Raw genomic sequence first — 288,358 nt, forward strand, 5'->3', positions numbered from 1 at the left:
ATGGCGCTCCCAAATTTGTGGGAGTAATTGAGTTGACGTTTGTACCTAGAACTGTGCCTAACACAGAAAAAGTTCTCAGATGTATTTTTTACACCTAGACGTCTCTCTCCCTATTCAGGACTGGCGGTTATTGTTGTGGGGAAAGGAATTTTCTTCTTATTTAGCTCGGTTTAGATCAGGTGCTGCGTTTCTCCACAAACCCTGGGTGTAGGCATGTGTACTGGCCGAGGTCCCTCCACAGCCATGGGGTGCGGGGCTTTCTGGCTGCGGTGGGTCCTCTCCAGGCTGTATCAGGCCTCTGCACACTCTGAGTTGGTAAACAGCACAAGCCTGGCTTTTAAGTGGCAAAGAATAACTAGCCAACTGCAGGGCTGGCTGCCTCTCACATGCCGGGCCAGCCGCTCTGTTCACAGGAAAACCTGTAGTTGTCTGCAGACAGACAAGCTTTGGGATTTGGATCTTTTTCCTTTCCTAGTGTAGTGCAGATGTTAGAATTGCCTTTTTAGTTGGTTGTCCCCATTTAATTGGTGTCCTTTTGCCAGGGTCCCGAAGAAAAGCAGAGAACTATAGCCATCTGGCAAGGGAAACCAAAGAGAAATCAGACTTTGTCCCTCTCCACCCTCCACACACACGCCCGCACGCGCACACACACACACACACCATGATGATACAAATACCTTATTTGAGACGCTCAGTTATTCTCTCTCAGGGGCTGGAAGCAGCCACAAGGGGTGAAGGAGGGAGCTGGAGGAACGTATCTTTTAAGGAAGAAGACAGATTCTGTTCTGTCAGGTTCCTCCGAGTGTGTGTAAGAGCAAGTCAGAGGAGAGAGAGAGAGAGGAAAAGGCAGAGGGAGAGAGGGGGAGAGGGGATCTGTTGCAGGCAGAGGAAGGCGTGACCTGAATGGAGAATGCCAGCCAATTCCAGAGACACACAGGGACCTCAGAACAAAGATAAGGCATCGCTGACACCACACCGGGGACGAGCTCGCAGACAAGTCAGGCCGGGGGGACCAGGCAGCCAGGAGCACCCAAGACAGGAAAATGAGGTGAGTGCCAGGGCAGAGTGGGCACGGGGGTCCCTTCAGGGACCAGGTGTCAAGTTGCCCTGGAGGGTCTGACCTTGTCTACAGGCAGACTCACCTGCGAGTCCTGTGGGTGGTGCAAGGGCTTCTCATCAATCCGGGGCTCTGAGAAGGGAGACTCGGGCTGGGGCCTTCCCTGGGACTCCGGAGACATGCAACTTGAAACGGGAGGCTGTGTGTAAATACCACCAGACGCCGCCGGAGCTCAGATTTCTCTCTCTGGCAGCACAGGGTGCTGCCTGCTGGCCAATGTGACTTTCCTCCTGTTGCCCACACGGCTGAGTTTTTGTTCTCCTGTGCAAAAAGCATTGGTTTAGCTCTTCCAACACTTTCTGAGTTAGATATGTGTTTGTGTGTTTATTTGTTCTGACCGGAAGAAACCAGCTTCCCACAGCTCAGCTCTGTGGTTTCTTAAACCTTCTGAAGTTTGCTATTTAAAAGCTCAATTTAGAAAACTAAAAACCTGTCCCCATTTTATAATCCCCTACAAATATCTACATTCCTCACTGAAATCAGAGGCTGCTGGTGGCATGAATCAGGCTATGAATTGCACCAAGTGGCTCTTAAAGGGGTATTACAAATTGGAGAAAAAAATCTTTGGAGTTCTCAACCTAGGACCTTAAATTCTAATTGTTTCCAAGCTCTTCAGCATTTTGTATTCCTCAGCCTATACTTAGAATTACTTGATCCTTGTTACCAGACATTCCTTATAAGTTTTCCTCTACAAGTCTCAAAATCCAACCACCGTAATTATTTTGGCTACTTAAAAGTGCTAATGATATTAAAAATACAAAAAACAAAAACACTCTGCAGATATGTTAAGTCCCTTAACACCTCTTTTCCCATTTATTTTCTTCTCAGTTGGAAAAGGGTTTCTATTTGTTTCTCTTCTGCAAAGTCACTTTGCAACTTTTCTGGGTCTGGGGGCAATGAGGGGCTTCAGCCTGTGATAACTCTGAACTCAGATTACCTGTGGTTCAATGAGATAATCGGGTCTTTAAAGTTAATCCAATCATTCTGTTCTTTTTAAATCCACTGTAATTTTAAACCTGCCATCTAACTCCATTTTCCTTTCTCCTAAAAGAGATGAGATTTATGCCCATCTACATTAAATGACAAATTTGATTAATCCGTCCACCATTCGAATCCCACCCTGACACCCAGTGCCCCAGCCATACCATACTACAGGGCTAGTGATCACTTCTGTGTCCTTGTGTTTGCTCATCCTTTAACCCAGAATAGCTCTCCCTCTTACTTCCACCTAGAGGACCCGATTGTTCAAGCCAGCTCAGACATCTTCTAAGCATCTTCTTTGTGCTGTCTCTGTGTTTGGGAGCTACACCTCTTCTTATCTTTGTAATATCTCCTTGTTAAAATGTCCACCTCCTCTTCCAGGACTGGATGTTCCTTAAGGAACAGGACCTATGTCTTGTTCATCTTTGTATGCCCAGCACCTAACATAATGTCTGTTTTCCTGTTAGGTATTCAATAAACATTGGCTGAATTGAATTCAGTTGTTCAATAGCAAAACTTCTACTGGAAAAGTGCTCCACTAGAAGCCTCTAAAAAGTCTTGCCTCACATGGACACAGGACTTCAGATTTGGAGTTTTTTGTTGTTATTGTTTTTTGTTAATGGAGGTACTGGGGATTGAACCCAGGACTCCATGCATGCTATGCACGAGTTTCATCTGGGCTTGAAATTTCGAATGAGGTAAGTATTTATGGAGAAATGAGAATCAAAGAGTTAAACAAATTGCCCAGAGCCACACCAATGATCTCGAAAAAGCCCAGACCCATACTTAGATCTTTGGGCTCCAAGTTCAGGGTTTTTTCTACTGTTTTCTGCCAGACCCTCAACCAAGGATGTTATTCTACACCAGTGGCTCTCGATCCTAGCTACACATTAGAACCACCTATGGTGCTTTAAAAAATTACAATGACCAGGCCTCACTCCAAACCAATTAAACTAAAATCTGTTTGGGAGGAGCTTTGGTATTAGTTTGGGGGTTTTTTGTTTGTTTTTTTGTTTTTAATTTCCACATAAAGCCATGGGTTTTTGAATTATTTTTCACAAGATTAATTGCTTTGGCCAGATGCCTGGGCATGATATGGGCATGGACCCAGCTTCCTCTGTGAGCTTTTGTTATTCCCTTCTTCTGCTGAAGCTAATTCACCATATGGCACTGGACATGACACATCACCTCTTGGGGTATCCTTTTCGTCATCTGTCCAATAAGGATGTTGTCAAAGGGATCTGTACAGTCCTTTTCAACTCTTCTACCCCTTAACAGCCTTGACGTAGTGTAGGTTGAAGTGAGGAGTGAGTGGAAAGAAATAGAAATTGTGAAAAGTGAAATAGAAATTGCTGCTCATTCCACAACCGTTGATATAGGCCAGCATTTTTATGCATTCCTAAGATTCTGCTCCTACAGTAGAATGCATGAAATCCTAGCTTTATAGGTTACTTCTGACATTTCAAGCAAATGTAACTTAACTTTCTGATTAGTTGGAGAATAGATAGCAGGTGTCAGAATTTGTACAGCCGGTGCCTGGTGGATAAGAAGCCAAAAACATTCAAAAAGTGTGATGGGAAATGAAAGCCGCCACTTACATCCTTTGATTTGCAGCCCCGAAAGCAAGCAAGCAAACATATGCTCAGGCTTATTATGTGAAAGGAGAGATTCATTTCATATGTTCGAAACTGTTTTGAGATGCAAACAAAATAGAACAGAAAGCTTCACAGGCCTTCCTCCCACGCTGACCAGTTGCCTACTACACATGGTCCTAGGCCTCAGAGGATAGACGGGGCCATCAGCTGGGGCCAGCACCTGATGGAACCAGCATGAGGAAGCTCAGCATCTCCTCCATGTGGTCTGGAAAAAGCAGACATGGAGAAAGCTGACCTTACATAAGCTGGGTGTCGCTATTGCAGGGAAGTCCTGTTAGGGAGCCAAAGCTCATTCCTAACCCCTGCTTTTCGGGAAGTAGCCGGATGGAGTAATCAGAACTAATGTTTGTGCCTAGAGCTGGACAGTTAACAAAGTACTTACTTTCCAATCCTCCTTTACTCTGATGGCAGCCCTGGGGGTGTCATTATTATCACCAGTTAGTGGATGAAGAAACTGAGACAGAGACCTCACATGACTTCCCAAATGGGTTGGATAAATAAAGTCAAAGCTTGGACTTGAATCCAGCTCTTCCAACCTAAGATCAGTGCTCTCCCCTCCTGAAGCGAAACTGAACCAGAATCCCCAGATATACCCTTGGTATATCTCCTCACTTGAAAATGGGGCTGCCCTGGGTCCCACAAGGCAAAATTTCTAGACCCAGCTTTCCTACTAGTTCATGGGAGAGCTTGGACCTATGCCTTCCCTTCTCTCTGCCTTGGAGGCCCTCCCTCCACAGATTGGTTTAAAAAAATATTGACCCTGGCAATTGGATTAAAACATTTTGTTTCCTTAGTTGCATCTCACAAGTTGCTATTGTAGGGACCTTGGAAATTTTTTAAATAACTTTTTTTTTATTGAAAAAATAGCACGAAGTCCTTCTAGACACATTTAAACAATTTATATACACAAAAATAAAGTTAAAAACCCTCATATTACCATGTCAGAGATAAACACTGTTAATACCCCACTGATATCCTTCGAGGCCTTTTGCACTTATGTCTTTAACTGTTATGAAAATATTATATGACAGCCAGGTAATTTATCTATGTAATTATCTCATTGTGTTTACACACTCAAAAAATCACCTGTGTGCATATATACATATACATTGCATCTGTTTACTGGGAGGGGTGGAGCAGGTTGGGGAGAAAAAACTTCCTGATTGGCCAAACTATAACTATTAATCTGAAGATGCTAGTATAATTTCCCAGAGGTTACTTTTTAGGCTGTATAAGAGTCTGGCCCCACTTCCGTGGTTTGTTCATTTATTCATCATCTATTATATACTCTCTGTGTAGGCTCTATATTAGGTCTTCTACATACATCATCTCTAATGTTCATGAGAGGCCTGTAAATTAAAGATTATTATCTTCATTTTACATACAAGGAAATGGGAGCTCAGAGACTAATTAATAAGATTTCACAGCCAGTAAGTAGAAGAATTGGGATTTGAACCCAAATACATCTAACTTCAGGGGCTGTGCCTAGAGCAATGCAGTGTGATACGTGCTCTGACTGGAAGCATGCACGGGGGCTGGGATCTGGAGGAGTGAAGGATACCCCAGATATCCTGGAAATCTTTGAGCTGGATGGTGGAGGATAATTAAGACAACCAGGTGAGGAACGAGCAGGGCATGTGTAATGGGACCAAGGCCTGGACAGGCATGACGTTCTCCCAGAATGATATGCCAGAGTGTGGCTGCATGGAGATGAAGCTGGATGGGCAGGTCCTCACTAGATCAAAAAGAGCTCCTCAGCCTTCCCTGCAGCAGATGCTTTACCCTGCACGTGCGGTGGAGTGGTGTGGGCACATCTGTGTTTTAGAAAATCAACCTTGGCAGAAGATGGCTGAATGGTATGGGGCCAGGGAGATCAATCAGGATGCAATAGCAATAGTTCAGATAAGAAAATTTAAATGAATGGACTGGAGAGGAGCAGTGGATTTCCAAAACATAAGAAGCAGAACAAATAGGATTTAGGGAAGAAGCTGATGAGCCAAGTTTGGGACATTTGAGTTCAAAGTCCTTGGGTCTTGCTGTGGGAGCAATCTATTTGATGCCTGGTATGGTGTATATTGATCATTAGGGTTTTGACAAGCCTTGGACATTCTGCCTCATTATTGCATCAGCCACTTTGGGTGTGTTCTGTAAGTTTTATTGAATTTTCCTTGCCCCTTATGCAACTCTCAACAGCCCATTATCTCTGATTCCTACAGCTGGAAATAAACTATAGGGTTTTGATCCTTTTATAAGATCACCTATCTTTTTTACCAAGAGAAAAAACAAAAAACTTGTTTTGCTCATTCCTTCTTAATTCAAAAGTTTACATATCTGGATTGTTTTTGTTAATCCATACTACAGATGGGTGATGGGTACTACAGATCCCATCACCAAGTGTAAGTCTCATCTCTACAGTATCGTGTTACTATGGCTTACTTTTTAGAAAACTGAATCAAGAGTTTATGATTCTTAAATGAAGCTGAGATGAAGAAATGATACCAACTTTCACCTAATTATGAAATTTACATTTTTCAACAGGAAAGTGATATGCATTAGAGTCCCAAGTATGGTATTTTCTCGGAAAGTTTAATACTATTATGAAATCTTTAAAAGAGCACAACTGGAAGAAACTTCAGAAATTGAGTTAGCACACACTGTCAGTCAGATATAAAATATTTCCATCATCATAGAAAGTTTTGTTGGACAATGCTGATTTAGATGCTGTCACATAAGACAAGGTTTAAAGAACTGAGATGAAAAGTTTTAAGCAGGGAAACACAATAGGTCATTTCAAAAATTTAAATAATCTATTTTAGGAGGTGAGGAATAGACTATGATATTTCAAAAAACAAAACCAGAATATAGCTACCATTTGAGTGCCTGATGTTCAGTGCTATGTTAGGTCAACTTACATATATTATGTTATATAATACCAATCTTGAGTGTGGTTACTGATGAGGAAACTGAGGGCCAGAGAGATTAGTTAACTTTTAGGATTATACAGCTAAGAATAAAAGGCTCAGGTCTACATGATTCCAAAGAACTATACCGTACTAGATGTAAGCTTCAAAGACAGAATTTACTTCAGTCTTATAAATATAAATAAGGTAACTTTTTTTTTAATTCACTTGTTGATGGACATAGGTATTGTTTACTGTTTTGTTTTTTCATTACAGATAAAACATAAATATTCATGAACATGTATTTTTCCAGATTTACTGAGGCAAAATTGACAAAATTTGTAATATATTTCAAGTATACAACATGATAACACAATATATACATACATTATGAAGGAATTTCCATAATTAAATTAATTGATATATCCATCAACTCGGTTACTTTTTTTTTTACTTTTTTCCCCTTTTCCAGTTTTATTATGTAGCATTATTATAGTTCAACTGCACATACACATGATATTGCATGTAAATACATATACACAGTATACTGCACATTTTTTTAGTTTTCATGTATGTACTAATTATTGTTTCTAAGAACAGATTAGATCTTTAGCTTTTTAAACTTACATAGTTATCAAAGGAATAAAGCCAACTACAAAATAAGAATCAACAGAATGCGGTAATCCAATCATAAAGGACAGTCAAATGTGCTTACACATATTTAAGAAACCAAAATAATAATTAGTTCATTTGTGTCATTATTATTATTATTATTATTTAGATTCTTTATATAAATGATGTCATATGGCGTTTTTCTTTCTCTTTCTGGTTCACTTCACTTAGAATGACAATCTTCAGGGCCATCCATATTGCTGCAATTGGCATTATTTTATTCTTTTTTATGGCTGAATAGTGTTTCATTGTATATATGTACCACATCTTCTTTATCCAGTCATCTGTTGATGGACATTAGTGTTGTTTCTATGTCTTGGCTATCATAAACAGTGCTGCTATGAATATCAGGGTGCATGTGTCTTTTTGAATTTTATTTATCTCTGGATATATGGCCAGGAGTGGGATTGCTGGATCATGTGGTAAGCCTATGTTCAGTTTTTTAAGGAACCTCTATGCTGTCCTCCATAGTAGCTGCACCAATCTACACTTCCACCAACAGTGTAGGAGGGTTCCCTTTTTTCCACACCCTCTTCAGCAGTTATCACTTGTAGACTTTTCAATGATGGCCATTCTGGCTGGTGTGAAGCGATACCTCATTGTAGTTTTGATCTGCGTTTCTCTGACAATTAGCGATGCTGAGCATTTTTCATGTGCCTATTGGTCATTTGTATGTCTTCATTGGAGAATTGCTTGTTTAGGTCTTCTGCCCATTTTTTGGATTGGGTTGCTTGTTTCTTTGATATTAAGGTGTATGAGTTGTTTGTTTATTTTGAAAATTAGTCTCTTGTCAGTCATATTTTGCAAATATTTTCTCCCAGCCTGTAGATTGTCTTTTTGTTTTGTTGATGGTATCCTTAGCTGTGCAATAAATAAGGTAACTTTTGAAGTAGTTAACTATATCATTAGAACAGCTCAAGCTGAACCTGAATAATCATCTATCAAGAATACTGGAATTGATCCCTCTGTGAGGAATGTTTTAAAATTGTTCTAAGACTCTGTGAATGGATAATAACTATGGAAACAATGAATTGAGAAAGTGAAATATAAAAAAAAGAAAGAAAGAAATTGAGTTAGCACCTTCCTGTATTATAGCCTGGGTAAGCAAGGCCCAGCGCAAGGGAAGTCCCTGCAGCAGGTCAGTGGCACAGATATGCTGGGAACTTGGTCTCTCAGCTGTTGATTTAGTTAAATGGCAAAGACCTGTGTCCATGAATGTGCGTTAATCTATGTATGTTTTTCAGGTGGCTCCTTCTCTGTCATGCTCTGTGCTTCTCCTTGTTGAAGGCTTCGGCCCACATCGTGGAGCTTAACAATATGTTTGGCCAGATCCAGTCGCCTGGCTATCCAGACTCCTATCCAAGTGATTCGGAGGTGACTTGGAATATCACTGTCCCAGAGGGATTTCGGATCAAGCTTTACTTCATGCACTTCAACTTGGAATCCTCCTACCTATGTGAATATGACTATGTGAAGGTGAGACCCCTGGTAGTCCCTAACTGGGCCAGGTTCTCTGCTAGAGAATCTGCTGAGAGTTAGAGGAGCCTGGATGAATTAGATGCTGTTTTAACTTCCCAGGCTGGCAGTCTAGTGAGGGAGACATACAGTGTTACAACATGAGGAATGGAGGTTGGGGGTGGTATGCTAGGTGCAGGCTGAGTAGCTAGACCTAGAAAGTACCTTGAGGAAAACTGAGGCTGACAAAGTGTGACTCAGCCAGACACAACCTTCCCTTTTCCTTTCTGTTCTCGAAGTCTTTAATGTTTCCACTAACCACTGCTCCAATGTCATCTTTAATTCAACAGGCAGAAAAGGGCAGAGACCCCAGAATAAGCATTAATCAGAGTAAGCTATAATTATATCCAAAGCTGAAGCATTAGAAATCATTGCCCAGTTCTCTAGGTAATGATCAAGTGTCTGGAAAATACGGGGTATGCAGTAGGGGACAGTAGGAGGTGAAGTTGGAAGGTTGGATTGGGGTGAGATTCTGAAGGGTCTTGAAGATGCTAGAGTTTGGATTTTATCAGCAAAGGGTATGGGCAAGGGTGGGGGTCACTATCAGAGGTGGATGTGAAAAACAAATGAAAAAGGATCAAGAAATGATTACAACATCAAAACAACATGTTCTGGAATTTAGGGAGAACCCACAAACAATGCCATGGATGGGAAGCTATTCTCCTTTAAAAGTGGGGCTAGAAAACTTGGAGTCCTTCTGAGAGATCAAGTTTATTAAGGTTGTATCTGGTTCAAAAAGATGTGGAGACCTGAGAACCTACTCTCCAAATCCTCTCTGGCTTCCTGGAAGAGGCTTTCATCAAATCACTTTAGAGTAGATTTTCTGTATTTTTGGTATTAATATAGTCTCGTGTTTTTAAAGCCAGTAATTCAACAAGAGTTAATGTTATATTAACCAGAATGTTTGATTAACAACAATGTAGTGTGTTTGCAAGGTGCTTTTACACACGTAAGTTCATTCAATCTTTGAAACAATCCTATAAGGCAGGTATTACTATCCAATTTATAGGCAAAGAAACAAATCCAAGAAGGTGAAGCAGTGCACCCAAGATTGTACAGCTAGTAAATGATGGATTAAGACTCCAAACCCATGTCTTGTGACTTTCAAACCTGTGCTTTTCTGGCTCTACCAAGCTGTTCAAAACTATTCCACCAGCCCCAGAATACTGCAGGGGCTTACAAGACCACTGCAGGATGGAGGACGGGGAGAGGCCAAATGAGTGGAAATGTGAACCCCTACCCTGATTAAACTCATTTTAAATGTTGAGTGTTACTGATTATAGATGTTGAGTATGCATCAAGTATCCCATTTACAGCAGTTTGGGACCTAAAAACTTTCTAAAATTGGTGCTCCATGGCAGTTTCTCAGTTTCAGCACTATTAACATTTTGAGTCAGATAATTCTTTGCTGAAGAAAGCTGTTTTGAGAATTAGAGGATTTTTAGCAGTGTTCTGGTTTCTACTCACTAGATCCCAATGGCACCTCCCCTCCAGTTGTGACAACCAAAAATGTCTCCAGCAGTTACCAATATCCCTGAAAGGTGCAAAAATCTCCCCATTTGAGAACAATTGCTCTATGGAATGCTACCCTTCTTTGAATGTCCTGTGCTAGGAACTGTGAGAACTTAAGGACACTAAAGATCTAGTCCCTTAAAAAGAGAGATGAGCCTAGAAAAATAGCCATTGCACAAGGTGGAAAAGAGTAATGACAATAAAAGACTTGACAGATAAAGAATGAGAAGAGGTAGAGTTGGTAACTCTAAGAAATGATGAGGGTTGGTCATCTAGACTGATGTATAGTTTCTGTAAATTCATTAAAAATGGAGCCAACATCTCAGAGTCGCAAGGATCAAGCAGGGAGTGTTCACTGGGACCCCAAGTGTTCATCACCTTAAATGGAGATATTTTTCAAACAGGTGAGTTATGTCTTCCAAACCCCAGGAGAAGATACATTCTGGGGAGGGGGCATTAGATTAGCAGAATCCCCCAGCCCATTCCCCTAGCTAATGCTGGCCATAAAAACATGATATTCTCAAATATTTGGGTTGGAAAGTGAACTTAGTAGAAGGAAAATGACCAAACATTGGCTTAATACAGCAGTAAGTTCCATAGATTTAAACAAGACTAGATGAACTTCCTAATTGCTTTTTTCTCTACTTTTAAACATGTCAACCATCTAGAAATTTTGTCAGTGGAAACACTTTCCTTTATTGGTAGCTGAGACCTCAAGACCACAAAAATTACAATTAATTTTCTTTAGCTGTGACAATGACTTATTTTCTTTTTAATTTTTTTTAATTGAAGTATAATTGATTTACAATGTTGTGTTAGTTTTTGGTGTACAGCATAGTGATTCGGTTACACATACACATGTATTCTTATTCATATTCTTTTTCATTATATGTTGTTACAAGATATTGAATGTAGTTCCCTGTGCTATACAGTAGGACCTTGTTGTTTATCTATTTTGTATATAGTAGTTAGTATCTGCTAGTCCCAAACTCCTAATTTATCCCTCTCACCCCTTTCCCCTTTGGTAACCATAAGTTTGTTTTCTGTCTGTGAGTCTCTTTCTGTCTTGTAAACAAGTTCCTTCATGTCATTTTTTTAGATTCCACATAGAAATAATATCATATTATGTTTGTCTTTCTCTGTCTGACTTATTTCACTTAGTTTAATAATCTCCAGGTCCATCCATGTTTCTGCAAATGGCATTATTTCATTCTTTTTATGGCTGAGTAATATTCCATTATGTATATACACTACATCTTCTTTATCCAGTCATCTGTCGATGGATGTTTAGGTTGCTTCCATGTCTTGGCTATTATGAATAGTGCTACTATGCATATTGGGGTGCATGTATCTTTTCTAATTAGAATTTCTTCTGGATACATGCCCAGGAGTGGGATTGCTGGATCAACAGTGACTTATTTTCATTATCCCCTCCTACCTCCACCTCAAGAATTGATTTCAATTCATATGCAATCATTTCTTGCAAGTTCTCCTCTTTTCAGACAGATGCCAAGTCTGACTTGTTAGGACTCCTTTATCAAGATAATAAACACACAATAGAGGATTTAACTAATTCCTTTGCCCTAAATAAATTGCATCCCCCTGGCAAGGCAAATTAAGGAGTTGACATCAGCTACATTTTGTAGTGAAAAAAATGATACTTTTCAAGGAAAACAATAGAATCTGAAGACGTCTTCTGACCCTCAATTAAGGACACTGCAATACATTTCTACCCAAAGCTTGGCCTTTCTGGCTGGAGGATATTTTGGAAACTGATCGATGGTTTCAATCCAGGGTGGTGAGACACCTTCCTGAAAGCCCAGGGAGATGGAACTAGGCCCTCTGGAAGGGCAGCATGATCTTGGGTTCTTCCCTGGGATTCAGGAAATGCCTGTTCTAGTCCCAGATCTGACACTAACTTTCAAATGATCTGGAGTAGACAGTACAATCTTTGAGCACTCTCTCTGCTCCAAAATTAGACTTGTGACCTCTGGGCATAGTAAAGAAGCAGTCTGCATGAGGCTGAGCTGCCTGCCTGAAGGGACCTCCAGTTCTTGTATCTCTGATTTAAACACATTTTTCAATTCCTTTAGAAGAAAGGATTAACATACTGAGCAGGGAGGGCATGAGATATTTCTTTGCTTGGGCCTGCACGGCCCAATTCCTTCCAGAATGTCATCTCAGCACTGGCACTGGCCTCCCCACAGAGGTTCCAGCAGCCGTGGGTCTGAGCAGTCCATCGCTGGCAGGACACTGCACTCTGTCGGCTGACAACCAGTGCCCCCGTGGAGACAGGCTCTGTGCCTTCCCCATATATGCCAGGCAGAGTTCCCCTACTGGACTCAAGATCTCACAGAATGTCAAGCCGCAGGGGCCCTCAGGAGACCCCCCTAGTCCCATGTTGTTGTTATTGTTTTTCAAATATTTTCTCCCCAGTGAACATTTCCTTCTAACAAATCTTCTACCAGGCTTGATATAGAAAACAGAAGTGGGGCTGAAGGTAGCTCAGAAGCTCACTAGCTCACTCATTCTCCTTGGTTCACCTGAAGATCACACCTTGCAGGAATTATAGCTTGAATATTGCCTAAGTTCCCCAGTTCAGGGACAAGATTAGTGCTCTCACCTGTGAGAAGCCTTCCAGTCAAAACCCACTGACTTTTTCTAATTGCATTCTTCCCCCTAAGCCTCCACTAGTAGAATGAGTGGCTTTCCTGGCTATAAATGAGAAGGTGGCTCTTCCCTTTTTGCCTGAGTAAAGCATGAGCATGCCATGTCATCTTTGGGTAAGTCAGCACCTCTTTCCAAAAGTCTGTTTTTTCATATGTTCCATGAGAGGGTGAGATGAGATGATCCCTGAAGTCCCTTAAATTGCAGAATTTTAATCCTAATTCTCCTTGCCAGAGCTTGCCAGATTACCCCACTAAGCCCTCATTATCCTAGTTAGGGTGATGCCAGGAAATGGTAATAATTTGTTACAATGGTGACTTCTCAAAGTTCCGTGGTCATAAGCACTCCATTAAGAGATGACAGTCTGGTGGGGATGCCTTAGTGACACATCATTTAAAGAAAACTTGTAAATGTATCATGCTAGCACTGTCCTTTTCCAAGGAACTTTAAATATCACTCATTTCCGTTTGATGGGATAATATCCTCTGTTTTAAGGCTTTTTCACTCTTTGACTGAATCCCCCTGGCAGGCCTAGGAGTGGGTTTAAAGGACCCTCCAGCTCACAGGAATCCTTTCCGACCCAGCCCCAGTCCACAGACTGCCCTTCCCATCCTGGCCCATCAGATTGATGATGACAGAACTGCTGACACAGCACATCGGTAGCTTGAAGAAGAGCAGGACCCTAAGGCTGTGGTCCAGATGCTCTCATTTGATGAAAATTCCTCTCCAGCCTGATTTCCCGCAGTCATTGGTCTTCAAGGCACATGCACATCTGCACAACAGCATCTGCTTCCTTGGAATGTGGCTGCAGTGTGTGGATTCCTGCAGCGCACAGATGAGACAAAGGAATCACAGCTGGTTAACACTGTAGGCAAGGGGCAGAGCACAGATGCTGGCCAGGCAGTTGGGAGGCCTGGATTCTTTGTCATTCTCTAAGTAACCCTGGGCGAGTGACTAGTTTTAGAGAGGACTCTGTTTCCTCGTCTCTCAGATATGGAGGGTTGAACATGCTGCTCCCTAAGGCCCACCTAGTGTTGATAGTGTATGCACCTAAGACCTCAGGAATCGTGTTCAACCCCACGATCATCATGACAAGCCCAAGTCACACTGGGACCAGAATTTATATCTCAAAACTTTCAGTCTTTTCTTCTTTTAAAAATGTTATGCGACAGTGGAGTCCCATTTATGGATGCTTAGGTTTTTAAGTGTAATGTAATGTAAGTTAAGTGGAATGTAAGGCAAACACTGCCTATAGGCAAACTTATTCAGTCTCTTAAATATGGCAGAGCACGGTCTTTTAGAATGTCCAGAAGAGACTTTTTTCCCCCAGAAATGCAACAAGTTACAGTCCTTTTGGTTGAGTATCAGATGCAGTGGTCGACTTTTGCTGAGAAAGGAGCCCTGGAGCTATAGTTACTGAAAATTGTACTCAGAAACCAGAACCACCAAGGGAACAGCAGGTTCACATGTCCTATTTTCAAGTTCGCTTCATGGCATCTGTTCATTGGAAAAGGAGATAATAAAAACCTGCGTTTGGTAAACGCAGTAAAACACAGATTTTTATTGTCTCTCCCTTTTTCTCCTTCTCTGATTGAGTGCGTGTAGCTCAACTGGCACCTGTTAAATGCTCATGTGATGCAATGCCACTTTTCTCCCCTTAACCCCATAATCTAAATATATTCAACATTTCTTCCATTCTTTCCACCGTTAACCCCTTGTTCCAATTCTTATTCCTCTCACCTAATTTATTGCAATAGCTTCCTAAATGTCTACCAGCTGTCAGTCTTTCCCCAGCCAGTCCCCCCTCTACATGTACCCGGGGAGATCTTCTTAAACATTGCTTTTATTATGCCACTCTCAAAACCTTTCGATGGTTCCCTGCTGTCTTTGGAATGAAGTCCAAGAATCCTATTGAAAACCCACCATAAGCTGGACACTGCATCAAAGACAGGGCTCATGAAGATGAGTGAGACAGTACCTGCCCTCCAGGAATTTACAGATTTCATCATGTGTTATGAGACAAGTATATAATTAATAAGTTAAAGCTGGGCAAAGCAACATAAGGGTATGTGTGTAAGTTGTGGTGTGGTAATTTCTGGGTGTTGAAGAAAGGCTTTGGAAATAGTTGATATTTGAGATAAATCTCAAAGGGTAAATAGGAATTTAACAGTGCAATTTCCTAAGCTTTCCAATCTCCCTAAACATTGATTTTGTCATTGTTACCAAAAAAAGACGTTCTTTTGGGGGTTTTTTTGTTGGTTTTTTTTTTTTTTTTTACTTTTTTTTTTTTTTTTACCGCAGTGTAGTTGGTTTACAATGTTGCATTAGTTTCAGGTGTACAACAAAGTGATTCAATTTTATATATATTATTTTTCAGATTCTTTTCCATTATAGGTTACTACAAGATACTGAATATAGTTCCCTGTGCTATACAGTAGGTCCTTGTTATTTTTCTGTTGTATATATAGTAGTGTGTATATGTTAATCCCAAACTCCTAATTTATTCCTAAAAAAGATGTTCTTGACGATGTAGTATCTTTCTCATGGGTTATAGAGGGTTTAAATGAAATGACAGTGATGAGTGGAATCAGTACTGCAAAAGGCAATCATGCCTAATGTTTCAGAGATCAGGCTCTAGAGCCAGTGAGACCTGGAGTCAGGTCCTGCTTCCACTTCTTCCAGTAAATAAGGATAGTAATAATGCCTATCTCCTGGGCCTATTGTGAACCCAAGTAGGTAAATGCTTTATTGACAGATGTCTAACACCTGTGGAATTAGCTCAGTGAGTAGTACTATAGTGGCAATGATGGCAAGGGTGTGAGCACTAATGAGCCTGCTGGTGTGATGGATGCTCAGTGAGTGTCAGTCTTCTCATCGGCTCTGACTCTACCACTAACTGGCTGTCTATGACCTTGCTCATGTCACTCAGTTTTTTCAGGCAATTTATGGAAAAAGTACTTTGAAAGGACAATCAAATGCAGGCAGTTGCTTATTTCTCCTGTGTGTTCACCTTGCGGTAACACACGTTTATGGCACTTTCTGATCTATTGCCTCCTGTGATTCTCATGGACTAGGGAGAGCAGGGATTATTACACATAATTTATAGGAAAGGACGATGAGCATCAAGAGCTTGAGCAGATTTGTCCAAGTCTTTATAGCCAAGCCGGGTCTCCATTTCTGGTCTTCCTACTCCCAAGTCATGATCTTGTCTCTCCACTGGGCCCTTCTCAGAGCAGCTTTTATCCTGGTAGGGATTTTGATGTGCTTCCTGGCTATAAGGGAAATTTAGTAAAAGTTCATAAAACTGAAGGAACTTGAGGGTCCTTTTGTAGTCTAGAGAACTTTATTTTATTAAATAAAGAACTTTCTTTTTTATCCTGACTTAGAGAGAAAAAAATATTTTACAAAAATAATAGGAAATGGAGTCTGAGCTCTGAAGGATGGGAAAGTACTCTATTTTTAATCTGTTTGTGGTCCGCAAGTTCTAATGGCGAACTCAAGGTCATTGCACTAGACTGTCAGCCCCATGAGTTCAGGGCCTATGTCTGTGTTTATTTCTGGTAGTGAGCACAGTCCCGGGGATAGATCAGGAAAAAGCATGTATCTCCTGGCGGTGAGCATAAAGGAAAGGCCTCTGGTCTAGAAATTAGCCACTGACTCCTGCTGAGACAATGAGCAAGTCAATTTTCTGCTCTGGGCCTCCATTTCTCCATCTGCCCAACGAGGAAATTGGACTGGCTGGCCTCTCCAAGACCTTCCAGATGCTCCCTTCCCAGGCTTCATTGGGTCAGTCTGCATCCTGCTGTGTAACTGAGAGATAAGTCCCTCCCATGGCCCTGCTCCAAGACTGACTCCTCTGACCCCCGCTCCTAATTTCTGTGCAATGCTCTGTTTTTACTCAGAGCATGCCCTCGACCTTCAGCTGCTGCCACAGCTCTGCTCGTTTTCTGGGAGTAGACAGGAGGGCTTACCCCTGAAGGAAAAGAGAATTGGGTAAATGTTTCTCATGAATTTCAATTGTATTCCCTAGTGGAGTTGTTCCACTCCAGAGACACCAGGTCCCAAAACCAATTCTAGCTGATTCAGAAGAATCAGGAAGTGAAAATGAGCTTCAGAAAAGTGTAACGGAAGCTTATTTTAGGTAGCAAGTGCCAACAGCACAGGCTCTGTAGTGATAGAAAACAGAAGGAAGGTCCCAGCCCTGGGGCAGAGCATGGGGACAGGTGTAACCTGGTGTGCAAATCTGTGTGCTTATGTGTACACAGGTTGCTCTCAGACAAACCTTGGTAAAAAGCAGGGCTTGAGTTTACTTTGGCGTGCTCATAGAAGAAAAAGTAGGGAAGGGGAGATATTTATTTATTCAACAAATATTCATTGAATGCCTATCATTCACTAGAGCTTGGGGTGTGGGGGTAATTAAGACAGAAACCCCTGTCGGCAGGGTATTTACATTACACTGGGGGGAACAGACAATAAACGCTAAATATAATTTACAAGTTAATTATACAGTGGTAGTAAGGTGATTCACAAAGAAATGAAATAGAGCAGGGTAAAGAGGCTCACATGAGTTGGGATGAGAGTTACCACTGCAATATGTTGATCAAGGCGGTCCTTGTGAAAAGGGTGACATTTGAGGCGAAAATTAAAGAAATAGAGGAAGTCAGCCACTCTTCCTGGGAGCAGGAAGAGCCAGTGCGAAGGCCCTAAGGGGGGAAGTTCCTGGTGTGTTTGATGAACAGCAAGGACAGCAGTGTGGCTGGAGCAGGAGGACATGGATGGGAGGTGAAGACAGAGAGGCAGAGCTGGGAGCAGGAAGAGCCAGCCTGCTAGCTAGGGCATCTGGGAAAGGGTCCCTGCTGAATGCTGATAGGCAATGGCAGACTTTACAGGCTGCTTTCACGCCCTGGTGTTATTTGACCTCCTGACTCTTAGAGAATAGAATTAACGTCCACCTAGTACTAGTACTAGTCTGTGAAAATTGAGGCCTGAACATGTGCTTTAAATGATCAGCGAGGGGATCTGGACTGGGGGGTGGGTGGAGGAGGAGGTACTGCAATAGCACACTATTCACCATTCAGATATTCTAGACATTAGTAACCTCAGAACAGAAATCATAGTTAAATGATAGAACAGTTGCACAGTGATGAGTTTTTGTATAATTTATTTCTTTTAATATAATTTAATTGTAAGTTTATGAAACTGAATTTTTCACGATGGCTATGTTTAACCACAGCATCGCAAAAATCTCTTGTAAGCTGATACGAGCCAGTTCCAGGGCACCATTGCCTGGTGAGGCTAAAGTGACACATATGAATGGCAGAGCGGTGACCAGAATCCAAGTCATCTGGTCCCTATTCCAGCTCTGTTGAAAATTTTCCACGGGAAGATTTGAGGATGTACACTGGGGCGAGGCAAGGGGCGGGGCAGGGTCCTGAGCAGTGGCTAACAGGCCAGCTCGCACATTCCTGGAAACTGCCTGGCGACACTGGCTCCTGGCGGGTCTGGGTCCCTTCTCTTCGCTCAGCACTTACTTAATCAGTGCTTTCACCCCAGTCCTGACTGTGACATACTGCTGGCCAGGCTGCCTCTGCGGCAGAGGGATACAACAAGGCTTTGTTTTTGCCTGTCCCCAGGCTAGTTTCCAGTCCTGAACAGTTTGGAATTTAGCCTCCCAGTCCCAGAGGGGATTTGCATGTGAATGGGCCTAGCTCTGAAGTCACAGAACGGGTGAGGTGGGGAGGCCAAGCCATTCCTGGGCAAATGAGAGTGAAGTCCTTCATGGCCCTCCTTCCCAACCGTGATTCCCAGACTCATCCCGCCCACAGCCCCCAGCCCTGCCCCACTGAAATGGTAGGCACTGCCAGTTTCCCACCTGCGGGATGCCTGCCTCCCAAGCTTGGGGCCACCCCTCCCCAGCCAGCTCTTTCTTCTCCCCACACTCTGCTGCCTGGAGACCATGTCCTTTTCTGCCCAGAGCCCTCCTAGCAAATGGGCAATCCCTCCTGGTAACAGTGGGATTCTTGGACTCTAAGGAGCTGCCAGCTGTGTCTCAGGCCTTACTCTGTTCAGGGAGTCTAGCATTTGCATGTACACAATACATACCTTCTTAGGGCCTCACCCAGCTCTATTAGCTCTGATTTTTACTATGATTAACAAACACACTGTATTGGGACTATCAGTATAACTGGGCCCTAATCCTGGCTCTGCCATTATCTGGCCATGTGACTTTCAGCCAGTTACTCCACTTCTCTGAGCCTGTTTCCCCACCTCAGAAAGGAAAGAGATGCTCTTGATAGCCTTTAATGGCCTTTCTATCTCTGAACTCCCATGGTCGGTCCTCTGATTCCAATTACTGAGCCAGGGCTGGAAGTCAGGACATCTGGATTTTGTCTCATCTGCTACTCCTAGGCTATGAAACCTTGGGGTCTCGTGTCACCTCTCTGGTCCTGGAATCACAATGTCTGCCTAAAGTGCATTCAATGCAGGACTGCCGTAAGAAGCAAAGAAAAGAAAGAAGGTGAAAATATCCAGTCAACTGGAAAGTTCCACACAGCGGCAGGAGTTTGGGGGGAAGGACTCTACTATTACTACTGCTAATACAATATTATTATTGTTGTTGTTGTTATTATTATTATTTTATGGCCAAATGACTTGAGCCTGCAGCCCCTCTCAAATGTGGCCAGCTTGAATCTTGACCCCACTAGCTGTGCTATTTTTACTTAAATGGCTTTCAAGAGCTTCCAAAATGCAGTACACACATGCACACACACGCACATCTCTATTTTCCCCTAGTCTCAGGTTCTTGTCTGGCATCTGGTACTTTTAATTTGCTCCTTCTCAAGATCTTTAACTCCAGTTTCGGCAGCTGGATAACGTAGCAAGATTGGCTGTTAACCCCTGGCCCAGTCCCTGTAGGGGACTCACTTGTGCTGAGGGCAACTAGAAGAGCAATGGAGCACTCACTTGTGAGTCAGGAGTCCTGGGCCCAGTGCTGTCACTGAATCACTGGCCTAAATTTGCACATCTAGAGAAATCCTTTAAAACAGAGGAAAGTGTAAGGATTCCTAGATTTACCACTATTCCTTTATGGATGAAAGCTTTTAGAGATCCCTTACTCTAATCCTCTCAAAATTAGGGTAACATCCTTTCGATGTGACCCACCTCCCAGGATTGTTAGGAGGCTTTTAAAGTGCACAGAGCCAAAGGGACCTAAGATGCCACCTGCTAAATGAGCCCGGCTGTGAGGACTCCCTAGGTTTCCTTCCTGCTCCGTCAGCCTAGGACCTCAGGACCTCATAAAAAGGGACGTCTGTGCTGGTGGCTCCAGTGAGATTAGGAATGAAGGTGTGGAAACCTGGAAACAAGAGGGTATCCAGGGATAGTTTCAGTCTCCTATTCTTCTCCAAACATGTGAAATTACCCATGTCCCACTTAGCTAGGAGTCCAGAAAAGTGTCACCTCAGTTGGCTAAATCTCAGTTGTCTAAAATGGTCCTGTTTTTCTTACTAATCTACACAATGCTGACTATATTTCAGGTCCCTTTCTAAATATTTTACATATATTAACTTGTGTCATGTTCACAAAGTCCTATGGTTTTTTTTACACTTTTTTATTGAGTTATAGTCATTTTACAATGTTGTGTGAAATTCCAATGTAGAGCACAATTTTTTAGTTATACATGAACGTATATATATATTCATTGTCACATTTTTTTCTCTGTGAGTTACCATAAGATCTTGTATATATTTCCCTGTGCTATACAGTATAATCTTATTTATCTATTCTACATTTTGAAATCCCAGTCTGTCCCTTCCCACCCCCCACCCCCTTGGCAGCCACAAGTTTATATTCTATGTCTATGAGTCTGTTTCTGTTTTGTATTTATGTTTTGGTTTTTTTAGATTCCACATATAAGTGATCTCATATGGTATTTTTCTTTCTCTTTCTGGCTTGCTTCACTTAGAATGACATTCTCCAGGAACATCCATGGAGATGGCATTATGTTGTCGGTTTTTATGGCTGAATAGTATTCCAATGTATAAATATACCACATCTTCTTTATCCAGTCATCTGTTAATGGACATTTAGGCTGTTTCCATGCTTATGGTTTATAAATACTGTTATTTTCACTGTTTTACAAATGAAAGATCTTTTCTACAGAGTGTACTCATTCCCTAGGGTTGCCATAAAACTTACCATAAATTTGGTTGTTTATTACAGTTCTGGAGGGCAGATGACTGAAATCAAAGTGTTGGCAGGGCCATGTCTCCTCCAAAGGCTGTAGGGAAGAATCCTTACTTGCCTCTTCTAGCTGCCTGGGAGTTGTTGGCAATCCTTGGCACGTCTGGCTGCGGCAACATATCTCCAATCTCTGCCTCTGTCTTCACACTTCCCTCTGTGTGTGTCTCTGTATCCAAGCTTCCCTCTTCTTATAAGAACACCAGTCATTGGGTTAGGGTCTGCCCTAATCCAGCATCTTAACCTAACTGCATGGGCAAAAACCTATTTGGTCCTAGAAGGTCCTGAAGGTCAAGTCAGGTCCAAAAAGTTCAGACTTCAACACATCATTTTGGGGAATACAATTGAGCCTGCAACACAGAGAGTTTAAATAATTTTCCCAACATCTACTAATCAGTGAAAACTCATGTGCAATTTATAGAAACATGAGATCCCACATGATCCAGTCTCAGTAAAGGGTTACATCCAAAACACAGATACATAAACAATTGAAGTCAATTCACAATTTGACTCACTGTCTTGAGAACCGAAAAAAAGGCGGAGATGTTCTTATCACAAACATTCTTTTTTTTTTTTTTTGAAGTATAGTCTAGACATGGAAACAACTTAAATGTCCATCGACAGAAGACTGGGTAAAGAAGTTATGGTATATTTATACAATGGAATACTACTCAGCCATAAAAAAGAATGAAATAATCCCATTTGCAGCAACATGGATAGACATAGAAATCACAAATAGTTCTTAAATGTTCCATCCCTCTCCTACATTTCCCTCTTCCTCTCCCTGCCCACCTCACTCACTCCCTCCTCCCTCTCTTGTTCCTTCCCCCAAAGTCTTCATGAACTTAACACCAAGGATCTCTTCTGTTTCCCCTCATTCATTCACTTACAGCCTATCCACTGGCTCCCTCTTGGACCTGACAACCACAAAAAAACATTCCCTGACATGAGACCCACCCTGCCATGCACTGCCATATGTGAATTTTAGTTGTTCTGAGTTTCTAGCTTTTTCAGAATTTTATTTTTCAATGTATTGTTTGTGTGGAGTTAAAGCAAAGATTTTCATCTCTTTTTGAGCTTTGTTGGGACCCAAAGGCTAGAAAACAATGAGAGAAGGTGAGAGAGTGATGAAGAGTCCTCATACCTGACCATGAGGGAGGGAGGAGACTCAGGTGGTTATGAGAGTTGGAGGTACTAGAAACCCACCCTGAACTTCCAAGCTGGTTCAGTTGTCCTGTATGAGTGCTCTCTTTGTTTGTTGACTGGAACTGATTGATTGTATGCCATTGGGTAGAAGCAAAAGGGAAGGAGCTGTGGACCCAAATTTCTTTTTAAAATACTTTTAAAACATAAAAACAGGAAAAAGAAAAATTAAAATACTTACTGTTCCACTAGCCATTGTTAAGTTTGCTCTACTTCCTTCTACTTTTTATTTTCTATGTATACTTTCAACAGTTATAATTACACTAAATATACAATTTGTTCTGCTTTTTCACTTAATATAACCAACTAAGAACATTTCCAGATCATTGAAAATTCTCCATTAATGAGATTATCAATGGCTGCTTAACTGAAGTAATACTAGTGTAACTGTGTAACTGTCCCCCTAGAATTGTGTATTTACTATTGTTTCCAGTTTTCTGTTATTATATGTAACTGCCATAAATATCATTGTTCATAAAAGATTTTTCCACAATTAGAATGTCTTCCTCTACGTTATATTCCCAGATATGGGACCAAGGAAGAGCTTTCTAAGCCAAGAATAATCCAAAATTGCCTGATCTATCTTAGAAGGTGGTGAGTTTCTCATCTCTGCAACTTATTATAAAAAACTTATTGGAAAAATAAACTTACTTTCATAAAGTTGTGGTAGAAAGATAAGAAGTTACATCAGGTAACTTTCAAGGCCCCAAGAACCTATGAGATGGTAACTCTTAAAATTTCAGTTCACCAATGTCAGTCTCACTCTTTGTCCCAAGTTACTCCTTACTTCCCATGACATATCTAGAGTGCTGTGTAACAAACCACTCCAAAATTTAGTAGCCAAAACAACATCGATTTTATTTGTTCATGATGAACAGGTCAGGAGTTTAGGCTAGGCTTGGCAGGATGGTCCCTTTGCTGGATTTGCTTGAGGTCAATCGTGTGGCTCTAGTCTGTATTAAACAGAGTCTAGTCAGGAAGACAGAGCCTCTGCGAGTATTGTGACATAATGGCTATTTATGGGAAGGGAACTCATGCCATTATAGGAGAAGCTAGGAAAGTAAAGGCCCCAGATTCTCATAGACAGAGAGTTGGAGGACCACAGAAATTTCACTGATCTGTTCTCCTGAAGCTGTGGCATGAGTGGAAATGTTGGCATTGGCAGGAGAATCTGAGAACTCAAGCCCATCGAAGAAGCCAAAGTGGGACAATGAAGGGGGAGCTCAAGGAGAGAAGTCTATGAAAAGCTGTTGGCTCTAAGCAGCTACTGTCTCTATGGGTTCCCCTGCAAGCCTCTGGTGGGCCGGGGCCACTGTAGGTCATCAGAGCCAGTAGCTGGAAGGAAGAGCTGGATGCAGAATGGAGGAGAGTGAAGACAAAGTAGAACCTACTGGCACATCTCCACCTGTTCCTCCCTGTATCTGATCATAAAACAGCCTTCAGAGAGTAAGGACTGTTGCCTTCCAAACTCACACACGTTTCTTTTTTGACCAACTCTAACCTGGAACTATACAGGGAAGGCAATTTGGGGGAATGTAGTTTCCAGCCTAACTAAATGGCCAGCAGGGCAATCCAGACACTCTCTGAATATCTCTAAATTATATCTGAAAAGCTTTTCAAGGTTCCAAAGAAGATGTCAGAGGGGCTCCAGGATGTAGCTTGGGAACATTGACAAGCAAAGCCCTGAGGCATTTGGGCTTATATGATAGCCTTTTCTTGTTTGCCTCATGTCTTAAAGTAGTATGAGCATTACTGGCTAGGGAATCAGAATGCTGCATTGTGGACCTGAAGCCACTACTCACTAGGTAATGACCTTGCTTGATCCGTTTAAATCATCTTGGCTTCTAGTTTTTCATTGAGCAGCTGCCAATGTATTTGTAGGCTCTGTTGAGATGACTTCATGGACATGTGGAGAGCAGCCATAGCTGTCTTCCCACAGAAATTTGGCCAACTTTTCTGCTGCCTAGCCTTAGCTTTGCCTCAGAGCTTTGTGCTGTTTCTACTAAGGCAGAAAATTCATAGGAAACAGGCTCTGGCTTCTCCTCCTCAGAGCTTTCTTCCCTGCCTCTTGTCCCCAACCGAACCCCTTTCCTACATCAGGTGGTCGTGACAGGGGAGGGGCAATTGAGACTCTACATGCCCCAGGACTTCCCAGTTCTCTCTGCCTAGTTGTTCTCTCTACTTCCCGCCAGCCCTCCACCTACTATTTCTACCTGCCTAAATCGTACTCACCTTTCAGTCCTCAGCTCAAAGAACATTCTCTCCTTCCTAAGTATTTTCTGATTCCCCTCAGCTGGATGCAATATTTTCACTTTTTAAATCCCTGGGGCTTCCTAGCTTTCACTGCAGTACCTATACTCTGGCGATTCCCTAACACATGCACATTTGAGTTCTTATCTTACTCTCCTACTAAATTTTAACATTCCCAGAGGCAGGGGATTTGTACATTAAGCACATGCAACATATAAGTAATTTTTGGCATCCTTCTCATTATAATGCAGACAGAATGTGGTATCTAAGTCTTTGTTGAGTTGAGAAAAATATATAAATATTTGTTGAGAACATGCATCCATGTTTTGGTGCACTAAGTCACAGTAGTCTAAAAGGACACGGCTGTCCATAATAAGAAATAGAAAAATGAAGTCTGTGATCCCCAGCCAGATGGTTCTCTATTATTATGAATTTTGTGTTTTCATTTGATAAGGAATTTCCCTTCATCGTGTTAATATGGTGACCTCTAAATGGGACCCTGAAATGGGACAGTCCAAGCAGAAGCCAGGGCTCAGTCCTTGCCTGGACTCAGAAGTCAATGATTTTGTAGAATTTTACAATCGTAGCAGGGGCCGCATTTATTAAGCAGGGCCAGTGACCCCTCTGTTTAGGTTATGGCTGGAGCTGTCACTGAGCTACATCCTCTCTGGGAGACAGTCCATGCACCCAAGATAAAGTTTCAAGAGGCCCTTGAGCCAGGAAAGTTGTTTGGCAAAGCGCCTATGTCTTTGGTCATATGCTCTGTGGATTGGGGGGTTCCTTTCTCCGGGGTCAGGACAGTTCCAAAGCAAAATTGGTATCAGGAAATGCTCCTGGTTATCTCTCTACTCTTGAGCAAGTCACTGCCCCTCTCTGGACCTCAGTTTCCTCTAGAAGGAAGGGGATTGAAATAGTTCTTAAAGGTCCGTCCCTCCCAGCTTGAATATTTGAGAACTCTATTCTGAGCTGCAGGCTGAATTCCCATGGCCCTGAGGCCCTCTCTCCCCTGCTTCTAAAGGTGTATTTGGCTGAGAGTTTTCCACAGGTCGTAGCTGGGGCATGCTTACCCATTCTCTGAAATACCCTGGCTCTGCAGGTGATGATCATTTATCTGCCATTATAAAAAGTCCTTAAACCTGAAAGTTACAAAGAGGGAGGTTGTTTATCACAGCCCTTCATTAGGTCTCTCCCTAATCCAAATTACTTCTGGTTGGTTTCACTGGAAAGTGCCCCTGCTATAGGTACTATGGAACCCAAGAGACCTTGGGGATACCGAATTACAGGAAGGAGGCTGCTGTCTCTGAAAGTGTTAATGCTCAAGGCATGACTCTTCATTAGTAATTGATTCTGTATTACTTGGTTATAGACCACAAACCAGTTCAAGTTCATCAAGTTCTCCAGCAGGAAACAGTCTGAGCATTGAAACTCCTCACCATCCTCTGGTTGGTTTATTTACTATATGAACATGGTGACTTGTTAGAATACTAGGATGTCGGAACTGAGAACATAAAGCTCAGCTGCTTCAGACTCCCGTGGGTAGCTGAGAGCTACCGGAGTCAGCCCTGTAACAGTTCATGGTGGAGTCAGGAATAGGGCTCAGGACCTACTGCCAGGTCCACACACTTCACTCCAAAGCAGAGATTACCAAGAGAGTGCACTCCAGTTCATGCAGTTATTCATGCAAGAAGCCTTCTCCCAGGCCCTAACTCTAAATCTATTCAGTCTTATTTTTATTAAGTTCTAACCATAGCAGCTAAATTGGTTTCTATTTAACAACATATTTCCACTAATAAACTGGTTTAAAAAAAAAAACAGGACATAAAACACTACATAAAGAAGACATAAGAATTGCAAAGGCACTGTAGTCTGGGGACCTTCAGTAAAGGGCAAGCAACATTATGCAACTCAATATCCCCGAGATAGTTGATGTTCATAATAATGTCCCTGGATCACTAAGAAGGGTTAACATGTTTTTACCTAAGAAAGCAGGGATTTGTATAAAGGACTTTAAAAAGCATTACACCCCCCAAAATTTTTTTAAATTATAGTTAGGTAAAACTTCAGCTACGTGGAAAACAGATAGTCCAAATAGCAAACCAGCTGTGATGTTCAAGAAAGTGACATTTCAGCTGTGCAGATAGGTACATTCTGCAGTAGTAAGACTGGTGTGAGTTTGGCTAGTATCTGCAGAGAAGAGGAAAAAACAGCAAAGCCATGATCTCATCTTCTGTTTACACTTCAGTTCCCAAAGTTAGTGATTAATTGTCCTTGTGTTTTGTTGCCAGGGAAAATTGTTTTTCTTTAAAACTCCCACTTATTTTAAATAAATAAATCATTAGTTTCAAAACAGAAGTGTCAAATGTCAAGATACTTCTGACATACTAAGCTAATGAACAAAACGATGAATTTACTAGAAGCTACTCGAGATGAGCAGTCTTTGAGAATGTTCCTTTGATGACTTTGAAAGGCAGCAGAAATCATTTTTGATAAGAGATTTTCCCATGAATCTTAGTTAAAACATCAATCTAGAGGTTGCAAACACAACCTTAAAAGAATAGGGTAAGTATAAATGATAGAGGTAGGCCAAGTGTTGGTTATCAAATAAATATACCAACCAGCTACTACACTGTGCTTCCCAAACCGAACTCACACAAAATCAGCTTTAGGCAACCAGTTTAGAATCTCTCCTTGGGTCTCTGAATTTACCTAGGGCCTCTGGTTCCTCCAAAGTAGGGAATTATTCTTTTTAGTAAATAGACAATTTTTGCATCTGAGTTTTAACACAAATGCAACTATTTCTGGGTGATTCCAGTAGTTTCTGAATTATTAAGAGTACCTATTAAGTAGAGTTCCAATTACATGTTTTCCCTTTACACACAGGATTGAGTCACTTCTTGTTATTATGGCATTCAAGGTCAACCATAATCTAGTTTTAACCTGTCCTTCCAAATATATTTCCTCCTACATCCCCACAGACTGCCTGGCTTTCGTCTCGTTCTTAGAATAGGTCTGGCACTTTCAGCTCTTGATGACCAATATTTATTGGGTAACTACTATGTGCTGGGTCCTGTTCCATTCACTGAAGACATATCTGTAAAGAAAACACAGTCTCACTCTCCTGCAACTTACATTTCAGTGGAGATGTTTCATCTCCTTCTGAGTGCATTCCCAATGCCAACACTTCTCCCACTGTATGATAGCTCTGTCTCTGCCTGTTTTCCTCCATCTGAACTCTGCCTCCTTCTGCACAGCTCAGTGTCTGACTCATCTCCTATCACCCCCATACTATGCTTTGTTCAGTGGAAGGCACACACTGAATGCTCAGTGAATGACTTACATTGTGTATAAAGTTTCTTTCCCTGGCTACCTAAGTTCCTGTTGCATATAGAATCCATCTGTGAGATTGCCTAACTCTGGATTTTAACATTGAGTTGTTTTTAACAAATAGGCCTTTTTGTTGTCAACAGAAATGACAAATGTCAAGCTACTTCTGATGGACCTAAACAAAATGAATGAACTAGTGACTGGATGGCCACATTGACTTAAGCTGTTATGTGTCTTTCCTCAAATCCCAGAATCCCTAAACCCCTTTCTTTCTTTGGGCTTCCCAGGCTTCCTGGTCTACTCGTGGGCAGCCCCTCCCTCTTTCCTCCTGGAGACCAGCAGGGAAGCTAACTTGAGAAGCTGTTCATCTTGTTCCCTTTCTCTTTGACCCCAAAGGTAGAAACTGAAGACCAGGTGCTGGCAACCTTTTGTGGCAGGGAGACCACAGACACGGAACAGACCCCTGGCCAGGAAGTGGTCCTCTCCCCTGGCTCCTTCATGTCCATCACTTTCCGGTCAGATTTCTCCAATGAAGAGCGATTCACAGGCTTTGAGGCCCACTACATGGCTGTGGGTAAGTTGGAGAAATGGGTGGTTCATCCCCAGGTCTCCCTTTCTCTCTCAATATTAAAAGTTCCTTGTGCTGTCTTCTTTACAATGGACACTGGTGTACTCACCACATAGATTCTACCATTAATGTCTTACAGCATTTGCTCTGTCACATATCTATTTATCTGTCTATTTTTTGTCTGTATATCATTTTTTTTGATGCATTTCAAAATAAATTGCAGATATCAGTATAGCACTTCCTAAATACTTTGGCATGCATATTGTTTATTCAAAGGTTCAATATCCACATTTTTTTCTCTTAATGTAAAATTTACATTCAATGAAATGCACAAATCTTAAGCACATTTGTTGAGTTTTTAAAGATTTATATTTGTATGTAACCCAAACCCCTAACAAGATGATGAACTTCACGGTCAACCCAGAAAGTTCCCTCATGCTCCTTCCCAGTCGCACCTGTCCCATCTCCTTTAGAGGCCACATCGTCCTGATTTTTTCCCCACCCACCATAGATTAGTTTTGCCTCTTCTAAAACTTCATGTAAATGATCACACAGAGAATATATTTTGGGAGTGAGGATTCTTTTACTCAGAATGAAGTTTTTGATATATATTCCTATTGTTGCAGTGTATCAGTAATTGCTTCTTTGCTTGCTGGAATAATTTTCTATTGTATAAATATACTGTAGTCTGTTTATCCATTCCCCTATTGACAGACATCTGAGTTCTATCCATGTTTTGGCTCTCAGGGATAAAACTTTTATGAACCTTTTTGTACAAGCCTTTTTGTGAACATATGTTTTCACTTCTGTTGGGTAAATATCTCGGAGCAGAATTGCGGAGTCATTAGGTAGGTATATGTTTAGTTCTCTAAGAAATTGTCAGACTTTTTCCAAAGTATTTGCACCATTTTGTATCCCTCCACCAATACATGAGCATTTTGGTTGCTCTAAATCCTCACCAACATTTGATGTTATCAATTTTAAAAATTTTAACTGTTCTGGAGAGTATATGGTAGTACTTCATTATGGTTGTACTTGACATTTCCCTAGTGCCTAGTGATGTTGAGAATCTTGTCATGTGCTTCTTGGCCATTCCTGTACCTTTTGGAGGAAAAATATATGTTCAAATTTTTAATTGGGTTGAGAACATACATCTTTTTATCTTTATATTTCCAGTGCCTAGGATACGGCTTGACTCATAGTAGAGACTTAGAGAGAGGCAGGATGGAGGAGAGGTTAAGAGCCCAGGTTCTAGAGCCAGCCCATCTGGATTTGAATGCTGACTCCACCATTTACTATCTGTATGACTTGGAGTAAGTTTTTTAACGGCTCTTAGTCTCAGTTTCATCATCTATAGAAAAGGGATCATAACAGCCCTGCTTGCTATAATCACAACTGTTAGAGAACTGTGGCACAACCAGGAATCCAGTTTCCTGGATTTGAACCTGGCTCTCTTTGATCTTGGGTAAGTTTCCTCATTTATATATGGATGTAGTGGCTACTTATGGGCTTTAGGTGAGGCTTCAAGGGGGGAATACAGGTACCCCCCAACACAGTGAGTGCCCCACACTGAGTGCTCTGTAAATGTTGGCTGTTGTCTTCACCGTTACGCATGACTGAGAGGCTCTCCTTGCCCTGCAGATGTGGACGAGTGCACGGAGCGGGAGGACGAGGAGCTGTCCTGTGACCACTACTGCCACAACTACATCGGCGGCTACTACTGCTCCTGTCGCTTCGGCTACATCCTCCACACCGACAACAGGACGTGCCGAGGTGGGGCCCAGAAATGACTCTGTGCATCGCTGTACATGCCCTGTTTTCCAATAAGATTAGGGGAGGCTCAGAGGGAGGACAGATACGCAGTAGAAACAATTAAGTCAAATCAGAGAGCTGTGCCTCAGATACCACATGGGTTAAGATACCAAAATGCCAACCAGCCTGGAAGTGGGGTGCAGGTTCTCAGAAGACCGCATTTGAGAAGCCCTAGCATCTAGGCCATCCTTCTTCCTGGCAGGAATTTCTCCTTCTTAATCCCTGTTTCCTCTCCTACTGTAGGTAATTGGCGTGGCCAAGTGAAGGGAGAACCCAGGTTTCCCAGTCCTCTTTCTCTGAGCCATGAGCCAGGCCTCACCCAGCAGATCCTTTCTCTCTGCATTTCCATGGCCCCTCAAGTTCCTCTGTGATAGAGAGAACATCAGGGCAAGGGGCAGAAGAGGGAGGAGAGAGGCAAAGACAGAGCAAGAAAACGTCCCATTCCTTTCAGCTCCCTTTGCTTTCACCTCTCAATATGTTTCCTCTCTACCGTAGCCTCCGGGCTAGGGCAGGGATGGAGAGATGGCAGGGCTCAGCCACTTTCCAGGGGGACCTCCTGGTTAGCAGAGTAATAGCCACATAAGCCAATGGTCAAATGTAGTAAGTGCTGTAAAAGAAGTGTGGACTCGGCACCGTCAGACCTGAGTCTGCACAGAGAAGTCACAAGCACTTCCAGAGACAGTGCCCTTGACGGAGATGAGAGAACAAAGAAAAGGAGGGCACTCCAGCAGAGAGAAGAGCTTCTGCAAACATTCAGAAGCGTGACAGAATTTGGAACATTTGGGGAACTGCCAGCGGATTAGTATGGCTGCAGGATAAGGATCTGTGTTTTAGAAAGGTCCTTTGGAAGCAGAGTGAGGGATCATTGGAGGAGGGCAAGGCTGGAAACAAGAATTCTCTTCTCCCTCCTTCAAACCTTTTATTTGCTTCTGAATAAAACCCTATAGGACCCATCAGTATAAAGCAGGTGCATACAGGAGTTTTCTTGAAGGGGGTTATATATTCCACAGTTTTCATTCAGTATTGAGTATATACTTTGTGCTGAGTACATAGGGACTAAGAATGAGCAATGTTTCTCCCCTCTAGCCCCAGGAGTCTTTTTAAACATTCTCTTCCTAATTACCTCACCCATGAAATTTCAATACCACAGATATACTGCATATATGTGTGTCTGTCTGTGTATTATGCCTAAAAAGAGTAACAGCTCCCCTTTCCTAAGAACCAGTTTTGGTCCCTCTGGGCATGATTTTCACCCCTCTTCCCCGTGAGAGGGCTTAGGGTAGAAAATGAAACCATGGGGGTTCAAGAGACCACTCTGAACCTTGTTCTGCAGCTCACAGCTATGGGACTTTGGCTTGGTCATGTCCCCTTTTGAGGCCACAGTTTTCTCATTTAAAAGGGGCAGGATAAACAAGAGCTTAGGAAGAGCTGACGTGCCAGATCCAGGATGGGTCAGCCCAAGGATGGTGGTTCAGTGGCAATAAAGGGGGTTTGGTGGGCTAAGCCATGGCCAGGATCCAGGGCACCGGGTTCTTGGTCGCAGCTGGTGGGGAACAGAGCAGAATCCCTGAGCCCAGGGGACTTACAGTCTAGTGGGGGCGGGAGAGTTCACTAACAAATATATTTCATAATGGCAAGTAGTAGTAAGCAGCATGAAGAGAAGGAAAGCAAGGCCAGGGGCCAGAGAGTGAGGGGTTGTGCAAGGGTCCTGTGTTAGAATGAGGGATCAGGGAGCCTTTGAGTAGAGACCTAATTGAGTTCTGGGCTGAGAAAACCAGACATTCCCCCTGACCACTCCATCTCAAAACCTCGCATCTCAGACCCCTCCTGCTCCCAACCAGTAGGAGAATCGGATGGGAAGGCTTATCACACTCACTACCTTTGAGTCTTGACTCTGCAGATTACTGAGTGTGCGACCTCGCGTAAGTCACCTCCCCATCTATAGGATGGGGATAATGATTCCTTCCCCGCTTGCCTCTCAGGACCACTGGGAAAATCGTACCGTAGCAGATAAGAAAGGGGCTGCTGTGGCCACGGGTGTGGTGTGCCACTTTGCTCCGGTGTGTTTCCCACAGTGGAGTGCAGTGACAACCTCTTCACCCAGAGGACCGGCGTGATCACCAGCCCCGACTTCCCTGGCCCTTACCCTAAGAGCTCCGAATGCCTCTACACCATCGAGCTGGAGGAGGGTTTCATGGTCAGCCTGCAGTTTGAGGACATTTTTGACATTGAGGACCATCCTGAGGTGTCCTGCCCCTATGACTACATCAAGGTAAGACCGCAGTGGACATTGATCCTGGGTAGGCTGGAAAATCTTGGCTGAATTGAGAAAATTGATATTCTTGGCCCTCTACCTTCTCCCAGGATAGGGGGCTGAGCAGTTTGCTTCCCAACATGTAATTACTTAAAATAACATATACCAGCTTAATCAGATCCAGTCTAGGGCGATTCCCCAATCCAAAACTAGCCCTGTGCCCACTTGCAAAATCCTTTCTGCCATGAAACATAATATTCTCTGAAGTAACAGCAAGGTGAGGGTCATACATCTTAGAACTCAGCCCATCACCCATCTTATCCCGGGAGCTATGCTGTGAGACTTATCCAAGCACGTAACCTCTCAGGGCTTCACTTTTCCCTCTCACTACATAAGAATGACAAGAAGATGCACCCAGGATTGTAGACATCACCAGATGAGGGTTAAGGAGTGCTAGTCCTCAGAGGCGGAAGGAGAAAGAGTTAAAGACACAGGCAGGACCCCAGCCTGGTAGCTGGGAAATTCAGATCCACTGAGTGCTTCTTCCTGACTCTCCATCCCAAACCCTACTCTCTCCTGGCAACTGCAAAACTTCCAGCAGGTTTTCTGACTTCTACCCTTGCTCCACACAGCCTGGTCTCTCACACAACATCGAGGGTGAATTTTATAAAAGCCAGGATAGATCAAGATTGTGCTTGGAATAAGCATAAACTCCACACAACGTGGCCTTTCCAACCTCAAGCCACAGCACTCCTGCTGCTGCAGCCCCACTGGCTTCCTTCTTGTGCTTGATACTTGCCAGGCTCCTTCTCACCTTTGACCTTGACCTTTAATGTGGTGTTTTCTCTGCCTGGAAAGATTTCTCCCCTCTTCTTCAAATGACAAGCTCCTACTCATCCTATATGTTTCAAATTCAATGTTGCCCCCTCAAAGAGGCCTTCCCTGACTACCTGTTTAAAGTTATTAGCTATTACATTAATGATGAGTTATAAGACTACATAGATTTTACTACATAAATCATAAACATGTAGCATATATTTATACTATGTATGTATGTCATCCTAATTATTTTTATAATGCTTATCACAGCCTATAATTATTTTGTTTATTATTTATAAGTCCCCCCACCCCTGACTAGACTAAGGGTCTTTGAGAACAGAGGCCTTTTCTATCCTGTGCACCTGGACAGGGCTCTGCCCCTTTCCAAGCCGTAATATGTTCATCTCTGATCAGAGGATTATTAATCTGCCTTGTCCAGGACCATTGTAAATTGTAAATGGGAGAGTGGAGATGGAAACCTTTGGTGAGTAGTAATGCCTACTAAAAATGTGAGTGAATACCAGGGGCTCACGTAGAAGCTTCCAGAAAGTCCCGATGCAGTGTAGAGGCAAACCCTGCAACAGCCACTGCCACTCAGATGTGACCCTGCTTTTTTTCTGTTTTTCTTCTCACAGATTAAAACTGGTCCAAAAGTGCTGGGGCCCTTCTGTGGAGAGAAAGCCCCAGAACCCATCAATACCCAGAGCCACAGCGTCCAGATCCTGTTCCGCAGTGACAACTCGGGCGAGAACCGGGGCTGGAGGCTGTCATACAGGGCGACAGGTACTGCGGCCCCTCCCTGCCTGGGTCACACTGGGTCCCCATGCTCGGCTCTCATGGGGAAGTGGCTGGGGGTGAGGGGCTGCAGGCCTGGGGCTCCTCTGGGGATGTGGCAGGATTCCCAACTCTGCCACCAAGTGGTTTGGGACCAAGGCACATTCTCTCTCCCGACTCCATTTCCCATCTGAAAAATGGGGGCAAGGGAAGCAGTGATGGTGGGTTTGGACTAGACATGGTTTTCAAAACTGGCCTAACTTCAGAATCTCATGGGGAGATTAGGAAAAGAAAAAACTGTTTCCTGAACTTTACCCCTTTACACTGTGGTTCATTGGGCCTGGAAAGGAACCTTCCAGCTCCAGCCTTCCCCAAGTCTGGGGCAAGAATTTGGATGTGAGTCTGTAGCTCAAAATGTTTCAGTATGGCCATTTGCCTCCTTGGGCCCCAAGACTGACAAAGCCCACAGGCCTTACTCCCTAATACCTCAAGGCAGCCAGTCCTGGTCTAAACCCTGCTGGAGCCATTTGACACAAGGGGGCCTGCAGTAACTCGAGGAAGAAAGGGGTGGACATTGTGGCAGGACCACAGCTGGGTGTGACTAATCCATCTCATAGACTCCGATGTCCTGGTCTTGCCTGCATTATCATAACATTCAGTGCCTGCTTCTCAGGAGAGGTGTGGAGAGGATATTAACAAAGGAGAGTTTGTCTAGGAAAAATGTCAGGGATGAGTCCTATCCAATTCAGTCTTTTGAAGGGAGGGCTCAGGGGCATATAATCACAGTCTAACACATTGAAGAATGGTCTTGAGAAGAAGGAGTGATCAGGGTCATCCTGAGTGGCATAAAAGAGATAACTATGCTCAATGAGTAAAAATTACAAGGGCATACATTTCAGTTGAACATGAAAATTCTGTTCCTTTAATCAGAGGAGTCTAGTACGAAAGGTCCAGGTGTTGAGCTCCCTGTCACTGTAGGAATGTCAATAGATGTCTGAGCTCTACTACAGAAGATGTGAAGGAAACATCAGACAGGAGTTGTACTCAGTGACATTTAGTATCTTTTCCAACCCTAAGTTTTGATGAAATAATCTGGCTAACCAACTCATTTTATAAATGAGGAAACAGAGGTCCATGCTGGGAAGTGACCTGTTCAAGCTTCCAGAGGAAGCCTTTTCAGGGCCTGGTAGGTCCAGGCCCTCACACCCCAGTTGTGTGGTTTTTTCATGTCCATCAGGCCTTGCATTCTAGAGACTGGCCTCTCTTGACCAGACGTTTCTTTGTTTTCTCACCTACTCCTGTTGTTGCCCCCGACCAGGGAATGAATGCCCCAAGCTGCAGCCTCCTGTCCATGGGAAACTCGAGCCCACGCAAGCCAAGTACTCCTTCAAGGACCAGATGCTCATCAGCTGTGACACAGGCTACAAAGTGCTGAAGGTAAAAGGTCCTGCCGGGGGAGGGGGAACCTCCAGGCCAGAGAATTTCCCCAGAGCCTCCCGGGGCAGATGGGCTTCCACAGTTTGTGATGGTCCCACCACAGGATTTCCTAACTTCCCTGTAAACCTCCCAAATGTGCCAGAAATTCCAGTCTTCTGAAAATTCAGAGCGTGTGTCCCAGACTCTAACTTCTGAAAAGTAGCACAAAAATCAGAATCAGAATCAACAACCTTTACAAAGCTCATCAGGCTTATTGGGGGAACCTGGACAGAAGCAGAGCTTTTAAAAGGTGGCAGATGGGCCTTGCTCACTGTCTGAGACACAGTGGCTCTCCTAGGAATCACCTGATTAACTTAAAAACAAAAGCACCTCCCAGGCCCCACCTGAGATCAATTAAAGCAGAATCTCTGGGGCGGGGCCCAGTGACTTTTCCTGTTAAGTTGCCCAAGTGAGTCGGATGTGAACCAAGCTAGCGGGCCACTGCCCTCAAGGAACGGTCATCCAAGTAGGGCCCCCATCACAGCAGCCCATCACTTATTAGAAATGCAAAGTCTTGGTCCCTAGGCTAGACCCACTGATTCAGAAACTCTGGGGATGAGGCCCGGTGATCTCTGCAAAAAGTCCTCAGGGACTCAGGGATGCTGATGCTTAACTTGGGTTTGAGAGCTGCTGCTCTGAAAAAAGGAGTCGGGGGACAGGATTCTCCTCTTAGACGTTGCCCAAACCCCGTCTTGCACATCGTCCTGACGTCCCTGCAGAGTAGGAATGGAGAATATGAATTCAGCATCTATATTCGCCTTATCCTCAAGCCTTTGGAGGCCTATGGTTGGAAAAGCTCAGTCAAGGACAGCCAGATGTAGAGTCTGAACCGGCGTCCCTGGGAAACAACCACCAACCCCAGCCCTCCTCCCCACTCCTTCTTCGTGTTTCTTCCTAGGATAATGTGGAGATGGACACATTCCAGATCGAGTGTCTGAAGGACGGGACGTGGAGTAACAGGATTCCCACCTGTAAAAGTAAGAAAACACAGTTGGTTGATTACAAGGATAATGAGCTTCCAGTGCCGGGGGGATCGGAGCAGAGACCACATAAGGGGGGAGGAACCTGGTAGTTGCACCCTGAGAAGGATGGGGTGGGAATCCCACAGACACACTGAGGCTGGACGAAAAGCTAGTAATGTTTCTTTGAGCAACAAGATATTGGGATTCCAAAAGAAACTTCTTGCGGGTCCCAGTCTACTTTCTGAATACTAATTTTACCTCTGCCTCCAGACAAGCTGCCAAATTTGCAAAAGGAATGGCTTGTCTCCAGGTTTGAAACTAGCTCTAGCAATTCCTAATTCAGGAAACTATTTTAGCACCAGTGCCCGGAGCTGAGTGACCTTGCCAGTCTTGACGTGGTCGTGAGCCACGTCCACTAAGTCTTCTGTGCAGCTCATGAGTTAGGGCTGTTGGGTCAGCACGGTGGACCCGTGTGAGGTAGGGGGTGCAGCTCTGCACTGGTTCTTGGGACCCAGAGTTCTTGCCTTGTCTCTGCCCCTAACCCACCCAGTGACCATGGACAAGATCTTTCACCTTGGCTGTCATGTAAAGAGTTTGGACTAGCTTTAATATTCTAGAATATATCCCAGTGGTTCTGAAATAATGCAATCCATATAAATCACCTAGTGGACTTTGTAAAAAATACAAATCACCAGCCACCCCACCCCCCACCCCAGTGATTTCAATGCAAGACTTATAGGGACCACAATTTTAGCAAACTGATCTGTGGCAACAGCGATGAGAGGAGGTATGGTGATAGAGAAGAAGAAGAGAGGGAGGGAGGGAGGGAGGGAAGGAGGATTTACTTAAGAATGGAGAGGTGAGAAGTCAAGATTTAGGGTTGGACCCACCCAGCCCCATTTCATGACCTCATATGAACTTTGGAGTGCTGTCCTCTTCCTTTCTCCTAAATGGCTCAGGTCGTGTAGGCAGAAGGATCCACTCCTACTGCCCTGTGGGGACACTGTCAGGGTGGGGCTCCCTTGAGGCAAATCCCAGGCATAATTTTGGAGCAGAAAGTGTTTGTTTCTAATTTCCTTTTTTATGTGATGATGTGGCTGGAGTCAGAGCCCAGTGTGGGAAAGGGTGGGTTGGTGGGTGGCATTTTATGGCTTCAACAAAAAGTTTCAACATTTACTGGATGCCTGTGCAGAGGTCTACAGAGAATCAGATGGAAAAGACAAGGTCCAGACATTGAGGAACTCAAATACCAGCAGACACATCCGCCTCCTCCTCCAACACATAGTGCATGTGCCGTGCTGGGACTGAGTTCTAGGAGAGGCACTCTGCAGGACCCCGCAAGGGAGCGTTCTGAAGAGGAGGCAGAGGATGGGGGCTAGAGAGGGCAGGATGTGCTTTGGAGACAGGATGTTCTGGATTCAGATCCAGACTCTACCAGTTGAGTGTCCTGGAACAATTGACTCAGACTCCTTTGGCCTCAGTTTCCTGCATTCCTGATTGTTCTGAGGACTGAATTAATGTATACATCACATCTGTGGAGCACCAGAAATAAGTAAAAGCCCAATAAAATCTTGTTTCTTTCCTCCACCCAACCCCCTTGTTAGGAAGAGATTTGGTTTCTCTTATTCATGCTTTTGGAAAGTAGGAAACTTTAGTAATAATTTTTCCCCCTAATCAAACACACATACTTTTTATTGGAACAGAAGTGTTGATATAAAGCACGAATGATATTTGATGGTACCATTTTATGTGATGTATGTTAGTATACAAGAGAATGCCTATCATTTTGTACTAAAGAATAGAGGAATTTTTTTCTCCCTAACGTGACCTAGTTCTCCCAGCATAGCCTGGATCAGGACTACGAGAATCCCCACTCAGACACAGCGGGCATCTCTGCTCATTCACTGAGTAGATATTTATTGAGTATATCTATTCCAGGCATGTGTTGGATCCTGGGGGGGATGCAAAGAGGAACAGGCCTGAGAAGTTGAGAGTCCCCAGCGACTGTGGAGGAAGGGGTTAGGAACAGACATGAAGTGTGCGTGTGCAGTGAAGAAACTTGCCCTGGGACAGGAAGTGAGGATTATGGGTTGTGGTCCTGGTCCTGCCTCCACCTTGCTGTGGTGACCCCTGACAAGTCCCACTCCACTCCGATGCCACCTATCACATTAGGTGGACCAGATAAATGCAAAGCTCACTCCAGGGGCAGGATGGTATCTTCCTCGTGAGCCAGGATTTGTGACTGTGCAGATTCTCAGAATGGTACACATTCCACAATCCCAGACTGTCCTTCACACTGGCTGTATCTCAACTGTGCATTCTTAATCAATTCTGGTGGAGTGATTTCTGTTTCCTGCATGAACTGTTTCTGCTTTGCTTGCTAATTTTTCTCTTTCTCTTCTTTTTCTCTCTCCCTTCTTCTGTCTGCTTCCTTTCTCTGTACCTCCTGACCCCTCCCTGATCTTCACCACGGTGGCAGACATGGAAATGGATGTGGAGAGCGACCCTGAGTCAGAGCCAGTGACAGAGTGAATGACAAGACCCCACACAGTGCAGACATCCAGGAACGGACCACTCAGGAGACCCCTGGGTCCCAGAGCTACTCCATCCCTCCCCATCCTGCCAACACTCCATTTCCTATTTCAGTGCGGATTAGAATGGATGCTGAACAAGGCAACACAGGCTCAAGCAGTTGAAACTGCTGCATGTATGAGAGCAATCTTCCTTTGAGGGGTCACCCATCATTCAAACATTATGCTGGAAAGTAATGAAAAAACAATGTGGGATTTTTTTTTTTTAGGACTTCTATGTGGACTTTACTCTTCTCAAAGGGAAAATGGCTTTGGTTCCAGAGGCGCATGATTTAATATAAAATCACATGGTCTTAGGCGGACCAGGTCAAAGTAGGTCCTGGTTTCTAATCCACTTTACACTTTAAGCTTAAATGGACCAGAATGCCTGTGACTTTATGACTTTAGTGTTTGTACCCATTGCTACTTTCTTAAGAACCAAAAGAAGGTGAAACTAACAATAACTCGTGTAGCGTGGATTTTTAGGAAAGCCAGACATAGTCTCATGTTCCTTTTCCACTTATACCTAACACAGGGCTGAAATTCCATCATCAGAAGTTCTTTCCTCTGGGGCTGACAAATTTTGCGTTTCCAAAATTTCCCTGATTAAAGTTTTTCAAAAGATAGGCATCACACCTGAAAGCAGTGGTCCTCGGCTCTGGTGCCATGGGACATCACTGGGTCATAAATACTGGTGAGGAGAGGGCTGTGGAGGTGGGAATCTCTGCTTCAGCCTGAAAAGAATCTGGGTAGACTTAGCAGAGAACCCCTGCATAACATCGTGACTGCTCAGTCTGTTTGGTAATTAAATGGTCTCTTGATGAAGGAAAAATCCTGCCAAGTTGGACAATGAAAGGTCCAGAGACGGCAGGACCATCCTGGGGATGGAGTGCCCTTGAGAGAGGAGATGGGGCAATCACTAAAGATAGCATCAGTTGAGTCAATATTTTTAAGACCACGAATTGTAACAGGTCTTGTTCTCAGTGTGACAGAGGGGATCGTAATTTAAGCAAAAGATTTGATATGAGCCCGAATAATTGCAACACCAGGCAATGTAAGATACATGCATCCAAGAGAGATGAATAAAAGGCCTTGCAAGTAGAAATGAGGAAGCAGCCCTGTCCAATTAGAAGAATGAGAAAAGGCTTTCAAGAAGCAGCAGTGTTTGATCAAGGCCTGGAGGGCGGCCAGAGCATGAACCACAGGGTTTCCCGTGTGCAGAAAGCTGCAGCACAGGGAGAGGTCTGTGATGCTGGCGCACAAGCACCCCAGAGGGAGGGACAAAGATGAGGCTGGGGTCGGGGGCATCCCTGGGACCTGAGGGCCAAGTGAGCCAATTGTGCGTGGTTCCCTAGGCAGCCCAGGACTGTGCCAAAGCATCCTCAGGATGGCAGGTCAAGAAAGATGTGTCTGAAGGAAGATATATGGCAGCAAGTGGTGACAGCAGAGACAGGGTGTGGGTGGCACCTCCCATCCAAGAGAAGAGGAGAAAGAAAGGCCAAGGGAACGGGTAAAGGAAGAGGAGTTTGGTGCAGTGTGGAAGTGGTCAGAGGCACTTTAGAGAAAAGGATGGGGCCCTTTCTCAAGCTGAGAAGATAGACTAGTTGAGGAAGCAGGGTCCGGATCTAGCATCTTGGATTGTGTCAGGCAGAGCTCAAAGGCCTCTTGCAAAGGGAAGTTGTCCCTAGGCCCCGGAGAGACATGGCTCTTTGCCTGCCACTGTAGACTTGGGGAGAAGTTGCCCCTTCCCCACTCACTATACCCAAGCTGGAGTGACACTGTTTCCCATCATCTGTCACCCCTCTGTCTGGTTGTAAGACCAGCTTTATCCACAGGCAAAGTTACTTCTCTAGAGTGATGTGAAAGCAGGCCCTCAGTCCAGACAGTCCCTCTCCAGCAGTGCTGGCCACTCACAGGCTCCCAACAGCCTGACCACCTGGCCATGTCTAAGACTAGCCTGGCTGGAATTCCTCCACCTAGAACTAGGTATTAGGTCCTGAGGATAATTTGGGTAAAACAGACCAAAATGAAGGGAGACAAGAGTAATACAAAGATCTCGGCAGCAATCAATGGTGTTTCCTAAAAAAGGAAGAAAAATTTGCTTTGGGACTCAGCAGGAAAATACATTTAAAATTGTTTATAGCTTTAGATAGTATTATTACCTCTTGTTATTGGAGTGCTGACCCTTCCAGGCTTCCCCCCAGAGTAGAAGAGTGTCTCTACTTTTGGGTAATCAAAGCCAAAAGGAACAATTTGTCCAAGAGGATTGGGGGCCAGGAAACATCACTAACCAGTTCTCTTGGCTTTGGCCTTCCTTGTGGATAGGAGGTGCCTGCACTGATTCCCATCTGTCACCCCTCTCTTCCCCCCTGAAGGGCCTTGGAGTCATCTATAGTTTAAGTTAGGTAACTCTCTATTCAGTCAAAAAGATGAATTTGGAGTCCTAAAATTAGAAATCACAATTTATGAGTAGAATCTCAGGGGTGAGTTGTCTCTTCTGTTTCCCAAGGTGAGCAAGTAAAATTCAGGAGGAGAGAATCTCTGACTTTCGAATGCCATCCTCGGAAATTATCAATACTGACCACTAATGTTCACCCTTACACAGCTAATGTTGATTCTAGGCCATTTTCACTAGAGAACAGATCCTTAAGAATTGTCAGTCTGGTTTACTTACAAGAACACTGAGTTTAAAGTCAGATCTGGTTCTCTGACTGTAACTAACTGGGTGACCTTAGACAGTCAAGTCTCCTCCCTGAGCCCATCTATAAGTAAAGATGATGTTCTAGATTGCCTGACTTCAGGCTCCTTTCCAACTGTGAAGTTCTGTGATTCTTCAGTTCTGGCAGAGGTTTTGATCTAAGATTAGGATTTCCTTAGAAATGAGCACCATCCTCTGATGAAGGCCCCTAAAGAGATACTGACAAACTGGGTCCTCAGCCACTGACCTGACTCCCGGCAGACTGGTGCCGGCAACTCCCCTAAGACCTGGCTGGATAGGAAGGCTCTCTAAGACCACCTCTGAGGAGCAGGCATCTTTGGTCTTGCCCTACAGTCTGCTCCAATGTCCAGCCACCAACAACTGGAGAAAATGAGCAGGTGAAGACTAAAAGTTGGTCCAACCTGCCCCTCCTCCTGCCTTCTGTGCCTGCCGAGAACCAGCAGGGTGGGGCTACATACTTATGCAGGAGCTGGGTTTCTTTTTGTTTGTTTTGGGATTTTTTAATGCCAAGCTCCAGTGTGAGAACAATGACTGCTCTAACTCAGCATGTGGTTGGGGCTGGAAGAACTGAAGATTCTTTGGTTCATGTGAGCCAGAATTTTATCACTACGCCATGGGCTTCATGCTTGGGCAGAAGAGGATAAGAGGATTGCACAATAGAACTGGAAGTCAAGGAAAGGGGCCTGGTGGGGATCTGCTTGAATCTCAGCAGAACTGCCCCTGCCCTGGAATTGACAGCAGGCCAGGTGAGTTGACCACACAGTAGTACCATAATAGATAGGAGAGGCCCCAGATGCAGGGCCACTGTTTGCATGGACTATGACATTGCTCTCTGGAGTTGTGTGCAGTGTACAACCTGCACATCTGTATGGGACAGGCCCACCAGATGGCCCCAAGACGAGGAAAGGGTAATTGAGAGGCCTCACTCTCTTCTCTCTCAGTTGCAGACTGTGGAGCCCCGGCAGAGCTGGAAAATGGGCTGGTCACCTTTTCCACCAGGAACAACCTTACCACATACAAATCTGAGATCAGGTACTCCTGCCAGCAGCCCTACTACAAGATGCTGAACAGTATCACAGGTGAGCCCTCTGTGTTGAACCAGCCCCCTCCCACCTCACACACACTGGATCTCTGGGTTAGTCTGGGGGCGGAAACAGCCAGTTAATTGGCCACAGTTTGAGAGGAATTAGGAAGAGGAATACTTGGAGACATGCCTCCCCATTCCCTGCCTGAGGCCTGTATCCCAAGAGTTAGACTGCATGACACCCCAGTACCCACACAGACACACAGCCTCCAGCAGGGAAGGAACCCTCAAGGCCGATCAATTCTGCCTCCACTGCAGAATAGCGCTAAGAAAATTCTCCTAATTTCTCAAAGCCTCGAAGTCCTCCCTTCTGAAGGGAAATAGTGATGTAGCTCACAGAGCTGCTGTAAGCCTCATGAGATGGAGGACACGAGTGTGGTTTATAAAAGGTTTGTTAAGTGGAGAAACGGAGGCAGAGCAAGTGAACCAAGGGCCGCATGACTCATGATGAGAACTGCCTTCCAGGGGCTGGGCCGTGCCCCAACAGGCAGGAGTCAGATGGCTCAGAGCCTTGGAACCATACTGAAGAGAGTGCTGTTTATTTGTGAGGCGAATGGGGAGATGTTGGTGATTTTGAGCAGAGAAGAGACAAGGTCAGATTTCCATTTTAGAAAGATGCTTCAAGTTGCTGACACGACTGGCTTGGAGTGAACGGCATCAGAAAGGCTCTTTGAAGGACTTGCCATGACCCACAACAGAAGAGTTAAGAACCGAGATCACTCTTCCATGTGCTATAAATTAACTATATTTTCCTTCTTCAATCTTTTCCCACTCTCCCAGGTGTATATACCTGTTCTGCCCAAGGAGTCTGGATGAATGAAGTCCTAGGGAGAAGCCAGCCCACCTGCCTACCAGGTACCTCACCCTCAAGTTCTCTGCCTCAAGGTCTCCTATGCAAGGACCTCAGGCCACAGGTGCTCTGGCTGTTAATGGATGGAGGGATGGGGGCATGATGCTTCAATTGTTCTTTAAGAGAGATTTTCAGATGGTCAAGGGTCAGAAAAGCCCAGCCTCACACCTTCTCAAAACAACCAGCCTCTATATTCAGCCTATTCTATCACACCAGCAGCCTTCCTGCCTCCTCTCTCTGCAGTCGGCTTCCTTCCCACCAGATTTTTCATCCCACACAGCTGGTGTTTGCACCTGCTGTGTGCCAGGAAAAGGGAGAAGTAGGCACACTGTCCTTAAGCACTCACTGTGTTGTAATGGAGATGGACATCAGACAAATACCAAATGGCTATAGAACAGAGCAACAGGTTCTTCCACAGAGCAATGTGTTCAAGCCTTGGTGACTGCTGCCTCCCCGACCTTGCCTACTGACCCCCATCTTAAAATGAGAAAAGAGTTTTGTGGTAATAGGAAGTGTCCCTATGCGTGCAGACTTGGGGGATATTTTATGGACATTTGTGTTAGCATTAAAAGTCTGGATAACTTGCATCACAGTCATACTGTACACACATATTCAAATTGACTTAGAGAAGTTTAGCCCCAAGTGCATACTATAGGGTTAAATAGATACCTAACAATAAATTAAATTTAATATTCACAACACAGAAATTTACACTTAAAAAAGTAAGAATAGCACTGATTGACAGGTACAGTCATTCAAGATGGCACTGAGGAGCAGCACTGATCTGCCATTTGCTTGAACAGCAGGAGCTTTGCAGTATGATTAGGTGTTGGGTGACATTCGTATTTTACTGAATTAGAGTGTTGGGTAAACTGAGATAGTGTATTATTTGAATGCACATTTTAGTACCCTCAATATTCACTCAGTAGGCTTCCAGATGTTAGACATTAAAATGGAAAGGTTAGGGAGCCGTCTACTATTGTCCTTGAGAACTGAAGTAAGTGTTAGCATTTGGGCATCAGTTTTGGCCATCACAGGTACTAGGAGATCCCAGAGAAGGAAGAAGTCACTGCACATGGTTGTCTGGGAGTAGAGAGATGGGGGCTGGTTAGGAAGATTTTGCTTAGGAGGGCTTTATGCCTAAGAAAGAACTAAAAGAACTCATGAGGAGCTGGAGCAGGGAACAGGTCAACCCATCCATGCTCTGCTGATCCCCAGCCTCTCATTTGGGCTTAGCCAGGAGCATACCCTAGGGCCACAGCTGGGGAAGCCTCAGAGAAGATAGGAATGGTGGAACTGAGGCAAACTGGAGATCAAATCCCCATTTTGCTAAAATACTATGTGGACCATAGAAGACAGCACTGCAGGTAGATTCCGTCTTGGGCAGCCATGTTGTGACCTCTGGAAGGGGGTGAGGCACTGAGCTGGGAGTCAGGAGCCTGGGTCCTAGTCCTGGTGTTGTCTTTCCTAATTGTGATCTTTGGTAAGTAAGCTCACCTCTCTGGGGCTAGGGTTTCATACCTCAGAAGTGAGGGAGCAGGACCAGGTGATCCATGACATTCCGGGACTCTTTGGTCATCATCATGTAGATTCATACAAAGCATCTCGTATGCAAGGAGCCGTGAAACTATTTTAACACCTGGTGGTCAGCAGAACATGGTGCATCATTGGACTAGGCCAGAGAATTCTAAATTCCCTCCCCCTAAAACACTGAGATTGAACCCAGAAGCAAGCCAAAATGGAGAAAGCCATTTCATCTAGCATAATAATGTCCACCTTACCAAGGAAACTGTTAAGCGTATATTATTTGCCCCTTATTTTACACATGAGAAAACTAAGGATCAGGGAAGTATAATAATTTGTCCAGAGTTACCTACAGAAAGTTAGAGGTGGAACTGGAAGGTGAACTCAAGGCTTTTGATGTCAACAAAAGCAATGCCGAGCCATTCTTGACTCTGCCATCCTTATGAACCCAGTATTCTAAAATATCACATTTTTGCTTGTAGAGCCCTCCCTCAGTGCCTCCAGTCTTCTAGGGCCCGAATCTGACTTCAGCACAGCTGAAGCTAGTATTTCAGGGAGATTCCTTTGTCCCAGGAAAGACGGGATGGAGAATGGTAGCAGCCAAAAAGAATGGCCCCACTTCAGTGGGCTCTCTCAAAGTCTTGCTGGATCATTCAACTTCTTGAAAAGAGTGTATCAAGAAGAAAAACAGACTTTAGTGGGAAAAAATGAAGCTAGAGTCAGAAGAAATGGGCTCCATTGCTGGCTCTGCCACTAATAATTTTGAGTTTGTCATGTGCCTTCTCTGAACCTCAGTTTCTCCATCTGTAAATCGGCTGTTCTTCAAGTTTCCCCAGCTCTGACATTCTGTGACCTGGGGTACGCTCTGGCATCTTGGTTGGAAAAAGGCATCATTCAGCTCTGGCTTTCTTGTGTCCATGGACTGAGCCACAGGCATACTGCTTACCAGATGACGGCCTTTCATCACTAAATGAGTTTACATGCAGGGCTAGTCACAGACTTGCCTTGAGATGTCTTTGTAGGCTGCTACTTATTATTGGGAGTCTGGCCTTCAACTCTTAAAGGCCAGGCCACAAACTGTTAGCAACAATGAGCTCACATCTGGCCTGGGGTGAACAGCAGGGTGCTTCAGGATCACGAAAGAAGCATTTGGCATCAGGAAGAAGAGGATCTGAAAAGCATTAGGTTGCTAAAAGCCTGACCTCTCAAAGTTGCCAAGAAAACTCAAATGCTCCTTGGCCTTTAAAGGATCTTTGAAAGTATCCAGGGCCAAGGAGTGTAGCCTGGCAATTTGCAACCTAATGCGTGGTTAGGAGGAGGTCCACGCTCACACGAGGCTTACATCCCAGACATAAGCACTCTGCTGGGAGGAATCCATGTGAGCTTGTTCCTAGCAGTAGGGGGGCTGGTACTGAAGACCCTCTGCCCATGGGCCAAAGGCGTTTGGCTGCAGGAGGCTGGTGGTACATGTGCATGCTCGGGGTACAACTTGGTGGAACGAAGTTTGATCAGACCCTTCTTCTTCTCTTGAAGGTACTACTGGGTTCCTGGGTGCAATGATGGGTGGCTCAGAACAGAGCCCATGCATCATTGCTTGTAGATTATGCCACCCCACCTTTCCCTAACATTGGATGCCCAGGGCATCCCTTCACAGTATGAGTTCTTTAGGCTGGAGAAGAAAAGGTTAGTGGGCCCATGACCATGGTCTTCATATGTAATGAGGCACTGTTGGGTACAGGATAAGACGTTGATCTTAGAATCTAGTTAAGTCCCTACTACTCAACTTAACAGTCACGTGACCTTGGGCTAATCATTTAACCTCTGGGAGAGTTTTACTCGCCTGTAAAATGGGGGTAGTCAGGGCAAATGAAATAAAAATCAAAGGAATTTGAAATTTGAAGGATCCTTGGAGATCGTCTTGACCAGCTGTCTCGTTTAGCAAATCAAAAATTGAGATCCAGAAAAGGAAATTTGCTTACCCAGAATCACACAGGACAGAGGAGAGCAGTCAAGTCAAGGCCCCAGGTGTCTTAGGCCGAGTCCAGAGTTTGTTGTAACCTGCTAGACAGTCTTTTCATTTCCTTCCATCTCTCAAAGCTGATAGCCTATGGTTTTCAGAAGTTTTCTAAGTGCCCACAGAGTGGACCACTTCTGGGTTCTGAGATGTCTTTCTAGGGAAGATAGGCAAAGTGACCACTGCTAGATATAGGTCTGGCTAAAGATGGTCCATGCACAAGTGATCTTGGCTGCAATGGTTCAGGATGGTGAAGGCCCACATATAAAATGATCTGGTCCATAGATGTCCTTGGCTACAGATCTACAGATGGGCCAGACTAGAAAGACTTAGGCCAAAGATGACCCCTCAGAGCTTTCCCAGGCTAGCATGGCCCCGTGGTGTAGAGTAGGGTCTGTGGTGGCATAATCTACAGTGGATGGATGTGAATTACTTTCAGTGGCTCTTTTCACCTGGCTGAGCTGACCAGTCTCTGTCTCCTATTCCTGCTCCCTCCTTACAGTGTGTGGTCAGCCCTCCCGCTCCCTGCCAAATCTGGTCAAGCGGATCATCGGAGGTCGGAACGCCGAGCCCGGCCTCTTCCCCTGGCAGGCCCTGATCGTGGTGGAGGACACCTCAAGGGTACCAAACGACAAGTGGTTTGGGAGCGGGGCCCTGCTCTCTGAGTCCTGGATCCTCACAGCAGCCCACGTGCTGCGCTCCCAGCGCAGAGACAACACGGTGACACCAGTCTCCAAGGACCACGTCACTGTCTACCTGGGCCTGCATGACGTGCGGGACAAATCGGGGGCTGTCAACAGCTCAGCTGCCCGAGTGGTGCTCCACCCAGACTTCGACATCCAGAACTACAACCACGACATTGCTCTGGTGCAGCTGCGGGAGCCTGTGCCCCTGGGGCCCCACGTCATGCCCATCTGCCTGCCACGACCCGAGCCCGAAGGCCCGGCGCCCCATGTACTGGGCCTGGTAGCTGGCTGGGGCATCTCCAATCCTAACGTGACGGTGGACGAGATCATCAGCAGCGGCACGCGGACCTTGTCGGACGTGCTACAGTACGTCAAGTTGCCCGTGGTGCCGCACGCCGAGTGCAAGACCAGCTATGAGTCCCGGTCAGGCAACTACAGTGTCACAGAGAACATGTTCTGCGCCGGCTACTACGAGGGCGGCAAGGACACATGTCTGGGGGACAGCGGTGGGGCCTTTGTCATCCTCGACGACTCTAGCAAGCACTGGGTGGCCCAAGGCCTGGTGTCCTGGGGGGGCCCCGAAGAATGTGGCAGCAAGCAGGTGTATGGGGTCTACACTAAGGTCTCCAACTACGTGGACTGGGTGTGGGAGCAGATGGGCACCCCGCAGGGTGTCGGGGAGCTCCAGGTGGAACGGTGAGCTGCCTGACTTCCTCAGGGCCGCCTGTCCTGCCCAACCCAAGCAAGGCTGCACCACACACTCCCGAAAGCACCCTCCTTGTTACTCAGCAGACCAAATGGGACAGAACACACTGCTCCCACCTTCCCAAGGCAGCCCCCAGGACTCCAAGAGGCAGCAGTGTGATACAGGAAAAAGGTTCTACACAGGAGACCTAGGTCCCGGTCCTGGGCGAGTCCCTTCCCCTCTCCCAGCCTCACTCTCCCTGTAGAACAGCGAGGAGCTAGGCTGGGGGCAGTCCCACCACTCCTCTCTAGAGTGCTTACCCCAGGGACCTCGTTCACTCCATTCACTTGTCAGACTCCTTGGCCCCACGGTGGGTGTAACTGAGCTTGGACCTGACTGTTAGAGAATGTCTCCTTGCCTTGAGCTGAAGTCCGAGACCATGTATTTTCCCAGCTCTGGCTTCTGGGCACAGTCTAATCCCTTTTCTGGCAGAGAGCCGCTCAGGTCTGGGGAGACAGGGGTTGCACCCCCAGAAGCCTTGCAGGACTTTCATCCCTGGGGTTCTTCTCCCCACGGCTCCTTGCAGTCCAAGCCTTATCTCTTATATTCCCTGTTAAAGGAATTTCAAAGGACAAGGAGAAAGCTGGGAAGCCCTGTGGTGACTGTAGGGAGAAGAGCAGTGGGAGGCTCCCCCACCCCGTTAAATTCCTGCCGTCAACTCAGAACCACCTTTTGGGCACATACGTCACTCTCAAATACCAGCTGACAAAATGGGGCGTCCACACCTGACACTCCAGACAAGCACAGAGCAACCTTCCAGCCTTGAAATGTAGCATCTGAAAGACCACCTCAGCCCCAGCCCCAGGCATGGAGACTGAACTGGATCACTTGGAGAAAGAGAAGGCCCATGCTGTGCCCCGCCGTGCTTCTGGGCAGGGAAACAGAACAAAGGCGGGCTCCGGATGTAGGAGTGGCCCAATCCCACCGCACTGCCCAGCGTGCCTGAATCTGGGCTTTCCAGAGAGTGCACCCAGGATGGACGTGCAGAGGGATCCACTTCTCTGGTTTCCAGGGGCCAGAGTCAAGGGAAGCCGAGACTTGCCCATGAAAGGCAATGAGAAGACACAGAGAGACAAGAGTCCTGGGTTCTAGCCACAGCTCTTTCCCCAGCTGGCTGTGTAACCTTTGACAAATCAGTTTCCCTCTCTGGGCTTCAGTTTCCCCATCTGTCAAAGGATCCCCTCAGGATCCTTCCAGCTCCAGTGTTCAGCTCTTCCGTTGCCAGCAGCCTCTCCCTGGACCTCAGACAGGGCTAATCGTCCTCCTCCCGGAGCTCTCTCTTCAGGGGACTCTCCATCAGAGAAAGGCAGCCAGAGAAAGCCCTGAGAGGAATTCCAAGAGAACAATTGGGAAGCATCCACTTTTCCAACCGGGTCCTGAAAGCACACTCCTATGTCTATGAACAGTGCATGTAGATGATGCTATATTTTGTATGTTTTATATCACAAGCTTCACTCCTCTGTAAGGTGCCTCTGCACTCCGGTTCTCCTGTCCAGGGGACTAAAGTGGAAATAAACCTTCAGTGGATAACCAACAGCCTGTGTTTTGGTGTCTGGTTATTTTTGATGTTTGTTTGCTTTGACCTTTTGAAGAAAATCTGGACCCTCATTAAGCCCAAATCTCTCCCATTGCAGAAATAGTACAATTTTTGTCACCTGGACATCATCCAAGAAAGGGTGATGAGGAGTGGAGTGGTTATGGGCGTGTGTCCTCTTCGAGGCTGCCCATTCCGTCATGGAAGTGCCAGCCATTTAAGCCCTTGACTCCAGAGAGCTCAAACTAGCATGCAATGCAAGGTCATGGGCATCTAGGTCTCACACAGGCAAAGAGAGCTCAACGTCGTCAGAGTGGAGATGGCAGTATGATGGGACCTTGAGGACAGAGAGGTTCATACAGATGAAGGGGATCTGGGTAGCTCTGCAGAGAGGTTGCAAAGAACGCCCCGGGAGATGGGAGGGGAGGGGCAGAGGGGACAGCGATCAAGCAGGAAAGTGTACCCTGAGTAGAGTGGGAGCAGTGGGGATGAGGGAGAGTGGGCAGTCTTGAAGGTCATCCTCTATTTGTGCTCCTTCCTATAACCAGTAATTCTCTAATTTGGGGCATATCGGAATCACCTGGGGTGTTTAAAAATGCAGATTCCTGGGTCTCACCCATGGGAAATTCTGAATCAGCAGGCCTGAGGGTGGGCAGCTTACTGTGGAAAGTGAAGGGCTTAGAGGGACGGAACTGAGCTAGAGAGAGCGGCCAGGAAATTACTGCAACCATTCTGGACAGAGGTGGTGAAGACCCACCAGACCTAGGACATGACAGTGCAGATGTGGGGGTGGGGAAGTTTGAAAACATGTAAGTGTATTCAGCAGGGTTTGATGTAGTGGCATCGTGTGAAATAGTGCAGACACAGAGGTGTGGGGTGACACAAACTAACGTGTTAGTGACGGCTCCCCATGGGATGTGCTCTTGGTTTGCCTTTGTTTGAGGTTTTTATTGAAATGAAAATGTCATGGTTTTTACACTCTTGAGAACTAAGGAAATCCTGCATTATGCTTTATACTTCATATGTAGCTGGTTTCAAAGATTATCATGTCTTGTGTTCTGTTACATTTCAGATTTTTACTTTCTTCTAGATATTTGGATTTTATGTTGTGACATACTGAGACACTGAGGCGTCATGAGGTTGCATGGAGAGCACATTATGACATGGAGGGGAGCAGACACATTACTTTCTGCTGCTTCTGGTGATTTTTTACCAGTTTAGTGGCTGATTGGATATGGGAGTTGAAGAAAGAGGAGGCAATAAGGATGCGTTCTGTACAGACATTAACAGACATCTGGAATAATGAAGGGAAGAAGGTTGGTGGAGGGTGGAGACCAGGGCTTGGTTTTGCTGTCTTTGAAGAGTTCACGAGTAATCCAGCTGGAGGCGGAAGGAAGGACTGCTTCAGAGGAGAGAACAAGTCAGAAACACTAATCTGAAATTCATCAGGGTCTAAGTGTATGATGGCACAGGAGGAGATGGCATTTTGCAGAAAAGGAAAGGGAGCTGAGGACTGAACAAGGGGAACACCAACATGGAAAGCATGGAGAGAAGAAGAGAAACCCCAAGAAAGAGAGAAAAAAGAGGAATCGGAAACACAGGAAGGGAAGCGCTTCAGAAGCCAAGGAGGGAAAGTGTCAAGAGGGATGAAGTTGTCAGCAGTGCAAATGACCCAAGGTGGTCCAGAGGACACCTCCAGCCTGGACTTCCTTGGGCGCAGGGACTCGGTCTCTACTGTCAACTTTGAGATAAGATCCAAAGAGTAGGCCTGCGTTCATGTTGAAGTCCCTAACCCCCTCTCCCTCTTCCTTCATACTCCTTGTCCTTAATCTTCCTCCTCCTCCAGCTTTTCCTCCTCCTTTACCTCTTCCTACTGCTCCTCCTTTATTTTTCCCACTTCTCTCTCTCTCCCCCTCCCTGTCTCTCTCTCTTCCCCACCATCTGCCCCCCACTCTCCCTCACCCTCCCTTCTTTTCTCTGTTCCTCTCTCTACCCTTCTCCTAGGTTTTATGTCTTTCCTGAGGCAGCACACTGCTCTTACAGCCTCCTTTCTCTATGGCTTATATGCTCAGCTCCCTGGGTTTTGCTTCCTTGAAACCTACAAATCTTTTCTTCTTACCATAGAGCCTGACTCTTCCAATGAAAAGTGTATTTCCAGACTTTGTCTTCTGCTTTGCTCTTTCAAAAGTCAAAGCTGTATCTAGCCTCATCTGAAACAATGGATGCTCCAGCTTTAATAGTGGGTGACCACAAGGCAAGGAGAATTCCTAGAGATGAAGAATGTATGAGATGAGATTTCAGAACTGGTATCTTCCTGTACATGTAAATATAACCATCGAAGTTCCATTTGTGGGCCCAGAGCCATCCTATCTCCATCTGTGATTATGGCTCTATTAAATATTCAAGCGGCCACGTTATTTCCAAGTCTGTGCAGCGCATGGCACTTTCTTCTTTTGAATCCATCTCCAAAGGACAGGGAATAATGTGGGTATTGATTGTCAACTTCTCTTTCCAAAATCTTGACTATGGAAGAGAGGAGAGGGAAAGATTGTGGAGTGAATGAGAAGCAGGGAAAGTGGAGATTTGATTTTAAGGATGAGAAGTCTTGACCATGTTTTGGAGGCATAAACAAAGGAGAGTTGCAATATGGAGGAGAGGGTAAGAATCTCCAAAGCCAGATCCCCATGAATTTGGAAATGAGGAGATCGATAACCCAGAATTAGTTCTGAAGAGAAGAAAGTTCACAGAAGGAGCAAATGGAGAGGAGGATGGGTGGGGGAGTTCCCACCCCATGGGCTCTGAGTATCTGAGGGAATGGGGACAGGATATTAACTTGAGGCAGCTGGCTGAGGGCACTGGAATGATGATGCTGGGAGATGCTGGAGATTCAGTCAAGGTTGCAAACCATTCATCTATGATTTTCCCCAGCCCCATTCAGCAGCCTGGTGATAGCCCCAAAGAAGGCAAATGACTGCCTGGATCCAGGAGCTTGGGGTATGAGTGCTCTGGGAGTCATGTAGCGAGAGTTAGTGGTGCTGGCCAGAGTTGGGAAAGCCCAGAGTAGAAATCAGGAGTCCTAGAGTTAAGAGTGTTGCCACTAACTTATGGAGTAACTTTTGGGAAGTCAGTTCTCTTCTCTAGGCCTCAGCTTCTTTAACTGCTTGATGAGAGAGACAGACTAGATGGTCCCCAAGGGCTGTTTACCTGTAAGGTCCTATGTGTCTGTGTCTACGAATCCAAGCCAGTGGAAGCAGAGTATGGAGCAGTCAGACACTTGTTGTGGGGATCTTCAATCTCCCCCACCCCCAGGTCATGAGGAAGAGCTTCTCCAGGGAGGAAAGATCCCTGTGGATAGAGAATGAAAATTCTTTATTAGTCAGGACTCTTCCATTTATCTGTCAGAAACCCAACATAAACAGCTTAAGGGGAAAAAAAGAGAGAATTACAGATTCACATAGCTGAAAAGTCCATACCAAAAGGCTTCAGGTGTGGTTAGATCAAGGGGCTCAAAAATCAGGATACAGCTCAAAAATCAGGATGCAGTCTATCTCTTGCTTCACTCCTTATCTTCTATTTCCACTTTTTTTTTTTCTGTTAGTAGTATTTTTCTCAGCAAACTTTCCATGAAGTGATCATTGGCAGATCTGGGCATATAGCCAGCAGTTTGACTCCTCCAGAAGAGAAAGACCTTCTAGCAAAATTCCCAAGGCAGACTTTCACTGGCCTGGCAGGGTTACATTCCCATCTCTGTGCAATCACTGTGACCAGAGTAAAAGAGGCTTTCATTAGGTCTGGGTCACATTCCTACCCCTAGAACCAGAGGTAAGATCACTGCAACTCAGGCTATATGGACTAGAAATGGGGGAAGAGCGGACCCCAGAGGAAAATTGGGGTGCTGCTACTAAAAGGGGCAATGGGTGCTGGGAGATCAAAAATGACAGATGTTCCTAACAGAGGGTGATGACCTGGCAGCTCTGGCAAAGGGCAAGATGGAGCCCAGAGTGTGATCTGTCCCTCCCTCCCTTGGCTACAGTATGTGGGATTCCCAAGTTCTCCCGGAATCTGATGGCCAGGATCTTCAGTGGACGCCCAGCCCAGAAGGGCACCAACCCCTGGATTGCTATGCTGTCACACCTGGATGGGCAGCCCTTCTGCGGGGGCGCCCTTGTAGGTAAGGAGAAGGTGGAAGGGGTGGGGGACCCAGGGTTAGAGGGAGAGAGTAGGGTGGAAAGAAAGGGACTCTACCCACTTCCTGGAGACTGACAAGGTTTCTTCACTGAGAATCTTGCACACTAGTAGCAGGGTCCAGAGGTACAATGTGGTAGAAAGAGCCCTTAACTGGAGCCAGGGGATGTGTGTTCTGATCTGGCCGGCTCCTTCTGTCAGCAGCACCTTCTGAGCCCTGGGCAGTCTCTGGCACTGAAAGGGGTTAGGGAATCCGACCCTCAAACATGGATCCCAACACAAGGCACCTACATGTGACTCACAGTCAAGGTGTGCCAGTGCTGTGGGACCAGAAAGAACCAGAAAACCCACCCTCCAAGAGTCGGAGAAGGGAGTTTACAAAGGCCTTGAATGCCATGCTTGGGAATTTAGATTTTATCCTGAACATTGCTGCAGGTTTTATAAGCATCTTCTGGGAAGTTCTCACCTGAGACAGCAGGGATTGAAAAAAGGGTGACTCTGGAAGCCAAGAGTCCTGTGAGGTGTCTATGGCAATAGTAGGGAGGGAAGGCATTAACTTCAGAATAAGGACAGAGGATAAGGGATAGACACGAGGCAGATTGAAAACCACCGGGAAATAGTCTTGTCAGAATTTTGTGATGGACTGAATGTGGTTGGGAGTGGGAATGAAAGCAAGAAAGAAATGGTTTATGGCTTTTCCTGCCACAGTTTGGTCCAGATGATCTAAGGTCCATCCCAGCTCTGACATAATAAAAATTAATAACAATCTCGAGGCTCTCTGACCCCATCACAAGAGGAAGAAGGCAAGGATGGGTCCACCTCTGCCGGGGCAGCTCCAGGGCTGCCAGCCTCGCCTCACCCTGACCCACCGTCCTCCTGGGTGCATTCAGGTCAGGACAGCTCCCCGGCAGGGATCCCTGAGAAGGGGTACCAGGCCTGCTGAGGGCTGCGGTCCAGACATCCCAGGACATGTGAAATGGTAACCCAGCAGAGGGGTTGATCCTTTTATTTCCACAACCACAAAGATGAGCTGTCTCACTCTATGGAACCGCACAGAGAGTGAGGACAAGTTAAAGGGGAGCCTGTGGGGAGCGGGCAGGGGAGAGGACCACAACAAGAAGGGAGGAAGAGGCAGAGACAGGGTCAGAAGGATGAAGATAGAGAGACAGAAAGGACAGAGAGAAAACTAGAGAAGTGAAGAGAGATTAAGGGGAAAATAAAAGGAAACAAATACAAGAGGAAGAGAGGCTGGTAGGTCACAGACACCGGAGAGAGAGAGAGAGAGAAAGAGAGAGAGAGAGAGAATCAGGAAAGGTAAAGAATCAGGGAGGACCCAGAAAAGAATAAAGTGTCAAAAGAAAAGCAGAGAGGCAACGGGGAGGAGCAGACAGGGAGAGTGCAAGAGAGCGAAGACATTTCCAATTTTGTTAGAATGTGAGAAAAGAGATGGAATTAATTAAGAATTAGTTTTCTGAAGACTTTGAGTGTTTAAGTTCAATAAGCTTCAGTGCTTCATTGTATCTCCTACATGTTTATTCCCTGTACGTACGTTTTGAAAGGTGTCTGAAGTCTACTTCTCTACCCTCAGCCAAAGGTTTCACCCCACCTCACCTCCCCACCCCTCAATATAGCTCTCCTCATCTAGAATCTCTCTCCTCCTCCAGTCATTCAGTTTTGTAGATGGAGGGAAGTGGGAAGAGGGCAGAGGAAGCTGGGAAGGAGCTTAGGGACAGACAGTGAAAGTGCCCATTCAGTGCTCACCCTGAAGCCTGGGCAGGGGTTTCCCGGCTCAGGGACTCAGAGTTTGCAGAGCTGGGAAGCAAAGCCAGGTCTTCAGACTCACCATTGCACACCCTAGTTTCATCTCAATGGCCCAGAGCCCTGATCTGAGGTAGGCTTCCTAATCTGGGGATCTCGTCCCACTTTATTCACTTGGAAAATTTGGCCAACAGCCCCTGAGTATGAACAGAGATCAAAATACCACCAGGGAAAGAAGGTGGCGTGTGTGGAGCTCTATCCAGAACCCAGTAACCGGAGTTCACAGCTGCTCCTGAGAGGGCCAAGTGAATCCTGGAACTTGCAACAGAAAGGGACCTCTACCCTGGACTCTGAACCTGCCCCGATACCCCCACCCCAAAGCCCTGGTGCCCTTCTTTCTGCTTTGCTCATCCCAGTATATCTCTGGGCTCAGCTATTTATGGGTTTGTCATCTGCTCCACCATGAAGATGAATTGAGGCCTGACTGTATATTAAGCAAAAGGCAGGAACCTGTCCATCAAGGGAAAGAGATAGCCAGGACACAAGAGATGTGCTAGGGTGACTGAGCATCAGGAGACCCAGGGTCTAGCCCTGGCTCAGCCACCAACCGGCAGGTTGGCCCTAGACATCCCTGCTCTCCTCCAGGCCTCAGAATCCATATCAGTGAAATGAGAGTTTTGGCTCAGAACAGTGGTTCTCAGCCCTGGTGACAGTAGAATCATCTGGGGGAAACTTCTAAAATGTATTTGTACCTGGGCCCCACCCCCATGATTTAGATGATCTGGATTTAGGCTCAGGCACTGTTTTTTGGGTTTGTTTGTTTGTTTTTCATTCCCCAAGTGATTCTAAATGTGTACCCAAAGTTGAGAAGCACCACGCAGAACAGTGCTTTTCAAACTTTAATATGCACAGGAATTACTTGGGGATCCATTAAAATCCTCAGATGTTACTACTGAATGCAGATTCTGATTCAGTAGATCTGAGGTGGGACCTGAGAGTCTGCATTTCTAAAATCTCCCAGGTGAGGCTGACGCTGCTGGCTGAGAGACCACACCTTGAGTAGCAAGGCCTGAGGGGCAACTAGTGAGCACAAGGTTTTCTGTGGATACCCTGGGCCATTTGGAGTTCACCAACCCCATGGGTTTAAGGAGCCCTGAAATCATCATTGAAACACTCAGGCTTGGCCTGGGTTGGAATAGGCAAATGAGATCATAGAATAAACTCTTCAATTCAGATTAGGATCATGAGTTTCTGACCTGGGGCTGTGAAATGCAAGGGAGGCGGTGTCAATGGAGAGAAGTGGTCTGAAGGCCCTCAGCATGAGGCAGTGGAAGGCAGGGCAGGGCCAGGCAGGACGGTGTGTGTGTGCAATTCTGTTCTCAGGCTCCAAGTGGATTGTGACCGCAGCTCACTGCCTTCACCAGCCACTGGATCCAGAAGACCCAATCCTACATGACTCAGCCTTGTTCAGCCCCTCTGCCTTCAAAATCATCATGGGTGAGTGAGGAGCAAGCTGATTCCTGAAGCCACCTGTGGTTTGGGGTATGGGGCATGTCTACTCAGTCATCAGGGATGGTGACTAGTAGGATGAAAAATGAGCCAAGACTGGAGTCCAGGGACCTGAGTCCAAGTCCAAGGCTGCGATTCTCAGGCGGTGGGACCATGAGAAAGGCCTCTTTGAAGTCGAGGCCTCAGCTTTTATAATAGACCCCCATCAAGATAATTTCCAAAGATGCTTCAGACTTCTATGAATCTGTGGTTTCAAGTGAATCATACACAAACAATCCAAGCTTCCCCTCTCCTTTGTAAAATCAGGACCACCAGTGGATTCAGTTCTATTCATCACATACTTAACATCCTGACACTATGCCAGAATCTGAAGATGCAAGTTCCTGCCCACTAGGAGCCTACAGTCTAATAGAGGAATAAAATATGAGCACAGAGACCTCTCATATAAAACAGGAAGCAGTGAGCTATAGGAGAGGAACAGATAAAGTGCCAGGAGTTCACAGAGAAGAGACTTGTGACTGAAGAATCTAACTCAAGGATCTAAGAGGTTTCATGGCAGAATAACACATGACCCAGGCAAGGAAGGGTGACTGTATGGTTTGGACAAGTGGCAGAGGGCATTGAGTGAGTATTATAAGGTAATTGGATCAGATCATGAAGAAAGACAGAGTTCAGAGCCCAGGAGAATATGTGGGGAAGGGCAGGTAAGGTGGGATGACTTGGAAAAAGTAGAGGAAGGGCAGTATAAGGCTAGAAGCATGGGCTGGATGGAACAGGGGCTGGCGGGGAACAAGGCATGACCTTGTCCTCACGGTCCCATTGCTCTCATGCCTCATGTGCCTTCTTCTTGCCCAGGCAAGCACTGGAGGCGCAAATCAGATGAAAATGAACAGAGACTCAGCGTCAAAAACATCTTCCTCCATCCTCTGTATAACTCCGGCACGTTTGAGAATGATGTGGCTCTGGTGGAACTGTCAAAGAGCCCGGTGCTGAATGACTTCGTAATGCCCATCTGTCTTCCCTGGGGGCCACCGCAGGAAGGTACCCCTCCCCACCCATGATCCCCCTTCTGCAGAGCCCCTGGTGTCTCCACTGGACTTCTCCAGCATTGGTCTGGCTCTATTGCCAACTGAGTCAGCTGACAATGTTGGCGTGATTCCTCAGCTCCCTCCCCTAAAACAGCTAAGTCAGAACTGGTTCCAAGGCAGCACAAGTAAACAGGCAGGCTTGTTCAGTACTGTAAGAATTTTGTCAGCCAGGGTCCGGGTGGGAAAACAGAAACAGACTAGTTATTGTAACAGAGAGAATTTGACATAGGGTATTGGAGGACTGAAGAAGTAAAAGAGGAATGCTGAGACAGCAGAGATAGCACCTGCAGGAAGAAACCACCACTCCTGGGGCTGGGGGAACAAAGGGAAGAGGCTGGAGTTACAGAACCTGGGAAGTTTGGACACCACTGTTGGGGTGAGGATCCCCTGCTAGGGTGATGCCAACAGTAACTGTAAGTCTTCCTGGAAGCACCCCCTATTTTCAGGCCTCCTGACAAAGCAGATCTGCCATTTCAGGGTCTCATCCACAGCATCACAAAGCAGAGGATAGAAGGGTAAATTTGGAGCTGAGGGACAACAGCTTAATCCCCAGCACAGGCTCCAGTCCCTGGGCTGCCTTCTCCTAGTTGGGTGACCTGGAGGAAGCTGCTGAACCTCAAGCCCCTTACCGCTACACTGGGGATACCTGGGGGTGGTTGTGATGCTTAAAGGAAATAATACATAAACATACCCAACATAGTGTGAGAGTCCAACCCAGGCCAGCTGGCTTTCATTTTATCCTGTTCTGAATTCCGTGTCACAGCTAACCTCCTTTAGTGCAAAGAAGTTACTTTTTAAAATGGCTGAATGTATTCAGGGGAAGTGAGCCAACACGAAAGGCACAGATATGGCTCTGAATCATCAGATGCCCTGTGCCTACCATGTATCACTCAGTTTACATCAATTAACTTATTTAGTACTTATAAAAGCCTGGTGGGGTGGTACTGTAGTCTCATTTTCCAGATGAGGAAACTGAGGCTCAGCAAGGTGAAATGACTTACCCAAGATACAGCTTATAAGAAGCAGATCCGGGGCTAGACTCCCAGGTTTCCAATTTAAAGCCCAGTGCTGTGTTCAGTATCTGGGCTCTTTTCAAACGAAGAAATAAGTGCTCTATCAGTGCTCAACCATTTCCACAGTCCCTCGAGATCTGCCAACTTTATAGACTTCTAGGCTATTATAGCTGGGAGGGGTTTGGGAGAATACCAAATCCAGCCTCTTCACTTTATGGATGGGGAAACTGAGGTTCAGGAAGGGAGAGGGGGTGAGGGCTAATGGCAGCATATCCTATTGTGGATTAGGCTGGAATTTTTATTTATTCACAATCATTGATTGAGCACCTACTATGTGCCAGCACTGTGCAGGCATGGAGATACAGCCCTGAATAAGATAGGTAGGATTACTGCTCTCGTGGGGCCTAGGTTCCAAGCTAGTTGGGAGTGGGAGAGAACAGACAGTGAGACAAACCAGCTAACATCTCTTAGAAACCAATGCCTAAATCTCTGTGGCAGGTAACCTCCAACCCAGCATTCTTCCTCCCCACCATGCTGCCTTTCTCTGAGGGGGCAAACTCAGCCCTTCCCTCCACAGGCAGAGGATGATGGGGCTGCAAGATGCCACCCTCTGAAGACCCCACAGACAGCCTCTCTGTTCTCACTGTGTCTTCTTTCCTCCAGGGACCATAGTCATCGTCAGTGGCTGGGGGAAGCAGTTCTTGCAGAGTTTCCCGGAGACCCTGATGGAGGTGAAGTTCAATTTATCCCCTTCAGAGGGTGACACCTCTGCCCTGCATTGGACCTTCCCACTCCATAGCACCCCTGAGAAATTTGGAGGCTTGGGCAGAGGGAGGGGATAAGAGAGGTACTAGAGGCCCAGACTCACCTCTAAAGTTAAGTGGGACTTTGAATCCCAACAAGCCTGATCTGTTTGCTCTACATGTCATGGGGCTCTGATCTATAAACATTTTTCAATGTTTCTGTAGCATACTAAAGGCTCAATTCATGGAAATTCTTCCAGAAAATAGCAGGCTTGGACACCCCAAAAGGTGATCCATCTATACATCACAAAGACTGACATAACAGAGTAACCAAGATGGGCCAAAGAAGGGGCTTTGAGAGCTACAGTCCTTGCAGTAATGAAATTGACTCTTGCATTTAGAAGTTTACATTCTCCATGGATGCAGAACCCTTGAATATGAAGGGCCAACTGCATGAGTTACTCCATGTGCTTGTCTACACCTAGTATCGTCAGACCTTTTAATTTTAACCATTCTAGTAGTGTGTAGTAGTATTTCCTTGTAACTTTACTCTGCATTTCCCTAATGACTAATAGCGTTCAACATATTTTCATATGCTTATTGGCCATTTATGTATCTTCTTTAGTGAAGTGACTATTCAAATATTTGGGGGGGGATTTGTCTTCTTACTATTGAGATGTAGGGGTTCTTTATTTTGGATATAAGTCTTTCGTCAGTGTATATATTATGAATACATTTTTCTCAGTGACTGAAAAAAAAAAAAAGAGGAAGTTTACATTCTTGTCATTTCAGAAAAGAACACTGAACTAGGAGTAAGGAGCCATGGCATCAATTCCTGGCTCCTAGTAACCTGCTGGGTGATCTTAAACAAGTCATCTTGCCTCTCTCTACTGCAGTGTAATATCTCAAGCTGCAAAGTCACAGGCAACACTAGATGTCCTCCAAGAGCTGCCTGGCTCGGACATTCCCAGGCTCTATGACTGCCACAGCTAGCTCCTAAATCCTTCAACGTATGTTATTTTAACATACTTTAACATTTTGGATTTGCAACAACTATTTATCCTTTTAATCATTAACTCCCCAGTGTTTATTTGGTGCCTCGCATGTACCAGACATTGTGCTAGTTACTTGGTGTGCTGGGGGGGTAAAAGGACAGATCTGGCCCCTGGCCTCCTTGGGCTTACAGTCAAGTGGGAGAGAGAGAAAGCAGTTATCGATGTGATAGATGGAATGAAGAAGTGCAGGATGCTCCGGACTGTACAGCAGGGACTCTGACCTCACCCTAGGGGTTCAGAAGGGCTTCCCAGAGGAAACGACATTTAAATGATGCGTGAGCGATGGAGAGAGGTTAGTCGGGCCCTCGACAGTTTGCTGAGAATATGTGTTCATGACCTTTCCTTGCCCTGACTTCCTCTCCCCACTTTTCTGAGAAGGCCAAGGCCCCAGAGGGACCTAAATGCCTCTTGTCCCCTCCCAGCCAGGGTCGGCAGGAGTTGGGGTTTTGGGGGATGTAACCATTCAGTTCTTGGTTTGACTGAATGAGATTCATGTTTCCTCTTTTTATTCCAGACATCTACTCCAACTTTTACTCCCAAGCTGAGTCCAGGACAATAATAATGACAATACTTTTTACTTTTGTGTATCAATTTATCATCTCAATTCAAAATAATATTTCCTGAGTACCATCTATATTCCATGCTATGCAAGACATGTAAGATAAGATACTGGGACAGTATATACAGCCAGTGTCTGGAAGCTCCTACTCTAGTGGGGGAGAACGTAAGTGAATGCTTGCTGCAGTGTGCTAGCATGCAGTGCGTGCTGGCCCTACACCACCTACCAGTTATGCAGTGCTTGTCATTTATAGAGCATCTGCTCCTCATCTCCCCTTTGTACAACAGCTCCATGTGATTAGTATGTCAAATGTTCTGACTTCCATTTTTCAGATGAGGAAACAGTCTCAGAGGTCTGGAAAAGCAGTGACTAATTACGTGCCCCAGGTCCCACAACCAGTAATGGGAGGGGTGGGGAAATGAAGATTGCCCAGAGGGTTTGTGTACATTGCCATATTTGAAATAATGCATGTGTTAGGCAAATATTATTATCTCCATCTTACAGATGAGAAAAACTGAGGTCCAGAGAGGGCAAATTACATGCTCAAGGTCACACAGCAAATGCATGACTAAGACTGTACCAGAACATGGATCTGATTCTCCATTCAGTGTTCTTTCACCTGGACTGTAGGGCAGTTTCTGAGACCAGGTCTAAGGTAGACCCAGGCTCATCCAGGAAGGGGGATGGGAAAGAGTCAGCTCTACTGGTGTCAGAACAGCAGGGTTCCTCAGTCAAGAGTGGGGTCCAACAGTGTCCTTATGTTCCAGATCGAAATCCCAATTGTTGACCACCGCACCTGCCAGGAGGCCTATGCCCCACTGAAGAAGAATGTGACCAGAGATATGATCTGTGCAGGGGAGAAGGAAGGTAAGTCAAGAGGCTGGCATACATCAGGGCACTACCAGCCAGGGAGGGGCGCAGAGCCCAGGGATGGAAGGGCTGAAGACCTTGAGGCTGGTAGGCTGAGCAGCTGAGGCATGAGAGGAGCAAGGCAGAGGACGGGGAGGATGTCAGGAGAGGAAGGATTCCACTGGAGAAAATGCATCAGAAAGAAGAGAGCTAAATAAGGAATTTCCGTAATTCCCTTCTCCCAGCCCAACTTTTTCCCTGTGAAATTAGAGAGGCCTGCACCTGCGCTTTCTAAAATGAGGAGGCCTGACCTTCAACAGCTCAGAGCCCAAGTTTGTGTCAAATGGTCTGCTCCGCCCCCTGGTGCCCAATTCTCTGAACTACAAGTCAGTTGTGAGGAGAAAAGCTCCTCTGGATTTGGGGCTAGGGAAGGAGACAATTTAATCTGCATCTCTTCTTCCTCTAGGGGGGATGGACGCCTGTTCGGGTGACTCTGGAGGCCCCATGGTAACCCTGGATATAGAGAGAGGCCAGTGGTACCTGGTGGGCACGGTGTCCTGGGGCGTGGACTGTGGAAAGAAGGACCGCTACGGAGTGTATTCCTACATCTTCCACAACAAGGACTGGATCCAGAGGGTCACCAGGATGAAGAGTTGAATCCAGTCCTTCTTCCCCACCTCACCTGTCCGTGGTCAGTCAGCAACAGAGGATAATTATCTGATGCAAGACCCTCCTCGACCTACACCCACCTCATTCAGCCCATCTATTGCTGGCCACTGAAGGGGGCGTCTCAGCCCCCTTCTCACTCTCTTTAAAGAAGCAGAGTCGCAGAGTGGTCAGAATCCAGGATGTATCACTCACTGGCTTTGCAACACTGGGCAGGTGACTTCACGACAGTCAGTTTCTTCGTCCATATTACGGAAATGGCATACCTTACCTACCTCATGAAAGTTTGATGAGGATCAAATGAATATATACATAGCATTTAGCACAGTGCAGGCGTAAACTAAGTGCTCAATAAACATGACTTTAAAAAAAATTTAAACAAATAAACGTGACTTAGCAGAAGGCCAGCACATCCACCAGGTACATTAATTTCTCTTACAAACTCTGGCTGGGTCTTAGGGCTAATCAGTGTGTACGCTTCTCAACCTTCACCATTTCCTTCAGTCTGCCCCCATATGCTCTATGCTTCTTTGCTACCATGCCTTTTGGCCACCCCAAACCCCCTCCCAATGAAAAGGTAAAAGATACAAGGTTCTTAGTCTATGGAATGTCCTGTAGTGATGCATTTATGACTTTGATCTAGACACCAACTATGAGAGTGTCTGAGAGTAGCAGGGGCAGGGACTGGGGAGACTAGGAATGGTGAATTGGGAAGTCAGACAGCAGATTCTAGAACCAATTCTGGCCCCAGCTCCCTGTGACTCTATGCAAAGCCTTTCCCCTCTTCAAAAAGGACCCTCCCAGCTATGACAATCTAGGAACCAATGAGCCACTTCTCCCTGATGAGATGAGTTAAAGCCAAAATAACCAAAAGGCAAAAATTGCCTTAGGTTCAATAGAGCTTTAATGCAGACCACATACTGCAGCGACTGCAATGCCCACCCCTGCGCACCACACCCTGGTGCTGAAGGACGTGGCCCAGGCAAAGCGCTAGCCAAGGCACCTCTCCTTATTCCTAAGCAGAGCATCTGCTCAAGGCCCCAGCCTCCTTTTCTTCCTGGGAAACTGAGCTGCACAAGGTAGGCCCTGGGAGGCTAGATTCAGACCCCTGTACTCTCTCTCCGCATATCCGCAGCTGACCCTAAGCCACCATTCCCCTGGTACCTCACCCCTGTTCCTCATGCTAAACACCCCAGCCCTTCAGAGTCCCAAGTATTTCCCAAGCAGAATGCCTCTCCCCTCCAAGAGCCACCTCCTCTCTCAGGAAGCTTCCAGGGACCTCATCCCCTCCAGAGTGTTGAGATCTAAGCCCTTCAAGGGATCAGAAGCCCCAAGTCCTTGTCTTCTGTTCTATCAAATGTGCTCTTTATGGGGGATTTCAGTTCTTGACCTGTACTGCAGCTGTTGGACTGATTCAGGGTCTCTTACTGAAAGAAGATACTGAGGAGTGAGGACCTATGGATGCTAAGCCCCAGGCCAAACACTCAGGCACAGCAATTCACAGCCTGCCTTCTGATTCTCTGAGCATGTTATTCTACCTCTCTGTGCCCTGCTGTTTACTCTGTAAAGGGAAGATGGCAATGGCTCTCAACTGCACCAGGCATTTGTCAGGCAAACTGGAGCTCTATTTCAGACACCAAAGAGGAATTGCAATGCAAAGTTTTGGAATTGCCCTAATGCATTCCAAGCACCATGCCTTCCCATTTCACTGCCCCATCTACCAGGCTGTGCTGACTGCTATGGGGACCACCAAGATGATGCACACCTTCCAGGAGCTCCTACAGGAAGAACTGACACACACAGGTGAATACCATGAAAAGAATGAACTCTGTCAAGTGCGATGTGTTGGAGCAGCACAGAGGTAGAAGAAAGGCCATTACAGTATGGAGCCATTGGAGGAGAGGGCACCAGGAGGGTGTCCCAGAGGAGATGGTGTTGGAGCTGAGCCTTGAGGAGGGTGGGAATTTCCACAGGTAAGACAGAGGGAGGCCTTCCAGAGGGAGGCCTTCCAGAAGGAGGCCTTCCAGGACAAGAGTACATGTCCACTCAGGCTTTTACACTAGCTTCTCTCCCAAAAATAACATACCCAGTCGGATTCTGGGATTAGAACCAACATCTAGAAGAACTTTCCTCCTTAAAGTCAGACAACTATGGGACTTGAAGCAACCTCAGAATTTGTGTACAAATACTGACTTCTGGCTGGACCCAGTTTATCCTGTTCATTCCCCCAACTGCAACTTCATCCTTCTTCTGAGGGATATATAGACATGCTGTGGAACTTCACCTCACCCTTCATCTACAAGCATGTTAGATATACTGCCCCTGCACTGCTGCTGAGGTCCAAGAAACCCAAATTTCTTAGAGTCATAGAAGCAGAGGGTTGAAGTTTGTGTTAGGACCATATTGTGACCTTGTTCTTGAACATTTCTAGAGACAAGAAACTCACTACCTCCAAATATAGCCAATTTCAACTTCAAGATGTGCTGTCTTTTGGAAAGATCTCTATGCAACCCAAATCCCTAGAATATATTTAGTTTGTACATCTAAAGCTATGATTCCACACCATGAATGTTGTTACTAGCAATAATGATCATGCCCAATTTCATTAGAAATAGAAGCTATTGTTCTACAACATGTGTAGCTGTAACTACACATTTGTTCCAATAAACATCTGCATTGAGTCAAAGCACCCTGTTTGGCTTGTAGGCTTTTCATGCACTGGTGGTTCTGGTGAGTTGTGTTTTCATTTATCCACATTTCTCTGTATCCAAATAGGATCACTGTACCATGAAGAAAGAAAGAGATTATGATGGGAAGATCAAATGCCCGATACAAAAGCACTTCTTAGGCTTCTCAGGTCAGTTCTGATTAAATACTTTATCCTATTGTTTCAGTAAATTATGAGAATATCCCGGGGTGCCAATCTTTCAATATCCAAATTACTTTTCTTGATCATCACCCATGCTCCAAATGGAAAAAATATTTTTTTGATCGTGTGTTCAATTGTTTGGTTCAGAAAATAGGGCACCATGTCTATGAGTGGCCTGTTCTAAATTGGGGTATATACTTTCCTTCTGCCATGAGTTAATCTTATTCCCTGGTGGCAGGAATTAAAGAATCAGCACCACCAAGAAGTCCTTCAAATAAGGGTAGGCAAGAATCATGGAAGGAAAATATATACCCATCATGCAGCACACAGAATGGCCAATCTGGATCTAGAATGGGTCTTGAAATCAAGAGACTTAGGTTCTAATGCAAGCATAGGTTGACTCTTTTAATTTCTCCATCTATAAACTGGCAGAAAAATCTTTGTCCTATCCCTGTTTGAGGATTGTTGAATCAGGTGAATTAGCATATAAGAAAGAACTTTGGAAACAAAATTAGCACAAATATTAAAAGTTCTATGGGAAATAGTCACTAACATTTTTGAGTATTTACTATGATTGAGACCACACTAAGCACTGACACAATTCTCTAATTTAGTCCTCACAATAACCTGTAACAAAAGTACTATTATTATCCCCATTTTAAAGGTAAGCAAACTGAAATACAATGAGGTTAAAACTGTGGCCCCACCTAGGCACAGCAACAGCCCAGTGGCAATGAGCACATCTACTGTCCAGATTTTGGTTTCTAACGCTTCTCCAATAAAAGAAACAAGGACTTCTTTCAGACGTGGCTGATTCTAGGGTGAGGGCAGGAAATATACAAGCATCTTATACCAGAAATGAAGGAAGTCACACAATGATATGGATATCTCAAAGGGACACAGGAACCAACTGGAGGTGCTCAAATGACGAAAGCTCAAATGGTACAATTTGAGCAGTAAAACAAATAAAATAGTATTGGAGTATAACCCATTGTATAAAATAAATACCCATAAATATGTACTTATATGAATAAATGAATAAATAAATGGGGGGAGAATAGAAAGTAATTTATGTAAATACTTTGCTATAAAGGAGATGGAACATAACTCCCCATCCCTTAAGTGTGGGCTGCATAATAGTGACCTCTTCCCAAAGAGTACAATAAAATGGGGCCAAGGCGGGGGAGGAAGAACCTGACAAAACACTGCCTCAGCCAGGTGATCACAGTTAATATCAACTGTGAAAAGTCACACTGATAGTTTGTGACTTTGATATGCTATGATGAAAATGTCACAGTAACTCTGTGTTCTTCCTCCCCAGATCTCATAATCCCACTCTAATCATGAGGAATATTCTACAAAATACTTAACCAATACTCCTCAGAGCTGTTGAGATCATCAATAACAAGGGAAGTCTGAGAAACTGTCTCAGCTAAGAGGAGCCTGTAACGGGTTGAATTGTATCCCCCAAAAAGATGTGTAGAAACCCTAACCTTCAGGACCTCCAAATGAGACCTTATTTGGAAATAGGGCACTTGCAGATGTAATTAATTAAGACAAGGTTATACTGGAGTAGGGTGGGCCCTTAATCCAATATGACTGGTGTCCTTATAAGATGAGGAGATGAGGAATATTACTCAGCCATAAAAAGGAATGAAATGCCATTTGCAACAACATGGATGGACCTAGAGAATATCATGCTAAGTGAAGTAAGTGAACAGAGAAAGACAGATATATTATATGTTATCACTTATACAAATTATCTAAAAAATAGTGTAAAAGAATCTATATACAAAACAGAAACAGGCCCATAGACATAGAAAACAAACTTATGGTTACCAAAGGGGAGCGGGGAGGACGGATAAATTAGGAGTACAGGAATAACAGACACATATTACTGTACATAAAGTAGATAAGCAACAAGGATTTACTGTATAACACAGGGGACTATATTCAACATCTTGTAATAAACTATAACAGAAAATAATCTGAAAACATATAGACTATATATAACTGAGTCACTTTGCTATACACCTGAAACTAACACAACATTGTAAATCAACTATACTTCACTAAAAAAGAGAGAGAGAAGATGAAACACGGAGACACAAACACATGAGGGGAGAACACCATGTGACAATGGAGGCTGAGCTTGAAATCCCACAGCTGGAGCCAAGGAATGCCAAGGATTTCCAGCAAACTCCCAGAAGTGAGGAAAGGCCAGGAAGGATTCTCTCAGGAAGGTTTCAGAGGGAGCATAGCCCTGCCAACACTTTGATTTCAGACCTCTAGCCTCCAAAAATGTGAGGCAATACATGTCTGTTGTTTTAAGCCACCCAGTTTGAGGTGCTGAGTTATGGCAGTCCTGGGACACAAGTACAGAGCCTAAGGAGACATCCTTATATGACATCCTGGGACAGAAGAAAGACATTAGGTAAAAGCTAAGGAAATCTGAATACAGTATGGACTTTAGTCAAAAATAACATATCAGTATTGGTTTACTAATTGTGACAAAGGTACTGTACTAATGTGAGATGTTAATAACAGGGGAACTGGTGACTGGTATATGGGAACTTTGCTCATCATCCTTACAACTATTCTGCAAATCCAACGCTATTCTAAAATTAAAAGTTTATATTAAAAAAAAATGTGACCTAGAATCTTAGAGCTAGGAAATAGGGGAACTGGGATTTGAAACCAGTTCTGATGGACTCTGGAACCCAAGCTCTTACTCCAGCGCATCTATACCAGTGGTTCTCAAACTAGGCTGGTTTAAAGTTTTTTTTAATACCATAAAGAAATACTGATGCCAGAGTTACACCCTGCAGAGATTCAAATATAATCAGTCTGGAGTAAGGCTGAGCATCTCAGGATTGAGGTGAGGTGGGGGTTAGTCAAAAGTTCTCCAGGTGATTCTAATGTGCACCCAGTTTGACATCCACGTTTCCAGGCTATCCTGCCAGTGTGTGATCCTGTAAGAATGTTGGGAGGCTTTACTTCCCAAGCTTGAGTCTTTTGACTTAGGTCCTGCGTCCGGTGAGAGGCAGAGGAGAGGCAGACGCCCTGCTGCCCCAGCCCTAGTCCAGAACTTTTCTGTGACTCAGCAGCTACACCACCGCCAAGACATTTCAGCATTGGTGTCTTCCTGGAGAGAATGGTGCTCTTTTATTTCGCAGTGGTCAGTGGAAGGGAAAAGCAACGCAGGTACAGGCAACAGCAAATGCGAAAGCAGGGATATGAAAGGGCAGTGAGTGTTTGGGGGAAACTGAGTGACTTGGTGCCCTAGATTGCCAGATAAATTGGGGAAAAAAGAATACCATCAGGAAGTGTTGGCCTGGGATGCTCAGCGTGGTTTTGGGAATGGGGAAACGTTTGAGGGTTTTGGACCAGAGAGAGACATGATCAGCTTTCCCTTTCAAATCAGGCTTTAGTGCAGAGAGTAAACTGAGGAAGAAGAGCCTAAAGATAAGGAGACTAATTTAAGGAGACTCAAACTTCTGTCAACATTTGAGGATGAATTAGTAGACAGTAGAGAGGAAACAGGGCAGGGACCAAAATCCAAAGACAGTAATGGTTTTCAGGTTCCTGGGCCTTTTATGACCTGCTGGCATCAGTGCTGTCTCCAGAAAGGAAGCCATGGCATTTTCTGAACTTGAGGGAAGGAGACTAACAGGGCCTTTGTGATCGCCTCCTGTGTCTGGTATGTGTTGGCTTTTTTTCAAGAAGATAAGGAAATGTTTTTTGTATGCAAAAACACAGGCTCAGTTCCCAGCAATGAACTTCTGATCACAGGCAAAAGAGGCAGGACTCTCAATATTCAGGCAGATGACAAGGGAGGCCCCTCTGAGGGATGGGGACAAGACGATGTTATGACAAGGGGAAGATGTGTTGAGCCTGGACACTTCCCAGGGCAAGCATGCAGAATGACGACGGATCAGTGTGGGTGGGAACATAGCTCCCCCTCCAACATCCTCAGTCCCAGTGGAGACCTCTGCAAAGTAACATGCCAACAGGCCAACACCAATGAAAGCCAGCCCTGGGGACCCAAAGGGCCCAGGGTAGATGCAGTCCAGGCCCAAGGTCTTGGAAGATGCTGACCCATTTTGAAAGTGAGGACTCTCATTTCCCCTTGAGCTGTCTATCCTGCGACATTAATCCATTGTACCCATCTCCTGAGACTATCCTGCTTATTTAATCCATGCCGACTAAATGCTCACTTGTGGCCCAGCCTGCCAGTAGGATCCCAGACAACAGAATCCTTCCTTTAAACTACTCCCTTGGTCTGAGTTTGCACATCCAACGCCCAAATCCATATTAGAGAGAGTTTGAGTCAGAGCAAGATCTATAATAATTTGTTTCCAGAAAGGAAAGGAAAGGAAGATGTCACGGACATTCAGATAAGAGGGTCAGACTCCAAGCTGACCTAGGCAGACTGAAATCTTGGTGTAACAACTAGATGACCTGTTAGAGGGGTCAGGGTCAGGGCACTATACCAAATGCCTGAGGACAAAATAAGGCTAAGCAGCAGTTTTTGAGTAACATCAGAATCAGCAGGGACCCTTTAGATCACCTTACCTCTTTGCTTTACAAATGAGGAAACTGAGATGCAGGGGAGGGGAAAGACTGGGTCACTCAACGTCAGCAGCCTAGATGCCTAGATACTGGCTAAACCAGGGCTGAAACCCAGGTTTCCTGGCTCCCAGGCCAATGAGCTTTCTATATCACAACCACCCTGCCACCCACCCTCACAAGGCTCTGTCACAAAATAGGCATCCAACAGGTGGATTTCATTTCCCTGATGCATGTGGCAGTACCCATGCAAAACCAAAGAGGATTCCGAAGGAAATTTCTTAACTGGGATGTAATAGAGCAGGACCTGTGGAGACAGATTTCTCCCCCATACCCTCTGCTGTAGCTCCTCTCTGAAGCACACAGATAATAGTGTCCGATGTACACTTCCTGAGTTGTTCTACAGATACTAAAACCACCACCAAATGGAAGAAATTAACTGCTTAATGATCATGAGCCCCCAGAACTACAGGCACCTAAGGTTGATATATTAACTGCCCTGCTACTCACCATCAACCAATCAGAGAATTGTGCACAAGCTGATCACATACCCTGTGACCCCCCTCCCTCACCCGGCCTTTAAAAATGCTTTGCTGGAACCCTGTGGGGAGTTCAGGATTTTTAGGGTGTGAGCCACTCATTCCTCCTTGCTCAGCCCTTCAATAAACCTTTCTCTGCTCCAAACTCTGACATTTCATTTTGTTTGGCCTCACTGTACATTGGGCACATGAACTTGCATTTGGTAACAGGGATTCCTACAGAGAATTAGGGTGGGACTTGGAAAAGAACTAAATGCCTCCTGGGGTATTTTAGCCAATGGGAATGGAGCCTAGAAATCACTGATGTTTTCTGTTTGGGGAGATTTTTTAAATAGCTATCTTTGAAGAATAAAGGGTGGCAACCATGCTGCTGGAAAAATGAAGTTATTGCTTTGCAATAAATATAAGGGAAGAAAAGAAGTGATGATACAGATATTAAAATAAGCCATTTCTAACTCTTGGGCTGGGAAGTTAACCCTTGCCTTCCTTTTTTTTTTTTTTTTTTTTAAGTCTTTGCCAACAGAACTGAAATTACAAAGAGAAAGAGCCCTTCAGGACTCAAAGGGGAGGCTTCAGATTGAAAGGGAAAGGAGCAGAAAGAAGAGGATGAGCATTTAGTCTCATCAGAAAGAAGACAATGAACATGGGCTCTGTATCAGGAATGTCACAGACGGTGTAATATTTATTCCTTACAACAGCCCTCCATGGCAGGTAGTATTATTCACATTTTGATGAGAAGGAAAATTGGGGCTCAAGGAGCTTAACTTACTGAGTTACTTAACTAAGGCCATATAGCTAGCAAGTAGCAGAACCAAGACTCAAGTGTTTCTTAACCCCGGACTTCATGATCTTGCCTTACTCCATGCTGTACAGAGCTGGTCAACTTTCCTACTTTCTCTAGACTTCAGTTTCTTATCCGTAAAGATCCTCAATCAAGACATCTCTAAACTGCCTTACAGCTCTGATGGCCTATGAACTTATTATGCTGGAAACTGTCCTTAGTTGGCGATCTGGGTTCTCGGGACTCCTGACCCCCAGGAAGAGTTCTCCCATTGGGCTGGTGCCCTTTTCTGATGAGTTTGAGGGAAGTGATCAAGGCAGCACTTCTCACTGACCCTACACTGAGGATTACAACCTCTGGAACCCCAAATTAGTGCCCATAGGTCTCCTCCTGGCTTAACCATCAAGACCAATGCACAAAAGCTGCAGTGGGAGAGGCCTGGGATCCTGGCATGTCCCTTAGGAGTTTATTAATGACACCTGGAGTACCTCTAACAAGTTCATCATGTGGCACGTGGCCATGTGTGCAAAGAAAGAACTGCCCCATGCATGGGCTAAGCTGGTGAGCAAATCTCAGACCCCTCATCTGTAGCAAGTATAAAGGAGACACGTATTTGTAGATTGTAGACATCTTTCTGCAGAGCAGGAAGAGGCTTAATGCTTTAGGAAAGAGTTCTGGTCTAAAATTAGGTGAGGGTTGGACTCTTTGCTCTGCCACTACCTGGCAGTGAGACCTGGGATGAGTCACTTCCATACTGTGATCACATTCTAGCAGGAAGGATGGCCATAGACAGGTCATTACAACAAAGTTTGATAAGCATCTGGCAAGGGTGGCAGGGCTCAAAAAATGAAGACTCTCAGAGCAGGATAAAACCATTGTAGCAGGTGGACAGCCAGGAGCAGGGAGGTCTGAGGCAAGGTCAAGTGCCCAGGAGAGGGAGTGAGGCATGAGCAGGGAAAGCTGTGCCCTGGACCTAGAGAATCCAAGGCAGGTCATCAATATCTCAGGGCTCATTATTACAAGACTGGGTGCAGAAGGAACCTATTCCTCAATCAGAAGGCATTATACCAGGCAGCACAGGTGGATCACCTGGGAGTCTTATTCTAAATCATATGCTCAGGCCCCACACCCAGAAATTCTGATTCTGTTGGTCTAAGGCAGTGGCTGGGCACTGACATTTCTTTAAAAGCTCCTCCAGCTTTCTAAAGTACAGCCAAGTCTGAGAACATGTGAAGTAAGGAGAGATCTCTGAGAGACGGGGCCTCCCCCTTAGTGCCCACTGGATCCCAGCACCCACATCAGGACTTGCCAGACAGAAGGCACTCATGATATGCCTCCTGGATAAAGGACTGAATACTGGGTACATGAAGCAAAGGAAGTCACCAGCCAGTTACTAGAATCAGAGCAAGGGCAACAGTAAGATTGGTCTTATACCAAGTCCCCTAGATGACCGACTGAGGGCTGCCTGCATCCCTCCTGTGTACACGATTGGCTCAGACCTTGAAGCTGGAGCAAGATGAAGCTTTATGAGGGGACTCCAGACAGGGGAGAGGGGAGATGGGGGTATCCAGCAGCCCACTGCAGATCAGGGACACTGGTGAACCCCAAGCACACATTAATGACTACTAAGCCTGATTGAAGAAATCCCATCTTTATTAAAGTATCCTGTCTTCATGAGTGGCCCTTCTCCCTCCACCACTACAGATGGTGGCGACTTCCCATTAAAAAGGGGAGCAGTGGGGGAAGGAGGAGGAGTCAAGTTATTAACAGAGGTGAGGTGAATGAGGACCCCCCAAAGTGCAGGGTGATGTCCCACTTCCTGCTTTCTGCCTCCCTCCCTACCCCACTTTGTACCCCTACTATCAGAAAGTCTTCTCTCTGTCTCCAAACGAGATTACATCCTATTTGAAAGCAATTAAGATCCTCCCACATACCTATGCATGTCTTTATAGGAAAAACCCTTCACGTCGTTAGTGCTCCCTTTCTTACTAATGACCCCCATCCCTGTGGTTCTAGGTGAACAACTGATCTTTAGTGAGAGGGCCCATACCTGGCTAATATGGGAAAGCCTCCCAACTAAGTTTTCAGCCAATAGTCCAGGAAGCCAGGCCCCTGCTCCTGTGTTCTGGCCATCAGAACCACTGAGCATCAGCCAGACTTGATCCCTGTACCCTGGTCTCCCGGCTCTGAAGACTCTTCATTATAATGGAGAGTCATTCATTATATTTGTTTCCTAGGAATTTTGAGCTTTGCTTCTAACATTCTACCTCCTAAATTCTCTGATGGTTCATATGTACCGGGTGGGAAGCCTAGCTCTATGGGACTCCTCCCCAACCACCATCTCCAAGCCAGGCAGACGCTAGAATCCACCCTGAGTGGAGGGCAGCTGGAAACTAGGAGTCTGGAAAATAGAGGCAAGGGACCCTGTGGAAGAAAAAGGACAGCCTTGTGCTCCTACCTCTCTCTCTTCAAGAGGCACCTCTGCTGTGTGCACGGGGACAGAGCTATGAATGAGACTTATACACTAGGCTAGGCAGAGGCTAATTTAAGGCTAATCTAAGGCAGCAGCTCTGGATGTGGCGGTAATGAGCAAGGGATGGGGAGTTAATAAGAAAGCAAGGATGAGGTCACCTGTGGAAAGGCCTTTTAAGATCGCCTAGTCCTGTAATTTTAAAACTTTTTAAAAGCAATGGAAACTTTTTTCATAAAAAACTTTTAAATAAGACTCCTTTTAAGATGGAGCTATTGAACTAAAGCAAGAGGAGGTAGGAGCTGGGGATGGATGGTTTGACCAGGATGGGAAACCCATTCACTTAGTCTACCTTCCAAATCCAAAAGTCCCTGAGGCACCCATATAGAACGTTGGGGCCCTGGGTTTCGCTTTGAAAAAAACCAATGATCTAATCCAAACCCTTAATTTTATAGATGGAAAAGCTGGGTGATTTGTCCAGGGTTCCCACTGAGTCAGTGGCGGCATCAGCACTAGAACTTAATCCCACTCCCAACCCAGGTCTGTCTTCACCCCTCCCACCAGCTGGTTGGCCCCACAGGCCCTGGATCCCTAGCGCCTCACTGAGCCCACCAAGGGAATCTTAGACGGAGCTGCTAAAGGAGAATTGCAGGTAGATGATCAGCAACAGGACTGTGGCCCAAAACAAGCACCAGGGGATGGAGAAGAAGTTGCAGCCTGAACCCGTCTCGGCTGGCGGCTTGGTGGGGCTGGGTGCCCGGGAGAAGGTGTAGGTGGTCGCCTCCTCCTCCAGCAGCTTCTCGCTGGGCTTCCAGTGCACGATGCCCTCCTGGCAGGCCTCGCAGAACTCGCCGCGGTGCCGCCGGTTGTCTTGGCGGCTGGCCACGAGGATGCGGTACTGGCCTCCGCGCTCTCCGTAGCACTGCTCGCGCAGGCTGGTGATGAGGTTGTCCACCAGGCTCTCGATGTTCTCCTCCAGCATGCTCGACTCGTCCAGCCGCGCCGTGCCGCACTCGTAGCACAGCTGCTTGAAGACGCGCATGCGCACCGAGCCCGCCCGCTGGGCGCGGTCCAGGTGCATGTGGAAGAGGATGACCACGTGGGGAGACTGCCAGGTGTGCCAGCACCAGGAACAGTGGAACCTGTGGCGAGGAGGAGAGGACGAAGTGGAGGCAGTGGAGACAGACCAGGAAGAAGGTAAGCAGCAATCTGCAGAGCCTAGAGGTGGAGGCGGTGTGTTTACAGCCCCCTGGGTTCATTGGCTTTCCCCAGGTGACTAACCAGCCCGCGCCCTTGTGTGCTCTGCTAGGACCAGAGCAGGCGACCCAGGATGCACCTAGCATCCAGCAATGCTCTGCCACCTCTAGGCCCTCCTCTGTGCTCTGCAGAAGCCTCAGTGCCCTCCATCTCAATGCCCTGAGGCCTTGCCTTTGGCCTCTGGCTCTGGGCAGCTTTCCTCGTCTATAAAATGTGCACAGTGCACTAAATGAGTCCTTCCTGCTCAAATGTCCTTTTGAGTCTGATATTGAGGATGGCCCCCATCACATAGAAAACACATAATCTTACCTATCAACACTGACTGTGAATAGGCTAGACCCAAATCAGGAGAAAATGACACCATCATCACTTCTCAGCCTCCAGGCCCTTGCCAGGATTAATGTGTCTGAAGTCCTGTAAATGCAGGCAGACTCAAAAGGACATTTGAGCAGGAAGGACTCATTTAGTGCACTGTGCACATTTTATAGATGAGGAAAGCTGCCCAAAGGCAGCCTCTGTGGTGCAGCCTAAGGGTCAGAAGCAAGGCCTTCCTTTCTGCCTTTCAGTTTATTCGATGCAATTCAGGAAACATCTAGTGAACACCTGTTACGGTCGCTGGCTGTGCCTCTGACTAGCTGTGTGTACAACTTTCTTACTCTGCGCCTCAGAGTAAAACAAAGGGTTAATTAGGTGGTTTCTCAGGTGCCTCCAGTTCTGACATTTTCCATTCCAAATTTCGTAGTTGAGTTTGGGAGAGGGGAAATAGTTCCTAAAGGATGTGAGTAAAAGAGAAGAAATGAGAATGAAAATGTGAAACTCCCTAAACCAGCTGATTTGCAAAGGGGTGCAAAGGGCTGGACACTTTCTGACAGGGCCCAGAAGCTTCTCAAAGACCTGGAAGTCTTGTGGGGTTGAGTGAGGATTACTTGTGTCTCCTCCAGACCTGGCTGATGATCTGAGAGCCCTAGCCGGCCTCAGTTAGCTCACTCTGGGCATAGACTCAGGCTCCCCATCTTATGTCCCAGAGGTAAATATGTACATAATGTACCCAAGGATAAGAGTGCTAGAAAGTCATCTCAGACAAAATTGTACATATGCGCCACCTGGGAACCTTGGTGAAATGTGGCTTCTGATTCAGAAGGTCTAGGATGTGGCCTGAGAATCTGCATCTTTAACAGGTTCCAGCTGATGCTAATACTGATACTGCTGGTCCATGAACAGGAGGGCAAGGATCTAGGCTAACCTCTCCTTCCACAAATGGAGAAAGTGAGGTCCAAGAAGGAAACTGAACTGTTCAAAGGCCATAGAATACTGGAGCTAGCTTCCAGCATACCTCGTATGTCCAATATTTTATATTAAGTCAATTATATAGATTAAATTAAATAGATTGAAACTGAACTGTCCTTGGACCAAAACACAGGCCTCTTGACCCCCAGTGGACCTCAAGCCCCCCTTTCTCTTGGTTTTCAACCATTTTTAAAAGGATATTGAAATATAAAAATATGTAAAATGTCAGAGTTAAGAACTAATAAATATATTCCGCCTCTTTTCCAGAGGGGAAACTATGACTTAGGAAAAGTTACCAGATTCTCAGTGGAAGAGCTGGAATCAAACTCAGGTGTCCCAACTCCCCGTTAGCTGCTTTTTCTCTGCCTCCCAGTCTATAGTGGCCCAACAGGGAGACTGACCCTCAGCACCTGGGTTCTCCATGTTTCTGGCTCTTCTTGGAAGGTGTCCCAGTGGCTGCCTTTAGGGCCCCTGCTTACAGGCTACTCACCTGCCCGAGGCATGCAATTCCAAGTACTGCTTCCAGCCAGGGGCCAGCACATTGTGCTTGAGGTTGGGATCTATGATGAGGTCCCAGCTGTCAGCCGGCTTTGCTTCCTCCATCTTCTCATAGAAGATTTTCTTCCATTCACCTGTAGTCACACTTTTACACATGGTCTCTTCAGTGGCGAGAGAGGGCAAGCTCCACCTGAGTGAGAACACGGGAAACGAGGGCAAGTGCAGGGCAGGGCAGCGCAGTCTCCACGGTCTAAAAATCCTCATCGACAGAACCAGGAGGAAGGAGGACCCAGCTCTCTCCTTTGTCCGCAGTGGAACCTGTTTCCACGGCAACCAGGCAGGGAGCCAAGAGACAGTGGTTGGAAAGGAGTGAGTCTCCGAAGGGGTGTTTCAGGGCCCCAAAATGAGGCTGTGGAGGCAGGGTTTGTAGGTCTAAGTGACCCAAGACAGGGTGGGTGGGCCTGAAAGGAGGCTGAGCTTCAGAACATCTCACTCTGGCCTGTGAAGGGCATGGAGAGGAGAGGATCTGGGAGCTGGCTCAGCTTTACCTTGGGGCCCCTGGAGGTATCATCAGCATCTGGCTGCTACGGTAACCATGATGCCTTAGGGAACCAAAGAAAAATAAGGGATGGGAAGATGTAGACCTGTTAATAGATGCAGCAATAATGATAAACCGTCTCTCTGCACCCTCACTTATCTTGAGACCAGCACTTTGTCATGTACAAAAACAACTGGAGGTCTCTTGACCCACAGTTGTTATGGCCACTGTACAGATCAGGAGCTTGGGACTCACTGAGCTTATAAATGGCAGAGCTGATAGCCAAATCCAAGCCATTGAGCCCGTACCAATTCTTCAATTCATGTGTGTCAGGCATACCCCTATGCCAGGCTGTATGCCAGGTGGTTGTAACTGGATATCTACCCAATGCCCAGAATGCAAAGAGATCCATGCCATGACAGCTATGCATAAGAGCAGCCACCTGTGCACACGGTGGGAGCAATTGCATCTGCCTGGCAGGAGCAGAAAAGATGATTTTCAACTTTAAAAAAAATTTTATTTATTAAATTATTTTGGAGGTACTAGGTATTGAAACCAGGACCTCACACATGGTAAGCATGCACTCTACCACTGAGCTATACCCTCCCCCACTGATTTTCAACTTAATTATAGAAGAGGAACACAAATATACATGGAAAAAACAGCTTTTGCTATTACTGCCTCTTAGGCTACTTTGTTTTCTTTTTCCCTTTTTTAAATTGAAGTACAGTCAGTTGCAATGTGTCAGTTTCTGGTGTACAGTCCACTGTCCCAGTCATGCATATACATACACATTCATTTTCATATTCCTTTTCATTAAAGGTTATTACAAGATATTGAATATAGTTCCTTGTCCTATACAGAAGAAATTTGTTTTTTTAAATCTATTTTTGTATATAGTGGCTAACATTTGCAAATCTCAAACTCCCAAATTTATCCCTTCCCAGTCCTTTTCCCCCAGGAACCATAAGATTATTTACTATGTCTGCGAGGCTGTTTCTGTTTCGTAGCTGAGTTCATTAGTGTCCTCTTTTTTTCTTTCTTTTTTTTTAAATTTCACATATAAGTAATATCATATGGTATTTTTCTTTCTCTTTCTGGCTTACTTCACTTAGAATGATGATCTCTAGGGCCATCCTTGTTTAGGCTACTTTTTAATAAATTATTTTTCCTTTATAAAAGTCATACAGGTTTATTATAGAAAAATTGGAAAATATAGATAAAATGAGTTAAGAGTAAGACTAATACCCATGCTATTTTTCTGTACATATATGTGTGTGTGTGCATGTATGTGTATATATACATACACATGCTACATACTATACTGTGATATGTTTTTAAATAATATATCACAAATGTTTTTCCAGATCATTTTTATTAATATTATCCCATCTTGGAAGCTGCCTATATGCTGTTATATGTTTGGGCATAATTTATTTAGCTAACCCTCTATTTGCCGGCCTTAAATTTTTTTCATTTCTCACAATTACACTCTTGCTACTTATTTGTATAAAACTTATTGATGAAGCTCATGGACCTGCATTGCAGGCATCAGAGATGATGCTTCCCACAGCTGGAAAATAAATCTACTCCCTGCAGAAGCTTACTGTGGCTGGAAAAATCTGAGCAGGCTCTTCAAACAGTATAACTTGTAAACAGCCTGCAGATCCTGAACTTTAGGGATGAAAAAGAAGGGCTTAAATCTCCCATCTGATACTGGAGACCATCTTCCAAGTGCTCCTCCTGCCTCTGCATGAATGCTTGATGCTTTGGCATCCTTTATTTTAGCCTCAGTTTATTCATCTTAGCAATGGGATAATAAGGAAGTAGTGTCTCTAGTGATTCACAGCAGGAGCTCTGGAATTACTTGCCTTGGTTCTTTTTCTTTTTTTTTTTTTTTCTTTGAAAACCCTTATATCCTCCTAGGTAGGTATTCTAATATATTTAATATGTACCATTTCTTTCTGGCAAAACATGTGTTGGTATTTTATGTGAATATATTTTTAAATTATATAGTGACAGCAATCACTATATAGCAGTTACTAGGGATCAGGCATTGTCCTAAGTGCTTTATACATATTAATTTATTTCATTCTAATAATAATCTCTATATGGGGGTAACAGCAGCAGCAGCTCCATTTTGCAAATATGTAAGCCAAAGCAGAAAAGTTAGTTAATTTGCCCAAGATTCAACAGCTGATAATTAGTGGAACTGGGATTTGAACTATATGATTGTCTCCAAAGCCCCAGCTTAATCACTGTACTGCCCAGCATGGAACCTTAAAGCACTTGCTAAGTAAAGGTGTCTTTCTTCCTTCTCATCACTGCATATGGCCCTTCCAGACTCAGAGAACTGAAATTTGTATCCTTTCAGCAGGGGTTCACTAGGCCACCCTGAGGCCACAGCCCCGGGAGGAGGAGGGACGTGTATTTAGCCTGCCAGTCTCCCTGTTAGCACTGCGGATGCCACCTCTGCTGCCGAGCTTAATGGAGCAAGTATCCACAGACCGCTGGTGCCCAGTGTAAAGATTTCGGAGCTGAAACAGAAATTCAGCTTGAAATATTACCAAAGGAAATACAGTGTCTAAAGCCATCTCTAGGTCCACCATTCCTGTGAAGCCATAATCTTTTTGATGACAGGCACCCTGGTTCAGTGGAGGAAGCAAAGAACCACAAGGCAGGAGATATAAATATATATCCCAGCTCTGCTTCTGGCTGGCTTTGTGACTCAGGGGTATCACTGTTCTTGGCCTCTGTTCGTCTGTTCAATGAAGAATTAGGGTATATGGCAAGGCTAAAGTCCCCTCTGGCTATAGCCACATATGAATTCGAAGAGCTTTATACTTAGACACCTGAATCTTTGGAGGGCAGGAGGTAGGATGGAAGAGGGAAGCTTCTAATGAAGCACTGCAGGTAGTGCCTGGAGTCAGGGTCTGTCTCCTTGGGAGCTGCTACATTGTTGAAGATCTCTGAGGAGGTGTCACTCCACTAGCTTTGAACTGGACACAGTAAGAAAGACAGAAATCAAATAAAGGCCACTGAACATTAACACCAGAAAAGATTTTTTAAATGCGTTAAACTTTTTATCCTTCAAGTCAGTATTCTTGCCTCTAAATTAAAGTAGTCGATACCCGGAGAAGTAAACTGACTTAACCAGCTTCAGAGGTGTGATGGGAGCTGTCTCTCATTGCAGCCACAGGTCAAGGAGAGAATGGAAGCTAAGGACACTTCCAGAAAGCATGTGAAGCTGAGAGAAGCTTATAGAACTTGCCTTGGAATCAAGGTGTATTACCCAACACCAGGAACAAATCCTCTGGAAGTATTTTGCAGTTGTTGCTACAATAAACATTATGATGAAAAACAAGAACATAAAAGGTAAGACTTACCAGAGTTGTGTGTGTGTTTGTATGTGTGTGTGTGTGTGTGTGTGTGTGTGTGTGTGTGTGTGTGTAACCAGCTGATGCAATTCCCACTGGCACAAATTAAGTTTAATTTAGAATCTGAGCTTACTATGCAGAGAGCAATGTAATACATCCTTCTGTATAGCAGAATGTTTTCTCTAATAAAATAATATTTCCATCAAGACAGATAATCCTATGGTGTTGCAACTTGCTCTCTATCAACTGAACCCTGATACCATGAAATCCACAATTTAGACGTCTTTAAAGCCAATGGCCTCATGTTGGCCAATTTCTTAAAGTCTGTGATCATAATTTAAATCCATAAAATGGTTTAAAACAATCCCCAACTAGAAAACAGAGTAGTGGGGAGAAAAAGAGAGAAAAGAAAGAAAAACCATGTCACTAATGTGTTATTTGTCTCAGTAAGAAATATTTTATGAAGCTTATTATTCTATTATTGCTTATCAAAAAGTTACAAAAACAAACATTGTCACTTTCGAAATGATGCACTAATGACAAGTGATTCTCACCTAGGGACAATTCCATGTCCCTAAAAGGCATTTGAGAAGGAGGAGAGGTATGTTTGAGGGTTGCATCAATGACTGGAAGTTTCTGCCAGCACTCAGTGCTTGGAGACCAAGGATCTAAATGTACCTGACAGTACCACAACAAAGCATTTCCCTTCCCAGAATGCCCTACCTTTGCTGAATCCAAATCGTAAGCCCCTCCATAATCTGATATAAAGAGCCCAGGTAGTGGTCTCAACTTCCAATTTAATGAAACCATTGTTTTCTTCCTTGGTGGCAACATCCTTCCCTTAGGGATCAAGACCTCTAAACCAGCAAAGTTCAAAGTTGTGGGGGATAGGAAGCAAAAAATAAACCAAAAAATAAACAAACAAAAATCACTAATATATCATCGGGGTAATTTTGAGCAAGCTTTCCCACTCCTTAATTCTTGGAGCTGAGGAAAACAGCACCAAACCATGGTTGCTAATTCAGGGTATATGCCGGGATACCCCAGGCCTGCGAGGTGCCAGTTCACCTAGGTGGTTCTGTAACTGAGTCTTCCAAAGCCCATCCCACTGTTCAGTCAGCCCAGCTGCTTCAGGGTAATGGGAGATACAGTAAGACAAAGGAATTCCATAAGTTTGAACCCATTGTCAGATTTCATTTTCTTTAAAATCAGTTCCTGGTCAGAAGCAATGCTATACAGAATACCACAGTGGTAAAGAAGGTATTCTCCAAGTTCACTGCTGAGTGTCCGAATGACAGTAGCAGAGATCAGCACTGAACCCTTGATTGGGACACGATTCCATGGGGAACCAGCCCACCACCTGGTGGCAGTTTGATTACATTGGACCGTTTCCATCAGGGAAGGCACAGAACTTTGTTCTCACTGGAATAGGCAGTGACTGTGGGTATGGGTTTGCCTTCCTTCTTCACAATGCTTCTGTCATCTCTGGACTTCCAGAATGCTTTCCTCTCTATTATGGTATTCCTCAGCTGCTTAGGCTTCCAGGCTGCATGGTGGACGGTTTCCAAGAAGGAGCATTCCAAGAGAAAGGAAATGGGAGCTTCCAGAACCCTTAAGCCTGGGGTCAGAAATCCCAGAACATCACTGCTTTCATATGCTGTTGGTCAAATCAATCACAGGGCCAGAGTTAAGAAGTTGGGAAATACACTCCACCTTTTTTTATTAAATTGAACTATAATTGCTTTACAATGCTGTATTAGTTTCAGGTATACAGCAAAGTGATTCCTTCATATATAAATTCTTTTTCAGATTCTTTTCCACTATAGGTTATTATAAGATATTGAATGTACTTCCCTGTGCTATACAGTAGGTCTCTGTCTTTTGTCTATTTTATATATAGCTGTGTGTATTTGTTAATCCCAAACTCCTAATTTATCCCTCCCCCCACCCCTCTCCCCTTTGGTAACCATAAATTTGCTTTCTATGTCTGGGGATCTCTTTCTGTTTTGTAAATAAGTTTATTTGTATCATTTTTTTTAGATTCCACAGTAAGTGATATCATGTGATATTTGTCTTTGACTTCACTTACTATGATGATCTCTAGGTCCATCCATGTTGCTGAAAATGGCATTATTTCATTCTTTTTTATGCTGAGTAATATTCCATTGTATATATATACCACATTTTCTTTATCCAGTCATCTGTTGATAGACACTTAGGTTCCTTCCATGTCTTGACCATTGTGAAGTGCTGCTATGAACACTGGGGCTCATGTATCTTTAAATTAATTATGTTCAGTAGTGGGATTACTGGATGGCATGGTAACTCTATTTCTAGTTTTTTAAAGAGACTCAATACTGTTCTCCATAGTGGCTGCACCAATTTACATTCCAACCTAAAGTGTAGGAGGGTTCTCTTTTCTCCATGCCCTCTCCAGCACTTATTATTTGTAGACTTTTTTGATAGCCATTCTGAGTGGTGTGAGGTGATCTTGATTTGCATTTCTCATTGTGGTTTTGATCATAGCATTATCTATTCATTGGGAAAATAGAACGTAGCTTTATATATATATAAATATATACACACACACACACACACACACACACACACACACATTTCTGAGCGTCTATAGCTTTGGCAAAGGCAAAATTTCCCTCTCCAAAACCCCCGTAGACACTCCAGATCTCCACCCAGATTCTCTCCTCTCTGTAGATGCCCCCATCCCTCAGCTAGGAATATTGCAAATGCTGATGGTTCACTGGAAATAGCCCACATGGTAGGCTCCCAAAGGCCAATGACTAGCTGATTCAAGCATCCAAAGGCCTGTCCACCCCAACCCCGGCCTGATTAGAGACACCTCTGAAGGGCTATCTCCCTTCCAAAGGCCCCCATAAGATAGACTGAGACTCAGTTGCAACCATACCACATGTTTCTTTCTTGTCTATCCAGTCCTGGATTCCTCACCTCCCTACAGGTGTTAACTCCCAAGAGCATTTCCCAGTAATCTTTGCAAGCAACTCTCCATCTCTGAGCCTGTTTCCAGGAAACTCAATCTAAGAAACCCTTACGCCCTACATAGGGCATCACCACTGCTACACACCTGGCGCATCCTGCTTTCCTCATCAAGCCTCAACAAGTGGACACAGAGCCGAGGGAATGTGATGTAAGACATAAACGCTGCAAAAGAGGCAGCCACAGGAAGATAGATACCCCCTGCCCTCCGCCACAACCTGAGGTGGCTTAGGAACTGAGAGGACCTGAAACTTCAGACCCCCCACGCTCCCTTCATGACACAGGATGGAGAATGAGTGGAAGATTTAAAGATGTCCGCCATGTGATCCGTAGCAGGGACTACATAAACTGTAAGGGAGAACAGGAAAACAGGGGAAATTAGGTGCAGAGGGAGAAAGGAAGGGAGGGAGGGCATGTGCGGGGTTGGGGGCAGGAGAAGAAAAGAGAAAGAGGATGGAATAGTGAAAGATTGGGAGAAACAAGGGAGCCACAGGAAGAAAGAAACAGAGTTAGAGAAAGAGGAAGGAAGGCGGACTACTCTAAAGCATGCTTTTACTTCCTAAAGTAACTTCTTTTAAATTTGTACTTCCTTTGCAACTCTAGAGTATTTCTATGCTCTTTTGTGGCTTGTTTTTATAGTTTCCATCTGGATTGGGTTTTTATTTTTATTTGGCTTGATTTGGCTTTGTTTGCTTGTTTTCCTGTTTGCTCAAATTTGAAAGAAGATCCGGAAGGCTCAGTGTTTTCCAGCAGACAGGTGGCACAGATGCCCTCCTCACTGCCTGCCTGCCGGGGTTCCCCTCACTCAGGTCACAGCCTGGAGCGGGTGACTGTCCTGGAGATGTGCATCACGAGTGACTCACTCAAAATAAGAAGGAATGTTTCAGTTCCCCCATCGCCCATTTTTATGACTATGAGGATTAGACAGCTTTGAACCACCTTCTGGGCATTCATTACACATCACCACAACAAAAAGAAACACAATCCAAAAAGGCATTGAAAAATAATTTCTGTTTTTCTTGACATTTCTCATAGAGGTGCCAGATGGGGTGTTACATTGTGTAACACAAAGCAACGTGTCCTGAACTTTCTTTTCACCCATCTATTTCCCATTTGCCATAGCATATCCCTCTAAAATCTGTTTCTTCTTTATCCAAAGCAACACAGAAACCTTGCCCTTACTGGCTCTCCTGAGTGCCTCCCTCAACAAAACCTGGTAATTTATCCCCTCAACTCCTGCCTAAATCTCTGGAGTTCCTTCCCTACGCCCAATTTTTTTCCACTTCTCCATATTCATTACTTCTATCAACACAACAAAGGCATGTAGGGGAAGGAAGGAGCAGGGTGGTGCTGTCTCAGGAAACCAAGCCTCTGAGTACACTGCCCCCGAGGCTCTAATTCTCTGCCTGGCTGGTTTTTTATCTTGTGCCAGGAAGAAACTAACACAGACTCTTCCTCTGTTTTCCTCCCACCGAGGGAATTGCTGTGTCCAGCGGGCATGGTGACTTAAAGATGAAGGGTGGGCATGGCCGGGAGAGAGGAACTGGGGGAGGGGACTGTCAAGTCTGCTTTGCAGGGCATCATCCTGACTAGTCTTGTGCTTCTGTTTCACAGGTTGAAGGGAAAAGCTTGTCATTTTAAGCCCCTCAGCATCTCAGTGGGAAATTTCTCAGACACCAGCAAATGGTCTGTCGCTATCCGTAATTCTTAGTGCTGTAGCAGTTGTGTCCTTTGTGTGTTTTTGCACACAAGTTTGCTGGGAAGGCGGAAAAAGGCGTATCAAGGGTATTAGATTGATGCTATCTTGGACAGCCATGTTTTAAAGGGAACAGCTGGTTGACAGCATAAAGGATGGATTGAAATGAGGAGAAACAACAGAGTGGCCATTTGAACGCCGAAGTCATAGTCTGCCTCCTCCTGGGAGGAGTTGGCAGGAAGCACAGAGGTTAAGAGCTTGCACTTTGTAGTCAAACAGACAAGGATGGAACCAGGGCTCTGCCACTTACTAGGAGTGTAACTTTATATCCTCTAAAGCCTTGTTTCATCATTTGGCTGATCTGGGGGAGGGGGTGTGTGGGGATAATGGTCCCTACCTTACTGGGTGCTTATAAGCATGAATATATGGAAATTTTACATTTGCTTTTAAAACCTTGAGCTGGAACTAGTGGCAGGCAGAAAAAGGGAGATTTTCCTCCAAGGTAAGTGTCAGGACAATAGTCCAGAGCTAAGCTCTGAACAGAAGGAAAGCAGAATTAACCCAGATGCAGCCTGGGACAAGGAGAGAGGCTAAAGTAATCACAGATCTGTAACTAACTCCCACAGGCTCCTGCAAAGCAAAGTTTAAAAACTCTCTGGAGGAAAGAATCCTGAATTCAGGCCCTAGGTTTTCCACAGATGGAGATCAACTAAATAGAGGATTACAGAGCACTACCCTCAGGGAACGGGTCCCAGTCAGCCCTCAAGGCCATCAGGGACAGGCCCAGAGGCTCCTTTCCCATGAAAGAATCCTGTGCAGGGGACATGTGACTGCTTCGTGGCCGCCTGGCCATTGATCATGGGCAACCTGACCTCTGGTTAGATGACAGCCACACTTACCAGTGTTTTGGTCTCTATTCTATTAGCTAATACATTCGCTGTGCTTAGAGCCAGGCTTTTTTTTTTTTTTTTCCCTATTGCTATGTTTTTTCTTCTTCTTTAGAAAATTTGCCAGTCATTCATACAGAAGACCTGGATTCAAGCATTAGGATGCAGGTGGACATCTGGTAACTGGTATGACCCAGCCTTGCTTTATAGGTCTGCTCATAATTAGAGACATACCTACGTTGCAAGTCTGTGGATGGGTTTCAGTTAGTACATAAGCTGGTACCTATATATTAATTCATACGTAACTGATTTCACACTGACAGCTGACTTAAATCTCAATCCAGTGTTATCTGTAAATGCATTAGGTGTTTACATTGCAAAGACTTGGTTCTATAATCCACACAGGTCCACCCCTACAGGGCATGCTGCATACTCCAAGAGCCAAATAAGTAATTGTAGAAGAATTTCATGCACTTACTTTTCTGAAAGGAGACAAAATGATCAAATTCATAAGAGGTAGCAACATTTCTCATATGCCTACCTTTCTTGCCTTGCACTTCTTAACCTTCTGTTCCCCCTAGCACCTCTCATTTGCCCCCCATCCATCTACCTGTCTCCCTAGGTCATTTCTCTCTGCTGTAAAATCCTTCTTGACCCATCCTCACAAAAGTCTAGAAACTGGGCTGGCAATGACAAGTTTAGAGTGCCAGGGATGAGGAAAGCCTGAGGGAGCAGGGAAAGGCTGACCTGGCAAGTGTGATGTTGGCTTTGGTGGACAAAGGGGAAAAGGAAGTATATGGATACTCTCTGATTAATATTAATTTTCACAACAGAGTCTTATGTCTATAAGTGATAGGTATACATTCAATCATCATTGTATTTACTGCCTCAAAAAGCATTATTATAATAATAAAAATAAAAATTAATTTATGCCCCCAACCTTCTTATAAGAGTTTAAAATTGCTTTCAGAGATGCACAAAACATAACAGTATGTTCTATATTTTAAAATAGCTAAAAATAAATAATAGAATAATATATGCATTGCCTTTCAACTTAGCAATCCCATGTTTGGAAATCTGTGCCTAAAATATACTGGCCAAAATAGAAAATGTTGTACACAAAAAGTTATTCATTACAATGTTATTTGTAGTAGCTAAAGATTGAAAACAACGTAAATACTTACCAGGAGGGAACTAGATGAATAAAAATGAAATATCCACCCTCTGGAGAACTATGGAGCTGAGCAAAGGAGTGAGGATTGTCTCTATAAACTGTTACGATCATCTCCTGGATATTCTCTTGACTTAAAAAAGGAAAAAAAAAAACAAAACAACCAAAGGGCAGAACTGTGTATAGAGATGACTACCTTTGATCTAAGGATGAGAGATATATATTTGCATATATTAAAAGTAAATGGAAAAATAAACAAAACAACAAAGAAAGTTCTTGCCTGTTGGGGGAAAAGGGAACAGGGTGGATCAATCATGAAAAGAAAGACAGCCAAGTGTTATGTGCCTGTTGATAGAACGCTAGAGGAATTGTGCAACATTAGTCATCAGATATCATGTCAAAAAATGTATATCTGAAGCTGATCAGGCCTGTAGGTAACCTAGAGGAAATGCAGGGTGTGGTGCATATCTCAGACATTACCACAAGGATGCTACCAGCAAAGTCTAAAATGTGGGAAATTTTGCAAGACGTGTTTTTTTCCCCCAAATAAATAAATGGCAAAGGAAAAATAAGGGAGGGGGAACTCTCATAAATTAAAAGAGAATGGAGATGTACAGCCGAATGTGATGTGTGGACCTGCTTTGGATACTGATTGAATTAAACAGACTATGTTGAAAAGTGTATGTAAGATAACATGAGAAATTTGATTATGGACTGAGTTAGATGATTCTAAGGAATTCTTGGTAATTTTGTTAGGTGTGATAACGTCATGGTGGATTTTTAGGAACCTGTCCAAAATGTTTAGAGATGCATACTGAAGTATGTAAGAGTGAAATGACCTGTGACTTAGGACTTGCTTCAAAATTCTCCAGGCATGAACAAAAAATAAAGGAAGCAATAATGCATATGTGGCAAAATCTTAATAACTGTAGTCTGGAGGATGGATATGTGGAGGCTTTTTGTACTATTCTCTCTACTTTTAAGTATGTTTGGCAATTTCATACTAACAATTTTTTTAAATCAGTAAAACCAAAACAGAGGATGAAGAGGAGTAAACTGTAAGATGGGTCCAGGACTGGACAGTGCACCAGTGAATCCCATGTATTCCCACACATGTGTTACAGGAGTGGCTACAAATCTGGCCCGATGTTTGCAGCCACCAGCAAGAAAAAGGAAACAGGAAGAATGAGAAGGTTCTCAGTGTCTGTACAGCAAAAGCAAACAAGATGTTCAGGCAGAGCACCGTTCCTGATGCTGAGGCCTAAGCAAAACCTCTCCTGTGGGTCTTCATTAGAGAGCCACTGAGAGGTGCGTGAAAGGCACCATCCTCAACAACATGTTCCAAACAAACCCAGGAAGGCTTCCCTGGGGCTGTGACTGACCTCCCGGGCCGCACTTCACCAACAAGCTCTCTGAGTTCTGAGACAAGGACCCTCAGAAATGCCTACAGCTCAGGCAATTGAAGCAGTGTAGACATTATCACCCACTCTGTCCCTCTGTTCTCTCTGAAATGCTCTGGACTGAGGATGGCTCTGTGCTCTTCCCCTCTGGGGAGGCACTGCAGAGCTGGGAGTTGGCCCTTTGTAATACTCTCTTAATGAAAAAAATGAGCACTGGGTTATTAAGGAGCCTCCTCAGGGGCTCACATTTTCCAGTGGCTTCCAAACTGAGCGCTGTTTGAGATACATTCAGCATGCTCTGTACCTGAAGTAACTGGTTCAGCCATATTCTCTATCTCTAAAAACAAAATTAAGATTCTATCTGTAACTACAGAATTCAAATCTAAGTGGACAGATTTTCAGCAATCTTGGATGGTATGTTTGAAAGAGTCTGATCTAAATTCGAGGCTATGTGGTATATATAAAAGTTATGAAGGTCCCTGAGTGATGGGGGAAGAAACAGTCATCCTTCAGGGTGGCTGAAACAGATGCATATAATAAAAAGTCATGATGAACACTAATCTGGAGAGGCACACCATGCACACAAAGACTCAGCCCAGAGAAAACAGTCATTTTGCTCAGAAATACAGCAGCAATTTGGAAGCAAGGATATATTTACTTCAGGATGATTGATGGTATTTCCAAGAAACACTGGAGAGCTCAACCAGATCCAGACTCTTCACTTTCTGAGCATGACCTCCAAGCTCACACCGTCCCTTTGATTGTCTCTCCCTTCCCCCAGTTTTTCTTTAAATGAGGAAACTAGTGTCCTGACAGGTAAACTGACTAACCAAAGTCACTGAGCTCCTACGAGGCAGAACTAGGATTCAGACCTAGATCTGAGCACAACACTCTTTTCACAAAACGAAGACAATTCTGGGGAGAGGGAGGGAAATAGCTCAGTGATAGGGCACACACTTAGCATGCACAAGGTCCTGGGTTCAATCCCCAGTACCTCCACTTAAAAAAAAAAAGAGAGAGAGAGAGAGACAGTCCTGGAAAGAGAGGGGATTGAAGGAAAATGAAAGACACGAGGATGAGAAATGCTGTACAGGGTAGAAGAGGCTGAAGAGGGAGTTGAAGGGCATACAATAGCTTGCTGAGCCCTAAGTTCTGAAAAAGCCTCAGCAGCAGGATCAGGGATGCTTTCTGAGGAAGCAGGAAGAGGCTTGGAGGGAAGAGTAACACCAGGCTACTCCAACTCCTTAAGTTGGATCCAGTGATGTCACCTCCTTTGTCCACTTCTTCCCATATCGTTTCCTGAGTCCACCTGATGTTGGCGTTCTGCTCAGATAGACAGGCAGATGCAGCTGAGGGGTTGGAGTTTGACATATCTGCCCCCATTGTCTCGACCCACAGCTTTCCTGTCCTCTATAGTGGACTGAGGGCTCTGGAGGGTGGAAGAGGAAGAGAGAGACCTGGGTGAACTCTCCTTGCCTTGTCCTCTTCCAGCGAGTACAGTCAGTCCCTTTCTGATGTCAGCTGGGCTTTCTGAGAACTCCTTCCCGCCCCCTCTAAACGCTGGGAACTTTGCCTTTCATGGTTTCCAGACACATCTCTCTGCATGTGACTTGCAGTCTGTGTCATGTAGCTGGGCCCCTATTACCAATCAGCTGTACATTCAGCCCTGCCTCTGCTTCTAGAGTCAATCTTTCGTTCTTTTGGAGGCAAGGCAAGTCTGGGGGGATAGATTTATAGTGGCTTCTACATTATGTTTCAAGTGATAGAAATTCTAACTCAATATACTATGAACAATTGAAGGAATTTACTTAAAAGTCAACCTTTTAGGTACCCTCAGCCAGGGTTAGGTTGAATTTCAAGAAGGTTTGACCAAGTGGCTCAACAAAATCATTGAAATCCATGTTGTTTTGTTTTGTTTTGCTTTGTTTTGTTTTTTCCTTTAATTTTTCTGTTCTGTCTTTTGGGGTAGAAACTTAAGCTAAGTCCGGCTGCCCTGGTAGTTGCAAGATGGATGCCTGCATGAACCAGACAATATAGGCTTCTTTTTTCACATCCAGGGGAAGAAGAAAAGCTTCTTTTCCCCATCTTAGAGTAACAGTCCTGGCCATGCCTTTGATGAGACCAACTAAGGCAATCACCCATACCTGGTCCAGTCACTGTGCAAAGGGGCTAAAATTACACCGCTGGTCTGGGCCAATTATGGCCCACCTCTGGGAGGTAAGAGGTGTCAGTCCTGCTCAAACAGCATGGCTGCTACCAAAGAGGGGATGGAGGGATGCTAAGAAAAACCTGACAATATGCCCAATGGTTTCCACAGCTGGCTGGGCCACAGCCGAGTCTTTCCCTTTTATCTCCCACCTTTGCTCCATAGCCAACCCCAGGAGATGTCTGTTGGGCCTGATATGTTCTGTCAGCAGGACCAAAATTCTGCAGGCTGCAGATTTCCTCCCAGGGCTGAGGTATGTCATTCAGTGGTGCTGCCAGCAGGGGGGTCATTTACGCCTTCCTCTCACCTTGTGTTCCAAAGGTGCTCCCTCCCTCCTTAGGGAAGTGTCACAAACATTTCAATAACTACATGGGTCAGCTAGGAAATTATTACTTCCCTTATTCCAAAAAAAAAAAAAAAGAAGTAGTTTTTAAAAATAAGTAATTCAACAAATAATTTAAAAGTTATATTAAATAGGTGAGAAAATGTGGTCAAAGAGAAATTAAGAATGAAAAAACAAGATGAAACAAATCTATAAGGTTATTAAATTCGTGTTTTAAAGGAGAATGTGTGCAAAATCACAGCCATTGATTGGTGCACCCTCCTGAACTAAGCCATCGCCATGGCAACCAGAGCAGATGATGTCATGTATCTGGTTAGTACTCTGTCTTCTAGTGATGCATATCTAGGGTAGTTTCGTGTTTCTAGTTAACTTTTAAGTCACTTATATGAAAAAGAGAAGATTTATTTAAAAATGTTCTATGATTTTCCTGCCAGCAAACCATGGAGGCATTTTTTTAACTTTTTTTTAGCCTCCTTGTATTGGTAGCAGATATAAATTCAAAAGACACAGAAGCCCTCTGAAATATTAATTAATCTTTAGTAAGTTCAATTTTTTATAAGCATGGATTATATTTCTTAAAAACTTCTTAAATGTCTTCACTCAAAATCTCTATGTCTCCCCTTCCTGGTCTTAACTCAATCCTTCCCAACCAAGCTTCCATCCCATCACCTCTACTAAGATTATCCTTGCCAAAGTCATCAATGACTCCCTTCTTGGAAAATCCAGTGGTCAATTCACATTTTACTTGACGTCTCAATATCATTTGGGGTGTAGGGGGCAGTTTCTTTCTTTCCATTTTTAACTACTTTTAAAAATTGGCTTCTGGGACTCTAAACTCTGATTTCCCTTCTACATCACTGTCCATTCCTGCTCAGTTTCCTTTGCTGGCCCCATCTGCCTCCCAGCTGTATAAATACTGAGTGCCTCAGAGTTTAGTCCTCAGACCTCTTTTCTCCTAGCCTCACTCCTTATGTAATCTCATTCAGTTCCATTTATTCTATGAGGACTCCTCCATGTATACCTCCAGCCCTAATCTATCCAAGATTTATGTGCCATCTGTCCACTGGACATGTCCACTTGGGTGTGTAACAAGCATCTGAGAGTTCATGCACCCCAACAGAACTTGAGATGTGTCCCTCCCCCTGACTACTCTGATCTCCCCCACCCCACTACCAGCTAAGCCCAAACCAGGAGTCATCGTGAACACCTTTTTCCCTCATTCCCCACATCCAATACATCGACATGTCCTGTGGGCTCTATCTTCAAAATACACTCTGAATTTGACCACTTCTCACAGTCTCCACCGTCTCACCCAGTCCAAAGCCATCCCATTTCTGGCCAGGGTTTTTGCCATAGTTTTCTGTTTTACCACCCTGCTTCTGCTTTTGTCCCCTTTGAATCAGTTTTCTACCCGGCAGCCAAAGCAGTCATTTCAAAATGTAAATTAAGTCATATCACTCCCTGCTTAAACTCTCCGATGGATTTCCACCACTCTCAGAGTAAAATCCAACTTTCTTACCACACCTTCATCTCACCTCCTGCTACTCTCGGCCTCCCTCCTCTGCTTGTATCATACTGACCTTCTCACTGTTCTCCAGGCACATCAGGTTCTTTCCACTTTTGCCCTTGCAGTTCCCTTTACCCACACGCTTCCCCTGGACGCTCACTCGGCTGGCTCTGTTTACATTTTTCTGCATGTCACCTCCTCTGCCTGGCTTTCCATGAACCAGCCTATTACCCTCTATTTCTTTACCACTTATTTGTTTTCTTCTTAATACGTATCACTAACTGGTGATAAAATAACTGTTACATAATTATTTATCTGTTTGTTTAGCTTTATATTCTAGTGCCTGGAGCAATGTCAGGCACCCAGTAAACATCAGGTGAATAAGAGAATGAAATACCTGTTGAAATGAATTTCCCCAGCCTGCTTTCAGAGTAGGACTTGGTATCTGAGTTAATAACATTGTAAAAGATATCTTTTCTAAAACATTCTTTTAGGCGCCTGAGCACCCCCCCTCAACCTGGATTTGGTAAATCTATGCTAAATTTCTTTCGGTCCTGATAACTTAAACCTCAACAGAGTCAGAGCTAAGGTTGGAGGCTGGTAATGAAAGTCTCTCCCTTAGTAAAGCTTTTTGCAGCTGAAAGGTGTGGTCTCCGTAGCCCCCAGGTGTAATTTGAGCAAGCTGGCCTGGTGAAACTCTAGCTAGGTTTTGGAGCCCTTTGTTTGCCTGTTAGGATTAAGAAAGGGTATATGTGATGACGTTGTTGTAGTTGTTGAAAGACACAAGGGGGCAGCAAATCCAGCTCTTATTTTTAAAGGCGAACCAGGTATTCTGATAACTACTATTTGATGTCGGATAGATTGTATACATTTCATTATGTCCGTCCAGTGAGTAATAGGCAGCAAAGAAAATGAACTATAGCTACAAGCAGCAACACTGATGAATCTTACAAACCTAATGTGAAAGAAGACACAAAAGACATGATTCCATGTAGATAACATTCAAAACTAGGCAAAACTAAACAACATTATTTAGGAGGCGTACACAGGTGGTCAAACTATAAAATAGAGCAAGGAAATGATAGTCACAGAAGTGAGGCTTATAAGGATTGAGGTGCTCATGGTCAGGATGGACATACTGGAGGTGTAAGTCCTAGCATTAATCTCTTTTCCACCTTTGCAGAAGTTACATAGGTGCCCAATTTATAATTAATTGCTAAATTTTACATTAATGGTCTGTGTCCTTTGTGTATATGTTTACATTTCACATTAAGGTTTTTTTTTCTAGGAAAGGGAAAGAAAGAGGTTAGAATGTGAGCAAGAAGGTAGAAACACACAGAGACTGGGAGAAAGAAAAACAGAGACTGAGAAATTAAGTAGCAAAGTGAAGCCTGGAGTTACACAAGAAGAGAAGAGAGATGCTGAGAGAGGGGCTAAAAAGAGAGAAAGAACCAGGAAAGTCCAAAACGAAATTTTTAAAGGAAGATAGTGTGAGGGAGAGTACGTAACAAAGTAGGAGGAGGTGGGGGAAAGGAAGGAAGAAAAGATGAAGGGAGAAACAGAAGGAGGTGAAGAGGGTTGAGGACAGAGTATAAAAGATGAAGGTGCAGAGTTCCTGGGAAGAAATACCAACCAGAAAATCTAGCAGAACAAGGGGAAGTGCCCTTGACCAGGGGAGGGGAGGGGCAATCAACTCTGATACCCTGGGCGGAGCTCAGTCTTGCAGTGGGCTGCAACTGGAATATGATGATGGAAAAGGAAGATGCCAAGAGACCTTCCGGGTCAGGTAGGAGTTTTTTACCTGTAGATCCATGGACAGACAGGGCTGTGAAAGGCAGGGCTGGGGCCAAAGCAGGGATGGTGATCCTCAACATCCTTTATAGGGATGGAATCAAGACTTCAGAACTGCCCATATTAGAGATGTTTATGTAAACCCTCTCTCTCTCTTTGCCTATCTTCAGATTTAGTCTACAACCTCCCCTATTCTCCTCCCACACCATCCCTGCCCACCTCATTACTTGGCAGGAACCCTGGGCCTCAGTGAACAGCCTGGACACACTGCTGATGCACTGGAGACATCCATGGTCTCCATGTTGGGGGGAACAGGTGGGACAGGCTAGGGCACAATCCATCCTATTGCTCAGAGAAAGATGTTCACTCAAAATTATGCCATAAGGAGGGAGGTAAGTTGATCAGTTAAGCAGAAACTTTAGTTACCCTTATTGAAAAACAAAATTCAACTGAGTAGATTTGGAGATCTAATTGGCTTGATTAAATGACTCACGAATGGGGCAGCATCTTATCTGGCAAGCACAGAGATACTCTGAGGAGTACAAAATGAAAGGCTATTTATAGAGAGGGTGGGACCTGGAACTATCAGCAAGAGAAAAATGAAAATTCATTGGAAGAAAGCAAGAGTTCAGGGTGACGATGGCTTCTTATTGGCTGAGCAGTGGCATTTTCCCATTGGCTGGGCTTGTTGCTGGGCGAGAAGAAGATATTCCTTCCTCCTGCCAGGATAGTAAAATAATGTCGCTTCCTGACAAAAATGCAACTTCCTGTTGGGATCTATAATTGAAGACGAGTGGAGGGTGTGAGAGCTCCCTCTACAGGCCTTCCTGACTCCCAATTTTAATTGCAGTATTCCATTATTAATTTTCACACTCTACTCAGCACCTTATCGCTGTTTGCTTTCTCAGCAACAAAAGTTGCTACGGTTTGGAAAAATTCCAAGTGTTATCATGAGTTGGAGTCTAAAAAATGCCATTTTTACTTCTTATGTAACTCTGCCTCTTTCTCCTATCCAAACTGTATCTTCCCCACATAGGGTATTTATCTAAAGGCACATCTCTGGGGATCTGAATCCCTAGTCTATTTGTTTTGAGAAGCCTTTATCCTAGAGGAATCTAATAATTAGTCTAGCTAAAATTCACACCTTGGCCTGAGTCATGAAAGGGCAGATTGGCCAAGGAATGGGGGCATAGGTGCTACTGGAGGGAGACAGTTTTATGTGCTCCCCAGGGCCATCCAGAGCTTTGTGAGGGGTGAACCAGAGGAGGAGTGGGGCTTCTGTTGGAATCAGAATTGTGAGAAACTTAAACCCAACTGCCATCCCCCTGGCCCAGGGCATAGGGGCTGGGGATCTGCCAAGGCATCCTTGCCAAGATGCTCTTTGGAGTTCATACTCTTAGCACCCCTTCTGGCCAAACTCCATCAAAACACACCAAAAAAGTATATAAACGTTGAGTAATCATCTGTAACAGCCCTGGACCACAGGGAATAGTGTCCCCAGTGACCCAGAAACTGAAAGATATTTTTTCAGAGAATGATGCAGATAGGATGGGATTGAGAAGCATCTTGCCCAACTAGTCATGTGTGAAAAGAGGGTCTGAGAGGAAAATAAGTGAGTAAGAGCCCTGCCAGAATCTGCAAAAACCACCAAGTAGAGCAGGAGGGCTAAGGGTAAAGACAGGTCCTAGGCAGCTGGGGGATCCAGCAAAGGAAAGACGGGAGAGAAGGGAAGTCGTTTAAGCCATGAGCATAATCCCTGTAAACATAGTTGTGAGACAATGTAAGGTTACCTAATAATTCTTGAGAGATAAGATATACAATGCAAAAATTTAATAATCTGTGTAAATTAATATTAGATGAGCTTTATTAAGTAGCTATGTAGAGTTTGCATGCATTATCTCACGTAATCCTGATATAATACCAATGCAGTAGATCCCATAAATACATTTACTTAAAGGGTGAAGAAACGTAGGCTCAAAGAGAACTTGACCAAAACCACATAGAACCAAAATGTTACCCAGGCTAGTCTGACTTTGAAGCCCAGGCTTCTAACAACTACAAAAGATTTCCTCTCATGTGATTCCAACAAAAACTAAGGAATTCATGAGATGGGCAGAGAGTTAGGTGTTGGGAAGCCAGCACACCATGTGATATTATTCTCAGTTTTCCCACGTGGAAGTGAAGTGTAGTATGATTAGAGGCCATTCTTTAAAATCTCTTCCATCCCAAATAATTTGTGAAGTTGACCCCCTGTAGACTCTTTCAGGAATGATATCTCCAGGTTGTGCTGTTGTGTTGTTTTTTTAAAAGGTTCACACTTGATGGATGATGGTGAACAAGAAAGTGCTATCAGATTCTAACAATAGAAAATTATCACTTCAGTATTTTCCAGGGTCAGGATGCAAGTATAATTGGAAAAGTGTGCTTGAAAAGTGTTGCCCCATCCCGTCCTGTGGCATCTCCCTGGCTACACCAGCTCATTGAAAGCAGTGATCATGGGAAATGGGGGGCAAGTTTGGACAGAATGACTTGATGACCCGGTGAAATCAGATGGGGAGAGACCATTTTGAGGATAACTCACTGCTGAGTGGTTTGTCATATGTTCTAGGAAATGAGGGTGGAGCAGAAGGTGGAATGAAAATAAAAGCACTATTTCACTACTCATCATGTTGAACACTGAGGCACAGACAGCATCACGATCGTAGCGCCCAGTGACCAAATATAAAACACAAAGGAGAGGGGTGTTCTCCCGGATGGAATGCCATGGGGCTTTGGCACATGGTAGCTCCACTGCATCATGATCATCAATCCCAGTGGAACTATGGTACCCAGGACAGCAGCAGCAATGCCCAGTGGGACAAGGTGATACCTGTTGGGAGATGATGGTTCTTGAGAAAAGATAGTAGAGTGCAAAAGAAAGCAAGTATCAAAAATATCCAGCAACGAGGATGGTGTGCAGCTGGAAAATGGCAATGCAGAAACAGGAGCAGCAGGATTCAGTGAAATGGACAGATCCAGAACGAGTGTCAGCAGAGCCTGTGGTTGGCAGATAGAGCAATGCCCCACAGTAGAGAGCCAGGACAGAAACAGGAAAATCATGGCTGCCCTTGTAACTCACAGAGATGACTGTTGGGAAAGGGGTTCCTTTATTAAACTGATACTGTATTCCCCAAAACTATCAGGGCGAGGAAGAATCTACTCTTTGGGGAGATAGTTGAACTTAACAGTCTCTGGTTCTCATTCCTTGAGATCCACCCTCTGTGTTGGTCAGGAGCTAGCAGCCAACTTGCAATCAAAAGCATCAGATGGTTGCTTATCCTGACATCTCTGAGCCATGGCCTCCCTCCAGACTTATGTGAGGAAAATAAATTCCTGTTTGTTTAAGCCAGTGCTGGACTAGTTTATGTTGTAATTATGAGCATAGTATTTCCAACCTCAAAAATAAATGAAAGGAATGACACCTTAGAACACACAGCTGGGTACCATGTGTACCTCGGCTCAGAGCCCCCAAACCCCAACCCATCATGTGCTTCTCTTTACTGGGTCCTCTGTCAGCTACTGACCTTGTTGATGTCAGTGGCCATCTATTATTCATCACCTAAAAATACTTCAAGCACAAGACTCCCCAAAGTTCAGACCCAAGAGAGAAAGAGCTAAAATAAGCAAGAGGCCAACCAAGATTCCAGGGATCATTTTGGTGGGGGTGGGGAGGCAGTTGTTGTTTTACCTATTTTATAAATAGGAGAGAGACATGCACTAGTTTACAGCACCCATAGAGAGGGAGGGATTGAAAATACAGAATTCTGAGAGAATAAATGATAGCACAAGATAAGGGAATTTTCCTGAACAGAAGAGTAAGTTCTTATTCTTCTGGGACTAGACAAAAAAGGAGGTGATAACTAGACAAAGATTCAGGTGTGAAAGAAAAATCAAAATGGAGTTGGTATTGCTAAGAGAGCTAAAAGGGAGCCAGGAGGCCACTGAGGAAGTGTGACTTATGCACATCTCAGCCTGGATGGAACCTGACCTTTTGACTACTTTCTTGTCCTAAAAAGACATCCAGAATATCTACCAGAAACTCAGGATACTTGTTAGATCCTTATCCTAAAATGACTTGAGACAGCCTCTCTACTTATCAAACTCCTACCCTAAAATAAATTGTGAGTCCTTAAGGACAAATATTTCCTGACTTGCATCAGTCGATCACAGTTCTCGCCAGGCAATTTTTAACAACCTTGTGGCTTTTTGTCTTTCTAATCCCCTGACTCTTTCTCTTCCCCAGAACATTCTTTAGGTTTTACCCAAGTCGGGTTCTCCTGAATTGCAATTCTCAAGACCTTAAATAAATGCTTTGCTTATTTGCAGCCTCCTGCATTGTTTTTTGGTTGACACGGGTGTGCAGGCAGGAAACTAAAGGAATGAAGTTGAAGAGAAGGTTCTACCAGGTGGAAGATACATATGAAAAGTTAGGATGAAGGCTTGAGGAGAAGTGATGGTGGTTTGGAAGAACCTTTGGGAGGAATAGACGAGGAGCTATTTGAACAGGTGAGGAGGTCACCAGAGGATTTGCCCCAGGCTTACATATAATCAAATTAGACTTCTGGTTAGAAATGGCAGCAACCTAAATACTTGCCTTTATTTCTACTCCCTTCCCACACCACATAAATACCAGATAAAATGATTTTTTAATATAAATTTATTAGGACAGACAGAATGGGAAGTGAGACTATAAAGGTCAGGAGAATTTAATACAACTTTAGAAAACAGAATCGGTCAGATGAGTACTAACAAAAAGTAAATCATCAAAAAAAAGTGACAATGAATATATGTATGTTCATGTATAACTGAAAAATTGTGCTCTACACTGGAATTTGACACAACATTGTAAAATGACTATAACGCAATAAAAATATTTTAAAAAATAAAAATGTTACACACACACACACAAAAAGTAAATCATCAGTAGTCAGAAAACTGGAAGTGAAGTGCCTGCAGGTAAAAGCAGAATGCATCACTCACCTGAGGCATCAGCACCACCTGGAAGCTTGTTAGAACTCCAACACTCTGGCCCCACCATAGACCTAGTGAATAAGAATCTCTGGGAGTGGGTCCTGATAACTGTGCTTCAGCAAGCTTTTCAGGTGATTTTTATGCAAATTAAGTTTGAAAAGCACTGCAATAAGTAAGGTATCAAAACCCAGAGTTTTGGGAATGATAAGCACCTGGTATTCTCTGAGGACAGGGGTTCTGAGTGAGGCCAAACTTCAAAAGAACTAACTGAAAGTCAGTTTGAAGAGGGGTTAGAATCCCAGATTTCTTCCTTCAGTTCAAGCAGCCAGTTAACTGCACAAACAAGAAGTTTACTCTCAGAAAATGACGACGTGGGTCGACTTGACTTGAGGCAGAAGGACCAGAAATGGCTGAAAGTAAAAATGAGTCAACACACTCAAAACAGGGAGATGAGAGGAAAATCTGCTTATTAAAGTAAACTTCTCTCTCTTGGCTTCCAAAATGTTGGAAAGCAAGTGTGTTATTATCTCCCTCCCCAAGCAGGACATGGGAGAAGTTCTCCATAGTTAGACTGAGTAGCCTACAAGTACTGACATAATGGGGTAACCCCTCCCCCCCCAAAAAAGGCTGGGTCTCTTGCTGCCCAGCTACCCTGTAGTGAGGCTCACCAGCCTACAATCCCCACCAGAGCACTTCCAATTTCAGTGCCTCTTTTAAGTAAGAAAAGGGAGCCAAAGATCACAAGACATTTGAAGAAAGAATATAATGTGAAAGTCACAAAAGTAGACCCCCCTGCAAAAAAAAGGAGTTGAAGAAAGGCAATGCAAGAAGCAGAGAAAAATAACTCAAAACTATAATTAATGCCCTCTGAAAGATTAAAGATATTGCATACATGAAACAAGAAGGCTATAGAGTACTTGAAGAATAAAAATCATTCTTAGAAATTTTAAGAGTCTTTAGGAAAAATCAAAATTGAAATAAAAGAATTGAAAGGTAACGTTGAGGAGATTGCTAAGAAATCAGAACAACAACAAAAAGGCGAAGAGAACACAGGAGAAAAGAGATAAGAAAATCAGAGGATTGACCCAAGAGACTCAATGTTTTTAGGAAACTCCATACTGCTTTCCACAGCAGCTACAGCATTTTGCATTCCCACCAACAGTGCACAAGGGTTCCAATTCCTCAACGTCCTCATCAACACTTGTTGTCTTTTTTTTTTTTTTTTTGACTAATAGTTATCATGACGGGGGTATAAGACAATATCACATTGTCATTTTGATTTGCATTTCTCTGATGATTAATGATGTTGAGCATTTTAAAAAATATCTGTTGGCCAGTTGTATGTCTTCTTTGGCAAAATATATATTCAAGTCCTTAGCCCATTTTTCAATTGGATTATTGGGTTTTATGCTAGTTGAGTTGTAGGAACTCCTTATCTATTTTGAAGATTAAACCTTTAACTACTGTGTGATCCACTAATCCTACTTCTGGGGATTTATTCACAAGAATTGAAATCAGGGTCTCAAAGAAACATTAGGACTTTCGTGTTCACTGCTACACTATACACAATAGCCGAGATGTGGAAACAACCCAAATGTCTGTTGATAAATGGATAAAGAAAATGTGGTATATATATTCAATGAAATACCACTGAGCCTTAAAAAAAAGAAGGACAATATCTGACAACATGGATGAGCCTTGAGAACATTATACTCATTGAAATAAGCCAGTCACTGAAATGGTGCATGATTCCACTTATTTGAGGTGTCTAAAACAGTCAAATTCAGAGTCGAAGAGTAGAATGGTGGTTGCCAGGGGCTTGGGAGGAGAAAGCAGGGAGTTACTAACCATGGGCATAAAGTTTCAGTTAAGCAAGATGAATAAGCTCTAGAGACTACTGTCCAGCATTGCCTCTGTAGTCAACAACAATGAATGACACTCTTAAAAATTTGTTAAGAGGCTAGCTCTCATGTTATGTGTCCTGACCACAATAAAATAATTTTTTAAAAAATCCGGGTTTCAACATCTGCCCTAAAAACCAGCCAAGGAAGGATTCTAAAGAGGAGAAACCCCTCTGATGCAGAGAAAAACCTCATCTCTGTCAAAAATGAAGTCACCAAAGCAACTATGCTAAAGATCCATGCAAGGATCCTATTAAAAACAAATGAAGAAAAGAAAAGAAAACAAACAGGATATAAAGGACATTTATCAGAGGAAAAAAAGTTGCTTTGGATAACTTGAAAATTATGACTATTTTACCACAAAAGTTTAAAAAATTAAAGATTTGATTGCAAAATTGAAAGAACATACAGTGTCCCAGGAAAAAGTAACACAGAGACCTCCCGTAAAACAAAGTTACTGAACTTCAAAGACAAAGAATTCTTTGGGGAGCTATGCAAAAATAGTAAGTCATTTACAAAGGACAAAAACAAGGCTGATCTCAGATTTCTCAAGAGCAAATTTCCATTCCAGTAAATTGTGGAGCAATGCTTATAAATCCTCAAGAGAAATCATAACCGAAGACTATTTTACACATTCAAAATGTCACTCAAGTGCAAAGGTGAGAAATAAACATTTTGAATATTTGATGAGCCCTTCTAGTAGAAAATGCTAGAAAGATGAACTTCAGTCAGCCAAGAGATAAATGAGAAAAACAATAGGACTGGCATTGAGATGGATCTACTTTACTGTAGGACAAAGATTAAAGCAAATGCAGGGGTTACGGTAACAATGCAGAATGTAAAAGTAATAATCCTGACTGAATGGAAACAACATATATATAACAGATTTGAGAAAATAATTGGGAGAATTAGTAGGTACTAGTATTTGCTGAAATCACTCGTGCTTTATAGCAAGAGGTCAAAAGATATCATTGGAAGCTGATAAATCAAGTAAAAGTAATGGAAGTTTATTCAGCAATACAAAGGTAAGTGCTAAGAAAAATGGCAACTAAAATTGAATGGAGGGGGGAAGAGGAAGCCAAAGGAAATACACTAATTTGTGGCTGCCCCCCATGTGGAGTTAGATTCTGTCTAAACAGACATAGTATTAAACATTTTAAGTTACAGTCAGAATTATTTTAGGTCAAAAATAAATATTTTTCAAGTATTCAAATAAACACACACATTCTAAACAATTACAAAACACACTGCGTGGTAGATATGAAGATACAAAAACATAAAACTAAATAATATGACAGAACTAAGCTAAAAATATTTGCTCTGTGAAAGACTCTGTTAAGAAGATAAGACAAGCTACAGAATGAGTGAAGATATCTGCAAAACACGTGCCTGACAAAGAGCTAGTATTTAGACTATGTATTTAAAAAAACTCTCAAAACTCAACAGTAAAATAGAGACAAGTTGGTAAAAGGGAACAAATTTTCAGTTATAAGATGAATTAGGTCTAAGGCTCTGATGTAAAACATGGTATCTATAGTTGATAACACTGTGCTGTATCATTGAAATTGGCTGAGAGTAGAACTTAAATGTTCTCACCCCCCCCAAAAAAAGGTAAATATATGATGGTTGCCTTAATTAATTCAAAGAGAGGAAAGCTTTCATGATGTATATGTATATTAAATCATGTTGTACACTTTAAATACCTTACAATTTCGCTTATCAATTATGCCTCAATAAAGCTGTGGGGGAAACCACAATAATAATCAAAAAAAAACCCCAAACAGTTCACCGAAGAGGATACATAGATTGCAAACCAGCATTTAAAAAGACATTCAACATTATTAGCCAACTGAGAAGTGCAAATTAAAACCACAGTGAGATATCACTACATACCTAGCAGAATAACTAAAATAAAAAATAGTGACAACACCAACTGCTGGTGAGAATGCAGAGAAATTAGATGACCTCTAACTTGCTGGTGGGAATATAAAATGATACAGCCACTCCAGAAAGCAATTTGGCAGTTTCTGAAAAACTGAACATGCATTTACCATGCAACTCAGCAATTGCATTTCTGGGCATTTCTTACACAGAAACCTGTACATAAATGTTCACAGCAACTTCATTTGTAAAGGCCCAAAACTGAAATCAGCCCAGATGTCCTCCAGCTGGTGAAGAGTTAAACAAATTGTGGCATATTCCTCATAGAGTACTACTCAGCACCAAAAAAGGCACAAATGACTCAGAGAAAACAGCTGAGATGAATCTCCAGAGAATTATGCCAAGTAAAAAATGCCAATCCCAAAAGGTTACATACTGAGTGTTTCTGTTTATATTTCAATCCTTCAATGACATAATTATAGAGATGGAAAACAGACTAGTAGTTACCATGGATTAAAGACGGAGTGGGGATAGGTGGTAAGTGGGTGTGGCCATTAAAGAGCAACATGAAGAATTCTTCTGGTGATGGAAATGTTCTGTATCTTGACTATATCAATCTCAATATCCTGGTTGAATATTTTAGGATATGTTTATAGGATGTTACCTTTGGGGAGAACTGGCTAAAGGGCACAGAGGATCTCCTTGTATTACTTCTGACAACTGCTCATGAAAGGACAATTATCTCAAGTTGTAAAATTTAATTTTTAAATGCTGATAGGTTTATTTTTTGCCTTCAAAGTTACTAACCATAGATACAATGAAGTTTTTAACATTGATACACAAGTTATTTCAAGAAAACAATTTAAAGAATCATATTTGGATATCATTTTCTGAGTACTAGCTGCAGTTGAGTGATAAGAAGTAACATCATGGGTCATGTCATTTCATAAACAACACTGTCTCCGAGACTTAAAAAAGAAAAACCCCATCATAACCCCAGCATTATAGAATTCATTACTAAAACTAGGAGAACTACCTTGAATGATGTAAGTCTCCCATTAACAACCAGTAAAAGTTTGAATGTCTTAGCCTGCATAAGAAAACCAGGTCTAAGAAGAAAAACACTTTTAAAATATTTTGTTCACTATTTGAGATGACTGGAATGCTTTGCTTCAATCAAAAAAGTAAAAAGTAGAAGACTAACATATCTTTCAAAGGCATTTGAAAGTTAAAGTCCTTCCACTGCAAGAAAATAAGATCAATCTCATTAAATGAAGGAAATTATGGTGAGATTTAATCAACAAATGTATGTCATGTTAAACTCACTTACCAATACCTTTCAAAATTTCCATCTTTGTATGGGTTAAATAAGGATAGGCTTAAAGACAGATTTGCAAATATACCGACTTTGAGTATGATGATTAGATTTAAAGATCTGTGTGATTAATCCTTTTGTGATTATGTAAAAATGCTAGTCAATATTTGCAGGATAACATAGGTAGATAAGATACCTGGTCTACCCTTGGATGATTTAATCGGTGTAAGGAGGAAGGGTTTTGTGTATACAATTCGAACTTTCATATCCACTTGTTTGCAAAGAAGGGTCTTATAATATAGCATCTCCAACTACAAATCTGAAAAAGATTTCAGCGTACCACTGCAGTTACTGCAAAGATGAACGAGGTAAACTGTTAACATTTAACAGCTTTGATATTCCTTTAAAGTTAGAACTAAATTAGCATAGATACTGTATTAGCAGCAATCTTACTAACTTTTGTGAATATTATTTTAAAATAAAAGTACCATTTAAAATTTAGTTGCCTAAGAAATCTGTGATATGGACATATCATCTTGACTCGTGGCAGGGAGATAAGGCATTTGTGATCGAGGAAGAAACAGCTCAGAATGGTGGTCCTGGTCTCTGAAAGCCTGAGGTTGCTCACGGACAAGAGGGCGCCTCCTCGAGGCCTTGGCGGTTCCTCGCTTGTTGACCCACTCGAGGCCAGGCTGTTTGTCTCTGGCTCTCACCTCCCAAGGTATGAGAATCTTTTACTAGTTTACCTAACACTAGTCTGCGCTGTGCGCTAAGCCCTTTGCGGGGCGGCAGATGAGGCACTGAGGCCAGACCAAGGACAGCTGAGTAACTGGAACTCCACAGCGGCTCAGAGCGCATCATACTCAGCAATCACCCCGCCCCCGGCCGCTCCTCAGAGGGGCGTGGCCGGAGGCGGGGGCGGGGCCTGTCGCCTGGGAAACCACGTGCTGTGCAGCCGTGCACTTCCGGCCTCAGTTTCCGTTGAACGGCGGCAGGTAGTCGGGGTGGACCGTTGCTGCCCGCAGACGCCAGCGAAGGAAGAAGGGTCTTTGAGGCTCAGAGCCACCGAGACCCCAGCTCCTCTTAGCCGACTGGCCCCCCACTAATCTATGCGTCGAGGTCCGCGTGCCCCTCCCCTGGGAAAAGCTGAAGTGCGGACGCCTGAAAGAACCGCTGCTGGGCATGGGTAAGAAAGTTCCCTCCTCAACCTCACCCTCAGCCTGGTCCACCCAGCAGGGTTGAAGGCAGCAAACTATGCCACAGCAGTAGCTTCTGGAGGTCACTCATCGTCGCCACCTGTTCCTGGCTTGGAGAGGCGGAAATCTGACTTTGAAGTAGCTTTGAAGGGATTCTTGCTCAGGCCTTTTTTAGTGGTCAGTCTGTTGTTGCCCAATTAGGGTCCACAGAAGCTGACCTTATGAACACCCAGGATGTGAGAGATACTAATTAGTGGTTGAATCAACAAAGAATGTGTCTCACCTACCTACTTCATCCCCTCGCTACCTCTTTCCTAAGGGTTCTCACTGGCTCAAAAAAGTTTCTTCCTCAGTGAATTCCAGTAGATTAAGATTTTGGAGTCTCCTTTAAGGTTCAGGTCCTCAAGGATAGTCCAGGGAATCTCCCCACTTCCTTTCTTCCTCCAGAGACATAAGCCCCAACTAGGACCGGCTTCATAGAGGTACAGCCTGTGCAGTCACAAGGCTCCCTGCTCAGAAGGACGCTGTCCTCAGAGGGCCCTGTGCTTGTTTTAACGCTCTGTGGTGGAAATCTTAAAAGTTCTTAATTTTTGAATAAAGGGCCCCAATTTGCACTTTTCACTGGGCCCAGCAGATTATGCACTAACTCTCATGTTTTCCCAAAGGTTTTCTTTGATGACATTCAATTATATATAAAAAATATATTTACAAGTTTCCCTAGATAGACCTCTCAGTAGCTATTAAGACATCAAGAGACAGAGGAGAGATGATTCTGTTGACTAAACTGAGAGTTCCTGGAATCATGAGATCTTTGTGATCCAATGGCTCACCCTCCACATCTCCTCATTGTATTTTAGGACCTTTGAAGAATATGCAGAATGTGGAAATACCACACCTCTGAGCACAGCAATGCTTGGCTCCTTGCCTAAGGAGAGAAGCAGGTGAGGAATCAGCTAATTATATATTAATGGGTGCTCTGGGACTGCTTTTACAGGTGCCCTGGAAGGGCTGGAGCAGGTGGATGTGGGGATGCAGAGAACAGAGGCTGTGTTAATTTGACAAGAGTAGGAGACTTAGAGAAGGAGGTTCTAAATCTGTGTTGTCTAGTTCCTTGCCACAAACTACAGGTGGCTATTGAGCACTCGAAATGTGGCTGTCTGAAATATGATGTGCTCTAAATGTACAAAGCAACCAGATTCCAAATTCTTTCTTTTTAGAGTAAGTCTATTTTTATAAGTTAATTGCATGTTGAAATGGTATTTTGGATATATTGAACATATTAAAATTTCACTTGTTCATTTCTACTTTTTGACATGACTACTAGAAAATTTGAATTATACTTGTGCTCACATTACGTTTCTTTTGGAGAGCTCTGTTCTAAAGTTTTTGGAATATTGGAAGCTACTTGCTTTAAAAGTTCAGAAAATGTTTCATCTCCCTCAAAAAACTCACACTGCCTTTCATCTCCCAGAAAGCACCCCTACCTGCTGTTAAAATATCACCCACATAACCCAGCTAACCCCCAGCTAAAGGCCTTAGCATTTAAAGAAGTGCCACCTAACCGGAAGTAGTCTAGGATAGACTTACAATCACTTTTACAGGAAAGGAATGCTCAAACTTCTGTCAGCTGTTGCCACTAGAATCAGTTCAGTTGCTGGTAGAGGTATTTCTGCTACTTTGGCTCTTTATTTGGTCAGATTAGCAGAAGCGAACTATTGAGAAACTATAGGAAAAGGAAGGAAGAAGTAAGTGAGGGTGGGTGGTCACCTCACCAGCCTTCACTCCAAATCGTTACATTGTTCCAAACGATGGGATTACAGCAGCCTTGGCCTGGCTGCTTTTTGTCAATCCCATCACCTTGAAAAGTAACTAGCTTTAGTGAAGAAACTGCCTGGTCCTCCAGTCTGAAGGAGAGCCAAGAACAGAATTAAAGCTCTTACTTAAGCAGCTTCCCTTAGTTGTGAAATGCACACCTGTGGACTCCAGTATCTTCATCTTAAGTTTCAAATGGCCCTTAAAAGCAGTGTGGTGAGTGAAGATGTGAGCTCTAAACCAATGTGAATTAGATGCTCATCTTAACCCAAACCTCCTAGAGCCTCTCGTTCCCTGGAAAGTAGCTCTAAATGTGTATGTAAGGCCCTGAGGCCCAGGCCTGTTCTGGTGTGCGAGTCTCAGTATCAGTGGATTGCCTCAAAGAACTGTCTTGAAAGGGATCTGCCCAGCCGCTGGGGTTGCAGCCAGAGCATTGGCTGCCGTTTCTCCCATCCTTTGGGGAGGTGCCGTCACCGGCATGGTTCTGTTTGTTTTCATATTGCCTACATTTTCTGAAGTGATTCAGTTTTAGGTTTGTGTCTTCCCCTGGAAAGATTTGGCTTTGTGAGCTATTTCACCCAAGTTTGCTCCCTGCTGCTTACCCCTTCACCCGTGAGGCTCACTCTCAGCTGTGCCCTTGAACCGCATTGCCTCATGAGCTACACTGATTGACCAAAGCCCAGAACCTGGATCTCCAGCCCCTCAGAAACTTGCGGATGACCAAGATGAGACTCTGTCCCATCAGTGTGGGAGGACCTACCATCACGTGGACATGTCTAGACAAGAGATAAAGAAAGTTTTAAGCAGAAAAGCCTTGGCAAGTTGAGTTGGAGAGAATCTCAGCTCAAAATGCTGTCTGAACTTCCGTGATTTCACCCAGCTTGCAAAGGCCAGGCTTCTGTTTATCTCTCAACCACGATCAAGTCAGCACTCCAAGATAGGATTCAGGTGTCCCCAGCAAAGAATGTGAACTATTTGGGAATCCACAGAAGTGATGCTTTGGGGAGAATAACTTGGAATTCTGGACTTTTTGCAATTTCCAGGAGGCTGAAGCTCAGGCATTGCCCCCAGCACCAAGTAAGATATCTATCAAATAGATGTGTCCTAAGAAGAGCTGGCTTGGTCTTGTCCTGATCTTTGACTTTTGCCAGTGACAGTATCTTGGCCTATAGTTTTCTTTGTTAGAAATTTTCAACTACAAAGTCAGTATCTTTACTAGATATAAATTTGTCCAATAATTTGCTCCTCTGTAATGTATTTTTTTCTTGTGGCCATTGGCAATATTTTCTTTTTAACTTTGATTTTTTTCAGCAATTTGGATATGATGTGTCAGGGTGTGTATTTTTTGGTTTATCCTGCTTGAAAATCTTTTCCTTCAATCTATAGTTTGGTATATTTCATTATTTGGGAGGAAGATTCAGCAATTCTTTCTTCAAATATTTCTTCTGCTGTTCTCCTTCTGGGATTCTAAATCCCTGCTGGAATTTCCTATCTGTCCAGTCATGTTTTCCACTAGAACCTTTAACATATATGATTAATGATAATTATTAATCAAAGTTATTTTAAATTTCCCCTCTCATGGTTTCAGTACTTCAGTTCTCTGAGTCTGATTCTGCTGAATGCTTTCTCTGTTGACACTGGGTTGGGTTTTTTTTTTTTCTTCCTTTTTGTATGTCTCATATGCCTGGCATCTTGTGTAAGAGAGTAGAGATTACAGGAAAGAAAATGTCGGGCTCAAAATAGGCACGTTTCTTCTGCTAAGTCAGTAATGCGGTGTGCCGAATCAGTCTAACCAGTAGGTAAGGTGGGTTTGGGCTTTATTGTCTCACCCTCAGAACACAACAAGTTTTGATTCCTCTAGTATTAACGTATGCTTAGGATGTGGGCTGGAGAGTTAGAGGGATTTCCTCAATGTTCCTTTTTCACTCAGCTTCTAGCCTTCCCTGCAAACCTGCGTCACAGGGGGATCTCTCTCCGTGCTTTTGCCTTCCCCCCTGCTTGTTACCTGGTGCTTGCTAGCTTGGGAGCGGGGGCCAGGGAACTCTTAGTCATTCTGGTCCAGCCTCTTTTAGGGAAAGCCTTGTATTCTTAAGCCTTGAGAGGGGGCCTTCTCAGACCTTCAGTCTCCCTGTGGCAGACAGGATTTCTGCCTTGAATCTTTGATGGGTCTTGAGGAGATGAGAGTCTCCTAACCCTCTTCCGGTGCAGGAGCACGCTGAGTGTATTGGCAAGGGATCCTGCCCCTCCTTACCAAGAGGTAGGGGTTGTTTGTCCTCCCCTACTCCTACCTACCCTTACTCAGTATCACCGGACCTTTGCATGTATGCTGGAGGCAACAGAATTTGCTGTCCCTTCCCTGGTGGCTTGAAGCTATTATTTATAGGTAAGGAAGGGTCTGCACAGGACTTTTGCCTTCCCCACGATGGGAGCTTACTCCCCTCCAACAGGCTTTCACCACCAACACTCTGGTCTCTTGCTTTGTCCGAGATCTTTCTCATTGGGATCCAGTGGAGAACATGGAGAAGAGACTGAAAATGAGAGCAAACTCGTTGTCTGAGGCGCCCAGGGCTTCTGCACTCTCATGCTAGTCCACACTTGGCCTTTAACAACTTAATGATTTTAGCTGAACTCACCTTGTGTTGTACTTGATGTCTCCTCTTCTGTGCTCGCATCTTATCTCTCCTTCGTGGGGCCAGTCTCTCCTCGAATTTCAGGCTGCTTGATTAGTCTGCAACCCTAGCTGCGGTGACCCATCATCCCAGCTTGCCTGGGACTGAGGAGTTTCCCAGGACATGACACATTCAGTGCTAAACACAGGAATGTCCACTTGGCCACCCTAATGTCTGCCCTCTGGTAGGTTCAAGAAAAGGTATTTTGTAGTTTTTCTGGTTGTTAAGGTAAGAGGGATGCTTTTTCTAGGTGTTTACGTCTTTGGCAGAAGCCAAATTACTGAAATATTTATGTATATTGAATCTGAACAAAAGCGGTTCTTGAGACAGTAGGAAGCCATATGGGGAAGCATCTGTTCTTACTAAGGCAGAGGGGTTCTCGGGAAGTCTTTCCTAGAATAGAGAGGAGGAAAAATAAGTTTAGTTTCTGCCATTCCTTTGTTTGTCAGGAGCAGATTTATCTGATTACTTAAATGAACTCTAGTTGAAGAGGTGGATTCACACCTGCTTTTTCCACAGCTCTATCCGCCATTCAGCTAGCACCCGATTTGGGCTTTACTCCCCTGCAGGCAAGTCTCTCCTATAGATTTTTGAGTGAAATTTAAAAACTTAAAAACTTAAAAACTTAAGGTCTTTTGTGGATAAGAAAGAAGGCCGAGTGCAGCAATAAGCTTTCTACAGCAAGAATACTGACCACCTCTGGGTAGATGTGTGTGTGTGCACATGCACGTGTGACTTTGCTATTAAATGTCTGGGGACGTATTTACTTACATTGCTATGGCTAGTATATCTGCTCTTGTGTTTTTCGTTTCAGATATTGTGGGAGCCAGGAGTGTTTATGACCCCTGTAGCCAGCATTAATGGTTATGAGGTACACAGCCTCCAGGCAATGCTCCGTATTTTGTGTGATAAGGAAGGCTCTATCATTTTCTTGGTTACTGTTTTGAGTATCCTTGAGTATCCAGGAGAAATACTTATGGCCTCTGATGAGCTTGTAAGCTGTGTATGTGATCTCTACCTATTAAATGGTCAAGATAGTTTGATTACTACAGTAAGAACCATAAGACCAGAAGGATGTATAATCTAAATAGCTATGAGGTATATATGGTTGTAGATATAGTTATGATAATAACTAAGACTTGTATAATGTTTATTGTGTGTCAGGCATTATTCTAAGAGTTTTATATTCATTAACTCATTGATAAACTTACATAGATAAACTTCATAATGATGACTTCATAATTATGATGCTAGCTGTTACTATCCACATATTACAGATTAGTAAAATGAGGAACAAGGGGGTTTACTGGTATGTTCAAGGCCACACTGATAGCAAGTGGCGGCACTGGGACTTGAGCCCATGCAGTCTGTTTCCAGAGTTAGTCACTATGACAGTGGCCAAAGACACATAAAAACAAACAAGAAAACAAACAAAAAGGCATAAAATAAACAAACCAAATTGAAGAAAAACAAACACTAGATAGAGAGATCAAGGTAATGGTTACAAGAGACGAAGGGGAAGGTGGGAGAAGGGTGAAATGGGTAAAAGGGGTCAACTCAATCGTGACAAAAGGAAACTAAACTTTTGATGGTGACCAAGCTGTAGTGTACACAGAAGTTGAAATATAATTGTGTACACATGAAACCTACATTATATTATAAAGTAACATTACCTCCATAATTTTTTAAATTTTTTAAAAAGACACAGAAGAGTTGGGGAGGGTATAGCTCAGGTGGTAGAGCACATGCATGAGGTTCAATCCCCAGCACCTCCTCTAAAAAATAAATAAACCTAATTACCTCCCCTCAACAAAAGAAATCTATTAAAAAAAGACGCAGAAGAGGGAAATGTTTCAACCTGCAGGAGGGTGTATAGGCATAGGAGTTTTATATATGCGATAAAAGGCTTTTAAATAACATTTTGATTTTAGGTTGTGTACCGAACAAAGAAGTGCAGAAAACTAAAAGAGGACATGCTAAGGAAAAGGATTCAGAAAGTTGTACAGTGATGCCTTGAATTCACTACAAGTCAGTGGAGTATGAATTACACAGACAAGCATGATCACATATTTGATGGAAACTTCATGTGATGCAGATAACTTGGTAATGGTGGAAATGTGGAAAAAAACAGCTTGCAGGAAGATTGCTATTTCTGTGTCAAGTATTTTCTGTATAAAGTATTTTCAGTTTCAAAACTGAAGCCATTTGCCATACAGAAAAAAAAAGTGGAAAAATTTTATCAATTCCATTTATGATAAGTAAGAATAAAACCGATGAATGGTATGTATAAAGAACTTTGGTTTAAAGGTGACAAGGACATTACCAACGCACGTGAAGCACAGCAAGATTCACAAATGACTAGAAAATCTCACAACTTTACAAACTAGTTCTTATAACCCAGAGGCCGCTTAGGGCAGTCAGGAGGTATGCCCGCAGCTTTCGACGAGTCTGTAGCAGGGACTCTTGACTTTCTCAAGAGTGGGATGCTTTGCGGACTTGTGATTGGTTTTCAAGCCAAGTGATTATTATAACAAATATAGCTTGTAGCTGTGAGTGGGGTGAAGTCTTTTAACCTAGCCTGAGAGTAATCACCGATATCCTCCTTATAGACCTATTGGGTGACCGAGATGACTTTGTAGAGCTGTTAAGTGGTACTCATTTGTATAAGAACCTGATATTCTCACAAAAGTGAAAAGTGATTGTATTTGCATCTTGGCCTCTTTGGGGTAGGAAGTTCCCTGTTTCTCTTAAGGGGAAAAAAAGGAACTTTTTACATTGTGTGCTTTTTTCTTGTTTAAAGTTTCAGATAGTTTTTTAGTTTTGCATGTATTTTTACATTGGGAGTGAAGAACTAAGGCTGTAGATAGCATCGATCTCTGAGTTTTAAACAACTTTTTAAGTAAGGTTTTCAGAAACTTAGACAATTTTTCTTAATTTTGAAAGCTATTTAATTTTGTGAGCTAATTACATTAGCAACTAAAGTTTAGGAAGTTACGTCTTAGAACTTTATGACTTTTTACGCTTTCTACTTTGGGAATTGACTTTAAATGAGGGCAGCAGGGTGATGGTGGGTAGGATTAGTGCAGTGACATGTGACATACGACTGAATGGAAAAAAGGAGAGCCAGTGACCTCACTGTGCAATCAAATATAAACATAATTTAATGATTATGCCTGTGTCATCACCACTGAGATGAGAAATAGAAAATTGCCAGCATTCCAGGAAATTACTGCATGTTGCTTCCAAATTACAGCCCTTCTCCTCGCCACAGGTGACTACTATCCTGACCCGTGTAATAATTCCTTTTTTATACCAGTGGTTCTCAAAGGATTGTCTAACATCAGCATCATCTGGGAATTTGTTAGAAATGCAAATTCTTGGGCTGCCTTCAGGCCTAATACACTTAAACATTTTTGTTGGATGCATAGTTATGTGATTAAAGTGTAAAACAGTGATTCTCCAACGTTAGCATATATCAGAATCACCTGGGTGGCCTATTAAGCTATAGATCCTAAACCCTACATCTAGGTTTCTGATAATCTCTGTTGTCTGTTTCGTTCACTAATTCTAATTTTCCTATATACTGGGTATTATTTGACTCTGTGCTAGTCATTACACATGAAAGGTTATTTTTGTAGGAGTAATCAGGCCTATAATGAAAATACTTCGCCCTGAAGAGTATTTGCATTTACTTCTGCCAGGCACCTGGGGGCACTACCAGTCTGGGACCACCTGTTCAAAGTTTGCTGTTTCCTGGACAACTCAAGGGATTGTTAATTATGTTTTAATTCTCTTCAGATTATTCCAATTCTTGTTCACCTTCACTCTGAGATCCTGGAACCCTGGCTGGTGTGGGGGAAGGTCTCCCATCGGACTCCCCAACTTGTGTGGACCCAGAGTTTTGTTTTCTGTTCCCTTCTGCATCCTGAAAGGCCATCAGAATGGAGGTTCTAATTTTCTGAGATTCCCTCCAGGCGTGTTTACTTCTCTGGATTCTTGACTTCTCTTTACTTTTGGCTGATAATTCCTTACTATTTTTTAATCTCTTTGACGTTTTTAAAAAGATTATTCTAAATATATTTTATCCAGTGTTTTAGTTGTTTTCTGCTGTAGGACTGATGCAAACAACGTGAACGACCATTAGCAGAAACAGGAAATCTGAAAAATATGCATTATTAAGGCACAGCAGTTTTTCAAAATACTGTGGTTTTTCAAAACATTAAACTATATGGATTTTTATATCCTTTAAAAAAAAAAAAACTTCTGTTTTTAGCTTACAACTTTCCCCAGACATGGGCCACACAAGGCGGTTTTGGCACAACAAACTCTCCTTGTGAAAAGATTGCCAGGATTGTGTATTTATGACCTTTCACCACTCCAAAATGCTCCGGTACTTCCTAGTAGGCTCCAAGGAATGCTCCACAATTTCAGGAAGCCTCACAAAATGCAGAGATGTGCCTAGTACAGGATCCATTTCACAGTTTGTGGTACTTTTTGTGAGGTTTAACTTTTCCATAGCTTTGACCAGTCTGGAGACATGAAATTTAGGAAGCATCAATGGTTTACACTCTTACCCCTAGGAAGCTTTCTGTCTGGGATAGCACATGGAATGCCCCGAACTTTACTTAGTGTCAGGTTCTAAACATTTGGTGGATGATATTTTAACCACCTCCATCTCCCCCCAAAAGTGTATCACATCATCTCTTTTTCCTGATAGGTTGATCCCTTGAGGTAGGCAAGATTCTCAAGGAGAAAATACCCCTTCCCAGCCTGTTCCTGATGAGTCAGAACACATTCTTTGTGGGCCAGAATAAAGCTGTTGTATTTATATTTAGAAATCTTTTGAAGGGGATTGGACATGGAAATACGTGAATCACACACTTGTTCATTTAGAAGGTAAACTGGCAGACTTTTCAGAGATCAGAGGTGGTTAGGATTTGGTGAGATACTTCATCGTGAGTACTCTAATTAGTGCTTAACAATTAGGATTTATAACAATCCCTGTAGGCTAGGCTTGGAGTAGGAATAAACAAACTCTCATAGCTATTCCTAGAGTCTTTAAGGATGCTTGACAGTCACTTGATGGATGCCAGGATTCCTTGAAAGTGGTAAGGGTTGGTTGTGGTGGAGCCCACAACCCCTGTAAGCTTGTAGGTCAGGATAAAAGTCAGAATTTAACCCTGATGGCAGCAAGAATTAGCTTATCTCAGATGAAGGCTGTAACTCAACTAGTTAGAGCAGAAAATGTCTTGAGATAGTAGAGCGGGTGCTGTTCCCCCAGTGCCTTTCTTTTCTCTCCCCAAGATGAGCCTTGAATCTGTGGGAGTATGGGGCTGGTGCAGGTTGGGAGTCCCACCAGCTTAGAGGGGCACAAGTCTCCTCAGTCTGTTTTTTCTTTATCAGTTTAGAGGGTGATGTCATTGATAGGTAAACCAGTAAACCTATACTCTAGCCAACTTGTTACTAGACCTAAAGTTCATGTTTTGAATACAGACTTTCAAATTGAACCACAGAATGGAGGAACTCTCCAGTTCAGTTACAAATAACAGGGGGCCTCTCCATAGGGGCTTTTCAGCCACGAGACCTTTTAAATGACAAGTTAGGAGCCACCACAATCCACCCCTTAGTTGATAACTTTTTGTCTAGACCAACATGTTGACTCTAAAGCAACGTGATGCTGTCATTTTCGTATAACTCATCACTTAGAAATATTGATTTAATAAATAAACTTCCTTAATATAAATGCCTACTTTACTATGAGGTATGGAGAACCAGGACCACATGAAATTCACTCAGTTTAGCCACTTCCTTATTGATATATCTTATTGAATCCCATGTGTTTTGGGAATTGTCTGGGATGTAGGTATTTTCCCTGTTCAATAGCACATGGTCCATCCTTCCTTCCCCACTAGAATATAGTATTAAGGACATGTGGTTTTGGACCGCCGTGTATCTTATAACTACCATTTCTTCAGAACTACCGTTGCATATACAGTAGCTGTATCACAGATCTCTGAGGTTGCCTTGTCAACCTGAACTTTGGAAATTATATAGTAAATTCTCTTCCTGAGCCTAATAAGGATTTTAGGGAGCCATTTAGTGGCTCCCAGTGCTGGTCTAGTTAGTCTCCAATAGCAGCTCCCACTGTATTTCTGAGGCAGCCACTCCCTCCCCACAGGACCAGTCCTGCACCGAGTTTTCCTTCTCTTTTTCCCTCTTACCGGATTTTGTGAAAATCTTCCTGTATTTCGAAGTGAGAGACTCTACCAGAGTTCAGTAGGTGTTCTGTGTGATTCAGTGGGTTTGTAGATGTAATTCTTGGTGGATTTGTGGGAGAGGGTGAGCTGTGAGTCTCTCTACTCCGCCATCTTGGCACCTCTGTATTTTCTCTTATAACTGCAGTAGAGCCTCCATGTATTACTACTTTTTTTTTTAGGATATTACTTTTAAATTTAGCCTTTGCATAGGCTGTCCAGTTTCTGAAATTTGCCTGATTTTTTACTTAGTAATATGATTTCCCATCCTTCAATTTTTCTGGAATAAAGTATGTATCTTCACAATTGGAATCTGTATTATTCTATATATACAGCCTCTAGACCAATTAGATAACTTGGCATATAACCAAATTTGTGCAATTTAGTCTTTTCTTGAGAAAAGTCAGTTATTACAGGTGTTCTGAATCACCTGAGCTATCTCGTGCGATCATTTCTTCAGGGTGGAGCTGCTGTCATAACCAGTGCTGTTGTACTGGAATGAGGACCTCCGGCTTATTGGCTATAACCTTATTTAAACTGGTATTATAGCCAGACTTTCTAGAATTTATCTTCACTCTCTTTAATGAGGGTAATAAATACCTGTTTGAATTTCTTTCTAAGTTTCCATGCAAGTTAGTGTCGGCTAACAGCTGTATGTCATTGGCATTGAACTTCTGGGCAATGCTGGGTAAGCGCTCCTAGTCCAGGAGTCTCCAGGGGATAGCAGTCTACTAGCCCACTTTACTGGGAGCTAATACCTGGACTGGTTCAAAAATATCTTTGTCCTACTGCACATCTCTGTCTTACTCCAAAAGGTTTTCATTGAGAAGACTTTTAAATGAGAATGATTTCAAGAACCCTAGCTAGTACAACTGGTACTCTCATTGGGTTTGGAAGCAGCCCAGTTGATTTCTTCCCCTATATCCTTCCAAGCTTTTTCTGAGTGGTTGGAGCCAATTAGCCAACAGTAGAATTTGTTACAGAAGGAATGGTGAAATCATATCCAAAGAGTAGATCAAAGTCAGCTAAAGGTTCTTTTTTCTGTGGGGAAAAGAGGAGAGGATGGGGCGGAGACAGTAGTGTGTCTTCCCTGTCTTTATTACCTATTTGGTGTTTCCAGGCCTGTCTTTTATCTCTGTGAGCCCATAAACTCCTGCAGGGGTACTTGTGGCTTGGTTTCCATGAAACATTTGTGTCTCAACCACACCCCACTCTGTACCCCACCCTACATACCCACTAGTCTGTTACTTGCATATGAAGCCTCCTGCTCCCCTGTGTTCCCAGTGGGGAAAGTGTCCTAATCTGAGGACACTGGCCTCCCTACTAGGGCATTTGTCTCAGAACTGTCTGAAGTTTGGAGATTAGGGTTCAAAAGCAGACAGTAAGGTTGGAAATCTCTATCAGTTTTCTTGGTATTTCCTTACCATAATATTTATGGATTGCCCATTAATTTGGGCTTTTTGCACCGTATCTTTTAATGGCCAGACCAATAGGTCTTTCTACTGAGAACATCTTCTTTCTCTTTTTTATATTTCCCCTCATTTTCCTTTGGTTATTTTGGGAACTGAAATTTCCAGAAGTCTTCCTAAGCTATATTTCCCAAAACTGTGTATAGCAGGGACTTCTAGTTAACTACCCCTCTTTACTCTTTTTTTCTTTTTATTAACAGAATCCTGATTTGCATGAGATGGCAATGTGCTCAGCCAAAAAACTACATTGTCCATCCTCCACTACTGATAAGGATGACAGTGTGACACAGTCCTTGTCATTGTCTAACTAATGGTGTTAAGAGGGGTTCCTAGTAAAGCTCCTTAAAAGGGGATAGCTTCAGGGCATGTGCCCCGTGGCCCTAGTTTCTACCCCTTTTTTCTGTGTGCATCTTAGAGGAGATGCTGGACAGAATAGACATCTAGCAACAAGGTGACCATGTGAGGAAAGCCAAGAAAATAGCTTGGGTCACGTCTGAAAAGGCTGGGCTAACAGGCAGATGGGCCCTAAGTATGAACTCAGACTCCATGATTTTTGCACACTACCACCACCCCTGCCACCTTGGGGTTGGAGGGGGAAGAGTCCCTTTGTCACTACAGGTCCATACTGCTCACGTATCTGTAACATCTTTTGCAGTAGGACTGTGCTGCCATAATTTACTCTTACCATCTGAGACCTAGACTTTTTTTTGCATCTAAATCCAGTAAAAATAATTCTGTGGTCTCTTTATCCTCAGTTCAGAAGTTGACATTTCTTACTAACAGACTATCTAAAACCCTCCAGAGGAGTGGGGGAACACAATTTGAAGTCAGTTCAGTAGACAGCAAGTTTGTTGACAATTAGATTAAAAAAGATTAATATCCATAGCTACTGGCTTTTAAAATAGTAGTATGAATATACCATAAAATGGTTTTACAATATATTACCAGTTTTAAATATATATGTTTGTGTTTTAAGTTTTGTGGAGCTGAATTATTTTCTTTTTAGATTCTTGTTTATTTTCAACCAGCTATTTCTATTTTGTATTACTTGTAGTAGAATACTGGAACAGATTTAAGATCTCCAAATATGAAGGGTTATTGTGACAACTTACAAAGTTCAAAAAAAATTCATGTATTAAAAATTGTGATTATAAAATTGTATCTACAAATGTCTCAGTTTATAGAAGGTTAATATCTGTGTGTACATATATATTATCTAGAACAAGCTATTTTATTTCTAGATAAGTGGAATTATAGTTTTTAGTGTTCTTTTTAAAAAATTTTTTTCTATAGCGAATTAACTTTTTTTGTAAGAACAATTTTTTAAAGATAAAAATTCCTCTTAATGGGTAGTTAACAAGAGAAGGAGAAGAGCATTGCTGAGAAACAAATAGCAGGAACCTCAGGAACCAAGGGGCACTTACTTTTGTTGCTGGGGCACCATCATAGCTGCCGGATGGCTCAGGTTACGGTGGACTCCAGAAATGCTCCTGAGCTGCTGTGGGATCTGAAAGGCGGTGAGCCCTGACTGTCGTTGCTGGGGATGCTCTTTCTAGTCTGCTTTTACTTCTTAACTTCCTCAAGTTACCTTCCCCCATCCCATGTGAAAATATCTCTCTGATCCTTAAAAACTACTTTCATTTGTTCAGTAAACTAGGATCTGGTTTATATGCCAAACCCCTAGGTAATGCTGAGGATATGCCAGTGAGCCAAACAGACCTTCATGGAATTCCATACATGGTGTGGGAGAGAGATGCTAATCAGATCATACGATGTATAAAATGGGACACAGTGGGATAAAGACTTTGAAAGAAAAGAATAGGCTGCTAGGAGGTAGAGTTATGGGGCAAGAGGGGAGACCCACATTATATTATGCACTCCGTATGCCAATCAGAACTCATTTTAAGCTGGAACTGTAGGAGGGGCAAGAGTCAGGTAAGTGGCTATTGTTTGTGGGGGGAAGTATTTTAGTCATAAGAAACCGCACGTGTGAAAGCTCTGAGCGGCAGTGAGCCTTGTAGACCTGAGGAAGTGAATTGAATTGGCTCTTAATCTTCACTCTTCTTGATAAGGTTCCCTGTGTTTGCCAGAGATAAACTTTGGGACAGTGGTCATGTCTGAGTTATAAAGTAACCTTTTTGCTTTGCCCAAAGAATTGAAGCCACTGTTATGAAAAGGATAAAAAACATAATGAGTGTTCATTATGTACCAGGCACTATAGTAGGCACTGGCATATGGAGTGAGTAAAAACAGAGTTCCTACCCTTGTGGAACTAATTAAATAGACTGGGGCAAATAATAAATTTGCAGATATAATTACAAACTGTGAGATGACCATGTCTACTTACCTTGTCAGCCAGTAAACAAAATCATAAGGTAATATTCTTCAGGGATCCCAGACTGAGGGCTACCTGATATGAGTGTATACTTGGAGTGTTACACAAAGATGCCTGGCCAGGGACGTTAATGGGGACTAAAACACTCATCAGAATTTCCCTTACCAAGCCATGCCCTTGTGCAAGGCTACATCTTCCTAAAGGAAGGGTATGTTTTTCTTTGTACCAAGGTATCAGTAGCATGTCTTCCTCTGATATTAGAAAGGAATTCCCTATTCTCAAAATTGAGTGGGAAGCTCTATCTTGTAAATGTGTAGTTGCCTTGAACACAGAGATGTATCTGAGGTGGATGTCAAAGTCATAAGTGGGTATAATTGTAGGCTTAGAAAAAATAGAAAATGAAAAGGCCTAGGACATTGGTATTTTTAGGACATAACTTTAAAAAAAAATGGATCCTACGTCTACAGGGGTTAGAGCAATATTATAGATGTAAGAGAGAGTAGATAAAGGACAACACAGTGGTGGGATTGTGGAGGAAGGAACTGGACTGTGTGCATCATGAGGATGGTTATATTGTGTTGAATGAACTTGTGGGCATCACATTGGGAAAAGCTGTGGTGGAGGGAAAAAGGGATCCATGTATAAGATGATGTATTTCTGTATCCTGAGCCTGGCTAGTTGAACAAGTGTTTATTCCCATATCTTAAAATTTCAACTCCATTTTAAAATCATGGACTTAGTTTATGGGAGTGATCCTGCTTCTGGGAAGAATCTTGCCAGAATAAGTCCAGAAACAAAAAGCAAAGAACGAGGGGCCTGGTGTCTTGAAGTTACGGCTCTTCCCAGCAGTTGTATCCTATTGGACAGCTGGAGCAGACCTCTCCGAGTCTAAGTATTTCATCTGAAAATTAGAGGCTGCTTTCCTTGGTGGGTTATGACTCTTGAAAGGTATTGAGCAAAAACTCTGTAAACCATGAGGCAATAAAGAGGATATGTTTTTCATGAAATGCTGAGTTTCAGTGGCCTTTGGGCTGGGTTTAGTTGGCTGGGTTGGCAGAATCTCTACCTTGAAATGGTCTTTCTGGGTGGAGATCTGAGCTCCTCTGTCTTCTGACTGCAACAAGGGCTTTGACTACGCTCTAGCATAGGCAATTGAAAAACTTTTAGTCATACAGACTTAACACAGTAAGTTTCCTGACTCGGTCAGTTTATGTTTTGAGCACAGGCCATGTATGTCTTCTCATGGAATCTGTGGTCAATTAGGATCTTCTCTCTTTTTGATGAGGCCCATAAAATTGAGGTAACTCTCAAGCACCAGCAGCAGTGTTAACAGATGCACTTGAGAGTTGAAGTTCAATTTGTGTGGGCATACTACAAAGGACAGCAAATTGGCAAGGTGGTCCAGGGGATAGGAAGATGTGCCATCTACATTGAACAAGTGCAGCAGGAGAAGGCCTATGACACCTCTGTCCCTGTGGTTATTCACCCCAGCAAAGTGGTTATCTCTAGGACAAAACTAGACCAAAATTGCAAAAGAGCCTTGAACATAAAGCCAAATGTCACCCAGTAAGGGAGTAAAAGGGCAACTATAAGGAAGAAATAATTAAAGTGATACAGGAATAAAATAATCTTATCTACAACTTCCATTAAAAAATGCTAAAATGAATATGTGTATGTGTCTGTATATCTATCAATAGATTAATTCAATATAATTCATTTAAATAAATGTATAAATATAAATGGATATATATTCATGTTTGTATATTGATAAAGATACATATTCATACACATATCTAATGTCTTTATGAAGACCTATGGGGAGATTTCCTTGTCTCCAGATTAAAAATTAATTTTGAGTCTCATGAATGGCAGATTTCTCTATTTTTTTTGGAGACCCTGACCTTATAATAGATCAAGTTCCTCATTTTCATGCATTGTTCTTATGCCCAGAACACACATAAGACAGAAAAACAGGCAAAAGATTTTAACAGATGACCTATATATACACATAAGAAAGATATAAAAATGTCTCTTACACATTAAAAAAAATGGATATCTAGCCTTACTTAGAGGAATGCAAATTAAATTACAGTGAAATACCATTTCTCACCTATCAGATTAGGGAAAGTTGGATAATATGACACCCCTAGAGCACTTAGCTTTGGTGACCAGAGGAGAGTGTGCTGCTGAGCTCCATAGGATGTCTGTCTCCTATATAAGATCACGTCCCCAAGATCAGGAAACATAACTGACCTACCCTAATGCATAGAAATAAACAGAATTAGGCAAAATGAGGAGATAAAGGAATATGTTCCAGGCAAGATAAAACCCCAGAAGAATAACTAAGTGAAGTAAAGATAAGTAATCTACCCAATAAGAGTTTAAGGTAATGATCATAAAGATCATCACCAAACTCAGGAGAAGAATGGATGGACACAGTGAAAATCTTAAGAGTTAGAAAATATAAAAACCAAACAGAGCCGAAGAATACAATAACTGAAATAAAAAATACACTAGAAGGGATCAACAATTGTATATAATGCTGTGTGAACACTGGAGTGCATGCATCTTTTCAAATTGGTGTTCTTGGTTTTTCTGGTTTTGGTTTTGGTTCCTTTGGGTTTTTGGTGGTTTTTCTTTTATTTCTTTTTTTTTTTTTTTTTTGGTGGGGGGGATATATATCCAGGAGTGGAATTCCTGGGTCATATGATAGTTCTGTTTTTAGCTTTTTGAGAACCTCGGTACTATTTTCTACAGTGGCTGCACCAACTTCCATTCACACCAACAGTGTAGGAAGGTTCCCTTTTCTCCACACCCTCGCCAACATTTGTTATTACTGTTCTTTCTGATGATAGCCATTCTGACAGTGTGAGGTGAGATCTCATTGTAGTTTTGATTTGCATTTCCTTGGTGATTAGTGATGTTGAACATCTTTTTATGTGTCTGTTGGACATCTGCATTTCCTCTTTGAAAAATGTCTATTCATTTCTTCTACCCAGTTTTTAATTGGGTTGGTTTTTTCATTTGTTTTGTTCTGTTTTGTTTCATATTGAGTTGTGTGAGCTGTTTATATTTTTTGGATACTAACCCTTTAATAGTCATATCATTTGCAGATATTTTCTCACATTCAGTAGGTTTTCACTTTGGTTTCCTTTGCTGTGCAAAAGCTTTTAAATTTAATTAGATCCCATTTATTCATTTTTGCTTTTATTTACTTTGCTTTAGGAGACAGATCCAAAAAATATTGCTGCAATTTATGTCAAAAGAGTGTTCTTCCTGTTTTTCTCTCGGATTTTTATGGTTTCCAGTATTACATTTAGGTTTTTAATCCATTTTGAGTTAATTTTTGTATATGGTGTTATAGAATGTTCTAATTTCATTCTTTTACGTATAGTTGTCCAGTTTTGCCAGCACAGCTTGTTGAAGAGATTATCCTTTCTCCATTGTATATTCCTGCCTCCTTTTTAATAGATTAATTGACCATAAGTGTGTGGGTTTATTTCTGGGCTCTGTGTTCTGTTCCATTGATCTATGTGTCTGTTTTTGTGCCAATACCATACTGTTTTGATTACTGTAGCTCTATAGTATAGTCTGAAATCAGGGAGCATGAGTCCTTCAGCTCTGTTTTTCTTTCTCAGGATTGTTTTAGCTATTCAAGGTCTTTTGTGTTTTCATATACATTTTAAAATCATTTGTTCTAGTTCTGTGAAAAATGCCATTGGTATTTTGATAGGGATTGCATTGAATCTGTAGATTGCCTTTGGTAGTATGGACATTTTAACAATATTAATTTTTCCAATCAAAGAACATGGTGTATTTTTCCATCTGATCTGTCATCCTCAATTTCTTCCATCAGTGTCTTACAGTTTTCTGAGTACAGGTCTTTTGCCTCCTAAGATAGGTTTATTCAAAGGTGATGCAAAGGTGAATGAGACTGTTTCCTTAATTTCTCTTTCTGATAATTCGTTGTTAGTACACAGAAATGCAACAGATTTCTGTATATTAATTTTGTATCCTACATTTTTACCAAAATTAGTTTTCTGGTGGCATCTTTAGGATTTTCTGTGTATAGTATCATGTCATCTGCAAACAATGACAGTCTTACCTCCTCCCTTCCAATTTGAATTCCTTTCATTTCTTTTCCTTGTCCGACTCTTGTGACCAGGACCTCCAATATGATGTTGAATAAAAGTGGCAGGAATGGCCATCCCTGTCCTTTTCCCAATCCCAGAGGAAATGCTTTCTGCTTTTTACTATTGAGTATGATGTTAGCTGTGGGTTTATTTAACTTTTTACCATTCAGTTTTCCTTTTTAATGGTACCCCCTGAACTTCTATTCATTGCCTATACAACAGGTAGGCTCTACTTTCATCTTTACTTCTTCCTGAACCTTCCATTTTTAATTGCATTATTTCTTATTTGTCAAAACATAAATTATTATTCTCAACTCAAACTTTAGGTCTTAGATCTACAATTAAATATATTAAAATTTTACAGACTTCTGGTTCTAGTTGTGCAGTAAGGAGCTTGGAAGTCACCATGTTGTCCCAACAATAAGTAAAAAGCTTAACATACTGAAAGGTCAACAGTTCCTCTTAGATCTGTAAGAGAAAGTCAGACATTGGGCAAACAGTTGCTCCCAGGATTGGACACACGGGTGAATACCAGGAGTCATGGCTTACCTAAACAGAGACTCACCAGTGGAAAAAACCACGGAAGCTGGTGCCAGGGAAGGAAAACATGAACTGTAATTTGACAAGTTACTAGAAGTTCAGTGTAGACAACTCTGAGAATTAAAAACTCCAGAGATTCCTAGTTATAGGGGAGGAGGGAATAGTTATGGGTGGGCAGAGTTTTGTGAGTTTACCTCCAGGGACTTGACCATATTTTCACAATAAATGTTGGAGAAAAATCTCCTTACACTCCCTCAGGGGAAGGAGAAAGAAACCATCTCAGAATATGCCAGAGAACTCTGTTCTTCTTAACAAGGCTTGCCCTCAGGAGAAACTATTCAACCAGAGCCTGGCTGTTGCAGGGGCAGGGCAAGTACACTATTCCAGCACATTCCAGCCTTCTTGTTCCACCTAAGTGGGGGAAGAGAGAAACTGAGAAACCCTTTGAAGTTCAGTCCAGGGGTAGCAGCCCACTAAACAACTGAGACCTAATCATAGGACTGTAGAACGCCATCCCCTACACCTTATCACTACATTTCTAAAAGCCTGTTTACAGCAGTTCCTTTTAACCAGTATATCACATCCAGCTATCATGAAAAATTACAAAGTGTACTAAAAAACAAAAAACACAGTTTGAAAAGATGGAGGAAGCTTCAGAGCCAGTCATGGCAGGAATGTTGGAATTATCAGCCCAGGGAATTTAAAACAACTATGAGTAACATGCTAAGGGCTCTGATGATTAAAGTAGACAGCTGACAAGAAGACAGGAGCAATGCCGCAGAGTGATGGGAACCCTAAGAAATCAATGCTAGCAATCCAAACACTGTAACAGAAAGGAAGAATGCTTTTGGTGGGCTTATTAGTAAATTGTCAGCTAAGGAAAGAACCTCTGAACTTGCGTATATATCAAAAGAAACCTCCCCTAAAGGAGCTGAACAGTATACAAAAATCAATTGAATTACATATATAGTAGAAATGAATAATTAGAAACTTAAAAAAATTTTAAATAGTACCGATGACAGTATACCAAAACATGAAAAACAAGTGTAAATCTAACAAGATATGTGCTGGATTGTATGCTGAAAGTTACAAACACCAGTGAAAGAAAGTAAAGCCCTAAATAGAGATACTGTATTCATAGGTTAGAGAATTCACTATTGTTAAATTGTCACTTTCAAATTGATCTATAGCTTCAACACAATTCCAGTCAGAAACACAGAGGGCTTTCAGAAACAGACAAGTTGCTTCTAAAATATATGGAAATACAAAGGACCTAGAATACCCAAAAGAATGAAAAAGAACACCAGTGTTGAAGGCCTCAGTACTACCTGATTTTGATACTTACTATAAAGCTACAGTAATTGAGCTGGCATGGGCTTGGTGCAAGAATAGATATGTACAATGGAGGAATGAAATCATTTTATTAAGTTAGCTTGGCGTTGACCATTTCAGATGAATTTCATCAGCTACCTGGCAAAGCCTTTCATCTGTATATTAATGTTTTATTTCTAGGACGTTTCCTTCAACTATAATTTTAAATAATAGTTCCATTGCTTTTTATTTCTTCAAGGATTCCAATTATATCTAAGTTGCATTGCCTGTCTTCTGTGTCATTTATGTCCTTCCTGACTCTTTATCTCATTTCACTTTGGCTGGCTGTCTTCAGTACTGCTCATTAAATTTCCATTTGAGTCCGTTCTCCCTTGGGTGTTGTAGTGAGTTAAATGTTGGCCTCCCACACGATGTGCCCACTTCAAACCTGTGAATGTGACTTTATCTGGTAAAAGGGGCTTGTAGATGTGATTAAGTTAAGGATCTTGAGATGAGACCCGAATCCAATGGCAAGTGTCCTTAGAAGAAAAGGAGAGAAGGCATTTAAAATAGAAGGCAATGTGAAGGTGGAGGTGGAGATTAGAATGATGTATCATCTATCAGCCAGGGAACATCAAGGATTGCTGGCGGCCACTGGAAGCTGGGAGAGCGGGATGAAAACTGGGAGCACCTACAGGAGGGACCAGCCCTGCCCACTTCTTGATTTCAGACTTCAGGCCTGCTGAACATGAGAGAACCAGTTTCTATGGTTTTCAGTCACCCAGTTAGTGGTAATTTGTTAAGGCAGCCCCAGGAAACAAATACAGTTACTTTCTTAAAATTTACTTGTCAATTCTGAGATGATTTTTCTTTTTGTTCTGTTTATTTCTTGAGTTCAAACAATTCTTTTTTAAAGTATCTTCCTATTTTTTTTCCAAATCCATTTATGTTTTTAATTTCTGATTGAACATAGTTTTCCATATTTCCAAATGCTTATTTGAGGTTATTTAGTTCAACCTGAAATGTGTTGTGGTTTTCTTTCACTTCATGGTTGTTTGGGTTTTGTGTTTTGCTTTTTATTTCCCTTGAAATGAAGGAAGATTTTCATCACTTGAGATATTTGATTCTCTTCTTTCTCTCTCTCTCTCTCTTTTTTTTTTTTTTTTTTTCTGTAAGTAGCTTTGCATAGATGTATTCCTTTTTCTTCAGTTTTGTTTGTGGCTTTGAGATGGTTTACAAGATTCTTAGCTTAATGGTGCCCTCTTCTGTCAATGTGGCAAAGTACAGCTTTTTTAATGCTTGTTTTTAATATGTTCTGTATTTGAGATCTAAGCCTGTTACATGCACGGAGGAAAATAAAGATTTATCTTAAGGCCCTCACCTTTCCAGTTCAGTGTGATTGAAACTTATTGCTGTCTCAGGAAGAGTTTCCAAAAGCACTCAGTTTTCCTGCATGACCCCAGAGTGGTATCTTCACATTTCCTTAAGAAGTGCTTTCTCTGGGCTTTCCCCAGACTTACTCCCTACTTCCCTCTCTCTCTGTAAACCACTGTTTTGGCATATCTAACCAAAACAAGGAGGCTTAAGCCAACAATAATGCAGTTGTAGGGGGAAAAAAAGGAACAGAAATAACAGGGATCGAGGGGAAAGGGGAATTCTAAGATGACGGTGATGAGATGGAGCTGTATGACAATACTTGTTTAGTGTGGGGTTGGAGATCCCCAGCTCAGGGGGATGCCTCCCTCACATCCCTCCTCAAAAAAGGAAGGGAATAGAATATCTAATATTTATAAATAAATATACTGAGAAGAGTTCATAGCTCTGTCAGAATTTGGGGATAAACTGATTATATTACAAAAAAACCCTAAGTAAGCACAAATGTAATCATTAACCCTAGGGTGAGGGGTCGAGGGGAGGAAGAAAGGAAATGTAACCATGCACTCAGAGTCAGCTACAAATAACATTTATACGGCCAAAATGTAGTCACTGAATATTGATTTAGCCAAATATGATACTGTTAAGACTATATTAGGAGTAGGGTATAGGGTTGGTGTGTATGGGTAAGGGGTGAATAGCTGAATTATCAGATAATAATTCAGATAGCTGAATTATCATCTTCCAGTGTAGTAAATAATTTCTGAAACTGATGAATTAAAATAGCAATATAATTATATTTTTAGAAAGATGGAAAAAAATACCATAATAAGTACCTGAAAAATTTGAAAGCTGTTGCCTCTGGGGAACAGGAATGGAGAGGTGGGATGGGAGAGAAGAAATGGAGAATGTGTGCTTTTGTTAGGACACTGATGTGATCTGAGGGTCATGCTTAGGAAGCACTGATGTAGCCTTCTCTGTCCCTTTCCTCCATATCAGATACCTTCACACACACACACTCAACACACTCACACTTCAGCTACCTTGAAGGCAATCCTCCTCCACCTTCTCGACATCATGTCATATTCTAAAACTCAAATTAAGCCTCGTGTTCTTCTGAAAGTCTTCCCTGTTTGCTTGGACAAAATTGGCTTCTGAGTTCTCATATTCATTATCCTGTACACTTGTTTGGCATCTCATCATGTTTTGTTTTATATTGTTAGATAGCAGTGATTTGGAACTTGCAGCACATGCTGAGCCCTCAGGAAGCAGGGGAATAGTAAATGTTCAATAGATTCAGACATGTCCCAAGAGAGGATGCAGTGTCTTACTTCAAAACCCTAAGCCTGATGATCGGCATCCAATACTTAGAGGAGAGGGAGGGATGGGAAAGAAAAGGGGCTGGGAGTGGGGTGGGGAGCAGGGGATTTAGAGCAAGGTGCTCAGTGCTTACTCCCCAAAAGATATTTCCTAGAAGGGGCCTTGAAACAGATAGGAAGGAGGGATTAGTGGGCAAAGGGAGATCTTTGAAATGTTTGTGGTTTTGCTTTGTATTTTTCTCCAGCCTAACAAAGAATCTAGAGAAAGTGTTAAAGAATCTCAGCAGCAACTACCATGATAATCTAATTGCTTCCTTCAGATCTTGTGTCCACTCACTACTGACAGCCCCACTGAACTTATCTGTGATGCCCTTGTTAATACAATTTCACATATCCACAGCCTCTCAGTAAGTCCAGCTGAAGTCTGATTTCATCCAAGGAGCCTTCTCTGACTACTCTGTCTCCCTCATGATCTCTTGATTCTCTGAACTCAGAGCATTTCTTTCTGTATGACTTTGACTTTGGGGCACCCTTACCAGTGTGTGCCTCCATCTCCCACTCTACGTGCTTTGCAGCTAACAGCCAACACTGTGACCTGAAGGCCTGAAGACACTTTTTCTCCTAGGCATTGGGGCTGCCCACCCTTGCTGAGAGCAGGAGGTGCCTGGGGGTTTTAGATATACCATCTACTCTCACATAGCATCTTTGCTGTGAAACAAACCATGGAGAGTCAGTTACTCTCAAAGTCTCTGCAGATTCAGGATGAAGCTGACACTTCATGCAGCCATGCTTGGCCTCTTGTGTTTCTCTCTCCTGCACCTCCCAAGTCCTTACTAGTATCTTCCTTAAAAAATCACAAGCCCCTGAATCCTTGACTTAGGATCCGGTTCTGGGAGAACCTAATTTAAGACAGTTGGTAGCAGAAGTGGTCCCAGGAAGCACATTCAAAGATGAGATCCTGAAGTTGGATCCTACATTAGCCAGACAGAAATGTCTCTGTATCTAGTGCTGATAGGCCCTGGCATGCTGTAGCTTCGCAATTACCAGATCCTTCACTCATGGTTAACTGAGACAGGACACAGGTAGGGGGAATGCATGAACTTGTCAGTATCTTCAGCATTTGAGAGCGACAAAGGAGATCATAATTGTAACTGTGGTAGTATTTGGTCACCATCATTGAGTGTCCTTGATATATTGAAGAGAGAAGGCCGTGCCATCAGCAGTGTAGAACTATATACCATTCAAAACAAAGAACAGCTCCTAGCGTGATACTGTGACACTGAGCCCTGATAGAAATGGGCATCTGATCTTAGGAAATCAAGTAACTCTGGTACCACAGCTGCTCACCTTAAGCTGAGAGCTGTTTGAACTATCAAATCACAGTGTCTGGCCCAGCAGCAAGCCGTCATGTGATAGTAGTAGTATATTCTGGATGCAGCTGGAGCTGGTCCAGAGGGCACAAGTAATCTGCATGGACAAATGGCCCAGTTCTCTCTCATCACTCATCACCAGGGCACCAATACTTCTCTGCTAACAACTGGGAATTTTCCTCTGACCAGCTGACAGAGGAGGAAGATAACCAGACCTGACTCATGGGTTGCTGAACATGTCCACCCGGAAAAGGGAAGCATTTCCTTCTGACTGGGATTGAAGAGTATTCCAGGAATGGGTTTGCCTTTCCTTCCCACAGGCCTCAGGTCACTATCCAAGGGCTCACAGAGCATTCGATTTAGCAGTGTGAAATACTGCGTAACAGTGCCTTGGACACGTGGCCACAGGCACAAGACAGTGGGAGCCACTGGTCCTACCACATACTACATCATCCAGAGGCTGCTGGCCTAACAGTGTGTTGAATCAGCCTCTTAGAGGCACAGTTGAGATGCCAGCTTGAAGGTGATACCCTGCTAGGGTGGAGTCCTACATAATCAATAGGTAGGAGATGTGAGTCTGGCAGTCACCTGGTAGAAGTGGGAAGTGGCCCCACTTACCATCACTCCCACTTGAAGAATTTGTACTTCTTGTCCCTGCAAACTTAGGTTCTGTGGGTCTAAAGGTCTGGTTTGCAGGGCAGATATGCCTCCTCAGAGCATACCTAAGAATCCCTTTCAACTTAAAGCTATGGCTGCTACCTGCTTAGTGTCAGTAAAGCAAGAGACACAGAAATGAGTTAGCATACAGTTGGGGAAACTGGTTCTGGTCATCATGAGGAGGTAGACTTGTGCTATAACGAAGGTGGGAAGGAATGTGTTTGGGTCACAGGGACACCCCTTGGTACTCCCACGGCCAGTATTAAGTGTCAGTGAGTAGTTACGGAGCCACAGCCTGATAAAGGCATGGTGACCAGGGGCTCAGACCCCCGGGGTTGAAGGTCATCTCACCAGGCTAGTCACCTCAACTAGCAGAAGTGGTAGCCAAGGGCAAATGGGGTGGTCTCTAGTAAGGGTGGTGGAGGAGGAAAACAACAAATCTTAGGTACAATCTCAGGTCCAACTGCCATAGTGAGGGCTGTGGCTTACCTCATTAACATACCTCTTACAAATTTTCCTCCAGAAACTGACCAACAAAATTTTGAAGAAGCTGTGATGGGATGGAGTGAATTTAACAAGAGGTACAAGAGGGGGAACTCTAGCAGTGTGAGGACCCACCCTCCACATCCTCTCAGACCTCTTTGATGTTCTGTGCACTCATCCCCCAGCTTCTGCGTGCTTTGCAACAAGTGGCTTGAACCTGAGACCTGGAAAGGATTGATCTTGGGCAGTGCAGCTGCCTCACCTGTTCCACCACTTCCACCATGTGATTGTCAGACACGAAGTGTCTGGAGTTTCACATTCCTGCAACTGCAAGGAACCTCATTAGCCAAGGCCTGACCACCAGTGGGGACTTCAAAACCTCAATTCCCTTGCTTCTAGATAGGACAGTTACTAAGGTGCAATTTACACCCCAGAAATCTCTGTGGGATAAAGGCTGAAGCTAGAACTTCACCTGGAAGTGCCCCTTTGCTGGCCCCCCCCCCTTTCCTGTCTTGCATCTATTCCTCTGAGAGTAATTCCTTAATCACTACCACCCACCTTAATTCAGTGACTGCTTTTAGGAGACCCTAAGTGACCTAAGACACACTTCCTTGAGCCATAGGAAACCATCTGTGTCACTACTTTTGCAAACTTGTGTTGAGATTTAGGCCTAACAATGTTAACTTCACTCTTTTGTGAGTGTATAATTTTACTCCTTAACTACTCTGTAAATGCCTTTGAAAGCAGGGACTTTGTCTTATTAATCTTGTATCCTTATCTGTACAATGGGAATAATACCAGTACCTTCTCATAAAGTTGTTAGAAGGATTAACACTAAAAATATTAAGTGCATAAAAGTGTTCCTGGCTTGTGGCAAAGGTTGTATGAGTTTCTCATTAGTGTTTTTTTTTCCCTCAGCCTTATTGAGATATAATTGACATATAATATTGTGTAAATTTAAGGTGTACAATGAATTTCTTTGATGCACTTTTATATGTTGCAAAGTGATTACCACTATAGCCTTAGCTGAAACCTCCAATACATCACATAATTATCATTTCTTCTTTTATGGTGAGAATACTTACGATCTACTCTCTTACAGCTTTCAAGTATACAATACAATATTATTAACTATAATCACCATGGTGTGCATTAGATCCCCAGAACTTATTCTTATAACTGGAAATTTTTACCCTTTGATTAACACCTCCCCATTTCTCCCACCCCCCAGGCCCTGGTAACCACCACTCTCTTCTCTGTTTCTATGAATTCTGCTTTTTTAGAGTCCACATGTAAGTGATATCATACAGTATCTACCTTTCTCTATCTGATTTATTTCACTTAGAATGCCCTCAGGTTTCATTGATGTTGTCACAAATGGCAAGATTTTTTTCTTTCTCATGGCTGAATAATATCACATTATATACACATACACACACAAAATATAAAGATCTATATGTCACATCTTTAACCATTCATCTGTTGGACACTTAGGTTGTTTCCATGTCTTGGCTATTAGAAATAATGTTGCAATGAACATGGGGTGTAGATATCTTTTCAAAGTCTTGTTTTCATTTTCTTTTTTATTCCCAGAAGTGGGATTGTTGGATCCATGGTAGTTCAATTTTTAATTTTTTTGAGAACCTCCATATTGTTTTCCATAATAGCATCACCAGTTTACATTCCCACCAACAAATAGTGCACAAAAGTTCCCCTTCTCTGCACCCTTGCCAACACTTGTTACCTCTTTTTGATGAGAGCCGTTCTAACAGGTGTGAGGTGATGTCTCATTGTGGCTTTGATTTGCATTTCCCTGATGATTACTGATGCTGAGCACCTTTTCATGTACCTGTTGGCCATTTGTACATTTTCTTTGGGAAAATACGTATTCAGTTTTTCTTTCCTCTGCCAATTTTTAAATTGGATTGCTTGTTTTTTGCTACTGAGTTGTATGAGTTCTTAATATATTTTAGAATATTAACCCCTTACCAGATAGATAATTTGCAAATATTTTCCCCCATTCCATGGATTGCCTTTTCATTTTGTTTATTGTTTCTTTTAATATGCAGAAGCCTTTTAGTTTTATGTAGTCCCACTTATTTTTGCTTTGTTGTTTGTGCTTTTGGTGTCATATCCAAAAATTTATTGCCAAGACCAATGTCAAGGAGCTTTTTCCACGTTTTCTTCCAGGAGTCTTATGGCTTCAGTTCTTATGTTTAAATCTGTAATCCATTCCGAGTTAATTTTTTTTGAGTAGTCTAAGATGGGGGTCCAGTTTCACTCTTCTGCATGTGAACAGAATGGTTTTTCCAACATCAGTTTTTGAAGAGACTGTCCTTTCCCCATTGAGTATCTTACAGCCAGTGTATAGTTTGTGTGTGTGTGTGTGTGTGGTTTTAAGCCATCCAGCCACTTGATGTCTTGACTGAAGAAGTCACCGTTTACATTTAGAGTAATCATTGATAGGTACCGACTTATTAATGCCATCTGACTGTTTTCTGACAGTTTTGTAGTTCCCTCATTCCTTTCTTCCTCTCTTGCTGTCTTCCTTTGTGAATTGACGATTCTCCTTAGTGGTAAGCTTTGATTCGCTTCTCTTTAGCTTTGTGATTCTACTGTAGGTTTTTGCCTTGTGGTTTCTGTGAGGCTTATAAAAAACATTTTATGTATGTAAGTAACAGTCTGTTTTATGCTGATAAGCATTTTAACTTCAACAGCGTGCAAAATTCTACCCTTTTACTCTCTGCTTTTATGTTTCTGATGTTACAATTTACATCTTTTTATATTGTGTATTTATTAACAAATTGTTGCTATAGCTATTTTTAATACTTCTGTCCTTTAACCTTTATACTTAAGTAGTTAAGTAGACTTAAGTAGTTAGCACACCACCACATTACAGTATTAGAGTATTTTGAGTCTGATTATAAGTTTAACTTTACCCCAGTGTGTTGGATGCTGTCATGTTTTCATGTCACTAATTAGCATCCTTTCATTTCAGCGTCAAGGACTTCTTTCAGCTTATCTTATAAAGTAGGTTTAGTGGTGATGAATTCCTTCAGCTTTTGTTTATTAGGGAAAGTCATTATCTCACCTTTATTTCCGAAGCAGTTTTGCTGGGTAGAGTTTTATTGGTTGGCAATTTCTTTCTCTCAGCAGATACATTTGAATATATCATCCCATTCCTTCCTGGCCTACAAGGTCCCTATTGAGAAATCCACTGATAGCCTTGTGGAGTTTCTCTTGTATGATTTTTTTTCTCTTGCTTCTTTTAAAATTCTCTCTTTGCCTTTTATTTTAGACAGTTTTGTTTTAATGGGTCCTGGATAAGACCTCTTGGGTTGAAATTTTGGGGTGACCTATTAGCTTCATGGACTTGGATGTCCAGATATTTCCCCAGGTTTGAGAAGTTCACAGATCTTACTTCTTTCAATAAGCTTTTACCCCCTCTTTTCCTTCAGGACTCCAGTCTTGTACATTATGTCTTTTCATGGTGTCCAGTAAGTCCCTCAGGCTCCTTTCATTCTCTTCTCTTTTTGCTCCTGTGATTGGATAATTTCAGTTAGTCTGTCTCTTACTCACTATTCTGTCTTCTGCTTGGTCAAGTCTTCTATTGAAGCTCTCTGTTGAATTCTTCAGTTCAGTTATTGTATTCTTCATCTCCAAAATTTGTTTGGTTCTTTTTTATGTTTTGTATCTTTTTGTTGAACTTATATGTTCTTGTATTGTTTTCCTGATATCATTAAATTTTTTGTCTGTGTTCTCTTTTAGCTCTCTGAGCATCTTGAGAACAATTATCTTGAATTCTTCATCAGACAGTTCCTGGATCTTCATTTCTCTGGGGCCAGTTACTGTAGGTTTACTGTATTCCTTTGATAGAGTCGTGTTTCCCTGATTCTTCATGATTCTGGTAGCCTTGTTTAGGTATCTGTGCTTTTGAAGAATCAGTGGCCTCTTTCAAACTTTATGGGCTGACTTCGGTAAGGAAAATTTCACCTGTGAGTGAGGGTACACCGAGGGATACTGTGATGCCAGGGCTAGTGTGCAGGGTTCCAAGTATGTGGCAGCACTAGGTCCAGCAGGGGCATACCGTCTCTTCAGTTCACATCACTGAGCTTCCCAGCATCAACAACTGTATGTCCTCAGAAAGGACTGTAGGGAGTATGCAGCAGTTACAAGAGCTCTTGGGGTCCTCAGCGGTGCCTCCAGGTTCAGCAGCTAGGGACCAGGGCAGGCATTGTGGTGGTGTGCACACACTCAGCTGTGGGGACCAGCGGCAGGTGCTTCTGTCATGGCAGGAGCCAGTTGCAGATACATACATGACGGGGGCCAGGACGGGCAGCAAGGGCCAGAGACAACTACAAGCTCACTGGCAGCTCCTGGGCGCCGGCTATCAGCATGCTCTCTCATGGCTGCATAATCTTCCCCTGGGTGTGTGAACTGCAGCGAAGACTGATGAGGGTGTACAGGTGCTGGAGGAAAAGCATGTGCAGGTAAGCTCTGTGGTTCAGGCCAGTGACATAAGACAGGGCCTGATCTGGGCCCACAAGTAGTGCACACTGCAGTGAGGGCCAGCGATGGATGTCAGTCTAGCATCATAATAATGAACCGGAGGGGCTCGCTCTCAGTGCACACACAGCAGGGGACAGCTACAGGGGTCCAAGCCAATGTTTCGCACTAGTACAGCCTCAGATGCCAGAGCTGGCTGCCAGTGCAGTTCTCAGGCTCTGATGGGAACAAGGGTTAGTAGGGGGTGATGGAGCAGGGAGGGATCCAGGCAGCTGGCATCAGCGAACACAAACACCTGTAGGACAAAAGCTGGTGAAATCTGCAGGGAGTCTGTGACACCTGTGCTGGCCATTGGCTCTTATTCAGTGGCCAAAGGCACTGTGTTTGTCTGCAGAGCAGGTCACTGAACTGTGAGCACTCCTGCTACATGGCTGCTTTTGTTCGGAGCCACCTGTATACATCTCAGCTTCGCCTGTCTGTAGGGTGAAACCTAAGTAGGTTGTTTGTGTGGTACCCGAAAGGTTGGAGAAACTGCTCACCCCACTATTCCTTTCCTAGCAAGGGGAACTCTTTCTAGCTAGGACGTTACCTCTTGGCACTGAGAAGTGCCAGCTCAGGGGATAGGATGATGCAGGCAGAATGAAACTAATTTTCTCAGGGCTTTTGTTCCACCATGTGCTAAAATTTCTTAAGTGGAATCCAGAACTCTCCCAGAGCTATTTTTGTTCATGGCCGGCTTTCTAATTATTAGTCTTTGTGTGGGGATAGGGTTTGGGGTCTCCTGTGCCACCATTTTGGTGCCATCACTCTCCTTGTCACTATTGTCAGTATTATCTTTGTAGGTCCGTCACAGAACGAGGCACAGTGTATGCACACCAGTATTCATCAGTGGAATGGATGGGTGGATGAATAAAGGAACAAATTTAATATATTTTAAGTTCTAAAACAAGAGGGTATAAAGAGACAGCTAGTAGGACTGGTGGGCACTATATTCAAAGAGCTTTAAATGAACGTTAGCTCTAGACTAGAGTCTGTCCTGTGAAGGTTGCTGAGTTGGCAATAGCAGAAACTTCAACGTAAGGACAAATTTAGGAAGTGTTACCACTCCTGAGTAGTGAGCTGGCAGTGTTGGTGTTCTTCCAGCTGGTAAACATGAAATACCGCTCTGTGGCTTCTGATGGAATTCACCATGCTCTGATGAGAAATAACTCACATGTCTGAAACTGAAGGTAAAAAAGCTGAGATTACTAACTTCCAGCCCAGTATAGCAGACAGTGAGAGCAGCATGGCCACCACAGGCCAGACCGCCAACTCCCTTCACTTGGTAAGCACCGCCTGGAGCACTATAAGCCACTACAGTTGGATGGCTTTATTGTAAAAGGGCTTCTCTGTGTTTGTGCTTTCGCCCGGAACTCTCGGTTGAATACGGCTTTCTTACTCAGTGCTGCCAAGGCCACCCGCTTTCGCTGTGCAGTATGTTCCAAGAATGGGATATTTCCTGTTGGGAAAAAAAGGTATTCATGTAAAGACCTAGCAGATACTTCCCTTTTGATCTGCTTCCACAGAGATTCAAGAAGGTTCACAGCCTTTGTCTCAACCTAAGCTTGCAGGGTGTAACGGACTTCCAGCTGCTTTCGTGTCTGTGCCTGAGACTGGTCCTTTTCCATTTATCTAGTCATGCCTCAGGACAGACCTTTGACAAACGGGTCTCAGAGCTTCCCGATAAAAAGCTTTATGTAACTTTTCCCCACCTATTTTAAGACTCCTTCAATCTTTCTTTGGCAAGAGGTAGAAACAAACATCTGAGGAAGCACAGTGTGAGCTTTGGGCGATGCCAGGGCCTGAGCTTTCAGCCCTGACCCTGTTTACTCTCTGGGCAGGCCCAACTGTAGGCTGCTCCGGGGCAGAGATGTTGTCACTAGACGCAAACACACACCTCATCACCTCAGTGAGATAGACCAGATCTCACGTCGCAGAGAGTGGGTCCCTTTTGTAGCTAAGGTCTTTAAAAAGTCAGTTACTCAAAGCAGCCACACTACTTTGCGGCTTCCACTATAATGTTGCCCCTGATTCCCGTCCTGGCTGACCTATGCCTGTTCACACACATGCACAACCATATGGAACTTTTCTGTCAGAGCCCATTTTGCTTCCCCAAATTTCGCATGTTGCTTTGACCTTGTTTTTCTTTTTTAATTGAAGTGTAGTCAGTTACAGTGTGTCAATTCCAGCCCCCTCAAAGCTCTACCCAAGGAGGACTGAGAGGAATTGGTCTAAAGTGGATCTGTCTTCAAGACGGCCATCACTTTCTTCTTCTTTTCCTCTTCTGTGAGCGCCAGTGCCAGGCACCAACCATTCTTGCTGCCAGCCCTTACACCAAGTTCATTGTTGTCAGGCTGCAGACTGCACGCCACACTGCGTTTTCAGTACCCCATAGATGTTTCAGGAAATAAGAACTTACAAGGTCATCTCATACTGTCACTACAGTCCTCTCCTGTTCCACAGGACAGGCTGTAGGACAGTCAGCATCTGATCCCCTCCCACTGGGCCCCTTAAGCTTGAGCGAGGCGGGTTCACCCCAGCTCTGTCCCCTCCCCTTTGGATGAGGCCCTTTCTGGAGCCTCTTTACCAATGAGGCAAATAGAGACCCATAGGATCCCTTCTCCCATCTCTGAGACAGAGCCAAATGGTTGAATGAATCCAGATTCGGTGTAAGGGAAACTCCTATAATATTTATTCACTTCAACTTTTAATGAAGAGATACTTCCATTTCTGGCCGAGAGAGAGTAGAAGAGACTTGATTTACCCTCCTGAATGAAATAGCTAAAGAACTACAAAAAATGCAGAATAACAGTTTTGAAGACATTGGATGTCAGACAACAGAGAACAGGGATCCTGAGAAATGAGAAACAAAAGAGCTTAGGAGCAGTACCTGAAAAGAACAGATGGTTTGCCAGGAAACTTACTTGCATCCCAAGCAAAACTCAAAAATATTGATCAGACTACAAAAATATCTAGCACCCAAAAAGAAAATATTTATATCTGGCATCCAGTCTAAAATTACTGGGACTTGAAAAAAAAAAAAAGCAGGAAAAAGCGACCCATAGAAAGGAGGAAAATCTACTGAAACTGACCCAGAAATAAAACAGTTGGTATTATTAGTAGATAAGATCATTAAAAGTTGCTAAGAGTGTATTTTATATTTTCAAGAAGGTAGAGGAAAGATGAAAACTGCAATATCTCAGATGAAAAATACTTGGGTAGAATTAACGGCAGACTTGACATTGCAGAAAAGTCCGGCAAACTGAAGATGTAATACCAGAAACTATCCAAGATAAAACAGGAGAAAAATAGAATTTTAGAAAATAAAAAGAGCATCAGTGAGCTATGGGGCAGCATTAAGCAACCTACCATTCATGTGATTAGAATTTCCAAAGATGAGAGAGGAAGAGAAAAAATGTTTGAGGAAATCATGGCCAAAATTTTTCCAAATTTGATTGAAAGTATAAACACACATATCTAAGAAGTTCAAATAACTCCAAGCAGAAGAAACAAAGAAAACTCCTGACTACTGTGGGTAGTTTGGTAGGTGCGGCTGGTCCCAGATCCAGCTGGTTGCCAGGCCCTGCCTGTTGCTGTGGCTGGTGGGTGGGACCAGGTCAGGAGCTGTCTGGCTGCAGGGGCCCTAGGGGACCCCAGGGCTGGTATTGGCCCACTAGTGGGTGGAGCCAGGTTCTGGGGTGGGTGGTTCCTGACACAGCCAGCTGCGTTAAAGATCTGGAGGCATTTTTATGATATATTTTTAAATTAAAAAAAAAAAAGGACATGGTCTTAATTGCACAAAATAGATCTATTTTAAAATAGAATTGGGCATTGTCAGTAGGATTATCTTTGGATGATAGGATGGAGGAGATGGGACCTTTTCCCCTTTATGATTTTGTGTTTTGATAATGAATATATATTACTTTTATAACCAGAAAAAGCATTTCCCTTAAAAAAAAAAAAGATATTCCTGCCTATTCCTCAAGACTGTCACCCATTAAGGCTCCCCATATCTCTTTCAGAATGAATCTTTCTTCTATGAGTTCATTATCGTGCTTTACCGTGTATGATCATACATGCCTTCGTACTTGGCATTTGCATAGTATTTTTCTTCTCTGTAGTCATAAGTGCATGCCTAATAGCAATAACCCTACTTTCCAGGTTTAGCTTTCCAGAGAATGGTGTCTGTCTCTGTCCTCTCACTTGAACCTGATAATACTACACCCAGACAGGGCAGGCCCACTCTCCCAGACTCTTGACCTCTTGGAGGGCGGGTGCTGTGAGTCTTCATCACTGTCTCCCAGTGCCATTCACAGTGGTGCTCACTGTGCACTTGCTGGACTGAAGGGAATCCCTATTCCCTTTATAAACTTGTTTCCCAGTCAGTCCTGAGACGGACTGGATGGCAGCTTGAAAACACTGGATGATGGAGTTTCATGGGTGCAGGTGAGACCTTTTCCTCTCCTGAAACTGATGCCATCATCCCAGCCCATAGGGGTGAATTTTCTGGGTTAGACTATTCCAGCCCCAGATAAAGTGGAAAGTGTTCCTAGGGCCACAGTGCACTCCCCGTCACATCACAGCACATCCTGGAAGGCTGCCCCGAGGGTCACAGGGGAAGTAGAAACCAAAGCCACAGGGGAGCAGGGGGCTGGGACTAGGGTGGGGGTGGCAGAGTCCTGGAGCACCTTCTCCCCTTCCTGCTTGTGGCTGCAGAGCCGTTCGTGGAGTGGCTGAAGCACGAGGCCAGGCTGTGGCGCATTCTGTAAGAACAGAGAGCATGGAGCTGGGCTTGTGTCAGTTCGGAGAGCTCTTGGTGGGGTGGGTGTGGAGGTTGCAGGGGAATCTCTCTCTATTGTCCTTCGTCTTTGTGGCTTATGTCTTCTCTGAGTGGCTGGTGTGGTCAAGAGGAGCCAGGGTCTCATTTTTCCTCCCTCACCCCTGTCATACCTGGTAGCACGCTAGGAACCTGGGGCAAGACAGCCTGGGGAGGTTGCAGAAGCTCCCCTCCAGGCCTGACCAGAGAAGCCCAGTGCCACCCCAAGGCCCAGCTCACCAGGGCCTACAGAGACTTAAGGCCACTGGAAATTTGGCAAGCACAAGTCTGTTTCCAAACTAATTGAAATCTATTTTTCTGTCATTCCTATTTTAAGCCCCCATTCTCTTAAGATTCAGGCAGAAACCTAACTTGGTACATCTGAGTTCCAGGGAACTTGCAACCGTAAGGCATTAGGTGTAGGGGTCAGGGAGTATAGTCGTCCGTGTTATCTGGCCTCTCAGCACTGCTCAGGGGTCCCACATTCACCATCTCATCAGGAAGGGGCATTCACTCAGCTGCTTCTCTGCCTCTCCAGGCATGGGATCTCTTCAAGGCTGCCTAACATCCCATCTGCCTGGGCCCTGTTCAGCCTCACTCTCCAAGGATTTGCTGGTCCTTCCAAGAGCTGTGGCTGGGGACAGGGCCCAGAGCCCTCCCTCTAGGCCCTGAGACAGCCATGTTCCTCTCACTGTCCTTTCCAGCCCGTCCAGGGGACTCTGCTGTAGTTGGGGAGTTACAAGCAGGGGTGGGGTGGTACTTTTATTTACTAGAGCTGCCATAACAAAGTACCACAAACTGGGTGGTTTCAACAGCAGAAATTTGTTGTCACGGTCCAGGAGGCTAGAAGTCCAAGATCAAGGTGTCAGCAGGGTTGGTTCCTTCTGAGAGCTGTGAAGGAAAATCTTCCACGTCTCTCCCTTAGTTTCTGGGGGTTCACTGGCCATCTTTGGTTTGTACAAGAATCCCCCCGATCTCTGCTTCTGTCTTCACTTGGCATTCTCCTGTGTGCATGCCTACCTCCAAATTTCCCCCTTTTTATAAGCACACCAGTCATGTTGGATTAGGGGCCCACCTTGCTCCAGCAGGACCTCATATTAACCAGTTACTTCTGCAGTGACCCTATGTCCAAAGGTCACATCCTTCGTTGAATTTTAGGGGGACATAGTCAACCCATAGCAGGGGCAGTTCATAGGAAAGAGGAATTAGTTTTTCTCCCCTTACTCCTGCTCCCCTTCAGGTTTTGTATCTAAACAGTTTGGCTATTCCAGGGGGACATCACTGACTTGACATCATTCCTTTAAGGGTTTTAGGCTTTTGGAAACCAAGGTGAAGACCTTCCTTTCATTCTGCTTTCTGCCCTACTGCAGCCCTTCCCAGAGGTGTTGGATGAACAACAGGTTAGTTACTTGAATCTGAGCAAAAGGAAGAAGAGTCAGTAAGCTGTCGCTATCTCAAAGATGCTGTCCTGCCATGGTAAGTAAGCATTCCTCCTCCTGCAGAACTGAGAAGAGGCGAGGGCCAGAGGAGCTGGTGGGGGAGGATTTGGGGATTCAGGATTCCAGCTGTGCCCTCTTTGGAGACAAGAATTAACAATGAGAAGTCGTTCCCTTAGCAAGTAAGGAAAGAGGGACAAGCTTTTTAAAAAACATTTATTTTAAAATTTTACATAATCTTTGGGTCATTCAGAATTCACTTAGGCATGTTTCTGAGATTGACGTCTCAACCCCAAACCAGTATCAATAGCTTATTTAATTGGTGGAAGGATTTGAGGGCCTCATGATACAAGATGAAGAGATGGATACTGAAGGAGACAGAACCCCTTAGAGACAGGGGCTTTCCTGCAGAACTCACTCACAATTTTAAAATTATCTATCACAGTATTTAGCATCTAACCAGTCTAACAATAATGTCCACATCTTATTTGTATTTTACCAGCTTCTATATAAAGCACAGAATTAAAAAGTCCTATAGCCCTCAGAATCACACTTAAATTAATTTGATCCCTTATCTTAATAATAATTAAAAGCTAGCATCTACCCAGTGTAGTCTCAGTGGGCACACCAACATCTCTCTCCTGATGATGGAATGCCACCTTCCTCTGCACTCAGTGCTCATGACTCAGACTGCCAGGAATCCGTGGGCCCAGAGATGAGGCCACCTGCAGCCCTATGCCCTGCCCATCCCCAAGCAGATCAGGCCTGGGCTGCAGGCAGGGAGCAGGACGGGCACGTTGTGCACCCTCCACTGCCTTGGTTTCCTGGGTGTTCCAAGCAGGGTAGTTGTTGTCTCCCACTAGGTCAGTTAATTCCCTGAGGAAAGGGCCTCATCTCTGGCCTCCTTTGAATCAGGGTGCTGCCCAGATGTGAGCACAGAGCAGGTCCCTAGTAAAAGAAGGGAGGATCCAGCATGTACTGGGCACCAGCAATGTGCCGGGTGTTTCATGCAATCCTCACGACAGCCCTGTGAGGCAGGCTCACCACCCATTTTACAGATGTGGTAGCAGAGCTAGTAATAGGGGAGCATCACTTTGAAAACCCAAGGCTCTTCACTCCACGGCTTTTTCTACTGCCCGTGTAAGCCAGTGGTTTGGCAGCCAAAGAGGACTCCAGCTCCACAATGGCTGGTTTGGAGCTCAAACATTCAAGGCCCTTGAGCACATGGGGCGAGCCTCAGGGGTCCAGAAGCCTGTTCCAGTCCAGTGTGGGTCCCCGTCAGGGGAGGGGACTTAGCACAGTGGTCCAGGAAGTGTGTGGACAGACTACAGCTGGCAGGCCCCCTGCCCAGAGACTCTGAAGTCCCTCCCTCGCGGGAGGGGTGGAGGGTGTGGCACTCTGATACCCTGGTGAGAATCAGTCATGATCTCCCAAGGTTCTGACCTCTGAGAGTGACTTTAAGTCCTAGGGGACCACATCCCCACTCCCTGAGAGACCTTTCACAGAAGGCTCATGAAGGTCAAAGAGATTGGGTCAGAATATTTTAAAGTGGAAAAGGCTTGAAAGTGATTTGGGAATGGGGAGGCTACTTTAAAGGGAAAAACGAGATGGCAGTTAGGAGGAGGTTTGGGGGTGGGTGTCAAAAAGGAAGAGATGGATGCGGTGCACACACGTAGCTTGCAGGCAAGGGTCAGGCCAGGCGAGCCTGGGGAAGTCAGGGTTTTGGCACCTGGCTGGCCTGGCACCTGCTGTGAAGCTGCACTTGCTGCCTCAGACGTGAGTAGGGGGCTTCCTCAAAAAATCACTTGAGCCTGTAAATTCAGGCAGATCTTAGAGAATAAATATGGGTCATAAAGGAAAACACATCTCAAATGACTCAGATAAAATCTAATTGACATGTTTTCCTCTTCTAAAATCCACTCCATAGCCTCCTCCCTCCGTGAAGCCCTCTGTGACCCACCACACAGGAAGTGGGCGGTCCCTCCTGCGTGCAGACACACAGCAAGCCCACCACCCTAGAAGCCCTCAGCTCGCCGAGCACTGAATCCTACCTGAGCTGGGAGCAACTTGAGGCTGGAGACCGGATCTTTCTTCCTGTAGTCTCATCTCCTCTTGTATGGACCCAGGCCACGGGCCACCACACCTGCCAGAGCGATGGAACACTGCCTCTCCCAGGGCATGGGCCCCGGGAGCAGCTTTGTTCTGGAGCAACTGAGCCTGTTTCCTAGACCCTGTACAGCATCCTTGCCCCACAGAGGCACCCTGTACTGGGTACAATCATAATTTGGGAGAGTTTCTTTACAACATGAAATAAGTGTCTAGGCACAGATTTCAAGCATTGCAGAGCCCTGGTTTGTGAGAATGCCATTATACTGGTGGGAAAAGCAGCCCTGGTGGGAAAGGCGGACCCTCCCTTTACCTGTACGGGAAGAGGGGCAGACCGTGTCTGGAAGGAAGTGGCAAGTATGTGTGTGCATGTGAGGGGTGACAAGCTCTGGGCTCACACACTCCTGTGGCAAAAGTTCAGGCTGGGCCTGGGTCCCTGCCCTTAGGATCTGGAAGCCCCAGAGCTCCTGCCAGAAGGCCTAGAGTGCAGGCTGTGATTATCTGGGAACATGGTCTTCCCCGGGCCACGGTGGCCAAGAGTCCAGCTGTAAAAAGCCCGATGGAGAAGGATGAGGGAGCCTGGCCAGAGAGCTTAGGCTCCACAGCGAATGCTCCGGAAGCCAGGCAGTATGGCTTTCCCCAGCAGGTAAATGTCCTCGTCTGTGCCCCGGTTGAGGTGCTTCACCATGTTCTTCTCGAAGAGGAGCGGGTGGTAGGCGCCCATCGTGCAGGCGCTGTCGAAGAACTTCTGGTAGTAGTAGCACACGTCGGTCTTGCGCTTGGAGGGGAGGAACTCATAAATATCCACCTGGTCACACAGCGTCATCATGATGATGATGCCTAGGGAGGGGAGCAGAGGTGAGTCCCGCCCAACGACCACCCCAGAGAGCTCAGCTGCTCATGACCCCAAATCTGGGGAGACGTCTGTCTGGAGTTCCTATTTATGACTGTGATTCCAGTCTGAGTGCTTCTGGTCACCAGTCCAGCAGGCTGTTCCTTGAGGTGCAGAGCCCCACACACCCTCGTACACTTAGCACCCAGGTCAGGGCCCAGTGCATGGCGGGGCCTCCCTAAACACTCATGGACTGACGGGCTGCGCTGTCAGCCAGTGACCTGAACACTGTCGGTGAGCCACATGGGAGAGGACGAGGCGGCAGAGGAGAGCCACGCCAAGCAGGTATTTCTCTCCAGCATTTGTGCGTCCTGGACGAGCCCCTAGATGGTGCTCTTTGGGAGAAGGTGTTTCTTACACTAGGACTGGGAGAAGCAGTGTGGGGAGGGACAGCTGGCACAGGAGCATGCCATGGTCTGTGTGGATGGGCTCTGCTTGGTCAGCCAGGAGACGGGGGCCCTGGGGCTGCACTCAGGTGATGCAGAACACTGAGATCCAAACCAAATAAGAGGCAGAGACACCTGCCCCAAGCGGGTGATCTACCCACTCTTCCTACTACAGAGGCCAGTGTTAGGGTGCAGTAAGACCATGGCTCCGGAACTGTTCTCACTGACAGCAAAATTGTAAACTGCTAGCAACTTTGTTCCAGAAGGATCAGATGGGAAAAACCCTACCTCTGGTGGCCCCTGGTCCAAAGAGGGAGAAAAGACATCTCTGCACCTAACTGATGAAGGCACAACAGAAGTGCTTCTAGAAGTGAGGGAAGGGAGCCTTCCTCTGGGGGCTCAGATAAGCCTCCCAGAGCACTGGTGTGGGGCCCAGTAGGGGCTCTGGCCGTGAGGGGCGGGCAAGAGGGGCAGACTGGCCACGGAGAACACAGCTGGGCAAAGGCAGGGCAGGAGGGCAACAGGAACTTGTTCCCAGGTGTCTCCGATTGACTTCTGTTTGAAAGGACTCCAGGGAGAGCCCGAACGCACCCATCCAGAAGCTGAAGAAAACTAAGAGCCCTCACCTCTTCCTATCAGGAGTGCCCGATATTATGCGTTCATTTGTTCATTTATTCAGGGAACACCTACCTCAGGGCTGCCCCGTGCCAGGCCCACAGGGGTGAGGCAAACACAGCGCCTGCCAGGAGTGAGTGTGCAGTCTGGGAGGGAAGGTGAGTGGCGGGGCCATTGGCCAGGACAGTGGTCCACTGCGGTGGGCCAGCACCTACGGGGCCTAGAACCTCATGGAACGCGTCTGTGGTCCACCCAGACTCCAAGTCAAGGGAGGGAAGGGCAGACGGGCTGGGAGGTGTGGAGAAAATCCCAGAAGAAAGCCCGTGGCCAGCACTCAGGGCCCTCTGTACTCTGCCCTCAGCCCACCCCACATTGGTGCCCACAGCCCCATTCGTGACCCCAAACCCAGTAAAGCCTCCACTCTCATTCTCTACTCAGGGCCATGACTCGGGTGGTCACTAGGGTGAGCAAATTTTTGAAATTCTGAATAAAATATTGATTCTTCCTTTTCCCTCAGATTCTAATACAGCTCAGCCTGACATTATTCCTGATCCTATCCTGATCTACAATTTTGATATTTTTTTAAGATATTCTTTGTTACTGAATTTTTGGGTGCCCCCTTAAATTGTACCTGAGGCGAGCGCCTCACCTGCCTCAGCCAAGTCCCAGCCCTGCTCCTGTTTTCCCACCCCTTCTTGTCTGTGCTTCCCTTTACTCCATCTCCACCTGGCAGATCCGCCCCTCTCCTGGGCCTGGTCCACTGGGATGGTCGCTCCCTCCTGGCACAAACTGAATGTTGCCTCAGACACCTGACTGCACTCCCCCACTGGACACACATTCTGTCATACTGATCTCTGTCTTAGCTGGAACTTGCCTCAGTGTACAAACACAGCAAAAACCTAGCAACTGTCTGGTGAACAAACACACACATGAATGAGACCCCAGAAGAAAGCTAATCTCTTCTAGAAACAAGCATGAGAGGTCTTTCCCCAGACTGGACTCACCGAGCATCCCAGAGGATGGGGGATTTGGCTGAATCTCCTCCGGGGAGATCTCCTGAATGATGTCCCACAGTTCCCAAGGCATCTGGGGCTTGAGGATATAAAAGGGCTGATCGGGGTGCAGCTTACGATAGCTCTTGAAGTTATCAAAGAAACTGTAGTCAGGATTCTTGTACCACTGAAAAAGAAGGAAGTAGTCTTCTGAAGAAGAGCAATGTCCCAGTGCCACTGCTGCCCCCGGGTGGTCAGCCCTGTCTGAGGACTTGGAGGGAGGTGGGGAAGGACCCAGGATGAATCCTGAGCCACAGCCCCTTCATCAAAACAGATTCCAGACGTCTCCACATCTCAGCTCTCACGTGATAGTAGAGGGGACTCAGCATGGAGCCTGTGCTCAAGGGGAATTTTGAGCATGGTGACCCTGGAACAGCTTCAGACTTCAGGATCATAGAATCTGGGAATGATGTCAGAGCTGAGAGGGGCCTGGGGCCTCATCTGTCCCCACCTCTCTTAAAGAGGTGATCACTGGGCACAGTTTGCCACATCTGCAGGTTCACAGTCCTTATCCCAACCCAAGCACATTTCAGTTTGAAGTGAGATCACTGCAAAACTGGAAACGGAGGCCACAAGAGGAGGGACCACCGGGGCCTGTCAGCTATTGATGTGTCCAGCTTAAGTGTCCCAAGAACAGTGCTCTCTGTCCCTCATCCCTAAAGCCAGACTCCTGTGGTCACTGCAGCCCAGACGAGGGAGAGGCCAACTGACATGTATAACAGGGAGAGGGCCGTTTCAGAGAAGCTAGAACCCAGCAGGCCTGAGACTCTGTCCCTTTCCCTGGAAGAGCTGACGCGGATCTGGGCCCTCTGCTTAGTGAATCAAGTCCAAGGACAGGTGACCCCCCTTCACATTCCAGTTTCCCCATCTGTAAAATGGGAACAACCAGGCCTCTACTTCGTTTTGTTGCTATGAATAAAATGAGAAGCATTCTGGAAATTGGCAGTGTGGGGCGAGTGTGGTAACACGCCGTACAGGAGTAATAGTAACCACTGTCTATCCTGCTGACGCTCGTCAGGAATGACTGTTACATGAACACAGCCCACCCCAGATGGTGGGAAACCCAGCCACTGTTACTCCTGAAACAGACCATGATTAACTAGGAGACAAATACTTGGCAGTGGAGGGCGGGGCATGGAGAGCACTGGTACAGGACAGGAGTCCTGAAAGCTAGTCCAGAGGAAGGGAGCCTAAAATGGAAACAGCCAGCCTGCAGGGATGGCCCAGGTCAGCCATGACTTTAAAAACCCAGGACCTCAGCAAAATCTATAGACAAACATGACTCAATCCCAATCTCCTGTGGACACCCACTTACCTTTGGGATATCTGAATGGTAAACAGATGGGTCCCACACAATTAGGATTCCTTCATTGTACAAACTGTCCTTGAGGAAGTGCCCCTCTGTGGTGACCAGCTGCAGGGAGAAACAGACAAGCTGTCACCTGGACATTTACATGTGAACGCTGGCGTGTAGTAACACCTGACACATCACAAGTACCACCTGAGGTCCCAGAGCCTCATGAGGCTTCACAGTTTTGGTGCCAACACTTAACTTCAGTGAGAAAAAGGCAAAGATGCAGGCCGGAACTGTATGGACCTGATAGGACATTTTGTTACAGACCATCAGCCATAGAGCTGAAAGGGTTCCACTCAGACTTTGAGATTACTAGGGTGAAGGTACAGTGAAAATGGCTCGGCATATAGTGCCCTGCATTCACACCTCATATGGGGGTTGGAGGGTGAAGTTTAAAGTCAGAATCTCATGTAACCAAAATGATCTCTGGAAAGCCCTTCCATCACCTATAAAGTCTAGCACATAGGTATTACACAGCACAATGGAGACGGACAGAGGGCATCTCAGGGTCCTGCACAGGCAATGGTTTCTGCAGCACTGGAGCAGACGGCAGTGCCTGTGGTTGAGCACCGGATGAAATGGTCGGCTTGTGTGTAGGGGCCATGGCACATGCAAAAACATGCATCCTTTAACACAAGAACCTCACCTGGCTGGAGCGATGCTCATGTGTGCCCTGCTGGGGAACCAGCCACAGCCCCCCTCCTCCCCACACTCCCAGGCTGGCCTGGGCTAAATGTGACTGTGATCAAACTCAGGACATAGAACAGCCCTACAGGATCAATTTTACAACATGTGTTAACAGCCCTAAATATATTTATACCTTTGACTCAGCAATTTCACTTTTTGGCATTTATCCTAAAAGAATCTGAACTGGGGGGAAACTATGCACAGAAACATTAAATTACTTATGAAAATAAGAAAAGTGTGGTAGCAGAAGGTGAAAGAAAGACCTGGTTCAGTTCTTGGCTTTGCCACACGCCTATCTGGTGACTGCGAGCAAGTCGGGTTATGTCCACAGGCCTTCGTGCTCTCATTGCGAGTGCAGAGAACAGTGCCCTGCCCTCTCTAACAGGAGCTGTCCTGGGGCACAGGAATGAGTGAGAAAGAGAAAGGGGCCACGTCCCTCTTAAGGGACAAAGCTGATCACGTGAGATCAGCTGTCTCACCTTCAAAAGCATGTGGTGTATTGTATGATTCCATTTATATGAAATACCCAGAACAGTCAAGTCCCTAGAGACAGAAAATAGATTAGTGATTGCCAGGGTCTAGGAAGAGGGGATACAAAGAGGTACTGCTAACGGGTAGAGTTTATTTTGGGGGTGATGAAAATGTTCTAAAATTAAATAGTAGTGATAGTTGCACAGCTCTGTGAACATAAAGAACACTGAATTGTATCCCTTAAAATAGTGAATTCAATGATGTGTGAATTACAAAGCTGTTATTTAAACAATAAAGAACAAGAAGAGTAAAGAGGGGAGGGAAAAAAAAGCAGGTAGGGATGATATTGGCCAGGTGGAAACTGGGAAGAAAAAATGACAGAAATCAAATTGAGAATTGACTGAAATTGAAAGCAAGAACCCTTCCCCTGAGACCTAATCAGTGTCCCACAGTGTCTGAAGAATGACTGTGGGAAGATGGGTGGTCTGGCTACAACCAAGAACAGCAGTTTGCCACGATCCCCCAGGGTCATTCAGGTACCCCATTCCCGTCCCTCCCCTCAGATGTAGGAAGGCCCTGGGAGCCTAAAGACCATGATCTCATTTCCTCGGTGTATCTTGGAGACAAGAAATACTGGTAGTGGGCCCACTGTGGCCAGAGCTTGTGCAGTGGAGCCCACAGGCAGTCACAGGGTGTCAGAGTGAGGATGGCCATGAGGCGAGTGAGTGTTAACTGGCAAGAACAGGCCAAGCCAGGGGAGTGCGGGGGAGAGGGAAGAGGACCTGGACAGAAGAAACCACCAGACCCCCAGCTGTGAGAGCAGATGGCAGAGGCTGCTAGGTGACGCCCAATAGCCCTTCTTTCTTTTTCCCTTGGTAACAAACACTGGATGTTTTCCTCAGCACACAGCTATCTAAAATACAGACTACCTGAAATAAAACTTTCCCAGCCTCTCTTACAGCTAAGAATGGTGATGTGACAAAACGCTGGCAAGTGTGACTTCTAGGACCTGTTCTCAGAGGTGGGGTCATGCCCTTCCGTGTTCGTCCCCCTGGCAAAAAGTGGATGTGACAGCTGAAGCTTGAGCAGCCGTCTAGGACCATGAAGTGGAAGCCATATGGTATTCATGGCAGGTGCTCAAGGCGGTAGAAGCCCGGGTTCCTGACTCTCTGGAACACCATCCCAGCTCTGGAATTCTTTAAGTGAGAAATGCATTTTTATTTTGTTAAGCTACTGTTGAGAGGTGGGCAGTGCCTTTCTGTCACTTGCAGCCAAGCCCAATTCTAATTTTTACAGTGAGTGGCTTATTTGGGAAATTGCAGGTTGTCCAGTGTGGCTCAGATACAAAGGAAGAGCCGGAAGGGGTCAGAGAAGTGTAGGCAGGGGCCAAATCAAGGAGCTTAGGGTTTTCTCAGTAGGCCACGGGGCCAGGGAATGCTTGGGAGAAGGATCTAAACAGACCAGTGTTCTGGGCTAGCGTTTTTAGAGAAAAGGCGATCAGACAGCAGCTGCCGTTGTAGCCTAAGTAGAAATGATGGAATGAAGAAAAAGTTGCGATTATCAGCTGTAGGCTTGCAGACTAACTGGACACTGAAAGTGAAGGGAAAAGGGGCCAAGGTGACTCCTGGGCTTCAGGCCATTTCCTAAAATGAGAGCACTGAAAGGAAAGCAGCTGGCATGTGCCTGTGGGGCTGGAGTGGGGATCTGAAGTTCAAGGATGAGGCAACCAGCCTCGAGTCCCACAGAGGAGAGGCCATAGGAACTAGGAATGGAACCCACATTTGCCAACGTTAAGTGCAATTCTCTTCCCATTGGGAACACTGTAACTCACAGCACAGGCATTCAGTGCTGGAGCTCAAAGGCAAAGCAAGCATCCTGGCAGAGGGGGCTTCGCAAGACAGACATGGTTGTGCGGGTGCCAGGGAGGCCGAGGGGGCAGCAGGCCACCCTCCCACTGCTCTGTACATGACTTCCAAGACTGATCTTTACAAGCTCACTCCCTGTCCCCATCCCATTTCACCCCCAAAAGACTGCTGGTATATTGAAAGCATGTCTTTTCTTGAGCTATGCTCTTTCTAATCAGAGTACTGATGCCAAGTGATTTAGCCGTACTCATGAGGATTAGAAATAACTGGGATTTTTAAAATGTCTCCTGCCACTGCCCCTTTCAGGCAATTTTCTTAGTAAACAAAGCAGGAGACTGGGGGCGGCACTTCTGGTACCCTGAGACTTTCCCAGGATCTATGGCTTTACTGTCCTCAGAAATCCCAAGAGAGATGCACAAAGTTTTCTCCTTTACGACAAAGGATGACAACAGTGGTAACAACAGACGCCCTTTAATGATGTCTACTCCAAGCTAGGGACTTTCATATATCATCTTAGTTCATCTTCACAACAGCCTTAGGTGGTAATTATTAATATACTCATTTTATAAATGAGGAGATAGACTCAGAGATGCTAAGTAGCTTGCCCAAAACGTAGAGCTAGTAAGTAGGGAAGTCTGAATTGAAACCCTTCTGTCTGGGTCTGGAGCCCACACTTCTAGTCTACGCACTGCACTGCCTCACACAAAGAGGGTCGGTAGGCCACGGGGCAGAAGATGCCAAAGAAAGCATTTGATGAGGGGTATGGAGGTGTCATGAGAATTTTGCTTCCTGTCTAAGTTTGTAGTATCTTGCACTGGAAAATCCTCAAGGGACTGGATCCAAAGCCATGATTTTCAGATGGGTAAACTGGAGTCCAGAGAGCAGAAGAGACTTGTCTGAGGCTTCAGGGTGAGTTTGAGGCAGATCCAGGACCAGACGCCAGAGACTGGCCCTGACCAGTGTTCCTTCTGTTCCCACCAGGCTGCATTCACAAACCACACAACATCTGAGTAAGCCAGCACACTCTCAGGAGCGAGGCTGACCTCAGTTCTCACCGTACACAACGGGGAAATGGTCATCCCCTTGAGCTACTTGAGGCAAATGAAAAAGTAATCCATGAAATTGAGACGAGGTGAAGATAAGTGCTAGTTTCATCCACGGAGAAGGAAAAGAGCGGCCAGGGCTGGGATCTGGTGGAGGGAAAGGGGAGAGACCAGCAAGAACCCATCAGCCTTACTATGGACGTGGCTCTGAACTTACCACACTAATTCTGGCGGTCCTTACGTGAGATTCAGATTTCCTCAAAAAAAAAAAATAAATAAAATAAAATAAAGCCTCAAAACTGCTCAGGGAATTAGGAGACTGCTTTGTGTCTAACTCACTCCGTGGTCTCAGGGGGGATCACTTGCCCTCTGCAGGCCCCAGGTGCTTTAGTTACAGGGCATTAGCATCCTGTAAGGCCCTGCCCTGCCCGGGTGACTGGCCATTTCTGGATAACATCTCAGTCTGTCACTTTTCTAATGGCAGCAAAAGGGACTTAGGAGAGAACAAAGCTCTTCTCAAATGCCCCTGTACTAACACACATGCAGAGTCTGACCTGAGTTCAGGGATCGGGGGGCCTCATGATGAGGAAAGTAAGTCACTGCCAGAGCAATGGAGCCCCAAGGAGCACTTGCCAGGAAAAAAACTACACTGGGGAGATGGATTGTTGCTGTTTTAGAACCGGTTTAAAGTAACCTTTCCAGTCATAAGGCAAGAAATAGTCACTACATAAAGTTAGAAATAAAAAGAATGTGCGGGGGGAGGGTGTAGCTCAAGTGGTAGAGCGCATGCTCAGCATGCATGAGGTCCTGGGTTCAATCCCCAGTACCTCGTCTAAAACAAATAAATGAATAAACCTAATTACCTGCCAACCCCCGCCAAAAAAATTAAATAAAAGTGAGTCCAATTCTTCAAAAAAAAAAAAAAAGTGTGTGCGCACACACACACACACACACTCACCCTCACATCTACCTATCTACATACATAAGAAAACAAAGATAATTGCATTTTTCAGATATTCCCACTGTAAATATGTTGGGTCTTTTTTCTTCCCAAATCTTTCTTCCCCTCTGTTATGGACTGAATTATGTCCTCCCCAAAATTCATATGTTAAAGCCCTAACCCCTGGTGTAACTATATTGGAGATACGGCCTTTGGGGAGCTAATTAAGGTTAAATGAGATCACGAGGATGGGGTCCCTAATCTAAGCCTTTAAAAGAAAACGATAAGTCAGCAGACATCTCTCTTTTTCTACCCCCCACCCCATGACTCAGAGGAAAGGCAGACCATGTGAAGGCACAGAAGGCGGCATTCGCAAGCCAGGAAGAAAGCCCTTCAGAAACACCCTGATGGCATCTTGATCTAGTACTTCTAGCCTCTTGTTCCAGCCACCCCACCGTATGGTGTTTTGTTATGGCAGCCCAGTAAATTCACATACCCTGTGTGTGTGTGTGTGTGTAGATATTGATATGTCTTAACTAGCTTTAGTGGTTTTGTAAAACTCACACAACAATCCAGTTCAATGTCGTCTTCCCATTTATTCCTCACGATGTTTCCAAGATCCAAACAGGACTTGAAAAGGAAGCTCTAAGAAGTTGTATAACTGGCCCAAGATCACACGGCTGAGAAGGGATGGAGCTCAGATGCAAATCAAGGTCTATCTGACCTTCTCCCACTTTACTAAGCAATCTCCGTTCAAAAATGTTAAGTGATGATAAAATAAAGTGCGTGTTCTGGCTGCCAGATTTGCAGATTTGCCACAGGTGCAAAGCCAGTTAGTGCTATGGGAAGACAAAGGGGTGTTCAGGGTCTTGAGTAGAGACGAAAAATGATATGGAGGCCCTGGGCCTTAAGGGAAGGCCTGAGCTTGGAAACAGGGCCTGGACAGGGAGGTGCTGTAACAGAGAGAAGGGCACCACAAATTGAAACCCACCACAAATTGAAACCCACCACAAACCGCAAATCAGAGCATCCAATTCTACCTGTCATCACAGGAAAAGTCATCAGAAGAACTGTTAAGTATTAGAGGAAGTAAACGTTGGGAAGTACTTCAGTGTTCAATCAGAAGAGATTGCTAGAAGAAGCTATGAAACTTACCCACAAAAGAATATTATGCAGCTGCAAGAAAGAATGAGGAAGATTTCTGTGAACTGATACAGAGGGATTTCCAGAAGGTACTGGGACAAAGAAGAGTGTAAAAGTGCACATATAGTCACTGCCTTTTTGTAAGGAATAAGGGAAATTAAGAAAACATATCTACACACAGAAACAGAGGAGAAATCACAAAACAGTACAATTGGTTCCCTACAAAGGGTGGCGATGAAACAGGGTGGAAGGAACTCAGGAGGGAGTAGCATTTCTTTGAATATAGCTTTTTGGAAAGTTTTGAATTTTGGAAGCATGTTAAAATTCTGCATTGTTTTTTAAGGAAGGAAAAGAAAAACCTAAAACAGAAACAAAATAAATATAGCTGAATTTCAAAGGAGTTCATCATAATCGCAAGGAAGAGAAACAGGAGTCTCTCTGAGTTCTGCTGAGGTAACCTGAGCGCACACTATTTGGCCACACGACCTCAGTCTGGAGCAGGGTGTGGAGGAGAACCGCAAAGCAAATCCTGGACTCTTTTGAACAGGTTTGTTTTATGTAGATATGCAAAGCAATTTTCAAATTATTTCAGATAGATTATAGATCTGAGCAAATAAATCAATTGCTGCTGTTTTTAGAAGCAGGATTCTCACTGGGAAAGAAGGGGGGATACAAATGCAGAAGAGGGCAGGCAAGGAATGCCTTTCTGTGGATAGGCTGAGGTACTGAGTCTACCATTTCTAAAACAGGCATGTTCGCATGTACATACATGGCCATGTAGATGTGTACATACACACACAGGTGCGGGCATATGTAAATGAATACGTGTGTATGTGCACTGTGTGTGTACATGCATGTAGTTCCTAGCTCTGCCTGCTGAAAGGGCCAAGAAGCAAAGACACGTTGGTAGGCATGAACACACTTAGTGCCCAGATCTTGGTTTCTAATACCGTCTTTTACTTAAAGGAACCGGGATTCCCTGGAGAAGAATAGCATATCCCAGAGCCAGCGTACGATAGTATGAGTAAATGAAAATCCCCTGCACCTGTCAGTGCCCCTGCAAAAAGCCCTAGACTCCCGAGTCTCTTCATAAACCATGAGAATAAAATCTGTAGCTATTTGTCTAGTTAATTGCTCTGTTCTAATTCAAAACATAATAAAACTACACTTATCTCCCCAAGAAGATAAATGGTTATAGCTCAGATTCTCTCTCTAGGTTAATGTAGAGGTATTCTAAGAGACCAGGAAGATTGGAGCAGGAGCAAAGAGGCCCAGAAACTTAGAAACATCTCTAGGGAAGTTTGTTTATATTCCAAAGGCCTGAGGTAAGAAAGGGACTCTTTGCAGGAGGGGAAGAGGACAGCTACCTCCTGCCTTTTATAAGCACGGAGGAAAAAATCCCTCATTTTTTTGTCCCTTGCTTACGGGGTAACTGGCTCCTCATGTAAGATAGCTGGCCTGGCTCTTACTGCACTGCCCGAGGACTAAGAATCTGGGCAGAAAGAAACTAATGCATTCATTATTTACTGTAAGGTATTTAAATAAGAAATCATCTCTGACCTAGAACACTTTGCAAGCACGTTCAGAATAAAATTAATAAGGCTGAAATATTAAAAACCCAACAGGATAGGTACAAAATGAACTGGAACATCTGTTATGCCAGAAAGTATAGAAGTATTTTTTTTAAATGATGAGGGCATGCATGTCACGGGGACACAAAAGCCAGCTGGAAGAAACTCCCACTAGCCAAATCTGGGACAAACTGAACCCAAAGTAATGGAGAACAGTAATGAACTGTAAGTCATTGAAAAAATAGAAATCTGTAAGTTCTTACCAAAAACAAATACAGAAAGGAAGGAAGAGGGGAAGAAAGGGAGGGAGGAAATAAATGGAGGAAGAGAAGGGAGGTTTCTTGCTTATAGTAGAATTCTGAGTGCCAACTGGATGACGTCGAGAAGGAGCTAGAGTTAAAAGACTGTCATTTTGCAACTGTCATAATAAAGATGGGTTCAGGCAAGAGTGATCAATGAATGTCAAAGGAAGAAATTTTGATGAGAGGAGCAGAATAGCACAGTACTAAAGTATTCACTCGTAGACTGCAAGGGAAAACGTAATTACACAGTGGCCAAATCAGACAGCACCGTATCCAGGTGATCAAAATTAAAATCAGCTGAGGGGCAGAGGGACACTGGATGCCTCCAGATGTGATGCTTTTAGCAGGGCTCAACATCATTTGTGTCGTTTTCCAGCCAGGAATGCAGAAACTGAATTTAATACGGAGAAAGCATCAGATAAACCCTAAATTAAAAAAAGAAATTTAAAGGACTTTATTCTTCAAAAATGTCAATGTCTTAAAAGACAAAGGCTATGGAACTATTCTAGGTGAAAGGCAACTAAAGAGGCATAGCAATTAGATGCAATACCTGATCCTGAACTGGACCTTGTACTGGAAGAAAAAAGTATGCCATAAAAGACAGTTTTGGGTCAGTGAACAAAACTGCAATGCAGCCAGATTAACGTATGTAAAAGCATGAAGTTAACTATATTTTGGTTACATAAGACTATTTTCTTATTCTTAGGAAGTACACATTCAAGTATTATCTTAGCTCAGGCTCCTATAACAAAGTACCATAGACTGGGGTGGCTTAAGCAGCAGGCATTTATTTCCACAGCTCTGGAGGCTGGGAGGTCCAAGCTCAAGGCACCAGCAGACTCAGTTCCCAGGGAGGGCGCACTTCCTGGCTTGCAGATGGCTGCCTTCTCCCTGTGTCCTCACGTGGTAGGGAGTGAGCAAGCCCTCATGTCCCTCTCTCTTTTTATAAGAACACCAATCCCATCATGGAAACTCCATCCTCGAGACCTCTTCTATACCTAATTATCTCCCAAATGCCCCATCTCCAAATACCATCACAGTCAACATATGAATTTGGGGGAGAAACTTTCAGTCCATAACATTCTGTCCCTTGTTTCCCCCAAATCATGTCATTCTCACATGTGAAATACATTAATTCCACCCCAGCATCCTCCAGTTTTAACTCATTCCAGCATCAACTCTAAAATCTGAAGTCCAAAGTCTACTTTTTAATAACATACTTTATTGAGTTATAGTCATTTTACAATGTTGTGTCAAATTCCAGTGTAGAGCACAATTGTTCAGTTACACACAAACATACATATATTCATTATCACATTTTTTCACTGTGAGCTACAAGATCTTGTATATATTTCCCTGTGCTATACAGTATAATCTTATTTATCTATTCTGCACATGCCTGTCAGTATCTACAACTTTTGAAATCCCAGTCTGTCCCTTCCCACCCCCCCGCCCCCTTGACAACCACAAGTTTGTATTCTATGTCTATGAGTCTGTTTCTGTTTTGTATTTATGTTCTCTTTTTTTTTTTTAAGATTCCACATATGAACAATCTGATATGGTATTTTCTTTCTCTTTCTGGCATACTTCATTTAGAATGATATTCTCCAGGAACATCCATGTTGCAGCAAATGGCGTTATGTTGTCGGTTTTTATGGCTGACTAGTATTCCATTGTATAAATATACCACTTCTTTACCCAGTCATCTGTTGATGGACATTTAGGCTGTTTCCATGTCTTGGCTATTGTAAATAATGCTGCTATGAACATTGGGGTGCAGGTGTCTTTTTGAAGTAGGGTTCCTTCTGGATATATGCCCAGGAGCAGGATTCCTGGGTCATATGGTAAGTCTATTCCTAGTCTTTTGAGGAATCTCCATACCGTTTTCCACAGTGGCTGCACCAAACTGCATTCCCACCAGCAGTGTAGGAGGGTTCCCTTTCTCCACAGCCTCTCTAGCATTTATCATTTGTGGACTTTTGAATGATGGCCATTCTGGCTGGTGTGAGGTGATACCTCATTGTAGTTTTTGATTTGCATTTCTCTGATAATTAGTGATATAAAGCATTTTTTCATGTGCCTATCGATCATTTGTATTTCTTCTTTGGATAATTGCTTGTTTAGGTCTTCTGCCCATTTTTGGATTGGGTTGTTTGGTTTTTTCTTACTAAGTCGTATGAGCTGCTTATATATTCTGGAGATCAAGTCTTTGTCGGTTTCATCGTTTGCAAAAATTTTCTCCCATTCCATAGGTTGCCATTTTGTTTTACTTATCCAAAGTCTTATCTAAGTATTATCTAAATCAGACAAGAGTGAAACAATTCGTCCTGAAGCAAAACTCTTCTGCTGCAAACTTGTGAAACTAGATAAATTACGTGCTTCCTAAATATAATGGTAGAAACAGGCATAGGATGGAGATTCTCATTCCAAAATGGAGAAACTGAAAGGAAGAAAGAAGAGACAGGTTCCAAGAAAGTCCAAATCTAGCAAAATAAGTACTATTAGATCTTAAGGCTTGAGAATATTCCTCTTTGGTTTGACGCTGTGTCTTATGGACGTGGTGAGGCATTGATCCTGGCTCTGCCAGGCAGGAGTCACTCCCCCAGGGCCCTGGGCAGCTGTCATGTGGCTCTACTGAAATCAAGGCAATGCCGCCGCCCCGCTTGAAACCAAGGAGGCAGCCTTGATGATTTCTGGGATCGTTCTTCCTTATCTTGAAGAATAGTACATAGTACATGTTTGCAGCCAAAGAGCTCTACAGCTTGGTCCTGTAGAATCAAAGTCTGGCAGCCTGCCTTCGTTTCATCCTGTGTCCATCTCCTTCAGTTCAGCACTAGCAGTGTTTCTGCTGGGGGAGCCGATGAGGTCCATGACTTACTCCCACACTGATACTTTTATCAAATGCTCGTTGGACCACTCCCTTAGTGTTTTTCTCAGAACAAGCTTTCTCATTTTGTTGCAATACAGATAAGCTGAGAATTTCCAAATCTTTAAGTTCTGTTTCCTTTTTGCTAAACAATTCCTTCTTTGATTCATTTCTCTCCTCTCACATTTTACTAAAAAGCAGTCATAAGGAACCAAGCCGTCTCCTTCAACAGTTTCCTTTGAAATTGCCACAGCTAAATACCCAGTTCCGTCACTCGCAAGTTCCCCCTTCCACAAAACGTTAGAACACAGTTCAGCCAAGTTCTTTGTCACTTCATAACAAGGATCACCTTTTCTCTGTTGTTCAGTACCACGTTCCTCGTTTCATCTGAGACTGCACCAGAATGGCCTTTATTGTCCATATTTCTGCCAACGTTCTGTTCATGATTATTTTATCTTCTTTAAAAAGATAGCTTTCTCTCCAGCTCTCCTCTTTTCTTTCAGTCTTCACCAACATCCCCCTCTATGTCTATATTTCTAGCAGGCCCTTCCAAACTCCTCCAGATTCTACCAATTACTCAATTCCAAAGCCACTTCCACATATGTAGATATTTGTCCCCACAGCACTCTACTTCTCAGTACCAAAAAAATCTCTTAGTCTGCTCAGGCTGCTGTAACAACAAACCAGAGACTGGGTAGCATAAACAACAGATACCTCTTTTTCATATTTCTGGAGGCTGGGAAGTCCAAGGTCAAGGTGCCAGCAGTTTTGGTCCCTGGCGAGGGTCCTCATCCTGGCTTGCAGATGGCCACCTTCTCACTGTGTCTTTACAGGGCGGAGAGAAAGCGAGCCCTGGTCTCTCTTCCTCTTCCCATAAGGATCCTGATCCCTTCATCATGGGGGCCCCGACCCTCAAGACCTTATATAAACACACTTCTCTCCCAAAGACCTCATCTCCAAATGCTATCATATTAGAGGTTAGGGTTTCAATATATGAATTGGAGTGGGGGTAGAGCAGCTGTAAACTTTCAGTCTGCAACAAGTATTTAGGGATTAATGTCTATAATATATACAACTTACTCTCAAATGAAAAAATATCATGAAAGATGAATACAGCAGATGATACAGTAATGGGGTGAGATGAAAAAATAGTAAGTGAATCTGGATAAATGGCATATAGGCATTCTCTGTATTAGTCATGTTATTGCAACTTTTCTGGAAGTTTTAAAGTACCTGCAAATAAAAAGCTCAAAAAAAACTTTGTTAAAGAAATTGAAGGAAGTTTGAGGCAATCCACTGACTGAGCAGAAGGGTCCCTGGACTATACTTCACTTATCAAACTTTTAGTGCACATCTACTATGTAACAGGCACTATTCTGAGTACTTGGGCATATCAGGGTACAAAACAGACAAAACTGCCTTCCCTCATATGGGAGAGCTAGGCACCGAGTGAGATGGATAAACAAGGTGATGCGAGTGAGTAAGAAAACATGGACATGGTAGATGTCACCAGAGAGCCAGGCACGAGCCCCAGACCAGCTGCTGGGAGGGCTTCCGCCCACGTGGGCCTGCCGTTGCCCTCTGTGTTACTGTGCGGGTCACCTGCTCCTCTCAGGCCTCAGTGATCTCATTTGTAAAATAAGAAAATCAGGCAAGACCCTGGTCTTCACTAGGGCAGGGAGCATGTCTGTTACTGCTCTGCTGTCATTGTTGGTGGCTGAGTTCTAGCTCCGCTCACCGGGGATCAGGCTGATCAATAAGAACTTCTGCAGTGAGTGAATGGCTGGTTGATCTCCAAAGTCCTTTTCAGCTCTGTGATTTCCAGTACCATCTGGACCACCTCAAAGGATGGCATGTCAGTCACCTCAGACATCACATCAGATTCTACAGATATTAAAAGGATAGTGAGAAAATACAATGAATGACAAAGTCAATAACTTAGAAGAAATGAACAAAGTCCTTGAAAGATACAAACTACCAAAGCTCAAAAGTCAAGAAGAGACAGGTAACATGAATAGCCCTATATCTGTTAAAGAAATTAAATCTGTAGCTAAAAACCTCCCTACAGAGTAAATTCTAGGCCCAGGTGGCTTTACTGGTAAACTCTACCGAACATTAAAAAAAAAAAAAAGTAATAGCCATGCTACACAAACTCCTCCAGAAAATGTTAGAGGAAGTATTCCCAATTGTTGTAGTCACTTGACAAGGGCAGCATAACTCTGATATCAGAAATGCAGACCGGCGTTACAGGAGAGGGACATTACAACCTGTATCCCTCATGAACATAGATGCAAACATTCCTAGCAATCACCTCAGAGTGTAGACATTTTTAGGTTGAGTGAGACTCTGACGTAAGCACTGGTTATGGGTGGTGACTGAGCTGAAATGGGGGAGGGAGTCAGAGAAGAAGTTATTTCAAAGACAGATGTTTTCCACAAACTAAATATAGGTTTTTGAATGCTCCCTTCTAGATTCAGTAGTGCCCTCACAGGCAAACTCCACGCCAAAGACTGCTTTTGCGTGGTCAAAGGATACCAGCCCCATGCGGGAGTACACTCTGCCTTTTTATTATTATTATTATTATTATTATTATTATTATTATTATTATTATTATTATTATTATTATTGTAAGAACACTTAACATGAGATATAACCTCTTAGCAAATTTTTAAGTGCAAAATATATTCTGGTTAACTACAGACACAATGTTATACAGCAGATCTCTAGAATTTATTCATCTTGCATAACTGAAAGTTATACCCATTGAATAGCAACTCCCCCTCTGCCCCTCACCCCAGCCCCTGACCACCACCATTCAACAATCTGTTTCTATAGACCATTACTCAGCCTCAAAAAAGAAGGAAGTTCTGCCATATATTGACAACGTGGGAAAACCTGGAGGACATTATGCTAAGTGAAATAAGCCAGTCACAGAAGGACAAATGCTGCATGATTCCAGTTTATATGAGGCATCTAAAATAGCCCAACTCATAGAAAAAGAGTAACGCACCCAGCTCTGTACTGCATCTTTCACTGGCTTTGTGTGTGTTGTGGGCCAGGGCGGGTGGGGCGAACCCCTTGCAGGGAGGAGAACGTTGCATTTTCCTGCTCTCCCCTCATTCGAGGCGGGGTCCTGTGGGAGCTTATTTGCTCGACTGAATGGAATCTAGGTAGCTGACTGCACACCAGATGGATGGGCTACATAAGGAAAAGAAGACCAGGAGCAGCTCTGACACGTTGAAAACCACTTAGGACGCAGGGCTTTGGAAAGGAAGGCAAGCTGCGTCCAATATCAAGTCGCAGCTCCTTCTCTGGTCCTGAAAAACATCAACGACCTAGAAAAGCTCAGAGAAAGCTTAGGGATTTAAAGCATCGCTGGCAAACAAACTAGGTCCAAATCCACCTCCACTGCTTAGTTTCTGCAGCACCCTGAGCAGCTCACTTCAACCCTCTGAGCCTTAGTGTCCTCAGGTAGAATGGTGGTTGGTGATCACACCTCACAGGGTTGTCATGAAGATCAAATAAGAAAGGCAGGCGTGGCCCTTAGAGCATAGATGTGTGTAATAAGATCATCTTATCATCTCAAGATAAGCCCCATCATATGATCTGGGAACGCTCTGGTTGAAATCCAGTCAGCATATGTTGGGTATGTTTTCAGGACACACAGGATGTAGGTTTCCCCTCCTCAATCTGTACAAGAGCTTCTAAGGAAGCCCCTGGGCCCCGGTGTCCCACTGTCTCCTCCTGCAGGCCCACTGAGCATAACAGGGGCTCAGCAGAGTCTCAGAAAACCTTCTTACACTTAGAGTCAGAATTGAATTTAAAGATGCACATTTAGCTCTAAACGGTTTTCCTGTTGAATCTCATAACAACACCTGGCACATACACGCCTGAGCAGATCTGCTGAAACTTCACGGTATGACACTGTTCTCTATAAAAAGCCACCTTCTCAATAAGAAACCGCCTGTTCGTTTTCTATAGCTCTATCACTGGCCAGATGCCCAAAAGGCTGTCCTCTGCATGTGAGGAGTCTGGGAGCTAAGCAAACAAGCACGGACCCTGCTCCCCTCAGAAGAGAGCTGCTGTCCAGAGGAGCTCCCATCAGGGAAGACAGTGAGCTGCACAATTTACTAAACCCACAGCTATTCCCCCCGTGACCTTGGGGTGCCAGATGCTGTCTGTGCACCATGGTGGTGACTCGGTTTGCTCAGACACAGACACAGAACAGCTGGGATAACCAACCAGGACAAAAGAGGAGACAGACTGCCAGCTTCCTAGGATACCAAGGTGAGAAAGGGCAGTAACAGAAGGGTGTCAGTTACAAGTCAGTATCACAAGGAGCCAGCCAGGGGGCTGCCTGTGACCAGTGTCAGAGGACCAGCCTAGGTTCTTAGTGCCACTTACAGGAGAGGAAAGGGGGTGAGTGTGCCTGAGGAGAACTGGGAAAGGCTTTACTGAGAGTGGAAAATGTACCCTGGGAAGTCAGCCACCCTCCCCTGAGCCCTGGCAGAGGGAGCACTGCGATCTGGAAGTGGAGGAGAAAGTGCGGACCTCAGTGGAAAACTATGCATTGTCTACAGGACACCCTTCCTCTTTATCAGATTCTGATCCTATGGGAGCTGTTCTGCAGCTCTTTGTAAGTTGCAGCTAACTACAGACATGCTTATTCAGCCTTGCCACCCTCCTCCTGCCCACCTCATGGAAAAAACAGTTTCTTTCCTTTATTCAAATTTTGTACTGTTCTGAATATTCTCCTGAACCAGTTATAACATTTTCCTGGTTCCCTCCTAGGGACAAAATAGACTATCTGTATGACAGTCATGAGCTTAATTTTTCCTGAAAATTAGCCTTTATTTTTCTCCCTTCGCTGGGAGAAAGCAACCTCCAAAGCAGCCCCAAGCTGGCTGACATCCCTGCTGGGAGACACTCGCACCTGGGATCCGGGAAGGACTGTGGTTGCCCAGCACACAGAGGCAGGCTTCACGCTTCAGTAGCGACCACGGCCACCATTCAGAGAGCCCCTGCGGCAGCATATGGGCCTCTGAGTGCCCTGCTCCATGCTCAGCAATCTCACTGGATCCTACAAAGACCCTGTGTGGTATCTTTTCTTATTTCCCTTTACAAATACAGGAGCTGAGACTCAGAAAGACAAAGCAACTTGCAAGTCACTCACATAGGAAGGGCTGAGGGAAAAATCTGAACAAAGTCTGTCTCTTAATTCCCAGGCAATCTTACCTTGGCTTTTTTCTTTTTCTTTTTAAATTGACATAGAGTTGATTTACAGTATTATATAAGTTCCAGTGTACAACATAGTGATTCACAATTTTCTAAGGTTATACTCCATTTAAAGTTACAAAATATTGGCTATATTTCCTGTGCTGTATAATATATCTTTGTAGCTTTTTAATTTTGTACATAGCAGTTTCTACCTCTTACTCCCCTGTCCTTGTCTTGCACCTCCCCTCATCCCTCTCCCCACTGGTAACCACTAATTTGTTCTCTATATCTGTGAGTCTGCTTCTTTTTGCTATATTCACTAGTTTGTTTTATTTTTCAGATTCCACGTATAAGTGATATCATACAGTATTTGTCTTTCTCTCTCTGATTTACTTCACTAAGCACAATACCCTCCAATTCCATCCATGTTGTTGTAAATGGCAAGATTTCATTTTTATGGGTGAGTAGTATTCCATTGTGGATACATACCACATCTTCTTTATCCATTCATCTGTTGATTGATGAACAACACTTAGGTTGTTCCCATATCTTGGCTATTGTAAATAGTGCTGCTATGAATGGTGGGATGCATGTATCTTTTCAAAGTGTTTTTGTTTTCTTTGGATATATATACCCAGAGGAGGAATTGCTGGAAAATACAGTTTCAGAATCTTTGAGGACTGAGGTTTACTTCTTCACTAAACACCAGGAAGAGATGCCCAAGAAGGGGGTAGCATCCCGAATCCAAGACAATTCTCAAGCCTCCTCCATGCTCCTTTTTGACTGCGGCTGCCCACTGATCTGCAGTCACCCCACCCCTGAACAAACAGAGCTTGATTTCTCTCTGAATTCATGCTCCCAACCTCCACGTGGCCAGCATGGCCTGGAAATCCTACTCCTTTCTTCTGGCTTACTCCCTCTTCCAGTCTCCTCAATGTCAATTTCAAACTTTCTTTGCTCAAACCTCCTCTGCTGAAGCCTCTCTTCCTCTCAGCCTCCCTTCAAAAAGCCTCCTTTTCTCTGTATCCTACTTTGCACAGAAAACAGAAACTCCTCCATCCTTCCACTACAAACTGCCTCCAGCTGCTCCCCTCCTCTCCTTGCTCCCTTCTGACTCCCTCCTGCTGAGGTTCACCCTCCGCTAGGCTTTGGACCAACCACTGCCCTCCACTTTCTTAATTATCTCCCCTTTTTAGAATATTCAGTTTCTCCTTCTAGCAACTGGCTTTCTCCTCATTGACTTAAACTTATGTGCATGTGTGATAAAATGTACATTAAATATACCATTTTACCCATTTTTCAGTGTATGGTGCAGTGGCATTACGTACACTCACAATGCTTTACAACCATCACCACCATCCATCTCCAGAAGTTTTTCATCTTCCCAAATTGAAACTCTATATCCATTAAACAATAATTCCTCTCTCCTCCCAGGCCCTGGCAACCACCATTCCACTTCCTGTCTCTGTGGGTTTGACCACTCCAGGTACTTCGTGTAAGTGGAATCATGCCCATTCATGCTGTTTTTGATATTTGTGTAATCCAATTGTTCCACTAATTTCATCTATTAACTGAAATTTGTGGCAAGAGTATTTCTTGAGTTCCCACTAGTATTGAGAAATCAGCATAGGCTGCCTAAAAATGCTGCAGGAAACGAACTGCCTAGGGGAACTCATGAGGTAATACCTGAATGTGAATCTGTGTTCCACAGAATCACCGGTGACACTGTCTTCTAACACTTGTCTAACACTCGGCAGCATATAAAGCACACCCACATTCACCGCTGCATTTACTTCTCTCCCTGGAGGCTCTCTGCTCTGCTGTCCCTCAGGCCACACTCTGGCTGTGACCTGGCAGCCACAGGGACAGCAGAGCTCGACTCTCTCTGCACGCTGGGCACCTCCCTTGAGGCAGACTAATGCCCAGGGGCTTGTTCATGACCCCAGGGCCAGGCTGGATCACGGATTCACTGTTTTCTCCTCCACTGGGGAATCCCGGACTCAGGAAGGTCAAGGGACTTAATTAAGTTGGTGGCGTTTATGTGCTCCTAGTAAGCGCATTCTGCGTCAGAGCCCGTGGATTTTCTCACGTGGTCCTCGCAGCAACCCTGGGAGGGAGGTACTATTATCCTCCCCTCTTTACAGATGAGCAACCAGAAGCATAAGCAACGCGTGCGTGATCACATAGCGAATGAGAGGCAGCCCTGGCAGGCTGACTGCGGAGTCCTGCACTGCTCACTACATTCCAGTCAGCCCTGTCCACGTTTGTGGAAGGAAATTTCTCTGACCACGTATCTGCACAGAAGAAATTTTACCTGAGAGTTCATCAGGCGAATGGTGGTTTTCGTCCCCACGTCTTGTTGGAAGTTGGCTGTGGGCGCCCCATTAAACCTCAGGATTGCATCGTGATTGTCTATAAACCAGAAACAGAAAATAGGTGGTGTGCATCAGTGGTGTGCAGAAAGAGATAAGGTCTGCAGGGAGGGAGGGCAGGAGGAGGGGAGGGGCAAGAGAATAACACTTCCCAGTCTGTCTCTCATCATGGCACCCAAGGGCAATTTAGCTTATCTGTATGGGGCAGCAAGATCGAGTTCACGAGCAGGGATGACCGCCTGTCTCTGCAGCCACTACGAGGGCTAAAGAGGTCCATATCGTGGCATTCCTGAGATCCATTCAGTGAGGCCAGCGTGCCTCGGCACAGGGGGCACGTGAACAGGGCGATGCTGGTGGAGTCACTATTCCAGTTACCACCCGGTATTCTCTTGCTATTGCAAGTGGGTCATACTTCTATTCCTGTCACAAAAATGAAGATACTGCCATAAGCTCGGGCTAACCCACATGTGCAAAGTACCTACAGCGCTCTGAAAAGCTCACAGCATTCAGCAAATGGGAGGGATTCACTATGGCATCCAAGACAGCTCCCTAAGTGTTTCATGTAGGGACCCAAGGCTCAAGAAGGATCTGAAACTTGGGTGGTGGCAGAGATGGGACAAGACGTCATTGAGCTAAATTAAACTCTATATTTTCTATTTAAAAAAAAAAAAAGCTCTTTGTCTTAAATCCAGTCAAAATCAAACGGACCATCTTTTTAAAAATCTACTCACTCCCCGGGTCTGGTTCCCTGCGCTTGTAGCTATTCAAGCAGAGACTGGAAGACTTGGGGACGTTTCTCTTCCTGGCACCGGCCAGTCTGATGGGGGAGGGAACTGATGGCTTTTAAGATTCATCCTAGCCCTGAGCCTCTGTGACCTCAGGAGCGCTCATCCCGAGCTTATCTGATCCAACAAGCTTCAGTTCACCACTGAAATCTGCACAAGATTTGGAGGTCAACCCAATCCTCTGTTGTTCTGTTTCCCTCCATGTGGATTTATTTTGGATGGTTCTTCATCCACAAAGGTGGCATCAGGAGAAGGGCAGGAGTGGCTCTGGGCTCAATACAAGATAATTTAGAAAGAGAATACCCACAGAATTAAGGGATAAAAGCCCCCCTCTTTCTTTCAATTCTAACGTATATACGAAACCTCAGGAATCTAGACGTCTCATTCACAAAAACAGCCCTATCTTTAACCCTAGGACAAAATTTTATCAAAATGATTTAAAGGTTACTTAAGATGTGCATATGCAAACTATCAGATTACAGGACGGGCACACCAGATTGCAAATAAAACAGGAAGTCTATCTTTACACAACTCAGACTGCAGTAAGTTTTGTCAGAACTGGTCTCTGGTTTCAAAAGTGACCAGCAATAACCACACTGGAAATGTTGGTTCATGTCGCTAATTCAGCTTCACAGGTGAATAAATTGTTACTCTGAGAGTCCCAGGAGAAAAGAATGGCAAGTCCGAATGGAGTCACTGACAAGCAAATAAAGGACTATTTGCCAAGCTGTAGGTAGAATCTAACAAGGCAGAGGTCAGTAAAGAATGAGGCAATAACCGGGGTTGGCTCTAGCAGGGGACCAATCCCACCCCTACGGCTAACAGGGCAAGAGGGCGGAGACCCGAGCTGAGGCCGGCCACCTGGCAGGAACCGTGGCCTTTAGGAAAACACAGCTCTAGAAGGGACTCAATGCCCCAGCGGCTCATTCCTCCTCCCTTCTGACTTCCACGCCCGGAGGGAAAAGGAGAGAGCAGGACTAGAGCCAGAAAGAGCCGCCTGAAAGGGGCTGAAGCTTTCAGTCAAGGGAGAGGAGCGGTGGTGACTCTGCAAGGAGAGACTGGGCAGGGGTGGGGGTGAGGGAGGGAGCCAGGGGAGGGAGGAGACAGATACACTGCCTCACTCCCCTCCTTCCTCTCCATTTTATACCAGCACTAACACTGTCCAGGCCCAAATAAACACCAGAGGGCAAGGAAGCCCAATTGACTCAGTCCACATATCAATTTCCCAGGGCACAGGGTCTAGGAAAGGGTGGAGAGTGGATTTGGAGGGGCAGATGGAGAACACCCAGCACAGGAGGCTTAGGGTAGATCCTAAGAGTTGACCATGAGAAAGGAGAATGTTTTTGTTCCTTCAGTAAATACTGATCAAGCACCTACGCATTGCCAGGCACTGTTCTAGGTGCTGAAAACAATGGTTGTGAGCAAGAAAGACAAAGTCCTTGCCCTTGGAGACCTTGAAATCTACTGCAAGGAGAGACATTAATAAATAAGCACAACACCTGTATTCGAGATAATTGCAGTTTGTGTACCAGAGACCCTGGGGGAATGTCCTTTAGGCAGAGGGATAATTCAGGGACTGCCTCTGAGCTGAGACCCATAGGGCACGGGAGGGGCCCAGGGAAGTGCATTCCAGCCAGAGGATGCAGCAGTGTCAAGACCCAAAGAGGGCAAGGACTTGCCTGGAGACAAGTGACTGAGGGAAGGAAAAATAAAGATGCAGTGAAAGAGGCTGGCAGGAACCAGATCATGTAGGCTGCAGAAGCCAGCTATGAAGTTTGGATTTTATTCTAAGATTTTTTAAAAAATCAATCAAAGGAGAAAATTTTAAAACAGGCCACTAAATTTGGGCTCATAAAAAAGGGGGGGAAAGATCTTTGTTTGCCAAACTGTCCTTTGCTATTGCTATCGCAGACTAAAAGACTTTCAAACTCAAATAGGTTTCCAGGAAATCACCAGGAAAAATCCACAGCTACTGAGATCCCAGCAAACAAACCTGAAAGGGCAAAGACTGTAGCAGACAGGGGCCTCCACTTCTCTTTAACTTAGCAGAAAAAGATGCGAATGAGAAAAGGAAGAAATAATTGCACTGTGATATGCACAGGATATAACTGCATGCCTAGAAAATTTGACAGATTCAGCTTGCTAGTAAATTCATAAATACATCAAAACTTACTGCCCACAGGTATAATAATTCTAAATAGTTAAAAATTATGGTGAAAGAAATTTTATCATTATTTGGACTAAACATTTTTCATATTTTCCAGTTAGCTTAATGAATCATATAACCATTTATGGAAGACTATATTCTGATTCTGGTTAGGAGAACCCGGTATGACACAGATCAGGTCTGGCAAACTATGGCCTACAGACCAAATTTGACCTGTCCCATTTTTGTAAATAAAGGTTTATTGGAACACAACCAAGTACATTTATTTACTACTGTCTCTGGTTGGTTTCGCACTAGAATGGCAGAGTTGTGTCCTCGTAAGAGACACTCTATGTCCTCAAAACCAAAAATATTTACTATCTGGTCATTTACAGGGAAAGTTTGCTGAGCCCTGATATAAACAATCATGATTTCTGAGCTACTCAATCCAAGGGTGTCTTCCCAGTCCTTGCTCTGCCCAGGACTCCATCTGCCCCCAAATATGCCCAAACTGCATCCCCCTTTGCCTTCCATCATACTGTACACTCCTGCTGCTTCTCTTTCAGCCTTTCTCACTGGCCTTTCCTTTTTTTTTTTTTTTTTTTTTTTTACAATTTTATTATTATTATTTTCTTTCTTTTTAGGGTTTTTTTTGGGGGTAGGAGGTAATTTGGTTTATTTACTTAATTTTTCTTTTAATGGAGGTACTGGGGATTGAACCCAGGATCTCATGCATGCTAAGCATGCACTCTACCACTGAGCTATACCCTCCTCCATCACTGGCCTTCCTGATTTTTATTTCCTTGTCTCTGTTCTTTCCCTGTTCTTCAAATGTAATCTTTTTTCTAGGTTTTCTCATCAGTCCTATTTCCTGGACTACAACTATCACCTTGATACAAATGACTCCTAAATCTGACCCTTTCCTGGAAGCAAATACGGAGCTGCAGCAGGATCTACCCAGGGAAGTCCACAAACACGCCAGACTCAGCACATCCAGGATGGAACTGATCCTTCTCCAGAAGCAAGCTCCCCTGTGATACAACAGAGCCACTCCCGGGCCAGAGACTCCAGCTCCTGCCTCTCCCTCAAGGTCATTTCTAGTTAGAACGTTCTGTCTCTTCTACCTCAGGATGCCTCTCAAATCAGACCCTGTCTTTCCATCACCAGCACCCCTGCTCAGCAGGCCTGGCACTTGTCACTTGGGCAATAGTCCCTAATAACCAGAGACTATATAGCAGTGCCCAGAGAGAAGGGGACTCAGAGAAATGAGAAATCTCTCAAAAATACACATGATCCCATCACTTGTCCACTCAAAAACCTTCTAGGGCTATCTGTGGCTAAAAAAAATGAAATCCAAAGTCCTTACTGTGACCATCAGCAATCTACGAGCTGATCCCTGACTGCCTTTCTGACCTGTTCCTCCACCCTCTTCACCCTGCAGGGCCCCACCTCCAAGGCAAACAAAATTAATTGCTTTTTGGGGTTTTCTTCCCCCCCCCCTTTTTTTAAACTGAAGTATGGTCAGTTTACAATGTTGTGTCAATTTCAAAATAGGATTATTTATGATGCCCAAACATACTTTGCACGTTTTTCCATGCAGCCTTTACTTCCTGCTTTTGCCTCAACTCAGAACATTCTCCTCCCTTCCTCTAGGTGAGCAAGTAAGCAAGAATATCAAGGGATTATTTTAGCCTAACAAAGGATTCATTTATTACTATAAAGACACAATCATTGTGAGGTACAAAAGCAGAGGTTAGGCTAAGTGTGGGGGCCTTGGAGTCAAGTCCAAGGTTTCAAGCCCCAGTCTGCTATGAATCAGTTGTGTAACCTCTTTGAACGTCAACACTCAGCTTATCAGTAAACGGGAAAAATAATCGTACCTACCTCGTAGGATTACTGGGAGGATTAAAAGAACAAGGCTTCTTAGGCCCGTAGCAGGTGCACAGAAAGTGTTACTCCTATTAGTTATTATATTTTTCAAATGTGCTATTGTTTGAAATGAAAATTCAAACAAATCTAAGATACTTTACATGCATACATATCAAAAACAGTTGCCTGCCATTGGCTGGTTTGTGGGACTGCTGGAAACAGTGCATTATTACAATCCCTCTGGTAAACAATTTTGTAATAGACCAAAAGAAACAAGAAGCCATGAAACATATCTTACTTTTGTATCCTAGTCCCACTCCTGAGAATATTTTCCCCTTTGAAGGGCAGTGGTAGTCACTTAAATTATCTGCACAAAAGCCTCATTAGCTCTTTGTAAGAGCAAACAATGTGAAACCATCTGGTATGTTCAACAGTTGGGAATAGGCTGGACAGATTCCAGGTGCAGTGGGAATGCCGGGGGCCTGGCAAGCTCGGAGGCCATTAACAGAGGGCCTTTCCTTTCCCCTTCCCCTTTGTAGTCTAAGTTGCTGTTTGTTACTGTTGATGAATCCATGAATTGAATAAAAGAAGACATGAACGAACTCCTTTAAATACATGTTGGACTAAATGCCCAAAGGAAACACTATAAAATGCAGAACATTTGAAGTCTACCATGCAATTTGTGTTAGATCTCAGGATCAAAGTCCTTCCATGGAAACACATATTTGAAACTATAACTGCAGTCTACAGGAAAAGGTTATTTTAATTAATGTTTCGTTAAATCGCTGCGAAGTTTTACGGAGTGCATAAAAATAATGATTATAGTCCCAATTCATGGAAGTGTTAGGCTCTGCCTGAAACTTCAACACAACTCCAGTCTGGCAGACAACGATGATGTGTTGAGGACCAGCTAACATTTCAGGACCTGGAATGTTCTAACCATTACCACTAAGGAGCAAAAATGGGCAAGAAAGAAAGAAATTTAGTTCCTCTTATGGATGAACAAAAAGTAATTACATTTAGTTTCTAGAAAAAGAAGAAAAAAAAGAAACCGCAAAAGCAAAAGCTGGGGTGGGGTTGGTTACCTCGGCAGCTTCTGTTCCAAAGTGCTGCCTATCTGGGGAGGTACTAAATGTGATCTCACCACTGCTCTCTGCTCTAGAGAATCCAGTTTGGGTCTGCTTTTCTTGTGAGAGCCTGTGCTGGGTTTCCAGCCATTTTTCCTGGCAGTCACATAAAGGAAATAAACAAGGAGACATATGCCCTCACCTGCTCGACTACTTTCCAGAGCCTGACAGAAGAGCAAGGCTTCCTGTGTTTTGCTTTCTTTAGCCTGATTCATTTCACAATAACGGAAAGCACATTCTCCCAAAATAAGGGAACTAAGGAGCCTTAAGCAAATCCATAGCTCTGTGCTGTACACATGTTTACAAATCTGGATAATTCTCTATCTTCACTAACTGCAAAAGATTTCAAGACAAGCAAATTGATATATTCTGAGCAGTGATTTTTTTTTTTTAACCTTTTGGGGGGGGCGTCACAGACACCTTTGAAAATCAACTAAAAGCCGTGCACTCTCTCTTTGGGAAAATGCAGACTGACTTACACATATACACCCATGCTATAGACACCTAATCAGAGTATATTTTTGCAGGTGATTTTAGGGACTCATGAACCTCTTGAGTTGGTTCACAGCCCCCAATTAATTCTTTTTAAGGAGAAAAACTGAAAATTGCCCAGGTAGTTGAGACCAAAAGAGACAGCCACTAATTCATCAGTAAAATTACTGAATTTCACCTAGAACCTGAAGATAGAAATCTATGCTTTAAATATTTTTAAATGTCAGTGGTATTTTGTTTAGTGGTCACAGTGGAACTCTCTTTTCAAACAAACTCTTCTGTAGAACACCAATATTTAAGACAGATTAAAAAAATATGAAGCCATTCTAATTGATAAAGGTGCCAGAAGACTGGGTCCCCATCCTCTCAAGGCATCTCTGACTCATGAAGGACAGTTGGAAAACACTGCTCTGGGGCTGCTCTGCTAGCCTCTAGAGCCACACTGGGACCCCTGGTCCCCAGTCCTGTCCATGTGCCCAGATGAACACTGGCTGTTCAGATAACAGTCTTAACACCCTAGAACCCACCTATTTCTCGACCCAGTTGGGAGGACTTCAGAGATCCCGCTGAAGAGACGACTGCACACCTGCCCCACGGCCCAGCCTTGGTCCTAATGTTCTCCCTGGGCAGGTAACCCTCCCATTCGGAGGTGTTGAAGGGAAAATCTGTGGCCTCTACCATGGAAACGTTCACGTGGTCCCGGAGGTGGCAAAGCAGGGCCTCTGCACTGAGCTTAACGCCAGGCCCAGGCCCCTTGTAGGACACTTTGTACTTGTTCATGCTCAGATAATTCTTCCAGATCTTTTGCAGCCTGGGGATAAGGTTTTTGGAAGAGCTGTCCTTGTTCCACACCTGGAAGGTGGCCTCTGGCTTGGCCTTGGCTGGGCCCCTGGGACTCTGGGGATTCTGCGTGCCTCCTGAAGATACAGACCGGGAACCAGACCCCACGGTCAGTTTCTCCAGACTCCTCAACACTTGGAATTCCTTGGTGGGCATTTTAAGGGACTCATAGTAACTCCCTTTCTTCTTTTCCTTCCACACACAGATGATCGCAAACAGGAGAAAGACAAGCACACAGCAGCTGAATTTCTTCTTCAAGTTGGTGTGAATCATAATTAAAGACGTGTTCAAGGAAGCCACTCTGTTCTGAGCAGGACAACAAGCCTGAAAAAAGAGAGACAAGGCAAAAAAAGATGTAAAGAAAATCTAAATGTAACGGTGGACTGAGCAATGGATTTAGAATGACAAGAATTGAATTCCAGCCAAGGTATATCTCCCACCAGGTCTGCGAACTTTATCAACTCTCAAAAAAAAAAAGATAAAAATCCACCCTCTGTTTGGGCTTTAACAGTAGAAAGCAGTCCTCAGACAAACTCCCATCTTCCTCTCTGTGCAGTGATCACTTTACACGCCCTTCCACCAGTCCGCCTCACACCCTGAGTCTTAGCTTCGTGCTGTCTTGGTCCAGCTCCCTGACTGCCCTCTGGACTTCTTGAGGTCAAGAACCACATCTCACACTATTTGTTCCATGAAAGCATATATGCTTGAAAAGCCAAAAGGAAAAGGAAGGGCAGGCTGACCTGTCTACATCACAAGTACCCAACCTCCCTGAAAAAGGCCCAGTACCTTTTTAAAATTGCAAGGGACCTCTCGCCATAGACAGTGTCATAGGTCTGTGTCTCATCTCTCTAAGGGCGGTAGTGCTGGACTCCGGCGTGAGAAGAAAACCAAGGGTTAGCTTCACAATCTAACATGTGTCAGGAGACTGTCTCGCCTCACTGAGAAAGGTGGGGAATCTTGGTAAGATAGCAGACCTGGGACCAATTAAGGAAATGAAAACAAAAATGCATGAAGCACACTAGGCATTTAATCATTAACTTCACCATAAGTCAGGTCACTGTGATGCGTAACTTCAGTGAGCACCAAGTTTATAATAATCTGATAAGAAGGGCATCCCCTGAGCTGTGCAGAAGGGCCCTGAAATTCACCCGCCATGAAGGTGTTATAATCTCCATCTTTATAGATCAGCCACCTGAGGCTCTGGGAGGTTAAAAGAAGTGCCTAGAATCGCACAGGTGAGTAAATAGTAGCTTTGAGGCTCAAATCCAAGTGCACTTGATTCCATAATCCATGTCCCTTTCACTACTTCATCTACAGAACTGCTGAAAAGGTTCTGGAAAATGGATTTCACTAAGCAAATAGAGCCTGAATAGTCCCCTTTATTTCTGGGTAAAGACCTACTCTGTTTTCCCAGAATTTATTGTGAAACTGAGTGGAAAATGGAAGCACTTTGAACTTAAACAATGTCTGTACCTTCTGAAAACATTAAATTCTCCCCTGAGTGACTGTGTTTATTTATCGTGATGAGTCTAAGCAATCACCCGCAGGGGTTTGCTAACTGATTAGGAACCTAGAGTCCACTTCCATGAAGCCCGCTCCTAAGGGTATCGGGGTGAGGTGGCAGGAGTACTAAGCTGGGTGGTCACACAACCTGGGTTCTTGTCCCCATTCCTGGTGACCTTAGGCAAGTCACTTAGCCCCTCTGCACCTCAGTTTCTGTAGAGTAGTCATCTTTGCCCTGTCTCATTCACCGAGTGTTGGGAGGACCAAATGTAAATGGTGTTAACAGGCTTTGAACTAGATAATGTAAAGGCACAGGAGATGTTCTGATCAGAGGCTAGAGAGCAGCCCCTTAGGCCAGAGGGCCACGAGGAGGCAACAAGGGACAGCGAACAATGACAGAGTGGAACACGGGCCGTGGCTCAACCTGAACTTCAGGTCCTTCATCTGAGACTTTTTTTTTTAATTGAAGTACGGTTGACTTATTAGTTTCAGGTATAAAACATAGTGATTTGATATTTTTATAGATTATGCATCATAGAGTCATTACAATGCTATTGATAATAATCCCTGTGTAGTACATTACATCCCCGTGACTTATATAACTGGTAATTTGTACCTCAAATCCTCTTCACCTATGTTACCCATCTCCCCAACACCCTCCCCTCTCACACCACTAATTTGTTCTCCATGTCTGTGAAACTGTTCCTGTTTTATTATATTTGTTTGTTTTGCTTTTTTAGATTCCACATATACCTGAAAACAGTTTTTGCCTTATTTCACTTAGCATAATACCCTTTAGGTCCATCCATATCACAAATGGCAAGATTTCATTCTTTTTATGGCTCAGTAATATTCCATCATGTTTGGGTGTGTGTGTTTGTGTATGTACGTATATGTGTGTGTATATATGTAAAATACATATTGGTTATCCATTCATCTGTTGGGCACTCAGGATGCTTTCATATCTTGGCTGCTGTTAATTATAAATAATGCTACAATGAACATTGGTGTGCATAAATCTTTTGAATTGTTTTTGTTTTCTTAGAATAAATATCCAGAAATTGAAGCACTAAATCATATGGTGGCTCATCTTTAACTTTTTAAGGAAACTCCATACTGCCTTCCATAGTGGCTGCACCAATTTATATTCCCACTAACAGTGCACGAGAGTTCCCTTTTCTCCACATCCTTGGCAATACTTGTTGTTTCTTGCCTTTTTGGGGGGCAGCTATTCTGACAGGTATGAGGTATGGTTTGGATTTGTGTTTCCCTGATGATCAGTGATGCTGAGCATCTTTTTATGTGCCTGTTGTCTTATAGTTTTCAGAGTACTGGTCTTTCACCTCCTTGGTTAAATTTATTCCTAGGTTTTTGGGGTTTTTTTTATGTGGTTTATAAATGGTTTTCTTTTCTTGATTTCTTTTTCTGATAGTTCATTATTAGTATGGAAGTACAATTTCTGTATATTAATTTTGTATCCTGCAACTTTACTGAATTTATTTATTAGTTCTAATAGTTTTTTGGTGGAGTCTTTAGGGTTTTCTAATACAAAATCATGTCATCTGCAAATAGTGGTAGTTTTAATTCTTCCCATACAATTTGGATTCCTTTTCTTTTTCTTGTCTGATTGCTGTGGCTAGGACGTCCAATACTATGCTGAATAAAATGAGCATCTTTGTCGTGTTCCTTATCTTAGAGGAAATACTTTCAGCTTTTCACCACTGAGTAAGATGTTAGGTGTGGGTTTGTCATAAATGGCCTTTATTTAAAAAGCTCCAATAAACAATCTTCATTTTTTAAAATTCTTTTTTCTTTTCACTGTTCTGATTGGGTGATTTCCACTATTCTGTCTTTTAGGTCACTGATGCATTCTTCTGTATCACCTAATCTGCTGTTGATGCCCTCTAGTGTATTTTTTCATTTCAGTTAGTGTTTTCATCATCTCTGATTGGTTCTTTTTTATATTTTCTAATTCTTTGTTGAAGTTCTCACTGTGTTCCTCTATTCTTCTGACTTTAGTGAGAATATTTATGACCCTTGCTTTGAACTCTCTATGAGATAAATTACTTATCTAAGTTTTATTGGGTTTTTTTTTTTCCCTGAGGTTTTATCTTATTCTTTCATTTGGAACATATTACTCTGTCCCCAGGGTGCACCAGTGATTGCCACCTTGTGGGGGGTTCTGAAGCTAAACTAGAGCCACAGCCTGGCATGTGCCAGGACTTCTCCAGGGTGCACCAGGGGCTGCTGCCTTGGCATGGGGGACAGTTGGAGGAGCCAGGTGGAGGCTAGGGGGTGTGCTGGTGTGGTCTTGGCAGGCTGGCTAGATTGCCAGGTGCTTTTCAATCCACTACCTCTGCACTGGGCCTGGGAGCAAGTAATTTTGTGTGCAAGCCCTTTAAGAGCACAGTCTCAGTTTCCTATAGCCCTCCAGCTCTCCCAGCTGTAAGGCTACTGGTTTTCAAAACCAGTTAAGGGGGATCATCTTCTTGATGCTGGTCCGTAGGGCTAGGGCCCCCAATGTGGGGCTTGAACCCTTTGCTCTTACGGAGGATCTCCAAGTTTGTGATGTCCCCTTTTGTTGTGGGGCACCTGCCAGGGGGTGGAGGGTCCTGAAGTGATCATGTCTCGGCCCCTCCTATTCGCCTTGCTGTGTTTTTTCTTTATATCCTTAATTGTAGGAGAGCTATTCTGTAGTCTTCAGGTCATTCTCAGAGAAAGCTGTTCTATATGTAGTTTCAGTTTTGGTGTGCTCATGAGAGGAGGTTAAGCTCAGTGTCTCCCTACTCCACCATCTTGATCCTGCCTCACTGAGACTCTTTAATTAAGTGACATCCAGACCATTCTTGGAATCCACTGGAAGTGCCAACCAGTGCTTCCCACTAACCCAGACCTCAGGAACAAGTGGCTCTGGGGAGGACGGATTCCTGCCTTGGGCTGCTAAAGTTTTGGAAGGGATGAAATGTACACAGAGGGAGAATTCAAACATGAGATTATGAAATGGGGGAGGGGCTTGTTGCATCATCAGAAAACTAAACAATTCAATTTCCCCTGACACCCAACACAGTGAATCACAGGACTCTATGACAGCTGAAGAAAAACTAGAAAAGAAGGGAAAGTAGCATTTAAGAAGCACCTACTATATACAGTAGGCACTTTACCTCCTTTATCTCATTTAATTTTTGCTATGCCACTATGGAATAGACATTAACAACCCCACTTGAGAAAATGAAGAAACAGAGGCTTAGCAAGGTTACAGGGCTATTGACAAGCAAGCCAGTAGCTCATCAGTGCCAGAACCAGGATTCCAACCCAGATCTCTCTGACTAAAAGGACTGGAATCTGTGATAAAGCACAGTGAAAAACCCATGTTGACCAACCAGGATTCAGAAATCAGGGTCCCTAGACGGGATTTCAAAACTGTAGAATCGATAAACAAGATTATACTGTACAGCACAGGGAAATATACACAAGAGCTTATGGTAGCTCACAGAGAAAAAAATGTGACAATGAATATGTGTATGTTCATGTATAACTGAAAAATTGTGCTCTACACTGGAATTTGACACAACATTGAAAATGATTATAAATCAATAAAAAATGTTAAAAAAAAAAAAAAAAGAAGTAAAGAAATCAGCGTCCCTAGAGAGAAAACTTAATCAGACAATCACACAAAAAACACCCTCACTATGAGTGCTTACCAGACTTAACTCATGTATACTATTTTACCATTCAGGTGACCCTTTCACAGTCACTAGGTTTATGAGACCCAGTATAACCCTGTGAAATGAGCATAGCTAATTTTATCAGTTCCATTTACAGCTGAAGATACTAAGGTTTTGTAAATGGAAATAATTTTCCAAGTTGCACAAGTGATTTGGAAATGGTAGAGGTAGGACTTAACTTTCATGTGTAGGAGTGAGATGAGACAGGAGGTAGGGAGGTGGAACCCAGTTCATGGTCTCATTCAGCAGAGGCTCAGAAGGGCTTCTGTTCAGCTTCTTGTCAGCACCTACTCTCCAAGGTTGAGTTTCCCAGGAAAGAAGAGTTCCCCCAAACATTGAGTCCTACAACTTTAAGACAGCCTCTGCCTTCAGAGCCCATGTAATCTGGGCTCCCAACTCTCTTGAACCCACTGTTCCAAGTCCACCAGCTGGCTGGAGCTTCTCGTCACAGGCACTTAGAGCTCCAACGTCCTTTCTCATTTGTCAAGCCACTCGAGAGAGACACGGATGGAAGATGGTTCATCTAAGCAGCCCAAACTGAAGGAAAGGAGTGGTCAATTTTTCTCTTTACATTCTTTGGGAAAACATACCAAGCTTTGAATTTCCCAGTCGCAGACTGACTTAACATCTCTAGGACTCTGCCTTGATGCGATCTCTTGCCTGGCAACCAGGTAGCCTTATCTTTCTGCTTCTGGCCTCCTGCAGAGCCAGCCTGCCCGTCAGCACTGTCCTTGCCCCGAGCTGCTCCCACCTACTTTTGAGTAATGCCTGCTTGTCGTGCAGACCCCCTGCTAGAGGGAAACCCCTCCTGGCCCATTTCTGAAACTTCAGTGCCCAGTGCAGTGCCTGGGACACAGTGGCTATCCAATAAAGGACTGTTGCATTGGTGGGACTCGACGAATCCTTACAACGTCCACCAGGCTTCCAGAAGAATATGACAACAACTCACATTATCACCAACAGAGAACAAGCCAACACTGAACCAACAGAAAGCAACTCCCAGCCAAAGTCAGGCTCCCACCCTGGGCTACATATCACGACGTGCCCAGTATGAAACGCAGGGCTTGGCTTATTGTAGGTGCTTATTTACAAACAGTGGACTGAATTACAGAATAACTTCAGATCTTATATTTATAGTTTCTAGAAATAAGCAAACCACCTATTGCCACCCCTCATTGAATCAGGACCAAAAAATAAAATAAAATACATGAAGAAAACAGCAAATCTACAGCCAGCCACTGACACCCTGTGGCTCCTTGTGGCCACCCCACCACACCGTTTGTACCCGGGAAAGTGCCCCTGTGCCGCCTCCGTGTCCCGCAGCGCCAGGTGTTCCTCACCTGCTTCTGGTTAGCCCCCCGGGGCTGCTGGGGCCCCAGGTCCTCAGGAACTAGCACTGTTCTCTGCGGGAGGGATGTTTGTTTTATTGGCCCTGGAGGCCAAGGATTATTTTCCTCCAGACATCAAAAAGCATCGACAAAGGGGAAAAAAAAAAAAAGAGCTTTTTCTCAGCAGGGTTAAAGATTAACAAGGTAGATAGGCACTTCTGCTGGATACCAGTGGGGCCCTGGTATGGCTCAATCCAGGAAGCCCCAAGGGTTCAGAAAAAGAGAGACAAGACCCTATTACAGGTGCAGTGCTCTGGGTCCACGAACAGCACAAGCCCAGAAACAGTCCAATACAAGATAAGGACACAGATAAATCTGGGAAGAAAGGATAGTTCAGGCACTGGTTTGGGCACACAGAAGTAGCAGATTGGGGGAGAGAGGACTCGATTCATCCCTAAAGAAACGCTAGACAGACTTTTAAAAAAATATTTATTATAAAAAAATATTTAATGATATGTGAAAGTTCTATCAGTATAATGTTAACTGAAGTTCAGGGCAAAAATACATTTTAAAAAATTTACATGTGAGAAAGAAAAGACTAAAAAAACCAAATAACATACCCTGGATGGTAGAATAATGAGTAATGGGAGTTCTCATTTCTTATAATTTTTTTGTATATTCCAAAATTTCTAAAATGTACATGCATTACTATTAGAGCTGGAAAAAAATTATAAAAATATAACTTTTAAATATAGTTCTATTTTTAGCTTTTATCAGCTTTCTTTTTTCTAATGGAATGCAGAAAAATAACAAAGAAAAAGTTTAATAGAGTCAGTGGCAAGAAAAGTCCAACTTCCATACAATAAAAAATACTGTACTAAAAAGGAAAAGAAGACAAGGTGTGAAACGCCTCATGCAGTACAAGCCGCCCAAAATAAACAAGCAATCAACACCAACAGATACATTACAAAACAGAAAACACAATTAATGAGCGTATGAAGTCATGATTACTCTTAAGAGCAAACCAAGAGGCAACTGGAACATTAAGATACTAGTTTATCGAATTTACATTACCCAGCAGTTTTCAAAATAGTAATACTCATTGCCAGATTGTAATGAAAAAAGTGTATTTCAAGGGAGATGTAGAAATTACTTAAACTTTTTAAGAAAATAATCAGGCCACAGAATTAAGAGCTCATGACTATTAACCACGTTATTGTACTTTCAAGAAATAAAACTGAGTAAATAATTCAAAGGGAGAAACGATCACATATTTCAGTTTCCTCACGTGTAAAGTAACTCCATACCTTACACAGTTGTGGTGAGAACTGAAAGAGAATTAATGGGATGAAGAAGGAGTTTTATAAAGCAATACACACGGGCAAAAAGAAAAAACATTTTCAATTTAAAAATTACTTATAATGGTGTAAAATCTAAGGTTAACAGTTAAGCTTCCAGCAATAGGGAAATAGTTAAACTATAGTACGTCCACCAGATAGATTGTGTGTGAATTTAAGTAGCAACAAGAAAGAAAATGCTTAAAATATTGGAACCAAAAAAGTGAAACACAAAATGTCACCTGGGCGTACATCATTATGACTAAAAGTTATGCCTGTCCAAGTAGCTAAAAAAAAATGTACATGGTTGAGACCTGAAAACAGCTGGTAAGCAAACTGAGAGGAGGTTAAATTCTCATCTTTCAGTTTGACTTCCTTTATCATTCTGGGTATATTAATTGAGTAATTAAGGCAAAACTGTTGTGTTGAAAACACATTTCAGCCTCGCATATCAGCTTGATACTCAATATTGGGCTGGTCTCGAAGCCTGTCCTCGGAGATGCAGCACTAACAGAACTAAGAGGAAGCCACCGTGGTCTTACATTGGCTCCGTCCCATGCACGACGAGGAAATCTTCTCTTGAAAGTGTGAGGTTCAGGCTGGGGGAATCTAAGCTTTTCATGACAGGCGGGCAGGCCCTGGGCATGATGGACAGGGCAAAAGTGAGAGGTGCTGTTCTGTTCTTTGTCAGAAAATTCAGGGCTCTCCCTATCAATTTAGAGAAGCCCTGGCTTCCCAGCAGCCTCCTGGTAGAGTCAAAAAATGTCTCTGATCGCTAGCCCTCTTTCCATGTTTTGTAAGTTTCCTCTGTGGCATGAGAGTTTGTAATTATGCAAACATTCATAGTCTTATCTGATTACCATTTGTGTGTTCCTACTAAAAATGTGAACTCTGTAAGTGCTGCCTTTCTTCACCCCTACCTTCAGTGCCTAAATGAATGCCTGGCACATGGTAGCTACTCAGTAACTATTTGTTGAACGAATGCATGAATGAGTGAATGAATGGGAGAAGTACTGCCAGCCCTTAAGAGGCCTTACCTCAGGCACCACTGATGGAAAGCGTTCTTCCTGGCACCCTCACAGAGAGCACTGGGCAGCCACTGCACTGTGGATGACCACCCCCCACCACCTGCACACGCTGCTTCGCTGCCGTCCCCTCAGTGCTGTGAGCTGCTGGCACATGAGACTTTTGTTTGGGTTCAGTGCACAGACATCAGACGAGTACAGCGAACCCAGATCTTCCTCCCTCACATCAACAGCATCAGCTCGGAACATCTCGTCCTCTAAGCTTAAAAACCACTCCCCACTCTTGATTTCCCAAAATCAACTGATTGAGACAAAAGCAGTGCAACTGTTGATCTCTATCTACCGGAGGCGATGAGGGCCTTCCAAAAATAGTCAATGATGCTCATGAGACAGTAACAGCAGGGGACCTTCGACCAGGTGCGCAAGCGGTAACAGAACCCTCAAGTCTCTGGGGGAGAAATTTTAGCACTCACGACCATTATGGCTACCAAGTATTGAATACTAGCAGTGTGCTGAGCACTGAGGGTAGTTTAGTGGTTAAGACTGAGAATTCTGAAATAAGACTGAGCTGGGCAAGAGTCCAAACTCTGCCCCTCACCAGTTCCATGACCTTGGGCAAGCTATTCAAACCCCAGGGACTCAGCTTCTTTATCTGTAAAATGGGAATAATAGTAATGGAGCCTATCTCATGGGATTATTTAAATAATCAAGTTAGATAATACATCCAAAGGGACTGCAATATGGCCAGTGACAAACACCATCCACTTCACTTCATTTACTTCTCACCATCCTCTGTATGGATACCATTACTATCTGCATTTTACAAATGCGGAGACCGAGACAAGGAAGATGAGTAATTTGCCCAGAGTAACTCAGCTGTGGCATTCCAAATGCCCCATGCTCTCTCATACATCTGCAGCCTGCACATAAAGTTCCTTCTGTATGAAATGTCCTCTCCCGCCCTGCTCACACACGGCCAGGACCACTCAGCCTCTGATACCAGCTCAAGTGCCCCGGACTCTGAAGAGATCATCATGACTCTGCCAGGCCTGTGCTCTCCTCAGACTCCATGATGTTTACTTGTTTGCAGGTCTGTCCCAGCCTTTAAGATTTATCTCTCGTCCCTTGCATCTAGCCAGGCTTGGTGCCATAACCGGGAAGTGCCCAATCACATTTGAATGAATGAATGAAGTTAGCTCCAACACCACCCCTCCCCACTCCCAACATCCTTCACTTGTTACAGTCACCCCCACCACCCACCCAGCCATCACCTTCCATTACTGGAGTCCGCCAGACGGCACTGTCACTCCAGAAGTTCATTCTGTCTGTTGGATACACTGAGCAACGAGAAATTCATCACCTCCCCAGGTCACATGTGGCTGTGTGAGCAGCATGCCTCTTAAGAAGAAAGGTCTTAAAATGAAAATTAATCAACATCCCTGTGAAAATAAACCCAGTGATTTAAGCTCTGCTCTCTGGAGCCGCAGACTCAGAATGAAAACCAAGAACGCTTGCTGAGCCTGTGCTCAGTGCTGGTGGGAACTTCACGTGCACCCCCTCACTTCATCCCGGCAGCAGCCCTGTGCGGGCCATACCACCTCCTGCCTGCCTTGTTGCATCTTCTCCTCCACCCAGGACGCTCTTCATTCCTTGAATGCTCGAGCTCCTGGCTCACTATCATTCTCTCCAACACTATTGCTGTCGTAACTCTTGGTGATATTTCCATCCACTTACAGACTTATTCTAGTCCCCTGGTCTCTCAGTTCTTTGATCTCCTCTACTCCGATGATTGTGACCTCGGTAACAAGGTCCTGTCTTTGATCTTGTCATTTCCTCACCATGACTCCCACCTCTGCAGCTTAGTCCAACAACGTTCTACCACCATCTCACTGTCTCTCGCTTCCTTCATACCCCCTTCCCTTCCTGTCCAGCTTAAATTCCGTGGTCAATCACTCAATTGACCTCTCTTATCACACAGGATTGGAGAAACCCCCATTCTGGTTAAATCCAACTCTGTCCTCCTCCACACCTGCCAGCATGCAGCTGAACATGGCTAGAGAGTATCACACAATGATGCTCACTGACTTCACTTCAAGTTCATGATCACGAACTGCAAGTAGCTCCTTAATGCTTCAAGCAATCATAGGCTATTTTTCCAGACAGTTCCTCTATTACTCTCCTAGAGGACCATATGGCTTCCTCCCCTTGAAAACTCCTTCTTATCCTTACCCTCCCCTGATGAACTTGCTACTTATTCACAGAGAAAAAAGGAAGCTACCAGAATAGGATTTCCACATGCATGCCTTTGTGCCACAGCTATCCACCATACCTACATTTATGCCCAAATGATCTTGTTACTGCAAGTAAATTGGCTGCACCCAACACTTGCAATATCCAACATTAATCCACTAGATCCTGCACACTCTTATCTACTTAAGGACATTCTTTTAAAATCCTTTTTACTTCAATAGGTATTCGTCTCTCAAAGATCATGCTCATCAGCATATAGTCATGCTATTATTTCTCCTATCTTAAAAAAAGGAAACCTCTCTTCATTGAGGCAGCCACCACCGGACCGTGATCAGTCTTAGCATCACTCACAATGGGACACCTAGACAGTTTATGCCTTCTGATGGGAGACAATGTGAAGGACACAGCATCACCTATGAAAACTTCTTGCCCAAACTGTTTAACCTGCATCTGATCAAGTCTTTATAAGCAATTCCAGTTTTTAGGAAATAAAGGAGAAAGAAGAACAAGTTAAAAGACACCGTAAGTTATCGGGTAAATCCAGAAAGTGGGACATTCTACGGAACAACTGAACTCGTTTCATCAACAAGTCAGTGGGCATGAAAAACAAACGGCTTAAAAGACAAAACAATCACATGCAGTCTGCAGACCTTTAGTATGAACAAAACAGCACTGGGGACAAATGGGGATATTTGAATATAGACTGGGTATTATGCAATATTAAGAAATCATTGTTAGTTTTGTTAGGCCTATTATTATATTATGATCATATATGTGGTTATGTTAAAAAAAAAAAAAAAGTCCTATGCATGTGAAGTAGAGATGAAATCTACTTTAAAATACTTCAGCCAGAAAATAAAGCAAATACGAAAAAATGCAATGTAATTTTTCCAAATATGTTCAAATTAAGCTACGTAAGGAACAAGAGTGATCTGTAGACTCTTCTTAGACAGTATCATTTGGAATTGGGGGAGCTTGAAGAGCCTGAAGAAAACGGTTATGGTAGACCACGTTTCTTTTCTACTGAAGGGATTAACTGAAAAAGATAAATGACATTATGAAGTCAAATATTAAGCCATTGCATGAGCTCTAAGTAAGCTCCATTTTCCTGTCCCTCCCACAAAATCTCTTGACCTCATTTCACTTTCCAGCCCCTGCCCTTCTTCTTTCCTTTAAAGTAAAACTCCTTGAAAGAACAGTCTAGAGTCACTGTTCCCGATCTCTCTCACTTGAACCCATTCCATCAGGCCGCCTCCACCTCCACGAAGCTGCTCTTGCCATGCCCCCAGAGACCACCGTGGCCTCCATATTGCCAGTCAGACGGTCAGTGTTCAGTCTATCTCATTCAGCCCCCCAGCCGCATTTTGCACAGTTGGTCGTCTCCTCCTTCTGGCTTCCAAAACCTATATTTTTCTGGGTTTTGTCTACCTTACTGGTCACTCCGTCTCAGTAGCCTCTGTGACTGGTCCGTCTTCATTTCTCCCACCTCCACACACTACAGAGCCCCCCAGGCTCTGGACTTTGCTCCAGCGACACTTGCTCTCTGCTGGATGTGGGCACCCTGTGGTCTGTTTCCCCTCTACCCAGTCTGTAGTTTGCATTCAAAACATGTTTGTTGACGGGCACTAAAATGAGTTCAGGCAGCAGGTTCCACCCGTGAGTTTCTACAGAAAGGAAGTCCCTAATAATTGGAAACAAAGACAAAACAGTAGGGCTGGGATTGGGAGACAGTAGAATAAAACACTGCACTCACTTTGCTATTTACTCTATCATCTCCAATCTGTAGAGGGGAGGCAGCATTGCACAGAAGGATGATGATCAGATTCAGAGCACATTATTAAAATTACTTGTTAAAGTGCAGATTCCTGAATTCGACCTCAGTCATTCTGATCCAAGCAGTCTGGGATGGGGCTCAGAAACCTGCATTTAGCACCCCAGGTGATTCTGACCCAAGTGGTCCCATCGATGCACCATGCTCTGAGAAACACGGAGCTTAGGACAATGTTACTCGAAGTGAGATCTGCAGTGCTAGTATGAGAAAGTCTTATCAAGATCCAGGATGGGAAAAGTATAGTAATTGAGGGGTGTGCTGACAATTTAACAACAGACTTCATCACTGTTTTGGCTAAGAATTATGGCCCTTTTACCACATGCTAAATGATTTATGCACAGGAGATCTCCTGTAACCGGGCAAAGCTCACTTCACCCCTGCAGCAGCGGTCATGCTTTGGGGGTGCTGCTGGCTGACGCCCCACGGTTGTGGGCAAAGGCAGTGCAGGCTGCTGCCGCTCATGGCCCCCCAGCTCCTGGCCGCTGGGCTCTATGGGCGGGAGCCAGCAGAGGTCAAAACACTAAGAGTTGTGTCAACACATTTCTGACAAATCACAATTTTACTCAAAAGGACAGGAAAAAGTCAGAAACACAATAAGCAACGGAAACCAACCTGTATTTGGCAAATCTAAGAAGTGAGTGAAAGGAAGCCAGGAGACTTCGCAGCTGCCTTTACAAGTGTTTACCTGGGGACCGGCCCGGCTGCCAGGCTAACGGTGGGGAGGGGGAAATCCTGCCCAGATCAAAGTCCTGAAGATAAAGGGGCCTTCATTCCTGCCTGCCCCAACTGTTCCAGACCCAGGCTGCAAAAAAAGGGTCTCTTAACAGAGATTAGATCTTTTCCCAAAGAGGCAGGCACTGATGGAGAAGATTATGAAACGGCGGAGTACATTACCCTGAGGTTATCAAAAAATGTGGAGAACAGAACTTTTTCTGGCAGGGGCGGGGAGGGTGGGGGAAGGTCCTGAGTGCCCACCACAGATAGGGCAGTGGTCCTGGCCACTCAGAACAAGTAAGGAGAGCTCTGAACTCAGGACGAGCGGAGCCATGGCAGAGGAAAATCACCGGCTATTTGCCACTGTCTTCAACCTTATGCCTTTAGCAGACATGTATTGGTAGTAATATTTGCCTTCCAATTTGACAGGTGCCTGGCAGAAAGCAGGCACTTCACACTCCATCAGCTCCCTCTCTGTATGACACCCTCTCCCCAGGACAAGCAGCAGAAGCCCCAGCCGGCATCTCCCCCAATCTTACCAACTAAGACCAGTCTGCTCCACTCCGCAGGTGGGGGTAAGCCGAGGAGGAAGGAACAAAACAGGCCTATTAAGGAGGGTTGAATCACCACTACGCTCCTCCCAAGCAACAGGCCCACCCCTCTTTCCTCCACACCCCACACCCCACAGAGACGTAGAGAGAAGAGAAAATAGGCCTCAGCAAAAAAAAAAAAAAACTATTTCACCTCCTCCTAATCTTGAAAAAAAGTCTGCAGTATGGAAAGTTTTTACACATACAAAAAAGGGACAGAGAATAGCATATCGAACCTCCCAGTGTTCAAAACTCAGCTCCAAGGATTACCGACGTTTTGCCAATCTGGTTTCCTCTCTCCTCCACCCCCTTTCTTTCCTGGAGTCATTTAAAGCAAATGCCAGACTTCCTATCAGTTCCCTGCACCAGCTCTTCGCAACTGGGGTTTCATGAAAAAATTAAGCCTTACTGTCTTAAGACATCCATTATGTAATGAATTAATCTTCCCCCTGGCATCTAGAATAGTGTTAGCCATGTACCATCCTTGGGAGAACTGAGACCATGGGCCCTCAGATCAGTGTCTGTGGGGCTGAACTCTCTAATACTAACTGCCCCACCCGCACATGCTGGGTTCTTCCAGAAAATATGTGGGAATACACACACACACACACACACACACACACACACACATACACACACACAACCACACTGCCATTGTCACCCAATATCCATTCCACTTTCAAACTTTTACCAATTCTCTCAAAAATGTCTTTTACACTAAATTTCTTAAATAAAGATCCAAACAAGGCAGGCACATTTTGTTTAGATGATATGCCCCTCTTAACTCTCTTTTATCTGTAACAGCTCCCCTACTCCCTTATATATCATGAAAAAGAAACAAAATATTTGTTGAAAAAAACTAAGTCACTTGTCCTGTGGAACAGGCCATGGACTGAATTGGGCTGACAACCTCCTCAGGGTATTAACTCACTCCTCTCTGCTCTCCATTTCTCGTGAACCTAGTGTTAGATTCCAGGCCTTGCTGAGATTCAGGGGTTTCAAGCTCAAGGGTTCTCCCAGTGTTTTTATATTTAAGAGAAGTGAAGTCCTGGTCATCTGAGGGAGTTTGGGGTGGGGAAGCGAACTGGAAGGCCCGAGCTCCTCCGAGCTGCTGTGGTCCCCAAGCCTGTAAGAACACACACTGACACTCACAATGGGTTCATTCAGAGAGCAAATGCTTCTTTTCTACTGTGAGTCAAAGTGGAGATATGACAGTGCAGAAAGCAGACAGACATCCCTAACCCCCAAGACTATGTCTTCCGGTGAGGAGTAAGTAAAGGGTAAAACTACATAAATAAATCTGCAGTGCCCTGTAAGGGGATAACTGCTATGCAGAAAATTAAAGCAGGGAAGACGGAGGAGGGCTGATCAATTTTAAATTGCACCAGCAGAGAAAGCGTCACTGAGAAGGCATTTGAGCCACGACTGCAGGGAGGTGAATGAGGGCTCGTGCAAATTTTTGAGGGGAGAGGGTTCCAGGCAGAGGGAACAGGAAAATCCCTAGGCAGGGGCAAGCCTGCCTGTTGCAAGAACAGGAACATCACTGAGGCCTGGAGGAGAGACGGCAAGGAGAGCAGCACACAATGCGGCTCACACACGCGGCAGGTCACGCAGGGTCTTATGTGTAAGGATTCTAGCTTTCACTCTCAATGAGACTCGGCTGACTTATGCCTGAAAGGGGTCATTCTGGCTGCTGCACTGAGAATCAACAGTGGTAGGTGGTAGGTTGGGGAAGGTTAAAAAAAAAATTAAAAAAGGAAAGCCTTTCAAGAGGCTATTGCAAAGTGATTCAGTTATACACATATTGCTGTACATGTGAAACTAACATTGTAAATCGACTACACTTAAATAAAAATAAGAATTTTTTAAATTTTTAAAATAAAAATCAAATTTTTTTTTTTTTTTAAAAAGAGGCCATTGCAACAATCCAAGTGAGAAAGGCCCAGGATCCCATTTACTGAACTCTGCCTCGGCACTAGCATTTTATGTCACTAAATTTAATTCTTAGCACCACCCCCGTGGGGTTGGGTGTTAACTATCCTCTTTTATAAATGAAGAAACTGAAGCCCAGAGAGTTTAAGCCGTTTGCTCAAGATGCTATAAACAGTCAGGCTGGGGTGTGAGCCAGCCTGTTCTAACCCACGAGCTTGGTCATCCTATCCAACATATGTTCCTCTTCTCTGGGCCCTTGAGATGGCCCCGAAGAGTCTGTCTGCTTTACCAGGTCAACCACTGTTGCCAGGAACTATCTCGGCCCTTCTAGTGACACCTCTTTACTCTGCCCCAATCGCCACCTCCTTAACCTCTCAGTGCACCAACCTCACCCTCATCCATACTTTAGGGCCCAAAACATTGGTCCCTGCTAGAGACCTTGACACTGCATTGCCCTCAGAAGGTACATCAGCCAACCATAACGCCTCCAAGAAGTCGTCCGTGTGTCCTGGCCTCCAGAAACCTCCCCATAATGGACTCCCATGTCGCTAAGATCATAAACACTTAATTTGTGTCACCTGAGTTGCTACTTAACTCTGCAATGACACCTCTTCCTGTTTCCTCCTATTGGTGATGGCTGATCGCCCTACCAAAAGCATGCTCTCTCTGCCATATAGTGTTGTTGCTTAAAGTGGTGGCCCAGCCAGGAATTACATTTTTCAACAAATGTGAATACATACATACACACACACATCCTGCAACTAGGTGGGACCAGGACCATCTGACTGGTTATCAGCAATAAAATATGAGCAAAAATGACATGTGTCACTTCTGGGCAACGTGCTTAAGAAGTGACTCTGTTGTGACAGCTAACATTACTGTAACTGAAAGAGCCACTACGTAGAGACTCTCTATATTTATTTCTACTGGTGTTCAGTAGAATTCTGAGAATTCACCAGAATTCTCAGCTGTAGCTTTCTCATCATCTACACAGTTCTTTGTTCCCAGCGTTTGTTAGCACAGTGAAGCAGAAGCCCCCCTTAATTTAGTCAAAGCCAACGATTCCTAAATTCCTCCACATCAAGCACCTCTCGTACTTGTTTCCTCCTGCTATGATCCAAGGTTTCAAAGATGTTGTCAGCCAAATTTAACTAAGAATTGGAGTTCTTGTTATCAAAGACAAAAATGTTGCCACCAATAAGAGGCTGACCAGCTGAGATTGTCACTGTTATTACAATCAGGTGATACAAGTTTAGCTTGATACAAAGAAACTCGATGATCCCCTTGACCTGTGCAGGTTTGTTGGGATAAATGTGTTTCTTGCATCTGAGTTTTTGAAATACTGAAAGTGTCTAGCGGGTCTCTGGAAACCCTGGACAAGGAATTCTGGTTCATCCATGGCCTGAAACTTACCCCAATTCAATCGTAACTTTCTGATTCCAGCTGGCCTCCTAAAAAACAGGTTCTACTTGTTGACTAGACATGGAAGGATGCTTTAAAAAACTACCCCCAAATGCACCCAACTAGACAAAATTAAGGCTGTAGTCTAAGCTTATCTGGAATAATCTGGCTCCTCAGTGCTTAAAAATTAGGAGACCAGCAACGTAAACCGAGAGTTGTACTGCCTGCCACATCAAAGACACAAGCCTCCCTCCCGTCATCAGCTGAAAGCAGGGCAGCAGTTACATCAGAAAGGTGCCCCCTGGACAGAACAGGGGGGCTGTGACAGCCAGGCAGGGTGCTCAGCTGCCCAGAGCTCTCATGCGCTAAAGAGCAAAGGAGGACCAAATGGCAACAGCAGAGGACGGGAAGAGAGCTCCTGAAAGAACAAAGGTGAAGAACTTTCTCTTAAACCTTGGTAACAAGGGTCAGATGACCTACATCTCTCCAAGGCCCAGTTTGACCTGAGTCCTTAGTGAGAACAACGATGTCTGCTAATGTTGTCTTAAATATAATTTCCTGCAGAAACTCTCAGGCTAGGGACTGTGGCTTTTTTTCTTCCACGTGGCTTGACCTGTTGGGCAGGAGGAAGTCGGGGCCAGAGTTCCTTCACACCAGAATCACCACCGTGATCGGCCTCTCCTTAAAGTCCCCAGGGTGATGGCTGTCTATCCCTCTCACCTTAGCAAACTGACCTCATTCCCAGGACCAGCCCAAGGCCAAATGGGCTACCACGTGAAGAGAAAAGGGAAGACAATGTAGAGGAGAAAGAGTTTGACCAAGTCTGTCCTTGGAGGAGCTCCCGACCCCTCATCCCACAGCCCTGAAGTTCAGTGTGGGCGAAGGAACCACTTAGAACACTGTCTCTCCATCCTGCCTGAGCATTAACTGCACCTAGGGAGCACTTAAACAATACAGATGCCTAATATTCTCCTCAGGAGATTGTGAGTTAATCGGTCTGAACCAGTAACCATGAACAGAGGCCTTGAAGAATGTGACATTCACAGGAGAGTGGTCTTAGGCAGAATAGAAGGATCAGGCCTTCCCGGGGAAGAGAGGAGAGGGGACAATGCCAGTTCAGCCCAGGTGGACCTGGCCAATGAGTCAACACATGGGCTCAGGCATCCTCAGTCCCTACTTAGCAGGGGCTCTTCCACAGTCCAGGGAGCTCGCTGCCCCGTGACGGCCCAGAGCTGCTGGGGACGTGGGGTGGTGGGACCTCAGCTTCAGTCAAGTCTCCAGGAATTTCATACCAAATGTCATCAACTCTGGGCTCCCCACCCAAAGGGGAGGCGTGAATAATTCCCGTCTGTTGTGTGGCTGGGGTGGGAAGTGGGGGAGTCAATACTAACAGCCCTTGCATGGAGGCGGGCCTTTCACAGTTCCTTCCTCCCAGCGATGACCCGAACTGGGCGCCAGATGACCCTGCGTGGCTGAGAACCCACCCCCTGGGGGAGAGCGCGCTGCACTCGCGCGGCCCCAGGCCAGGGCTCTCGGCCCCTGGTCATTCCCTCCTAGGAGGCAGGGCGGCTCTCTGGGGTGTCTTACATCTCCCTCCCTCCCACCTCACATACCCAAAGACCACTTTATATCTGCACCTGTGGTGGCAGTCGGCAGGTTCGGATATGTCTTCAGAGGCCAGACCTCAGCTCTCCCTAATCCCACCCCCAAGACCCCTCTCTCCACTGTCCTCTGAGGCCGGCACTGTTATCACTCCCTCTGCACAGACGAGGAAGCTGACTCTCAAAGGGATGAAGGGGCTTTTGCTAGTGAGTGGCAGCGCCAAGACTTGAACCCAGAGCTGCCCAGTTTTTTTTTTTTTTTTTTGGTTGGGGGTGGGTAATTAGGTTTATTTATTTGTTTAGAGGAGATACTGTGGATTGAACCCAGGACCTGGTACATGGTAAGCATGCTCTACCAGTACACCCTCCCCCTAGAGCTGTCTGAATCTAAGGACCATGCCTGTACTCAACATTGATCTTGTTGGACTGTGACACTCTCTCAGCCACAGCCATACCCACCTAATCACAGAAGCAAGCAGTTTCAGTTAAAAGGGAAACCAACGGTGCTGGAGTTCCAAGCCCAAGGCATGCCAAGGATGCTAGACACTTGACATGTTATCTCACTGAATCCTTTAGCAGCCCTGGACGGTTGTTATCATTACAGTGGACCTTTGGCATGTACAGAGTCAACATTTGGGATTTTGACAATTTCAGAACCCCAAAGGTCCTGGACACAAAACAGTCTGAGTTTTCTCAGCTGGGATGTATGTGCAACAGAAAGGTGACAGGAGCCAGTCCTGTAGTCTGTGAGAGAGCTCACCCTGAGACCCAGGGTGCAGGGAGTTCTGAGCCCTTTCTCTCTCAGGATGTGAAAGAAATAACTGTTTGCCTGTGAACTACAGCTCCCAAAGAAGGCAAGCTGCTAGTCCACATTAAGGAAAGTTTACACTCAATATGAATTTCTTTTAATAGATGTATAAATGCCTACGGCTCCACATTCATGATTAGTAAGGGACAGAACACACTTCAGCTCCTCAGTTGTGCATGGCTGCATCCGTGGGGGGATTATGTGCTCTGACAGCACGTGCATGAGGTCCTCACCTGTCAAGTGAGCTAGGGCTCTGGTCAGTAAATGAGAACTTGGTAACAATGAAGATGATACTGAAAATTTTCAAAGATCTCCAGAGAACCCTCTCAACAATGTTGAATCTACCATGTCAACATTTTATAGAAGAGGAAAGAAACAGGCTGGCGGAGCCTTATATGACTTGCCCAAGAATGTCTGGCTCTAAAGCCAGTGCACTTCCCTCCCCTACAAGTCAACAGCAAGTCATCAAAAAAGTACCAAACCCTGAAAGCTGACTTAATCACAGAATGACTCAGGAGGGTGGAGGGAAAAGGAGGAGGACCACACAAGGGAGAGGGTTGCCCCTGGGCTCCCCACCCTCCCTCTAACTCCCCAGTGGCGCTGGCCTGGGGGTGCCACAGTGGTGAGCTTACCTTTTGACCACATCTGTTCAGATCAATCAATTCAACCAAGATGCCCATAACTGTGGGCTCAGAACAGAAGGCCCAGAGGTAAGTGTTACTCCCCCTGCCCTCAAGATGCTAACCGTCAAATACCACGAGAAATCAAAGACCCAAATACCTAACCTAACACACAACTTATCTTGTCCGTTTCCCCCGCTAGGCAGAGAGCACCTGAACCACCTAATTACCTCTGTGTTCCCAGGACTGTGAGCATCAGGTGGGTGAGCTGGGCAGTCATTGGGCATGTAGCGCAGAGCAGATAAAAAGCTTCAAGGGTGAGGGTACAGCTCCTTGAGAAGGATACAGCTCCATGGTAGAGTGAATGCCTAGCATGCACAAGGCCCTGGGTTCAATCCCCATGACCTCCATTAACAATAAACAAATAAACACCTAACTTGCCTCCCCACAAAAATAAATAAATAAAAAGCTTCAGAGCAGGGAAGGGAATGGCTGAGCCGGGGGGGGGGGGGGGGCAGAGCCGCGCGGTCAGCAGCAGGAGGGGAGGCATGCCGCAGCCCAGGGCCCTTCTCCACTCCCTGAAAGCAAGTCACCAACAAACGAGTAATAGCCACTGCTTCTTAGGCACCTACTACGGGCCAGGCATTGCGCCAAGCACCTGTTTAACGTTCAGAATAACCCCATAAGGCAGGTAACTGTCGAACCTATTTTACAAGGGAGGAAACTTAGGCTCAGAGAGGTTGCGGAGTTTGCCCATAATCTCTCTACTGTTCAGAAGCAGAGCCAGGATCTCAACTCAGATTAGGCCCAGAAGCCAAGAAAACCTAGGTGCAGCGCCCCCACCCCCCCGACCCCAGCACTGACTGAGACAAGGACCAGGCCTGAGATGAGGAAGACCCCCACACAAGACCCAGTTTAGTTTGGAAGAGTGGTGTTAAACTTCACGTGAACGCAGGTTCAGAGTCAGATGAATCTAGATTTGGATCCCAGTTTCATTAGTCATCACTGTGTGATCTTAGGCAAATGACACAAATGCTCTGGGCACCAATTTCCTTATGTGTAAAATGTGTGCAAAACCACCTACCTCACAGGATTGCTGTGAGGGTTAGAAGGATCCTGCCACACCTGGAACATGGTAGGTGCTTAACAAATGGCGCCTTGTAAACCTGAACCTAGCAGAAACAGGGAAGGAGGGACGGGAGGTTGGGTCCTGGCTTAGCTGCTGTGGGCAGAGGAAGTCTTTGTTTCTGAGAAAGGGAAATGAACTTTTGGGGAGTGCATGAGTAGTAGTTCTCTGGTTAAACATGGGACCTTGATGTCCATCACAAAAAAAGGAAAAAAAGAAACCTGCTGCTTTCATTGTTCACCATTTCAAACACTGCTCCACAGCAAAGAGAACCAGAAATGGGGGCTCTCAAAGGGGTTAGAGACTGGGGGGCATTACCAGGAAGGCTGAACTCATGGAAAAGCCTAAATCCATAAAATAGATGGGAGATCCCCAGCTATCCAGCCAAATCACCATGCAGCCTTAGAAGCCACTTATCCTCTCTGAGCTTCTGTTTCCTCAGGATAAAGGGGGCTTAATCACCCTCCTTCCCAGGGTTGTGACGAAAGCACAAGGGAAATACCTGATGAAGAGGAGCCTTAAAGCTCCAGGGCAGGGGCGCGACTCCGCCACCTCTACACGGCCGTGGGAAATAAAGCTTGCACTTCGTCAAGGGCCCCTTCACTTGAAAGACAGAAAAGACACACTTGTTTTCTGACAAACCTTTACTTGGGACACTCATAATTTCTTCTACTAAAGGGTCATTCAGTTATGAATTGAGGTGACTTTATAACTGGTACAAGAATCATTTCTCTACGATCATCAAAATGACAACACAAAATCGTTCAGTGCACTCAGCGTGTACACCCCTGCGAGCCTTCTGCAGACGACCGAAGTCCCACGGTCACTGCCACAGAGCGGAGGGCTGGCCCAATGCCTGAGAAGGGAGTCAGGAGACCCAAATTCTCACCATAAAGCCTGCTGACTTTTTTCTCAGTTTTCCTCCCGTTTAGAAAATAAACTCACTCAACCTCCCCGCCACACCCTTAGATCTCTTGCAACTGGAATGTGCTCTGGGGAAAAAAACAGGAAATGAGGTGGTCCCAGAGCAAAACCAGGGCGGGCTGGTAGCACTGGGGCCTGGGCATCCAACCTTGATTTCAGGAGAAATACTTCTCTGCCCAGTCAGCTGCATCCACGCTCTGAGCTGAGAGTGTTGAAAGGTTTTCTGGCCCCACCTGTGAGCCTGGGTCCAGATGGCCTACTCATTTGGCGTCCAAACAATCTAAAGGGAAGCCCCCTAGTCCCCCAAACAACAGCAGTAAATAGAAAAATGCTTTGGGTTCTCTCTTGGGCTGTGAGCAGACAGGTCATTTAAAGCCACAACCCCCTTTTCTGTCTCAGCCACTCTTAACCTGCTATAGGTGTGTAGCAAGAACACGTCCAATTTAGGGACTCTGGGCCGGGGCATAGAGTGAGGGTGGCAGGAAGAAGGTCAGGAGAGGGACAATGAATTGAGGCAGAGACCCCAGCTTGGCTGGGCTGCCCTGGAAAGAGCACGTTCCCAGTCTGAATTCTGCTCCAAGAGTAATGGGAGACACTGCCAAATACACCTGCCCGAAGTTCACCCTGATTCTGAGCCAGGCTCTGCAAGGTGCATTCCCATGGAATCAGATAAATACATAAGCAGTCAGAATTCCTTCCCTCAAGATCACCCAATGCCCCGGGACAGGTTTCCTGGCTTAAGATAGCTGCCTCCGCTGCCCAGCAGTGATGAAGGCTGCCAAGCAGGGAGGCTGCGAAGAACGAAAGGTGCAGAGGCAGTGACCCAGACACGAGCAGCAGTTCTTGGAGGGGCCGTCCCTGCAGGACAGGAGAACCAGCTCCGAGTTCCCGCTGCCTCTGTGCACCACGAGGTCCTTTTACAGCCTGAGCCTCAGCTTCCCAAAGAAAACAGGAGCCACCCGTCTTCCAATTGACCACGGCACAGCAGGCTCTTTCCCTATAAATCTCTGTCACCTCACCCTCACCGAGGCCAGTATGACCACTCTACCTCTTCAGTGAGAAAAGTCTGAGGCTCAGAGAGGTGAAGGCTGCACAGTCAGTAGCTAGTAAGTTGCAGAGACAGGATTTGAACCCAGGGCTCTCTGAGTGTGCGTTTGCTTCTCATCATCAAAGCAAGGAACAGGGAGGGGGCAATAAATCTCTTCTACTCTTCTCCCCTGCTTTCTCCCTAAAAGGGTGGCGGCCAATTCAGTGGCAGGCTGGGGATTCATTGTCACTGGAAATCAAAGACATACACATTAAGATAACAAGATGCCAGCGCTCCCCTCTACCAAATTAATAGAAGCTAAAAATAGGTAACATAGAGCAACAAGGGCCCTCTCATACACCTCTTTAGCAAAAATAACACAGAACATCTTTTTTGAAGGGCAATTTGGCAAAATGTATCAAAGCATTAAAAATGTCTGTTCTCTTTGAACTCAGTAGTTACATCTCCAAAAAGGAAATAACCAGAGCAGCTGTCAAAGACTATGGTTCAGTCTCAGCCCACACCCACCCTGAAACAACCTCAATTCACGACAATGCGGAACAGTCCAATTTTATGGACAGGATACGATTAAACAATTAAAAATCACTATTTATGAAGATTTCTTAAAGCTTTTCCATTGAAAGTGCATATGGAAAACCCAGAAGGTAGTATAATGAGCCATCATGCGCTCACTGCCCAGCACCAACAATTCCAGACTGATGGCCAGGACAGACAGTGAGCTGGCTTTATTCCCACCTCTTACTACGCCTGAAAGTGACTATAATTTTTGCTTCAGTAAATACGTGAAAGAGCCCAATCTGTGTATCTGTGAGGATCTTCTGAGAAGCCATGTGGCAGAGTAGGAGGATAATTGCACAAGATGAGTTGGGAGATCTGACTTCCAGGACCGGGTCTCCTTTGGGCCTGTGTTTTCTGTTCTAAATCATGACTGCATAGGATAAGCTGGTCTCCCTACACCCAGCTGAGAGTGACCTTCATAAAAGGCAAATGGACTAGGGTCATTGCTCAGTTTACCATCCAACACCTTCCCGAAACACACAGAATAAATTCCAAATTCCTTAAACTGTCCTGTAAACCTTTTGTGGATTTTGCTGCTATCTGTCATCTCATCCCCGGCCACTCCTCCACAGCCCCCACATTCCATACGCACTGACCTAATGAAGGCTCACCCACCCCACCTCACCATTTCCCGCTTGCACCACTGCCCTCACCCTTGAGCTCAAATACTTCTCCTTACCATCGTGTCAAACGTGTAAATACCTCCTCTTCCATGGAAACTGCTTGGGGACTTCCGTGAGGTTCTCCCAGATGCTCCGGGACCCTGCTGGGCCAGCCCCCTTCCCTCCTCCTCCTCTGTGTCCCTCTGCGTACACTCTGGGAGCACAGTTGGGTGGGTGGCAATCACTTATTTGATAGGTCCCTCTCTCCCTCACTGTATTAGTGTTTTTCAAAATATATACTATTTTACATTAGTGGGTCTCAAAATTAATTTAAAGCATCACTACCAGCTTTTTAAAAATAGAATAAATTAGATTTGAAAATACCATAAATAACAGTGTTTCATGAAACTTTACTCTGAAATAGAGAATTAGATGGATTCAGATGGATGACAGATAATTAACTCCCATGGACCCATGACCCAGATTCAATAATTATCAATTCTGGCCAATCTTATTTTGTTTATATTTCTACCCACTCCTGTACCTCTGAGATTATTTTGAAACAAAACCCAAATATCATGGCATTCATTCATAAACATTTCAGTATGTATTTTTAAAAAATAAAAAACTTTTTAAAAAGTAACATTAAAATACATTATATAACCTTAAAATACATTGCCAATTGTTGGTGACAGTCAAAAAAAGTTTGTAAGACAAGTTCCCAGGAAGAGATGCTACCCCATGGATGTCTGCACTCCCATGCCTGGTGCCCAGCTAGTGCTCAGTGGTGAAAGGAAGAGGAGGAGGAAAGAGAAGGATAGAAACTGGAGAGGTGCTAAAAGGGAAAGAAAAGGGAGACAGTTCCTTCCCTTTTAGCTTTGAATCATCTTGAAAGTTGGCAAATTTCTCAAGAGACAAAAATACTAATTTATGTCCCTCATCCTTAATTAATTCCTGAATAATCAAGGCTTCCATGTTGGCTGTTTTCCCTCTGGGATGCCACACACGATTGTGCAAGTTGTTCACGGCACAGGCGCCTGGCCCTGGTGGAACGGCATCTTCCCTGATACAAGAAAAAGCGCCCTATGGGCTGATGGTGCCCTGTCCTCCCCCCGCCCTCACTCCCGTGGCTTATGTGCAGCTACCTCTGTCCACTGCTCAATTCTCCCTCCGCTGAATTCTTCCTTCTGCGCCGTCCACGGAGGCCACGGGCAGAAGATTCTCCACAAAGCCAGATGCCTTTGCAGCGTGTTCTCCGTTAAGAGCCGTAAAAAGCCACCTTTATGTAGAATGACTTTAGCGTCAGGAGCAGGACCTCTCTCTTAGGAAAAGTCCTGGGTTCCGGGGTTGGCACTGCCTCCTGTCCGTCACAGGACTTTTAGATGATATTCTCGAGGCCACATTCTCTTAATGTGAAAATAGGAAAAATAATAGCTCCCCTGTCTCCTTCTGAGAGCCTTTGTGAGGAAGGAAAAGGCTTTGGCAATGGTAAAGTAGCACACAGATGAAAGGGTGTTTCAGTCATGATTCATGGTTCTGCCCAGAACTGTAGTTCCTAAACATCCCTGCTGTCTGAAGGACCAGGGATTATGTTCCTCAAAAAAACTCTGTATACTTTAAAAGTACAAGTTCACAAATGATTGGAAAATCTTTTATACAATGTATAATAACATCAAATGCCAAGAAGCAAGTTTAATTAAAGATAGGCAAGACTTCTTATGGAAAACTACAAAACCTTACTGAAAGTAATTAAGGAAGACCCAAATAAATGGGAATACAGACCATGCTTATGAATTGGAAGGTTCAGTTTTATTAAAATGTCAATTTTCCCCTGAACTGACTGTGATGGTAAATCTTACCCATCAACTTGACTGGGCCACAGGTTGCCCAGGTATTTGGTCAAACATGATTCTGGGTATGTCTGTAAGGGTGTTCTGAATTAGATTAACACACACACCCTCTTAGTTCTGTTTCTCTGGAGTAACCTACCTATTACATTGATCTATAGCTTTAGTTCACTCTCAATCAAAATCCCAACAGGCATTTTGTAGAAATTAACAAGCTCACTGCAAAATTTGTAAGAAAATATAAAGGACCTAGAAGAGCAAAAGCAATCTGAAAAGACAAGAACAAAGTTAAAGGACTTACATTACCAAACTTATTTCAAAATCACAGCAACGGTGTAAAGACAGACAAATAGAGCAATGAAAAAGAACAGAATCCAGAAATAACAGTAACTTCACTTTTTACAGTGGTACCAGAGAAATTCAGTGAAGAAAGCAAAGTCTTCTTAATAAATTGTTCTGGAATGTCTGGACTTCCATACGGGGCAAAGAAAACAAAAATGAACCTTGAACTGTGCTTCACTCTATCCATATAGTTAGTTTAAAGTGGATCCCAGGCCTATATGTGAAAGTTCGAACTATAAAGTTTCCAGAAGAAAACATAGGACAATATCTTTATGATCTTGGGGTAGGTAAAGGTTTCTTAGACAAGACACAAAAGGTACTAATAATAAAAGGGAAAATAATGAATGAGAACTTCATCACATTTAAAGTCCAAGTTATTTAAAAGCGGCCCTGACAACTAATTTCAGGTTTTAATGTGAGAAAGAGACTTAAGATCCAGGCCTGGAAACAACTGTCCCAGAATACACACACACACCCAAGATGTTTTAGGACCTCACACAGGGGGAACAGCCTCGTATCTCAGCAACATGGTAGACCCAGGGTTGGGAAGCATTTATGAGAACAAGATAAGATTTCAGTGTACCCCTAGGAGGTAAGTTTCCCACAGACTACCTAATTATCTAATTCCGACCCACAACCCCAAAGGCATTCATGCAAAGAAAAGATCAGGGTGGGCTGGACACACTGCTGGCATGAAAAAGAAGGAAATTTTAAAAGCATCTGATCAAACGCTCCTCATCCCATTTTCACAGATCAACAAACAGAGGCCCACTGCCCCAGAGAAGGTTACATCACTGGTTTGTGACACAGCTAAAGTGGAGCTCAGATCTCGGGGCTCCCTGTGCAGTTCTCCTCTCTCACCGTGTCTGTTATGCTGCTGGCTTCTGGGTCTGACCAGGCTTCTCAGAAGATGTAGGGGGCTCACACTGGTCCTAAAAATGTGAGTACTTGAGCCAGGATTTGTGACGCTCTCAGTATATTGTCCAACATAACAACAGATGCTCAGTAAAGAATACTATTACTAGGTTAGTTTGGACTTCCCGAATGAGCAGTGACCAAGCCAAAGCCCCGAAGCTAAGGTTTGAATACTAAGGTTCCTTTCATTCCAGGATTACTCCGCCACCTGCCTGGCAGCCCATGCCACCAATTACCACCATCCAAGGAAAGCTGAACCCACAGGGCGTGAGGATTAAAGGTGGAAACATTCCTCCTTTCTGCCGATATGCCTGGAGTTCAGTTTTTACTCAGAAAACTGGATGGCTACAAATCTGATGTGAACACACCACAGAATTATCCTCACCCCAGTTCCCTGGCGAGGGTAGATGGAACAGATGGGAGTCAGTGAGATGTTGAGAGACAGAAGCCACTCAGCGGGGAGAAACAGCCGGGATGAGGGAACACCGGTGCCTCACAGCGTACAAGGAAGCATAGGCAAAGGAAAGTCCTTTGCATCTTCTAAACGTAAATAACATTGCATTTGTTTCCCCCCAGCCCACCTGCCTCACTCTGCAGCTGCACCTGTCACTATGATACACATACCGTCTCACATCACAGGCAGACTTTTGCAAGTGTATCCATTCAGCCAATATACACGTATGGAGCCAGTCGGGCCCCGTGCTAGGCAAGAAGAGCACAGGGTGACTGTGGAGGTGTCTGCCTCCAGAGGGAGGGAGACAGGTAAGGAGACACAGCTGCAGAGTGTGCACCGGGCAGAGAGGCCAGCCACCCAGTCTGGATGGTTCGAGGAACCTGCCTGGGGAGGCCTCTCAACTAAATCATGAAGAGGAGTTGTCGGGACAGACAAGAGAAGGGGATGGGAGTTGCTGCACGCAAGTACCTCTCTGGCCTTTTTTTGCATTTCCTGAAGAATATCTTTTTTACCTTATTATTTAGACAAACTTGATTTGTATTTCTGAGTGTAAAGACACATTTGATACCTTCCATAAACCTGACAGCTTCCTTGGATGTCAATTGTACGAGAAAGCCACAAAATCAACAGGTATATGATGCATCATCCCTTCTCTGTGAAATTATGCTCTAGCTAACCTCAAAAACAAGATGTCATTAAAACCTGTTGAAAGCTTCAGGGACATGAAAATGCTGATTTGCCTGCTATTTGTTTCAGGATGGACCCAAGCCTACAATGTGGACAAGAGAAATACACTTTAACCACACATCTGGTCAAAATCTGAGCTCATTACAACAGAGCTGCTGTGACCAACGTAAGGGGACAAAGCTCTCCCTTTTGTAGAGCAGAAAATGAAACTAAAAAGCAAGGTTTTTCTTTCCATTACATTTGTGGAGGGTCTTTTATACACAGAACTCTGTGCTAAATGCTCTTCAGGTGCTATAATCCCATTTCACACATGAGGAAGCTCGAGGCCAGAGACGTTAATTTGCCCGAAGAAGGCATCTAGGACGTGTTGGAAGTTAGATTCAAACCTACCTTTACAACATTTTACTGAGTATCAATTACATGCCAGGCTCTGTTCTGAGTACTTTTCAAGTACTGACCCATTTAATCTCCCAGCAAACTTACAGGGATCTACCACTGTCGTCCCTATTTTAGGTGAAGAAATTAGACAAAGAGAGATTCAGTACTATGCCCAGCATCACATCTTCCTGAGTCCAAAGCCGTGACAGACGCATGTGCAGTCGGGGGTGTGGAAGGAACAGGAAGGTCCGCCCTGGCCCACAGGTTCCGTGCAGTTCAGAACGGAGCTCGGCACTTTTGTGCTGCTGTGGGAGGTGGAGGCTGAGCATCAGGGAAGTGCCGTGTCCAGACGTGAAGGTTGTGGGTATTCAGGCTTGACCCTCACCATCAGCCTGCACGTGAATGTCCTTACAACATAAGACTTACTTTAACTGACTTCTAATTCAGATTTATTAGTTCAAATTTATTTTTTAATTTTATCTGTAAATTTTCAGTATGTATTTTTAAAAGATAGGGACTCTAAAAATACAAACAACTTAACCATAATATACTATTGTCACATTTAAGTAATGAACAACTCCATTGTATCATCAGATATGGAATCAGTATTCAAATTTCCCCGATTATCATATGTATGTGTGTATGTATATGCACACATATATGTATATGCACATATACATAATTTTAAAAAACAGTGTATTTATTCAAATCAGGATCAAAATGAAGTTGCTACATTGCATAGTTTAATATGACTTTTAAAATTCTTAAACTGCTTTTAATCAATAGTTTCCCAAGAGGGGGATTTTTGAGCCCTGGCACTGATTCTGACACCTGGCACTGTCAGGTGAGGTGTGGCTTCACCATCTATATACACAGATGTGAACACAGGCCCACGGATGCCATCTCCGCCTATTCACTCCCATTGCTCAACCGTCCCTCTCAGAAACACCCACTTCCTGATCTTTTATCTTTTCACTCTTAAATGACAGATGACCTTTTGAGAATCTTCTTTAAATATTTGAATACCAATCTGAAGGATGAGTTGAGCTGCCTGAAATCTCTGCCTCAGATCTTAACCCAAGAAGCTTTGTCTATTTGCTTGTCCTGGACCATGAAGGTAGAACACTGCTTTTCAATCAAGTGAAAGTTTGCAGCTTCGCTTAACTAGAAATAACCTGGATCTCACTTTGGAATTGGGAGGAGGCACGTTAGGATGTGGAGGAGCCCGCCCTGCCACCCACACGATGGTGTAACTTTGTGCTTTTCATGCCTGTTGGTTTTCAGAGGAGGAAGGTTGAGTGTCGATGGTAAGGAGGTATTTCCTGGGTAAAAATAGGAGCAGGATGTTATGAGACGGGGCTCCTGTTTTCACAAGCCTCTCTGTGCAAACAGCTGAGGGTTATAAGTTGCCACAGGTGGAACTTCTGTTCCTAAGAGCTCACTGCACACATCCTAGGGTGAGCTGGGAGAACCGGAAGTGACCACGTCAGGAAGGCAGTGATGTTCCATCTGCAGGAAGGACCTCTCACGATAAGACTCATATTGTTAGGTGGGCCATTGTACAACCTATGCTGCTGTTTACTTTGGATTAAATGCTCTAGCATTCCATGCTCGTTTATATCTTTATGCCCTTCTGTTTTGCAAATACCTCCAAGAGTTCTTCCTGTTGGCCATTCATACATCTTCCCCACTGCTACCCTTCTTTGCTTCTCCTAAGGTGCACCCTCCCCCGGCCCTGGGTACCCTTAGACTTACTCAGTTCCCCCATTACATGCACGTCCCATGTTGCACTGTCAGTATATTTTTTTGCAAGGCCCGCTGCACCACTGAACTCTGATATCCTGAAGCTTACTTCCCGCTACACAGGTTACACCCAGCTTGCGTGGTGGTTTGGCGGTTTGGGGTGGGGGGGGGGTCTGTGTGCAGCACTCTGCCTGGGCTGTGTTGGGGGACATGCAAGAAGGAGGTGGTGTGTTCTTGGGGAAACCTGTTTTCAGAGACATGAGACATGGAAAAGAGTTAAAAAAACAGTACAACAGGAAGGCAGACAAAATCAGAGGAGGCAGACAGGACTGGCCGACCTCCTTCCTGTGCAAATTATACTACTTGATCCTGGCCTATACAGTTCTTTACAGATTATCAAGCACATTCACATGTGTTCTCTCATGTCATGAACAGGATATCACTGCCCTCTGTTTTGTAAAAGACAAAACTGTGGCCCAGAGAAGTGAAATGACCTGCTGACGGCTATCTAATCAGTACTGGTAGACCAGGACTGGGGCCAAGTCTTCTGATTTTAAATCTGGTTTCCTTTCTTCCTGTCTCAGGTTGGTAACTTGGGGCCTGGAAAGGAGAAGGGACTCACCTGGAACTGCAGATGTGATAAAAGACTTTAGACAGTGCTGACGATGCCAAGCACTCTATGTGGTCAATGAATGGGGAGTGTTTATACAACCCTGAAACATTCATATAAAAGTCTGCTCAGTGAATCCAACGTGCTGGGTGATCCTCCAGCCCTGGAGGGGATTACGACTTCTTCTGGGTACCAGAAGAAATAATTATCTTGAGTTTAGTACTATGTAGCCCAAAAAAGAGAGTATTTCAACACTGGGATCACATCCAGCACAAAATGCTTTCACCCTACAGGGACTGAGGAAATCTCTGGCTCCTGTCTCCCCGTCTGCACTTGTGCAAGCCTCAAAGTAAGCTGACTGAGTGGCTGTCAGGACCGTGGGGACTATTTCCATTACTTTTTCTGTCTTTCCCAATCTCTCCCTTTACAAAAATGTGCTGAGTATGGACACAGCAAACAAACTATGGTTACCAAAGGGGAAGTGCGGGGGAGAGGTAAATTAGGAGTTTGGGACTAACAGAAACACATTACTACATATAAAATAGATAAACAACAAGGACGTACTGTATAATATAGGAAACTATATTCAATTTCTTGTAATAACATATAAAGGAAAAGAATCTGAATGAAAAAAAAATATATATATATATAACTGAATCACTTTGCTGTACACCCAAAACTAACATTGTAAATCAACCACACTTCAATAAAATTTTTTTTTTTTAATGTGCTGGGTAGACTGGACATGCCACTCTGTGAGCTTATATGCTGTTTCCCTGAGATGAAGCCATACTAAGCTTCTATCATTAGGGTTGACGTTCAGGGGAAAAAGGTAATCACAGCCTAACACCGTGAGAATACGCGCACGACAAGGAGCACGCAGAGCGGCTCAGGTCACAGCGCCCACCGCTGACAAGGACGCATGTCCACGTCTACATGCCTCACCACGATTATAAGCATCACTTCTGAGCGCCAAGTCTGCACTAGATTCTCCCTATTTTAAGTCTTCTGAATAACTCTGTGGGTTATTTTACACATGAGAAAGCTGAAGCTGAGAGCAACCGAGTGATTTTCCAAAGGCCACACACCTAGAAAGGGACAGAACCAAGATCCAAATCTCACTCCCCAAGTCTCGCCCTTTCTAGCATGCTGCTCCTCCGACCTGCAACTGAGGCCTTGTTATTTAACAAAGCCTTTTTATTTTCTAAAACATTTTAAAATAATTATTTTAAAAAAAAACAACTCTTGAGTTACCTAACTGAAAAGCAGACAAAAAACCCCACTCCACGATCCCATGGGATGACTCCTGCGAGTCTGTGGCCCTGTTGAGCTTCACGCCCAGTTTCCCTGGCATTCCCTTTGCTACTCCAGCATCTCTTGGCTCCATCGGACAGAACAGTAAATGACTTCTTTGTTTGGAATGACGGAAGTCCCAGTGACCTCATAACTGCCTCCAAAATAAAACAGGCCTTGTAAGACAATTTTTTTTTCTTAAAATCTCAAGTTCCTTGGGTTATTTATGGCAATTTAATAACTAAGTCAGACTGGCCCTTCGTGAAACTGATAGAGAATGTACCTGGCCCAAGAGCCAGCCAAACCGTGACCACAGGGACCTGACAGGAAGTTTGACCCTGGAATCAATTCCTTTATGAACTTGATACTTTTGACTCCTCATGCAGGTGTTTATCAAGTGCCTGAAAAGGAAGCCCCCACCCCAGGCTCGGTACTGTGGGGGTCAGAGTACCAGCCCACGGGTAGCTCCAGGCATCATGGGGAGTGGGTACGGGGCAGGTGGAAGAGCCATCCCGTCATAGGAGCCCATCCTCCACCATCCCCAGAAGATGAGGAGATGGGTGGTGCTGGAGCAGTTAGTAAAGGGTTCGCCTCACAAGTGCTGACCCGTAAGCAGTGGGACCCAACTGATAGCAGACTGAGTGCTTTGAGGGCAGAGACCACGTCTAATTTGTTTCTGTGTTCCCAGAAAAGTAGGCCTCAGATATTTGTTGTGGATGTTTTAGATCATAGTCACATACTGTGCTTACAATTTGAACAGATATTTATGGTTGAATACTGAAACTGTTCTCAGATGCCACAGCAGAATCTCAAGGGCGCAGTTTGAGGAACCTGGATTCCTGTCCTCAGAATTGATTGGGCCATTTGGGAGTTCAGGTGGAGATGAGGCAGATGGTAGAGTGGTACCCAAAAGGCTTCTCAAAGGGCGGGATGCACTGATGTCCCCAAAGATTCTAGGCAGATCACCCTCTGTCCTCAGAAGGGAGGAGAGGTGGCTGGGGAACGGAAGCCATGCTGGCTTCTAGTGTGGGAAGGTGAGCAGGGGCCAAGCTCTGTGCCCAGTGGAAGTCACTACCGCCCACGAGCTCATCCTGCCCCCTCCCCACCCCGAGCAGTGGAGTTATGGGAGGGAAGGAAGCAAGATGAATAAGGATCATCACAGAAGGCACCATGGCAGCTCACACCGCTGCCCAGCAGGGGACGAGAACATCAGGCAACTAGCCCCTGCTTCCAGGGGCCAGGGTCTCAAGAGCACACACGTCACCAGTGAGACCTGGGGAGGCTGGGGGAGATGAGCCTTACGTGTCACAGCTGTGAAAGGCCTACATCAGGCCATCCAGGGAGGGATGGCATCTTTTGACTGAACATGTGGAAAGAACCAGTAACAGAATCACCTACCCTGTGTGCCTCGTGGTAACTAACTGACTGGCTCTTTTTCTTTTGTGGGAAAGACCTTTCTATGAAGCTTTTAGTTGATACCATGGGAGAGGCAGGTAGGACGAGCCAGTTACCTTCTCCTGGACTGGCGGTGAACTGGCTTTTCATTCAGGCCAGGCATGTATTATCTCCTGGGTGGAGTGTGCTTCTAGTGCCGGCGCCTCATTCATGATTTGTTCACTCAGGGTGTGCAGAGTCCTTGTTTAGGACCCTGTCTGGACCTAGCAGCGTGGTAGGTGCCTGAGCTGCAGTGAGGACTAGCATGCTTCCTGCACTCTGGAAGGTCATACCCTCATAGAGCAGACAGACATAGAAACTGGGAGAGGGCTGCTGGGATGGGGTCTGCACAGAGTGCTGTGGGAGCTCAGACTGGCGGTCAGGGAGACGTTGGCTCCTGTACTAAATTACCTCATTGTCAACATGCTCTTAAGAACCAGTCAGACCCACTGGTTCTTTCCACATGTTCAGTCAAAAGATGCTTGTGGCCCCCCAACCCCCCTCGACCCTCTCTTTTTTAAGCTAAACAGTCTCAATCTTTGAACCATTTCTTAAATAGCATGGTTTCTGAACCCCCTACACTTTCTGTTCCCTTGCCTCTGGGCCTGTTCCCACTTGTCCACATCACTCTTAAAAACTCCGCAGTGTCCAGGTGTGGCCAGACTAGTATGGAACAGAAGACCGACTACACCCCTACCATGCAAATGTGAAGAGTTTCTGGTGAGTTTTTAGCAGCCTCATGCTGAGATCAGCTGAACTCCAGCTCCCCGGCCTTTCTTACACGTCCTGTTCTCTAGCTACGTCTGGCTGGGCTGCTGTTGCTATCTGGCGCTCACATTTTATCCTCCGTTTATCCTGGTGCATTCTCTCTTTCTACACTCAGCCTCTCCTCCAGCCTGTGAAGCTTACAGAGAACCTTGACCCTGGCACATGCAACATGTGCTCCTCCTCCTGGCTTTAAATCATCCATACATATGACCAGCACGCCTTGTCTAGGTACTGCTCTAAATCACAAGTGAGATAAGGACCGTCACAACAGACACAAATTAGCATTCTTTAGTGACAGTCATAGAGGCACTACATTTAAGCCAACTGAACCATCGTTAGTGGTTCCACACTTTCCATCTTGTTCATGAGAATATAAATCCTCAGCTATTGAGGATACAAGTAAGTTCATTGCCTGACAGAAGAGTTCTAAGTTAATTCTCATCATAATCGACATAAAGATTCTCTATGCTTCAGTATCACACAAGAATGCCTGGCCATTGAGGGGATACTTGGAATGGCCTTTAAAATATAGTTACTGGGAAAGACATTATCTTATGTAGTAAGACATTACAAATAGAGAAAAGCTACAGTACGTTCCAATATGAGCCTCAAATTGCAAGTGTCAGGTCATGGAACTCTAAGTCTTGTGTCCCAGGGTGAGGAGAAGCAGTGGGGATTTATTTAATAATTATTTTAAGCACCACAGTTATCACTTTTTTGTTTTTTGGGTTTTTTTAAATTTTTGTTTGTTTGTTTGTTTGGGGGGCGTAGTTCAGTTTATTTATTTATTTTTAATGGAAGTACCGTCCTGGGAATTGAACCCAGGACCTCATGCGCGCTATGCACATGCTCTACCACTGAGCTCCACCCTGCCCTAGTCATCACTTACTGAGCCTACCACGTGCACGCATTTTATGCAGGTCTTCTTAGTTATTGCCTGATGCTGATGGCCTGTAATTAGCCCTTTTGAAAACCCAAATGTTTCCCTCTCCCTGGGTTTCTTCCACTCTCTGGAAGATGCTGAAGAGCTCCAACAGCACTTTAGCAAAAACGTCTGCAAGTTTTCTCAAGGCCCTGGTAATTCATTCAACCAACTAACTATCCCTTTAGTAAGTAAATATTTCTCAAGATTTTCCTGAGAACAGGACGCTGTGCTGGGCGCTGGGGACTCTGGCTGACTTCAAGTAGCTAACATCTCTTAAGATTCATCCCTCTTTAGCCACGGGTCTCCATCCCCTCCCCCGGTTGCTGGCTGGGTGGCCTTGGGCAGGTTACACTGAGCACTGATACGATGAGCTTTATACCTAACGGGGACGAGTGGAGCGCGCGCGTGCTCAGCATAACTCTAGGCGCACAGGATACTTCATAAATAGTAGGGCCTTCCTTTCATCCTTTCCTATGCGCCTGCCAATGTCTTCTCAGAGAAGGCAGGTGTGAAATAGGAGTCTAATTGTTCTGCCTTCGCCCTGGACATCTGTGAACTTTACATCACTTGCCACCTTGGGGAATTAAGCATGTGTTCTTTGCATATCATTTTTTTAAAGGGGGAAAAAAAAAAAGACTTCGGTTCTTGATGCATTTTGCAAGTCATGGTTCCTCTTATTTCTTCCTTTCCTAACATATTCTATTTATAAAATTTAAAGGAAACAAACTCAGATTATTTAAATCCAACTCCCAGAGGCATCTTGGTATGAGATACAGCTCGCACAGCGCCAGCCTCTGACCGAGAGTCAAATGGTCTTTCTGCCACCCTTGGCCAGCTCACTTGTTTTATTTCCCTGGACTGGACTCGCCATTTGCTATAGTCTGAATGTTTGTGTGCCCCACAAGTTCACATGCTGAAATCCTAATCCCCAGAGATGAAATTACTAGGAGGTGGGGGCCTCTGGGAGGTGATCAGGTCATGAGGGTGGAGCCCTCGCAGACGCAATTAGTGCCCTTATAAAATGGGCCTCAGGGAGGTCCACTGCCTCTCCCACGGAGTGAAGACACAGCAAGAAGGCCCCAGCTGTGAACCAGGAAGTGGGCCCTCATCAGAACACCACCATGTTGGTACTCTGATCTCAGGCTTCCCAGCCTGAGAAATAAATGTCTGTTGTTTAAAAGCCACCCCGTCTGGCCTTCTGTTACAGCAGCCCAAATAGACTAAGTCACCATCCTATCCCTCACATCCTTTTGGGTAACATGTCATTCTAGTCACCCAAGTGAGTCAGCTGTAGATTTATCTCCTAAAAGCATCACCATGGTGCAGTACAGAGGAAACCAAAATATAACCATGTATAGCTGCTCAAAACACTGAGGAGTGTGTCACTAAGAGAAGTGCCACTTGCCCACAGTCAGGGGCTCCAAAAGCAACCTCCCTACATCAGACACTCTTGTTACTTTGTTGCTGTTGTTGATACAGTGAGCTGTCACTCAATTCTGCAGGATTTTATATTACAATCAATGAATACCCATGGTGGGCCCACTATGCGCCAGGCACGGAGTGAGGGGCTTGGACTCAGTAGCAGCTCTTGGCAAGGACCAGATATAATTTGCTCTATGTTCCATTTGCAGGGTCTGCATGTTATGTGCTTACTTGTCACTTCCCCACCCCCTACGGTCACTTCCCCCTCCCTCCTCACCCACCCACACCCAAAAGATCGGGTTTTTTTTTTATAGCTGAAAAAAAAATCCCTCAAACAAATCACTTCCTCAAACAACAACCTAATCTCTCCTTCCTCACAGCAGGGCCTCTTGAGATGATTACACCTCCCCACTTTCCACTTGCTCCGCAAATACTTGGAGTCAGCCCACATCATTCCACTGAAATTGCGTTTTTAATTGCAAAATCTAAAGACTCCTCTGTGGTGCCTACCTCAGTGAGGCCTTTCTGGTTCTTTTTCTTCAAACTCCCTGACAGGCCACCTCCCAGGTCCCCCCTCCTCCCTCCCTGTCTCAGCTCCTCTGGTGCCAGCCCTGAAATGCCCGCCCCTCCAGGGGTCCAGCCTCAGCCTCAGGGCCTCCCCTCCCTCAGTACCCCCTCACACACAGATGGTCCTGCAGCCATGTGGCCAGGGCCCTCTGGCACCTCCCCCAGATCACATCTTTTAAAAGAATTTAAACCAGACACCTGTAGAGAAACTTGACACTCTACATTTACTCATTTTTTTAAATGCATTAACCACTATGTGCTCAGCATAATTCTTAATGCTCAAGACACTTAACCAGATGAAGATCGCTGCCCTTAGAGCTTTACATTCTAGCAGAGAAACGAAAAACCATAAACGTCATAAGCAAATTACTTAGTATCGCAGAAGATACTAAGTGCTGGAGGAAACAAAGCAGAGCAGAGTATGGGAAGAGGAGGACCAGAAGTGCTGGGCTGAGGCAGGTTTCCATTTTTAAAAGGGCAGTCACAACAGGCGTCATTGAGAAGTGGACATCTGAGCAAAGAATCAAAGGTGGCAAAGGAGCAAGCCCTACAATCTCCCAGGAAGAGCATTTAACACAGGAGGAAGGCCCAGGCTGGAGGTGTAACTGTGGGAGTTATCAACACGGAGGGCCCTTTGCAGGTCCTTGATCAGCTGGTTGAGTTTTTCTCTACCCCACCACATGGGTGTTTACTCTGGAGCAAGAGTTCCTGGGTTTAAGCCTGACTCTACCACTTCTCAGCTGTATTACCTTAGCAGGCTACTCAACTGCTCTGATCAGGTTTCCGCACTGGTAAAACGGAGAATAACAGCTCCTACTTGTCAGAGTAATAATCAGGGGAAAAGAGGCAATTCATGTCAACTACCTTGCACATAAGCACCCAATATGTTAGTAATTACAATCCTCTCCCTCACCCTCTCCATCACTTACTATCTTGCTAAGTGGTATCTTCAATTTTTCCTTCTTTCTTACCTCATATTCAACTCATCCTTCATCCAGGGTGCTCCTGGATCACATGTTCATCCTGGTACCTCATTGCCCCCCAGAACAAGCCCTTAAAAGATATTGAATCAAACTCAACATGAAACAAAGTTATCATTTCTACTCTCAGAACATTTCTTAAATTTGTCTCCACCTCTCTTGTATCATTATTTCTCATCTGAGCACCCAATAAATTTTACTTAAACCTCAATTATAGCTCAAATAAAATTAAAATATAATTTGTATTTGCTTACATGTCTGTCTTCCCTTAAAACTGTAAGCATTTCAATCACCAAGTAATAATTAGCTCCACAGCCCTAGTGTCTTTGTATCCAGCGGCCAGACCATGGTTAAGTCTCCAATAAACATCAGGTGAACAAAGGAAGAAATAATTTTATTGGCTACCTATTACCTGCTAGATACTGAAATTCAACTACAACCATTACTACCTCTAATAAACCACAGTTCCTGCCCTCAAAGAGTTTTGAGACCAACTTAGTGCACCTGAGGCAGAAAACAAAACAGCTAATTAAATGTAATGAGATCAGGCTAATGAAAGAACAAGCTATTGACCATGTTTAACACAAGAAGCCCCAAGAAAAAGATTATCATCTTGGCTAGAAATATAAGACAGGTACTGTTATTGGAATGGTTATCTACAACCCGAAGCTCAAGAAGGAAGAGATGTGGGGGGAGGGTGGAGCTCAGTGGTAGAGTGTGTGCTTAGCATGCACAAGGTCCTGGGTTCAATCCCTAGCACCTCCATTGAAAAAAAGGATTCTTTAATAGAAGATGGAGAAGTGAGGCAGGCCACTGGGGGCTTCATCAGTGGTCAGGGATAGCAGAGAGGAGAAATGGCAGTAAGAGTGCCCAGCTCAAACCGGAGGCTTGAGTGCTGGAAGAAAGGATGGCAGATAAGCAATCAGAAAGGAGAGTGTGGTGGAGGACTCTCCATCTTAACTGGACTACTTGAATGATGTAAAATCAAAAAATAAGATCTGTTCAGTTATGGGAAATAAAGCAAGCCCTCAACTGCCTTCACCACTCTTGGACGATTTTTGTTTTTCTAACTCAACAGACCTGTCCATCAGAAGGGGCAATCTCTTTGTGTTGGCAGACAGAGACGGGGGCTCAGATGTCTTGTCCAAGGTAATACACACAGGTGGCCTCTGCTCTCAAGAGCGAGGTTGATTTAATGATGTGCAGCTCCTGCTCCCTTCCTCCCACTGCATCTTCCCACCTGTTTTCACTCCTTGTCGAACAAATTCCTGGCTCTCAACATGTATGCCACAGAGCCCAGCCGCTCGCAGGCACGCATTCCCCCACGTAGCTGGCCACCATCCTTAGCACTAATGGAGTGTCGCTGAGAGTCACTAGTAGCCAGAAATCTATCTGTGCTGCAGTCACCGGAAGATGACTCAAGAAAGGTCCCAGTAGTCCACATTCATAAAGGTTAGGGAAGACTTCAAACATGAACGTTGAGATCTGCCATCCCTGGGCTGCTCTGTCCACAGCTTTACCCTCTAGCACTCGGGTAACAAATCCCTAAGTTTCTTCCTCATCAAGAGAAGCCAAACTTTCTGTTATTCCAACAAGGCAAAATTATACAGGCATAAGAAGTTCTAACTTGTGAGTCACGTAGAGCTAGGTTTGAAGTCCAACTACACTGCTTGCTAGCTCTGTCACCTAGGGCAACTTGGCTGAATTTTGGTGGCCTCGGTTTATTCATCTGTACAACAGGGATAGTGTTCTTCCCTATATTAACAGGTCCTGGGGAGAATTAAATGGGGAAAGGAAGCACCCAGCCCACGATCAGTATTCAAGATGACAACTATTATCGTGTTTTTTTAGAAACAGAAGCATCCAAGGCAATCACTCAGTAGGATTCCTTCAGCTTTCAGCAGAGTCTTATCGACTGCTCTTAGTCTCCAAGAAAGCTGATGCTGAGTTTTATCATCAAGGTTGAGATTGGAAACAGAAGGTCAATGGACCAGGGTAGGGGCCAGGCCTTTCCTCTGGGCTCTGATGGGACAAGACTCCCCTCTTGTCACATATGTGCTCCCAGGATGGGCCTTGAGAACTTACAAGGACAAGATGACCTGGGGATACTGGTATGAGACAGAAAGACATCTGCCCTCCCCACATTTCAGCCCCTGAGAAACACGAAGCGCTCAGTGTCCTGGTCGCAGGACTGGGAGTCTAGAGGCTCGGAAGCGACCAAGCAGACCAGCCCAGGTTGCCCAGGACATGACGCAGAGAGCGATGGCCCCAAAATACCTATTCACTTTAGCCTCTGCCACCCCTCCCTCCTGCTTTCCCTCCCAGAGTTGGGATCCTTTCTGACTTTGCATAGCTGCCCAATGCCACCTCCACGGGAACCTTCACATGCCCAAGTCCTCCTCGGTGTGTGCGTGAGGAGGGCAGACCCAGACCGGGCTTGAAGCACACCCGATACGTGATGTCACCGACTGCTCTGAACACGAGAAACAGGGATCTTTGAAGGCAGTTCACTCCATCTGCAGAGAGTTCTGAGTTTACAGTTTTAGAACGTAGACTCACTGATCCAGAGTCTACTTCCTTTGACTTCTACCTTTAAGACCTAGTTCTAGGATTAATGAATCCTTTATTTTTTTTTAATGGAGGTGCTGGGAATTGAACCCAGGGAACACTGAAAACTATACCCTACCCCAAGACTACTGAATTCTTAAAAGATGGAAAATTTTGCATGATAAGGTATCCTTTTAATCAATTCATGTCATCACACTCACAGCTAATGTTTACTGAGGGCCAGCCATGAGTCACACCTTACAGGCAGGAAAGCACAATATAGTGTTTCCTGAACTTGCCAGATCTTAATAACATTCTGGGTACCTGTTTTAGCCACTGCTCCCCAGACCCTACACCAACTGGGCTGAATCAGACGCTTAACAAGAGCCCCAGGTGATTAAGATCAGGCAAACTGGAGGCTGGTGGCCTAGTGGATTAGGTGTGGCAAAGCTGGGTCCACTACCTGTAAAACTGAACCTCAGTTACATTATCTGTGACTTCAGAATGATAAGAGCATCCACCTATAGGGTATTCAGAGGAGTAAATGAAATGCCATAAGCCACTTGGCACAAGGCCCATCAACAGTGTCATCATCACTGATCCTAAAGACTCCATAAAAATAGCAACCCTGTCATTCTTGCTCAATGCCACACAGTTCGCAACTGAAGTGCCTGAGACGAGGATTTAAACTCAGACGTGACCATCTCTAAAGTCTAAGCACCTGTATCCAGCAGCAACAGAAGGAGGAATTAAATGGGCAGGAGGCCCAGTGGCACAGAATGACCTACCTACCCAGGTCCTGGCTCCAAACTCACGCCTGGACGCAGCTCACGTTGCATCTTCAGGAGCCACCACTGCGTAGGCGCCCCGGCCAGCAAGACGCCCCCAGCACCACATTATGAAAAGAAAGGTTGCCTTGGACTTCCCCCTGCCTCTGCTTCTACTCCTTCCCTGCATGCTACCCCCTCCCCTTCCTTTTGGGACCGTTCAGAACGGCCACTCTTTCTCTAGGTCTGCACCCAGCCCCGCCCTAAGGAGCTCCTCCCCTGGGAAGCAGGCTGCTGAGAGAGTCTGAGCAGCTGGCCTGGGGAGCCGGGCAAGCAGTGCTTCACTCCCCAGCCACAAGGCCTTATCACTTCACTCCTCTGGGTCTCAGTCTCAGTCGGTCTCTCTCTTTCTCTCACTCTCCGCAGTGGGGCTCATTTGCAGTAATGCTCTCGCCACACTGCCCGGCTCACCTGTCAACAATCAACAACCCCACGGCCTAAGCCTATCAGGTCTCTTTCTCTGAATCCTGTGACTTGCATTTCAGTTAAAGTGGGGCCACCTGTGACTCATACTTAAGTAATAGTTTTTTATTAGTGAGCCCCCATTCATTTGTTCACACAAATATGCCCCAAGTACAGGTGATACAGAAATAAATAGGGTTCAGTCCCTATTACTGAGGCTTTAGTGAAAAGGGAAGACACATAAATTGATAGGTGGAAAAGTCATGTAGGGTATTAAGAACCAAAGGCTGGGGTGGTGCTAACTCTGCTAGGGGAAGTCAGAAACAATCATGTTCATCCTGGGTTTTGAAGGATGAATAGGAGTTTACGAGGCAGAGAAAAGTATCCCCAACAGAAAAAATAGCAATGCAAAGGCTCAGTCATGAAAGCGGGACTGTGTGCTCAAGGAACGGTGAGAGGCTGTGAAGGGTGAGGGCATGAGAGCTGCAGTGATGGGAAATAACATTCAACAGAATTATCTGCTCCAGACGTAAGTGTATCTTGCCCCAGTTTATCCTGAAAGAAACTAGGATTGATGGAGGTTTCCTAAGCAAGCAAGTGATGTTGTTAGATTATTTTCTCTAAACTCATAGTTGAGCTCCAGACACTAAAAAGGAGCTTTGATGGGGCATGAAGTGGTGGAGAGAGGCCACTTCAGTTGACAGAGAAGAAGGCACCAGGGACCATTTCTCCTCAGCCCTGCACTGGCCTCCAGCCCCACTATCTACCCCACAAACCCTCGACCCAACTGACACTGAACTCTAGTCAAGTCCCCACTGGAATACCAAGTTCCAGAAGATGTTTTCAGAGCGATGGGAAGAGAAAAAGATGAGAGACAAAGGAGCTGGGACCAACTGCAGGGATAAACCAGAGGAGAGTGGGGAAATATTCTGTATCTGCTAGCTCAGTGTCCTGAAAGGAACATGCGCTTTTGGCCACGTAGACCTGGTTTCGAATCCCACCTCTACTCTTTACTACCTGCATGACCTTGTGTCATTCATTTGACCTCTCAGAGGCTGTTTTCTCATCCACAGCAAGGAGATTACAAGCCCTGCCTCAAAGACTTGTCCCGAGGAATCAAACTACATCACTTATTTCAAGTGGCCAGCATAGGGTTCACTGCAAGATGGATCTCTAGATATTACTAAACTGACTTTAATATGCTCATTTTTGTCTTACAGGGGAGGAGGCCATCAGGCTAAGAGACTTTCAAAAACATCAGGTCCCACTGAAGCACCGGGTTGGAATCAGCCCCATGAGACACTCACTGGGAGGTTGTGAATTTCGGAGTGAGACTCTGATACGTCCTGTCCAAGTCTCTCTCTGCCGTCGTTGGCTGTTTGCAGTTTCCATAGGATAGGATTACATTTCCCACTGGAGCCCCTTGGCCCAGGAGAGCTCAGGGCCCTGCAGCCCAGGGCTCACATGACAACCTGGCAGGGCACAGCCATTCCCGGCAAGGGCATTAATAATACCACGCCTTTTTCCACAAACTCTGGCAAACATTCTAAAGTGACAAGTAAAAACACCGAGTCCAAATTCTCCCTGGGACTAAGGGCAGAGGAGGCCAAAATAACTTGCCTTTATCAGGGCTAAATTATGTGGCTGAGCCAGAGTTCTGCTCAGGGGTGGTAGCCAAAGGAAACAGTTGAGACACAAAAGCTAAGAAATGTAGGGGAAACTTTCTTGCAGAATAAACTGCCTATGAGTGGTTTCAGTGGAATGTTTCAGGGATGCAGATGCACAGAGAAAGGAGTCCATGAGACTTGCTGGCTGAGGAGTGAACTCGGTTCTGGACTGCATCTCAGCAACAGCCCCCAAACACGGCAGCTGCCACAGGCAGCCCAGACACACCTGCGACAGGAGGGACGCCTTAGGAAGAGCAAGCCCACCCCTGCGCAAGGAGGATGACAAGCGGACAAGCAGGTCTCAGCAGGACCTTTGTCTCCTTTGCTTGTACTGTATCAGCACCAAAACCAGTGCCCGGCATCAAGGCACCCAGTGTATGAATGACTGAAGACACAGGTGGCGGAGGGAGAGCACGGCCTTCACCCTGTTAGTAACTATGCAAATCGAAGCCAGCCACCCGTTCTCTCAGAGCCTCAGCCTTCTCGTCAGGAGAATGGAATTATGACCAGTACTTTGACAGGTTGTTATAAGAATAAAATAATGCATGGAAAACCCCTAAAAAAGAACGCTCAGTAGGTAGCAGGCAATCAATAAACGGACTTCTCAGAATTAGACCTCGGTCGTCTAATGTAGAAGAGAACTTGAGTACCAGCTGTTGCCAATTATTGTTGCAGAAGCAGGGAGAGATTGAGAGGAACAATGAGAAGAGAATGTAAAACAACTGAAGGTGATAAATTAAAGGAAAGGAAGACTGCTAAGGTCACGAGCCGCCCTCTCTGCCCCACGTGGCCTTGGACAAGTCACGTACTTTCCTGGGTCTCAGAATTCTCTAAAATGGGGGCTTAGATCTAATCAGTGGTCTCCACACTGTGCTCCAGAAACCCTTGAGAGTCCGTGGAGATCATGAGGGGCTATCTTGGGATGGGGAGGAAACAGCCGGGTGGGCCCCCACGCAGCTTCAGGAAGCTTCCTAAAGAAGGCTTTCTTCTGAAAAAACACTTCCACACTCGGTCCTTAACCTTTTGAAAGTTAATGCTTTCTCCAAAGTCCCCAGCATCCTCCCAATTACCAGTTCTCCCCGGGAACCTAGTCTAGGACCCTTGCTCTCAGGGTTCTGCAAGCACAGGGTTGGCACCTGGTGCCTCCTTAAATTTTGCCCCCGAGGCACCTCACCTGCCTCACGCAGGTACCAGCCCTTCTTCAGTGCCCATACTCACTCACCTCCTCTGCATTTGGCATCTCCCTCGCTGGAAATCTCTCACCACTGCCTTCTCTGGCAGTGCCTTCCACGGGGACAGTGTTCCACTTCTTTCTGGCGTCTCTCCTCCCTCCTGGGCAAGAGGAGAGGGGCGGGGAGAGAAACGCATGCCAGGCAAAGGGGAAGCACGTCGTGGTGCAGGGGGCTGTGGAGTCTGGCTTTGCAGACAGGCAGAGTTTGAGGGCTTGGTTAAAGGGCAATAGGTAGACGGACAAGGCGGGTACGGACCCCGGGAGAAGACTCTGGGACAGAGATTTTCTCCCCTGTCTGGCAGAATCTTCTCTCCCATCCGCTTCTTTCCTTGCCCCACTGCCCCTGCCCGCATCAAGCCCTCCGAACCTGTGCCCACGGCCCGTCTCTCAGCTCACGCGAGATTTCTCGCCCAAGTCCACTCTGCATAGTCACGCCCCTCCTCGGAGAATTAAAATAGCATCTCCCACGTTTGCCCCACCAAGCGCCTCAGTCTAGCCTCCAAGCCTACATGCTCACCTCACCCCCAAGCCTCCGAGCAACACCCTGCCATTCACAGATGCACCCCGAAGCTGTATGCTACCTGATGAACTTCTACTCCCGAACTCTGCCCCCTTCAGCGCCCCCTTACCCCAATTCCGCCTGTCGAATCTTCGCACTGCAAACAGCACACCAATCTCCTCTCTTCCCAGATCCTGCATCCAGGCTTGCCAAAGCCTAGAGCTGATTGCAGATGGTGGGGAGTACGCGTCCCTCCCTCTGCCTGGCCAATAATTTCAGTGCAACATCAGGTATTGCAAAAGCAAGGCCCCTGCCTCGTCAATTAGGAGCCACAGGGTGGAAAACAATCACCTGCCCTGCGGGGGCCAGGAGACCCACACACGCAGATGCGTTACATTAACAGTGCGTCTTCAGGAAGAGGCTTGTCAGCCACAGCGAAGCTACCTTCTCCACTTGTTTACATCTCTTTATTCCCTTTTGCACCTAGCCCAGCCGTGGGCTCCAGCAGGCTCTCAGTAAATACTAATTGAATTAATTAATGAAATCCTTCTGCTGAGAGCACAGAGCTAATCCCACAAAAAATAATTACGGAACTATTTCCAGGAAAAATAATTTCTTGCCTTTTCCATTTGAAGATGACCCAACACATGATGTAAGTGTTCTAAAACTGGATTTTGGTGATGGTTGTACAACTCAGTAAATGTACTAAAAATCACTGAATTTATACCTAAAAGAAGTTAATTTCATGGAATATAAATTGTACCTCCATAAAGATTTCTTTTTTTAATCTTTGGGATGAATGCCACCACCATGGTGGTTCCCTGTGTTCGGCTGAGTAATAAGTTGACTGAGTCATGAACACATTCAGAAACAAAATAACAACAAAAAAAGATGACCTGGCCCTGTGAGGTGCGGCTCTGACCTTAGTTTCAGTCTCCATGGGATCAGCAGCAGCTGAGTGGTTGGGTACACATAACCCCACAGAACAGGCTGGGTTGCTGAGGTAGGGGAAGAGCACTGGGGTTGCCAGGCATCAGGTCAGTCTATAGTAAGGACACAGCAGGAAGTGTCCTAGAAGAAAGATCCTACAGACCATTCCATGTAGTCCTCTTCAGTAGATCAAGGCTAACGAATAAGACTCTAAGCCAGAATTACTTCCCGGAGGAAGCATCTTTCAGGCTGAATGTGGCTCACTCACACAACAGCACAGCACTTCCTTCACAGCAATCCCACAATTCAGGATTTTACACTGGGTTATGTTACTATCTAATTCATATTTGTCTCTCGCTGTAGACCATGTGCTGCAAGAGGTCAAGGACTGTGGCTCTGGTGCTCACAGTGCCTAGCACAGCAGCAAGCACACAGTAGGTGCTCATTTTAAAAGCTGATTGAATGAGTGGATGGACACTCTCCTTTGATTGAATTGGGGCATAATATACACACACCTCGTTTTCTTTCAGTAGCTGGTGTTCGTGATTGTAGAGGGCCCCTGGAGACATGAGGACCTCACTACACCACCCCTCAGCTATACACTAGGTATTGTTACTGCCTGATTTACAGGTGAGGAAACTGAGGCTCTGTACCTGGAACCCAGCCCTGTCAGGCCAGGAAGCCCACAAGCTTTCCCAGTCATCCCTGATGGGTGGGGTAGGGTGGGACTCCCTACAGAGCAAGGTCAAGGTTACTACTGCACAGGCAGGAGGTTGAGAGTCTGGGAGCCAGTGCAGTCACGTGCTGTCCCCCAAGTTCAGAGTCTCCATATCGTCCTCCTCCAGCCTCTTCCCATTCTGTGGGTGAGCCAGTCCCTAGTACACAGCAGGCTCAGAAAATAGGACTTCGCCTTCAGAGCCGGAGCCCCACTTACACCTGGACAGCCCATGCCAGTGCCGGCCGCCAAGGAACTAACTCCCTGTTTCCCCTAGAAATCTCTTCCCACCTACTCGGTCTCCCATCTCAATATCACAAAGTGCTGATGCCCCAGAGAATGCCCGTGGCAAGCCCGCCTCCCTCTCCTCCCTCAGGCTCCTCAGGGGAGAGTTTGAGGCCCTTCAAGTTCACATAGCAAGGTGAGTAGCACGCCAGGTTCTGCCTACCCAGCACTGAAACAGTATAGGTTAATGACCAAGGGGACGGTCTTGGGTGTCAGATCATCTGGGTTCAAATCCCAACTTACGCAGCCACATGCTAGCTATGAGATCTCACTGTTTCAGTTTCCTCTTTCATAAGATGGAGAGATTCATAATGCTTAACTCTGAGGATTGTTGTGGGGAGTCAATGAATAAATAGACAGAAAGCATTTAGTACCTGGTACAAAAAAAGTACTATATAATTCTTAGCTACCATTATTATTTTCCCCAGCATGTCAAAGCTGCCTCTCCATCTATACGTGAAAAGAAGAGAGGATCCTGAGTGTAGGGAGGGCTTGAGGCCATGGCAGCTTCCCTCGGCACCTCAGACCGCCAGACACTGAGGACAGGCCTCCTGGGTCAGCTCCCGAGGTGTCTCTGTCTCAGCTCCCAGTAAGTACCGAGGCTGGCACACTGGGACCGGGGAGGTACAGGGTGGAGAACTTACCCAACAACCCCATAAAACATCAACACTTAAAGGTTATTTGCTCATCTATGGGAAACAAGCAAACAAAAAAAAAAACCTCCCCTGGAAAAATACTTGGCTCTATAACATATCACTTTTTGGAGCCACCCAGGACAATGAAGACAGATCATGTAACTGGCTAACTAGATCCCCCAATACACGGGAAGTCAGACTTCCAAGGCAGCTCCAGAAACAGTGGGAGGGGGCTGTCAGCACTAGGTCCTTCTGCTTCTCACACTTAAAAAGTCCAAGCTGGGTCTGGATTCATACAGCCATCCTGAGAGCAGATAGGGTAAGAGTCACACAAATAGCCACTAGGGAAATGCAAATTAAGACCACCTATTAGAACAGCTAAAATTAAACTACGGCACCCCGAACCTGGCGAGGAGGAGAAAGGAGATCTCTCCTACATTGCTGGTGGGAACATGAAACAGTACAGCCACTCTAAAAAGTAGTCTGGCGGTTTCTGAAAAAGTTAAAAATACACTTGCCATATAACTCAGCAATTGCACTCCTGAGCATTTAGCCCGGAAAAACAAAATTTTATGTTCCCACAAAAACCTGTACATGATTGTTCATAGCAGCTTTATTTGTAACAGTCAAAAACTGGAAACAACCAAAATGTCCTTCAATAGGTCAACAGTGAAACTGTGGTCCAGCCATACCATGGAATATCCCTCAGCAATTAAAAAAAAAAAAAAAAGAGCAAATATCGATATTCTCAACAACTTGGCTGGACCTGAAGTGCATTATGATGAGTGAAAACAACTCAACTGCATTATGAGTGAAAACAACCCTGCCTCAGAAGGTTGCATGTTGTATGACTCTATTTACAGAACATTCTCAAAATGACAAAATTATAGGGATGAGGAAAAGGGGAAAGGGCTGGGCTGTGTGACAATGAATGGGAGGCACGAAGGAGACCTTCATGGGGAGGGAATATTCCGTATCTTGGTTGCAATGGTGGCTCCACTAATCTAAACATGTGAGAAAATGACATAGAAATTGACACACAGCGTAGCAACCTCAGAGTCCTGGTTTTGATACTGTACTGTAACCACTAGAAGAAACTAAAAGAAGGATACTCCAGACCTCTCTACTATCTTTGCAACTCCCCAAGAATCTATAATTGTTTCAAATAAAAAGTTACAAATAAATAAAAGAGGTGCACAGCCAGTAAGTAGGCCATCTGGGATCCCAGCCCACATCCTTCTCCAAAATCCCAGGCTCCAATCAAATGACTTACAATTTGGCATACACCAAGACATTCTATACCTCTGTGCCTTTGCACAAATAAATTTCTACCTAGACTGCCCTTCCCCTGCCTAGCTAACTTACAATTTTTTTTAAAACCCAATTCACATACCATCACCTCCAAGAAGCTTCCCTGACTCCCATCCTAAGATTACTGATCTTCCTTTGTACTTCCCGTGCACAGCACTTGTTCAACTAAACTGCAGTGATTAGCTTATGTGTTACTGTCTCCCACCATGTGCAAGCCACAGAATTGGAAAATATGTTTGCAAAATCACCAATCAAAAAATTTATCTGTAGAATATATAAAGAACTCTTACAATCCAATCATAAGAAGACAATCCAAATTTTTTCTTTAATGTGTAAAAGTTCTGAACAGACACTTACCAAAGGAGATTTGCACATGTCAAATAAGCAAATGAAAAGATGGTCAACATTACTAATCTTAAGGGAAATGCAAATAAAACCACGAGATATCACCACACATCTATTAGAATAGTTAAAATTTAAAAGATGGACCACACCAAGTGTTGGCAAGAAAGTGGAGCACCTGCAACTGTCATATGCTCCTGGTGAGAATATACACTGGTGCAACTACTCTGGGAAAAAGTTTGGCAGCTTCTTAAAAATAAAAATACACCTATCAGATGACCCAGCCATTCTCCACCCAGGTATTCACTGAAAAGAATGTATATGCCCCCACAAAAATTTTTTCACAACTGCTTATAGTGACTTTATTTTTAACAGCCAAAATTGGGAACAACCACAAAACTCTGTCAATAGATAAATGGGTAAACAAATAGCGGTATTTCCATACAGTGGGACATTATTCAGCGGTAAAGGAATGAACTTTTGATACACAAACATGGGTGAATATCAGAATGATTATGCTGAGTATAAGAGGAGCATATGCTATGCTATGCTATGTATGTAAAGTTCTAGAAAATGCAAACCAATCTATAGCAATAAAGCACAGTAGTGGTTGCCTAGGGATGGGAGGCAGGGCACAGCTAGCGGCAGAAGGGAGGGATAAGGTGAAGGAAGAAGCTTTGTGGGATACTGGTTATGTTCATCAACTTGACTAGTGGGGAGAATTCCATAAGTGTATACATACGACAGAACTATCAAGTTGTGCAATTTAAATATATGCAGGGTTTTGTCTGTCAGTTATACCTCAAGAGCAGCATGGGAAAAAAAATAATGGGCACCATTTAATAAGCATCAACTCTGTGGAGAGAATGTTATAGAAATAATTATTAATCTTCACTTAAGGGAGGTATTATTCAACCCATTTTACACACAAGGAAACTGAGTCAGAAAGGCTATGTATTTACAGTTAAGCCAGGCTCAAACCCAGATCAAATGTCTTCAAAGCTAACACACTTTTCTTTCCTCTGTGTCATGATGCCTTCCCACAACAGTGACTTTCCAGTATGAAAGCCACAAGTGATGGCCCCTGGCCCAGGCAAGACCTCTAGGAAGGATCTGAAAGGAGGAGGTAAAGGGCTGGCATCACTGGGATGTTAAGGCATCTCCAGCATGACTGTGATGACACTCTCTCCCTTCCAGGTCGCCATTCCACAAATTCCTCCAACAGCCAAACCCAGCCCATCACGGGTACTGGGCCAGACAGGCTAAGGCAGACAGGGGACTGTACCTTCTCCCCAGAACATTCTTCCTTCCGCAGCCAGAGTGGCTGGTGTGAAGGACCCTGACCAGACATTCAGAAGAACAGACTCCAGTTCCACTTGTGTGGAGACAGAGCCCATCACCTTCCTGGGCTTCGCTTCCCTCAGACGTAAGACTCGAAGGCCAACCAGCGAGCTTTCAGCCCTGATTCACATTCTGAGTGCCCTGCCAAAGTGAGCTTTTTCTCCATCTGAAGTTGATCAGGTGCCACAGATGTAAACAATTTTAGATTACCTCCAAAACTGTACACTCGGCTCCCTGTTAGCCCCAGCTCCACAGGCAAACACACCCACCCCGCTTGGTAGTGCCTGCCCAGATCACTCCCTCAGCCACTCTGCCTCCTCTCCTGGCCCTATCCCCCTGCGGGGGTCTTCCAAAGACCCTGACCCACCACTGGCTGCTTTGTTCCCCTGTTTTCAGGGGTCTGGGAACTCTGGGACACAGAGAGCAATTTGAGACATAATTTCTCCCTTTAGAATTCTTGCAGGAAAGCTTGGAGCTGAGCACTTACAGGATAAGCTATGTCGTGTACAGCCCTGATTAGGCAGCTCCTCTCCTTGTCCCCTGTCACATCCATATGCCCAAGGCTGGGCCAGAATCTCTTGCCCAAACAGGTCAGGATATTTGGCTGGGTACAGAGTAGGCTTTCAGGAAATATCTATAAAACTGAATTAAATCCCTCTCACCAAAGGAAAAATCTCTTACTTAAACATGAAGGAAAACCAGACAGATGTAATTCAGCACATTTCCCTGGAAAGAGTGCTGCACGCGGAGGCTGAGAAGACCCCTGCTTCTCACTGTCTGAGAGACCTGGGGCCAGGAGCAGCGGCCTCTCTGCCTGGGGCATCCCATGAATGAGGGGACTATTCGAAAGGATGCCATGGATGCTCCCTGCTCTGAAGTTGTCTTACTGAATGAGGAACAGCCCTTGGGATTTGAAGGGAACAGTGCAGCCTTTTGTAAAGCTCCAAGCACTTTGAGTTGCAGCTGTTCACACAGCTTCTGAGATGGAAGGATGTTCCCCTGAGGGAAAGGACCCTGTCTGGGGGAACTGGATTTGGGAACTCTCGCCCCTGGGGGCAAGGATTTGCTGTAGAGAGCATTCAGTAACATTGAGAAGCTGTGGAGGTCACAGACAGGCTTAGTTTGCATCTCTGTTGCTCATGAACTGTGAAATCTTGGGCAAGTAAGTCTCTTTTACTTCTGAGACTCAATTTCCACATCAGCCACACGGAGATAGAAATACCCACCTTATTAGGTCATTGCAGAATTAAATGAGTTCAGGCAGGCGGAACACAAGCACAGCCCCAGAATGCAATCAATGCCCTTCCCGTCCCTTCCTCAGAAGTATATCTGAAAGTCCTCAGATAAGATCTTCTCTGCTGGTTTCACTGACCTGGATGAGGAAGAGGACTTAATTCCAAGCACACCAGAGGGGCCTGTCATGAAGTGCACTGGGGCGGAGGCAGCAGATACAGGGCAGGGGCTGGGGAGGGGGAGGCAGGGCTGGCACCTGGAGGACACTCCCAGGTCCCCTTGCCAGTCACACGCAAAGGTTCAGTGATCAGGTGGCCTTGGAGCGGGGCCCATCCTGCCATCCTGTGTCCCTCCCTCCCCTGAAACACACACCTTCACCTCAGGGACCGATAATCACCAAGGTGTGACCTGGCTTCTTAAAATGCAAGTGTGAGACCGGATGGCCCCTTCCAATTTTATAATTTTCTGAACTCCAGATCTGCACAGTCGACCAGTATTTAGCTGATGCCTGGCCTTCTCCCCATCCCCTCCTTCAGGGAGAAGGAGCCAGAAGGTTCAGAAAGCAGAGGAAGAGGGCAGAGGCTGGGGCTCCGTGATGCTAATTTAATTAGCTCTAATCTGCTGACAGCCCAGCCTTGAAGAAAGAAGCTTTTGTTTAAAGTTCACATTTGGCAGGAAGCGCCCCTACCCCTCTGACAGTGCCCCCCTCCCCCAGTTGGTGCTTGTGAGTCAAAAGCTCCCATTTCAGTCCTGGCTCTCACATGCAGCAGCGGGGGGGCTTCCTTTTCACACTTTTCTGACTTCTTGATTTTTCCAGGAAGGAAATTTGCCCCAGATGTCGGTCAGTAAATGGAGAGTTTTCATCTGCCCTTGTGAAAGGGTGTCAGTAATTCACAGATTCTCCAAGAAGGGAGAGCCAGAGGGAGAAATGCCAGCCAGCTTTTCTCCATCAATAAACCAAAGGCTTAGCAATCAGTCAAAGCCCTTCCTTCCACAGGCAGGGAGATTCGCAACATGCAAAACATTTCATTTTCACTGTCTTGTGGGACCCCTGTTCATAGGAGAGGAAGCGGAGGGATGCACAGGTGGAGTGACTCGTCCCACGCCTCATGCCTCCCAGCCTGTCGGTGGCAGAGTGAGCACTGGAACCACTGGTGTGCTGGTAATTTGAATCTCCAAAACAAAAAAGCCCTAGTATATGGCATCGGCTAATTTCTGTGGTGTCAGTTTTCCCACCATGGCCAACTCAAGCTGCCAACAACTTTTAACAACCAGTTTGCAAAATTCCTGAATATTCAAACATCAGCTCTGGAAAGCCTCCAGACTAGAAGCGAGTTCTCCCCGCTCCCACTTGAGTGTTCTTTCTGTCTCACCTCTCTTCCTTCATGCAGGAAGAGCCTACATGCTGCGGAAGCTTAAAGAGTAAACTTACTGAAAACTACCTAAAGCGCTGGTAACAGGAGTGGGATTTCAGGCACGTTTTCTTTTCTGCTACACCAGTGTTTTTCCGAATGTCCTGTGAGCACATTTTACTTTTATAATCAGAACATATCTAGGTAAAGTCTGTGAATGAAAAATATTGCCAGCCACATCAGTTAACAAAGGATGCTGTGGTACAGCCACCCAGCCCCAGCCCTCCCAACCCCCTACAGTGAGCTGAGGGAGCTCAGGATGTGGAAGAACAGGATACTGGCCCTAGACAGCTGGGTGCATATCAAAGGAATGATTTCAATGAGCCCAGACCTTTGCACCTTCCCATACACAGAAAAGGACTAAATTCCTTAACTTGATATCTGGTTAACAGTAATCTTTTGATATTCCAACTACCTAGGCTTTGTTGCAAAAGCTCATATATCCTGGCTTCTACCTTGTCACTTTGGAACAGCCTCTTAGAGTGATCTGAGATGCTGTGTCCCAGGCTCGAGTCCTAATAAAATCTGCCGAATAAAACATAACTCTCAACTTTTAGGTTGTGCATTTCAGTCAACAAGTCATTTCTTAGTGAACTTAATGGAATGTTTTGCAATAACCTCCCCACATAATTTTTTCTCTCTCTCTCTCTTTTTTTAATGGAGGTACTAGGAATTGAACCCAGGACCTTGGCGTGCATGTTAAACCTACCCTCTACCACTGAGCTATGACCTCCTCCCCTCAACAGTAATTTCTTTCACTCTGTCTTCCTTGGGTTGCAGTTAAAGCGAGAGTGTGTGTGTATGTTTCCTAAAAGCTCGACTTCCCTTGCAGAACAGAGCAGGTACACCAGCATTAAGTATTCACCTGAATCTGATGCAGTCTTACCTGGAGGATAAATACATTCCCTTTGGAGTTCAAATTTTATCAGCAATTGAGAAAATACAACTTCCTGTTAAGATTCCAAAAGCCCCGCTCTGAAAAATCAAAGCCTCTTTGGCCACTAAATGACCTTGCCCCCGATTGGGTGGAGATGGAGGCAGATGGTTTAAACCAGAAACAACTGCCTTTTCTCTCCTGAGCCTGAGAGGAGGAGGTTCCTGCCCCCCTACAACAGGAGGCACTCTGCCCTCTCTGTCCTTAAGCTGGCATTCTAGGGCTCTTACCTCAGCTCTGGGACAGAGACCTTGCACCAAAGCTTGGGCAGGCTCAGGTGGGCCAGTTCATTTCAGCTGGGCTCCATGACTTCACTTCTCTCTCTGGGCTGCTCTCTGCAGATCTCAGCACAATTCACTCTACTCTGCCTGCAGGAAAAAGAAAAAAAAACGACAAAGCCAGGTTGGCAGCTGAGCACCAGAGGCACGTATGTTAATACATGCAGGAGGGTAAACACCCTTGCTCCTCCTGCTCCTGGCCTGGGTCACTCCTGCCACTTCAGAGCCCCTTCCAGAACCCCAGCCTCCTTCCCAGGGCTCAACCTGGCCATCTGTTCACCCAGGCCTACCCCTTCTGGGCCCGAGCAATTTCAGAGTGAGCTGCAGATTAAGCAAAGCAAACTCTACTACAATCACTTAATCCTGTGCCACTTGCTATTATTGGTTAAGAAAAGCAATAAGAAAGGAACAGTTCCAGCCCTAAGTCTTGGGTTTAGCTAAGGCTTGTGGGTAACTGATTTCCATCAACAAATACATCAGGCTTGCTCACAGTCTCCCTTTCACCTATTGTATGTTGTTTATAATGTTACAAATGTGAATACAATTTCTACTTTATTTGGGAAGCACTTTTAACTAAACCTAAATTTTCAACCTATATAATATTATAGTTGCCTCGGTGGATAGTGTTTGTTTTTAAAAGTAATTATTGTTTTTCCTAGTGCCAAAGAAACTTCTGTTTAATATGGAAATTTTAGAAAACATAATTGTCAAAAAAAAGGGGGGAAAAATTACCCACTCTTCACTAACCAAGATAACTACAGATAACTCACCCATCCTGGTTTTATTTTGTTATCCGGATTTTTTATGAAGATTCGATACAGCTAAGCGTGGTCTTCTGCAGCATCATTTTCATGGCTAGATTATATGCCCTAGACACTTAAGTCATCTTCAACTTTTTTTGCAAATTACAAATAGTACTTAAAATTAATCTGTGGGGGAAATACATGGTTATTTCCTTAGAAGTCAAACAGCAGGGTCAAAGAGTTTCCAAATTTCTCAGACTTTTGAACAGTCTTGGCGGGCTCTCTGGGACTACTGTACCACGTAAACTCCCAGCAACGGAGAACTATGCCCATTCTTCTAACGCTCCTCTCTTCCCCGAGTCCCTCCTTCACCCACACCCTTGCTCACCATGCGTTTCTAGTGGAAATGAGGGTAGAGAGTTCTGGGAGTCTGGGTTTTCATGTTTCATGCTCACACTCAGCCCCAAGTCTAAGATAAGATCTATGGTGAGAAAATGAGCTCATCAAGCTTGGGGAGGGGTGGTGCCTGAGGAAGAATAGGTAAAGGGGGAAAAGGCAAGACATCCACTAAGGAAGAGAGACAGAGCGGTAATACACAAGGACAGTGGTAATACACAAGGACGGCGTCCAGGAGAAAGAGGCCCTGAGATGCTAAGAGAAGCAAGAGCCGTCCAGTTAGAGCACAGATGCTGATGGGAAATGACATCAGATGAATCTGGAGCTGAAGTGAGCCATTTGAAGGGGTGGAAATGTCAAGGTCTCACAAAGAGTCAGGGCAGAACAATGCAAACAACAAAGGCATCAGGTGAGATGGAAAAATAAAAAGTCGCTTGTGGCATCTGGGCACTTCGCTGCTGTCTATAATTAATGCCAACAAACCACCAGGAGCCAGAGCCACTGTGGGGAAAGTGGGCCAGGCCAGGAAGAGTTCTCTACCTGCAAGTGGCAGCTGAGCTGGTTGCCACCTAGGAACCTGCCAGTAAGGAGCATTCCCCGGGGAACAGGAGCCACGTGCCCCTGGGGTAGGAGGACTGCAGGGCTGCTGACCCACCTGCTCTGTAACAGGAAGGAAGCCCCCACTCTCAATCTCTCCCTAGCCAGCCTCTCACAACCTGCTTTTTGCTCCAGGCCAAAGCTTCAGTGAGGAATGGATAATTCAGCAAGTAATCTGTCTAAATAGACTGAATGGATTTCTGTGGCCCTGTGACCGAGGGAAAGACCCTGGGGACCCTTCCTAGCTGACCAGCCCCCTAGCTACTCCACCCCATGCACCCTGCACTCCAGCCACAGCAATCTGCAGGCTAATGAGGAAATGCGGGATCCCATTAGTCCTTTTTAAATCCTTTGGGAGATGGCTTGCAGACCTCCCATATTACTCGAATAAGCAAGTCATTCTACCTGCCTACCACGCACTCACACACTTGGGCCTCTCCTGATGGACAAAGGGTGGAACTTTGACTTACAAGCAACTCACCAATAAATAAGAGAGTGGGACCAATCAGACACTTTCACTACTGCAACTATGAAAAAAAACTGTAGTCAGCTGCTGGTAGATCCGAGAGCAAAAAGGAAAGGTAATGGGCACAAGGTGAGAAACCAATGCCGGAGACAAGATCATGTGATGGGGCTCTGGGCCCTGCAGAAGGGGAGGAAGTTGGTCTCCTCAGAGAACAGGGCAGAGGCTTGGGGAGAGACAGGCAGGAAACCACGCAGCCCCAGAAAAGACAGATGTTTGGTGGCTTTCCAGTGGCTGTGAGGCTCACCTGCACTTCCTGCTTTCATTCCTGTGACAGCCCCTGAATTCCCTCCATAAAACCCTGTAGAGCCCCGTTTACAGGGGCCCCACCCACCTCCAACCCGCAGGAGCCCAAGGGAGCTGACGGTGAGACTAGAGGGGCCCCTCCCCGGATCCAGCCCACGGCTTTGTGATCAGGCTCTAGCCACCCATGGTGCCTGCTCCAAAGCCTTTTCTTTTTAACTTCCTTCTAAAATTTGTGGCTGAGTTTTTGATAGATGAAGCAACTGGAAAGGACAGTCCTAGACTGCAAGTGTAACTTGTACTTTGCAGAAACATGAGAAATAAACAACAGCGCTGTAGAGACTACACATTTTCCTATTGTAAGACTTTTCCATTAAGTGGCTAAATTAGGAGTTTGGGATTAGTGATACAAACTACCATATACAGAATAGATAAACAACAAGGTCCTACCATATAGCACAGGGAACTATATTCAAAGCTAGTAATAACCTATGATGAAAAGAATATATATATATATATATGTATAACTGAATCACTATGCTGTACACCGGAAACTAATACAACATTGTAAATCAATTATACTTCAATAAAAAATAAATAAAATTTTAAAGTGGCTTATACTAACTCTTCCTTTCACTCTATGAGTCTTAAACATTCAGCTGATCACAGGGACTCCCTGCAGCCCCCGTGTCCCTGAGCGCCACATATACTAATGTGCTTCTTTGCAGTTTTTTTTTTTAAGTTGAATTTATTCATTTTATTTTTTTAATTATTTTTTATGGGGGTAATTAGATTTATTTATTTATTATTTTTAAAATGGAGGAACTGGAGATTGAACCCAGGACCTCATGTGTGCTAAGCATGGGCTCTACCACTGAGCTATACCCTCCCCCAGTTCCTTGCAGTTTTAATACAGCACCCATTTAATTCAGAACTCCACTGTAATCTGTGTGTCTTCTGCTCCCGGACTTCCCGCCTACCCAGCTAAGGTCATTGGCTTGATATCAAGATGTGGTTTCACTACTTTCTCCCTGCTCCTTCCTCGTATTCTCTGCTTGGTCTCTCCCTGCCATCACTCCTGCCCACACTGTCCCCTCACCATAGAGCCCCTGGCAGCTCCTCAGCTAATCCCCTCCCTCCTCCATGCTCAGTCCAACCCCAGAAGCACCAGAATATGACTCTAGGGAAGAGAACAAACACATGAGAAGCTGCCTCGGCCTCATGAACACCCTTGTGCTTCCACCAAGCATTTACTTCAGATACAATGTATAAGGCCCTGACCTCAGACCAGAGCCAGGATTTAGAGATTCCATCAAGAACCAAATAAGTTCATAAAATGAGCCAAGAACGTATCCTAAGAACTCCATACCCCACCATCCCCAGATGTAAACATCCTCCTAGCAACACCAGCACTAAAGGGCTCAGTTTTAGGTCAGAGAATGGGTTAGCTTATCCCTGGCCCCAGGTCCCTGGCTTAAATGAGCAATGACCACAAGTCACACAGGAACTTTGGGGTAAAATATAATCCTGTTAACTCTGGATCCATTATTCCACATTATCTGGGGTATGAGCAACTCTTCTGATTGCGTTTGGATATGGGACCTAAGCAAGCTAAGAGCTCTCATCGATCCTTGTGCATAAAACATTCTAGCATCTGGGTCCCTACAAGTTTGCTGAGCCCTGCAGTCTGATCAAAAGACAAGGCACCCAAAATACAGTAAGAACTTCCGCTAAAACGAGGAGACTTCCTGGATTATTTCCTCCCCGGCCACTCCGCCCTGCCCCTTGTGGCTTATCTGTGGTAACTGGCCCCAGCATTACAGGATTCCTGTCCTAGACCAAGGGTTCATTCGGTGTTTCTTTCTTTTTTTTTCTTTTTCTTTACAATTTTTTAGCAATTACTATGTACCACTTTATGTACTAAATTACTTAATTTATTCTTCACAGGCCTTTATGAGGCAAGGAATGCTGTCTCCATGTCCAAAGGAGGAAACAGAGATTCAGTAACTAGCCCAGGCACAGAGCGGGTGAGCGACTAAACCAGAATCCCATCGGCTGGCCTGCCGTCCCCCCAGCGTTAGGAGAGAGCTGGGGCAAGCTCTTTAAAGAAAGGGACTAAAATTAAAGTGGGACTAGCTCAGTGGTAGAGCTCCAGCTTAGCATGTGTGAGGGCCTAGGTTCAATCCCCAGTACCTCCACGGAAAAAAAAAAATGTGAGTTGAGCACTGAGCACACACAGGCTCTGACAAAAAGAGAAGTGGCGTGAGAGCTTATTTTCAGAGGACCAGAAAAAGGAAGTTCTTCTGCCACTGCCGTAGGCAAACTAGCCGAAGGATGGAGCTCCTGCTCACTCCTCCAGCTGTGTTATGAACATAGTCTCTGCAGCAAACAATCACTCTTTTCAGACTGTGCTCATTTCAGGTGCCAATCTGGATACATGGGGAGACACTCAGGCCCTGCGCCACCCCTCCACGCCCCTAACTTCTGCTGCTCAGATGCAACGACTTTCAACTCTTTCGTCTACTTCTGGAGTTACATCAGTGAGTCTAGATACAGTGCCCACATGGCTCCTTTTTTCAGTGTTAGGTATTATCCACTGCCTTCCTATGACAGAAAATGAGGACTGAGCTCTCTTTTACTGCGTCCGATATACCTCTTCTTCCCACATTCTCCTAACAGCTTTATACCATTTTTTATTAAGTCAGCACTAGAAGTTACATTATTATGGCCAGATAAGTTATGGTTCACAGCTAAGCCATGGGGTCTTGTGGTGTGTGGTGATTAATTCCTTTTGTGTACACTCCTGAGTTGTTGTTTCTAGAGTCCACTATTGCCTCTTTTGCTAATTTGCTTAATTTTCTATGTACCTATTAGTAATTTAGTCCTCAACTTTCAACAGTTCTTTTTTTAAAAATTTTGGAGCTTTTCCCTCTGGAAATCTCTGTCCTTATACTCCAATCTGAGCTGGTTGCTCTCCGGCCTTAAAGGAAGAATCCATTTCTTCTGTCTTAATTTACTCCCTCATTTCAGAAAGGATGCTCAGAAAGGGAGGTAAAATAATTGATACCTCTCATACTGGAAAATGCCATTACATTTGATTACTGATTTGTCTGAATGTAAATTCTCTGTTGAAAAGAAATTCGTCTCAGAATTCTAACAGTATGGCTTCCTTTTTTTCCAGCTTCCTGTGTTGCTGAAGAATCAGATGTCTCTTCTTGCATGTCATCAGTTTGGGGTAGGTTTTTGTTTTTGTTTTTGTTTTTGTTTTCCTGTGCTTATGGGCTTTCCTTCTTCTTTCTCCCCTCCCCACAATGATATGCTTTGGCGTGTGTCCTTTTTTATTCTTAGCCATGGGCACTCGAATGCGGTTTTCAATCTAGACACCTCCGTCCTTCAGCTCTTGCAATTTTTCTTGATTGTTTCTTTGATCATTCTTCCCTCCCTTTGTCTCTGTTCTCCTTTCTTGTTAAGTCCTACATTCAGATGTTGAACTTCTTAGGATGATCCTTCCTTATTTTTCATTCCATAGCCCCCTCACCTTTTTTAACTTCCTTAAAGATTTCTTCAACTTTATGTTCTAAACCCTCTCCTAATTCATTTCTTTCTCCTTTCCTACTTTTAATTTCCAAGAGTTCTTTTTTATTCTTTGAATACTTTTATTGCACACTGTATTTTATTAATGGGATAGCTTCACTTGTCTCTATGACACTCGTAATTGTTTTTGTGACATTTTCTACTGTTCCCTATACTTTTTCTATTTCTTGTGAGTTTCTTTTTATGTTGTTGTTGTTGCTGTTGTTTGTTTCTTTTGGTTTCTATGTTTCAAACTTTCTTAAACATTGGGTGATCCTTAGCTGTCTTTTTAAATTTGAAAGTAAGACACTAAAAAGTTGACCAGAAGCTCCATGTGTTGGGGCAGAGCTGCTGGGCAGGTAGATCTTACTGAGGGGGACTGAGAATAATCTGTCCATTTTATTTGAAGAACCATAAATACCAATATCCTAAGAGGCCTTTTCTCTTGGGCTGTTAAATTTGATCAGAGAGACTCCACTAATCTCGTGACTAGGGAAATCGCATAACCCAAGCTTACACATGGTGGGAACTAACAGAAAAAGAAGGCTGGGGAAAGGGTGGGCTCACTGTTCAGTATGTAGACTTTTATTCATTCCCTCTGTTTCAGAATGGAATCTCACGCATGCCCTCCTCTGCTTGGCCTGCTGTGCCTGATCTTAATCAGCTCTTAAAATTGAGGCTGTTCCTAGAAATGTCCTTAAAAGAAATTTTAGTTACAAGAGAAAAAAAAATTTTTTTTAGGCGTAGTTTCAAATGCCAGACATTTAGGAAAGCATTAACACGGGGTCATAAACCACATATCAGGAATCTCTGGGCCAGAGTTCAGAATTCTTCATATTTTGGAAAAGTAATATTTTGCCTAAACCGTACATTACACAACACCCACAGCAGGGTCAGGGCAGTTCTCCATAATTATATGGATTAATGTTTCTACAGCAAAACAAATAAATATTTTAATTCAATCAGTTAAATAAGGATTTATTTAGTAACCTCACTTTAATCCAAATCAGGCTTTGCCACCAGATGGGTTAAGAATAAAATTTTTCACAGATTTGGGGATTTGGGAATTGAAATAAAGGACTGTATATGCAATTCTTATGCATCTCCTTCACCTCCAGACACATTTGGGGCATTTTCACAGGGATTTCTGTCACTCTGTGGGGCTGCCTGCTTGCTATGAGATGTGGAAAAAAATGGGGCAAGTTGAGATGTGAATGCTGGGAGAAGGCCAGTCTGAACAGGGAGAGAATCTAATGACATAGTCACTTGAAAGGTTTGAGTCCCAGTTCTCTGCCAGCTAGCTGTGTTACTCTGGAAAAGTTACTTAACCTCTCTGAGCCTCAAGTTCCTCATCTATAAATTGTGGGTTATTCCAACTAATTTTGAAGTGCCGTTGTGTGGATTTAATTGAATTTAGTCAACAATTAGGTATTGTACTTATTATTCCTAAGGCATTGCTCTAGGTCCTAGGGAAATGATCATGAACAAAAGACATGAAGTCCCTGCCCTCATCAAAACAACTTCCTAGTGAGATGAGACACAGAATAAATGGGTCAGATGACCATACATGTCATGAAAGAACCACCAAGAAGGATAAAAGGGAAAGACAGAGCCAGGTGTAACGGGGAGGAGGCAGGCACCAGACTACTATCTTACTTAAGGTGACCAGAACAGCCTTTCTAAGAAGATGACATTTAAACAGAACCTAAAGGAAGAGATGGAGAAAACAATGGGAATATGTGAAGGAAGGGTGTTCCAGCTGGAGGGAAGAGCAAGGACACAGGCTCTGAGGCAAAAATGGGCTTGATGTTTAAGGAACAAGGTCAGTGGAGTGAAGCAGAATTAAGAGGTAGGGAAGAGTAGGAAATGAAGTGTGGGAGGACCTGCGGGTTGGACCATGCAGAGCCCTGGAGGCCCTTTGAGGAACTTTGGCTTTGCAAAGTGAAATGGGAAGCCTTTGTTGGTTTCAAGTGCAAAAATGACACACTACCTCTGGCAGCCCAGTTATGAAACTGTTCTAAAAATTAGAAGTAAAGAGTGATCTATGGACCAGTGTGAGTTTAGTGGATCAAATATGCAGTCAGTTTCTTGATTGATTCTGCAAGTATGGCTGACGGGGTTTGCTGACAGACGGGATGCGGCATCAGAGATCAAATTCAAGGGCGACCGTACAGTTTTAAGCCCTAGCACCTGCAAAGATGGAGCTGTCATTTACTGAAATGGGGAAGGCTGTTTGAGAGAGAACAGCAGCAGTTCGGCCATGGACTTGGCATCACTGAGATGTCTGTTAGTCACCTAAGGACACTTGTTGAGTAGATGGTTGAATATGAGTGTGGCATCTCGGGGAGCAGTCTGGGATGGAACTATAAATTGAGAGTGGTCAGCATTTGGACAGTAGGAGATCCGCAGGGAATGAGGGAACAGAGAAGAGGCCAAGTCCAAGGACTGCTCTCTAGGACGCTCCAAAGTGAACGAGTGAAGATGAGCCAAAAGAAGAAACAGAAGGAGATGCCAGTAACAGAAGAGGAGAACCCAAGAGAATGATGTTCCAGAGCTAAGAGAAGAAACTTTTTTAAGGAGGAACAGGGTGATCAACTATATGAAATGCTACTGGCCAATCAAGATAAGGACTGAGATTTGACTATTGGATTTGGCAATGAGGAGGTCACTGGTGAACCTGACAGGTGAAGTTTCTGTGGAGTGATGGAAACAAAATACTGGTTAGACTGGGTTTAGATGAAAATCAGAGAAGAGGAACTGAAGGGAGCAAGTGCAGATGACTCTTTCAAGGAACAGGGAAATGAGACAGTAGCTGGAGGGGTAGAGGTCATCAGGAGAAGTGTGTGTGCATATGTGTGTGCGTAGGGGGGCAGGTTTCAGTTCAAGAAACAACCACCACAGAGAGATGGGGGGTGGAGGGGAGAGGGGGTGGGGAGGAGGCAGATAGGAATGGTCCACAGAAAAAGGAACATTGGAAAGAGAAGGGAGAATTGCTGGAGTCATGTCTTTAACTAAGGAAGGGAACAGGATGCAACACACAAGTAGAAGGGTTTAGTCTTACAAAGAAGGCAGAAAGCAGAATATAAGGGCATAGATTGGGGTAGAAAGGTGTGAAAAGCTCTCCTTGGCCATTATTTTCTCAGGTACATAGTAAATAAGTTTCTCAGCTGAGAATAGGGATGGGAGAGGAGGCGTTAAAATTTAAAGAGAGAAAAAGCTATGAAACAGTCATCTAGGTTGTAGAGGATGGCAGTGGTTCTCAACCAAGGCTGCCCATTGGAATAGAGAGAGCTTTTACAAAAGGATGCTAATACCCAGATCCACCGCACAAACATTTCTATTTCATTAGTTTGGGGTGGAACCCAGGCAGCAGTACTTTTTATAAAAATCTCCCCCAGGTACTACTAATGGCAGACAGAGCTGAGAACCACTGGACCAAGGGAACAGAGCAAGATGACCTGGCATCACCACCAAAGTCCACTTAAGGGTCATGGTCATGAATTAGAGTGGGACCAGTCAGCGCGGTGGTATGAGTTCAGTGAATGAAACCTGCTCTGTTTATTGTATCACCAGCTAAGTGACATAAACCATCCTTGGAGCAAATACAATTTAGTTTTTATCTCATCCAAATGATTTACCCAGTTAGTGTGTATCACAGGATTTTGAAGTAATTTGTAAATAAGTAAAATCACAAATGGATATCTTTGGGTATCAAGATTCTGGTTCTTGAGATATTGAGCACTGCACATGGGGTCACTGAGCTTCCCAACAACTGCAGAAATCACAGGTCACCGCTCCTACCCATACTCCCAGTGTCCCAATTTGATAATAACAGTTCTATGCCTGTGTTTCATGAAGCGCCCTCCAGTCCACACCACCGGGAGCGCATATTTCAGTAGGTTCCACGTTTGCAATTCCTGTCTGGTAATCTGCTCTACTCCCTCCAGGGAGATCCACCCTCGGTCCTAGGCCTGAGCCTGGAGAAATCTCTGTGATGTTAAGTGCCACCTCAACACCCTCTCCCCAAGTCCAGCCTGGCTGGGTCCCTGTCCATGTTCACCCAGCTGCTGGAAAAAGCCTGCAGACTCTATCCTGAACCAGACTGCATGGGCTTGAATACCAGCAGAGGGCAGAAACCTTGTGGGCTCACCTGCTGGGGGAGCCCCTACTGTCCGCTCCTGCTTCCCACTTATGGGTGAATCTACTGCCAAATCCCAGTTGTAAACCTCCCTCTATCTGCTGCTGCTGTCCCCCCCCCCCCGACTCTAACTGCCTCCCGCTGGGGTCTCACCTCCTCTTCCCTGACCCCCACCCCTGCCTCCTGCTCCCCTAGCACCATATGCAGCTCCCATCCATTTGGTCCTGATCACACATGCCTGTCTATCCCCCTAGACGGAGGCTCCTTCAGGAGAAACTGGGTCTCATGTGCCCTCATATCCACAGTGCCTACAGCGTGCCTGGCCCATCAGGTGACCAGTCACTGAGAGTAACCATTAACAAGTGCTGGGATGTTGAAAAGAGACACCATGTACTCATCGCTAATCACGTGCTGGCGCTAGGTTAAGCACTACATAGTATTCACACCAAGGCTACGCGGGAGGAATATTAACATAGTTCACAGATGAGAAACTGATGGTCGGAGAAGTGAAGTCCCCAGGTTCACACAGCTGACAAGTGGCACACCTGAAATTAAACCCAAGTCTGTCTGGCTGCCAAGCCTGTGATTTTTTTCCAAACCCCAGGACTTTCTGAGAAAGGTGACCCTACAGATGGTGAGGGTGGTGCCTCACAACTGGACGGGCTGGGAGACAAGGGTGGGACTCTCGAGCCCAGAGGCATTTCCCTGGAAGGCAGCTGTCATCCATCTCCTCCCTACCTGTTATTTCATCTCCTCCAAATTTACAGGCCAGAATAAGATGCTCATTGTGTAGAGCAAAAAAGGAACCGCCACAAGCCCTCTGGCAGGAAGAATCCTCTGGGGATTTATTCCCCAAACTGTCATTAACCACCCCCAGCTCCGGCCCTGGGCCAGCATCCTCCAACATCACACAATTGACAAAGGCAACCCCGCAGTCTGTGTAGACAGAAGATGATTCAGCCCAACTGCCTTTGTGAGAGCTGCCTCACTGCCTTCCTCCCTCTCTCACCTGGGACGCACCCTACGACCCTGGTTCCCAATAGAAGAAAAAGAAAAGCAGGGTCCCAAACCTGACTCCCCACCAGGGCTCGGCTCCACAGATCAGCCCAGAGAGCACTCCCTGTTTCATCGTGCCGCTTGTCTCCCACTTCCAAAGACAGAGGTGACAGGTAGAAACAGGACTGTCCGGGGGGGTGGAGGGGCCCACCAGAGCCCCAGGGTGTTTCCCCCGGACCCCGGGCTCCTGCTGACCCCCGGTGCTCCCCCACCCTGGCCTTACCTAGGGCGCACCTGTGCACGCTCACTGGTGGCTAAACGCATCCTGGTCTCAGCTGCGCAAGTGGGGGCAGCATCAGGAGGGCTGGGCTCGGTTCACCAGGCCTCCTAAGGGCTGGGCACTGCGCAGACAACCCTGTCCATGTCCCTGCCTTCTGGAAGACACTGTCTAACATGGCTAACTTCGCATTACATAGTAAGTACAGTGTAGGACGTGAAAGGTCTTCTCTTTGCTTTGGGTGCCCTGTAGTGAGGGACTCACCCTGAGCTGAAGGCTGAGCTCCAAGGCCTGTCTGGGCAGAGCAGAGACCAGCAGGAAGGAACTGATCTCTTCGTCAGTAGGGAGTAGCTTGGTTCTCTAAAACCGGCACCGCCGCTGCCCCACACACAACAAACACAACACACACAACACACACAAAAGGGCTTTTGGACCCCGGCAGCATGCCAGGCCCCAGCCCAGATCTTTGAGCAATCCGATCCTTCCTGGAGCAAATGTAAGTCACCTTGGGCTACTGTAGCCTCGGGATGAGGACTGGCTGCCTGTCCATCCTGCTGTGTCATGTCCCAGGCCAGTTTCTCTGGGGCCAGGGCCATGCCATGTCCTCATCAGTACTCCTGGAGAATAAAGGCTGCTCCAGACTCCCCTGACAGCTCAGTCCCTCCCGTCCCTTTTCCAGTCCACGAGCCCCTACCAGACAGACGTGGCACGGGCTTTCTCGCCTGGCAGCCCCAACATTCCTTCCTGCAGCCTGGCATGTCTGAAACACCCTCCTTGGCCCCGTATAAATCACCAAGCTGTTGACAGTCAGCCTGACTCCATCCACTCTCTGGCCCAGACTTTCCCAGCAACCAGGAAGGGAGGCAGGGGCATTCCGGCTCTGGCAGTGGGGGAGCCAGGCAGACAGCCTGCCTTCCCACCCCTCCCCGCTGCCTCCCCCACAGCCCCGGCTGGGTATCTGAGTCAGGAGAGCACAGCTTCTGGCCCACTGACCAAGTTGTTTGTTGCAAACCTGAGACCGTGTCCGTGATGGTGGGAGTTTTTACAGACACCTGTGGATGCTCCAACAGATGTCTGTAAGCTCTCAGATGAGCAAGGGGTGTGTCAGCAATAACAAACCCTCTGGGTGGCTCCTCTATATTTTCTCATCTTTTCACAGCTATGATCTAACTGGAACATAAAAACAAATCTGCCGGTTGGCAGCACCACAAGAATTATCCCCTTATTTGGATGAGGAAATTGGAGTCAGGATTGAGTCACTTGGGACCACACAGCTGCCGGACAGCAGAGCCTGAACCACAATTTAGGCTTTTATATTTACCTAAGAATTCACCTATAAAATTTACATGTAAAATCAATGGCTATGTTACGGGTCTATGTGTATGTAAATACACAAAACATATTTGCTTACCTGCTAAGATGTTTTTATATTTATTTGTATTTTCAATATTGTAGGTTTCCCAAAGGTGGCTGATTCCCATCTTCTGTGCATTACAAATCACAGCATGGGAGACAGACCGCGGGCTCCGGAGCGCAGACAGCTGGGTGTTCCCTCACTGTCTCACTGCTGTGTGACTTTGGGCAGACACATCTCCGCTTCAGTTTCCTCATCTGCCCAACAGGAACAATGACAGCCATTCTACAGTGTTGTTGGCCAGCCTAGACAGCTGTGTGTCCTACTTGGACTGCTGTGGGCACTTAATGAACAGTAGCTATTCTTTCATTCATCCTTTGTTCTCCAACCACAACAGATCACTCAGGGTTACCCAGACACGCCACAGACTTTCCCTCCTCCCGCCGCTCCCCCCTGCTGCCCCCAGGCCAGGAACGCCCCACCTCCCATTCTCCACCTCTCATCCTTCAACATCCAGTTCAAACTCTATCTCCTTTCCGAAACCTTCCCCATTGTCCTCGGAGCCCCAACACTCAACGGTTCACCTGCTTTACAAAGTGTTTTGTTCTGCCTATTCCGCCTAGAGTTCAGTGTTCACATACCTGACTCACCAACTTCTCCCTCAAAAGTCAATGTCTTGTTCATCTGTTTGTATCTGCCACCCCACTCCCCATTCCCTGAACATTAGTATTTAAGGATGCCTTTTAAACGAGCCTTAGTGGTTCGATTCATATAAGGCCAGCTCATTATTTTTTAAAATCAATCAATACTCAAAATTATACAGAGCTACAAATCACCCCAGATCCCTCTATCCAGGAAAATAAAAATAGATTCATATCGTTCATCAGCTGTCTCTCCATCCACATATGAACAGAAGCGTGGAGGATGGAAGAATGCAGGAAAGGATGGGTGAGGTTACTTAATAAAGTAGCTAGGTTTTTTTTTTTTTTAAATAAGTAAAATAAGGAAAGTACAGAAAAGTAAAATAAAGGAAAAGCTGAACTTTTAATAAATATTTCCCCATCAGAACAGACGTTATTTCCTTAAAGATCCCTCCAAGTTTAAGAGAAGAAAAATCAGTTGAAAGTTTGGAGCCATGACACTAACACCCTATTTAGACAGTGTGAACGAGGGGAAGTTAGCTCGTAACATCCCTCCCTCCCTCCCCCAGCTCTCCATTTCCATTATATCCTTTTTACTTCCTCACATTCTGTTCCTTAGTCTTACAACCCACCCACGCCGAGCTTTTCTCTATTTGGTGGATGAGAGCTCACCCAATGACCTTTTACCACGCCTTCCAAAGTATGCTTTGGACCAATCTTTTTCATCATCAAGTAGGTTTTCCCAAGAAGGGCTCATTGTGTTGTATTTCCTGAGTCCTTGCACTTGTGAGGATGGCTACCTGCATTACCCTTGCAAAGGGATTTGAGTGGAAAAATCTCCAATCACACTACCTTTCCCTCGCAACTCTGTAAATACTTCTTCTCCATGTTCTCAAGTTTTGCTTCTGCTACAGATCAAGTCTGAGACCAACATGGCTTTTCCCCAGGGGCAAAGATGAACTGCTCCCAAAATCCATTTTCCTCATCTTCCTTTTGATAACAGAAGACCTTCCCGAAAACTGAGTTTTAAGAGGGCACACAGCTTCCCAGGCAGAGATGTTTTCCCAGCTTCCTTTGCAGCCAGACGTGTCCATGTGACTATGTTTTGGTCAATGGAGCATGCGAAGTGATGTGTGCCTCCACAGATAGCCCAATTATCCTTCTGGAAATTGTAGTTGTTGTTGTTATTGGAGGTACTGGGGATTGAACCCAGGTCCTCCTGCATGCTAAGCCCGCACTCTACCACTGAGCTCTACCGCTAACCCCAATTACCCTTCTGAGGGATCATCTCATTACAACCTTCAGATCTCTGATTTTCTCGGATTCATTTCTTTATCTTTTTTCTCAGCATCTACTGTGATTTTCCTCAAGCCTTCCTTCTCTGTTAGTAATTTACTTTTCAGTGGATTCCACTTTGTCCTTTTATTAACTTTGTCTTGAATGATGTTGTTTGTATCCTCAATTTTTTCCTTCGCTCTTTAATTGCCCTTTCCATTTCCTTCTGTAGTTTCATCATTTTGTCCCTAAGTTCTCAATTGATTAGTTTTCAATCAACTTTATTTTGAAGAATTAATGAACAAATCCCCCTACTGCCTCTTCAACCCAAGAGCCAACTCCAACCCAGAAATTATCTTGGGACATGGGGAGAACAGGCTAAAGGTATCCCATTTATCACTGAGGGAGACAAAATACTATTACCCACATGCCATGCCTTCCACCTTCCTGATTCTCCTCATCCTCTGAGGGACAGACAGCTCAAGGCCTACCTGCCCTAGACTCTTCCAGCCCACACGACTCTGTCCCTCTCCAGCCCCCAAAGGGGTTCTCTGAACTAAAGGATTCACAGGTCACACCTCGGCTACTGAGTGAGCTTGGAACTTTTGAGAAAGGAGATGTATCTACTCCTTCTCCCTTGTTACATCTGGTGGGACAATAAAGGTTTTCTTTGAAGATTTCTGGGCTACTGATTCTCTGAATGAGAAGGAGGACAAATACTAGAACCGAGACCCAGAAGGTGCCTTCAGCAGCAGACCCACTTGTCCCCAGTTAATTGTAAGCTGGAGAACACCACGAGACAGGTGGAAGGAAGAGGATTCAGCAAAAGTATAACCTTTGAAAGATGAATAGAGAGTGAACAAGCACCTTAGCAAGTGAGACCTTCTCAACCTGTCCCTGCAGTCACCGTTGTGAGGGCTGAGCGGGCCTACATTCATGTTCAAGCACTTCAACTTCCTTGCTGTCTGATTTTGAACAAGTCACTGAACTTCCTTCAGGCTTTGTTTCCTCTTCTATTAAATGGGGGTGATAATAGTAGTGCTACCATAGAGAGGTTATGAGAATTACATTTGGTGATGCAAGTAATGGTTCCAGTTTCATCTTCCATCACTTCCTGACTTATGTGTTCCCCTCCAGGAATGTCAACCTGCCATGCAGTTCCCCTACCTATGCAAAGAGCCATTTTTCACCCCACACCTCCACTCTTGCAACCCCTTCTCCTTCACATGCCCTTCTCCCAGAGGCTAACAGCTCCTACCCTCTAAGACCCAACTTAAGCATCACCTCCTCCAGAAAGCCCTCCCAGACGCGTACATTCTTCCCAACCTCGGTGCACACCCAAATCATAATATTCATCACACAATATTATTAATATCCGCATGTCCACCTCCAACTAAGCTCTTAAAGGAAGAGAGCTGTGGGAATATTGGGGTCTATGTTCTAAAAATGAGCATTGTGCATGGGCTACAGCAGGCACCAAATGTTTGTTGAATGAATAAATGGACAAAGCAAGGACTCTGAGAAAAGAGGAAGAGGGTGATACAGAAAATTTGTATGTCTCTAACTTCCAAGGCTCTGCTAGTTACACCGAATACATGTGTCTATATCTACAATGTGTGTTCTTTAGGTAGATAATTCCCAAAGCTGAGCACACGATAGGCACTCAGTGAATATTTGGTGAACAAACACATGCTGAACACATTTCACAAAAGAAGAAATTCAAGTGCCTAAAAGCACAGCTGCAAGATAAGCCCTGAACAATGCCAATACTGAGTTCCATTTGCCAGCTAAAGGCATTTGAGGTGGCCGAGCAATGGCACCCATCAGTCTGTGGTCATGCTCACTACCAGTGTGTTTATTCCACTCATAACCAGATAATGAGTCAGGTGGATATCATAGCTTTAAAAGTCAGGAAAAAAAAAAAAAAAAAAGGCAAACCAGGCTTGATGAAAACAACTCTTACCAAAAAAGGGAAGAAGCAAATGTGTGCTGGATCCAAATGTCAAGCTATTCAGGCGTGGCTGTCCCATGAGTTCTTTCATTCACATATTCCTAGGGGAATGATAGAAAGCTTTCATCAGTCCCATAGGGAGAAATTCAGCCAAGACCGCAGTAAAATGCAAGGATGAAGCACTTCTCAGCCCCAAAGGACAGGGAATGATTAGCAGTGGAAAAATCTGTAACATAATGATGTAGGGCAAGAGCTACACCCAACACCAGCATCACTACTTGGCAGCAGGGAATCTTCGGGTGGTTCTCTACCCATCTCTGAAGCTCAGCTTTCTCATCTGCAAAATGGAACTGATGACACCAAGACACCAAGGCCACGAGGACTGAATAAGAGAACACATGTATTGTCTCATCAGGGCCAGGAGCACAGCCAAAGCCCAGAAGAGGGCAAACTTGCCATGTTTCCCTCACTAAGACTTGGCCAAGACTTAAGTCCAAGAGATCCTTTCTCATCCACAGGAAAGAAAGAGACAAGCATTAAACATGGTGGGTGCTGTCAACTCTAGCTCAGAGGACCTTTGAGAGGCTGCAAAGGATAGAGTGCTCCTAAAATTAAAGCTGAGTGACGTCTCAGGCCTGTGCTAGGGAAACCAGGAGACGGATGCAAATTTAGAAAGACTATAATAAAAAAAAATGTACAATCATCCTCCTGGGACATGTAGTTCTTTTCTGGTTGCCAGATTTCCTGGTCATCTAAAGTGTATGTGATATATTTATTCCTGTGGAAATAATTTATGAATATAAAGTCAAGCAGAGCTGTAGCCAAGGACAGAGCAGGAGGAGGGTTGCCAAGATCCCAGGGAAACAATGGTCTAAGCCTCCTTTGAAGGCCTCCATTTTAGTCCACCTCTTTAGGGCAGGTGAAAACAGCTCCAGTCGTGTCATCCATAACTTGTCCCACAGCCTCAGTCCCACTTTGCAGCTTTCTGCTTCTGGCCCGACAGTCATAGACTCTCAGAGTTGGAGGGGGCCTTACCAGGCATTTAGGCCAACCTCTCTGCAGAGCAGAAATCCTCTGACGGCAAAAAAGCTCACTTGGGACTTTTGCTTACATACACCATGGCCGGGAGTTCACTGCCTTGTGACCTAGCCTGCTCCACGGTTGGGCAGTTCTGCTGAGTAAGTTCTTCCTTATCTGCCATTCTACAGCTCTGTATTGGTTTTCCCCTTCCCAAATGCCACTCGGTGTAACTCTAATCATTCTCCCACAGGAAAAAAAGTGCCTCTTGTTTCATTCCTGCAGGCTGGAACGCCCCAGTTTCCATTTATTCCACCTCCTCGGTGGTGTCCTAACCCTCTGTCTTCCAAGCAGCCCCGTCTGGGGTGTGCTTCCTTGTATCATGATCTGTAGGACCCAGGGAAACACAGCACAGCCAGACAGAGGAGAGCTGGCACATTGCCTCCTCCAGAGCCTGCCGTCAATTCCTCCTCTTCTTCACATCTCTCTCCTCCCTCCCCATCACTCAAGTTCCAGTCCTCCCACCAGATCCCACTGACCTGGGAAGAGAAACAAATTAGGAAGAGCCAGGGACAGTGCAAGGAGGAGGAGAAGGTGATGACACAGCCCAATTTCTTGCACATGCAGCCTAGGGCCCCCAACCAGGCAGGCTCTCTCCAAAAATAATCTTCCATCCAGTGTGCCTCTTAGTAGCTTCCTGGGAGCCCTGCATTCCAGCTTTCTGGGGTGTGGTTCTCAGTGTCTCTGCATCCATTTTCTCACCACCCTTTCCAGAGCTTGATGGACTGACTTCATTTAACCAGGACATTTGCAACCATCATTTCACAGGTCCAAGATCAAAATACACTTAGAAATATATATTTATGGTGAGGGAGGGTATAGCTCAGTGGTAGAGTGCATGCTTAGCATGCATGAGGTCCTGGGTTCAATCCCCAGAACCTCCATTAAATAAATAAATAAATAAATAACCTAATTACCTCCCCCCCTCAAAAAATATATTTTTTAATGGAAATAAATAAATATCCATCAACAGAAGGCTGCTTAAGTAAACACATCCATGATACAGGATGTGACTATGCAAAAATCATCTGTATATACTGATATGGAAAGACATCCAGTGCATATAGTAAAGTGAAAAGGACAAGTTTGCAAAGATGCAGTTATACTGTAACCCATTTGCTGGGTTTTTAAAATGCATCTGCATGTAACCATGAATACATATGTAAATGCATCCAAAAGGGGCTGAAGGACCCACAACAAACTGCAAACAGCAGTCACTCTGCAGAGAAGTGACTGGGGGAAAAGACAAACGATGTGGGGCTAATTTTTTCCCCTATTTAAACATTGGAAAAGAAAACAGATTACATTTATTATTTGTGTGAAGAAGCCCCCTAACCTAATGTATAGTTCCCCCCTCTTACACTTTTTCCCCATCTGATGATCTCCAGAGCTGGAAGAGGCCTGGAGCTGCGAGTTGAGTCCCTGCGGTGGCACGCCCAGGGTGGCATGTGTCTTGCCCAAGGCCACACAGCTGGAGACCACAAGTCACAGTGCAGGCCCAGACATAATGGGAGTCCCAGTGGATTAAAGAGAGGACTTAAATTTAATTATTAAATCAAATCAATTTTTGCCTTTTAGTTGAGTCAAAAATTCCTTCTCAGTGCAACAGCAAGTGAGTAGACCAAGACTCATCAAAATTGGAGGGCAAAGGGGAGCCCGTGTCTTCCCTTGGAGGAAAGAGGCATCAGACAAGGTCTGTTTCTCAGGCGCGGCTGGCAGGGCCCTCCCTTCTCTGGGTTTCCTTGCCCTCACCCGTGAATCAGAGGGAAGTGGTTAAGTGAAAGAGAATGGGAGAGATTCACAAGCATGGGGTATCCTGGGTGCCCGGTGCTCATCTAAGCAATGACCACATCTTCGAATGAGACAGGCGGCAACACGACTTGAATGCATCCTGGTCCGGTCAGGCCTTCAGTCTCTGACCTTCATTCCGCTGACCTTCATTCCAAATGGACACTCTGCCTCGCAGGGAGGGAAGGCTGGGTTCAAGTCTGATTCAGATCCAACTAACGCTGAGATGCTTGGGCTGTCACACAGATTACCTCATTCACTACTCACCAAATTTTTATAAATGTGTTCAAAGAACTCTAGAAGTCACTTGCCAAAAGTATACAACTGGTAAAGGGCGGGGCTCTCATGCAAAATCAGGTCTCTTGACTCCAAATTCAGTGCTGCTTTTACCCATTTCTTCAGGACATGGGATAAAGCTGGTTCTCTCTCAATCTCACACAAACGCACACACGGTTCCATAACAGTGACAGCAGACAGGCTCCAAGAACAGCACGACTCAACGCCTCAAATATGCATCAAGCGATTCAGTGAAATATTTAGGGCTGTGCTGAAAAGATGTCTGGGATATACTTCGAAGTCATGTGGGGTGAAGTGTGGGGTTATAGATCAGCTATGAGTTCTGATAACTGTTGAAGGTAAGTGATTGTAAATGGGGGGAAGAGGGTATTTACACCATTTTTTCTACTTTTGTGTGTTTGAAATTTTCCACAATTTAAGACTTTAATAACGCATCAGTGCAAGTGATCATTTCTCTCTCCATTTGTCACCTGGTAAGAGGTGCCATTTTAATTAACTTCCTGCCTGCTCTCATGGTAAGAAAAAATATTAGGATTCAAAGTTACTGCAGCTTGTGAAAATCCCAATTATAAGAGCTATCACTCACAGAATGTTTCCTGTGTATCTGGCTCTGTACTGGACCCTTTACCTATGACTTCATTTAATCCTTACCATGGTCCAGTGAAGTAAGGGCTGTTATGCCCATTTTACAGAGAAGGAAATTGAAGCTCCATGAGCTTAAGTAGCTTGTCCAAGTCTATACTGGCAATAATTGGTGAACAAGCATTCAAATCCTGAATTTGACTTGTGCTTTTAATTTCTGCTGTTTCCCTCAATACATAATACTAGGTACTTTAAGACTTCACATTGGGCCTAAATCTACAAAGGTTTTAAAAAGATTATATCCTTTACAGTATGAACCAGTAATTCCAACTTTAGGATTGTTATCTTATGGGAATTATCTGGAATATGGAAAGAGATTTATTCACAAACATTGTTAATCATGGTGTCAATTAAAATAGGGGAAAAGTAGAAGTGGTTTGACTAGCCCACAGTGACCCTCGTCCAGGAAGCCTTCCCCACTGCTCCAGTTCGGGCCCCCCTCCACTTCCCTGCCAAGTTCCCACAACACCCTGCACTAGTCTCTTGTTACCCTCTCTCCTCCACTGAACTATGAGCTTCTGAAAAGCTGAGCTCTTCTTATACAGCTTTGGTTTAGAGCGGGCACTTGAGTATGTGAGGAATGAATTAGTAAATGACCCTGAAGTTGCTTATTTTAACACATATGTAAACTAAAAACCAGAATGTTGAAAGTAAATTGTTGGAAGTCACAGGGGCAGGACTAGGACCTAAGGCCCCAGGCAGGGCCCTTCTCTCCCCATTAGGCTTTAGGCTTCTTCTAACATGAAAAATAAAAATGTAAAAAAAAAAAAAAAAGGCTGGCATATGGATACATGAGGCAGGGAAGGGAAGCTGGAGGCACCTTTCTCTGCAGGCCTTCACTGAAACAATCACTGGAGTGATCAGATCCCACGGGATCACGTGACCTTGGAGATGCTGATATCGTGATGAATGAAAAGGCACAGCTTAATGTGAATGTAAACTGTGATATGTGTATATGACAAGGTTAAGCAAGAAAGCCAAGAGTTGCTGCAAACACAGTATGTTCTCTACCATTTAGAGAAAACAAATCGACTTAAAAAAAAAGTCAAGAAGGAAAGTTGCCAAATGTTAACAGTGGTGCCTTTGAATAATGGAATTTTTTTCTATTTCTCTATACTTTTTTTTACTTTCCAAATTGTCCTCAATGGGCATGCTGTATTTTTATAATCACAATGATAAATAAAATTTAAGTCACCAAATTGATTCTAAAGGCTTAGGATTTTCCAGTCAAGATGGTAGAGTGGTAGGACCACGAGCTTGCCTCTCCACGTGACTACAACAAACCCACAAATGAATGCCAAACAATCACTTTAAAAAAAGACTAGAACCTAGCAAAAAAGAGCTTCTGCAACTGGAAACATAGAGAGGGAACCACAGCAGGACCATAGGAGGGGCGTGCTCGCAATATAATTGGGCCCCATACCCCAGCTGAAGATTTGTTAAGTTGCAGAGGCTCTCCCAGAAGTGAGAGCTCTAAGCCCCACGTCAGGCTCCCCAGCTCGGGTCCCAGCACTGGGAAAAGGAGACCCCAGGACATCTGGTTTTGAAGGCCGGGGGTGCTTGGCTCCAGGAGCCCCACGGGACTGGGGGAAATGGAGACTCCGCTCACTTGGGAAGCATACATGGAAACACAGATGCACCAGGTCCAAGGGCAGAGGCAGTGATTTCATAGGAACCTGGGCCAGACCTGCCTGCTGGATTTGGAGGGTCTCCTGGGGACCTGGGGGATGGCTGCGGCTCACCAGGGGACACAAAAGCTGGTGACGGACTTTCCGGGAGTGTTCATCTATATGAGCTTTCCTGGAGGCTGACATCTTGATTGGATCATTAGCACCAAGACCCAGCCCCACCCAACAGCCTGTAGGGAAGCCTCAGGCCAAACAACATACAGGTGGGAACACAGCCACACCCATCAGCGGACTTCCTAAGCCGCAAAGGCCTCTAGACACAGCCCTACCCACCTACCCCTTGGTCCAGGACCAAGCTTCACCCAGCAGTGGGCAGGCACTGGCTTCTCCTGCCAGGAAACCTGCATAAGCCTCTAATCCAGCCTCATCCATCAGGGCTGATACTAGAAATAAGAAACAATCCCAAAGCCTGTGGAAGGAATCCACAAACACACAGAAAGATAGACAATATGAGGTGGCAGAGGAGTATCTCCCAGGCCAAGGCACAAGATAAAATCCCAGAAGACGTAACTGATGAGGAGATAGGCAATTTATCTGAGAAAAAGTTTAAAGTAATGATGGCAAAGATGTTCAGAGAACTCAAGAGGAGTACAGATGCACAGAGTGAAGTTTTTAGCAAAGAGTTGGAAAATATAAATAGACTAAATGAGGCAGAAGAATGGATCAATGAACTAAAAGACAGATTAGTGGAAATCACTACTGCAGAACAGAAAAAAGAAAAAAGAATGAAAAGAAATGAGGATAGTTTAAGAGAACTCTGTGACAACAAGAAGTGTACTAATATTCACATTATAGGGGTCCCAGAAAAAGAAGAGAGAGAGAAAGGACCTGAAAAATTTTTTGGAGAGTTAATTACTGAAAACTTCCCCAACTTGCAGAAGGAAACAGTCACCCAAATCCAGGAAACACAGAGAGTACCACACAGAATCAACCCAAAGAGGAACACACCAAGGCACGTAGTCATCAAATTGACAAAAATTAAGGATAAGGAGAAAATATTAAAATTAGCAAGAGAAAAGCAACAAATAACATACAAGGGAACTCCCATAAAGTTATCAGCTGATTTTTCAGCAGAAACTCTACAGGCCAGAAGGAAGTGGCACGATAGATTTAAAGTAATGAAAGGAGGAAACTTATAACCAAGAATACTCTATCCAGCAAGGCTCTCATTCAGACTTGATGGAGAAATCAAAAGCTCCACAGATAAACAAAAGCTAAAAGAATTCAGCACCACCAAATCAGCTTTATAACAAATGTTAAAGAACTTCTCTAGTCATTAAATCATAAGAAAAGAGAACAAAAAGAAGAAAGAGGAAAAAAAAAAAAAAGACCTATAAAAGATTGCTTTGGCTGTCCAGGGTCTTTTGTGGTTCCTTATAAATTTTGGAATTGTTTGTTCTAGTTCTGTGAGGAATGTCGTGAGTATTTTGACGGGGGTTGCGCTGGATCTGTGGATTGCTTTGGGTAGCATGGCCATTCTGATAGTGTTGATTCTTCCAAACCAAGAGCACAAGAAATCCTTCCATTTCTTTGTGTCATTTCAGTTTTCGGAGTATAGGTAACTTCCTTGGTTAGGTTTATTTCTAGGTATTTTGTTGTTTTTGATGTAATGGAAATGTTCATGCCAGTTATAAAATTCTGGTTTTTGAAGTGAAAAAAAAAGTGAATTAAAGGCTGCAAATGGCAAAATCTCCTTCTTTCTTATGCCATTGCATATATGTATGCTGCATCTTCATTATCTATTCAACTATTGATGTGCACTTAGGATGCTTCCATATCTTGGCAATTATAAATAATGTTGCTGTTAATAGCAGAGTGTATATATCTTTTTGAATTAATTCTTATTTTGTGGTTGGCTTTATTTGTTTGATAACTATGTAAGTTTAAAAGCTGAAGCTCTAAATGTTCTTAGAAACAATGAACAGTACATATATGTAATTTAAAAATACATAAAAAAAAAAGAGCTATCAAGCCATGAAAGGCATGGAAGAAACTTAAAAGACATATTACTAAATGAAAGAAGCCAGTCTGAAAAGGCAACAAACTGTACAATTCCAACCAAATGACATTCTGGAAAAGGCACAGCTACAGAGACGGTAAAAAGATTGTGGTTTCCAGCGGTTTGGGGAGAGGGAAGGAGGGAGGGAGGAATGAACAGATGGAGCACAAGGGATTTTTAGGGCAATGTAAATTATTCTGTAGTGGTGGCTACATGTCATTATGCATTTGTCAAAACCCATAGAATGTACAACATCAAGAGTGAACCCTAATGTAAACTGTGGACTTTGGTTGATAATAACGTGTCCATGTTGATTCATCGATTGTACGAAATATGCCACACTGATGAGGGATGTTGAAGGCAGGGGAGTATGTATGTGTGGGTGGGGAGGACTATGTGCGAACTCTCTGTATTTTCTGCTCAATTCTGCTGCGAAACTGAAACTGCTCCAAAAAAAAAAAAAAAGTCTATTAGTAAAAAAAATAATAAAAATAAAAATAAAAAAAAGGTTAATCTGACCTTTCTAGTGTTGACTTAGAAAAATCACCCCAGTATTTCAATGTGATGACACTGCATTGCTTACCATGTTACTATTACATATAAAACTCTAAAAAGTACATTTGTTGGAGTCAGACTATATTCAGTATACATGCAGACACACAAGAAAAATGTATTTTTCCCCAATTCAGTCCTAATTGAATAAATCACTGATACCAAGTCTAAGCAAATTCTCAAGACCCTAATGTTCCAGAGGATTACTGTGAATTTCAGCAGTGAATTGCTCCTGTCTTTTTTTTTAATGCAACCACGTACTCCCATTTGTAGAGCTCCACATTCTCCTTGTGGCCTTCCCTCTTTCACTCTCTCTTTTACAACCTGCTCTTGATTTGTCTCCTGAAGGGACAACCCTGTGCCCCCAGAGGTCAATATTGAGATAAATTAAATCTGTTTTCTGTGAGCTCCTGAGGGCAGTTTCTGAGGGGAGGTCCAAATGTGCTTGTTCTCAGCATGGGTAGTGGGGCAAAGAGTGAGTCTGATTCTGTGTAACTCTAGGCTGAGCACAGAAACCACCCCCCACTGCACCCCCACCTGCACATTTGTCAGTAACTGCAGAATGAATGACTTCAGACTGCACTCGCCTGGATGTGAAATTTCTGGGTTTGTTTTTTATTTATTTTTTACTAGATTTATTTTCCTTGGAGTCACACACACTTCACAACCACCAAAGACCTCCCGTTTCCAGTCAGGCAGACATTCACACCTCTTTGTGACGAGGATGGGTCTCTGCATTTGAGCACAGGGCTTCCCCTATGGGGTTATTCTCCCGCCATCATTCTCTACCACTAAAAACCTGGTGAGCACCCAACCCTGTCAAGAGGTCCAAACAGGCAGAAGCCTGTGTCATGTGACTTAATACCCATCTCAACCCCAGGAGATGCTTACAGGTTCCTCCCGTTATGTCAGTGTGGATGCAGCCTGCTGGCTCTCATGGAACATAGGAGAGAGGAGAGTCAACCAAACATGCTCCTTTGCCTCTAAAGCTCGAGCAGCTCCCACTCCACCAGAACATCGTGGGCAGAGACTGGGCAGGAGGGAAAACCCACCCCCAATAACAATAATATTCCTCACTATATCTACCACTGGGATCCACAGATTTGTTTAGTAACCAAAACTTATTTAAATCCTTAAGGAATTCATTCCCTGACTTAAAGGGCGTTGTTATAACAACCATCATAACTTTGACTTTACTCTGGGGTACCGACAAAAGACAAAAACTCTTTTGATGCAACAGTTTCCCTTTCATGAAAAGAGAGGCACTGAAAGCAGTCACCTGGCTGTGTGTCCTTAAGCAAGTAATTTCTTTTTGAGCTTCAGTTTTTTCCATTCAGAAAATCAAAGGATCTGGCCAGATGATTTCGGAAATTCCTTACAGGACTAGCATCCTGATGAGAACTATACCCAAGCGCCAAGTGTAATTATCACAAAAACAAAACACCCTGGAAACCGTTAAGAAAAGAAACAAGTGTAACTAGGAGATAAGAGGGAGAGAGTGAAACAGCACGTTGACTTTGGGGAAACACAAGACTCAAAGTGTTTTCTTGATTTTCCAACTTTTCCTCTGCCAAATACAAAAATAAGTAGCTACTTCTGAGGCACTCTCGTTTTAAAAATTTAATTACACAAAATCAATGAAAACAATGCTTTGTTCTGCCGCAAGCGGCTCAGGAGTAGCTCCCTGGCAGACACTTTCTTCCCCTCCTGCTTAGGCTCAAACAAAGGCCTCCTGGCACCGGGATGAGACGCAGAACATTTAAGTCTCCACAGCTGGCCCCGGTCCATCTTGAGGGGACCCGGCAGCCAGGAAAGAGAAATAACGAGGATTATGAAAGGCTGGGAGAGTAAGGAATTACTAAATCTAGCTTTTCTCAAATGAATAAAGAACTCTTGAAAGGGATAATGGAAGGGTGCAGCTTTCAATCTGAATTACTTCCTTTGTTTAACTCTATTCTGCCTAAGGCCACTGCCTTTCCAGCCAACCACGGAATCCGGGTTCCGACTTTGGTTGTCGGCAGGGCTGCGTGCAGTGTGGGAGTTTGGAGACCCATATTCAATCCTCTCTCGGTTGCTGATTTCACTTGGTTTAAACTTGGACAAGTAGCTGAACTCTCTTGGCCTCCCTTTCCCTGCCTGTAAAATAAGGGGGCTCACTGGATGCTCTTGAGAGCCTCAACAACCGAGGTGCAGGGCTGGAGGACCCCCAGGGGCAGGTTAATATGCTGGCCGCAGCCCGACCTCTCCGCAAGCACACTTAGGCGGCGGTTCCTCGGCTTTCGCGCACACCACCCACTCCCACCACCTGACCGGCTTCCTTCTGCACCCACACCATCACCTAAGAGGCCAATTCATGACCCGCCCACCGCACCCCACCCCCAATCTCACTGCTGCCTGAACAGGTCTGATGAACGAAAAGCTGAGCTGAGCATACGTAAGCAAAGGAAAAGCAAAACAAACAAGAGGCCTCTCCGGACCTAGGAATTTCTCTCAAATGAACTCGGATAGAACTAAAAATAATAGCGTCCCCACCTAGAACAAGAGGCCTAGGCTGGCCTTTTTTGTAAAAACGCACAGCAAGCCAAAAGGGGCCAATGACACCAGGGCAGGCTAGACGCGGGGACCTACAGGGCAAAAGCTCAAGCGAAACCCAAGACCGCGCTGGGCGCTGTTTAAATCAGACTGTTCTTTCTGCAGGCTGAGGAGGCGCTCGCCGTCCCCAGCAGAGGCGGTGCAGGGACAATGGTGCGCTAGGCACGGTCTTTTTTTGGAGGAGGACCCACAGACCCTTAATTCAACCTCCATCTCTAAGAAACCTCCGGGAGGTGGACGCGAGAGGTTGTCCAGGTCACATCAAATCATGCACCGAGGACACACTCTTAGCTTGAGGTAATCTTTTTGTAGCTTCCTTCTCGTTTCACATTTCCCTTTTTAAGTCGTGCAGTTTGGTCTGATGCCCAAGTGGTACCTTTTAAATGTCTCTGTCGTCCTCCTCCAGCAAGTGGCGCCCCCAGCACCGCTCCCTCCCCGGCAGTTGAGACAATGGCCGGGTTCCGCAGGGCGGCTCCTAAGGGCTTGCGGTGAGCCCAGATGCCAGGGCTGGGCGCACGTGCGTTTGTTATGGTGCCTGTGCCCCCACCCCTGCCGCGGGCCTCCGTTTGTCTGTCTGAAATCCAGCAGGCAAGATCTGAAGGAACCTGGACTCTGCAAAGCACCTCCCTCCCCTGTTGACGATGGGGTGGAGAAAGTGGGGTTCCCGGGGGCCGCCAGCACGTGGGTTTGTTGTGGTTCGCAGGCTGGCTGAGCCGGAGAGAAGCCAGGGCGACCCCTCGACCCAGATTAATCCACAGATACCCTCTGTCAAAAGGTGGCGGGTCCACGCGGCTAAGGCTGCTGAGGGGTGCTTAACGCGGATTCCCTGCACCCTAGGCGCGCCCTGGGCCGCGCCGCTCCCCTCCTGCGCCCCTTCGCTCCGCTCCTCCCCGGGGCCCGCGCCGCGCCGCCGCCGGCCGCAACCCTACTCACTCGCAGCATTCTCGGCCGCCGAAAGCGGCTGCTCCGCCCGCTCCGCGCCCCAGCCGTCAGGCAGCGGGTTCCCTTTGTTAGCTCCAGGCAGTGCCCCAGGCGTCTTCCTCAGCTTGGCCCGGCCCAGGACTCCCCTCCCCCGAATGCCTCCAGACTCCGCGTTCGGCAGCGGCCGGGGAGCCCGGGAGCTGGGAGTCCCACGCGGGAGTCCCTGAACTGAAGGTGGGTCTGCTGGGGAGGAGCTGGGGACGGGGGACGGGGGGTGGAGGGGACGCGGGAAAGAGGAAAGAAGAGTGTGGCGGAGGGGCGGGGGAACCTAACCATCTCCGTTATGCAAATAGTCGGGAAGGCTAAGTGGGTCCCCCCCTACAACCCCCTGCCACACGGTGCCCCAAACCGCCCCAGTCCTCTGGAGGTCGCTAACAAGCGGGCCTCGGGATTAGCGGTGCCTGGTTAGGTGGTGCACCTAACCCCCGCGTGATGCTGGGATCCTGCTCCCCACCCCCCAGGAGAGCTGGCCGAGGGGCAAGAGGGAGGGGCAAAGCAGTGGAGCAAGGGTCCTCAAATGCTGGCTCCACCTAAGCCGCACAGGTCCCGGAGGGTTGAATCCAGCACTCTCCGGCTTTTCATCCTAGCGAGCGGAGACTATAAATCCTGCCTCTGCTACTGACTGGCTGTGTGACCATGAGCAAGTAGCTTAACCTCTCTGAAGCCCCGAATTCTCGTGTAGAATATGAAACCAAAAAAAAAAAAAAAAAAAAAAAATCTATTTCACAGGGTATGGTAAGAACCTCCCAAAGTTGGGCGTGCTCAAAAACCGCAGATACAAAAGGGAAGGAGGGTCGGAGAGTCCCTACCGATGGAGATTTCCAGAGCAAGCAGTCTGCAGGTTGGTGGGTGGGAGGTCTCAAGTAGGGTGGTAAAGGGAGCGAGGTTGCTTCCTTCACTGGGGCCGATCTGAGGCTCCCAGGAAAAGGTGAGAGGAAGCCACTTTTTGAGCAAGAGCCCTCGCCCACACTGACCATTGCTGGTGGCCCCAGAACCACTTTCCTAAGACAGAAAACCGCCCTGTAGTAGGGCCAGAAGCTGCCTTGGTCACCATTGCAGTCCTCCTTAGAGAGTATATGATTACCAGAGACAATAATCATCTCCCAAAGGTCTATCGAGGGCCCACTTGGCATCTGGCTCTGTGGTAGGGGAGGGGAGACAGGGAGAGTGGAAAGTAGTCTGAGTCCCCTGGGAACACAAAGTTCTGTACACACTGGAGTGCTCCAAACCCAGGACCAGGGCTTTCTTTCCAAATCGAGGTGGCCTCTCCCCACCACCATCCTGGGAAAGGGGAGGTGGCATTCCTCATCTCATCGCCAACATCCTTCTTCCAAACACTGCTTCCCCCCGACTCCAAGTCCTGGACCCCTCTTGCTCCCACTGCTGGCCCTTTGCAGCTGCTGAGGATTGAGTAGAAGTGTGTCCCCTCCCCTAAAAGAAATATTCAAAACAAATTTTAATTGTGTCCTAATTCAGAGAGTGATGTCTTTATTAATCGAATTTCATGGTTTTTTCTTTCTGAAAGATGTGAGGTGATTTGTTGTGCAATATAGTCTATTGATTAGGAAATTGCCAGATGGTATTTATTAAATATTTGTACTAGTTTGAAAATAGTCTCTCTAAACCCCTATGAGAACAAGCATTAAAAAAAAATAAATGAAAGGTTATCTGTTGCATTACAGTTAATATATATGGTACAAAGAAATCTCAGTACAAAGAGCTCCAATTGGAAAGGATGAAAAGCAGAGTGAATTCACATCTCCATGACCACCTAGCTGTCTGTTCTTGTGTAAGTGCCTCACACTGTAGATCTGGCAAATAGAAGGTGCTCAGAACAGTAAAATGTGTGAGTTAACGAGGAGAAGCAGACAGACTCTTACAAGACTGTTTCCGGGAGGGTGCTACACAGACTTTATCCTGAGAAAACTGGAAACTTAAGATCTTGCGCAGGGGCATGACAGACCTCTTTATGTTTTACACCAATTCCTCTGACAGCGAGCATCCTGGAAAATGGATGACAGGAGCAGAGACCAGTATGGACACTGACATCAGTGAAAGTACAGCAGGTGCTGTGGCAAGGCCAGAGGGAATGAAAGCAGAATGTCCAAACCAGGGCTACCATCTGGGGAGCAGAAGCACTTTGCTTACTCTATTGTCTCTCCTCGTCATAAGACAGATGGTCGCCTTTACCCCACTTTATGGATGAGGAATTTGAAGTCACCTAGGAAATGGAAGAGCTAGAATTTGAACCCTCTTCTGCATTCATTGAAAGCCTTAATCGTTTCTGTCCTCAGCATCACTTGTGTGTCAACACTACTTAAGAACCGAGAATAAGAAACAGAGGAGAGGCTTTTCTAGAAGGTGGTCTAGTCCCCACTCCACAGTTCTTTTCCCCAGAAGAACTCCAGCCAAATGATGGGAAAGACAACGGACAGGCTCACTCTGGATTCTTGGCTCACAGGACCAAGGTGACCATGGATGACATTAAGCCCAAGAAGTTCCTGGGGCTCCGAGGCAGATGAGCAGGTAAGCAGGGGCACCCCTGGCCAGTTTCTAGATGGGGAGCAGCTGTGGATTATTCGCTCAAGGTGGCTATGTCTTCAGTTGGGGCCTCCTACCCGAGAAGTCAGAGGCGGGAGGCTGGACCACAGTGTGGGGGACCATCCTGTCCTCCCCAGCCTGTTTATGAGCCTCCTTCACCCATTGTCTCTGAGGCCTCTGCCTTGACAGCTGGTTTTCCTTAGCAGTATGAATACTAACTCCCCCTGCCCTGCGCTGACCTTCAGCCTTTGCCCATGAATAATATTTTAGGTGATGCCTTTCTCACGCATCACTTTAGGCAGTTTACTGGCTAATACAAATAATGCCCTACTTTTTAATGTTCATTTACAACAATCCACTTGCAAAGAATATTTTCATAGCACTCTTGAAGTGGAGGTTATTACAGAATCTGGTGGGAGGAAGAAAAGAGATGCACACAGTTGGAAATGCCCTTCTAAACCATTCATCACCCCGCTGTAGACGCTCACCAAAACCCTTAGATACCCTTAATGTGAAACCTTGAAAGAAAGGAAGGAAGGAAACACAAGTGAACTTATTTACAAAACAGAAGCAGACTTACAGACATAGAAAGCAAACGTATGGTTACCAGGGGGAGGAGAGAGGAGGGATAAATTGGGAGTTTGGGGTTTGCAGGTACTAAATACTATATATAAAATAGATAAATAACAAAGTCCTACTGTGGAGCACAGAGAACTATTTCAATACCTTGTAATAACATATTGAAAAGAAAATATATATATATATATATATGTAATTGAATGTCTGTGCTGTACACCAGAAATGAACACAACCTTGTAAATCGCCTATATTTCAATTAAAAAAAAAGACCCTTAGCCTTCCCAGTTCTTCTCTGCACCTTTCAGCACCTATTGTTCATTATAAAGGCGCTCAAGGTTAAAGGAACTGCTCTGTGGTCTATCTGCATCCCCTGACTTGGGCCTCAGTGCTGCCAATTTCAAAGATGAAGATACTCAGACACATCTAAGTCTGTAGAACCCAAGTCAGAAAATAGAAATAGAGTAACAGCATCTCTACTTTAAGCACCAGGGACTGCTCCTGCTGTCCCTACATGGATGGGCCAGTGGAGCAGGGAATGGGGCCAGGGGAAAGAACACTAGAGGGCAGAGGCTGGACACTAGAGACAGGCCTCGTGAGAGGACCACAGCCACAAGACGAGGAAACGGCTGGTACAGCAAGCAGTGGCCTGGTGGCTCTATGACCTCAGAGTGGGGAACGGGCCTGGTGTGATCAGGACAGGGGAGAAATGGACACGTGTGGGCGCATGGGTGGTTGGACTGTACATTACCCTGTCAGCTTCTGTCTGGCTCTGTCCTAGAAGATAAAAAGAGAAACCAAGTCTCTATTCTAAATTGCCTATGTTTTATTTTAGCAAATTATCTCTTGGTTCATAATAATTATAATTGCCATGTACTGACCATTTCCTGTGTGCAAGGCAGTCCCTGTGCATGTTCTCATTTAATCCTCACTTTAGGAAGGAGTATCTTTCTAGAACCCTAGAGTGCCTAAGTCATCTTGAGCTCCTTCTCCTGTTCCTGCCTTAAGGCCAGTCTTAGCAGGAGATTAATGCTTGGGAGCTAAGGGAATGTCTACAAATCTCACTCGAAGAACATTAAAAAGTGAGAGACGTCTTTAAAGAAGTTTTCTTAAGGAGACAAAATGGTAACCCAAACATCTTGAGGCAAGACTTTCTAGATACTTGCTTACAACACCCCTCTCCCCAAAGTTCTGCTCCTGCCAGTCATCCTCTCCTCCTCAACACCCCTCGCCCTCCTGTGATGCTCTTCCAGCCCTTACCCCCTTCCCAGGTCCTCCTCTGTAGATGCCACCCTTAATTTTAATGTTAATTAATTTAACCTGTAATTAATTTTAATTAGCCTTTCTCAGTGACTCCAAAAGATATAAGAAAGTGGGAAGGAAGCTCCAGAAAGAAAGAGAGGAAGGGAGGGAGGGAGGGAGGAAGGAAAAATTCACAGGACGATAGACCTTTACTTTTGCAAATGGCTTGCATATGCATTCGCCGACTTGAGCCCTCTTCAGGCTCCCAATGACCTGTGAGGTCGGTGTGCCTCTTTATTATCCTCATTTACAGATGAAAACTCTGAGGCGCAGAGATAAATGAGATGCTTAAAGCCCACTAGTGAGTGTTGAGCTGTGCCTTGAAACCAAGGCCTCTTTCCTTCATACTGCATCTGTCCCCAAGGCTGCAAAAGACTGGCCAAGCCTGTCAAACTATTGGTGACACTTCATAGGCTGCAGCTGCCCAAACTGTTGCTCTTGCTGCCCTGAGGGCAAAACTCAAAAACTATGCCCAGAAAGCCAGATGCACCGGCAATGGCAGGAAATACAGGAGCAAAGGAACTCTGAGGACTCAAAGATGCTTGCAATGAATTCCCTCAAAAAGGTCCAGGAAATTGGTTTTTCCCAAGGGACTTGTACCGGAACCAAAGTGGAAGCTGCTTCCTGTGTGTTTAAGACCTGAGAATGACCTTCAGAATAACCTACAGGAATGATCAGACTTTGCACAAGAGAGCTTGTGGGCCACTGAAATGTCTTTGAAATTAACAAGTCGTTTGAGGGTGGGGGGAACAGTGATTGATGCCTATTGGTGATTTGTCCCAAACCTGCCTCTGTACAGCCTCATGTTTTTAAACATCTATTTTTAATAGTTGCTTTTTTTTTTTCTGATTTTAAAGATAAAATTTGCTCTAGGAAATTTAGAAAAGTCAGACAAGTATAAAGAGGCAAAAGGTGGGGATGGTAGGGTCGGGGACAGGGCGGAAATTGTCATCCCATCAGCCACAAGCAGAATTAACCTTTTGACCTGTTTTCTCCCAGTTGTTTCCTGTACAATTTTCTTTCCATTGAGTTGAGATCATAATGCATATAAGGGATATCCGGCTTTTGTATCCTATTTACAGTAGATCATATGCAGTTCCTATGTAGATCGAACAATAAATGTATTCATTCACTTCAGCCCTTACTAGGTGCAAGGCAAACATTCTTAGGCAAGTTATTAGTGGCTTATTGTACTGTTTGTTGGCTGAAAGACAGTTTAGTTTAGTGGCTTGAGAGTACTGACTCTGGAGTCAGGCTGCCTGTTTGAATCCTGACTCTGCTAGCTCCTAACTGTGTGACCTTGGACAAATTAATTAACCTCTCTGGCTCTGTTACCTTACTTGTAAAATAAGAATAGTAGTATCTACTTCACAAAGTGGTTCTAAAGATTAACGAATTAATTGCATGAAAAATGCTTAGGACAATACATGGTAAGCACAAGGTAAACGATAGCTATTAGCAATATATGAGTGCAGCATGAATTATTCAACCATTCTTCTGCCACTGGACATTAAGGTCATTTTCAATTTTTCCACTCTGATAAATAGTCTTGCAATAAACCATTTACTGCATGCATAACAGGAGAAAAAGTGGATTGAAAGTCCATTGTGAAGGGACTTGAATGCCAAGATAAGGCATGAAGAATTAAGAAAGTCAGGATAAATGATCCAGGAGAAAAATGTTTCTTGGGAAGTAGCATCTGATGAACTTCAAGAGATGATATTTAATTCTACTTGACGAACATTTATTGAGCCCTGTGGGCCGAGAAAGTGTCTAGACTAGGTCAGGGAACACCCAGACGAATAGAAGACACCAAGATGAAAAAAGGACAGGTTCCACCCTCAAGGAGCTTTAGTCAGATTTACAAAAATTTCACAATTGTTACCACTGAGAGGATGCTTTCACCACGATATATTTCTACCTATCACCCGTGTGGACAGAGGTTCCAGAATGCCTAATTTCAAATGACCAATGCAGCAGAAGGTCCAAGCTCGGTCGGTCCTCCCTCACCTCCTCCTTGGGAAGGCTTTGATCAAGAATGCCTGCTTCATGCGTGCTTAGCATGCACAAGGTCCTGGGTTCAATCTCCAGTACTTCCATTAAAAAAGAATGCCTGCCCCACAGAAGGGTGGGACCTTAGGAATGGCGGCCACTGAGCCACTGAGCTCTGCGTATAGTGTCAGCACACTGTAAATGCTCAGAAAATAAAGCTAACGGTTACTGAGCACTTACCTGCCAGGTGTTACATCAAGCACTTTTCAAATATTGTCATTGAACTCGTGCAGTAACCCTACTAGGGTGATACTATTAATTTTATTATTCATATTTTATAGACAAGGAAACTAAGAAGTAAGGAACAACCAGGGTCACACAAACAATAAGTGGTGAAGATGGATTCTGAACAGAGGCATCTAATTCCTGACAGCAGGCTAGTGGCCAGTGTTAGGTCCTGGTGACTCGGACACCCAAAGGGTTATGCCACTGTTTGTTGTGATTCAGCCACGTTTATTTTATGCATCTCTCCCCCAAAGACAGCTGATATTCAATGAAAGAAAAGCTACACATCACACAGGGCACCAATCTAGGAATCAACGGACTGAACTCTACTCCCAGTTCTCACGATTTAGCTTCTAGACCTCAGCCAGCACACTTACCTTTACTATTTTTATGACATGAGGGCAATTGGACTAAATAAGTTGTTTCCAAACTTGGCTGACCTTTGGAATCACCTACAGAAATCATTTAAAGTACAAATTCTATTCTCCCCCTAGTGGTGCTGGGGTTGGATCCTGGGTATCTGTAATTGTTAGCACGCTCCCCAGGCAATGTTGATGATCAGTAGGATTTGCCGACAAATCACTGGGTTACTTCTCGGGCTTTTTCTAGGTTGTCCCAGAGAAGCTCCTTCACAGGTAAAAAGCCGCCAACCATGCCTGAGCATGTAACACTCCACGACCGGTGGAGCCTCAAGCAAGGAACCCTTTGCCAAAGGATTATGAGCTTTAGACTGCTGAGACTTGGTGTAGCCTCAGCCACTATCTCATTGACCATCATCACCAATAGTTAACTGATCATTACTAGCTGGGCAATAACCTTTCCCAGGTCATATTTCCCCATGGCTAGGGTAGTTCCTAATGTTCAGATGCCTCCTGGGAACCTCCTTCAATTTTCCAACCCCTCTTTGTATAGGGTTCAGTGCAAAACCTTCAGCAGCTTCCCATGAGAAACCTAAGTGTAGAGCTGTAGCATTCCCCTACCGGGAGCTGGTGGGGAGATTGGTGATCTGAATTAACCAGTAACTACCTCTGCTAAGGTCTAAGTGTGTGGGCAATTAATAATCAGTTGGGAACACTGACAAAGTTCAGTGCGGGGAGTAGCCTCTGAATGATGCAGCATTAGCCATCACAGCCTTGGGGGCTGTCATAAAGCTCTCGACTATCTAGTTCATTAATTAGCAAGCAGGTGGTCAATAAAGCTAATAACAGCCTGCACCTGTCTAACCTAAATGGCTTAGAGCATCACAAGGCCATGACCTTGAAGGACTCAGAATGACTCCATCCAGAAGGCAACAACGCCAGGGCAGGCCCACCTAGGCAGAAGATGTGTGTGTGTGTGTGTGTTTGTGTGTGAGCATTTGGGGATGGGGAACACAGGCACTTGTATTAAGTACACATTATTGTATTCAAAGTGTTGTATCAGCATTGGCTTGGGATCCCGTCAAATGGACTGTAATTCCAGGGAGGCAAGGGACAGCATCTATCATCTCTCTTTGGCAGCTCCTCTGGGAGGCCTTCCTCAAACTTACAGGAAGTATGAATACTAGGAAGCGCATTTCCTTGCCCAAAAGAGATGCAAAGTCACAAGTCCACATTCAGGAGGGATTTTTATTTGCAGAATCTGGGACTCATCTGGTGGTTGGGTTAGGAGAAAGGGGCACAGCGCACCTGTTTGATTTTAACCTACCCACTGAAATAGGCGTTTCGCACTTAGAGAACTTCCAAGGCACTTTCCTAATACGTCTTTCAATTGATCTCTATTTTACAAATAAATCAACTGAGACCTGGAGACCCAAATGTCCTGCCCAGGAGCACCTAGATAGTAAGTGGCAGGGGCTGGACTACATCCACATCTTCTGACTCTGTTGTAAATGCCAGTAAGGGGACACAGGGCAGCCCAGAAAGCATAGAGAGAACCAGAGACTTGAGAAAAAGCAGAAACGGCTGTAGTCCAGCCTCCCGTAAGGAGGACCCTGGGAGGGATCGGGGCCGCTCATTATCGCCCGCCTTCCCTCAGTGGTCAGGGACCATTAGGCTGGCTTTTCAGCCTGTCTCTTCAAAGGGCTAAGCAAAACATATAAAGTGATAAATGGAGATTGTAGAGAATGGCCAGAAGCCTGTGGCATGTTGTTATTGTGGTTGGGAAGAAGGAAGTCCCTCTTTTGAGATAGATTTGTGTGAAGCTAGACCTCTGATAATACATTTCCTTCACCCCAGGGTTTTGGCCAAGAGGGGGAGGTGGCTTTACTGCTTCTTTTTTTTTCTTTTTTTTTCTTTTTTTCTAACGAGGAGGCTTTACTGCTTCTTGCATCTCAGGAGATAGAAGAGATGGTAGTTCTTACCACTTGATTACTGAGGTGAAATAGAGCATGTTAAGATTAGGATCTGGGTATTCCAGAATGATCTGGGAGATAATAGTGACTTCCTCAAATTACTGAATCAGGAACTAAACCATATGGTAGTAAATCCTCACAAAGACCTGGTGCAGTGTGCACCATTAAATGTATTTGGAAAGGAGATAACAGAGGCTTAAGGAGTTTGAATAATTGGCCAAAGGCCATGTGTCTCGTAACTGGCAGAGCAGGGAATTGAACCAACACGTATATGACTTCAAAGCCACTCTTTAACCACTATGCTCATCAGTTTTTCCTTGGAGGCAAAGTGATGTGAGGGTGACCTGACTCATCTCCCCATTATCTTTCCACTAGGACTTGCTTATACCTTTTCATTCCTTCAAAATGCCCCATTCATCTCGCTCTGCCTGCATGAACACAATATCTCCTCTAAGGTCTCATTCAATCCTGAGCTTCTCCAGGAAACTTTGAGTCCAAAACGATCTCTTCCTGAGGGGGAGGATATAGCTTAGTGGTAGAGTGGGTGCTGAGGTCCTGGGTTCAATCCCCAGTACCTCCATTTAAAGGAAGAAAGAAAGAAACCTAATTACCTGCCACCCCCATCCCACAAAATAAAAAAAAAAGTCTCTTCCTTCTCTAAAGTCTTATTACACTTGGAGAATTTCCTGAACCATGTTTTTTTTCACTCATTAAATGTATAGCTGAATACCCTTTCAAATTAAATGTATTCAGTATTTCGTAGAAACCCTCTTTGTCTTAAAAAAATAAATCCACAGATCAGAACAAATTTTCCTGTAATGGATTCAGAGAGGTGATCTGAATCAGTTCAGATAGCTTTCTCCTCACTTAGCCATTTCCCAAACTTGGATCCAAGATCACAGGGATAAAGCAGTGGGGGTCCCTCCTGGCTCCATCCATGGCAGGAAATAGACGTGCTCCTCTTAGCTGACATTTTCCTCTCTGATCCCCTCTGAGGTCTTTAATAAAATTCCAAAAGGGCCGTGCCTCTGCGGTGTGCCTCTCCACCGTGTTGATGAGGCAGCTCATTCCCTAAATAACTATTAAAACAGTAGCTAACTCCACTGTGGAGGCACTTCAACAGGCTTTGAGACTGAGCAAAGTAGAGTTTGCTGCCTTTTGCTAGGCAGGTGGCATTTAGAAAGGCCATTAAGCCCTCTGAGCCTATGAAACGTGGGTCCTTGAAGGATCAGCAATAATGCTGTTATGCCAGGCATCTAATGGGTACTCAAAAGATGGAAGCTATTATAATTATTAGACGTGAACCCAATCAAAAAACATGAAAAACCAACACTTTTTTTTAACGTATGGCCAATTTTAAAAACACACACAAATGTTTATGGTCTTATGTAAGAGGCCTCCTCCTCTTCCTTCATTTTCTTCTTTTTCTTCTTTTAATCCCTTTAAGAAGTAAACATTGTAATTATGATTATCTACTGTTACAGCTTGAATGCTTGAGTCCCCTGCCCAAATTCGTATGTTGAAAAAAAGCCTATTAATGCCCAAAGGGATGATATTAGGAGGTCTTGGGGAGGAGGGTGATTAGGTCATGAGGGTACAGTCATCATGAATGGGATCAGTGCACCTAAGAAACCTGCTTGAAAAGCTCCCTTGGCCTTTCTACCACACAAAGACACAGCAAAAAGATGAACATTGTTGGACCAGACAGCGGGCCCACATCAGACACTGAATCTGCCAGTGCCTTGATCACGGACCTCAGCCTCCAGAACTATGAGAAATTTCTGTTCTCAATAAGCCATCCAATCTATGGTATTTTGTTACAGGAGCCCAAACAGACTCAGATACCTACTTTATAAAAAAGACACAGGTCTGCGAGAAAATCAGCACTGCTGTTTAGCTTCTAAAGACACCTGCTCACATCCAGGCATGTTGAAAGAGAAGCAACATGAAGACAACTTTCTCATGTTTAGCCCTGAAATTATAAATCTCGGGCTGAATCAGAGAGCTGGAGGGCACAGGAGGTCTTGTGCTAGTGGTTGCTCTCCATCATGTGAGAAAAACCTAAGGTATTCCTGGGAGATTTTACTACACTTGTAGGATGTCAAAGATGATCTTTTTTCCCTCACGAGACACCAGAGAAACCACCCCTGCGTGGCACAGTGATGGAGCACAAAGAAAATCTGGACTCTAGATGCTCAGATCTCTTTTTGCTACCTCCCATCCACCAGTTTAAAGGCATTACTGAGCAACCCTTGGGCACTAGCTATGTGCTTCTTGAGGGTGGAAGGCAGGAGACAGGGCCCCAGCCCTGCAGGGGCTCACAGGATGCAGAAGCAAGAGTTACCCACAGACAGCCATGAAGGAGCAGCTCAAGACCTTTATGATCCAAAACTTAGAGGGGCACCCAGGCTCTAAGTAAGCTCTATACTACAGGAGGTGTATTTGCTTTGCTCACTCTTCCATCTCTAGCCCCTACAACAGTCTGGCTGAGAAACATATATAATTCTTAATACAATTAATGGACTCTGGAGCCACAGTAACTGGAATTGAATCACAGGTCACCCAAGGAATAGCTGAGCAAGCTTGGGCAAGTTACTTAGTGTCTCTGTGCCAGTCACAACCTTCCCAAAGGTAAAACATCAATAGTATTGCAAAAGATGAAATCAGATAACCCAGTGTAAACTAATATTTTTAAATGTCAGCACAGAGTAAGTACTCAATGGACGTTAGCCATAATTATTATATAAGTAATCACACTATGAGAGAAAAATTATTATTTGATGAACATTTATGTATACCTACTTGATGCCATTAAATGATATTTAATGAATGAATGGATGGATGAATTAATGCAACTGAAATGAGAGAATAAAGGGAGTTTTGCAGGCTGATGAGCTCAGGGAAGGTTTCAGAGTAGAGGCCAGACCTGAGCTAGCATTTAAGGAAGTATAGGCTCTGACTAGGATGAAAGAGGAAGAAACAAAAATGTTTACACTTTCAAAAGATCTATTAAACAAAAACATGTTTAACGCTGATTATTATTTTTGTCTGCAAAATATTGGAAACAGCCTAAATAGCCACTAAGACAATCAAATACAATTTGATGAATTCATAAAATGAACCACTTTGACTCCATTAAAATGATACTTTCAAACAATACTTAATGACGAATATGCTCAAATAATAATGTTACCCCCCCAAACCACACACATTATAGGCAATTTGCATATAAAAAGAAGAAAAGGAAATTACCAAAATGTTAGAAGGAAGGACTATGGATCATTTTGTTTCTTTCAATCTTTTTTAATTTTTCAAATTGTCTACACTGGGCATGTATTATTTTAATACTTTGTTTTTAACTGTGGTAATGGAGAATATAAAATCGACCATTTTGACCATTTTCAGGTCTATAGTTTGTTTCTCTTAATGTTTTTTTAATGGGAGGGAGGTAATTTTAGGATTTATTTGTTTGTTCATCTATTTATTTTAAACAGAGGTAGTGGGGATTGAACCCAGGACTTTGTGCATGCTAGGCATGCACTCTACCACTGAGCTATGTACAGTTCAATTAATAATTTTTTTTTTTATGTCTTCTGGTATTTTTCTCGGGTGAAGAAGGTCCCCAGGCCTGGGACCCTATCCACAGAGTCATCCTCTCAGGGTAGCCCAATCAATACCATGGATGGAAACATGGCCTCTGTTGTGCCCAAACACCCAGCCCCTCTGCCCTGGTAAACACCATCATGATTTTGGAGCATGTAGCTGCCTGCTGAGGGTTGGCACTTTCGTCCTCCAGTGTGGGGAATCTTTCTTCCCTAAAGTCAGGGTGTGAACTGGCTTGTCGTGTCTGGACAGTGAGGGGCCTCCCCCATTCCCCATCCTCTTCATTTTGTCTGTGACACTGCTCCACCAAATACGGTTTTCAGGCATTGCTTCCAAAGCTCTCCAATCTGTGGAGTCCCTCTTGGGCTCCAGAACCCCCTTCCCTGACCGGAATTCCTTTGTGCCTCCTGGAAAGTATAAAAAGCAGGAATGTGGAGACTCTTCACCTAGTTCTGAAGGCTTTGCCTCATGCTGCAGCTTGCATAATGAATCACCGCACAAAGGAGAGAGAACACCTTGTGTAACAGAAGCCTGGCCAGAGGGAAGAGCTACCTGGCCACAGGCCTGTGTGTCTGCTGCATGCCCAGGTCCAAGGGGGAAATGCCAGCCTTGAGGTGGCCCTTCAGTTTTCCTGTGATTCTACCATTTCTTATATACATGCTCTTGTGTATTCTGGAAATTAAGCCCTTGTTGGTCACATTGTTTGCAAATATTTTCTCCCAGTCTGTAGGCTGTCTTTTCTTTTGTTTATGGTTTCCTTTGCTGGCAAAAGCTTATACATTTGATTAGGTCCCATTTGTTTATTTTTGCTTTTATTTCTATTACCTAAGGAGACTGACCTAAGAAAACAGTGCTGTGATTTACGTCAGAGAATGTTTTGCCTTTGATCTCCTCTAGGATTTTTATGGTGTCTTGACTTATGTTTAAGTCTTTAAGCCATTTTGAGTTTATTTTTGTGTATGGTGTAAGGGAGTGTTCTAACTTCAATGACTTACATGCAGCTGTGCAGCTTTCCTAACACCACTTGCTGAAGAGATTGTCTTTTCTCCATTGTATATTCTTGCCTCCTTTGTCAAAGATTAATTGACCATAGATGTGTGGGTTTATTTCTGGTCTATTCTGTTCCATTGAACAATATATCTGTTTTTATGCCAACACCATGCTGTTTTGATTACTGCAGCTTTATAGTATTGTTTGATGTCTGGAAGGGTTATGCCTCCAGCTTTGTTCTTTTTCCTCAGGATTGCTTTGGCAATTCTGGGTCTTTCATGGTTCCATATGAATTTTAGAATTATTCTAGTTCTGTGAAAAATGTCCTGGATAACTTGATAGGGATCACATTAAATCTGCAGATTGCTTTGGGTAGTATGGCCATTTAAACAATATTAATTCTTCCAATCCAAGGGCATGGGATATCTTTCCATTTTTTAAAATCAACTCCAATTTTCTTTATAAATGTTTTATAATTCTTAGCATAAATTCTTTTACCTCTTTGGTCAGGTTCATTCCTAAGTATTTTTTAATGTGATTTTAAAAAGAGATTATTTATTTACCTTCCCTTTCTGATATTTCATTGTTAGTGTAAAGAAATACAACAGATTTCTGCATGTTAATTGTATCCTGCTACCTACTGAATTCATTTCTCAGTCCTAGTAGTTTTCTATATATAGTATCAATCATCTGCATATACCCCTTTTGATTTGGATACCTTTTACTTCTTTTTCTTGTCTGATTTCTATGGTTAGGACTTGCAATACTATGTTGAATAGAAGTGGTGAGAGTGGGCATCCTTGTCTTGTTCCAGATTTTAGCAGCCAGGCTCTGGGTTTTTCATATATAGCCTTTTTTTTCTTTTTTTCTTTTTTTTTTTTTTTTTTTTTAGGTTTTTTTTTTTTTTGGTGGGCGAGGTAATTAGGTTTATTTATACTTTTTGAGGGAGGTATTGGGGATTGAACCCAGGACCTCATGCATGTGAGGCACACACTCTACCACTGAGCTATACCCTCCCCCATAAATAGCCTTTATTATGTTGGGATATGTTTCCTCTATACTCACTTTGGTAAGAGGTTTTATCATGAATGGATGTTGAATTTTATCAAGTGCTTTTTCTGCATCTATTGAAATGATCATGTGGTTTTAAGCTTTCTTTTGTTAATGTGATATCCAACACTGATTGATTTGCTTATGTTGAACCATCCTTGTGACCTTGGGATGAATCCAACTTGATCATGGTGTATGATTTTTTTTATGTGTTGTTGGATTCAGTTTGCTAATCTTTTGCTGAGAATTTTTGCATCTATATTCATTAAAGATACTGGCCTGTAGCTTTCTTTTTTGGTATTATCTTTGTCTGGTTTTCATATCAGGCTGGTGGTGGCTTCACAGAATGCCTTTAGGAGTGTTCTCTCCTCTTTCATCTTTTGGAAGAGTTTGAGAAGGACTGGTATGAGCTCTTCTTTGTATGTTTGTTAGAATTCCCCAGTGAAGCCATCTGGTCCTGGACTTTTGTTTGCAGGGAGTATTCTTCACTTCATAATCTATTTCATTTCTAGTGAATGGTCTGTTCAAATTATCTATTTCTTCTTGATTCAGTTTTATAATCCTTTTTGTTTTTTTGGCTTTTACAATTTAATGGTTTTTATAATTCCTTAACCTTAACATGGGAGCCAGACAGCAAGTAATAATAGCAAACATTTACTGAATATTTACCATATGCTTACTGTTCTAAGCTCTATACAAATATCAATTTATTTAATCCTGTCATAACCCCATAAACTAGAGTCTATTATGAGCCCCATTTTACAGAGGAAATGAAACACAGAAGTTAACTACCCGAAGCCCCAAAGACAGCAAGTCATGAAATCAGAATTTAAACCCAGGCTGTCTGGCTTCCCAGCTCATGTACTTCACCCCACCCTTCCTTACAGTTCATGAGCATGGGAAGTGGCCAGGGCAAGATAATAAGGGATGAGCAGAAATCCCGAAAATGAGAGTGGGGACGCCCCTATCTCCACCAAGGCATTGAGCTTCTATTTCTTTAAATAAACTTAGTGCAGCCAAGCAGAGCCCCTTTGAGGGTCAATGCGCAGACTGCTGGGCCCAGGTTGGGCCCTGCTTTAGAGCGGTTTAAGGAAGCAGCCAGTATCCCAACATCCCTTGTGGTGAAGCAACATTCATCTGAACATCAGTAGTCCCTTAGATTACGCTAGGTTTTTAAAAATTTATTGTTGTTGCTGTTGTTGTTTTACTTATAAACAACAGATTATGGAATATAACCTGATGGCTATTTTTGTTTGTTTGTTTGTGTATTATTCTGACATATAGGTCCACTGGGAAATATCTATAAATCATGCTCACAAGTAATTTACTTTTCTGAATTGTGGGAGTTGGGTCATTTTTTGCTTTCTTCCTGGTAATTTTCTATAGAATATATAGCACTTGGGTAAAAAGAAAAAAAATTGAGAAAAAAAAATGAGGAACTTGTGTGAGTTCACATGGCTTGAAGTTGGGATGTGAACTCATGTCTCCTACACTTTAAGAACCACACAGTTAATCATTTTGTTTTCTTACCTCCTGCACCCTGGAGTAAAGGAACTCAAAGTCTTAATGTGAGTAATAGATAAATATGCTAGAAATGATGATGTATTTGAAGTGCCTGACACCGTGTCCAGCAAATAATAGTCAATAAATATTTGTGGTTATCATAATGGTAATTATTATTATCATTCACTGCTACTATAGTACCTTATTAGAAATGCTATAATGAAATAAGTATATGATGGTAGAAAACGTAGAGGGCAAAATCCTGCTAACCCAAAAATGTAGTCAAGGAATGCTTCCTGGAAGAGGTGATGGAAGGTGACTTTTAAAGAGTAAGACTTAGCCAGGTAAGAGGTGAGGAGAGCAGGGCCTTCCAGGCAAGGGAAGAGCATGATGGATTAAAATAACTGGTGGTGCTGGATTGAATGGCATGTGGAAATGTGGCTGGAGAATAGGTGGGAAAGGTAATTCACTGTTAGATCAGTGATGACCTCCTATGCCACACTATGCTTAGGAATTCGGACTGCTTAAAGTCCACGGGAACCCCCTAAAGGGTTCGAAGCAGAGGAATGTCTCAGTAACATATGCCTTTCTAAGACCGAATTGGCTGCCATGTGGAGGACTGGTTGGAAGAGACAACTCTAGAGACTGGGTGCTGGTTATGGTAACTGCAATAGTCCGAAGAACTGACAGGCCCTAAGGCAGAGGCAGTTGGTGGAGAGCTGTCCAGGGCCGTGCTTCTCAAAGTGTGGTCCGCAGACCAGTAGGGGTCCCTGAAGCGCTTTCTGGGGAACTTTGAGATCAAAACTATTTGCACAATAACATTAAGGCAATATTTGGCTTTTTCACTGTGTTGACGTTTGCACTGATAAAACAAAAGCGAGGATAGGTAAAACTGCTGGTGTTAGGACAATCAAAAATTCACTGAAGTCCACTAACAGTCACACATTCTTCACCACCATGCACCCACAGAGAAGAACAAGTCAATTTCTCTTTAAAATGTCCATGATGAAGCAGTAAACATTACCGATTTCATTAACTCTTGACCTTTGCGTTCACCCCTTTCTAATTAACACTCATATGATGCAAGAGGAAGCATACATAAACCACTTCAGTTGCAGTAAGAAATAAAATTGTTGCCTCAAAGAAAATTACTTTTGCAAGTGAGTTGCAAGCCAGACTGACCACTTTTTTCATGGAACACTATTTCCACCTAAAAAAAACCCAAAAAAACAAAAACTAGTAAACTCATGTTATTCAGATTTGAATACTGGGGAGACATTTTCTTGAAATAAACAAAGTAAAACTGCCACTTCAGGGAAAACAACTTTTCCTTGTTTTTGTTTTAGTATTTGTTACTAGGTGTGCTTATTGCTGATGCTGAAATTTGAGTTTTCAGGCAAAAATTAGAACTCTGGAAAAACTTGTTTCCACCACTGTGAATGTGACAGCTTCCCAATTCTTTAAGATTTTTCTGATGCAGTTGTTGCTCTGGGTTGAACTGTTCCCCCGCCCCCCAAAAAAACATGTTAAAGTTCTATTCTTGGTACCTGTGAACATGAGCTTTTTTGGAAATAGGGCCTTTGCAGATGTGAAGTTAAGAGGAGGTCATACTGGATTAAGATGGGCTCTAAGTCTGATGACTGGTGTCCTTACGTAAAAAGAATTTGGATAAACAGGCACAGACAAACACATGAAAGGAGGCCACATGAAGATGGAGGGAGAGATTGAAGCGATGCAAGTACAAACCGAGAAACGTCTGTTCAGCAGCCGTTGCAGTGCTTTGTTACAGCAGCCCTAGGAAACTAATACAGTGGTGCTAACATCAAATGTGATTATTGGCATTGCAGAGGGAAATGTGTCAATATCTGAAAGATGTGCATTACTCAGTGAAGCGATATTTCTGAAAGCTCGATGTATAATGTCACAAAATCATGGATGGCTGAAAGACGCATCTGAAGTGTAAAATAACCAATAGATTTTAATAAAACAGTACAAAAAGTTTACTATAAGGTTTCAGAATTCACACTGCTGTGAAGCTTTAAGAAAGTAATTCTTGTGCTCTGGTGTAGTATCAAAGAAAACTATCTACAATTATCTGAAAAAGTTATTAAGGCACATACACACTCAGGACCCCGCAGGACAGCGGAGGTAGAGGTTAGGGTGATGTGGCCACAAGCCCAAGAAAGTCTGGATCCCCCAGCAGCTGGGAGAGGCAGAAAGGACCCTCCCCTAGCCCCTGTGACATCCTGATGTCAGAATTCAGGCCCCAGAGCTGGGAGAGAGTACATTTATGTTGTTTTAAGACCCTCAACCCCCACAAAAAAACCTCACTTTTCTATCTACTTACCAGTGTGAAGCTGGATTTTCTCCGTATACTTCAACTAAAATAATACATTGCAACAGATTGAATACAAAAGCAGATACGGGAATCCAGCTCTCTTCTGTTACGCCAGACATTAAAGAGATTTGCAAAAATCTAAAACAATGCAACTCTTCTCATTAGTTTTTTTGTTTGTTTGTTTTGGAAAATGGAATTATTTTCATAAAAATGTTTTATTCATGTTAATGTGATGGGACTACTGTTATTTTAAATAAATATTTCAAAATTTCTCAGTTTTAATTTCTAATACACTAACTATCTCTAAATACAGCTCATAGACATAGAAACTTTGGGGGTCCTCAATGATTTTTAAGATTGTAAAAGGATTTGGAGACCCCAAAATGTCACTAGTTTAAGAGGTAGAAACAATAGGATTTGGCAAATGATTGGTGGGGATTGAGAGAGAAGAGTTTTCTCCCGATGGGGAGAAAAGAGCAGGCTTTTAAGGAGCGATGGTGTGTTCAGTCTTGGAAGTGCTGAGTTTAAGTTGCCTGAGGGGTGCTGTGGTGGGACAGACCATTAAGCAAAGATCTGTGGGTTGGAATACAGCTGTCTGAATATAGTGAGTTCATACAGCTGCCGTAATTGAAGGCCCAGGCAAGAACAGTGTTCCGAAAGGAAAGAATTGCCCTGAGAAGAGGGCCCAGGATGGAGTCCAAGCTGACCCCAATTTGAGACACAGCGAGAGTGCCAGCTCGAAACCAATCTGAGTCAGAAAGAGCATCCAAGGGCGAGAGAAACCTCGCAGGAAGGGATGTCAGAGAAAGAGAGCAAGACAGAATTTTCAAGAAGAAAGGGGTCAATGGCAGCAAATGTATAAAGATACCCACCGGGTCGTTACTGACCAGCTAGGAGCAGTTCTAGGAAATAGAAGTCGTGGAGCAGCAGGGATGGGCTGCTCTTTAACGAGCTTGAGGTCAGGTGGAAGTTAGGAGAGTCATATGTGTGTGGGAGGACGGCCAGAGGAGAAGCAGAAATTCAAAATCCAGGGAAGTGACATATAAACCATAGGACAAGATCCCCCAAGAAGGCCAGAGGGTAGGATTTTCCAGTGCTCAGGAGACAGTGGGTTGTAGAAGGCCAGCCGGTAAGGGCTTTGGAACCAAACTATCTGATTCAGTCTTGCTGTTGCCATTTGCTAAGTGCAAGAGACTGAATGTTTGTGTCCTCCCCAAATTTATATTTCGGAACTCTAATCCCCTCTAATCCCCGATGTGATGGTAGGGCTTTGGGGAGATAATTAGATGATGAATGAGGGTAGAGCCCTTATGATAGGATTAGCACCTTTTTAAGGAAATAGAGGTTGCTCTGCTCCCTCCCTCCATCGTGTGAAGACACAAGGAGGAGACGGCTGTCGGCAAACCAGGAAACAGGTCCTCACAGATGCCAAATGTGCCAGAGCCCTGCCCTGGGACTTCCTAGCCCCAGAACTGTGAGAAGCATACCTGTGCTGCTGAAGCCACCCAGTCTATGGCGTTTTGTTATCACAGCAGGAGCTAACTGAGGCTCTAGAAAAGGGACTGGACAAGCTGCTCAAGTTCTCTGTGCCCTAATTTCCTCTTCTCAAAATACAGACAGCAATAGCATCTACCTTCAAGAGTTGTTTATGAAGCCAGCATGAGTTAATACACATCCAGGATTTACTGTGCTGCCTGCCAAATGGGAAATGCTTGACCCGTGACCGTCACTGCTGAGACTGAAGAAAGGGGAAATGCTGGCATCCACAGTCCAGCAAAGTTCCTAGAAGGGCTGGAGGGACAGAGTGGAGCTGGCTCCTGCCTGTTGTCCCCAACTTTCTCTGGAGTACATACAAGGTGGTGAATGGTCCAGCTGAAATTTAAGGAGGTTGGCGTAATTCTAAATTATGATTCAGTGGGACTTAAACACAAAATTGTTTTCTTTTTCAATTATTCTCTGCAACCACATTCTTTGAAGTCCTTTTTTCTGGTGTATTAAAAGGTAGTTTAAAACTTCAAACTCACCTGTATCAGAACTGGGATTCTGATGATGACAGATACTTCCAGTGAGGGGTGGCCAGGAGGGAGGGCGAGAAAGGAGAAGGTCACTCTCTGTAACCAGCTTTTGGGTCATCCTTGGTGTGGTCACTGCCTCTCTGGCTGACACTGACTGGCCCACCTGTCCTCTGTGTGGCAGGTGTCTGGGGCCAGGCGGCCATGGGCTCAGGTGGGAACTCTTCCAAGGGCCCCCAGATGGGAGACCCAGCTTGGCTCAACTAATCCATCCCACCACTGCTCTCATCCAGCAGCCAACTCCTCTGTTAGGTAACCTGGCCCATCTCACAGCCCTCCAAGGCAAGGTGCCAGCCGGGCATGTCCACTTGACCTTCACCAACTCAAGCAGGATACTCTGCTGTCTCCCTTTGACAATCCCCCATCTCTCCACCACCCTCTCTCCTCCTCAGGCTTGGTAGGGGGAGGGGGTGTTTGTGGTGGGTGCTGGGGCAGCAGGGTTGGTTCTCCCACCTCTTAATAAGCCCTGGAAAGACAGCTGTACCTAAATCCCCAGCTCTCTTTAGAAAGGGGGATTTCCACCACCTGTTGTTCTCAGCTGTGGTCCCTGGTGCCTGAAGCAACAGGAAAAGCCTCCCTCCACCTGTTAAATACCTGGTAGGAAGTGGGAAAGGTGTTGGCTGAGCTCAGAGCTGCAAGAGATGAGCTTAGATAGGTAAACAGGCCAGATCTCAAGTTCCTCCCCATCCCCGACCCATCATCACAGGCTGGGTGTTCCAGAAGTAGACACTGACATGGAATTTGGGTATGCACTATGTCTGGGGGGATTGACACCTATGAAAGAAAGAGGGAGGATGCAGAATCCAGTTAAACTGCAATGGAGGATTGTTGAACTGTCAAAGGCAAACAGCAGAGTATCCTGCTCGCCAAGGTGGGAAGCTCTGGGTCCAGGACTGTCTGTCTCTGTCTCAGATCAGGCACAGATGTCCAGGGCTCTGTACCTCCCTTCACTTAGTCGCTGGACACAGGCTGCCCTGGAAGGGAACGGCTACCCATGAGGTTACTCTACAGCTGAGGCCGAGGCTGACAGCACTGACCACTGGAGCCTGTCCACTGAACAATCCTGCAGCCAGACAGCCAGGCTCCCCTTGGAGGGGGATCTAGACCACGCATTTCCATGACTACCATCCCGTGCTCCCCTCCAGCCGCCCCCTAGCTTCAGCTTTGGGGGCTTTGTGGTCAAATCTGCTCTTTCTAGCCTGCCTCTCCCACTTCCGTACAATCTGACAGCCCAGGAGGCTTGCCAGCAGGGCTTTGGAGAAGGAAGCAGGAAGGTCTTTAGACTTTAGAAATGCTGTTTATCTGTAATTGTAGCTCCAGGCATCCATAATTAGGAAGGTTAATTTACTTCTAAAGAAATTGCATAACACCTTCTCCAGGAAGAGACGTTTTAAAGATTTTCTACTGTGCTCCGTGGTATCTGACTCCTACCCCCACTTGAAATAATCTAAAATCAAGAGAGCTGACCATCAAGAAGATAGGGGCGTCTTGGACATCCCCTTGCTTATTCAGATTTTGGGCTAAATCTGACCAGGTTTGCCCTTGCCCAGGAAAACTCGAATTAAATTAGAGGTAGGGTTTGAGGAATAGTATATATGATTATTTTCAAGACTCCTGGAGGATCATCTTAAGAATCCAGAGACCAGCATGTGGCCAGGTGTCAGCAGGAGCTCTGTAAATGTTTGTTGAATGAAACTTCTGCACAAATCTGACAAAACTTATTGGTGATGATCACAGTATTCAGTTAACCACCCCACCCCTGCTCATTCAATTCCTGTTAAAGGGGAAAGCAGATTTTATTTTTAGAAAAGTGGCTAGGCAGGCAGCTAGTGAGAGAGAGAGGAGGAGGGGAGGACTGAGGCATTTCCAGAAAGATAGTTTCTGATTTCAGTTTATGACAGAAAGTCTTATGGAAAAGCCCAGGGCTCTTGTTTAATTGTGGATGACCCTGAGTTCGTTATATTCAGTATATGAAGAGATGATGAGTTGCTAAAGAAAAAGAACAAAAAGTGGAGCATTAAGGGATCAGGACTGAGGGGGTGAAGTGGGGTAGAGGGAGGGAGGCAGGTGCAAATGTACATACAATGGCCAAGGTAGGTAGGTGTCCTTGAAGAAGGGAGTTGGAGAAAATCTCAAAGGTGAAGATCACTAGACATCTGGGAGAGCGCAGCCCCAGAGCTACAGGACAGCCCTCAGCTTGGAGCCTCCTGGTGCAGTTTGCAGCAACATGGATGCTCCTGGAGAATGTCATTCTAAGTGAAGTAAGCCAGAAAGAGAAAGAAAAATACCATATGAGATCGCTCATATGTGGAATCTAAAAAACAAAAACAAAGCGTAAATACAGGACAGAAATAGACTCATAGACAGAGAATACAGACTTGTGGTTGCCAGGGGGGTGGAGGGTGGGAAGGGATAGACTGAGATTTCAAAATTATAGAATAGATAAACAAGATTATACTGTATAGCACAGGGAAATATACACAAAATGTTATGATAACTCACAGAGAAAAAAATGTGACAATGAGTGTGTATATGTCCATGAATGACTGAAAAATTGTGCTGAACACTGGAATTTGACACAACATTGTAAAATGATTATAAATCAATAAAAAATGTTAAAAAAAAAAGAAAGCAAAAAGAAAAAATATTAACCACTGCTAATATTTTGTTGGAAATCTTTATAAATATCTCCCTAAACACATGCACATAATGTTAATTTTATAATATACATATTAAAATTTTACATGTGTATATAGAGAGAATATGCACATACTCCATATAAGTGTAATATCTATATATTTCATGTAAATGATATAACATTTTCACTAAAAATACAGAAATTTTTCATGTCAGTGACTATAGAACCACATTATCCTGATTACTGCTTACATCGTACTCTGTTTTGTTAGAGCTACTAGAAATTATGAACTAATTCTCTATTTTGGGCATTTAGGCTATTATCCAATCATTGCTACAGTGAACAACCTTGCATATTTATGTACATCAAGGTTAACATATTTTTAGTGGAATGATACATTTTGATTAATCAGTTGGCTGTTGAACTAACCTCAGGGTGACAAGCTCTTCCTGAGAAAGGACATGTAGTCATTGCCTATTAGACCCATTTTCCTCCCTCTGTCCTGGCACAGTTTTCAACATAAGAAATTTTTCCCTCGTCTCGTCCTCATCCCCAAGTCTCCCAGGTTTGTCCTGGGCCGACTGGGCAACATCACCCTCTCAGTGGGTAACAACGGGGATATCGTTGAAATTATAACTGGTACCTTTTCCTTCCCTCTCTGAGCTTTTGTGATGTTGTTACGACCTGAAATATTCTCCCTGGGCTGTTTCTTAGAAACACAGACATTTCACCCTGAGCTCCCAAACACCTGAGGCTTGTAGCCCCTTTCACCCGCCACTCCGCGTAACCGACTGCATATACATATTGAGGTTACTGTGTCGTACAGTGGATTCTTGTCATTGAAGAAGGTAACATCGAATGTGTCATCTAGTCACTGAGAGTGTCAAGTCCATTCAACGTCATCAGTAATTGGCATTTTGCTGGGTACCAAGATCTCCCCCTGTAGATCCTATTGTATGTCCTTGCAGTTGAGCCTCAATTTCCTCATCTGTACATGAAGAAGTTTGGGCAAGATGATTCCTGAAGTCCCTATTACACTTAAGGCCATAAAACTGAATGGACTCAGCTAAACAAACGGATGAGCACGTTACTTGAGGGCAAACTTCTTATGGCTTAATTGGAAATCAGAGCTATAAATTGGTGTGACCTCACTAACAGCTCAGGACCACAGAGAGAGAAGTGTCGCAAGGACATCTGGAGTAATTATGACAATAGCACAGCTGAAGGAAGCTCTGAGGAGACAGGTATTGAAGAGGTAAGAGGTGGCGAGGAAATGTCAGCCTCAGCCTATTTACAAAGAAGAAATTTTACCCTGTATCCTGTCTCCAGTTACATCTGCAAGGTTTCAGGTTCCCTGGGCTCTTCGCTTCGGTACTCTGTCCCCAGATCACCCTGGCTATATTTGAATTGTCAGTCTCTTTCCATCCTGCCCCCTACTCAGCGGACTCCCCTGCATGATTGGGCTAGAATGCAGTCACACAAATGAAGTTCCTCCCACAGAGGAACCTGGATACGGCAGTGCCCAACAGGAAGAGACAGATCTGACAGGAGATGATGGGTGTTTATATTGATGTTACCATACTTCGTGTTAAAAAGCGTACAGTACACTCAGAAATGAAGGCTCCAGGAAGGAGAGCTTAGAGTAAAGTTATAAATTACAAAGGATATGGAATTCTGATTCTCAAGATTTCATATGCCACCACCCTTCTCAAAGTGTCAGTCACTTTACAAAACTAAAAGCCAGTTCTGACTTGCAAGAAACAAAAGGTTGATTCTGCCAGGGCTTGATTTCCCTGCTCCCTCAGACTCTTCCATTTGCTTTCACTACCTACCTCTCTCATGGGACCTGGTCTCCACTAGTTTTGCATGTAGTCCTGACTTGAACTTTGGCTGTCCTTTGTTGACAAGTTGTATCACATCCTGACAAGCCTGATGGCTGTTCCAGTTAGCTAATGCTGTATAACACACTTCCCTAAAACTTAGTGGCATAAAACATTTTATTATGCTCACAGATTCTGTGGGTTATGAGTTTAACAAAGGGTACAGAATGGCTCTGCTCTGCTCCATGATGTCTGGGGTCTCAGTTGAGATGACTCAGATGTCTGGGAATGACTCAAATGGCTGAGGGCTGCAACAGGTTGGGCTGAAGAACCCACTTGCAAGATGATTTCTCAATTAATATGCCTGACCTCTTGGCTGGGATGGCTGGAAAGCTGGGCTCTGCTGGCACTGTCTACCAGAGTGCCTACACCTACATTCTCCAGCATGGCAATGCCAGGGGATTGAGTAACAAGGGAAATTTTGCTCTGAGGATGTAGATGAATCCAGAATGGGAAACTCTCCACATCTGGCTTGGTGCTATTGCAAGTCAATATCATGTGGGAGGAAGATAACTGTTTTTGATTAAATAAGACTAAAAGGACATAATAAGACATACACTTATTATTATTATTATTATTATTATTATTATTATTATTATTATTATATAGTGAGTTTAATGTGTCAGTTTCTGGTGTACAGCATAATGTCCCAGTCATACACACACACACACACAAACACACATATTTGCTTTCATATTCTTTTTTATTAAAGGTTGTTGCAAGATACTGAATATAGTTCCCTGTGCTATACAGAAGAAATTTGTTTTTTATCTATTTTTATATATAGAGGTTAACATTTGCAAATCTCAAACTCCCAAATTTATCCCTTTGCACTCCCTTTCCTCTGGTAAACATAAGATGGTTTATTGAGACATACATCTTGATTAACTCTTAATTGGAATAAAAGAATATAAAAGAGAAATTTGAGGATGATTGGGAAAGTTTGAACATTGAATAAAAGCCAATATTAATGAATTATTGCTCATTTAGAAATGAAAAATAATAAATGTAATCATCATCATAATAAGTATAATTTAATAATTTTTTCCAGTGTGCTTGTATGTACATAATCATTTTACCACATTTGCTTTAGTAATGGTTATATCTAGATCATATGTGGAGAATATAGAAGGAATAATTACAGTCTTCTTTCCATTTTTGTGTGAGCTTAAAATTTGTAATTAATTTGTAAAAAATGTACCTCATTGCATTTTTTATTGTAGTAAAATATGCATAACATAAAATTGATGATTTAACTATTTTAAAGTGTACAGTTAAGTGGCATTAAGTACATCCACTGTGTTGTATATCTCATTGTGTTCTTAATCGAATTTATATTAAGGTAAAATTAATATACAAAAAAATGCACTTTTTTGTATGTAAATTGTACATACATGTATGATGGAATTAGTTTTGAAAAATATATACTCCCATGTAACCACCAATGCATCAAAATGTAAATTTTCTTCATGTCCCTTTGCAGTCAGTCACTCCTTACCACCACCTTATGCAGCGATCACTGACCTTATTTCTATTACTATAGCACAGATCTACACCTCAAAATAAATGGAATCACATAGTATTTACAATTCTGAGTGTACCCTTTTATTCACTCAACCTTTTTTTAGATTGGTCTATGCTGTTGCAAGTATCAGAAATTTGTTCCTTTTACTTGCTGAGTGGTCATCTACTGCATGAATGAATATACAACAATTTGTTTATCCATTTATCTGTAGATAAAGATTTGGGCTGTTTTCAGTTTGTGGCTCTTATGAATTGTGAATAAAATAGCTAATGAATGTTCATATACAGAACTTTTTGTAGACAGCTGTTTTCATTTCTCTAAGTTATATGGTAAACGTATGTTTTACTTGATAAGAAACCACTGCTTTTCTAATGTAGTTGTGCCATTTTCCATCTCTAACAACAAAGTAGGAATGTTCTCACTGCCATGTAGCCATTCTGGTGTCTATGAAGTGGTGTTCTCCATGATTTAATTTTTATTTCCCTTATTATTAATGATGCTGAGTATAATTTCATGAGTTGATTGAACATTCATATACCTTTGTGAAGTATCTATTCATATTTCTCCCTTTAAACAAAATAAGATTATTTGTCTTCTTAATCTTGAGTTGTTAGTGTACTGACGTGTGGATCTAATTCTGCATTTTCTATTCTGACCTACTGACTCATATGACTAACCTCCTGCCAAGACCACACTGCCTTGATTTTTATAGCCAAATATGTCTTGAAATCAAGTAGTTTAAGTCTCCAATTTTGTTCTTTTTTTGCCAAAATTGCTTTGGCTATTCAAGGTCTTTTATATTTCCAAATAAACTTTAGAAACAGCTTGTCAAACTCCACAAAATGGCCTGGTGGGGTTTTGACTGTGGTTGAATCAAGTCTATAGATAAATTTGGGAAGAACTGCCATCTTAATAATAATGAAACTTCCTGTCCATGAACTCCGATTTTTTTTTCTAATTTATCAGCATGTTTTGTCATTTTTTTAAACATTTTTTATTGAGTTATAATCATTTTACAATGTTGTGTCAAGTTCCAGTGTAGAGCACAATTTTTCAGTTGTACATGAACATATATATATTCATTGTCACATTTTTTTCTCTGTGAGCTACCATAAGATCTTGTATATATTTCCCTATGCTATGCAGTATAATCCTGTTTATCTGTTCTACATTTTGAAATCCCAGTCTGTCCCTTCCCACCCCCCGCCCCCTTGGCAACCATAAGTTTGTATTCTATGTCTATGAATCTGTTTCTGTTTTGTATTTATGTTTTGTTTGTTTGTTTGTTTTGTCATTTTCAATATGGAGATTTTAAATAGTTTGATGTTATTACACATTCTATTTTTTAAATGACATCTCATTGTGATTTTAGTTTTAATTTCCTAGATTGCTAATAAGAATAACCACCTTTTAATATGTTTTTGACCAATTATGTATTCTTTCATATTTTGATCAATTTTTATAGAGCTATTTTAGTTCTTTCTATTTTCTGAATACTAATTTTTTATCATCAGTG

At 44.4% G+C, this 288,358-nt stretch overlaps 3 protein-coding genes, 4 long non-coding RNA genes and 1 other non-coding gene across 13 annotated transcripts; 5 read left to right on the forward strand and 3 right to left on the reverse strand.

Moving 5' to 3' along the window:
- The first annotated feature begins 672 nt into the window (after window positions 1-672).
- MASP1 (mannan binding lectin serine peptidase 1) lies at window positions 673-65,755 on the forward strand. Of its 5 annotated transcripts, XM_032482491.1 has the most exons (17): window positions 673-1,048; window positions 2,566-2,796; window positions 8,570-8,801; window positions 28,431-28,608; window positions 30,244-30,375; window positions 32,490-32,686; window positions 34,123-34,270; window positions 35,580-35,698; window positions 36,636-36,714; window positions 42,930-43,067; window positions 43,853-43,927; window positions 54,459-54,596; window positions 57,752-57,865; window positions 58,733-58,918; window positions 60,642-60,709; window positions 63,103-63,202; window positions 63,651-65,755. In XM_032482491.1, the coding sequence occupies exons 2-17, from the start codon at window positions 2,750-2,752 to the stop codon at window positions 63,839-63,841; spliced, it is 2,142 nt and encodes a 713-aa protein (XP_032338382.1). In that variant the 5' UTR covers window positions 673-1,048; window positions 2,566-2,749; the 3' UTR covers window positions 63,842-65,755. The 5 variants fall into 5 exon arrangements, with proteins under 5 accessions (XP_032338382.1, XP_032338371.1, XP_006188910.1 ...); XM_032482480.1 differs by lacking the exons at window positions 54,459-54,596; window positions 57,752-57,865; window positions 58,733-58,918; ... (1 more) ...; window positions 63,103-63,202; window positions 63,651-65,755 and adding an exon at window positions 47,963-50,427; XM_006188848.3 differs by lacking the exons at window positions 2,566-2,796; window positions 54,459-54,596; window positions 57,752-57,865; ... (2 more) ...; window positions 63,103-63,202; window positions 63,651-65,755 and adding an exon at window positions 47,963-50,427.
- Window positions 65,756-75,658: 9,903 nt separating this feature from the next.
- On the reverse strand, window positions 75,659-78,384 carry RTP1 (receptor transporter protein 1). Its single transcript, XM_006188847.2, has 2 exons — window positions 78,113-78,384; window positions 75,659-76,220 (listed from the first exon to the last, which is right to left on the reverse strand). The coding sequence occupies exons 1-2, from the start codon at window positions 78,382-78,384 to the stop codon at window positions 75,701-75,703; spliced, it is 792 nt and encodes a 263-aa protein (XP_006188909.1). The 3' UTR covers window positions 75,659-75,700.
- Window positions 78,385-107,140: 28,756 nt separating this feature from the next.
- Window positions 107,141-145,935, forward strand: LOC106730133. The gene is made up of 4 exons (XR_001366567.2): window positions 107,141-107,341; window positions 108,209-108,292; window positions 143,809-143,914; window positions 145,802-145,935. It is a non-coding gene; the product is annotated as an uncharacterized LOC106730133 (long non-coding RNA).
- Window positions 144,073-222,091, reverse strand: ST6GAL1 (ST6 beta-galactoside alpha-2,6-sialyltransferase 1). Of its 2 annotated transcripts, none has more exons than XM_032482525.1 (6): window positions 221,969-222,091; window positions 175,703-176,339; window positions 168,699-168,796; window positions 150,241-150,339; window positions 148,878-149,052; window positions 144,073-146,820 (listed from the first exon to the last, which is right to left on the reverse strand). In XM_032482525.1, exons 1-6 carry the CDS (start codon window positions 221,984-221,986, stop codon window positions 146,573-146,575), a joined length of 1,275 nt encoding a protein of 424 aa, XP_032338416.1. In that variant the 5' UTR covers window positions 221,987-222,091; the 3' UTR covers window positions 144,073-146,572. The 2 variants fall into 2 exon arrangements, with proteins under 2 accessions (XP_032338416.1, XP_032338425.1); XM_032482534.1 differs by lacking the exon at window positions 221,969-222,091 and adding an exon at window positions 182,584-182,733.
- On the forward strand, window positions 165,155-168,691 carry LOC116664390. The gene is made up of 3 exons (XR_004320906.1): window positions 165,155-165,454; window positions 167,819-167,879; window positions 168,529-168,691. It is a non-coding gene; the product is annotated as an uncharacterized LOC116664390 (long non-coding RNA).
- LOC116664391 lies at window positions 215,949-223,494 on the forward strand. The gene is made up of 3 exons (XR_004320907.1): window positions 215,949-216,013; window positions 216,439-216,440; window positions 223,484-223,494. It is a non-coding gene; the product is annotated as an uncharacterized LOC116664391 (long non-coding RNA).
- A 36,197-nt stretch (window positions 223,495-259,691) lies between these two features.
- LOC106730132 lies at window positions 259,692-266,214 on the forward strand. The gene is made up of 3 exons (XR_004320905.1): window positions 259,692-260,389; window positions 262,510-262,741; window positions 264,888-266,214. It is a non-coding gene; the product is annotated as an uncharacterized LOC106730132 (long non-coding RNA).
- Window positions 266,215-274,780: 8,566 nt separating this feature from the next.
- On the reverse strand, window positions 274,781-274,852 carry TRNAV-CAC. The gene has a single exon. It is a non-coding gene; the product is annotated as a tRNA-Val (tRNA).
- Window positions 274,853-288,358: the final 13,506 nt, after the last annotated feature.

This window comes from Camelus ferus, chromosome 1 (genome assembly GCF_009834535.1).
Source record: "Camelus ferus isolate YT-003-E chromosome 1, BCGSAC_Cfer_1.0, whole genome shotgun sequence".
In the NCBI taxonomy this organism is placed as follows: Eukaryota; Metazoa; Chordata; class Mammalia; order Artiodactyla; family Camelidae; genus Camelus; species Camelus ferus.

Coding starts and splice junctions, on each gene's coding strand:
- MASP1 (XM_032482480.1), top strand. CDS start 2,750: ATGCATGCTATGCACGAGTTTCATCTGGGCTTGAAATTTCGAATGAG. Junction 34,271..35,579: donor GCTGTCATACAGGGCGACAG/GTACTGCGGCCC, acceptor GCCCCCGACCAG/GGAATGAATGCCCCAAGCTG. Junction 43,068..43,852: donor GATGCTGAACAGTATCACAG/GTGAGCCCTCTG, acceptor CCACTCTCCCAG/GTGTATATACCTGTTCTGCC.
- ST6GAL1 (XM_032482525.1), bottom strand. Junction 168,797..175,702: donor CCAACTGGGTCGAGAAATAG/GTGGGTTCTAGG, acceptor TCTGGTTTATAG/ACAATCACGATGCAATCCTG. Junction 146,821..148,877: donor CCCATCCTCTGGGATGCTCG/GTGAGTCCAGTC, acceptor TCCCCTCCCTAG/GCATCATCATCATGATGACG.
- RTP1 (XM_006188847.2), bottom strand. CDS start 78,384: ATGAGGATTTTTAGACCGTGGAGACTGCGCTGCCCTGCCCTGCACTTG. Junction 76,221..78,112: donor GAATTGCATGCCTCGGGCAG/GTGAGTAGCCTG, acceptor TCCTCGCCACAG/GTTCCACTGTTCCTGGTGCT.